Source organism: Equus caballus, chromosome 5 (genome assembly GCF_041296265.1).
Source record: "Equus caballus isolate H_3958 breed thoroughbred chromosome 5, TB-T2T, whole genome shotgun sequence".
NCBI classification, from domain to species: domain Eukaryota; kingdom Metazoa; phylum Chordata; class Mammalia; order Perissodactyla; family Equidae; genus Equus; species Equus caballus.
In genome coordinates this window covers 63,525,572-63,802,350 of record NC_091688.1, presented here as the reverse complement: position 1 = coordinate 63,802,350, position 276,779 = coordinate 63,525,572, and the positions used below count along the sequence as shown (strand labels likewise).

The 276,779-nt window shown below is 48.2% G+C and overlaps 6 protein-coding genes, 5 long non-coding RNA genes and 1 pseudogene across 57 annotated transcripts; 8 read left to right on the top strand and 4 right to left on the bottom strand.

Annotated features, from left to right (window-relative positions):
* The first annotated feature begins 6,181 nt into the window (after nucleotides 1-6,181).
* LOC100058329 (glutathione S-transferase Mu 1) lies at nucleotides 6,182-11,666 on the top strand. Of its 10 annotated transcripts, none has more exons than XM_005610361.4 (9): nucleotides 6,235-6,563; nucleotides 6,810-6,885; nucleotides 7,286-7,350; nucleotides 7,651-7,732; nucleotides 7,831-7,931; nucleotides 8,554-8,592; nucleotides 8,752-8,847; nucleotides 8,924-9,034; nucleotides 11,127-11,666. In XM_005610361.4, exons 1-9 carry the CDS (start codon nucleotides 6,528-6,530, stop codon nucleotides 11,214-11,216), a joined length of 696 nt encoding a protein of 231 aa, XP_005610418.2. In that variant the 5' UTR covers nucleotides 6,235-6,527; the 3' UTR covers nucleotides 11,217-11,666. The 10 variants fall into 10 exon arrangements, with proteins under 10 accessions (XP_001495425.2, XP_005610418.2, XP_070124662.1 ...); XM_070268561.1 differs by having other exon boundaries at nucleotides 6,244-6,563; nucleotides 8,924-9,120; XM_001495375.7 differs by lacking the exon at nucleotides 8,554-8,592 and having other exon boundaries at nucleotides 6,182-6,563.
* Nucleotides 11,667-17,746: 6,080 nt separating this feature from the next.
* GSTM3 (glutathione S-transferase mu 3) lies at nucleotides 17,747-20,919 on the bottom strand. The gene is made up of 8 exons (XM_005610360.4): nucleotides 20,682-20,919; nucleotides 20,258-20,333; nucleotides 19,831-19,895; nucleotides 19,058-19,139; nucleotides 18,864-18,964; nucleotides 18,430-18,525; nucleotides 18,230-18,340; nucleotides 17,747-17,939 (listed from the first exon to the last, which is right to left on the bottom strand). Exons 1-8 carry the CDS (start codon nucleotides 20,856-20,858, stop codon nucleotides 17,841-17,843), a joined length of 807 nt encoding a protein of 268 aa, XP_005610417.2. The 5' UTR covers nucleotides 20,859-20,919; the 3' UTR covers nucleotides 17,747-17,840.
* Nucleotides 20,920-22,859: 1,940 nt separating this feature from the next.
* On the bottom strand, nucleotides 22,860-36,210 carry EPS8L3 (EPS8 signaling adaptor L3). Of its 24 annotated transcripts, none has more exons than XM_070268530.1 (20): nucleotides 35,915-36,103; nucleotides 33,803-33,856; nucleotides 33,599-33,663; nucleotides 31,700-31,858; nucleotides 31,292-31,441; nucleotides 31,092-31,147; nucleotides 30,534-30,673; nucleotides 30,330-30,445; nucleotides 29,955-30,078; nucleotides 29,805-29,866; nucleotides 29,460-29,534; nucleotides 28,982-29,130; nucleotides 25,710-25,791; nucleotides 25,442-25,476; nucleotides 25,210-25,266; nucleotides 24,751-24,940; nucleotides 24,408-24,536; nucleotides 24,049-24,122; nucleotides 23,412-23,544; nucleotides 22,860-23,177 (listed from the first exon to the last, which is right to left on the bottom strand). In XM_070268530.1, exons 2-20 carry the CDS (start codon nucleotides 33,831-33,833, stop codon nucleotides 23,166-23,168), a joined length of 1,839 nt encoding a protein of 612 aa, XP_070124631.1. In that variant the 5' UTR covers nucleotides 33,834-33,856; nucleotides 35,915-36,103; the 3' UTR covers nucleotides 22,860-23,165. The 24 variants fall into 24 exon arrangements, with proteins under 24 accessions (XP_070124631.1, XP_070124654.1, XP_070124632.1 ...); XM_070268553.1 differs by having other exon boundaries at nucleotides 30,534-30,676; nucleotides 35,915-36,070; XM_070268531.1 differs by having other exon boundaries at nucleotides 30,003-30,078; nucleotides 30,534-30,676; nucleotides 35,915-36,047.
* Nucleotides 62,558-63,802, bottom strand: LOC100061884 (lactate dehydrogenase B pseudogene; annotated as a pseudogene).
* On the bottom strand, nucleotides 68,532-185,051 carry LOC111773563 (uncharacterized). Of its 2 annotated transcripts, XR_011439302.1 has the most exons (6): nucleotides 184,835-185,051; nucleotides 102,996-103,340; nucleotides 102,016-102,190; nucleotides 91,666-91,785; nucleotides 88,170-88,287; nucleotides 68,532-68,946 (listed from the first exon to the last, which is right to left on the bottom strand). It is a non-coding gene; the product is annotated as an uncharacterized lncRNA (long non-coding RNA). The 2 variants fall into 2 exon arrangements; XR_011439303.1 differs by lacking the exon at nucleotides 102,996-103,340.
* Nucleotides 81,351-86,892, top strand: LOC138924318 (uncharacterized). The gene is made up of 3 exons (XR_011439306.1): nucleotides 81,351-83,637; nucleotides 83,963-84,185; nucleotides 86,422-86,892. It is a non-coding gene; the product is annotated as an uncharacterized lncRNA (long non-coding RNA).
* Nucleotides 88,891-109,538, top strand: LOC138924317 (uncharacterized). Its single transcript, XR_011439305.1, has 2 exons — nucleotides 88,891-89,019; nucleotides 106,719-109,538. It is a non-coding gene; the product is annotated as an uncharacterized lncRNA (long non-coding RNA).
* LOC138924319 (uncharacterized) lies at nucleotides 113,391-124,783 on the top strand. Its single transcript, XR_011439308.1, has 2 exons — nucleotides 113,391-113,710; nucleotides 124,248-124,783. It is a non-coding gene; the product is annotated as an uncharacterized lncRNA (long non-coding RNA).
* CSF1 (colony stimulating factor 1) lies at nucleotides 141,932-161,850 on the top strand. 7 transcript variants are annotated; one of them, XM_070268528.1, is made up of 10 exons: nucleotides 142,457-142,675; nucleotides 145,721-145,820; nucleotides 145,913-146,035; nucleotides 147,304-147,366; nucleotides 148,884-149,054; nucleotides 152,571-152,718; nucleotides 153,971-154,995; nucleotides 155,513-155,598; nucleotides 155,939-155,997; nucleotides 159,665-161,850. In XM_070268528.1, the coding sequence occupies exons 4-9, from the start codon at nucleotides 147,316-147,318 to the stop codon at nucleotides 155,982-155,984; spliced, it is 1,527 nt and encodes a 508-aa protein (XP_070124629.1). In that variant the 5' UTR covers nucleotides 142,457-142,675; nucleotides 145,721-145,820; nucleotides 145,913-146,035; nucleotides 147,304-147,315; the 3' UTR covers nucleotides 155,985-155,997; nucleotides 159,665-161,850. The 7 variants fall into 7 exon arrangements, with proteins under 7 accessions (XP_023497215.1, XP_023497217.1, XP_023497213.1 ...); XM_023641447.2 differs by lacking the exon at nucleotides 145,721-145,820 and having other exon boundaries at nucleotides 141,932-142,675; nucleotides 155,546-155,598; XM_023641449.2 differs by lacking the exon at nucleotides 145,721-145,820 and having other exon boundaries at nucleotides 142,001-142,675; nucleotides 154,865-154,995; nucleotides 155,546-155,598.
* Nucleotides 184,910-196,210, top strand: LOC111773562 (uncharacterized). The gene is made up of 4 exons (XR_011439304.1): nucleotides 184,910-185,044; nucleotides 185,241-185,308; nucleotides 193,427-193,506; nucleotides 195,523-196,210. It is a non-coding gene; the product is annotated as an uncharacterized lncRNA (long non-coding RNA).
* An 8,429-nt stretch (nucleotides 196,211-204,639) lies between these two features.
* Nucleotides 204,640-242,198, top strand: AHCYL1 (adenosylhomocysteinase like 1). 8 transcript variants are annotated; one of them, XM_070268554.1, is made up of 18 exons: nucleotides 204,670-205,045; nucleotides 206,887-206,997; nucleotides 228,539-228,650; nucleotides 230,410-230,553; nucleotides 231,562-231,662; nucleotides 232,055-232,157; nucleotides 233,329-233,423; nucleotides 234,006-234,112; nucleotides 234,936-235,052; nucleotides 235,312-235,375; nucleotides 236,182-236,270; nucleotides 236,639-236,709; nucleotides 237,088-237,182; nucleotides 237,272-237,370; nucleotides 237,785-237,853; nucleotides 238,302-238,380; nucleotides 239,526-239,646; nucleotides 240,164-242,198. In XM_070268554.1, exons 2-18 carry the CDS (start codon nucleotides 206,980-206,982, stop codon nucleotides 240,168-240,170), a joined length of 1,491 nt encoding a protein of 496 aa, XP_070124655.1. In that variant the 5' UTR covers nucleotides 204,670-205,045; nucleotides 206,887-206,979; the 3' UTR covers nucleotides 240,171-242,198. The 8 variants fall into 8 exon arrangements, with proteins under 8 accessions (XP_014595642.1, XP_005610407.1, XP_070124655.1 ...); XM_014740156.3 differs by lacking the exon at nucleotides 206,887-206,997 and having other exon boundaries at nucleotides 204,640-205,045; XM_005610350.4 differs by lacking the exon at nucleotides 206,887-206,997 and having other exon boundaries at nucleotides 204,667-205,045; nucleotides 228,542-228,650.
* Nucleotides 242,199-257,990: 15,792 nt separating this feature from the next.
* STRIP1 (striatin interacting protein 1) lies at nucleotides 257,991-275,941 on the top strand. The gene is made up of 21 exons (XM_001493712.6): nucleotides 257,991-258,205; nucleotides 260,692-260,761; nucleotides 261,518-261,592; nucleotides 262,022-262,156; nucleotides 262,255-262,375; nucleotides 263,212-263,280; nucleotides 264,280-264,386; nucleotides 264,497-264,624; nucleotides 265,851-266,033; nucleotides 266,410-266,627; nucleotides 267,560-267,625; nucleotides 267,750-267,813; nucleotides 268,922-268,993; nucleotides 269,480-269,554; nucleotides 269,774-269,871; nucleotides 271,091-271,217; nucleotides 271,429-271,529; nucleotides 272,299-272,365; nucleotides 272,843-272,947; nucleotides 273,573-273,777; nucleotides 274,982-275,941. The coding sequence occupies exons 1-21, from the start codon at nucleotides 258,026-258,028 to the stop codon at nucleotides 275,227-275,229; spliced, it is 2,514 nt and encodes an 837-aa protein (XP_001493762.3). The 5' UTR covers nucleotides 257,991-258,025; the 3' UTR covers nucleotides 275,230-275,941.
* The last annotated feature ends 838 nt before the right edge of the window (nucleotides 275,942-276,779 follow it).

Below are 276,779 nucleotides of genomic sequence, written 5' to 3'. Positions count from 1 at the left end.
TCTGTGCCGGGGTCCCACCTTAACTCAGCGTTCATGCAATGCCTCCTGTTAGCTTGCAGTGCTCGGTGTCATGGTTCTTGGGTGGTGGGAAGGGGGTTGAGCAGTCCACTGGGGTGTGGGATCTGACTGCCTTCAGTCGCCCTTTCTCAGAAGCTTCCCCTGCTTTAGACACCCTTCCTCTGCACTCTTACAACATCTCCAGTGAGACATATCCCACTGTGTTTAATTGTTTTCATTTGTTTTCCTCTCCAACTTGATCGTGAATTCATTGAAGAGAGACTGTATGCCTAGTTTGACTTTTTATGTGTGATATATATCACACTTTTTGGCACACAGTAAATATTCAATAAAAATTGGAAATTTGACGGAATTATCTCTGGGTAAGACCCTAGGCAAACTCTACAACATGATTGGGATTTAGAGCTCTGCGTATTGTTAATTTCGGCCACTGGAGATACAGCACAAAGATGAGATGGTTTTAAATCTATAGATCTGGAAGAATGAGCCATTAACTGTGACTGAAGCATTTTGTAGGCTGTAGCTGCCCTTTGAATAACTTGACCTGAGATGAGTAGGCCTAGTGTGCCAGGCCAAAGCTGCACAAATGGGCTAGATTTGCTCCTTCTCCCAGACCGATAGATTGGTGTGTGCATTTTATGTTAGGACATCTGCAAAGGAGCAGGATGAATTGGATAACCATCTGATAAGCAAGATCCCCAAACAGTGGCCAGAAAGTGGAGTTGGGTTTTATTGAGGCAGAGTCTTGAGACTTAGCTCATGAGAGGAGATGATTTGGAGAAGAGTCCTGTTGGGCGTTTGTCCAGATGGTCACTGCCTTGCAGTTATTAAATAGAAAGGGAGCAATAGCAATAATGTTGAAGTTCATTGAGAAATCAATAATTAATTAAGAAAGATAAAAGTGGGGCCGGTCTGGTTGTGCAGTGGTTAAGGTCCCATTTTCTACTTCGGCAGCCCAGGGTTCACAAGTTCAGATCCCGGGTGTGGATCTAGCACCGCTTGTTGCTATGTGGCATCCACGTAAATCAAAGGAATAATGGCACAGATGTTAGCTCAGTGATAATCTTCCTCAAGGAAAAAGAGGAAGATTGACAACAAATGTTAGCTCATGGCCAATCATCCTTACCAAAAAAAAAAAAAAGGACCAAACTCCTAAGATAAAAGTTGAGCAAAGTTAAAATTTATGAAACTGATAAGATTAAAGTTAGTTAAGCGAAAATCTTATTAAAGTATATCGTAAAGACAGAAGAGATAGAAGGAAAAAAAGGACAGAAGTAATAGAAATTAGGAATGACACAATGACAGAAGATAAGTAGAGATAATGAAAATAATCCATTAGAGTAAAACAGATACAGAGCTAGAACAGGAGTGGGCAAATGTTTCTGTAGAGGGCCAGACAGTAAATATTTTTGGCTTGGGGGCCACATGGGCTCTCTGTCAGTTTCTCACCTCTATCACGTGGGTGGGAAAGCAGCCACGGTCAATGGCAAAATGAGTGGGTGGGCTGTATGCCAAGAGAACTGTCTTGGCAAAAGCAGGTGGTCGTAGTTTCTGGACTCCTAGTCTAGAAGCTCAAATTAAAAGGGCATAGCTATCTTAAAGTTAAAATACTAGATTTGAAATGTAAAAGTGATCATCAAAGAAAAACAGAACCTATTAATCGATCTTGAAAACAGAGGAAAGACATGATAAAGTTGCAAATGAAGACAACTTTCTAAACATTGTGGTCAAAATTATAAAGCTAAAAACATACACTTTAAAGCCAGGAGTAGAAGTAGAGGAGAGTATGTACTTCAAACTGAGGCAACCAAAAACGACCATCATGTGGTGCCTAGGATCTAGCGGAGGTCCCAGGACTTGGGGTTCTTTGGCTCCTCGTGACAGTGCTCGTACACCGTTCAGTGTGAATCTCCCCCAGCTAGAATGGGAGACAAGACCATCTGAGAACATGGCTGCTGGCACTGGTGTCTCCTGCCTTGATCTGTGACTGCCTGTTGTCTCTTTCAAGTCCCTGCCTAGTTTCCTACATTATCATTGTGTAGGCGGAGAAAGATAAAGCTGAGAGACCCCAAGACAGCAGCTAGAGAAAATGGAAGCTCCTTCTTTCTTGTTCCAGGGGGAATAGTCCAGGCTATTGAGGCAGCCCTGCTGCACGAGGTTATTCAGGGCCTCAAGCTTCTTCCATCCTGTGGCTCTGCCATGCCCTAGGGTGCCGCCTCTTTTCCTTGGTGGAAACTCTATCACGAGTATGGGAAGGAAAATAGAGAAAACCCAAGGAAGCCACCTCTCATTATGCAGGCGAGGTCCAGGTGTGTGGCTGTACCTAGTCACAAGGGTAGACCCATATTTGGACAGAAGAGTGGATTTTGGTGGCCAACTGCAGTCACTCTCACACCCAGAAATGTGGGGGTAAAGGTTAAACCCACGTCCACGAGAAACCCTGGGTATAATCCAGTGGCTTAAAGCAGGTAAGAGAGAGGCCAAGGTGTTGAAGACAAGATCTGTATCTTCAGAGAGACCGAAGGGGAGTGGCGATCACCCAGGGTTCCTTGTTGCTGAAATAAGAAAGTGATTTATCAGTGGTATCAGGTGGCACGAGAAACCCTGGGAGGGTCAGGGTGTTGGTCTTGGCAGCTGAGTGACTGGGAAGTGTGCCTAACCGCCTGAGCGATTGTTCTAGAGAAAGCTCCACAGCCGCTGCTGGGCACAGACTCTGGACCTCCTACCGCGATGTATGGCACCAGGTGCAAATGTCTCACCACTGCCACCTCCAAAATCCTGATCCCTCCTCAACCCCCCTTGCCAGCAAATGAATTCTCACAGCCTGCTTCTTCAGAACTGAAGTCCTGCCCCACTGTGTGCAGTTAACAGAGCCTGGGTCACAGGCCTGTGCCTCAGCCACAAGGGAGGCTGGAAGAGCGAGTGCATTGATTAGCACTAAGTTCTGCTGTGTGTAAGTGAACAGCAGCAGTGGCTTAAACAGGACAGAAGTTTATTTCTCATGTGAAAGAAGTCCTGCAGTAGACAGGAAAGCACTGGTAATGCCGGCTTCATGGCAGCCTCGATGACTTTGCTTCTGAAGGCTCCATCGTCCTCTGCATGTGGTTTCATTCTCTGTGCGATCTCAAAGTCTGAAATGGCTACTAAGACCCCATCACACCTGAGTTCCAAAACGCAGGAGGAGGAAGGTGAATGGGGTGGCTCTTTCCCTCTTAAAGAAACTTCCTGGAAGTGACACAGAACCTTTTTCCTTATACCTCACTGGCTTAACTGAGTCATAGTAGAAATGACATCTTTATCCTGATAAGTAATGTGCCCAGCAGAAATGACAACAGAAGATGGATATCAGGGTCAGCTAGCAGTCCTCTACTTTGTGGAGGTAGGACTTTAATGTGAGAAATTCCCCACTGTAAGAAGGATGTTTCAAAGATGCATAGGATGGATGCCTGACACAAACATATTCTTCTCATATGTGCCTTTCCAAATAACCATTACTACAGCCGCTGCCATAAAATGCTCCTGCTTAATGTAATGTAACCATCTCCTGTAGAAACAAAACGCACCCTCCACTTTGGCCCATAACAAGAACTACTTAAAGCGTCACGAGCTAGTGTAACCAGTTCCAAGTTTGGGCTCTTTGGGTAACATTCAGATTGATATGTTGAAGATGACAGTGTAAAGTGTTCTGTCAAGGACTCCTGATTCACCCCATGTAAAATGGTAAGGGGATGGGGGGTGGACAAGAAGAAAAACAGGTGAGCTCTGTACTGCAGTTGAAAACAGCAATGCATGCAGATTTGGGGAGAAGCTGTTTTGCATTTATTTACAAGGCCTATAGAAAGCACTCCTTTGGTAAGAGGATTCCCAAGGGATGTTCCATAATAAAGCTTTCATACTAAATACTGAAATCAGCAACCTAAAGTTACTCCCTGGATTGGCTCTTGTCTCCATCATTCAGGTGACCTCACTTTCAGGTTCATGTCATCCAACTTTCTTTTTGTTGTTGTTGTTGGTATACTTTTTTGGTGAAGAATAGTGGCCCTGAGCTAAGACCTGTTGCCAATCTTCCTCGTGTTCTTTTTTCTCCCCAAAGCCCCAGTACCCAGCTGTACATCGTAGTTGTATGTCATTCTAGTTCTTTCTGTGGGAGGCTGCCACAGCATGGCTTGATGAGCCAGCCGTGTGTAGGTCATGCAGATGATCCGAACCGGCAAACCCTGGGCCACCAAAATGGAGCGTGGGAACTTAAGCACTTGGCTACGGGGCTGGCCCCTCATCCCATTTTCTTAGCCTTCATTTTCCTAACTCGTTGGCACGATGAGGAAAGCTTTCTTGATGACAGACACATGGAGACCAGCCTGCCATTCCATGGTAACTCAAGAGTTGGAAGTAGAGGTTAAGAGGGTCCCATCCTGATGGATTCCAGAAAACTCTTCCTGTAAATGCTAGTTGTCATATTCCTGCTTAGTCAGATCTGGCTTTTCCCAATAGCAACTAGGGAAAGTCTCTGTGTCCTCCTCTACCCCTCCTCGACACTTTGTCTCGCTGGTGTGAAACCATTATTGAGTACAGAGTTCATACCTTCCTATCCAAACGTGTTACAGAATTCTAAAACTTAGTTTTCTGTAGAGCATCAACCTTGCACTTTAACTTGTAAAGTCCTTTTTCTTTAAAGGTCCATTTATCCGTTTTCACATATCCACTAACCTTGCGACATCCTTCAAATAAAGGAAAATGACCCAGAGGCCAAACTATGTCCCATTTTCCTAGTTTTGTAATAGTCTTCTGCCTTCAAAGAGGAAAGGTAGGAGGTTGGACATTGTTCTTCCGGAGTTTGTACCACATGTCACAGATCACAGAGGGACTTCACAGGCTGCCTGTGCCACCCTTTCATACCCAACCACACATGGGTCAGAAAGCAATGTCAGGGCTCAAAGCGGTGACTCTGTGGCTCTGGACAGCGAAGGATCCACAGGGCCCACCCTGACTGTGGTCCTGTGGGGAGTCCGCCATGCTACCGGTGGTCTACCCCAGGTCACTGTTCCTGTCAATGGGAGGGACATCTAGCAGGCTGCCAGGACATCTCGGTTTGCACCTAGAAACCCTGCCTCTTTGCTGGGACTGGTTCTGGTTTAGATTCACAGGTTACCCCATAAAGCTAGTTGACTGATATATATTTGATGGTTATGTGGGCAGATTCTTGGGACCCCTCTCCCTGGTCTAACAGGGAAGTCTAGCAAGCAGCCTGATGGGTATAAGTCAGTACAATAAATTCCATGCTGCGCTGTGAAGCAGCCACAGAGGCCATCTTCAGCCTGTGTCAAAGTGACTTTGCAACCCCCCACCTCATGACTCAAGATGCCAGTGGACCAACCCACAGCACGAAAAGATAACGGGGTACCTGGCGCTCACATTTCCCACCTGCTTTTCTTAGAGATTGAGGGACTAATTAATGACCCTGGTCCTTGTCTCCCTCCACACAGATAACGTCAGCATCTCTGAACTTGTTTGAAGTATAACCAAGAAATTCTTGTTTATGTTACCTTCAAGGGACTATTTAGAGAAAAGCCCAGATGTACTCTATCCCTTTATTTGAAACTGAGTTGTCAGTTTTTTTCCCCTCTTACCTACACATACACTGTTTTCTGAAGAGATATAAGCCACACTCATACTCCCACACCTCAGAGACGTCCCCTCAGAGCGCTCTGTTGAACTGCTGTCCTGGAGTTAGAACTCTTCACGCTGATTATTGAAAAAACTCCTTCACTGATACCACCTAGACTCTTTATTTCAGTCGACACTTATTCTTAGTCCCAAACTGAAGGGCTGATCTTCTAAAGTCCTTGAAAGGAAAACCCTGAGACCATGGTTGCTTTTCTCTGCCCGGTGCCCTGGGTGGTCCTTCCCATCCCACTGATAGTACTTCTGTAAGACACGTGGCTGTCACGGATTACAAGGACTGGGAGGAGATTTCGGACTGTTCTGAGTCCTGCTGTTTCTGTGACAGGTGCTGAGTTAAACCCGCCATTTCCCAGGCACTGCTTTTTGGCCTTAACCTGGCATCTGAGCCTCCTGGAGCCCCGGGAACTGGGAACTCAGCAACCCAGAGCCAAAGCAGAGAGATGCCCAGAGGGGAAGGAAGGCAGAGAGCTTGGTTCTGTTTAGGGTTCAGGCTGGTCTCCCAAGCGCACTGCCAACTCCGTTGCTCCTGGCAGAGCTCCGAATGGGGCGGGGAAACCAGAGGAGCCCGAGCCAGGCGGTCTTTGGATGTCCTGGCGAGCAGACCTAGGCCAGAGTCCCCGCAAGTGTAGCTGAGCAGGATCTTAGCTCCGCCTGCCTTGGGACAGGGCTTGCCTCCGGCGGCGTCGCCAAGTCTCGAGGGCGCGGCGGGGGCGGGGCCGGGAGGGCGGTGCGCGCAGCAGGCCTCGCCTCGCACCACCCGGGTCGGAAAATAAATCTCGTCCCAGCTCTGCTGAGGCCTCTCCACTCAGAGCGCAAACACCAGCACGATGGCCATGACCTTGGGTTACTGGGACATCCGCGGGGTGAGTGAGGGGTCCCCCAGGCGGGTGGGATGGAGGTGGGCGGGCGGGGAAACGCTACGCAGCTCGAACCGGTTCTGGCAGAAGGTTGGTCTTCTGGGCTTGCTGGATCCCAGTCCCGTGCTGCCGCGTGTCCTTTCAGGTGGGCGCGTGCCTGGGTGTCTGAGGGGTATGTGGGAGGTTACCTGGAGGGAAAGGCGGCAGTCAGGCCTCTCAATCTCTTACCTTGGCCCCGGCCTTCTGTCCCAGCTGGCTCATGCCATCCGCCTGCTCCTGGAGTACACAGACTCAAACTATGAGGAAAAGAAGTACACGATGGGGGACGGTAGGGCAATCGCGTGGGGCCCCCACTTCTACCCAACTCCTGCTGCCTTGGTACCAGACCCCCGTGCCCTGACTACCTGGTACTCACCTCTGCTGCCCTCCGCAGCTGGAGCAGGCCCAGCCCCTTCCCCTCCCCTTTGCGGGTGCAGCTCTCCTTCCAAGGCAGGACAAGGGAGGGGATTGCTGGAACCCCTGTCTCGGTATCTGGGATGGGTTGCCCTTAGGGTTGCCTAACCCTGTGTGAGCCTCACTCATGTGGGTTCCAGAGCCTCATTAGTGTTCTTTCCCCCCAACCTGAACTGTGAGACTTAGTGGGTCAGATTCCAGATCCCCTGAAAGTCCCCCCAGGAACGTGGGTTGGACTCTGGGGATGTTTGTGTCACTCATCTTCTCCACCACAGCTCCCGACTACGACAGAAGCCAGTGGCTGAGTGAGAAATTCAAGCTGGGCCTGGACTTCCCCAATGTAGGTGCGGGGTATGGGGGTGCTGTGGGGGCGAGTGAGAGGTCCTCTTCTCCGTCTCCTGTCCCAGCTTCCAGGTCTCAGGACCCAGTGCCTTCTGCTCGGCCTCTGAGCTCCCTGGTTCTCTTCACTGCTTTCCCATGATGCTCTATGTCCCAGCTCATCATTCATTTTACAATATAATTATTTAGTGCTTACCAGGGCCCAGGCGCTGTGGGTGCAGGTTTCATGTCACCCTTGCTCAAGGGAGGGGGAGCAGGGGGGCCTGGTGGCCCAAGCGACCTGTGACTGTTGTCCTTCCAGCTGCCCTACCTAATTGATGGGGCCCACAAGATCACCCAGAGCAACGCCATCCTTCGCTACATTGCTCGCAAGCACAACCTGTGTGAGTGGGCTGGGGGTGTGATGCAGGGGACCAGTGGCCATGCCCTGGGCTTGGCTGGGATGGGATGTTGAGGGAGGGTCTGTGTTGTGTGGCCATAGGTGGGGAGACAGAAGAGGAGAAGATTCGTGTGGACATTTTGGAGAATGAGATTATGGACACCCGCATGGCCCTGGCCAGGCTCTGCTACAACCCTGATTTTGTGAGTCCCATCCCAGTGGGCTGGTTTGGGCAAGCTTTTGATAAGGAGGGAAGACTCCTGTGTCGTGTGTATACTAGTTCTATTTGCCAATTGAAATCCTTGGAGCTGCTGATCTACCAACCTGGTCCCTATGCTGCCAGTAGAGTGACCCTCATAACCTCAAATTTCATTAAATGAAAACTGTCAGTTCCCACCAATCTTAGGATAGAGTCCAGAATCTCTAGAGGGGAAATTAGTTCCTTGACAGTGTGTTTCCTTGTTAGCCCAGCGCTATCTCCTTAACACCCTCAGACATCAGCACATTAGCCCAGTAGGCAGTTCAGGGTCAGCCACAGGGCCTTTGAACCTCTCCCTCCTTCCATCCAGCCTCTCAAATTCTCCTCATTTGTCTGGAATCAGCTCAAGTGTCTATTTTTATGTCACCCACCTGCTAGACCTTAAGACTTCTTTCCCTGAGTGATTTTAGTTCTTTGCATCTTTGATTCTGCTCGACATGAGTCCAGAGCCCTGCCAGGTTCTCACAGCACTCCTGGGTTGTCCCATGGAGGGTGGTTGGAGATGAGTGGTGACAGCTGCAGGGACAGTGTGGCATTGATTTCTGCCTTCCCATTGCCTCCCACAGATGGGAGGTGGTCCCCAGCAGGAGTCTAATGACCACACGGTAGGTTAAATCATAGTCTGGGAACCAACCCAGCTCTCATCACAGGGCACATGGCTGCTCACCCATGGAAGCTGGGGATCATATGCAGCCCTAGGGAGGCCTGTCCCCCTGCCGAGGGCGTCTGTGTCTGAGGGTGGTGACAGCTGTTTTGTGCCTCAGGAGAAACTGAAGCCTGAGTACTTGGAGGCGCTTCCTGAAACAGTGAAGCTCTTCTCACAGTTTCTAGGGAAGAGGCCTTGGTTTGCAGGGGACAAGGTAAGGAGGAAGGCTGTGGATGGGGAGTTGTCATTCTTCCCAGAGTTTGGTACCCATTTCCTTCGCCTGTCTGCAGATCACCTTTGTGGATTTCCTTGCTTATGACCTCCTTGATCGACTTCGTATGTTTGAGCCCAAGTGCCTGGATGCGTTCCCAAACCTGAAGGACTTCATAGCCCGCTTTGAGGTGATTCCTCTAATCCTCCTTCTATTTACATCTCTTGTCTTTCCTTTTCTCCTTGATGCTTTCCTAGTCCTGGAGCCAAAATGAAGGTAACTATCATTAATTGAGGACTTGCATTATGTCAGGATCTGTGGTCACGATTTTCCATACAATGGGTCCTATGTAACCTTTTCACATTCCTGCTGGAATGTTACAGACAGCGAAACTGAGGCTTGGAAAGGATAAGTAATTTGCTCAAGGTCACTGAGGCAGGACAGGCTGTGCTGGGCTCCTTGTCAGTGTCTGGCTTCCATGGGCAGCAGTCAGTGGCTCTCGCTTTCCTGTGCCAAAGAGTGAAGGCCCAGGTCCTTTCCCAGCCTCGGTGACACAGCTGAGGACAACGTGGATGAAGGAGCGCGTTCAGGGGTCTGTCTGTAGCTGGCATTAGTGAAGTTGAGACACAGTAGGCTTGATATGAAGCACCAGAGACACAGACGGTATTTACTCTTGATCTGCAGAAAGCTTGGCAGGTATCAGATCCTTGTTGTGGGTAGTTCTGAGATTCCAAGGCTGTAGTTGGCCCTTGGATTTGAGTCCACGTGTGGGTGCCCCTATGGAAGGAGTTTATCTTGTTGTCTTCTGTTTGGGGCACTACCTTCCCCCCATCTCCTTTTCCTTCTTCCAACTACTTACCCAAGATTCTGCCTCAGCGATGGGGTAGTACGTTTGTGTTAGATCACCTTCACTGATCAGATCTTCTCCTGTGTATGAGGCACTGTGTCAGGCACAGTGGGGCTGCAAAGGTGACCCAGGCCTGGAGCTCAGCCTCCTGGGGCTCAGTGCACTTGGAGAACTACAGGAACGAGGCTGTGTGGAACATGCGGGACCAGCTGGCTGCTGGAGGAGCACAGCCAGGACCCCCCTCACAGCTCATCATGGGTCCACTTATTGGAGTCATGATTAGTCCACTCATTGGAGAGCAGCACGTCTGCTTAATTACAGATTTGCGAATTTGAGGCATTAGTGCAACAGGTTTCTCAGCCCACAATCTGTTCTCCTTCCCCATTCCCCATAGTGAAATCTGCTTCATCAGCTAGTTCTCATCAGCTCTGGTTCTGGTCCAGGCTGCCGGGCCTTGGGGATTTGGCAATTGCTGGGATGAATGATTGACAGGGAGGGATGGAGGACAGCGGAGGCTGCAGCCTGCAGCTTGTGTGGCCTTGCCCATTGGGTACAGACAGTGCCAGCATCTTTGGATCCTTTAGAACTTACTGGACACTGTCTATGTGAGACGATGGTGCCCAAAGACACGTACGTGTCATATTGCCTAGTTGGCTGCAGCAGGACTGGGATGACGTAGGCTGGGGTCCAGTGAGATTGGGCCCAGATAAGAGGCCAGCAAATGGACTTTCTCCTTTAAGAGGAATGATTAGAGTCTGGCCTGGCTTCACTGCTCCACATCCTCCTATCAGCTTTCACTGAGGTTTTGCTGAGTCATTGGGTGAGATGTGGCCTCTTCTAAGCTGCACAGGCACATTCTGAGCTCCTTTGTTCTGCTAGGGGTCCCTCTGTGAGCAAAGCCTGGGAAGCCAGGCACCTCCCTCTGCAAAAGGGGAAAGTTTGTGCAGACAGGGAGGACAGGGCCTCCTGTGTGGAGGAGAGGAGGGGAGCGTGGCAGAAAGGGCAGAGAACTGGAGGGAGAGGCAGGCTGCCTTCCAGCCCTCCCGCTTACTGGCTGTGTGAGCATGAGGAAGGTGCTTCCCCTGTGTGTGCCTCAGTTTCCCTCGTGATACGTGGTGAGAGTAGATTGTATCCTGTAGGTAGTTGTATGGAGATTCTGTAGTTATATTGTATCCCTGGTGGCTATGCAGCTCCTGGCAGTGCAGAGTCTCCGGCAGTGGTGTCAACTATTGAGAGGGCACGTTAGTTCCAGGAAATTGGATGAGTTGACCTTCCAGAGCTGGGGACCCCAGAAAGACTGTGTAATGCTCCAACACTTAAGCCCCCAAGGAAGGGCTTTACCAGGGTCCTGCATTCACTGTGCCTGGAGCGGCTGTGCCTGAGCCCCGTGGGGCAGCAGTCCCTGGGATCTGACCTTCTTTTTCCCCACCCTCAGGGCCTGAAGAAGATCTCTGCCTACATGAAGACCAGCCGCTTCCTCCCAAAGCCTCTGTTTCTAAAGATTGCTGTGTGGGGCAACAAGTAAAACTGTGTATGGCCAGGAGATGGGAACGAGGAGCCAGTGCTCTGATTGCTGCCCTGGGACCCTGGAGAACAACTGGACCATCCTTCACTCACAGAGTCACCCCTCTTGTTCTTTAGTCCCTCTTTTCTTTCCCTTCACCCCCACTCAGGTCTTTCATTTGGCTTCTTTCCCTACCCCTATCCCGCATCCAACCAGGCCATTGAGAGCTTCAGTTCCCTACATTTCTTCAGCAAAGTCCCCCCAGCATTATCCTTCATGAACTAAAGTCAACCAGACTGTCCTCCCTTCAGTGGTTGCTCTGTTTGAGGTCCCCAAGCAGACCCCTGGTCTGTAGAGCTCAGCCCTGCCCGGCACTGTTCTGAACGCCAGTATTGGCTTGGTGTCCTGGCCTTGCTCCCCCAGCTTGTCCCTGTCCAGCCATGCCTGGTCCCCAGTAAAGGCTTAATCACACCTGCTGTGTCTTGTCTTATTCTCTCCTGGCCACCTGAAGTCTCCAGCTGGCCCTGCTGCTTCTGACGGTCTGAGTGGTGATGCTGGCAGTGGCTGAGTCCATGGGCATCCTGTGTGGTTGGAAGGTGTTCTGAGACTCCTCGTTCCTGTTTCTGACACCCATACACAGGAAGCCTCATTGGGCTATCTGTGGAAGGGAGGCCTCCCTCTGGGCCTGGATCTCTCCTTCGTCCATCCTCCATTATTGAGGGCTCATGGCTGTGCAGAGCTGTGTGTCTTAGTGAGGTGGGCCCAGAGGCGGTGGGAATTCCCAGTGGAGAGAACCAGGATTCCTTTCCCTTCTCCATCGTCTGGCTTCATCACTTGTGTAAGGTCTCTAGGATCGTATCTCTACTCTTTTCTCAGATACCTTCAAGCGCCTTCCCTAGGCTTGCTTCACAGCTGTCATTGGGACCTTGTTTCTTGGTTACTCCATTTTCCTAGGTACCTGTGATTTAAATGTCTTTAGTCCTTGCATGTTTGAAAATGTCTCACCTAGTGTACACTGAACTAATACTTTGGCTGCATCTAGACTTCTAGGACGTGGACCTTCAGACATGTGATGGAATTACTGACAGCTTCTAGAGTTCACCATTGCTGATGAGAAGGGTGATGCCAGTCTGACTCGATCTCTTTATAGATGACCTTTTTTTTTTAAACTTAAGGAACTTTTAGGTTCTTCTTGCCATTGCAAGTCCAGAGTCTACATGGGGACTTAAGGGCTGATGTTTTCCCACTTCATACCCTCCCAGGAACATTTCTAAGCATAGGTTTCCTTCAGGCCATTGAATAGTCACCATTCCTCCATCTGCATTGCATCCTCTGGAAGTAATTTTAAATCACACTGTAGAGTTAGCTGCTTAAGAGGAAGATTCTAGTAGCTGAGGAGTTCCCAAACCATGCCACCATAAATAGTTGCTGACTTGTGGGTCTAGTATTCAGGCAAGGCTCAACTGGGAGAAAATACTGAAATCACTAAAGGACTCTTATGCAAAAATAATTTATCCAAACACAGATCCCATGAAAAAAGGGCCAAGTCTTGAACAGTTATTTCCCCAAAGAGAATATCCAGGTGGGCAATAAGCATATGAAAAGGTCCTCAACATCATTAGATATTGGGGGAGTTATACACATAGATCCTATTACATACCCACATAGGCTAAATGAAAAGGACTGACAATTGTTCTTGAATTTGTGGAGTATCTGGCACTGTCATTCATTGTTGGTGGGACAACCACTTTGAAATACCAGTGATATCTACTAGAACTAAACATACATTTACCCCCATAAGGCTAGTCCTGTCCAGAAGACCCAACAGCCGCCCTGCAGTTCCTACCTTCTTCCAGTTCTTTTCCCATTTGAAACATAATTTTGGAAGAAAGCAGATACGGTTTCAGTCAGTGTTCAAAAAAATATCTGTTGAAGCCAGCCCAGTGGCGTAGTGGTTAAGTTCGTGCTCTCTGCTTCAGCGGCCCGGGCTTCACCAGTTCAGAACTCGGGTGCGGACCTACACACTGCCTGTCAAGCCATGCTGTGGCAGGTGTTCCGCATGTAAAATAGAGGAAGATGGGTACAGATGTTAGCTCAGGGCTAATCTTCCTCCAAATAAAAAAATCTGTTAATACAATTGGAAACATTACACCATAGAAGCTAAAATAGAGAGCTATTCTCAGTTTCCTTCAAACTTCTAACACAATAGGAAGATTATCCTATCCTGTTTGTTCTGTTCCCATCCCTCTGCACCATTGAAAACACTCCCTTCTAATCACCTTAGGTTGGCCCTCTTCTCCATGTGGGGCCACACAGCAGCAGCTGTTCATTTGAAAATCAAGTATACACACATCCAGTGAATCTTTTCTTCTGGATTTAAATGCTACGAATCAGTCACCTATAATTATTTCCACAGAAAATCCCCAAAGAACACTAAGAGCCCATCTTTGTTGGTCTTCAGAAATGTTTCATTCCAGTTTGGCCCTAGCAAGGAGAAAGCCAGATCACGAAAGCAGAAGACAGATTATGGAGGATCTTGTAAACTGGTGGAGATTGCCTTTTTCTGGAGGCCTAAGAAGCCGTCAAGTGTATTTAAGCAGGGGAGTGCCCTGAGCAAATTTGCACATTAGACAAATCACTCACTACAGGTCAATTCCTTCCCTCTCCCCTGCCAACTCTCTGAATTCTCTAAATTTCTTTTTATTGGAGCTCATTACTCCATCTAGTCTTGGAGCTGAAGGAGAAGGAATGTGCGCTTTCTGTTGGAAGTCCTGGTGTTCTCATAAGCCCTTAAGCTTGCTTTAAAGGGGGATCCATGTCCATACACATCAGTGCCCCCTACTCCACCCTTTCTCTCAATGAAATAACTCTACAATGAATTTTTCTTGAATCACTTAATACATTTCCTTCGGAACTGGAAATGCCTTAATTAGGTTGCCTAACCTTCAACAATGAGTACAACGAGTTTCCCTTATACATTTTGAGGAAGTGCTCCACCAAATTTAATGTACCTATCGCAAGTTTGTTTTCTGGAAAAGCTGTTATTGATGCTACTTGCACAAACCCATCACTGGTATACTAATTTCTCAACATTTCTGTGGCCTCTGCCTCTGGGATGACAGGACATGCACTTCCCCTCCTTGCTTGAAGGAACCATTGTGACAGCCTTCTCTTCTTGGCCTATGTCTGAATTAGAGTTGGGGAGGGTTTAGAGCCTGGGGAAACCACATCTGTGGTTCTGTGAATGGATCTGTTCCTCTCAGTGGCCTTCCCTGCTTTCTGGGCCAGTAAGGTCCTTGGTTTTCGAAAACTGTTAAGTGGATTTTTACTAACAAACATAGTAACTAGAAAAGTTGGAACATATGATTTGCCTGTAGTCTTTCTCTCTGGAATTCGTGTGCAATACAGACCTATGCTTTTTAAACTTCTCCTTTCCAATTGCCATGTTGTTCTCTTCTGTCATCTGTCTTTCCCGGGATTCTTTTCTCAGAGGACTGAAGGGCCAATTTCTTGTTTCCATGCCCTCTTCCCTGTGGTGAACAGACTCTAAGATGGCCCCCATAATCCCACCTGTGGTCCTCATGCCCTTGTGAAATCCTGTCTTCTTGAGTGTGGGCAGGTCCTGTGATTTGCTTCTAATGGAATACAGCAAAGGTGATGGGATATTGTTTCCATGGTTACATTACATAGGACTATAGTGTCTCTCTTTCCAGGAGACTCTCCCCCTTACTGGGTTTGATGAAGCAAGGAGCCAAGAGTGGCCTCCGGCTGACAGCCAGCAAGAACCTGAAGCCCTCTGGCCAATAGGTCATAAAGAACTGAATTTTATCAACAATTACATGAACTCGAAAGCAGATCCTTTTCCAGTTGAGCCTTGAGATGAGATCATAGCCCTGGCTGACACACTGACAACAGCTTTCAGATGAGACCCTGAAGTGGAGAGCCCTGTAAAGCTGTACCCAGACTCCTAACCCACAGACAATCTGAGACAATGTGTATTGTTTTAAGCTGCTAAATTGGTGGTAGTATTGTCACACAGCAATAAATAATACATTCCCTTTCTGAGTTCTGGTCATAGCCTCTATCTAGTCAGACAGGCATCCTCAGCTTCTCTGGCCTCCCTTAGATCCACAAGGCCTTCTCTTAGGGCACACTTCACTCACTCACACTATGGAAATTCATGTCCATAGTTACCAGGTTGCAGAGGAACTCTCAGCTTTACACCTCTTCTGGCCACAGGCTCCCCATACTGAAGATACTGGCCTGAATACCTGACTACTGCTACCAGGGCTGGCAAAAGGTGGCTGTTGAACTGTCTTCTTAGTATCACGTATCTGTACTAATTCCTCCCGAGGCAGCCCTCCTAACATCACTGGGCATCCCAGACATTCAGGCCCTCTGGCCCTCCCTCCCTAGAGGGATCCTTGGCTCCTGGTCCACAGTGGGCAGCAATCTGGCCCTCAGGTCACTGTCTTAGGCTGGAAACTACTCAAAGACTTTGCTCTGCAAATGGAGAGTGGTGCCAATTCAATCTCCACAGGAGTCGGTTTCCCTTAAGTTTGCTTTCTTTTCTTAAAACAAGCTTCTATTACACAGTAACACATGAATACATTCTCCTAGTTAAAAAAGAAAAATGTCCTTAGCCTATCTCTAGGGTCTCCTTTTACTTCCATTCTGGAGCCTGGGCCTTTCTCTGATTTGCCTGAAGTAAGCCTTGATATCATTTGGTTTGTCCTTCCAGAACTTTTTCTATGCATTCACATACATAAATCTATCTGCAGAAAATGCTTACTGCATGATTTCCCTTTTTAAAACATAAGAGATATCATACTGAACATACTAATCTGCAACCTAATGTAAAAAATTCAGCAATGTATCTTGGGGATCATTCCATGTTAGTTCATACAGTTGAATCTCAAATTGTCTCATGGTATTCCTTGTATTGATAGGCATTTACATAATTTCCACTTATTTGTTATTACTAATACCAGGTCAACACAAGGTTGACATAAGGGAAGCCATATTGTAGAAATCATATTGTAACTTTGAATGACCTCTAACTAACTAACCCTGCTGGATCTGCCCCCTCCAGGAGATCTGTCTACCTACTCTGTACATTTCATGACCCCTGCTTGTGTATATACCTCCTAGCTGCGATGACAGTAACTTTGTCCTTTTGAGTTCCTTACGAAGGTGATGCTGCCCGGACAGTGTCTATGCTGATGGCCATCATCAATGACAACTGAAAGACCTGGTGTGTCCACTCCCAGTCTGTAACACTAGAGGGTCAACATTCCTAACCATCTGTCCTATAACCCACTAGCCTATATAACTGCTTCAAGATTCTGTGTCTTCCTTAAGATGGTTCTTTAGGACACGAGTCCCCCATTTTGATTTGCCAGCTCACTGCTTAACCAAATGTCTTTTCTCTGCCACCATCTTGCCTCTTGATGAGTGGCTTTCATCTTGTGGCGAGCAGATCGTGCCCTTTGTGTGGTAACATTACCAACAATACCACAATCTTGGTATATACCTTAGGTATATGGGTGAGTTATTAATAGGATGGAATTATTAGGTCACAGGATATGATTTGACTTTCAGAAGAGACTGACAAACTGTCCTCCAAAGTAGCTATACCACTTTACAAGTTCACCCGTAGGAAATGCACATCACCTTCCTAAGCCTTGCCGACACTTTATAAACTTACTTTTTGTTCATCCGATAGGTGGAATAATGGTCTCTCATGGTGTAATTTGCAGTTCCTTGGATTATAAACATCTTTTTAACATTCTTTTTTGGCCATCAATATTTCTCTTTCTGTAAATTATTCATTCATGGTTTTTTGATCAATTTTTTAAAACTGAGTTGTGTTAGTCATTTATTGTAGTTCTTTACATAGTCTTTACACCAGGCCTTTGTTTTTATCCCATCTGTCATTTAATTTTGCTTATTTGTGCCTTATCACAGATAACTTTTAGAATTTGGTACTGTTCAATTTGCAATTTTTATGTCTTATTTAGAGAATCTTTTCCTACCCTATGATCAAAAACATTTTTACATTTTCATTAATACTTTTACAGCTTGCTACTTAACATTGGGCCTTACCTTCCAGGTGAATTAATTTTAGTGAATGGTATGAGGAAGGGTTCTATTATTTTTAATTGGTAATTGTTCAATGCTATTTGTTGGTTAGCCCGCCAGTGTGAAATACGATCTTCATCACACTAAAGTACCACATACAAGGGTCCGTTTCTGAACTCCAGTTCTGTGAAGTCCCCAGAACCACACAGTTTTACTTGATATGTTCACCAGGTGTTTATAGGGGCTCTAGTCCCATTTAATACACCTGTTCTCTACAACTGTGCGAGCTCACCTTTATTTCTAGTACTCGCTCAACAAGGCTTCTGCAAGAACCTCTAGCCATTGAACACAGCTGGGGGGGGCGGATGTCAATGTTGCAGTGATTGAACTCAGATCTTGGTAATTCTCCACATACCCTTACTGTTTCTCCTCCAGCCCCTACACCCAAAAGAAATCCAGCTAGACACCAGCAGGCTAAGTGCTATTTATTGAAAAGAGAAGACGGAGTACAGGGCCCTTAGGGACGGGATGGAACAAAACAAGCAGAGCAAGTCTGCCTCATGCTCAACATATTCTCTTGTTGCCCCAGTGGGCCATCTTGTTGTTGATGGGCATCTTGAAGAAGCGGTCAGACTGCATGTAGGCAGCTATTTTCTCCAACGCCTGAAGGGAAAGCATACCAAATCTTACAAAGACTCTAACTCAGTCCAACAGACCCACTCCAAAACAGTGACATTCACATGCTGCCTGCTCCCGCTCCCCACTTTTTGTAGACAGGGCCTTCATGGTGTAGAACCCAGGCCTTTCCCAAGACTTAAAGGTTTAGAGGTATCCGACCATTGATCCCTTTAGGCAAAATCTAGTGTTGGGCAAGAATCTACCACAATGGGGTCCCCTGGGGCTCAGGGGAGCCGGTGAGTGTTTTTCTAAGGCAAAGGTGCAGGGAGCATCACCTCAAAACGGCACATGAAAGCCTTCAGATTTGGAAATTCATCCAGGCACCTGGGCTCAAACATACGGTTCTGATCTAAGACATCATAGGTGAGGAAATCCACAAAGGTGAGCTAGACAGACAATAAGATAGTCAGGTGTGGGGAGTTCATTAACATCTGCAGAGATAGAAAAGTATCCTGTTCCTTTCCTTCCTTCCTACCTTTTCCCCTGCAAACCATGAGAATTTCCCCAGGAACAAGGAGAATTGTTTCAGTTGTCCAGGTAGCTGTTCCAAGTACTGAGGCTTCAGTTTTTCCTGGGAGAGAGGGAAAAAGAGAGAGAGTGAGAATAGCTGTCATCCTTATAGCTAATCAGGGCACCAGCCAGTGACAGAGACTTAGTGGCCCCTTCCCCAGGTGCCTTCCTCTCACTACCTTCAGGGAGCGATGGCAGGATGGAAAGGAGGGGTTTGGAAAGGAAGAGGGGTCAACACCAGAGTTATGTGACAAACAAACCCCCAGAAAAGAAGAGTTCTATTTCCTATTCTGACAGACTGGGTTGGTGAGAAGGTAGCAGGAGCAGAATGGAGCAGAATTAACCCTTGGGTTCCTAAATGCCCCTTTTTGTTGATGCCTGCCTGCTAAGGAAACTCACAAGGTCAGCGCTGTAGCAGAGTTTTGTCAGTTGCATGCGGAAATCCATAATTTGGTTCTCCATGATGTCCACTCGAATCTTTTCTTCTTCAGTCTCGCCACCTGTAGGCCAAATGACAAGAAAGCACTCTTGGCATTATCCACTCCCAGGTGAGCAACCAGCCGGATCTCCCTCACTAGCCCCACCCCACTCACACATATTGTGCTTGCGAGCGATGTAGCGCAAGATGGCATTGCTCTGGGTGATCTTATTCTTCCCATCCATCAGGTAGGGCAGCTAGAAGGAAAAGGACAGGTCAAACGAACCACCTGACTCTCTCTCCTGAGGAAAACGAGACTTACAGGGAAGCAAACAGTAGAGAAAAGATGCTGAGTTAGGAGAAAGAAGAAAATAAGTAGAAGGTAGGAATTAGGTCCCCACCTGATTCTAGACAGGGGTTCTTAACCTGTGTGTATGTGTATGTGCATGCCATGGATCCTTTCTGAGAATAAGGTGTTTAAATGCAGAAAGCAAATTACATACATTTACACAATTTATAAAACATTAAAAAATTATGAGAGAGTAATATGTGCCTATTAACGCATTTACTAACATGTAATAACTATAATTTCAAAGTATGATGACTGTAAATAATATTTATTTACAATATCTACAACACACGTAATATAATATGAAAATACTCAACTTCTACTAGTAACAAAGTCACAGACATGGCTAATAACTAACGTCACTTATTGCCTATATTCACAACAGAAGGAACTGTTAACTTTCAGTTAGTGGTTAGTGGAAACGAAAATGTAATTTTTTTGTCCAACCAAGTTCAAGTTCCAAATTCAAGTCCTGAATTCTATCTATTCCATCCAGGTTAAGAGCACCTATTCTAGCTCCTTCTAGACCCCAGAAGAAAGAAGCAAGGATAGACTTGAAGGCCTTCCCTTCTGCCCACTCTTCTCCTTAAGCCACCTACGTTAGGAAAGGCCAGGTCTAACTTGAATTTCGCATCCAGCCATTGGCTTCTATCATAGTCAGGAGCTGTAAGAGAGAGAAGGAAGTGGAACCCAACCTCCTTAATCCGAGGAGAAGGGAACGATCTAATGAAATAACCTAGTTCCAATATCTCACACTTCCGGACCCCAAAAGCTCAACCATCTACTCTCTGGGGCCTATTTGGTGAAGGGTTAACACGGGGTTGGGCTATGGCAGGGGGAGAATCTCCAGCTCCAGATAAAGGATGCCTCTCTGCCCACACAGGACACAGCAGAGAACCTCCAGGTGACTGGGGCAGAAGTCCCCCCTGACTCTGGCGTGATGCCACCCTCAGGCCTCAAGAAGGGACAGTCGAAAGGCCTGCCCGGTTTAGTGCGCCGGCGCACCGGGACGCAGAGCCGCATTACCTTCCCCGCACGTGTACCGTTTCTCCTCATAGGATGTATCCGTGTACTCCAGGAGCATGCGGATGGCGTGCGCCAGCTGGGAGAGAAAGGCCCAGGTCAGCGCCTGCGCAGCTTCCGCCGGCCCCCAACCCCCGTCCGCCAACGTCCCCCAGGCCGGGGCCGCGGAGACGGTGCGTCCTGCCGGGCGCTCGTTAAGCATCCCCCGAGACCGGCCCGCCGTCCTCAACCCTTTCCGCGGGGCCGCAGATCCCAGAGGCAGGGGCGGGGTCGGCCTCCGCGGCCGGGGAGCTCCGCCGGCGCGACGCGGCGAAGGAGGCGTGGCTCCCGGGTAGAGCCCCTTCTCTGGATGACCGCGGACCGAGCCCCCGGCGGCTCCGCGTCCGTCTCCCTGACCGAGCGGCACAGTCGTTGAGACGGCACTCACCCCGCGAATATCCCAATAACCCAGAACCATAGACGACTCGCACGACATGCTCACACCGACACCACACCTTCGAAGAGCAGAGGGAGACTCCGAACCGGTTGGCTTTATACCCGACGTAGGTAGGCGGGGCCAACGTGAGCGCCCTGGCCCCGCCCCCACCCTCTGCGCCCCTCGCATCGCGCGTACGGAGGCCCACGCGCCTGCGCGACTTCTAAAGTCACTGGAGTTCGGGGCGGAAAGACCGCGTGGCGAGTCGGGGGCAGGAGTGTGGCCTGCGTGCTGCGGGGCAGGAATTGGGCTCTGCGCCCGTTAGTAGTGCCAGTCAGGGCCGAAGGAGCGCCAACCGTCCGGGCAGTGGGGCGCTGGTTACCCCGGGAGAGTAGGATTCTTGCTGTAAAGTTATCGAGCGGGGTGGGGCTCGGGAGGAGGTGGACGAGCCCCGAGGGTCTGACCCAGCCTCTGGCCATCACGGGATCGCCAGCTGTGATGTGCGCTTTACGGGCAGGTGGGGAGTCCAGAGCTGTTCCGACGGGTTCTGGCCCGGGGCCTCCGCAGCATGGCTGTTTCGGATGCTGAGCCTCTACCGCCCCTTGCCTGGGTGTCGGAAATCACATTTCCCCATTAATCCGGCTGAAGCAAGGTTGGGACTTTTTAAAAGGACATTTCGGTAAAAAAACGGAAGGGAAAAAGTGCAAACGTGTAGGGTATGAATTTATAATGCCTTACTTTCTCTTCCCAAGCTGACAAAGGGCCAGTCACAAGTTAATGAGGTATAAAACTAACATTTATTGAACACCTATGATGTGCTAGGTAATAGTCTAGGTATTTCATGTATATTAGCTAATTTATTCCCACTTAAGTTTCACGGTAACTTTATGAAGTAGGTTTTATGTCCATTTTATAGAAGAAGGTAAGTGAGGCCTGGAGAGATTGGATGGGTTGCCTTTATAAGCTCACGTTCTCGTGCGTGGCCTGGGATCCAAACCTAGGTCTATGTAATAGCACAGCTTGTGCTGGTTTCACTGACTTGGCTGTCCAGGCAGCCCCTCACCTCACCTCACCTCAGTCTACTGGGAAATCTGGGAGCATTGGGCTAAAACACTTCTTTTCTGGTCCTGGGAGTTTCCCTGCTTTTAGGACTCCTTTGGCTCTGCAAATCCCCAGAGGGCAGTGGGCTAATACCCCATTTCCCCATCCCAAGAAATTAACTTTTCTGGTTCACTTTTGCCCTTGATAGGCCCTAAAGGTCTCACCTTTCTTCTCTTGTGAGGGAAAATTTTTGCTTTCCTGTTCAGTGTTACCAGCTGAGAGAGGTGATTCGTTGAGGCCAGGAACTTGAGAGAATGACACAGGCAATCTAAAAATAGGGTAATCTGAGGTTCAGACAATGTTAGGGTCATGGACAAATTCAGCTAAGAGAGACTTAAGAGAACAACTTAAGAACTCTCAAGGGGCCCTTGACTAAATCAGTAAAAGTACAACCTCTGTTATGTTGGAAAGGGAGTCCATAACAGTTATGAGATTAAAGAAGGATGTGTATACTAAATATTAGAAGCCAAGGACAGTCCAAACTCTTCACTTAACCTTTGAGAAAATAGGGACCCAAAGAATCAAATGATTTAGCAGAGTTCACACAGCCAATGGCTGGACATCTGACTTCCAGTCCAAAGTTCCCTATGCTCTGTTGCTATAGAGACAGGCTAGGGAGAGAGCTCAAGGTTGGCTCACCCAACAGGAGGGGATAAAAGTTGTATTAAAAGAGGAAGTTGCTAATTAGAGCCTGGAACCCCTGACATGATTGTTAGTGCTTCTCTGGATATTCAGCTAGTGTGGCTGATTGAAACCTACCGCTCTCAGCCCTGGTACTCTGCTGTGAAGTGTTGTGCCCTCAGTCATGTTGGGTGCCTTGGAATATACTGGGAGAAATGTACTCGGAATGATAAAGATGGTGAGCATTTAGAGTTTGTTTAGAAAGAAAGCAAGGAGAGCTTGGGACATAATTCTCAAATTCTGACTCTCAGCTCCAGGTTGTTGTGGGAATTCCCATTCACGTTCCAACAGTCTGGCCCAGTGATGGATGCAGGGCTGCTGCTGTCTCATGCCCAGTGTCCCAGCTCTTCCTGCCTTCCTGCCTTTGTCCCTCATCAGGCCCAGAAGCATCTGGAAGGGAGGCACATGACAAATTTGAAGATGCCTTTATTCTGGAGGAGAGCAACTAAACAGTCCTGGCAAATCTATGCATAAGTGCTCCAGGCTTAGAAAAGATACAATAAATAGGTGGTGACTGGGGTTGGCTTTCAACACAGCAAGAATGGCACCATTTGTCTCCACCTCTGGGCTTGCTCATCCTCTTTGCTGTGTGAGCTGGGGTGTGGGGTTTGCTGCAAACTGGGGACCTGAAAGAGGAATTCTTGGGGCTCTGAAGATGGATCCGCCGTCTTGTTTGTGAGAGGGCCTTGGTCTTGGAGGTGTCTGCGTTGGTGCTTAAGGGCCCATCTGAGGAAAGAAAAGGATTGAGATGAGGCTGGTGCCAGGCGAGGCCCCCCCACAGCTCATGTCAACAATCAGTTGGAGCCTCAAGGCATGCCAGAGCACATGAAGTCAAGACCCTGGAAGGATAACCTGTGCCAGCAACTGCCACCTCACCTCCACCCCAGGGCTGGGCCTGCTGGCTTGTCCAGGGAACATCCCATATTTCCAGTAGGGGTCAGGACCGCAGAGTGTCCTTACCCCCAGCATCCTTCTGACGGCCTCCAGCCGTGCCAGGACCCGTGGGGCCTCCTGTGGACACAGCATCTGTAGCTCCCCGGGTCTTATGTGAAGCAGCTGGCTCCCTGTCAGGGGCCCAAGTGTCTTCACCGTGCTGGGAACAAAAACAGCAGAAGCCATCAGTATTGGGGCAGAAGGTCTTGGACCTAAGTATTTGGGTAGAGAAGGGGCTATCTGGGCTTGGAGGCCGGGGTTCCAGGAGGATTCATGGAACAGGGTATCTGGAGGTGAAGGAGTAAGATATGCATATTGGCTTAAACCAATCTCAGAACTCCTGTGTTTGAAGGGAGAAGGGCCTGGAAGAGAATCTTGTAGTGGAGGAGGGTGGCTGGCAGCCGAGGTTCTTCCTGAGTTCCCTCTGCTCCTGCTGCCTTCCCTGTGGCAGGACTCCTCATTTAGTGCTCTAACGGAGGCAGGGGCACGCCTCCTCTTCTGCTGTCTGATGCAGCAGTGGCAGTGCTGCAATAGGGCAGCACCCGTGGGTCTGTCTGGTCCCGTGTAGGTTAGGTTGTATGTTCTGGGTCTCTGGATTTCCTTGGTTATTATCTGAGTCCTTTACAAAGGTTCTCCTAACACACCCATGGGCCTAGGAACTCACGCGGTGGAGAAGTTCTCTGCTTGCAGCCAGGCCGTGACCTCCTCAGGCCTTGAGCTAAGTCGAAGCATTGGAGCCTAGAATCAGGGGGACTGGGGTCAGAGCCACCCACAGCCCCCATCATTTGCGTCCCTTCTCTGGGCTCCCATCAAATCACTTATCTCACTCCGTGGTTTGTTTATCTGGCAAGGACAAGGCTTGTTCTCCCCTCTGGCCCCATGATAAACTTGGCACACAGTAAACATGCAATAATACTGATTAAATCAAACCAGGACTATTTCCTCCACTTGCTACTGAGTCCTCCCTGCCCCCACCTCCGACTCAGGCCTAATAGCTTCTGGATAGTCTAGGCTGGGTAGTACCCGAGGGGGTAACTGGCTCTGGCTCCCAGGGGTCCCCGACTGCAGGGGCTCCAGGATGTTGCTGGGAATGTAGCCACTCTGTCCTGTCTCATTCTTCACCAGCCACCACCGCTTGCTCTGGTCCAGAACCTGCCGAGAGTTACTACCTCAGTCATCAGAGCCTCTGTCCAGCCAGCCTTCCCCCCACATCACAGAGCTTTCTCCCTCCTGGCCCTTCCCCGCTTTCCTTCTCCCTCTCTAATCCACCCACCCCAGCAGCCCCATACCCGGACCACCCACCCCACGCTGCCTGTTGCTCCCACCAGCCATCATCTCCTTTTCTAGGTTCAAGTCCATGCCTCACCTCCAGCACCTCTCCCTGGACCACAGTCAGTTCCTGTGGGTTCCTTGCTTCGAACTCATATAGGACTTGCATTTGCAGGGCAGGCTTGGCAGGTCTGGGGCTGGAGGGCCTGAAGTTGGGGTCCCCAGGCTGAGGGCCATAGTTGTATGTCTCCTCTTGAGTGAAGTGTGAGGTACTCCCTAACCTAGGGCTTCCCCCCCAGAGACAGAGTCAGGATGGCTGGAGAATGGGACTTCAGAGATTGAGCCCCTGACCCAGTCCCAGAGCCCCAGATATAGCCGGTCTGGAGTCTGGTGGTGACTTTTGGGTTCCCACAGAGTTTAATGGCAGGTCAGTGTTAGGTGGGGCTTGGGGTGGGGGTTTCTGCAGGCAAGAGGGGCCTGAAATGTTGCTGATTTCTGAAGACTCCTCCAGCTGTGGAATTTTCTATATCTGAGCTTTCCCCTTAGCACTTTATACCTGAGCACTGGGAAATCAGAGGCATGTGTGGGTAGTTTTGTGAAAATGGATTGGCACCTAGGAGGGTAAAAAAACGGCTTTTTTACCCAAGGTAGGGGAGGGATGTGCTCATAGATGTACATGTCTGCCTGGAAAGAGCTCAGAGGGTCTCTGAGATGTAGAATGCACAGATCCACAGGGTCAGCCCCTCTGTCCCTGCCCAGGGTCATCCCATCCTAAGCCCAGAGCATACCGGAGGGAAGGAGAGTCCTGGTATCCTGAGGGTGCCTGCAGGGTGGAGCAGAGTAAGCCAGAGCAGGGAGTCAGCTGGCATGGTGCTAGGGAACTGGGGTACCAGGCCACAGACCCACTCGCACACAGCGCCCTCATGTCCCCTCCCCTGCCTGCCCACCACACAGATATAGGTACCCACCATCACTTAGTTGTCATGTGGCCATGGTTTTGACTGAGAGGACAGAAACCAGGGCTTTGAGTAGGGCACTGTGCTAGGCTGTTCTTACCTGGTTGGAGGGTTTTGGAGGCTGCCAACCATCGTAGAATGTAGGTTGGTAGGGTGGGGGCTCATTGCCTGTCCAGTCGGCCCTGGAGAAAGAACAAAGCTGAGTCCACTCTGTGCCAGGCTGTGGGATGTGGTGAGGGTGGAGATGAAGGGCCTAGCCTCGGGGATCTTCTAGGTAATGGAGGACATGGCCCATGTGCACAGATGAAAGGCCCCAGAACCCCACAAAGGGTCAAACAGTTAAGAGTGAGCAAATCCCACCGTGCAGATGTCTGTGGGCCAGCCTCACCTCTGCCCATGATGCGCAGCTCTGTCAATTCTGTAGGAACATGCTGGGTATTTCATCACACTGATTAGGTGTTTGAATTAAAGTGGCAAAACCACAGAGTGTGAGGGCTGGAAGGGCCCCCGGAGTCTTGTGCAGTCTTTTTCTAACCTAATTTTAGTTTCCCTGCAGCAGACCTGGTTCTTTCTAGCTGATTAGTGTGTGGAACGCCACCTTGTGATCACAGGAGAGCTGCTCTGGTGGACTCTTGGCGGGGGCGCTGGTACGTGCCTCCCTCTCACCCACTGCACAGGACCCAAGATGGGTGGTGCTGTTTGTGGCTTCCAAGCTTGTTCTGCTTGAAATATCCTCTGCTTCCCTGCCTGGGGAATGCCCACTTGTCTCCTGGAGGAAGTTCCCTCCCTGCCACATCGGAGCAGAGGGGACTATCTCCTCTTCTTCCGCTGAACTTGGGACACCCTCGATTATTGCTCTCCTCACACTGTGTTGTGCATGATTCTCACATGTGTGTTTCTTACTATATCGATCTCCTTCAGAGCTGTGTTGTAAGCACAGTGGATGGTACATAGGAGGCAGCTAATAAATATTTATTCAGTGGGAACAAATGAATTATTCTCTCCTCTGGATCTTTCTAATTGGTTTCTTTTCTTTGCCCTAAAAACATGCTCAAGTCTTCCCTCAACTCTGTTATTACTCCTTCTAAGCTGTCATTCTGTTACCTTCTCTTTACCAAGTTTTTTGAGAATGTGTCTACATGCCCTGCCTACATTTTCTTATTTATTTATTTTTTATTCAGGTCACATTGGTTTATAACGTTATATAAATTTCAGGTATACATCATTATATTTTGACTTTTGTGTAGACTACATCGTGTTCACCACCGAAAGTCTAGTTTCCATCAGTCACCATACATAGGTGCCCCTTTACCCCTTTCACCCTCTCCCATGCCCGTTCCCCCCGGTAACCACCAATCTGTTCTTTGTATCTGTGTGTTTATCTTCTACATATAAGTGAAATCATGCAGTATTTGTCTTCGTCCGTCAGACTTATTTCGCTCAGCATGATACCCTCAAAGTCCACCCATGTTGTCGCAAATGGCCCTGTCTAGATTTTCTTACCTCTGGTTCTTTCGTTACTCCTCGCAACCCGCTTTTTACCTCTGCCGTTACTTTATGGAAACTAGTTCTTCTAAAGTCCTGATAATCTCCAGATTGCCAGATACAATGGCCTTATATGGTCTATATCTTTTTGGATTATCACAGCATTTAATAATATCTCTAACTTTGGGTCAGTTTGCCTAAAATCAAGTCACCTAAATATAATTTGCCTGAAATTGAACTCTTTTGAGGGTTTTAACATCTCTTTAGTTAGTCTCTTTTCTGTATTTTTGTCTTTCAATTCATTCACTAACAAATTTTTGGTTAAGAAATTAGAAAACATAGGACAGATCTGACTTAATTTTCCCTTTTTGTTTTTAAAGATCGGCACCTGAGCTAACAACTGTTGCCACTCTTCCCTTCTTTTTGCTTTTTCTCCCCAAATACCCCCAGTACATAGTTGTATATTTTAGTTGTGGGTCTTTGTAGTTGTGGCATGTGGGACGCTGCCTCAGCATCGCCTGATGAGTGGTGCCATGTCTGCGCCCAGGATTTGAACTGGTGAAACCCTGGGCTACCAAAGTGGAGCATGCAAACTTAATCACTCAGCCATGGGGCTGGCCCCTGACTTAATTTTCTATTTGAAATAATAAAGAGAGACAAAAAGTAGAATAGAGATTCCCAGGGGCTGTGGAGAGGGGGGAATGGGTACAGAGTTTTGTTTAATTAATTGTTGAATGGGTTTCAACTTTCAAACATTCATTTCTGTTTGGAAAGATGAAAAAGTTCTGGCAATGGATGGTGGTGATGGTTATACAATATTGTTAATGTACAATGCCGTTAAATTATACACTTAAAAATGGTTAAAATGGTAAATTTTGTCTTATGTATATTCTTATGTATAATCTGCAAAGAAATAGGTTACCTTGAAGTATAATTCATGTCTTTAGATGGATTAGACAAAAAATCTTTCAGTGAGGCTGAACTGTAAAGAATTGCTCATTAGGCAAAAGACCCACTAGAACAACTGGCTTATTTCCCGGTTGATGTCTCTGTCTTTCTAAAACCCTCTTCTCTCCTGGTTGTCATGCCTCTGCTTTTTTGTTTCTCCTTTTAACTTTCTGAAATTTCTCTCTGCCTCCTTAACCCTTTCTCCTTTCTCCACCTACATGCGGAAGTTTCCCACGGCCCTTCTCTCATGGAAAAGAGCAGACTGTGCTGTTAAAGTGAGTTCTGGGCCTCCCCCACAGAGCGCTTTCCTTTAGGCTCCAGCTACCACTTCTGTGCTGACTGCCCTCAAACCCATACGGCCTCTCACGTGAGGGCCCGGCCATCTTGTGTCTGTGGAATGTTCCACTGACACCTCAGCTCAGCACATCCAAGCTGGTTTCATCCCCACCCCCACGGCTCTCATCGGTTTGGCTTTGTTGTCCAGCTGCCGGTCTCACGGTTCGACCACCATGGAATATCTCTTTCCCTCTTATCTCCTCGGTCCATTGGTTGCCAAGTCTTACTGATACTACATTTGCAGCATCTCTTACATCAGTAGTTCTTAAATTCCGGGCTGGATTGAGACAAAGTTTTCACTTTGCCCTTGACAAAAATGAGAAAATATTGTAATGGAAGGTTGCCAGCTCTCCTTTCTTGGGAAGAATTGTTCTTTTTTCTGAGATAATGCTTTTCCTTTGGTGGTGGGTGATGATAAGTGGTGGTTTTGTAAAGAAATTGTTTGTTTAGTCTAATACAAAGTTAGAGAATTCCATTAGAGTCCCCCAATTTTTTTGAGACATTTCTGGTTTGTGACAACGTAGAGCCTGGCCACCTCCAATGTCCTGCCTTATGCCCCCATGCCCCTTACCATGATTCGGTTCACGGCTTGTCTTCACTCACCGGCTGGTAGTCCAGGCCACACCCAGTCCCTTCCAGAGGTCATTCTCAGGTGAGCTCAGACAGGACTGCAGCAGGTCGATGGCTTTAGGGGTGAGGAGGGGTGAGATCACTTGCGCTGCTAGGCCAGGCTGAGGGCACTGGGCCAGGATCTAGGGGAGGGATGGAAGGTGTCAGGAATTCGAGGCTCCCACGGGACCAAATGCGAGTGGGAAAGGGCCCGGAGTCCCCGACTTCCCACTTTTGCAATGCCACGTTGCCGCAGGCCCGCTCTCCTTCCCATCTGCCTTAGAGCCCTGGTATCCTTGACTCCGACCCTAGGCCCTCTAGTCTGCTGACCAGTGCTGTGCACAGCAGGGTGGGGCCTTGGGTTCAAGGACGAGGGTGTGTAGGGGTGAGCAAATGGCAGAGCCCACAACCTCCCTCTGCTCCCTGCCTTCCACCCTGTCCCTCTTCACCACCCTGTCCTCCCCCAACTCACGAAGTCCAGAGTTTGGAAGAGGATGTGTATGAACTCAGGGGCACTTGTCTCCTGCAGTCTGATAGCCAGCTTCCCCTAGGGACACAGGGTGATGCATGTCACCACCCATCATCCCGCCCCACCTTCACCAGAGCCCCAGGGTCCCAGGCTTGTTTGGGAGCCTGGCACTCTCCAAAAGTCATACGGGGGTAGGTGGAGGTTCTGGGGAAGAAGCTGGAGAAGGAAAAGTCTTGTGATGTCTATGAGACCAAAGAGGAGGTGGTTTCCGGTGCCGGGGGGGCGGGGGTAGGGGTAGCGGGAAAGGAAGAGGGGAGAGGGCTGGGGAACTTGTAGGGAATCACACACCAGGAGGTTGAAGCTGTACTTGATCTTCTGGAAGCAATCGATGTACTGTGCTTGTGTCATCCCTATGGGAGAAGGGGAGAAGGTGCTGGGTCACGGATCATCCCAAGACCCTGCCCCTGCAACTCCTCCCCCCCGGCCCTCAGCACTCACCCCCCTGATCCTTTTTCTTTTTCTTCCCCAGTCTCTTCTTCTTCTTACCGCTGATCTTTGCCTGGGCCTCCTTCAGCTTTTCTACGAACAGCTCGATATCCCTTAGCACGTGGCTCAGCACCTCCTGGACCCCAAACAACTGTGGCCTTGAGTGGGCAGTTAGGCCCACCCTGGAACTCCCAACTCTGCCCCTGCCCACCACGAGCCGAGCCTCAGGCCCAGTCCAGGGGCTGCCCAACCCTCCCTGTCCCTCCTCAGTCCAGGGCCAGCCTTGGCCATTCTGGCACTTGGCCTCTAGGGGGCATGGGGAGGTTGGTGTCCTCCCTTCAGCCAGGCCCGGAAAACCTCAGCAAACCCAAGACAACCTGTAGTTACCTCATCCCTCTCCAGGTCCTCGGGGGATGGGGGTCGCATGGGAGGAGGCAGAGCGAAGGTGCTTGGTTCGCGGGCACTGGAGTGGCGTGTCAGGGCCCTTGGGGACTGTGGTATGCCTGCAGTATAAGGGGACCATGGCCCAGAGCCTCTTTGAACTTTGATCTAAACCTTCTCCTCCCACTTGCCCCCACACCCCACACTTACTGTACTCTGGGGTCATCCAGTGGGGCTGTTCTGGAGGGGGCCCCCGCTCCAGTGGGGGTACCTGCTCCTTAGGGAGTGGCCTTTCCAGAGGAGACCCCCTCCATTTGTCCTGGCTTGAGCGAAGGGCTCCAAATCGGGGTCTGCTGAGCACATGGTGGGGACACAGCTTTAACAGGGTTCTTGGGACAGAGGCCCTGCCCACACTGCTGCCCCAGGACCCAGGGGCACTGCCACCTCTCTCCAGGAGCCCCTCCCTGTCACCCTCCCGCTCCCTGGTCTCCATCTAGTCCCTCCTGTGTCTCCACCCTGCCTCAGCTGCCTGCCCTAGCGCCCTCTCAGTCCCATGTCAGTCTCTGGGGACAGTCTCCAGTGTTCCCTGGGCCTAGCTCCAGACCCTTCCCAGTGCCCATCTGCATCCTAGTCCCAGCCTGGCCCCTCCCCAGTTCCAGACCCAGGTTGGTTGGGCCACAGACACCTGGGCTCCCCCAGCTATGGTTTGAGCCCGCTCAGGCCTGAGCTCTGAGGTCCTGCAGCTGGGCTGGGGCTGAGGCTACCTACCTTTGCTCTAGTTCCTCATCCAGGGCCTTCTGCAGGCTCGTCCTCAGCTGCTCTGCCTGGAGGAAGCAGCAATCAGACAATTGTGTGTGTGTGTGTGTGTGTGTGTGTGTGTGCACGTGCGCGTGCGTGTATGTGTGTGTGTGTGATAGCTGTTGGACCCTGCACCTACTCTCTCCCCAACCCCACCCACGGCCTCTTACCCCCACTTCCTGACACTGGAAGAGCAGAGTGCTGGTGCCTGGCAGGCCTGACTCCTGCACGGTGATGGACAGGACAGAGTTGTAGGAGCAGGTGTTGAGTGCCACGTCCATGGCCTGGATGCTGTCCAGGTGATAAGAGTCCAGTTCCTCCTGGGCCAGGCAGAGACATCGACTATGAGGGCCACTGAGAGCCAGGGTGGCTCCTAGGAGCTCCTGACCTGAGTTGACTTAGCACTCCTAGTGGCCTGGGATGGGGTGTTATCTCCCCTGATCCCTAGCCTGTCCCTGGTCTCTTTCTGGGCTCAGGTATATATTATATATGGAGGGGTGGAGTTCAAGAGCCAATGCCTTCTTTTCCACAGCCTAGGTTAGCTATGACCCATTGCAGGGTATGGTGGGACAGCTGACCTTGGTCTCGATGTCCAGCAGCTGGAGCCAGCCATCTTTGACCTGCAGGAACAAGTCCTGGCTCCACACCCGGCCCTGAGCATCCATCTCTTGCAGCTTCTGCAGAGCATCCTTGGGCTCCCGGACTCTCTGAGCCCCCAGCTTACAAGTCATCAGGTGCTGAGGGGAGAGGAGGAGACCAGGACGGGGAGAAGGTTTGGAGAGGGGGAGCACAGGTGGTGGTGAGTGGGGATGGGTGGTGGGGGTAAGTCAGCAGAGGAGGAAGATGTGTCCTTGGCCTCCATGTAGGGGAGGTCCTAGGCAATCCCCTTGGAGTAGCCTTCAAGGGCCAATGTGAGGGCTGGAAGCAGTTGGTTGGGCTCGATAGAGCCTTTGAATCTTGATCTGACGGGCTGCACGAGGTGGTTTAGGACTTTGAAGGAAGGACAGTCATGGCCTTTGACATTCCAGGCCAGGTGAGGGAGCTGCATAGTGGTAGCTGTGGGCTCCAACCACCCAACAAATAAAGCCTGCACTCCTCTGGGTGGGATGTCGGACCCTCAAATTCTGTCCCTGGCTTCCTTTGCCCACTTTGGGAACCCACGATCCCAACCTGGTCCTTCTCACTGACCTAGCACTCCTGTCTCCATGCCTTTGCTCATGCTCTTCCCTGTACCCAGAATGCCTTTCCCACCTCTGCTAGTCCATCACCTCCTAGGCTCTCAGGAAGAAGATCAAGCCCCATCTTCTCCCTGACTCTAGCCCAGAGAGGTCCACAGTGATATCGGTTTCCGCTCAGGCCCTTACCCACCACCAGTGTGATCATTTCGGCAGGTTTTTGCTGTAATTCTCCCTCCTGCAAGAGACCCCTCCCTTCTCCCATCCAAACGCACCTTCTCAAGTCAGCACCTGGCCCCTGCCTCCTCTGCAGGCCCTTGCTAGGGGATGCCATCTGCTTCCTGCCCCTTGATCCCACCACCTTGTGTCTGCATGGCTCCCAGCTCCTCTTCAGGTGTTCACACTGCTCACACGTTCAGCGGACCTTGACATCATGAGCAAACTCCCTGGCATCCTGGACATGCCTCCTCTTGCTCTCGCCTGCTGGGCCTAAGTGAAGCCACTTCCCAACCCCACCCTGCTGTGAAGCCTAGACCCCCTGGTCTCAACCCAGCTCGCTGGCGGAGCCCTAGCTCTGCTGCCCTCTGGAGACTCCAGACCCCAGTGTCCCTCCATGTTTCCTCTCCAGGAGGGCCCTATATCTGCTGCTGCCCGGGGACAGTTTCCACCCAGGTGCTTCGGCCTGAGCAGGGCACCCGCCCACCCCCACTCTTCTAGCGTGTACTTTCACTGTGGTGTGGATCGCCCTTCAGGCAACTGGATCTTGCAGTGCCAGTGTCGTCCTCCTAGGCAGGGCCGGAGACTCATTCCAGCCTCCAAGCAGCTCACGCCCATCCTGGGAGCTCAAGCCCAGACACCTCCCATCTCCGATAGTGTCCCTTTCAAGTCCTCACAGGGATTGGTGACCTCACACATTCCTTCCTCTGGCCATGCCAGATCCTGGGCAAAGAGCAGTTCCCTAGAGACCAGTATGGCAAGGCCGGGGGGAGGGTTGGGAGATGGGATGGGGTGGTTACAGATGCTTCCTGACCCTCCCTCCACTATTTGTTCCTGCCTGGGGACAGGACATCCACCGGCTCAACCTCCAGCCCAGCCTCCCTAGCCGACACCCAGCTGCCCCATCTTCCTCCTCTGCACTTAGCAGATGCTCAGGCTTGTTGGACCTGAGCCACTGAATCGGGCTGCGTTGGGCTGCTGCTTCCGTGGCAGGGAATTGTCTGAGATGTCTGTTTTTTGGCAGGGCTGTAGGCACGTGGGAAAACTTAGGTTGAATCAGGAAACTGGGGCCCCAGGGTTACACACCTCCACCCTGTGCTGCAGGAGGGTGGGCTCTGAGGCGAGGTTCTGGGAGTACTCCTTCCGCTGCACTGCAGGGGGACAAAGCGAAGAGGTGAGACATATGCAACTACAGGGGGTGGTCAGCGTGGGGAGAGAGAGACTGGAGGGCAGGGGGTTCAGGGAGCTCAGCAGGAGGGAAGGGGAGAGGGGACTGGAGAGAGAACTTACGGTAAATGGCTCTGCTGCTGGGCCGGGACATGTTGACGCGGCTGAGATGACTCTCTAGAACCCGAAGTGAACCAAAGAGACAGCCATCAAAGGTGGGGAGAGGAACACGAGGGCGGAGAGGGCCGGAGAGCCGCTGTTGCAGCTCTTACCTGACCCGGGCCTGAGGCTTGGACCAGGCTGTGATCTGGAGCACGTGGGACCAGACCCAAAGCCCCCCATTCCAGGGGCCTTTCTGGAGCCATCTCCAGCCCTGTGCTCCACTGAGGAGCCCTCCATCCTGGCTGGGCCTGGGAGGCCCCAAGGCAGCCTCCAGCTTCCCATTATTTGGTCAATAAAGTGCATTCCGATGGTCCCAGGAAAGCTGTGTGGCCAGGCACCTGGGACCAGGTCCCGCCCTGAGCTTGAGTGTGAAAGATGCCAGATGGATGGGCTACACCCAGCTCTTGGAGGGATGCTGTTAGGTTCAGCAGCCTTCCCTGCCAAAGTAGCCTCTTGTCCAAACCTGTTTCCATTCTGCCACGGAAAGGAGGCCAATATTGGCTCCAAAAGTGGGGACCCGCTCAGGAGAGGTGTGTGTGCGTGTGCACGTGCATGTGTGTACGCACGTTTATGATGGGGCTCTGTAGGATTTGTCAGTGATCTGCACTTCCCTGAATGTCTGACCAAGTCTCCTGTCTCTTTGTCTTTCCATACTCTGAACCCTCTGCCCAGAGCCCCTCCTCACCCAACACTTTACATTCCAGCTCAAGTATCACCTCTTCAGTGAAGCCCTCCTTGATCACCACACCCTACCCTGCCCAGAGTGGCCTCCTAATGCCATGCAGAACCTTGTGCGTTCCTCCCTAAGGACAGCCCCCTGGTTAGTGCTGTGAGCCTGGTGCAAGCCCCTCCTTTAATTTTCACTACCTTCGCTCATTCTTCCTTGGCTGTCTGTGCTGAGCGCTGTTCCATGGATGTCACCTTCTCATTTAATCCTGGAAACAACTTCGCCAGGTGGATACTGTTATTAGCCCATTTACCAGATGAGGATGCTGAGGCTCAAAGAGGGACCTCGCCTGAGGTCACAAGTAAGTATTTAATGGAGACCGAACCTGCCCAGTCTGGCTGCCAACTCCATGCTTTAACTGTTTACATATGTTATATGTATATAACACTGTCACTGGGCTGTGACCTCCTGAGGACAGACCTGCCACCCCATCTCCCCAGCGCCTTCTCGGCACAGAGGGGTCTAGAATATGTTGAAATGGGATGGAGGTCAATGTGGTGCGTATGTGTGTGCAGGGCCAGGGCGGGAGCTAACTGAACTTGTGGATCAAGGGTATGTGTTATTTGAATGAGGTGTGTCTATATCATGAATAGGATGTGAGTTTTGTGGGCATCCATGCCTCTATGTGGTGCACCTGAGTTGTACAGAAACCCTGGAATACCCTGGGCAAAGTATAAGACAGTGGCCCACACCCATTTATTAGCAGTGTTATGAAAATAACAGAGGATCTCATAAGATGACTCAGTGATGGGGAGGTCAGTTGCTAGTAAACATCTAAGGGATTGTGGAGGAGGTGGCTGGTGCTCTATTTGCCTTGTTTGAGGGACCCCTTTCCTCTCCAAGGGTAAGGGTGCTAGAAACCTGCTCCCTGTCTCCCCAGCTCCCCCCAGGCTACAGCACTTCCTGCTTCTAGACACGGAAGAGAAAGGAGAGAAAGTGAGCTCGGCTGTGGTCAGCCCTGCTCCTGAAGTCCCCCAGGCCAGGATGGTCCCTGTGGGTCCCCGTGGGCAAGTCGAGGCAGGGAGGGGGCTGGGTTTGGCCTGCCTTCCCCCTGGGGCAGGGGCAGTTTCCCCCATTTATCCCCTGAATTTAGTGGCTTGAAGCAGGGAAGGGGTGTCTGCATCCCGACCCTCGGAGAAGCAGCCCAGATGCTTCTGGACCCTGGCTCCCCGGTCCTGCTTCCCGGCCAGCGCCTCAGTCCCAGGCCTTCTTGAGGTTGCTCCTCCTGGCTGCATCTGGGAATGGGCTGGAGACCCTGGCCTGGGAAGCCACTGAGTTGCCCCCACAGCCCTGGGGTCCCCTGCGGTTGGGCTGGGCCCTAATCTTCCTGAGGATCAGGCCCTTACCTGGTTCCAGCGAGGCCGGCTGGCTGTTGCCCCCGAGGGGCGGGTGTTTGAGCTGGTGGTCTGGTGCTGGTGGTGGGAGGCCAGTAGCTTCTCTGCTAGCGGCCACAGGCAGAGCCCCTGTGATCAGGCGGGCCCTGGGCGAGCAGGCAGGCCTTATGGAGATGACGCCACAAGGCGGCCACACCTGTGCTCTTTGGACTTTGGTGAGTGGGGAGGCCTCCTAGGCCGCAACTCGCCTGACACCAAAGCCTGGACCCATGGCAGTGCCTGTGCTGACAGGTGTCCCAAGCTTAGCCAGAGACACTGCCTCCCAGCTTCCTCCTCTGCTTTCCTCTGGCTTTATGGTGTGGCTCCCTCGCCCCTCTGCCTTTGGGTATCTCCTTTGGGGTTCCAGGTCAGCATCAGGCTCTAGGGCTGGGACAGGGTGAGAGGGCACCCATAGCCCTGGAGAGTCTGGTTGCTCTGGTCAGGGGCCAGGTGGCTGGAGGTGGACCCCAGGCTTGGGGGAAGCTCTGGGCTGGCACGTGTGCCTGTGTGTGTGCGTGTGCTGCACATGTGGGTGCGTGATCGTTTGTGCCCAGCTGGTGCCTGTGAGCAAGACATGGATCTGTGGGAGCAGATGGGGATGGGACTGGGACCCTCACAGGTGTTATGTGGAGGGCTGAGATTTCTTTCTGGCAGGGCCTGCCTCTTTATGTCCTTTCTTCTGTCCCTTCCCTCCCAGCAGGGAGCCCTCTCCCCCAATTCTTGCTCTTCCACTCTCTTCCACCCTGCCCCATGCCCCCAGACCTCTGGTGGATGCCTGGCTGACTTCTGCAAAGAGGGGGAAACTGAGGCCTGCCTCTTTCCGTACTCATGAACCTACCCAGTCCCTGTGCTTCATTTTATTTAACAACCTTCCTCGGTCCCAGGGTGGGCTGGGCTGCCTCCCCTCTGGAAGCTCACAGTCTAATGAGGGAGGGAAATGCCAGTGTGGTGGTGGATCTCGTGGGGCAGGGGGTTGGGGCCCCGGTGGGTGTTAGGATCTGTGATGGAGAGTCCTGTGGTCTGGGAGTGGAGCCTGCATCCTGCACCTCCATCTTTGGCTTTGCTGGGGCCATCCCAGGAGATCTTGGGATCTTGCTTGCCTGCCCCCATGCCAACCAACACTGCCCTGAATGGCAGGGAGTCCAGGGAGTTGCACCTGGCCAGGGGTCTTCCCCTCTGTGAGAGTCCATAGGGCAGCCAGCTTTAGGGGCCCAGGGATCGGGTGCCTGCTGGGCCAGCCCCTGGCCATGGCCTTATGGGAGCCTGCCCTCCTGACTTGGCTGTTCTGTTCCCTGGGTCTCAGCCTGTTGGTCCTTCAGCTTCTTTCAAGACAGGATGGCCTGTCCTTAGTTGTCTCTCCCAGTCCCAGCCGTAGCTTCGTCAAGGCTATAGCCACATTCCACCCCCATCCCTGGCCCAGGTTCCCAACAGATGCTGTGTTCCTGCCCAGGCCCATCCTGCCCACAGGCCTCTCCTACATCGGTGTGAGCATGGCAGGCACTCTCACGGGATGTGGGGGCAGGGGCTGAGGAAGGAGTGCATCCCCGCAGAGATCCCTGTGAACTCTTCAGTCAGAGAAACAAGGAGCATCACCTGGCATCCTCGGCATCTTGCACTCTGCAGTGCCCTGTAGAGGTGGCCCTGGGAGTGGTGTGAGTCTCCTCGGACAGGGACCCTTTGCAGCCTGGGCGGGGCTGGGCCTTGGGCTTCTTCAGTGCCAGGCATTGTGGATGTCGGCTAGAGTGGAGCCACCCAGGGAGGGGGGGCATTAGGAAGGATCAAGAGACCAGGCCACCCACCCCTGGGGACTTGGGGGCCATAACTGATGCTTTTTGCACGAAGAAACCTCCCAGTGCCAGAGCAATTCTTTGGCAAAGTAATCGTGGCTGGGGCACCAGCAGCCAGGACTCAGGTGGGAGCGGAAGGAGGTAGGGACTCAGAGGGCAGCTGCTTGAATTGTGAGGCTATGAAGGCTGTGGGACCTCATTCGTTCCTTCATTCACTCATTCATTTCCTCCATAGCTATATACTGAGGGCTTCCTGTCTACCAGGCACTGTGCTAGACGCTAAGAGAGACCTTGGAACTCAGCCTGAGTTCAGTATCTCCCTGCAAATAATCCAGCCTCTCTTCCCATGTCCCCAGATCAGTGAAGGCACCAACACCCGGCCAAGCATCCAAGCAGGGGCCTGGGACCATCCCAGGGTCTTTCCTCTGCCCCCACACCCAGCCTATCACCCGTCCTGTGAGTCTCACCTCCTTAGCAAGTTCCTACAGCCCCCGCCCTCCTCCCGGCCCACTGCTGCGGCCTGAGCGCAGACCCTTGAGAGATTGTCGGCCTGTGCCCGTGTGGGCACCGCCCAACCTCCCTGCCTCTGGTCTTGTTCTCAGTGGCCCTCCCTCCTCCTTGCGGACAGGGGAGCTTCCTTAACTAGAAATTCGATCATCCCCTCCTCTGTCTAAAACCCATCACTGACTCCCCACTGCTCTTAAGATAAAATCCCCACTCCTTATCATGGCATTAAAAAAATTCATAAATTTATTAAAACTTTGAAGATATTTAACAATTTATTGAAGTCAGAGGAGTGGATAAATTCTTATTAACTCTAGGAAACCTAGAAGTCTCAAGAATTAGATTCCAAAAGGTTTAGAAAGAATTCCTTACAAAAAGCTTTCAATATTACATTCTTTATTAAACTGGGACTAGGCCCTCTTTTGGTATCGTTTTGTCCCTGCACCTTGATAAATTCGTCAGCAGCAGCAGGTGAAATTGTGGACAGATGAGAGAGTTGGAGTCACACTTATCCAAATGTAGCAAATAGCACCATATTTCCTATTTATTGGAATAGGAGCTTCACGATATGAGGCTCCAGCCTCTGCGTCCGGCCTTATCTCCCCCACTCCCCGCCCCTTGCACTTTACACTCAGCTTAGAGAATGACTTGTGATTCCTGGACGAGTCGAGTCGTGCCTCTGCTCCTGGCTACCTGCCGTTCTCTCTGCCTGGAATGCCCATCCCTTCCTGGTCTGTGGGAAACACCCACTATGCCTTCACGTCCACATGTCAGCGCTGCCTCCTCTGGAAGCCTTGCCGCTGCCCAGGGCTGGTGGGGACTCTGGCCCTCAGCTCCAAGACATCTTGTACACATGTCCCTCCATTACTGCATGCGTCACGAGGAGGGGCACGTCCTCATCAGACTAGGATCCTGGAGGACCTAGGATAGACTTGTTGCCACAGTCTAGAGGAGAGAAGGACTTGTGAACACGTATGTGCATCATCCCAGGCGCAAAGGACCATACTCTGCTTGGGTGCATCAGGGAAGACTTCTCAGAGGAGGGAATGCTGGGGCAGGCTCTTAACAAGCACGTTGGAGTACAGCCAAGAGGGAATGCCAGGCCGAGGGAGTGGCGATCCTGCTGGATGGGTGGGTGAAACGCTGTGATGAGAAGTTGAGTATGGCCAGAGCATGAGCCGTGTGTGTGCATGCGGCCGGGAGGTGTTAGCAGGGAGCAGGGGATATGTGTGTCTTCAACACCTGGCCGTGAATGTGGTCACTGGATGGTTTTGCACAAACGTGTGACAAGGATGTTGCTGGTCCGCTGACACATGGGAAGGCCCTGCCACTTGCTGGTTCTCAGGGTATAGAGAGAGGCTGCTGAGGGGTGGAGTGTAGGGACAGATTCAGGTGCACAGGTTTAGGCAGAAGAGGCCAAGGAGCCCCTCCAGGTCACCCTGGCCGGCCCAGGAAGCGGGCCTGGACCTCTCAGAGACTCCAGAGCAGGCCCAGGTCAGAGCTGGGAACTCTGAAGGGCTCTAGGGAAAGGGGGCTCTGCTTTTAGGAAGGGCAGTGAGAGGCAGGGCAGGGCTCTGGTATTTGGGGAGAGAGGCCTGCTTGTGGCTGAAAGACCTCCACGGATGGGGTGCCAGCTAGGAGTACCTCAGGCTCGAGGAACCAGACGCCAGGGCAGGATCCAGCCAGAGAGCTCTTGCTGGTACACTGCATGGACGAGGCATGGCGTTGATGTCAGACTGGGGCTGGGCCCTGAGCAATGGTGGTCATGGCTAGGGGCTGACGCCTGGCCCTGGGACTGCTGGGGAGTCACAGACACAGGCCCCATCTCTGTGCTGCTGGCCCCAGTCTTGGCACGTGGGGGAAATTTGCTTCTATGAGCCAGACAGAGAAGTAAACAAGAGAGATGACATCTCAACCCTTGGAGCTTACATTCCAGAGGTAGAAGAAACAAACAAATGTAAAGGTAATCAGAGCCCTGATGAGTGACAGGAAAGAAATCCACAGGGTAGCGTGACTGAGGGCATAAGCTTGGGAGGATACTTTGGATGCATGTAATTGGAGAAGACCTGAGCTGAGAGGAATGAAGGAGCCAGTTGTGTGAAACACTCAGGTAAGCAGGACAAAGTCCTGCAGCTGGGAAGGAAGCCAAGGTGACGAGTGGAGTGAGTGAGGGAGAGGGGCAGGGAGGGGCAGAGTGGGCAGCCCAGCCCACACCACTGGGCTCTGCAGACCACAGCTAGGAGTCTGGCTTTTATTCCAAGGGCAATAGGAAGACACTGGAGGGTTTTAAGCAGAGGAGGGGCATGACCTGATTTGCATTTTAGACAAATGCCTCTGATGTGGTGGGGAGAAGGGTTGTGGTGGGAGTGGGGGTGGGCTCAGGAGACCAGAGAGCAGCTACTCCAGTGATGGGGGAGGACAATGGAGGGCGTGCGGATGGACACTTGGGGTGCAGGTGGAGCGGACGGGATGTGCTATGGGTTAGATTGGGGGTGAAGGGAAAGAGGACTTCAGGAGGATGCAGGGCTTAGGCTTGGACAACTGGGTGGGGTATGGTGACACTTGGTGAGATGGGGACAATGAAAAGAAAAGAAGGTTTGGGAGCTGGGGAGGAATGAAGAGTTTCCGTTCCGTTTTGGCTGGCTTCAGTCAGAGAGGTTTCTATGGCCTCTCAGTGGAAGTAACAGGAAGGCAGGAGGAGCTTGGAATCGGAGCTCAGTGGGTGAGGTGACTGTGATGCAGCCGTTCAAAACCGTGCGGCAAAAGACTCTTCAGTGATATGGGGGAAAGTTCATCAGGTGGAAAAGGCAAGTTACAAATGGTCAGTAGTTGGCAGTTGTAAGCACACAAATAATAAGAGGCCTGAGGCTGGAGGAGACCCCCTGGGGAGAGTATGTAGATCAAGAGAAGGGATCTCAGGATGGAGCCCAAGCACCCCGACATTCAGAGATTGGGAAGGTGAAGAGGACCCGCTAAGGAGACAGAGGGGCAGCCCGTGAGATCGCAGGAGAGCAGGAGAGCAGAGTGTTTCTAGGAGGAAGGAGTGGACACCTGGGTCATGTGCTACTAGGAGGTGGGGGACAAGACACAGAGAGAGAATCGTCTGTGTAATTGTGCACGTGAGGTCATGGGTGGTCCTGATGGAGTCAGAGCCCCCTGGAGCAGTGGGGGCTGGAGTTGTTGGAGAGGGTTGAAGAGCAAAAGGGGGCGAGGGGGTAGAGACAGTGAGTGTAGATGGTGGGTGCAAGAGTCTCTGCTGGGAATGGGATTGTGGGGTCAGGGGGTGAGATATGGAAACTTGTTCAAATGTGTTTATGATGGAAGACATTGCAGCATGTATACTAGCGGGAATAAGCTACTGCTGAGACAGGAGACATCCTGGAAGAGTGGACTTTGGGAAGGTGCCAGAGAATGGGGTCCAGAGTGTAGATGGAAGGGCTGACCTCATTGGGAGAGAAGCGGCCCAAGCCAGCTGAGGCTCCTGGGCGCACAGCCTCTAGCCTGCCTCCCTGGGGAGACTCTGTTGTGCTCTCCACTTCCATCTCACCCTCCCCACCCAGGCAGAGGAAGGAAAGGGGCCTGGCAGCAGGAGCAGGCTGGGGGAGGGGTGATTTGAGGGCATATGGTCAATTCTTGGGGCCAGTGTGGTGTCAGAGGCTTGAGTTTTCAGGAGAGAAGGCTGGGCCTTAGGTGCTCCTGGAAACCACCCCGTCCAGGCACTGGGAAGACGGGTTGGGATCTCAGACTGACCCCATTTGCCTAGCTCACCCTGAGTCCCTCAGTCTCCTAAACCCCCAAACCCAAAGCCAGTGCTCAGGCTTATTTCTCCTATCTCTTCCTCATTGTCCCTGGCAGCAGGATATCATACTAGATGCTCTCAGCACCCCTCCCCCTACTTCTGTGCCCTTGGTTCTGCCTCTCTCCAGCCTTGGATCCAGTGGGTAACTCCCACACTTGCCACCTCCTCCCTCCCCTCCATTCTGCATGACACCCCTCATCCAAGGAGGTAGGTGGTCCCAGGGGCCTGGATTCAGCCAGCCCCGCTTGCCCAGACAGCCCTGGAGGAGAGACCCTCAGGGAAGTCTGGAAATCCTTTGCCAGAGGCCTGGACCTTGGACTGTGATTCAGAGCAGGCTTTCAGGAAAGCCGGGCTGGAGAGGAGCTGTTGGCCAGGCTGGGGAGGGCTGCTTAGGAAGGGGCAGCCTCTGGGAAGGGTATGCCCTCTGTGATCTCAAGGGAGGGGCCTGACCTGGGCCCAGCTCATGGCTGTCCCATCACCATGAGGGATGATGCCCTGGGCCGCTCTCCCTGGGGCTGGCCTGGCCGACTGCCGCGGGGATGCAGGGGAGGGGCCTGAACCAGCGCCTCCATCCTGCACTTCTGCTCCTGCCCCCACTTCAATCCACTGCCCAAGATGACCACAATGCATCCATTCAAACCGCATGTAAAAGACTAGTCAAGGATGTGGGGGAAAGTTCATGATGCAGCATTAACTGGGAAAGGCAGGCCACAAGATGGTAAATACCGTAAGTTCCTAGTTTTGTGAAATAAACAAAGAAATACAGAAATTGAAATCATATAAATGGAAGCATGGAAAAAAATCAAAACAAAATTTGTAATCATATAAATCTAAAAAGAAAACATTGCAATCATGTAAATCTAAGTACAAAAAATGTTCATAGTGTACTAGTAGGTGAAAAAGGCTTGTTACAAATGGTAATATCAATTTTGTAAAAAAATTGTAATTTTGAAAATCTAAACATAGAAAAAAATGTCACCATGTGAATCTAAACATCTATTCAGCACCTGTTCTGTGACAGACACCTATCCAAGTGCTTTACGTGGAATGCTCACAACAGCCATTTGAAGCAAATCCTATAGTTTTCATCTCCAAGTGACCTATGAAGAAACAGGCACAAGATGCCAGAGGTTCAGTGGTTTGTCTCAGATCACAAGCCCGTCCTTGGCAGGAGTGCCGTGTGAACCTACACGGCCTGGCTTGAAGAAAAGAAACAATGTCAGTCATCTCTAGGATGTGCGGGGACTCCTACGTGGTTTCTTCTTTGCACTTTTCTATATTTTCCAACTTTTTCCCAAAGAGCATGTTACTTTTGTAATCAGTGCCTCTCCGCTCCCACTCCACATCACCCAAATAGGAATTTTTAAAGTAACAAAACAAGACAGAAATGCCCCAGAGAGGTACTCCTCCTGCAGCCCTGGAACTCGGTCCTACACAGGGGTGGCTGTTGGAGGGTGAGGTAAGTGGCCTGGAAGGGACCTGGGAAGGCTCAGCTCTCCCCTTTGTGCCATGCGCCCTTGGCTGTGACCCTGAGGAATCTCAGGCCTCCCCACTGAGGCCACCCAGGTCTTGGGCTGGGGCCAGGCCTCACCCCGGTTGGCCTTGAGAGGCACTGGATGTGCCTTGCTGGCCTTCCTGGAGCCTTGGGAGAGGTGTGTGTGGGGGGTGGTGAGGTGGGAGGAGAGCCAGCGGGGGAGTCCGGAGGCCTGTCCTTGGTCTCTCAGCCCTCACATCCCCACCACAGGTTCCCATGCCACGTCGTTGGGCCTCCACAAAGCCAGCTTCTCCTCGGCAGTGTCCAGCTGCTGCTGGGACCCTCTAGTGACCGGGGGCTCGTTAACCCGCCAGCAATGCAGGCCACGCTGACTCTCCGCAGTGCCGAGCAAGGGCCTCAGAGTCAGAAACACTCGGTCTGAACCCCAGCTCTGGCTCTTAGCCGTGTGGCCTTGGAACCTGAGTTCTTCGAGCTGCAGGTTCATCATTTGTCGGAAGGGCTGCTGATGACTGTGAGGATTACATAAGACAGCGTAGGTCACGTTGTCTGGAGCAGGGGAGCGGCTCCATAAATATGCTCCCCAGGTTGGCCTCCCTGTAAGTCCTTCCTGCTGCTCCCGGCAATCCCTGTGGAGCCACTCAGAGTAGACCCGATACCTCCAAGTCGTCTCTTCCCAAGGCAGGCTTTCCCTGGCCTGCTCAACCACCCAGATAGCACGGTGCCCAGGCAGGCTGCCATCATGGTCTCTAGAGCAGTTTCTCAAATGCCTGGCTCCATGGGAATCCCTGCAGAGGCTGGCTAAAAATACAAGGTCCTAACTCCACCCATTCCCAGCCCAGGAAGGAGTCCCAGAACCCAAATTTTTAGTCTCCCCAGAGGTTCTCATGGGAACTAGTGCTCCCCTGTTCTCCAGTTGGCAATGTCCTGCCTTAAGTGTGTCGCCCAAAAGTGACTCGTGCTAGGCTGCTGCCTGACCAGTTTGGCCCTGAGAACCTGTCCCTCTGCCTGCCTCCTGCCCTCCCCACTCAGTCCCTTGGGTGTGCCCTAAGGTGTGTGCTTGTGCCACCGACAGGCAGCGTCCTTCCAGAGAAGCTTCTCCTGCCATGCTCTGCTCTGCAACGGGACAGCAGCTGGGGTCAGGAGCCCAGTCTCTCAACTCCAACCCGGAATGTTCATCCATGTAGAGGCCTGAGCAGACAGCTTTGCAGGGCTCCTGGAATGAGCCTAGTCTGTGTGTGCAGGCCGGAGGGGTTGTGGCCCCATGAACAGAACACAGGACTCAAGCCACTGACGGCCCTGCCCTGGGAGGCCTGCCCTGGATTCCAGAGTAAGCCCTGAATGGGAGGGGCCAGCTGTGGAACAGCCAGTGAGGGGCTGCTCCTGGGCCTGTGACTGGGATCCAGAGGCCTGCAGACAGCATCCCAGGCTCCTCCAGCCATGAGGCTGACCATGTCCCAGGCAGTGTCCAGATAGCCCTGAGGCCCTGGGGGGAAACAAGCCCCCTGAAGGGCAGTGGCCGCTGTGACTCCAGGCAGGCACCCCCTGTGCTTGGCCTTTCAGTCCTCTCAGAACATGGCCCCCTGGGCTGGAGGGGACCTTAGAGAGACCCACCATCCCTTAGACCCTGACTCCTTAAAACACTCCCTAGGACAGTATGCTCACAGACAGCCAAGGCAGTCCCTCTTCCAGCCAGCCAGCTCTGACCGTTAGAACATTCTTCCATCGGCCTGTGTGAGGCCTGCATCCCGGGACATCCACCCAATGTGCCCCCTCTTTTAAGACAAGGCCTTCAGATACTCAGAGATAGTATCGTTGCCTCCTGGGGCCTCCCAGATCATCATCAGTTCCTGAACCCCTGGGTTCAAATTAAACTCCTAAATCTGTTTCCCGATCTGAAATGGGCACAACCACGATTACTGCTTATTGCATGCTTGCCCTGGCCAGGCACAGCACTAAGCATGTCACATGCCCTGCACAACTGGGATGTAGGAAGAACATTTCCTGACCCTTGGCCAGCCTCCAGGCCCTGGCTCTGGCCGGCTGGGAAGAGGTGCGGGCTCCCCCTGCTGGACAGCAGGTGAATCTAAGACGGGAGAGGGAAGGCCGAATCAGACAGTCCCTGTGGGAGGGTCCTCAGAGGTGGCCAGGTCCAGCCTGGTGTTTTACAGATGAGGAAACTGAGGCCAGGGCGGCCACCTCACTGGATGGAGTTTGCCTGCATGGCCCCGGGATTGGGGAGCTCCCCCTACAGTGGGGAACTGGGCAGTCCAGTCCTAATTGGCTCCCTGACTCCTCAAAACCCCTTTTGATCCCATCCCACCTCTCTCCTTTGGGCTGTCCAGTGGAGACGGAGAGCCCGTGTGATGGAGAGGACATTACCAGGATGCAGGCACAGGGCAGAGGCTGAGGCCCTTGCCATGCCCTTCCAACCAGCAAGCTGCATGTCCAGGGAAGGTCCTGAAGGGCAAGGCAGGAAGTCAGGAGGGGTGGGCTGTGGTGTCCATCCAGAGCACACCATCCCTGGGAAGGACAGAGGCCCAGACAGCTGTGTCTCCCAGCCTGGGCTGCTCAGGGATATCTGTGTCCCGCCTGGATTTGCTCATCCAGCTGGTGACAAAGTGGTGGGTAGAGGCCCAAAGCAGCTTCCAGTCAGGAACACTAGCAGACTTGGAAGATTCTGGAAACTTTGTAGCTTCTCCATGTTTGCCATTCATGATAGTGGCTCTCATTTATTGAACACCTTTTTGCCAGGAGGTGTGTGATGTGCTTAATGGGTATTATTTCTTTTCCTTTCGATAATCCTACAAAGTAGGTATTAACAGGGCCATTTCATGAACGGGGACACTGAGTCTTGGGGATGTAAAGAAACGGTCTGAGGAGGGGTCGGCGTCCCATGGACACAGATTCCTCCTATGTCCGGCTGCATGTCAGGGGGTGTCCCCCTTTCCTGACTCGCCTTGACAGCCGGTGACTCCTGGATGCTAGTTCTGGGAGGACACGGAGCCTGGAGGCTGACCAGTGCCCTACACATTAAACTGAGACCATCCCTCTCCGTCCCAAGGGACCCTGCCAGCCTCCCCAAAGCCTTGCGGCTGGTGGAAGGAATGGGAGCAGGAGGTGCCAGGATGGCTTACCTTCCCCACCCAGCTCTGATCATGCCCCGACTGTGCGGGGCTCTGTGCTGAACCTCTGGGCTTGTGCACGTTCCAGTGTGACCATCCTTTGGTCTGGTTGCAGATGGGACTAGGGTGGGCACAAGTGGCAGGGGACAGGACTGAACTCTGGCCAACGAGTGTAGAGGACAGACTCAGCAGGGTGAGGCTGCCTGGAGCTGAGAGTCAGCCGGGAGGTGAGACTTGTACTGGCTCTGGAAGCAGAGAGGAGAGGCAAAGGCATTGCTGGAGGCGGGGAGAACCTGCGAGGCTGGAGGTTAGGACACAGGGGTGTGTATTCGAAGGACAAACAGCAGGTGCTTTACCCAGGCCAGGGGCTTTGGGAGGGAATGGTGGGAAGTGAGTCTGGAAAGGGACCTTGGAACCAGGTCCTGGAGGGCTTTGCCAGGCCGCGGGGTTCCGACTTGAGCCAGTAAGGTTGAATGGTGAGACCCACAGACCAATGGGAAAGACCTGGGGTGGATTTTATCCAGACCAGGGCTGGGGAGGTCTTTGTCTTCTGGATCAATCCCACACAGTGTGGCCAGGCAGCCCCCCAGCTCCTCTCAGCCCCTGTCCCCAGCTTGCCAGCTGAAGGGCCATTCCCTTGGAGGCCAGCAGGGGGCAGGACTTACCCATGACGTTTCCTTAGCCCAGGTCTTGGGTGGGGAGGCCCTTCTGGGAGTGGGGAGGAGCACCCGGCTTGGTGGGAAGGGGCCAGCTGTGCACAGCCTTGGGGGGGGGGGGGTGGGCAGGCCGGCTCCTTTCCTCAAAAGGCCACTGTGTGGCCCCTGAAGCTGCCAGGTTGGGTGACCTGATGGGACAGCACGGGGGTGGGCATCCACCCTTCCTGGGCATAACCCACCCCCAGGCCAGCTCTCCAGCTCTGCCCCTTTGCCTTTGGTGCCCCAGCCCCTCCCTCCCAGTGGAGGGAGCCCCAGCATCAGGAGGTATCTGAGTTGGGCCCCTCAGGGCACCCCATCCCCTTTGGAATCAAACCAAATGCCGGAATGCAATTAGTGAGAAAGCAGTTCCACTCCCCTGCTCACTCCCCTCCCTACGGGGAGTCATTCCTGTGGGCGTTTGACAAAGCTTGATCCAGCGGGACAGGGACACAAGGATGGAAGGGCAGTGTCCAGCCAGGACAGCATCCTGGCCCAGGACCCCCAGTGCATAGGGCAGAGGACTCCCGCGCGAGTCTGCGGGAAGGGCTGGGAGGGCTGCGAACAGAGCGCCCAAAGCCCTGAGGAGGAGAGACGCTTCTGCTCAGCCAGGGCTACCAAAGCCTTGACAAAGGTGACACTGGAGCTAGGCCTTGACACATGAGTAAGATTTTGTGAGAACGAGGAGGGGCATCCCAGACAGGGGAACCCACCTGAGCAAAGGCATGGAGGTGAGGCTGTGTTTGGAGAATGTTGGTGAACAGATATAGTTATATATGCTTCCATCCACCCCAGCTTTATTGAGACATGATGACATGTGACATTGTGTTAAAGTTCTGGTGTACAACATAATGAATTGATCTGTGAATATATTGCAAAATGATTACCACAATAAGATTAGTTAACTATATACTTTTTAATGACCACTTGCTATATGGCAAACATTGTGCTGTAATGTTTGTTTGTATTATTTCTGTTTCTCACATCTACCCTCAAGGTACCACAGTCCCCACTTTACAGATGAAGATACTGAGGGTCAGGGAAGCAGAGTGACAACCCTGTTAAGAAGCTCAGGAGCTGACATCACAGTCGAGGGCCCTGTGACCCCACTCTGCCTCCATAGGACTGCAGTTAAGGTGGGGGTAGGAGGAATCCCACAAAGACCAGAAAAGTCCTCCTCTCCCAGAGGACCCCACCCTTCGCCCCAGCATCTCTGGCCCAGCTGTAAGATCTTCTGGTCATAAACCTGTTCTCAAACAGCCATCTCTTGGTTGGCCTTTTCACTTTCTGTTTTCCTTTTAGAAAAGTTCTTGTGCAAATTCCGTTCTTGTGGGTCAGAGATTTGGTCCAGGCCTGGGTGAGAGAGAGAAGGAGGGGCCCTGAGGCAGAGTGAGCAGAGGAGGGGCTGGACCAGACCCCAGGGCGAGTCAGCTGCCCCTGCGAGGCTGGTGCTGGTATTTAAGGGTCTGTTCCTCTCCTCAGCCTCCATTTGGCACGGGGGTGCCAAGAGGGCAGACCTCCCTCCACGGCCCTCTTCTTGCAGATGAAAGAGACGCCTGCTCCTGCAGGCCCCCCTCCTCCGTGCTGCAGCTGGCCTCGTCTTTCGTCTTCCGATGGCCCATTCTTGGCGATAATCTGGAGCTTCTAAACTGGGGGCCCCCATCCTTTCCTTGCCAGTGACCCCTTAAAAATCAATTTCTATACAAATATCCAATCATTGTGTTGTATACCTCAAACTAATATAAAGTTATATGTCAATTATCCCTCAATAAAAACAATTGATTTAAAAATTACAAAAATTATGGTAAATACTATAAGAGCAGAGAAGGGCCTATAAAAATCAAAAGCATTCTGTGTGCCCTTTCCCCTTGCCCCATGCTGTTCCCCAGGGAACCACTCCTAATGATTTCTTGTTTATTCCTTTATAAACAAGCATATATAGCTACAAGCCCCTATGTGCGTTTTCTTTTTTTTAAAATACAAATGAGACCATACTATAACCATGTTATCTTACAGCTTGCTTTTTTTTTCATTTAATGTCATATCTTGGACATTTTTTTCTTGTCGATATCTGTAGATCTACCCATTCTTTGTAATGACTGCCAAGTCCATTGTAAAGGTTTGAATGACCAGTTCCTTTTGAGAAGGATATTTATAGACTGCTTCCAATTTTTGCCATTACAAACAGTGCTGAGATGAGCAACTATATTTGTAGGCTAATTGCCAGCTGACTAAAATTTGAAGATATGTTCCCATATTGCCTTCCAAAAACACTAACAATATAAAGTTCCCCCAATAATGTATGAGAATGCCCATTTCCTTATATGCACACCAATACTGGGATTATCAAACTTTTAAATCTCTGCTGATTTGATAGGTGAAAAATGATATCACTTTAAGAGTGAGGCTGAGCATACTTTTCTTTATTTATTAGCTGTTTGAATTTCTTTCCTTTCTTTTTTTGTGAATCCTATGTTATTGGCCTTTGATTATTTTGGGGGAGGGTTATTCATCTTTTTCTCATTGATTTGTAGGAGCTCTTTGTATATTAAGGAAATAAACATCTACGATCCATATTATTATTTTCTTCCCAACAAACTCCATGTTTGGAAAAAATTTATTAAACAGCTGTTGCTAAGTTATTACTTCTTTCTCCATTTCCTCAATCTGATACTTGTACATGGACCCTTAGAATGTTTATCAGCACAAGATGGCCAGTGTTTCTGCATTGATGTAATTCCAGCCAAATGCAAAGCCTTGGAATTTTTGTTAACCCCAGTAGCCTCACCATGGCTAAATATAGGATGTCCGTTGGCTTTCTGAAATATTTTAAGTGGCTTGGGAACCCTGGAGGTCCTGGGCCCTGCACTGGGAGCCGCAGCCCTGGATTGGCCCGCTCTCTTGAGCAGCAGTGTGGTCCGCACCTGTGTGCATCCCTCTGTCCGGCTGTGGGTTCTTCTCTTCTGGTGAGTTGGCTGAGTGTTTGCATATTTTCCCCCTCGTTTATATTCACTTAGGGGTGTGGGTCCCTCTTCCCTTCAGCAGAAAGTCCCTGAGGCAGGACTGAACCTGCCCCCAGGCGAGGGCCCGTGGGACTTTACTGGTGCTGAGTCCTAGGAATTGAGGAGGGGGTGGAAGAGGGTAGGATGGGGGCAGGAAGAGACTTACCCCCAGAGCCTCCCAGTGGCCCCAACTCCTCTGGCCTCTTCACTTCCATAGGGAAATCTCCCCAGAGCCACGTCCTGTTCCCTCGAGGGTGGGGACAGGCTAGGATGAGAGGTGGTTTGGGTAGGATGAAAGGTGGTTTGCAGAGCCCTGGATTGGGGAGTGGGGTGCTAGACGCCAAATATGCCCTGCGAGTCCTGAGGAAGAGTGGGTGCCACAGATGGTGGTGGGGTGGGAGCAGGTGGAGAGGGGAGGCCCTGGGCAGGGGGAGGCAGTTTTCAGACTTCTGGGCACCCACTCCCCAATCTAAAGGTGGTTTCACTGGATAACACCTTTCCCTCCTAGTTCTGGGGTGTGTGTGGGAGGGTGGCTCTGAGATCTCAGTGGTGGTAGGTGCAGCAGGGGTGGGGGGGGGTGCTGCGTGCCGAGCAGAGGAAAGAGGCCAGAAACCTGGTGGAGCCTCTGCAGCTGACTTAGAGGCCTCCAGGTTGGTTTGTTTGTTTAACCCAGGGCTGACTTTTATGAGACCGCCACATTCCTGGGGGATTGGCAAGTGAAGGTGATTAATGGGCTTGGCTAGGGTAGCCAGGACAACAGGAGGCAGAGTCGGAGGCAGCCAAGAAGAACTGAGTTGCCACCCTTGGAGCCCTGGTTCCCAGTGCTGTGGCCGGTGCCCAGGAGGACTGACACCTCTGCTGACCCAGGGTGCCCACCCCAGGGCTGGGGGAGGAGACCTTGGGCTTATTAGGGAGGAAGTCCCCCTGCCTCCTCCCACTAACACTCCCCAGCCTTCCAGGGTACTGCTTGGGCCTGTTCTCTGTCTGGTGGGTAGACCCGAGGCTGGGGGGCACACAGCCGGGGCAAGGGCCAGAGGCAGGCCAACCTGGGTTCTGTCCTGGAGATGCCCCTGGGCCAATGACTCACCCGTGGAGCCTGAGTCTCCTCTTTTCACTGGCCCAGGAGGAAACGTCTCAGTGGCTCCATCAGCCCACTGGGGCCCCAGTGGGGTCAGAGGCAGTGAGAAAAAACTGCCCCTTCTTCCAGACATTTTACTTTTGGCTGTGGGAAGATAATCTCATTAAATATACAAATCTACACGACAGCGAATGTGAATGCCAGCTCCGTGTATGGCACCACTGGGTAGGTGTATTAGTTTCCGTTTCCTCTCTCCGGGTCCCTGTCAAGCCCGTCACCCAGGGGCGACTCTCGGAACTTGGTGGTGAAGAAGGAGGCTCCAGGCCAGGTCTGGGCAGACGAGGGGCAGAGCTGGCCCTGCCACTCAGGAGCTGGCTGTGTGGGCTGTTCCACATCTGCAAAGGGGGCCAGCGGGACCCAGCGCCCCGGCCGGCTGGCCGCGGTGAGGATTAAGTGTCGCCTGGCGTGCCAGGGCTCCGGGAAGGGCGAAGGGCCGGGGTGGGTGGGCGGGTCAGGGGGTGTGCCCGCCCTCACCCCGGCTAGGCCCTGCCCCTGGGACTCCGACTCTGGGCTAACTGTTTGAATCTGTAAAATGGGCGGGTCTTGAAGTCTCTTTTAACTCCCAGGTTTGATACCAGTCTCTACCTCTAGCTCTGGGCCTGGGCTGTCCAACTCCACGATCAATTTAGCAGGCTGGGTGCAAGGAGTAGGCCTGGCTGAGAGCTCAGGACACAGCCATTTGGGTCAGGAAAGGCCTGGAACATGAAAGAGCCATGGCCCCCCCAGCTGGGGGTGAGAGAGGAGGTGCATGATGGTAGTGGACATGGGACGTGCATGCATGTGGCTGATGTAAGTGGTGTGTGTGTGTGCGTGTGTGTGTACGTCTCCAAAAATAACATTTGTCCCATTTTCTTGTTTTTCTGGAGCTGGCCCGATTGAGGAAGAGTCTGTCCTGGAACTGGCAGGGCAGTGTGTGTGGGTTGGAAGTAGATGTGATAAAATGAAGCCCTTGATAAGGCCACAAACCAAAGGTTTCTTGATTTCTTTGGTGTTGTTTGGGGATTTTTCTTTTCTTTTTTTTTTTTGAGGAAGATTAGCCCAGAGCTAACATCTGCCGCCAATCGTCCTCTTTTTGCTGAGGATGACTGGCCCTGAGCTAACATCTGGGCCCATCTTCCTCTACTTTATATGTGGGATGGCCTGCCACAGCATAGCTTGACAAGTGGTGTGTATAGGTCCACACCAGGGATCCAAACTGGTGAACCCAGGATGCCAAAGCAGAACATGCAAACTTAACTGCTGTGCCACTGGGCCGACCCCTGTTGGGGATTTTTTATGCAGCTGCCACCCATGAAATCAAGGGCTTCTCTCTAATTCATTCCCTCAAGGAGTGTCCTGAGACTCTAGGTCTGAGACTGGGCCTGTGGGTACCAGCCATAAGGGGAGACAGAGCTGTGTTTCCCACGGCCCTGAGCCCACAGCTAGGGTGCAATGCAGAGAACTGGAGCCACATGTGGGTGGCTGTGGGTACCCTGCTGTGGTGGCACAGAGGGGCTGTTCGCTCTAGGTGGCAGGAGGCTCCACCACCAAGTGGCCTTGAGCCTACAATGAAGACCAGATGGGAATTGGCGGGGTCCCCACGGTGGGGACAGGCACCACAGGCTGAGGTCCACTAGTGCAAGCACACAAGGGCGTGAAAGAGCACAAGGAGGCAGACAACTAGAGGTAGTGATGCGGCCAGAATCTGAGGGACAAAGACAGTAGGGACAGACAGGTGGAGAAGCTCATCCCAAGCGTCGCTTCCCGGAGACCTTGGGGCCTGGTGGACGAGTTTGGCCTTTAGCCTGTGGGCTGGGGTTGCACGCTCTGCTGTCTGCAGGGGCCGGGGTGGGATGGGCGGGGTGAAGATGCAGGTGCAGGAAGAGCTTGGTCTGGGCAGGGCAGGCCTTCTCCCAGCCACTCCGGCCACAGTCCCAGGTGGGTAGGCAGGCCCCGTGTGATATGTCACCCACGGGACTCTTCAGAGAAACTGGAAACATAGATTTGTATGTGGGCACTTTCCTTTTGAGATGTTAGCAACTAATTCAAATTTAACACGTAACAAAACAAAAACACAGGGCGTAGCCCAAAGCGGAAAGGTCTGTGATCCGGATTTGGCTCACAGGCCATTAGTGTGTGACTTTGGCTGCGGTGGGAGGGGAGGCACCGCAGTTAGGAGTTGGGACGCTGGGGTCGGAGTTCGCTCCCCGGGGCGGCCTTCTGGACATGGCTGTAAGGAGGGCAGACTCGAGGAGGCGGAGACCAGTTAAGAGGCTCATAGAAAAATCTCTTCTTTTTCATTCTTTTAACAAGTGTTCCTTGGGCCCTGCTCTGTGCCAGGCCCTGGTCTAGATAGGAGCTGCTAGGGTACCCAGGGTGCAGTTCCATCCTGGTGAAGAGTGGGACAGACACCCTGTGAGCCCTGGCATCCAAGGTGGCACGCTCGTGTCTTTGTTTCCCAGGTTCCTAGGCCTCCTTTTCCCCACCTGCAGGCCAAGGTCTGGGCTCCTTGTCCTGTTGTCTCGAGGCACCCTTTTCCTGTCTCTGCAGGCCCTGGGGCTACCCCTTGGGTCCCAGGCCAAATCTGCCCTTCGCAGGGCCCCATCACAGCCTCTTTTCTGGATTCTGCCCCACTCTGGTCATACCCTCCTTCTCCTCAGGAGTTTGTTGCTCCCTCTTTTGGAACTCACAGGTTCTCTGAAGGTCCCCTTTACTCCACAGCACCGCCCTCGGCCCTCATCCTCCAGCCCTCAGGTCCAGGCAGGACAGGGACCTCCTCCCGGCGCCCTGGTCTTCTGGTCAGCAGGACAGGAGCAGAGCTTCTGCTCTGGACCCAAGCAAACTCTCACGTACTCGCTCATCAGTTGAGCAGCCACCCCGGCCATGTTAGACAAGGCACGGGGTCAGAGGGAGCTGTCTCATGAGGCTGGCATGAGGCAGAGACTGCCCCCTGTCCCCAAGGCACTCCCAGGGAGAGGGGCATGAGGCCTGTCTACCACCAACGGAAAAACCACTTAATGCCAGAGAGAGGGTGCCCGTGAGCCATTGAGGGCGTGACAGCACAGAAACCTAATCCTTAGAGCTGGGCCCTGGACCTTCACCGGCTCGTGGAAGCCTCAGCCTGTTATTGCACCATTGTACAGACGAGGAGACTGAGACCCAGAGAGGTGAGTGACCTGTCTGAGACGGCCCAGCTGTCCGTGGCTGCACTTGGTTTTGACCCCAGGGTAGTTGACTGCAAAGCTCACCCCCCTCGTCGGGGAGAAGCAGGCTACTCCAGCTTGGGGGTCTCTGAGCGGGTCACTGGGGGTGAGAGTTGGGGGGCTGCTGAGACACATCCTCAGTGGCATTGGCCTGGACTTTCTCTGGAAATGGGGTTGCTTCAGGTTGACTGGTACATTATTTATGGGGGAACCTGGCTGCCGGAGGGGTCCAGCAGCACCCCACCCTCCCCTGGCCCTCACAGCCCTCTCTCTGGTTGCTGAGTCCACGGCACACACCTCTCCTCTCCCAGCATAAACTCCTTCTCCTAGATAAGGGTGAGCACAGGATTAGGAGCCAGGGGCCAGTAACTCACCTCTGACCTCAACTCTGGGCCTGTAAAATGAGTGTAGGCACTGACTATCCTAGAGGGATCCAGTGATGATCAAAACACTGAAGATGACTGAAGGAAACTGCTAGAAAAATTATGAGGCATGATTCATTCAACAAGTATTTGTCAAGCACGTACTGGGCCAGGCCCTGTGCTGGATCTTAGGGACACAGTCTCAGGAAGACAGACACAGTTCCTACCTGCACGGGGCTTCCAGCCTAGAGGGGAGGCAGGCGTGAAATGGTCTCACAGATAAACACATGAGTACAAACCAGATTGTGCCCCACAAGATTGTTTCATGGGGACCAAATGGGGGTCGGGGAGGTTTTCCTGAGGAAATGGGGTTTAAGCTGAAGGATGGGGGTCAGCCGTGCGCAGGGCAGAGAAGGGGCCTCCAGGGTGTGAGTGCAAGGTCCTGGAGTGGGGAACAAGCCAGAGGCTTGTGACAGGGTGTGGGGAGCTGGGGGACTGATGGGGCTGGATTAGACATGGCCTTGCAAAAAGGGGCCAGTGCAGGATGTCGCTTTAGGGACCTATGACAGCAAACCTTGATCTCTGGTCCTTCTGCGCCCTCGGCGTCCATTCTGTGTAGTGAGAAGTCGGGCCTGGGGAGGAGGTCTCAGCCCCCGTCCCTCCCTGGGCCAAGGGGCAGCTGAGTGAAAGCAGATGACTTTGCCCTGGTGGGGCCCTGCTGGGAGCGGTAAGGCCGCGGCGGGCCCGGCTCCCCACTGCTGACCTCAGACCTGCACCGCTGGCATGTCCAGGCCGCAGACTCTCTGTCAGCAAAGCCGCATCCGTCCTGCAGAGAGACGGTCACTGTGGCTGCCCACACCCCCAACCCAGCAATTTCCCTGCCACGGTGAGAAACCTCCTGTTCTCTGGGCCAAGGCCCAGCCCCCTCCAGTTGGGCCTGGAGCCCCAGCTGGAGGAGGGAGAGATGCCAGGTAGGTTCTTGGAAAGGCACAAGGCTGGGAGAAGTCTCTGTCACCCTTCCCTGGTTCCTTGGCACACCTTTACCAGCACAATGTCACATGAGGCCACCATTATCCTACGTGCCACATGCTAGGCTCCATGCTGAGTGCTTTATGTCTTCCCTCTGAATCCTCACAACGGCTCCACGAGGGTCATTCTTTTGGCATTGTGCACGACTGAGACTCAGAGAGGGTACCTTGTCACACAGCTGGTGGGTGGCCGAGCTGGGGTTTGAACCAGGTTATTGGGCTCTAAAGGCTGTGGCTCCAGTGGTCTCTGCAGTGGCCCTGGCTGTTGCTCCCGTCCCCCTCAGACACTCCCTGTGCTCATTGCTCCTGAGAGAGCCCAGGTCACCCCAGGTTGCTCAAGCCCCAGAGGACTCGGGAGGCCTAGGTCTCAGCACAGGGCACTGAGCTGGACATAAATGATGTTGGAGCCACCTCCGGGCAGTGGGAGCCCCTCTCTCGGGCAACCTGGGCTCTGGACACTGTTAAGGGCAGTGTGCTTCCTGTTGATTTACGGTGTGCACAACGCCCAGGGGTGCCTTCACGGAGGGGAGTTATAGTTTCGATGGTTGCCTCTGGATCTCCCTGGGGGCCACCTCCCCCACACTTCCTCCACTGGGGCGGTTGCCTCCACGGGGTCCTGCCCTCCTGCTCCCCAGCCTCCACCGTGCACCTGGAGAAGTCCAGTGATCTCCAGGGTCCTCCCAGAGATGCCTCCTGGGTCTTTCAGCAACCCTAGCACCACCCTGACTGCCCCTTGCTCAGACCACCCTAGAAATGCATCCTTTTTCCTCTGCTCCCACAGGCTGCCCACCCCTCCTGCAGACCCGTTCACTGCCCCATTGCCCTGGTCTGCCTAGTCCATTTTCCCCTCTTCTGTCCAACCAGACGTCTCTGCATTATCCCTCATCCTTCAGAAATGTCTTTTTGCTATAGTCAGTCAGTCAGTCAGTCAGTCAACAAGCATTCATTGAGCCATACGGACATGTTGGTGAGAGCTCAGGCTCTGGAGCCAGGAGCCAGACGATGCTGAAATGGAACCCTCTGAGGCCCTGGCTCCCTGTTCCAGGAGCTCACATCTGGGGCTCCTCGGGCATAAAGAGAAAAGGGCTCCCCTCCTGCCCTGGCCTCAGCTTTGGCTTCTCCCTGCTGTCCAGTTACTGAGAAGAAAACTAATACACAGGACGGCCCACCCGAGACCACTGTGTCTCTGTTCTGTGCGAGAGTGACCTGGGTGGTCTGCGGGCAGAGAATTAGCAGTGGGGTTGACTGTCGAGGGCTGGCGCCGGGGGTGACCGAGGTGTACAGCTTTCTAGGGACTTTTAGACACGGAGGAACCACGGAGGAACCATGTGTTTTGGGGTCTGGAGAGGAGAAGTAGCCCCAACCCCAGCATGGATCCTGGGGAAGGAAAAGGGACTCAGGCCCCAGCCAGTCTGGGAGGAATGGACCCAGGAGCCCCGCAGACTCCTCACTGGGAACGGCCACATATGGGCATGAAGAGGCCACGAGCGTGGGAGCAGGACAGAGGCACCGGCACCCTTGGCCATCCTGGGAATCATCACCCTACAAGATCCATGTGGCCCTGTGGGGCCCTGCATGGCACAGGACCAGCTTCCTCCTTCTGACCTCATGGGAATAGTGTCAGTAATAGGCAGTGGGACTGCTCAGAGTTCCAGTTCTCCTGGCTCTGGGGTGGAAGTTGGACCCTCCACCTCCCTCTTCAGGAGCACATAAGACTTGGGGTTCTTGGACAAGTTAGAGGGAGAAGAGACTTCAAGAGGAAGGTATAGACTTCCTTCAAGTAGAGTAGATTGGATCTGGGTGGTTTTAATTAAAATTTCAAAATCAAAGAAATGCAATAGTCTTTGCACCGTTGCCACTCATAGTGGTTGCTAACACAACAGCTTCTATTTATGGAGAGCTCACTCTGCTCCAGACCTTCCAGATACATCATTCTGTTTAATCCTTGCAGGGAGGCAGGTGGTTTTCATCATCATTTTTCACATGAGGAAACTGAGGCACAGAGAGGTTAACCAACTTGCCCAGTCACACAGTAAGCAAAGCTATGAACAAGGGCTTGTAACTCACGTTATCTGTTACCCCAAAGTCCTTCAACCACGGACCCCACCCCACAGCTGCGTTCAGCAGCTCCCTGCACCTGTGGGGGCCCAGGAGGCGCTCTGGAGCCTGGAGGCCTGGGCCCCGAGATGGTGGCACCCCCATCAGGTGCCCGTCTCCTGCAGCAGCTGGATCCCATTACAATGCCGATGGCAGTCTTTGGAAAGCCACCTTCTCCTGGGCTGTGAAGGAGCAGAGTGACCACAGCCAGTGAACTCGGGGGCCCCTCGAGTCCCCACTGCCCGCCCAGCAGGGTTTCACAAACCCGTTGACGTTGACAGGGCAGCCTGTGTGGAGAGGGCAGGAAGCCCGGGGCCCTGTGGTCTGCCGGCATTGCTCAGAGTTTCCTGGGCTGAGCTCTTCCTGCAGGCCCTCCTCAGGGCTCTGCCAGGCCGGCGCCCCCTGTCCTGAGGCCTTCCTTGGCCCTGTCCAGCTCTGAGACAAACCCTACTGACTCGGAAGGGCCAGGAAGGCCCCATCCTCTGGGTCTCGAGCCTCGGGGGAGCTCTGAGATTCTAGCGATGGCCTCAGGGCATCTGGAGGTTCTTGGGGACCAGCACTGGGAGGTGGAACAGGGACAGAGCTACTTGTAGTCAGAAGACCCAAGCTCCACTCTCAGGTCCAACCCTGACTAGGGCTGCGACCTGGGGCAGGTGTCTTACCTCCCCGAGCCCCCTCCCTTGTCTGCCTCGCAGGGATATGTAAGATCCTTGGCAAACAGGAAAATGCTCTGCAAGTGTTGGTGGCCCTAGCAGGGCTGTGGCCTGACCTTAGGCCTGTCCCCCATCTGTCTCCCTTCTGGAAACTCTACTGAGCTGAACTTACAGACTCTCGAAGAAAAGGGGAAAGATATTCAAGGTAGAGAACAGCCTGAGCCAAGGCACAGTGTCAAACGCACACACACACACACATACACACACACACAACACACACACACACATTGAGCTCTTTGTGCCAGAAACTGTTCTAAACATCTTACGTGTATTAACTCATTTACCTCTCTTAACATCCCTATGAGGTAGGTATTAGCCTGCCCCTATTTTACAGATGAGGTAATGGAGGTCCAGAGAAGTAAAGTAACTTGCTCAAGGTCACACAGCAAGAAGTGGTGAGCCAAGATTTTAACCCAAGCAGTCTGCGATGAGAACAGGAGTAGAGGCAAGGGTTGTGGGCCTGGAAAGGATGGGAGAGACATCAGGGACTGGGCCGCATCTGCCTTGTCCACAGCTGTGGGGCCAGTGCCTAGTACAGTGTCTGGCACACAGCAGGTGCTCAAAATGTGCTCCTGGAACATGAGCTCTGGAGACGGTGGGGCCAGCTTGCTTGTCTGGGGACACCGAGGTTTTGCACAAGAAGGGGATGCTAGACCCTCAATGGCAGGAGGGCCCACCAAGTGGGCAGGCAGGAATTTTAAATAGTTCCTTAATCCCCCTGCAGCCCCCTCCCCTTAGGTCCAGTCTCCCCCACCCTGCCCCCCCTGCGCTGCATGCTAGCGCCCTTCCCTCCCTGTGGAATGTTCTTAGCTCTCCTGGAGCGCAGGGTCTGGGGTGGGCCGGATGGAGCTCTGGGGGGACACACACAGACTTGGAGGAGAGTTCGCTGCCAGCAGAGGCTGCTGAGAGACCAGCCTGTGTGCAGGGCTGGAGGTCTGGGGGCTGGTGAGAACGGAAGTTTGCATACTCTGTGGCACTCAGACCCCACTAGGAATGTGGCTTTGGGCCAGGATCCCTCTGGGCAAGAAAGGATGACTCGGCAGAAACAGCATCCTGACCCCACAGGACAACTGGAGCCGCTGTGTTGGGGGTGGGTGCCAAGTGGCAGGGCTGGTTAATTCATGACCCCTCCACCTCAGCCTTCATCTCCACCCCCCAACCCCCAGCACCCCTTTCGATGCCCTTCTCTGGGTAGCAACTTTCAGACAGACTTGAGGGGGGCCATGGACTGGCCAGCTCTTTCCCACTCCAAGGGGCAGAATTGTTAAGTGGTGGGGAGGAAGCAGTCCACCGTTGAGGGCCCCAGGCCTGGCCAAGGGCAGAAGCCCAGCATGATTCAGGGTGGGGGGCGTTAGGCAGTCGGGGGAGCTGTGCTGGACTGGGCACCGGGGAATTCCAGCCCAGGGGAGCCAATTGGAAGCACATGTGTTTGGACAGGCACAGAAACCACAATGCTGCTGCCTTGTTCTTTGAGCCCAGCTTCTGAAACATTTAGGATCTGTCACCGGGAACCCTGAGAAATGTGTCCCGTTGTCACCACTGGGGACTACCATGGCACTCCAGTTGTCACCTACTTGCACCCCGGGTCCCGAGCAGAAGTGGATGGTGGTGATGGTGGTAGTGAAAATGACGATATTGTTACAGCTGTGGCCGCCGCCGCTATTATCATTTATTGAGTGTTTCCCACACACCCTGTTAACCACTTTTACCTGTTTAATCTCATGCGTTCCTCATAACAACCCTATGAAGTAGGTAGGTTCTAGTCTTGTCCTAATTTTTAGATAAGAAACAGCATTGCAGAAGATTAAGTCACTAGTCTGAGGTCACCCAGGTAGCGAGCAGCAGAATAAACTTCCCAGTCTGGGATCTTAATGACTCACTTGATTCATGACTCCCTTCTTCTGCCCCTTGGACGAAGGAGGAAGGCAGAGTGCCTGTGGCTCTGCTCCCTTCCCCTGGGGGCCACACAGCGACCGAGGGTCAGCAGGGATGGCCCATGGAAACATTGACCCCTTTCTGGGAGCTATTGCAACACCCAGCGGTTTCCTGTGCGACGCATCATAGGGTGCTTGGGGTCTGGTGAGCAGTGAAGGTCCTGGGATTTGGGGTAGAAGACACGAGTCTGCCTCCTGACTTTCTAGCTGTGTGACTGACACCCCATTGTGTCTCTCTGGATCTTGGCTCCCTCACGTGTGAAACGAGAGAGCAGAACACAGCTTGCCATCTATGATCTGCTCAGAGAAATGAAATGTAGACCATGAGGCCACTGCAGCCGGGGGCCTGACCAGACAGAAAGCAGGGTGGCTGGGAAGGGGTTGCAGGGGAGGAGGTGGGGGGGGGCAGCTGGAAGGGCGTGTAGGGCTGGCATCTCACTGCTCTGCTCCCAGGTCTGGAGCGAGGCTGGCAGAGAGCAGGAGCTCCCTTCCTAAGAGATAATAGCTCCTTTGCACTCATCCTTCTGCTGGACAGTGGTCACCAGGAGGTGACCCAGTGGCCTTTGGTGAGGACACAGCACTGCATTGCTGCCCCTTCCCAGGAAAGCCCCCTGGGCAGAGCTGTTCTGGGTGCCAAATGACAACCAGGTTCTTGCCAGTGCCTGTTTGCTGACTTCCCTATCGATGGAACCTCTGTCCTGCTCTAACCTGGCCTTCTGTGAGTTGACTGGTTCCTGTTGCTCCAGCAACAGAGCAATTGTGGAGGTGGCTGCAAACAGCTATGTTAAATCGCTTCATCAATTCTTGCCCACGGGCATTGTGCCAAACAGGGGTGGTTACGGCTATGCTAGAGTTAGTCACCGCCTGCAACTGAATGTGGCTGAGACGGTCGTAAACAGGCATGGAATAGGCAAATAACAGGCCCCACAAATACATCTTGGCTGCTTGAAGAACTTTTAGAATCATGAAGACGTTATATTATATCCCTTACAGTTTTATCACTGAGTCTTTTTTGTTACATTCCAAACCTTCGCAAACCAGTAATTTCCATAGGATGTGTATGGCCAGGCTCCCTCCCCATCACCCCATTCCTCAGCTCTTCATAAGGACTTATCAATAACAGCATATCCCTTCGGTTTGGGCTGTTATTATGGCTCTATCCTGGAACATCCTGTCACGGTTATTTTTTAGAAACATCATTTGGTTCATAATCTCTTAGCAACAGAACTTTGAGGGCTAACGGCCAATGTGCGCTCCCAGCAAGTTGATCGTGACTTGTGGGCCAACAAACCCACAGCAGCCGAGTTGGAGCACCCTCTGATTATGGGTTTAACTGTTTTAGGTCATCGAACGTCACCATCACCCGCCACGGGCCAAGCTTGCTTTGTTATACGCCTGAGAGCATCTGCAGTGGCAGCCACACACCCGGGGCCTGGGAGAACTCTCAGTCACTGGTGCCCAAGGCCGTCACAGCCTCGTCTCCTCCTTTGTACACGTCCCGGAGAGTGTCTAAGCGGCAAGAGGAGGAAGACAGGAGCAGCGACCTCACGCTCTGTGTGTGCCTGCACATTATGTCCTCAAGCCCCTGTGCAGCAGTGTGAGGACCATCCTGCTGTGTGACAGCTGAGGAAGCAGCAGCTCAGACAGGTGAAGCCACCGGCCATGCTCACAGCCTGGCAGAGGCATGGGCAGGATTGGCATCCAGGCCTGCCTGAGGCCTCAGCCTCCACTCTCTCTTTACTTTTCCTTTTTTTTTATAATAGTTAATTTTATTTATTCAAGGGCTCATATTGCAAGCAATAAACCAAGCATGGACTTTGATTCTGCGAGCCCCCATTCACATATCCAGGAAGATAAAAGCAACGTACATGAATGAAAACTCAGGGTTCGTGGTTAACCACGCTGGAGTTGTTGAATTTCTACAGCCTAGAACCCAGAAGTCACAGGTGTTGTAGGTCCTTCTGGATGTCCCACTGGGCATCTGCACTTTTCTTGAGCTGAGCGACCTCATCAGCCTTCAGCTTCTGGTTGATAATGTTGGTTAATCCCCCAGCATTCAGGATGCGTGCAGGGCTCAGGAAGACTTCGTTCTCAATGCCCCACGTCCCCTTCACCATCGCTGACGCTGGGTGAATCCTGGATAGAGTTTAAACGCGGATTCAATGAGATCAATCCCGCTTCACCCCATAGCCCAGTTGGTATATCCTTTTAGCTTGATGACTTCACAGGCACTTTCAACCACCATCTTGTGCACTTCTCTCCAATTTTCACTATCATCGTCCATTCTCATCTCTGGATTCAGAGTCTGGAAAGAAACGCCTGCCACATTCACTCCACTCCACGCAGCCACACTTGAGTCGCCATGTTCTCGCCAAATCCATCCATGGCAGCTGCTGGGATGAATGCCAAGTTTTTCAGCTCTAGGATAGTGAAATCTATCAGGTTCCAGATTACACCGGCTTCCTATCGCATGGTGCTTGGGTAATCCACTTTTACTTTCCAGATAACATGTGTGAGAATACCCACTGGGTTGGAAACCGTAATTATGATGCATTTAGGACTATACTCAGTGATCGGGAGAGTAATAAACTTGAAGCCATTCACATTCCGCTGCGGCAGATTGAGATGACTGTCCCTCTTGCTGAGGGACTCCTGCAGTTACCATCACAATCTTAGAGTTGGCCGTCACAGAATAATCTTTATCTGCCGTAATTTTAGGTGTCTGAAGAAATAAGCTGCTGTGCTACAGATCCATCATTTCTCCCTTATCCACAAGAGCAAGGTCATCAGCCAGAGACTTTCCCAGAGTGCTCCTGGCACACGCCATACCATACCAACTTGTCCAATACCCACTACCGTGATCCTATTGTTTGGGACTGTTTCTGCAACCAAGGCAATCAGTTTTTCCTCAAGAGTTGCCATTGTTCACAGGCGAGAGAAGGCTCTGGGGATGGTTGTAAGAGTTGTGTGAAGAAGACAATGTCAGCTGCATGCCCAGCCTCCACGCTTTCTGCTCATCCTGTTCACACATCATGTCTGTAGGGGCAGCTGGGTCTTCCCTGGATGTGTGATCTCCATAGGTTGTGCCCCAGAGCATAGCACGAGAGCCATTGCCACACACCTATTCCACACGTCAAAGAACACACATACAGCACGTGCATCCCAGAGGCACTGAGCCAGCACTCACACTGGGGCTCACAATCCTTTTTTTATTTTGGTTCTTCCTGGTCCCTCCCCAAGGCTGAGACCATGGTTCTCCATCTGTGTGGGATAGGAATAAAAATTAAAATAACAACTACTGCTTATTACTATGAGACAGGAACTTTACTCACATGCCCTTATTTACTCCTTAAAACCTTATAAGGACGTGATATTGTTTTCCTCACTTACAGATTAGGAAATTGAGAGTCAAGAGTAATTGAATGACTTGTCCTCAGTCACAGAAAACAGGTTCTTTTCGTGACACCGGTTGCACGCCTCCCCTCCCCACAGTTCTGTTACTCACAAGCGGAGGTGGGTTTACTGAGAATCTCTTGAAGCTTCTGCTCTGGGCGCCTCGCTCACACCTGCCCCTTCCAAGGCCCCAGACGTCTATACACATGACCACGTATTTTTGTGAAATTTGCAAAAATAAGATTTTTTATATTCTTTCTCTAAAGGAGACGCCCCTCAGATTCCACAGAACCTGGATCCACCCTGTACCTCGAATATCCTGTCTAAACATTGACCTCTGCTGCCCTGTCTGCTGTCCCTGCCTCGTTTGTTCTCAGCACTTTCACTAACAGGCCATGTACTTTATGTATTCATCCTACCTGTGACACATCAGAGGCACTGCTCACTATGTGGCTTTTGGCGAATGAACGCAGCCACTGTCCTTCTGCTTAAAGCAGCCCTGTGTAGTGGATTGTGCCCATATTATAGACAAAGATATAAAGATGTAAAAGGTGGCTTGCTCAAAGGCACCCACTAACGAATCCAATCCCCTTCCTCCTTCTCTGAGCTGCCTCTGAACTTGGCCACGGCTGGGTTTCCTCTGGCCATGACATTGTAATTTACTCATAGACCAGACACCGTCTCACTGGTGTTTCATCCTTGACTCCTCTCTCTCAACAAGTTCCCCTTACCCTCCAAATCCTGTCAACCACCTCCCAAATATCTCTCAGATGTAATCACTTCTCAGGGTTTCCATCAGCTTCCTGGTGGTCTCCCTGCCCCCAGTCTGTTCCCCTACAGCTTCCAGCAGCTAACCTGATTGGGTCCTTCTCCTGCTGGAAGGATCCCATGGATTCTCATTTCTTAGAGATCATATTTGAAATCTTTAGCCTGACCCACAAGGCCCACATTGGCTACTTTTTTCGGTTTCTCAAACTCACTGTCTCCTTCCTGACTTGGAGCATTTGCACATGCTCTACCCACTTCCGGTGCCAGAATGTTCTTCTCCTCCTCCCTCCCTCCCATCCTACTTAACTTCTTTTTTTCCCTGCTTTTTCTCCCTAAATCTCCCCAGTACATAGGTGTATATTTTAGTTGTGGGTCCTTCTGGTTGTGGCATGTGAGATGCTGCCTCAACATGGCCTTGCTCGCTGCTGTATCTCTGTTTTGTTTGTTTGGCTTAGGGAATAAAGACATTGACTCCTCTCTCACATAGCCCTTGAAGTGAGTTTCTTATCAGCTGGCAGGAGGGCTCCTTGTGGTCCTTTAGGGACCCAGGTTCCTTCCATCCTGTGGCTCTGCTGTCCCTAGGAATTGTCATCTGTATAGTTGAGGCTGGGTCACTGCTGCATATGGGTTGGCAACATCAACCATTTCATTATCCTCACAGGTTTTGTAGGTCTCTGAGGAATGTGGGGAATTTGGACAGAACACAGGGAGGATGGCTTATCTCTCTGCTCTGCAACATCTAGGGCCTCAGCTGGGAAGGCTCAAAGGAAGGGGGAGACTCAAATGACTCGGGGAGACTCAAATGGTTGGGGATGAATCATCTGGAGGCATGTTTGCTAACCTGGTGCTTGGCTGGGAGACTGAGCTCAGCTGGGCCTGCACCAGTGCACCCAGACGTGGCCTCTCCAACTCGGTGGCCTCAGGGGAGTTGGGCATCTGTTATGGAGGCTCAGGGCTCCAAGAGTGCGTGTTCCCAGAGAACAAGGTGGGAGATGCATAGCCTTCTATGCCCTAGCCTCGGAAGTCACATTACTTCCCAATGTACTCTTTGTTTTTAAAAAGATTGGCCCTGAGCTAACATTGTTGCCCATCTTCCTCTCTCTCTTTTTTTCCCCTCCCCAAAGCCCAAGTGCATAGTTGTATATTCTAGTTGTAGGTCCTTCTAGTTCTTCTGTGTGAGCCACCACCACAGCATGGCAACGGACAGACCAGTGGTGTGGTTCTGCACCCGGCAACCAGGCCTGGGCTGCCGAAGCAGAGAAGACAGATCTTTTAACTGCTAGGGCATCAGGGCTGGCTCTTCCCATTGTACTCTTGGTTGAAGACTGCTCAGGTTCAAATGGAGGGGTTCTAGACCCCCCACCTCTTGATGGGAAGAGAGTCGAAGAATTTGTGTTATATTTTGAAACTGTTATAGCCAGCGGGGCACAAGCCAGTTTTGCTCACATCATCCTCTGGTAAGAATGTAGTCCTAGGCCCCCATCTGAATGTACAGGGCTGAGAAATGCTGTTTCTATTTAGGCAGCCACGTGCCCTGCTTCAACTCCATTGCAATGCAAGAAGGAGAATAGGTTCGGGTGGACTGTTCATAGTCTGCCACGGTCTGCTCCTCTGGCAATATGCTTCTCCTCGGGAAAAAACCGAAATTCCAGTGACTGCATCAGTTGCTGCCTATTTGTTGAATAATTGACTGGATGTTTGCAGAGCATCTGGGTCCGGTCCATCCATTACGAAGAGGGGTGGGCAGAGCCAATCTTCTGTTTCTTAAACTAGAACCTCAAAATGGACTAGCTCTAAGTTGGGAGGCAAAATCAGGTAGCTGGTGGCCTGTTAGCAGTGGAGAGATACGCTTTCCCCTTTATCTTGGTACTTAATTCAATCTATTGACAGAGTAGAAGAGCAATAAGTGTAATTGAAGAGAATATCTCACTGCATCTAAAATTGATTCCAGGTGAGTCAAAGATTCAAATTTAAAAAGTAAACCCATAAAATGCTGGGGAAAAGGATAAGAGCAGACAGTTCACAGAATATAACAAAAGGCTGATAATGGTGTGAAAAGATATTCTTGAGGACATGGGGAGACAACTGTCATATGTTGGGTGGCGTTTAAGTTGATCATTTTGGGGGGGGGGCGGTGGCAATATCTTTCAAGACATCAAATGCTCAATATCTTCTTATCCAGAAACTCCACTTCTAGGTATTTATTGTACAGATATACAGTATTCCCACAAGTAAGTAAAAATATGTGTCAAGAGTGTTTGGCGGCCAGCCCAGTGGCGTAATGGTTAAGCTTGCGCAGTCTGCTTCAGTGGCCTGGGGTTTGCAGCTTCGGATCCTGGGTATGGATCTACACACCACTCGTCAAGGCATGCTGTGGCAGCGTCCCACATACAAAATAGAGGAAGATGGGCACAGACGTTAGCTCAGGGACAATCTTCCTCAAGCAAAAAGAGGAAGATTGGCAACGAATGTTAGCTCAGGACAAATCTTCCTCACCAAAAAAAAAAAAAAGAATGTTCAGTGCAGACTTGTTGAGAATAACTAAGTAGCTGGAAACCACCTAAATGCCCATCCGTGGGAAACTACTGAATAAAGTAGAATCCCATGCAGCTGTTAAAAGCAATATGGTAGATTTATTAGTCCTCCCAGGGAAAAATGCCCAAGGCACAGCAATAACGAAACAAAAGGCAAATTGCAGAACAATCTACATAGTGTAAGTTCATTTGTGTCAAAGAAGAAAACAAGCTAACATAATTCAAATGTATAAAAAAAATCTGGAAATGTTCATAGAAAGTTTTAACAATGGTCACTTCCGGGAGAGTGAGTTTAAGGTTGGGGATAGCCGGGGGGTTTTACCTGGGGCCTTATGTCCCTCTCCACTGGATGGGTGGTCTTCATTGTGAAACACATGTCACAGGGGTCACTTCTATAGGAGGATCAGGTTCAGAAGAGTGGTTACCTCTGGGGAAGAAGAGACGGGCAAAGGAGAGAGGTCACAGGGCCCTTTGACTGTGTGTATAATGTCGTTTCTAAAAGAAATTGAAAGGGTTGAAACAGTAAATTTTATGTTAGTATGTTTTACCACAAGAAAAAGAAAAAACCCAAAAATGTGTCAATATGTTAAGAATTGATAAAGCTGGTGGATGTTCATTATATAATCCCTGTGCTTTTCCAAATGTTTGGAACATTTTACAACTTAAAAAAAAAAAGCTTTTTGGGGCCAGTCCAGTGGCATAGTGGTTAAGTTTGTGCACTCTGCTTTGGCGGCCTGGGGTTGGCAGGTTCAGATCCTGGGCGTGGACCTAGCACTACTCATCAAGCCATGCTGTGGCGGCATCCCACGTAGAATAGAGGAAGATGGGAACAGATGTTAGCTCAGCAACGATCTTCCTCAAGAAAAAAGAGGAAGATTGGCACAGATGTTAGCTCAGGGCCAACATTCCTCACACACACAAACACAAAGCTTTTTTAAAAAGGATTCATTCAATACAAGATAAAATAGAAGAAAAAGAAGCCAGAAAAATGAAGCAAAAGGAAAACAGGAACAGTAAAATAAATAATTTTATAGCCCACATTTTTAAGAGCAACTTTGTCAATTTAATCACAGTGTCATAGGAGATACAGAAACTTCGTGTTTCCATTTCGAGCTCTGGGATGCACCTGAGACATAAAGAACACTGGCGACTATGTGGCTTAGAAAAAGGTAACTTGCCAATCCAGCATGGAGGCTGGAGTTCGACACCATGGACCCAGGTGGGCGAACAGGCAGGAGACTGTTGTTGGGTCCAGGCAGGAGCAGGTGAGGGCTCGGCTGTGCAGGAGAGGGAGGCTGGCTGGATTTATCTCGAGGGCCTCCACGGGCAGAGGAGCTGGAGAGGGACGGGAGCCGGTGCTGGCCAGGGCTGTGCTCCTCCCAGGTGGCACGGTGAGCCCTGTTCCTCTGTGCTTGGTCCTTTCACGGCACAGGCCCTGGGCTGTCATCTCTCAACCTAAAAAGCAGTAGAGGCCACGCTGTCTCTTCTGTCCCTCGGTGATTTCTCCCAGGGGAGGCTGAGCCGCACCCTACCCCACCTCTCTGCCTCCCGCTCCCTGGAGAGCTGGGAGCGCACAGGCCTCCTCCCGGGGGCACTCACACCCTTCCCTACGCCCCTGCCGGCCCGGGCTGGGCCTTAATCTGCTGCACCTGCTTTTCTTTGATCCATCTTGGCTTCCTTTCTTTCGAAAAAACTGACCGCAGTGTGCAGTGCCGTTTTGACTCGATGCTGTGAAAACCCTCTTCCTGTGAACTTTAGATGTGGGTGATAGAAACATAAAGGGCAGAGGTTTGCGGGTCTCACCAGGGGCCTTTGTTCTGGGCACTGAAGTGATGTCACAGGCAGAGGGGGTTCGGGGGTGGGGGGCTGGAGTCTGTCCTTGAGGCTCCGAGGGCTGTCCTAGGCAGGGCCTGGGCTGTTCGGGCTCTAGGCCAGTGGACATCCAGGGGCAGGGGCCTGCCCTGGGTGCCCTGTGGGGAGGTAAGCTCCCCTCCACCTGTTGCTACCGGGGTCCCACCTAAATGGCACGAGTCTAGGGTACATGGGAGGTCTTCCACACAGGGAGTGTCCCTCCAGCCGGGCCCATGATGCCAGGCAGAGCTGGGCCCTAGGCCTGCCGCCTGCCCCTGCCCCCCTCAGACATGCTCTGAGTACAGACCCCGGGCTCTGCACAGACCTGCTGCTGCCTCTCTCCAGGGGGGCTAAGAGGCATGGTGCCACTCTCCCGCAGCTGCAAGTTGGGAGCGGGTATGAGTGTGTGTGCCCCTAAGGGCCCTGCAGAGGGAGAGAGGGTGTCTGGGTTCCCATCCTGGCAGCGACTCTAAGACCTGCTGAGCCGGCCTCTCCTCAGTGCATTCATTGTTCACATGTTCAGTGTTTCTGGGCTGGCGTCTGGCTTCTCAGTAGCCCCGATTTTGTGTTCTTGTTGCCGACTCTTAGAAACCAAGTGCTGGGAGCCAGCCAATGCATGTGGGGCTCAATCTGGAGTCTTTAAATATATTATTGCATTCCCCACTCGGAACAGCTGAGCGTAAGCATGCTTGCCACCCCTCTTTTACAGAGGAGGAAACTGAGACCCGAGGAGGTTGAGTGGCTCGTCCAGAGTCCCCAGCTGGGAAGAGGTAGAGTCGGGATTGGGCCTCTTCTCACTTCCAGGTCTGCTCCCCAACTTCTCCACCCTGCGCTGTGCCCTGGAGGCTGGCCAGTGGGGACTGCCTCAGTGGGTGCCCTTACTCTCCACCTTGTTCCGTGCAGAGCCCCCACAGCATATGGGAGGCAGAGAGGAGAGAGAGTGCAGGGCAGTTATTCCCCTGACACCCGCTGTGGGGTTGCCATGATCTGGCTGCAGCCCTCAACTGAGGCTGCAGCTCTCCTCAGGTGGCCGCCTCCACTTAGACCAGCTCTGGTCCCCTCCTCTGGCCCCATCAGGTCTAGTAGTAGACTGGACTGCTGCTATTGGTCCAGGCTCCTGCATCCTCTCCTACACCCTGCCCTTACCTTTGAAAATAATCTCTTTATCAAATGCTCCTCAAATGGCCCAAGTCAAGTGTGCTGTCTGCCTCCTGCTGGGACCCTGCCTGATCCATGACATCCTGCCAGCTCATTTGCAAAGACCCCTGGGTCTGCTCAGCCATCACAGACTGCAGCTGGGCCCATGGAGGGGGGTGTCCCCTTTCTAATTCCTGCTCTTTTCTCTGGGTCTGCTCATACCCTCACCCCCGCTCCCTGCCCTCCCATCTGCCTGTGTTTCCTCCCATCCCACCTGTAATTCTTCCCTTGCCAGATGTCTGGGGATGTTTAGTGACTGAGAGTGAGAGCTAAGCAACTCCCACCCTTACCCCAGCCACCCATGACGAATCCAGGAAGTGGTGCTCCAAGGTCTTGGGCATCACAGGCCAGTCATAGAGGCCCTGGGTCTTTGGGACAAGGTGTCTTAGAAGCCAGTGCACAGAAACAGGGTGATTTCACATTGCTTGGAGAGTCCTCTCCCCTGGGGATCCTAGACCAGGAAAGCTCGCCCACTCACTCACTCACCCACTCACTCACTTGCAATGCAAAGTTGCTGACTCTTCACTAGGCCCATACCCAGGGGACTTGCCTGTTACTTCCTAAAGGAGATTGTCCCTGGCCCTCAGCCTGGGCTGGCTGCCCCACCACATGCTTCCAGCACATCCCATCCCTCCTCGTTCTGTAACCTTCATCTCTCCAATAGCCCTTGTAAGATTCCTCTTCTCATATGTAGGTGGCCACCGAGAGAACAATGACCAGCACAGCAGGCTGGGGCCTGGCGAGAACATCAGCCTGAGGGGTCTGGAGATGGGGCTCTGGTCCCTGCTGTGCCTCATACTAATTGTGTGACTCTGCTCAGTCTCTGGGCTTTAGACCCCTCATCTCTAAGATGGGGATAACACTTATATTAGTTTTCTATTGCTTCATAACACATTATCATAAACTTAGCAGCTTAAAACCACACACATTTGTTATTCATAAAGTCTGTGGGCCCGGAGTCTGGGTGCAGCTTAGCTGGGTCCTCTGCAAGGCTGCGGTCCAGGTGTCACCATGGCTGAGTTCTACCCAGAGGCTCCCGTGGGGATGGATCCACTTGGAGGCTCACGCAGTTTGTTGGCAGAATTCATCTCCTTGTGGCTGTAGGACTGAAATCTTCTTGCTGGCTGTCAGCTAGGGGCTGCTCAGTTCCTAGAGGCCACCCACAGTTCCTTGCTAGGAGGCCCTCTCCATCGGTCCTCTCGGAACATGGCAGCTCACTTCTCCAGAGCTAGCAGGAGAGGAAGTCTCTAGCACTGACCTGCCAGTGAGACGGGGTCTTTTATAACATAATGTAATCATGGGAGCAACGTGCTCCCACCTTTGCTAATATGGGTTAGATATTGGCATATTGGTTATTCTACTGGTTGGAAACTAGTCACTGTTCCTGTCCACCCTCAAGAGGAAGGGATTACAGAAAGGCATGAACATGAGGAGACAGGGATTATGGGGACCACCTTAGAGTCTGTCTCCTACAGTACTAATTGCTGTCTCATAGAATTCTTGAGAGAATTCAGTGAAGGAATGCACGAAAGCACTTCACACAGTGACTGGCACTTAGCAAGAACTCAGAAAATGTCATAAAAGATGGCCAGAAGCAGTTGTCTTTTCTTTGGCCCATTCTGAAAAAGGATATGTTGGTCCACAATTGGTCCTCAGACCCCACCATGCCCTACTGCCTTCTGCCAGGTTGCTTCAGCCATTTATATCATCTGTCTGAACGTTGACAGCAGTTGCATTTGCCATGTGATCTTAACTAGTAGAATCAATAGGTGTTCTTACTGTTGTAGTTAAAAGTTCTTGGAAGGTGAGGCCTGTGTCTTACTAATTTTTCTAGCCTCTGGTGCTTAGCTTGTTGGGCTTAGGGTGTTGAATTTAGCTTAGATGCTCCGCGGATGTTGAGCCCCAGCACCAACCAGATGCTCTGAGTCCAGGGCTGTGGCCCCAGGGATGTGTGGTCGTTGGGAAGGGAGGGAGCAGGCGCAGGTGAGATGAGTACGTCAGGCAGGTGCAGGAAGAGCCTTGGCAGGCATCAGGGTCAGGCCCTGCTGTGGGTAGCCACGTTAGCCCACCTCTCTTCACCCCTGCTTTCTTCCCTTCTTACTGTCAACTCCTCTCTGGCTCCCCAACCCTCCACCCAACTCTGAGCAGAGCGTCTAGGACCTGGGTGTGGTGGGCCCTGCTGGTCCTAATGGGGGAAGAAAACATGGATTCTTTCAGAGACGTAGACCATCTGCGCTGGGAGGGGCCTTAGACTCCCGGGAAGGGCTCAAAAACTGTCTTTTGGGTGCGTGACAAGGAAGTCTGTCAGCACCTGCTCACGCATCTGGGCTCTGTGCTTTACATATTTCATTTCCTCTGTTGTTTCAGCCTTCAAAGTAGATAAACTGAAGCCCAGAGAGGGAAAGCGGCTTCTCCTGGTCACACAGCTGCTGGATGGCAGAGTTAGGATAGAACCCAGGTACCCTGAGCTGGCAGTCCAGAGGTTTCCTCTACAACAGCTCTCCCACCTGGGTCTGGGGACCCACTGGTGTTGGAAGGGCACACTTGCCTTAGCCCTGGCCCAGTTCTCTATGGAGGGTGCTCTGGTTCCCTACTCTCAATTCTTTTTTCCCTCTACCCCTGTTTCCGGAACTTTCTCCCTTTGGGGTGTTTCAGTCTCCTGCTGACTCTGTACCACACCACTCGTCCTCAGCCTGGCCCAGGACCAGCAGTGGCAGATGCTCTGGACTCTGAACATGGAGATGCTTTCCCAGCAGAAGCAGTTTGAGGCCCCCGCATCTGGCAGCTGTTGCCTAACCCAGATCTGCAGAAGACAAGTCAGAGGGATCATGTCTGTCATTTCTGGGCAGAGCCATGGCCTTGAGAGCTGGACTCTCTTCAGAGAGGCAGAGGGCCTGCCTCAGTTGGGGGAGGGGTGCTGGTGGTGAGTGAGGGCCTTGCCTTGTTGGGGCCCCTTTAAGGCAGGTCGGACAGGAAGCTCACCCACCTTCCTCAGGTAGAAAAGTGGAGGCAGTGGTCCAGGGGCCAGCACTGGAAGAGCTCATGGGCATCTGACACGTTTGTCAGTCCCTCGTGGGGGATGCTTTTGTTGCTCTCTCTGCTTTCCTGAAGGGGTTGGTGGTAAGCCCCTAAAAAGGCACACGCTTGTCTTCAGAGTGGGAAAGAAGGGGAGCTGGGGCCTGCGTTATTTTCGCACCCAGATTAGGAATGGGGAGGGTGGGCTCAGAGGGCCAGGGCTGAGAGAAGCTGGCCGTGTCCCCGCATGGGTGGGAGGCACCCTGGGCCTGAGCCGGGGCCCTGCTGAGACTCAGCACTGGCAGCCAGCTGCTGTGAGGGCTCAGCGGGGCTGACATCGCCCTGAAGTGCAGCCTGACTTCCAAGAAAACACTCTAAAACTGGTCAGCGACCCAGGCAGAAGAGCATCCCGCAGCCTAACTCCGCTTCCTTTCCTAAGTGGGAGCCATTACAGCCTCCTCAGGCACAGAACTTAGAAAAAGAGCAAGCACACAACAGAGACACACATTGCAACCCCTCACCTGTCACGGACTGTGGGCCGCAGACCCCTAACCTCCTTGGGCCTGTGCTGTGGAACACACACGTGGTCCTGAAGAATCACGCAAAGCCCACCCAGCCACACACAACCACCCACAGACACGCTCCATCATACACTGTGGCCCTCAGCAGCGTGCAGCCGTGTAGGATCCCATGTAACATGGGTGATCGTGCATTAGCGGGCCATGCCATATGATCCCACGGATTCACACACACTGCGCACCGTGAGGCTTAACCACACACATTCGCTCTCAACCATTCGTCGGCACGTAATCACACACAACTGGACACAGCTGTGCTCAGGAATTCAGAATGGCACACGGTCACACGCAGACTCACACCACACAACCACACACTCTAGACAAGCACAGTCATGTTCAATCGCGCTTGTCGGCACACGAGAACACAGTCACAGGCAACCGCACACAGCCACACAGGGTCACAGGCAATTGTCATGGAACGCACACTAACACGGCAGGCCATGAACGGCTGGGGGCTGGGGAGCCTAGTTCTCTGAAATGGGGGTTGGTGAACGTCTGGCTGTGACTGAGTCAAGGACAGAGGAATCCACTTGGGTCCCCAGACAATTCACTTCTTGGTCGTCCCTTCAGAGCATCGGAAACTGGGAAGTTAGTAGACCCCCTCCCACCCAGCAGAGCATTCCTGGATCCTGATGCAGTCTCCTCGGCCTCCCCGTCCCTCCCCTTGGCCTCCGCTGGGCTGCTGGCGGCAAGCTTGGCGGGGCAGGGACTGCAGTGAGTCAGCGGGAAAGGGCTCAGGGAATGCAAGTGGGTGACCAACAGGGCCTGCAGTGGCTGAAGCTTCCGAGGGAGGAGAGGCTGCTGCTCACGGAGAGGAGCTGCCCGTGGAGGTCACCCACTCCGGGGAGATAGGGTTCCTGGCATGTGACTGGATGGTGATGGCCATTTCTCCATCCCAACCCCGTGTGCAAGGAAGCAGATGTAAGGGGCCATGCTCCCCGACAGGCTGCACTTGGGCCTCCCTTCCCTTTTGGGGGCCTCTGTGCCCATGTGGTCCTCAGCTGGGCTGGGCCCACGGGCAGCGCTGCAGCCCAGCTCTCCACCCTGCTCTCTAGCATCACTGACTCGGTCATTCATGTAGCCATTCCTGGAGCGCTTACCACACCAAAATGCATGACCTGTGCCTTCCAATGAGGAAGGTCACCTAAAGACGATTCCAGAGCCATGTGGATGCTTAGGGACAGAGAGGTACACATGCTATTGTGGAAGCTACGGGGGCCAGCTGCTTTGTGAGCCTTTGACCTCCAGCCCCTGCTGTGGGGGCCACGATGGCTGCCGATGGTGGTGCCCTTCCCTTAGGGTGCTCCTGACCTCTGACCTCTCCCGAATGAGGCAGGCAACACCCCAGTGCGGCCCTCCCAGGGAAGGAAAGGGTGGCGGTGACTGTTAATAACAGAGCCGTTTCATGTTCCGACAGAGTCAGGGAGATACTACTTCAGATCTGAAGAACAAAATTTTAAATGCCGCATCTGAAGGAAATCCTTCTAAAATGGCTTCCTGCCTCCTGATTCCTGAACTCCACAGGCGTCAGGGTTATTTTTATGAACTTCCGTCATCACTAGGCTGGACTCTTGGGCTCAGACAGGTAGTCAATAAATACTCGTGGGAGGAACACACACTAACGAACCCAGGCCTCCGGGCTGAAAGATTGGAAAGCAGGTGGCTACAGTACCGAAGGCTACCTGCTGTGGGGTTTGGGGAGCGGCGGACGCTGCTGGGGTCTTTCTCTTGCTCCCTGAGCTCTTCTCAAGAGGAGCATGGCTCTCCCCTCCCTCCTTGCTTCATCGCTGCAGGGGCTCAGCCGCTTCCCCTCCTCTGGGCACCATGCCCCATCCTTCTGGCATTGTCTGTCAACTGCGCCCTGGGCTCCTTCAGCCCCCTCCCCTGGTTGTTCTTGAGCTTGAAGATAAGTACCAGCCGTGTTCCTTCTAATCCCTTCTGATCACTCCATGGAAACAAGATGGTAGCAAAAATCAGAACCACAGGAAAGTTATGGAGATTCTGGAATCTCACAAAGTTCTGACATCCTAATCAGCTATCCATTTGAAAAAACAGAAAATTCACCCCTGCTTCACATGCATCATACAGTAAAATAAATTTCAGATAGATGAAATATTTAAATATAAAAAGAAACCACAGAAGTCACGAAAGAAAGCATAGGTGACCATTTTTTATTTTAGAGTGGATAAAACCTTTCTAAGCAAAAAACCAGAAAAGCCTGATACACTGAACCACATAAAATTTGCAAAGTTCTGGACAACAAAAGCTCTGTATACGAAGTCAAAACACAAAGGACAAGCTGGGGAAAATATTTGCAACAGATAAAACAAAGGGTTTGTATCCCTAATCTACAAGGAGCTGTCACAATTAAATAATGAAAAGATAAACAACTCAATAGAAAAACCAACAAAGGCCATGAGCAAATAATCCATAGAATCCATATCATGACGATAGCATGAACCTCTGGATCAAACCACACCTGAATCCCACCCACCCTCTGGGCCTTTCAGATGCAGGAATTGTAATTATTTAATAAGTGTATGAAAAGATGTTCATCCTACCTTACAGCTTTACAAAACCAAATGAAATCTATCAGGATGGCAGTCATTAGCAAGATGGATAATATTTAGTATTGACAAGATGTGGGTTAATGGGCCTTTTCATAGGCTGTATTATTGGAAGGAGAAACTGGTAAAAACCTTTCTGGAGGGCAATTGAGCATTATCTATGAAAGTTAGAACATGCCAGCTCTTTGACCCAGCAGTTCCATTTCTAGGAATTTATCCTAGAATGAGGGTACACACTCACACACCAGGAAGCTCAGGGTGCATTTCTGGGGAGTTGGTGTGAATTTACTCCTCATACCCGAGGATTTGGGTTCTGGCCCCTTGGAATTCTACAGGCATCAGGGTGTGGGTTTACAGAGTTCAGAAAACCCATTTCTTTTCCTCTAAGCAGGGCTGCTTCGAGCCCGTCCACCCTTAAAGACTCCCATGAACCCCCGTTGGTTACCTCCTCTCTTCCCACTCCTTCCTACTGCCCCTTTCGCAACTTCCTAATTTTTATTGGAAAATCCCTCTGACTTAGGGAAAGCCATCTGCACCTCTAACCCCAGAGTGGGAGCAAGTGACCTAGACTAAGTTTGTCAGGACATCCCAGCTCCTCACCACAGTGACTGGTTCGGTGGTGAGCACAGGACCTAAACTGGTCCAATCAGGATGCATCTCAGAAGATTGCTGGAAGTCCTAGGACAGAAATTTTTCTTTTCCTGTGAATAGCGTCATGGGTGGATGTGGGCCCTGAAATGCTCTAGCTTTTTTTACTAAAAGGAGGAAAGTGATTTTGTGGACAAAAATAACCCACAGAGCAGGACTGAGCCGAGAGAATCACAAAAAAAACAGAACCAGAGCCTGATGGTATCATGAACCTCTGGATCAAACTGCACCTGAATCCCACCTAGCCTTAGGGCTTCTCTGATGCAGGAGGGAGGAAATATATTCTCTCTATTGTCTAAGCCAGTTTGAGAGGAGATGTTTGTGTGCTGGTAGGGAAGCCTCCCCACAAACACAGAGTCCCTCCCCTTCTCCAACAATCCCGTTCCTTGTCTCTGTGAGGCTCAGCCTTGGAAAACAAAGGCCTATTAATTCTTCCTGGGAGCTGGGGAAACCCTGGCTTCCTTCACCGGAGGCTTGGTTGCTTTGGGGTAAATTGTGTGGTGTAAAGGAGAGAGAAAATTGCCTCCCCATCTTTGTGAGCCTCCTGAAGCAATGAGAGCAAGTCAGCTATTAGCATCTCACTAAACTATCTCACCACATCTGTCTCAGCTGAAAAATTAGAAACAACCCAAATGCCCATCAATAGGGTAACTCCTCGTGGTCCTCCACATAGTGGTATCCCCAACAGCCTTCAGAAAAGTGGAGGAAATGCTGCATGCACTGCCATGAAAGGCGCCCAAAATATATCATTTATTGAAAAAATCAGGTTGAAGAACAGAATGTATAGTATAAGTCCACTTTTGTTTTTTAAAATTATATGGTTTTGTCTGAATAGAAAAAGGTCTAGAAGGAAGATTGCTTTATACAACAAGTTTTTTTTTATTACCTCTGGAGGCCAGGATTCTGAAGGATTAGCATTTTCTATTTTTTCCTTTTCTTTATTAAATTTGTTTGGTCCTGGCATCTGGTCTATTGCTCCTTGTTTCCTTTTGTGGTGGTGACTGGAGGCCTCAAGGGAGCTGTCACTGCCTGAGTGTGCAGTCCAACACCCCCGCTCCTCCCAGAAGCTCCAGGCCTGGCCATACAAGACGCCTCCAGGATGGGCAGGGCCTCAGTGTCAGCACCGTGTGCTCAGTTGTCCTCACCCTAGTGTGTGGTTCCAGGTAGAGAGTGACAGGCCAGAATGCCAGGAGGCTAGTGGTGACCCGCTGTCTGGTTTTGTTGGGAGAAGACATTGGCTTGGCTGAATAGCAGACTGAAGGATGATCCCCAAAGATGGCGGATCCTAACCCCTTGGCATCTATAAATGTTACCTTATATGGAAGAAAGGTCTTAGCAGATGTAAGATTAAGTTAAGAATCTTCAGATGGGGCGATGCTTTTGGATTATCCAGCTAGGTCCAAAATGCAATCACAAGTGTCCTCACAAGAGAGAGGCAGAGGGAGCTGTGACACAAATAGGGGTGGAGAAGGCAACGTGACCAGAGAGGCAGAGACTGCAGTGATGCTGCCACGAGCCGAGGGATGCCAGCCGCCACCAGAAGCTGCAAGGGGCAAGGAACAGATCTCCCTTAAAGCCTCTGGAGGGAGCAGAGCCCTACTGACCCCTTGCTTTGGGCCCAGTGATACTGATTTTGGACTTCTGGCCTCCAGTACTTTGAGAGAATAAATTTCTCTTAAGCCGCCACGTTCATGGTAATTTTCAACAGCAGCCCTAAGAAACTCATCTAGCCCCCGAAAGTGAGGCGTGCCTGGAGCTGCAGGAGATGCTCTTTTCTGCTGATTTGCCCTCCGAACTGCTGCTCAGGCAGGAAAACACGAGCTTGCTTTCTCTAGACTTCCTGAGAGGGCCGCAGAGACAGCTAGTGCACCCTGGCACTGGTAATGGGGGCTTGTGGGGGTCGTGGAGCCCACCCTGGGCTCTGCACTAGGCCCCAGCTGGGGTGGGAGGCCCAAGGGGTTGCCTAGCAACCACGGCAGCATGGCAGACTCCCCACTGTGCCCTGGTTTCCGGGAAGAGAAGAGCGGGAAGCGCACATATTGTTAGAGCGCAGAGGCTGTTAAAAAAATCACAAACACCAACCCTCCACCCAAAATAACTTCCCAGTTTCTAAAAATGGAATTCTGCCCAGTAGTAACATTTCTCACTCCCACAATAGTAAAATTTCTCACCCCCTCGTGCTCTGTAGGTCTGTGACTGGCCCAAGAGGGAACTACTATTAATGGTAATTTCCACCCCATGTTACCCCCTGGGTGAGCCACCCGCCTGTGGAGGGTGACATAACAGGCCTCCTCCCCTCCTCCCACAGAACCTCCTCCAGGGCATCAGGTTTTGCCTGCTCTGATATCCATAGTCTTTCTTGGGTCAGAAAATAATAATAACAGTAGTAGTGATAAACCTATCACTCATGTAGCTCTTACAATGTGTCAGGCACTGTCCTAAACACCTTACATGTGTTAACTCATATACCTCTCATGACTATCCTATGGCGTAGGTACTGTATTATTGTCCTCATTCTACAGATGAGAAAACTGAGGCACAGAGAGGTTAAGAACTTGCCCAAAATCACACAGCTAACAGGTGGCTGAGCTGGGGTTTGAACCCCCAGTGAAAGGCTCCAGCGTATGTATCTCACCTCCCAAGTATGTTGGCTGGCTGGAGTGGGGTTGGGGAGGCTACAGTCAGCTGGCTAGTAGCCAAAGCCTTTTCTCTGTGCAGAGTGAACTGTCCTGGGCAGGGACCTAGGCTGAGAGTTGGGGCTCCCCGGCAGGGTGGGTGCCTCTGCACAGGGCAGGCCTGGCTGGTGGAGATGGACGGAGCCTAGAACTTGGCCTCTAGTCTTCCCCCTGCCAGGTTTGCGCTGAGGTGTTACTGTCGCCGTAAACTGGATTTCCCATCTGTAAACCACGGTATTAGACGCACTTTGATGTGAGAAAGCCCTTTGTAAACGCACAACTGCTCTACGGATCCAAGCTGCTTGGCTGAGTTTCCTCTGAGAGGCAGCAAGCCCGAAGCGGCCAAATCCAGCCCTCGCGGTCCGCAGTCCTGTCCTCTCATCAAGGCTCACGTAGAGTCTGTTCCCTCGCTAGCAAAATAGGGGTTAAAAAATACTCCTCTCAGAGTTGTTGCCTGACTTGAGAGACGCTGCACAGAAAAGCTCCTCTTCGGAAGGGTGGTGCCCCTCCCACCCCTGTGGGACCCCCACCAGAGGTGACTCCTGCTCGCCTGGACTCAGGTGGGGCTGATGGCATCGGTGCTGGGATCCTCTGGAGATAAAGGGGAAACCAGCTGAAGGGGTCACAAGCCGGCAGTTGTGGCCTGGACAGGCCTGACACTTTTTTTTTGTCCAGCAAAAATAGTACATTAAAAAAACATTCTGAGTACCTTGAGTGGGAGAGGATGAGCTCCCCGCTCTAGTCAACCACAGAGCCCGCACTCCCGTTGTCTTGTGCAGGCTGCTTCAAGCACTTCTTAGCCTGCCTGGCTACAGCAGGCCAACGAATTGGCCTTCAGAGAACCTGGACCAGAGGCTTTGGATGTCCCAGGGGACAGGATTGATGCTGCTCCCATCCCCAGCCCCACCCGGGTCTTGGCAGAGCCTGAGTGGGTATGTTGTGCGGGGAGTCCTGAGTTGATCTGGACCCCATTGCTCTCCCCTCACCCCCACCCACTCCTCCAGAGACAAGAGCGCCAAGTCCAGCTCCTGCTGGGTCTCCTGCCTCCTTTCCTCTGTCCTGGGGACCCCGGACCCCTCGGTCCCCAGAAAGGGTCAGGGCAGAGGGAGGCAGCGTCCCTGCTGGGCCTGTGGAGGAGGCCAAGGGTTGGATGTACCCTGGCCAGCAGCCCAGGAAGCCTGAGCATATAATTAAAAGATTGTATCTTCTTGGGTCTGTCTTTTGGGACAAGAGCTCTCAGTGTTGTCCTCACCCTGTGACCTCCGTCTGGGCACTACGTCCACTGCTGCCTGGCTCGGTTCTGTCCCTTCGGGCAGGGTTGGCAGCTCAGTTTCACCTGGTTCTGAGCACGGAAAGGACAGACTCCCTTTCTGCCCTTCAGGCCTCCTAATAGCCACCCCACAGGGGAATGGGTACTCCTCCCTCTCACGTGCCTCCTGGCTGTGTGTCCATCCTGGAGGGGGCTGTCCCCAGTTCACAGAGAGGCCACCCAGCTAGTAAGTGAAGAGCTCAGCCTCAGATGTAACTGTGCTGAGTGCTGCACTCTATGTTCGTCCCTTCCCCATCCTGACTCCCCGGCTGGGAGGACCATGGGCGGTGGGGATGGGGTGGGTGTACAAGGGAAAAGCCCCTCCTCCAATACTGGACCATGGCTTTGAGGAACCCAACTGGTCATGGAATACTTTGGCCTTTGCAAGTAAGACCATGAGACGTCAAGCCATCACGGTCTCGGCAGCTCCACACCATCCGAAGGGCACCGGCCTCACCAGCCAGAAGGAAGGAAGGCAGGCAAGTGTGCTCAGCGGGGAACAGAGACCAGCTTCAGGGGACACTAAGGGGAGGGAGGAGAGGGCAGGACAGAGAGGGAAAGTCAAGGGCTAGGAGCCTGGCGTGCCTGGGCAGTGGGGAGAGTGTCTAAGGGGATGAGCCAATGGGCTGGCCACGTGGCCCTGACTGTCTTTCCTCTGCTTTGTGGCTGGTCAGGAGTTGGGGTTGAGCATGTGCTTTCTGGGTCTGGTGGGTAAGTGTGGCCACCCCTCCCACCCGTGAACCACTGATTCTGCCACAGGGCATGTCAGAGGTATGAGGTGTGTGGGTCCATCCTTGCTGTTGGACGGCAGCAGCCTGAAGAGGGGGTGGGGCCTCCTCCCAGTCCCCAGGCCCTGGGCAGCTCTGTCCCCATCTATTCCTCTATTCGGAGTGGCTGCGTTTGCTGAGCACTTCTCTTGGCCCAGGCTCTGTGCTGAGCACTTTACGGGCGCCATCGTTTAGCCTGTGTTGCAGGTGAGGAGGGGGTCCCACCCAGGGCCAGTGCTAGGAGTTGAATCAGATGAGTCTGACTCCAGAGTCCCTGTTCTAAGCATAACTGCCCCCACCCCAGCCCTGCCAGACATTGTTGGTGGTCTTTCTCCTTCTTGGTCCTAGGCCATCAGACTGCTTTTCCCACCCTCAGTCTCTAGGGCCCCTCCTGGAGCCACAAGCCTCAGACAGTGGGGAGCCAGGGAATTGTCCCTTTGGGCTCAGCTGGGCCTCCTTTTTGCCCTTAGAAGAGGGGCAGAGGGAAGATTGGGGGGGGGGGGTGGTTTGGGAAAGTCTTGGGGGTGGGCACAGAGGAGGTCTCTCCTCAAGTTGGGAGCCTCCAGGTAATTTCCTGCTTAGTGACCCCCGCCAGGCTGGGGATGGGTGAGGAGGGAGGGGTTAGTCAGGGGTCCGTGTAATGAGGGTCCCCCAGACAGTATCCAGACGCCTCTTGCACTTTTCTTGGAGGGGTTGAAATCCTTCGGGCATCCAGGTCTCGTGGCCACCAACTTTCAGTCCTCATGACTTCCCTTAGCTTTGTCTCTGCCACCTCACAAGCAGGCCAGCAATAGCAGGCCCAGTGGGAGGCCGCGGTGGGCTGCGCGGATCCTGCAGGCGGCACACATGGCCCACGGTGCTCCCGACACAGTGCTGGAATGCGGTTCCTGCCTGCCTAAGAGCTGTGCCAGCCCCTTGGTGGGTGTTAGGAAACCTCTTACCTTGCTGGGAGGTCGGGAAGGGCCGAGAGGGCATATGCTTCAAGGATGTAGGAGCCAGACGGGAAAGGAAGGGAAAGGCATGGCCAGGGGTGGGAAGAGTGTGGAGTGAAGCAGGTGACAGAGCAGAGCCTTTTCAGGGAGTTGTGAGTATTCCGGGTAGATGGAGGAGAGGGCAAGCGAGAGGAAAGACGTAGAGGACAGATCACGTCCTGGCTGCCTGACCTTGGAGGCCCTGAACGCCAGGCTGCAGAGCAATGCCTTCGTGCCAGGGCAATGGGCAGACTCTGAAAGATGCTAGGCAGGAGTGCTACGTGGCCACGCTTGCCTTTGAAAAGTCCCACTCTGGCTACAAGAGTGGCGTGGGGAGAGCTGTTAGGAGGTGCCAGGTGGAGCACGGTATCCACACACTTTGTGGAAGAATTCTCTGATGAGTGCCCTGAGCAACTGGGACCAGTGGTGCAGAAGCCCCGGCCTGGGTGAGAAGGGTCATCCTCCCCTCAGCTGGAGCAGCGCCCAGCTGGCTGGAGACTTGAGCAGGCGTGAAGAGAAACAGATGTGGCGGGTGCAAGTGCGGTTGGGGCGGCTGTCATCCATGCGGGTGAGTCAGTCGCCAGTGCCCTGTGCCAGCACTTCCTGGGGTTGGGACATGGATTCAAGGAAGGGTGGGGGTGTGAAGGAGTGGGAGACGGAGGCCGCCTGGGGGAGGCTGTGGCTTGAGGAGCCCCAGGCCAGCCTTGCTTCCTGCCTCCACTTATACCCAGAAGGTGTGGGCTCAGGAGCCTCCTTGTGCACAGAGGCTGAGCAGCCCAGGTGAACCCCTCCAGTGCCAACCACATCATGCCCTGCCCTCGTCCCCGAAAGGACCATCTGGGGGTGCCCCAAGGCAGGACTGGGAGGTCAAGCTTTCATTTCCTTCCTCTCAGAGGTAAATATCGTCCATGCCCAGGAGCCAGTGCCCTCCTCCAGACCCGCCCTTTCCAGTAGGCTCCAGCTCTGCCAACTGGCTCCTCATGGAGATGTAAACAACCAAACTAGATCAGCTGGCCTTCCCAGGAAGGTACCCGAAGGCTTGGGCTTCATCAACGGAATGGATTCTAATGGTAGAATGTCAAGCACCCTGGAGGGCAGAAAGCAGCGACTGTACAGGTAGGGGCGTCTGAGGCTACTCAGACCACGGCTCTGATGCCCAGAAAGTCTGGACAACAGCCGAGGCAGCCTTCTCCTGGGGCTCCCTGGAGCTGTGTTCCGAGGGTTCCACGTAAGGGTGGGCTGGTTCTACAGAAGGGAGGGCTGGGGTGTTGGCCCTCCGCCTGCGGGAAGGAGGGCAGGAGGACTACTGGCGCCATTGGCCTCACCAATAGGGCCCCAAAGGTCAGAGTGAGTCACTGGTTCAGGCGTGACTATTCCCTTGAAGGCAGCGAGGTCTGAGGGAGGACCCAGGGTGGCTTCTCTGGGGGGCAGGGGATAGAAACAGGGGTGAAGAGGAAGTGGCTCTAGGGAGATTCCATGGAAAGTGGAAAATAAGAACGGAGGCGGGAAAGATGACTCCATGAGCTGTCCCTTCCTTGAGTGAAACAACGAGGAGTGGGTGGAGCCGAGGGGTTGCTGAGTAATGTCCTCACGGGGGAGGCCTAAAAGTGAGGAGGACATGTGACCCTTGGTGGCTCAATGGCCAGTGAAGTCACTCTCCTGGCCTGGGCTTCTCTAGCTTCTCAAGATGACAAGATACCCTCCTGATGCAAGTTCCTTCTTAATGACACAAGACCAGACTCTCTGGGCTTCATTCATTCATTCATCCCCTCCTTCAACAGCTTCTGAGAAGAAGGAGGGGCAGTGCTCCTGGGCTGGTGTGGGGAGTGGAGGGCACAGATGCACAAGTGGTTAATGACCATTTAGTGGGTCAACATCATAGCACACAGAGATGCAGGGCCAGAGAGATGCAGGGGCCCAGAGAGAGTAGGTTTATGCTGGGTCATGACAGGGAGGGCTTCACAGAGGAGGTAGCATTTCTTGAAGAAAGAGTAGGGACTGGCTGCAAGCAGAAAATGGGAGAGGACCCTCCAGGCAAAGGGCAGGTGGCACACTGGGGCTAGTGACAGTAACTGAGGGAACACAAAGGAGGAAATGCCTGCAGAACGTGGTGGGGGCTGGGACATAAATAAGCAGCGGTGGCTGCCTTAGGCAGGGAGGCAGTTGCCAACCCATCCTGGGGACTTGATGTTCAGTGAAGAGTGAGAGAGGATCTTGATCTAGTGTGAAGAGTGTGGAATCAGGGAGGCCTGGGTCTGAGTCCAGGTTCTCCCACTTAGCTGCTGAGCTTGGGCGGGCCACTTAACCTCCCTGAGCCTCAGTTTCCTCCTCTGTACCATGGGATCACTGTGACCCAGGGGTTTCTGTAAGGATTAGCTGTGACAGTGCTTTGCAGGCTGCAAAGAGCTCTGCAAACACGAGGCGTCCTTAGGCTAGCACCTCAGAAGCAGCCCACTTCTGCATTGACCTTTCAGGGTGCCATTTCCTGGGGAATGGCCACAGAAGGCTGCTCCCACCCCAGCAGGCTAGTGCTTTTACCAACCCTCTGTGGGGTCATTCTGCTTGGTACCAGCTGCCCGCCCAGGATCTTGGGGGCGCATAATGGACAGCTCAAAGGCAAGGGGGCCAAAGCCTGAATCTAGAATTGGAGGATGCTTTGGTGCTACTTCTGGGCCTTTGGGCCATATGTGCTGGGACAGTGGGGCATGAGAGGGTAGGGCCAGCAAACCACATTGAGACAAAGACCCTGTGACAAAACAGGACAATGGGACAGCAGGTCAATGAAGCCAGAAGTCACCTGGTGACACATCCCGACGATGAAGAGGTAGAGGAAAGGATTGCGTGAACAGTAGATGAGTGAGGCAGGCAGAGCTGCACAGCACCCGCTGGTCCCGGCACCCTCTCTTAGCCCCTCGTCCACTCCAGCGGCCCTCGAGCCACGGTGCCAGGACAGGGCCGTCCAGTGACTCAGCCTGGCCTGGCCCTCCTCTTTGCACTGAGTAGGTGCCATAAATATTTGTTGAACGAAATTCTTGCTTCTGGTTGGGATTTTCCACTGCAACCAAATAGCTGCTCTGGGCTCTGCCCCAGGCCTAGCCCATTTCTGTGCCTACCTCACACATGCACTGTTCCTTCTCTACCTTACCAAACCCTGATCCTCCTCAGACACCATTTCAGACCCATCGCTCCTGGGAACCTCTGACTCCTGGAAGTCTCCTCCTTGCCCCGCGTCCAGTGGCCTCCCGGCGGGACCCTCGTCTGACCGGGAGCTCCAGCCGCCATGCCCGCCTGTGCCTGGTGATCTCTGCCTGCTCTTCATCCCTTGTTTTCCCTTCCTCTCTGCTTGTCTCAGGGATGGCACAGAGGAAACCCAGCCCTGAAGCAGAGTCTGTCCTGGAGTCCCGCCTGTGTGCCTGTGCGCGATAGAAGGGGTGCCTCGGTCGGACGGCAGAGGGCCAGGGTCAGGCGGAGCCACTCGAGGCCACGACTGCGGTGTGGGAAGGAAGACGGGCTCTCACAGGCCAGGTGGCCACACAGGCTGGCTGCCCAGTGCGGGCCTGGCTCTGGCCTGCTGCCGCGGACTAGTTATTTAATACAGTAGGCCCTCCTTATCCAGGGGGATTCGTTCCAAGACCCCTAGTGGGTGCCTGAAACCATGGATAAGACCAAACCCTAACATACTACGTTTTTTCCTACACATACATACCTATGATAAAGTTTAATTTATAAATTAGGCATAGTAAAAGATTAACAACAATAACTATAATAAAATAGAACAATTATAATAATATACTATAATAAAAGTTACCAGAGATCTTCGCAACCTCAGGGTATGAGTTTTTTCTTTCCTTGTTGAATGGAGAACTTTCATCTTGTCACTTAAAAGAAGCACTTATGACTTCTCTTTGGCATGTCTGAATTGCCGGCATCACTACTCTTGTGTTATATGCATGTCCTGGGTGGGACAGAGCAAGACAGCGCGAGACTTCCTTCGCTACTCAGAATGGCATGCAATTTAAAACATGAATTGTTTATTTCTGGAATTTTTCATTTAATATTTTCGGACCATGGTGCCTGCGGGTAACTGAAACCGCGGACAGTGAAACCCAGGATAAGGGGAGACTATGGTAGCACTGTAAATCATATGGTCACCCTAATCAGAGGGGCTGCCAAAGCTCTCCAGGGCATGCAGAACTGAGCTCACGCCATGCCTCCAGGGCCAGCAGGTCCACCCTCTCCCCTCTTGAAGACTGAGCTGAGCCTTCAGCCTCATGCATCCTGGGCAGTATCACTCTCCTAACTGAACCAGAGTTTCAGGATTAAGGCAGCTACGTGAGGCACCCAGCAACAGGACAGTCCGTGGTTTAATTGCATGTGAATTACAAGGAAATGTGTAACAAGTGTGTGAGTGTCAAGGATGGAGAGGCAAGAAAGAGAGCTTTGCAAACCCTAAAATTCCTAAATATGCATAATCACAGCTAACCTTTATAGAGTATTTACCATATTACTAAGCAACCCGATGATAGGGATCGTATTATTGCCTCCATTTTATAGATGCAGAAACTGAGGTGCAGAGAGGTTAAGTGACTTCCAAAGGTCACACAGCTAGTAAGCCAGGTTTCAAACTCAAGAGCCATGTTCTTAGTCACTGCATTGTAGTGCCTCACATCTGACGCCTCAGGAACGTCTACCCTAGGGATTTTGTAAAGACAAAATGAGGCCAATTGCGTAGGTTGCTTTGTAAACTAGAAACACTCTTTACAAACATTAATAAATTGTCAAGTATTTTGGAAATAGCTAACTTGTGAGAAACAGTAGAGATAAAGTAGAAAATGAAAGTATTTGCAAACTTCTCCAAAATCCATTGTCTCAAAACTAATCATCAAGTGAGACGATGAATTTTTTCCCTTCCTTCTGTCCTTTTCAGATGAATAAACTATAACAGAATCAGTTTGACGGTCAGTTTTAGTCACTTTTCTTTCATGATCAACATCACCCTCAAATCCAGTCCTCTCTTATTCCAAGGTATCCCTTCGCGGGAGCCCCTCCTGACTGTCTTCTAGGCTTTTATCGCAGCTGAGCCACCCTCATAGCACTCACCGAATTACTGCGACAGCTTCCCAGCCATCGCTCTGATCCTAGCTGCTCTCGTCTCACCTCCATCCTTCTTACAGCTGCTCGAAAATTCAACACGGTTTTCATCATTTCCAAGAATGGCCTGCATTATAGCCAGAGATAAGACAGAAAATAGAAACAGAAAGTAAGATGATGGAAAAAGAACTGACCAGTTTTTCCTTATCCATTGATGACACAATTGCAAACCTAGAAAACCTGAGAGAATTCACTGAAAGGCAAATATTTTAAGCAACTGAAAAAGAACGGCTGACTGACGTAGAACACACCTTGTGCCAGGCCAAGTCCTAACTGTTCCAAACGCATTGCCTGGGGCGGGGCAGGAGACTAATGTCCTCGTTCTGTAGACGAGGAAACTGACAGCAGTTCAGTGGCTTGCCCTAAACCCAGGTGGTTGGCTCCTGGGTCTGCTTTCTTAGCTGCTCTGCTGTCAACCGCTTTCCTGTATGCCAGAATTTACTTCCTACAAAATATATTAGGAGGGCATGCTACAATCATAAGAGGCACCAGAGGTGCTGGCATTACCCAACTTGGTACCTCACTGTCCCAGTGACTGCAGGACGAGCAGAGGCGTCGGCGGCAACATCTTGGTTTGCTAGTCGTGTGGATGTGTTACAATTTCCCTCACCTGCTTGGGAATTTCTCTAGGGCTGAGACATTATCTCCTCCTCCCTGTAATCGTTTCTAGGGCACAAATAACACTGTGAAAGGACCAGGATGCAGTGGGTGATGGACTAAGCAATGGCCTGTGATGCTCCCTCCAGAAGAAGTGGGAGGAAACAACATTTATGGAGCATCTTTTGTATGTACCAGTGTGGTAGGTATCTTCACATATCATCTTATTTAATCCCCACAGTAACCTTATAGAGTAAGTGTTATTATAGTCACTATAGATGTGAGGAAACTGAGGTTCCAAGGGGTTAAAGAACCTTTAGCAAATAGCGTGGCTGGGGATTGAACACAAGCCTGTTGGCTGCCAAGCCCGTGGTCTTCCCATTGTGTTATGCTGCCTCTGTAGTGAGACCTTCTTTGTGGTCTTGCTGAAGAGACCCAAGTTGGATGGGGTCTCAGTTAAGGTATTTCCTCAAGAATGACAGCAAGGTGGCTGTGGTGGGGGTGGGACAGTCCCCCACAGGATGGGAAAATTCCAAGGTGGTTAGGACTCTGGGATAGGGGTTGGAGAGAGGGGCAGGACTTCTAAGGGCTGGTGACTTCCTCTGGGATGCCAGCAGCACCACCCACGAGCAGGAGGGTGCCGGAAACCCATCAGACTGAGCTTGTGCAGAAGGCTGCTTGGGTGGTGTGAGCCCCGAAAGTCTGCCCCCCGGCTGCCGGCTCTGGATCTCCTCTGCTCTGAGCCTGTCTGCAGGATGGGACTGGGAGACCCGCTGGGAGACGTGGAGGGGTGGCCTTCCCAGCCACTGAGGTCTTTGCCGCTCCTAGGGACTGAGGCTGCACCCACAGCCCCTTTCACTCAGGTCGAGTTAAGTGTCAGGATGCCGATGGAGTAAACAGGAAGGACAGAATTTGGACTTAGTTCCTGAGGCTGGACCTCAGGGGTCAGCCTGTCTTCCCGGAGGAGAGGGAGACGGTAGGGACTCTCTGTTGCTGTCTCGCTCCTCTCCTGTCCCAGCTGTCTCTCTGGTTCTGATGTAATTCCCTGTGGCTTTTTTCAAGAGTGGAGGTTTGGCTGGAGCAGGACTGGGTGAGAAAAGAGTGTCTAGAGAGGGACTTGCAGTGGACAAGAGGCAGGAGTCCATGGAGGGAAGGGCTGACCAGCCATAGCAGCATTGACTGAGTTCTTACCAGGTGCCCGGAGTCGTGCTGAGAGCTTCATGTTCATCTTTCTCCCTCCTGTTTACTCCATCGGCATCCTGGCACTTAACCCGGCCCAAGTGAGGGGCTGTGGGTGCAGCCTCAGTCCCTAGGAGGGGCAAAGGCCACAGTGGCTGGGAAGGCCACCCGTCCACGTCTCCCAGCGGGTCTCCCAGTCCCATCCTGCAGACAGGCTCAGAGCAGAGGAGATCCAGAGCCGGCAGCCGGGGAGCAGGCTTGCTGGGCTCACACCACCCAAGCAGCCTTCTGCACAAGCTCAGTCTGATGGGTTTCCGGCACCCTCCTGCTCGTGGGTGGTGCTGCTGGCATCCCAGAGGAAGTCACTAGCCCTTAGAAGTCCTGCCGCTCTCCCTAACCCCTATCTCAGAGTCCTAAGCGCCTTGGAATTTCCTCATCCTGCAGGGGACTGTCCCTCCATGGCCACCTTGCTGTCATTCCCGAGGCTCGGTACTCTTATTATCCCCGTTGTATTGATGGGGAGATTGAGGCTTAGCAGAGACTTCAGTCCAGATCTGTCTGCCTTTCAGGCCAGTGCCCTCGCGCATTACATCAGGGAGGTAGGGTCTGAGGAGAGAGTGGGGAGAGCCCAGGAAAGTTGGGCAGGGCAGGGCGGCCCAGGGTCCCGACCACCACAGTCCTGGGGTCCCCACTCCTCTGGCCCCTCATCTTGTCTCCTCTGGCTGCACACTCCTCCGTTTGGCAGGCCTTGTCTCCTTTATGTACCCTCCTGCTGTGCTCTTCGCCCTATAAAATCTGCTCTCTGCAAGGGGCCTGGTGGTTCACACTGAGGCAAAAATGGCTCAGAAGGCAGCTGAGGTGCTCTGGGCAAAGCACCGTGCATGGAGACCTGGCTCCGAGTCCTCCCTGGGCCACTTACCGAATGGAGGCAGATAACGTGGGAGGAAGAGGCTGGAGGGGTGGCTGCAGTACAGTAAGTGCTCATTAACATTTTCATCTGCAAAAGCAGAGACTGGAACCCAGCCTCACAGGTTGGATGGGTATTCTGTATGTGAAAACTCTTAGGAAACTGTAAAGTTATTTACTTGGAAGAGTATTAGTATGATCTCAGGAATGTGTGTGTTTTATGGGAGCAAAGCCTTGAGCCAACGGATGAGGCCCTGACGGGCTGGGGAGTTTTCCTGGGTACAGAAAGTCCCCACTGTTTCTCCTGGAACACACCTAAAATCCCACAGCTTGTCTCCGGCTGCCTCCTAGGAGGCCGGAAGCCAGGCGGAGCTGCTAAAAGATTCTCACAAGGAACCCAAGGCTGGATCCCTCGGAGCATCAGAGAATTTCTCAAGGAAATGAAAGTCCTGTTCTCAGGGAGTGTGACTTAGCCTTTGGTGGCCAGGGAGCTGTCCCCAGAGAGGGGCTCACTGGGATGGCACAGTGAGCTCCAGGCAGCCCTGCTTTGCAGCTCTGCAAACTGGCTCCTGCAGACTGGAGGACAGACGAGCAGACTGGAGTGCAGTGGGAAGGGTCTGGAGGTCACACACTGCACGTGGAAGGCACAGCTCTTTGGATTTCCCTCAGTTTCAGCCTGGCGCTTTACTCCCAGCTAGCGTTCCGGGAAACTAGCTCTCTGACTGTTGAAAGCTCTCAAGAGTCAAGGGTGGATATCACTCACCTGAGTCACACAGCTCTGAAGAGGCGGAGTGGGGATTTCAATCCAGTTTTGTCAGATCCAGCACCTGAGTTCTGCCTAAGTGGTGTGACTTCCAAGCAGTAGCATCTTTGAAAACAATGTCTATTTTAAGTTGTGGTGAAAAAAAAAAATACACGACATAAAATTTACTGTCAATCTTTAAGTGTGCAGTTCAGCAATATTAAGTATTTTCACATTGTTGTGCAACAGAGCTCTAGAAGTGTTTTGTCTTGCAAAACTGAGACACTGCACCCATTGAATAACAATGCCCCATTTCCCCTTCCCCTTAGCCCCTGGCCGCCACCATCCACTTTCTGTCTCTATGAGATTGACTGCTTTAGACAAGTCCTGTGAGTGGAACCATGCAGTACTCGTCTTTTTGTACTGTCTTATTTCACTTCGCATAATATCTTCAAGTTTCATCTATGTTGTAGCATGTGACAGGATTTCCTTATTTTTTCAAGGCTGAATAACATTTCATTGTATGTGTACATCATATTTTTTTTTCACCCGGTCATCCTTCAATGGGCATTCGGTTCGCTTCCGCTGCTTATCTATTGTGAATAATGCTGAGGCAAATATGATGAGCAGCATTGTCTGTCGGTTAAATCGAAGACTTTTGCCTGTGTGCACGTCCGTGAAGACGAGTGCACATACACGTGAGCGGTGTGTACTTACACCCCCATGGAGTGTAGACTCCAGCGGGACCTGCCTTTGAGTATTCCTCAGAGCAAACCAACTCTTTTCAGCAATCTCATTTTCTTGAAATAACAGCAAGTTTTAAAAACTTTTATCAAATTAATAGAGCATTAAAACACAATGAAAATAGTCGTTTACATTTTTCTTGAAATGTTTCATGGAGTTCAAAACAGTGGGTCTATTTCATTAATTAAGTTGGTTTGGGACTTAAACCCTTTTTTATTAGCTTCATGTTTTGAAGCTGCGAGTCAGACTTTCTCAGGGCTTGCACGGTGGCGCTTTGCCAGGAGGTGCATTTGGAAGGACAATGTCCCTCTGCAAGGATGGCCTGTTTGGCTCTAGCTGAAGATGGATGTCAGGAAGGTTTTCAAACATCGAGAAACGCCAATACGTCTTCTATCTCAGTCCTGCACACATGCACGTGTGTCTAACTGAAACAGAAGCCTTCTGAATCACCACTCGCCCGTGTGATGCACTCACAGTTTCCAGTCCAGCGCTACTTAAAGTGTGGTCTGTGAGCTGCTTCTCACCCGCCAAGGAGGAGATAAGTGCAGAAGCTGAGTGCTTAGCACATGGAAAGATGCTTGACATCAGTAGCTATCAATGAAATGCAAACACAAACCATGATGAGATATCACTTCACACCCACTAGGATGGTTACAGTAAGTGTTGATGAGAACGTGGGGGAATTGGAATGCTCATACACTGCAGCTGAGAATGTAAAATGGTGCAGCTGCTGTGGAAAACAGGATGGTGGTTCCTCAAAAGGGTAAACAAAGAGTTACATGACCCAGCAATTCTACTCCCAGGTATATACACCCAAGAGGAATGAAAACGTATGTCCACCCCAAAACTTGTACATGAAGGTTCGTAACGGCAGTATCCATAATAGCCAAAAGGGGGAAACAACCCAAATGTCCATCAACTAACGAGTGGATAAACAAAATGTGGTATATCCATACAATGGAATATCATCCGGTAATAAAAAGAAATGAACTACTGATACATCGTACAACATGGATGAACCTTGAAAACATTGTGCTAAAGAAAGAAGCCAGTTACCAAAAAACCACATATTGTATGATTTCATATACCTGTAATATCCTGAATAGGCAAATCTAGAGATAGAAAGTAGATTAGTGATTTCCTAGGGCTGAGGGAGGGAGTCTGGAGGGAAAAGGGGCTTACCTGCTAATGGGTAAATTGACTCTTTCAAGAGTTATGAAAGTGTTCTAAAATTAGTTGTGGTGGTGGTTGCACAACTCTGTGAATATACTAAAAACCATTGAATTGTACACTTTAAATGAGTGAATTGTATGGCATGTGAACTATATCTCAAAAAAGTTGCTAAAAAACAAAAAGTATTTTTAGAGACTTTTATAACAGTTTGACATTGCTGTGCCATCTAAGAGCGTGATCTTTTTTCTAGTAATTCATTTTTACTGTTTTATTGTATTTTACAAAAGGATCAGTCCATGATAGATTAGAATTAAAAAAAAAAAAAAAAGATCATCCACAACAGATCATGTGAAAGGCACTGTTCTAGTCTATTTCATTATTTTTTAAAAAAAATTCTAGTCTTAAAACACTGAACTGACTTCATTGTCCACTAATGGGTTGTGACCTGTAGTTAGAAAAATACTGGAAAGTACTGCCCCGAGCACAGCAGCACCCAGGCAGGCAAAGTCTGCCCTGTTCAGGGATGTTAGCAAACCATCAGTGGTGAGCAGCATCTTCAGGATACACTCAAGCCCGTCTCATCTGACTTCTGCCCACCCCTTCAGCCCCATCTATCACCATGTTCCCACACAGGCCCTCCACTCCAATCGCACCCCACAGCATGGTTTCCAGAATACTCCATACTAGCTCAGATTCCAGTGTCTTTGCAGATGGAGTTTCCTATGCCAGGAATGATGACACTTCAGTCACCTGGAAAACACCACGTTATTCTCCAAGTTGCAGCCCACACATCGTCTTCTCTATACCTGGAACTACTTCCTCTTTGCTCTTCTTCCCCAAGTCCATAAAAGCCATCATTACACAGCATGGCCGTCACACACCTGCCAGTCTGTCTGTCCTAGGAGAGGGTAAACCTCCTGAGGGCAGGTGCAGCCTTTGGTTCATCTTTGCATCCTGGCCCTCACCAACGGGCAGATGCATGATCAGTGCTCAAAACATAAATGCAGAAGAGTTCACCCCAGTTTTTATGAAAACCAGGATACTGGCAGTCACTGACACCAGGGCAAAGAGCCAGGCAGAGCTCCTTCAAGAAAATCCTGCCCACCAACATCCTTGGCTGGGCTCTCCCTTCCCTTGTGCTTCTGAGCCATATCTCCCAGCACTATGGGTTTCCACGGTGACCCCGGTTTTCTGGCTGCTTGGATGTCTTTCCCTCCTTGCATCTTCCACCTTGGTATCAACTGCATCAGACTTCTCTTTCTGTACCGATCATATCTGGGGCCACAGTCTGCATCATTCCCAGGCTGCATTCATACTGGAAATTCTTATTTTGCACTATGCCTCTCAGGGGCAAAATGTTTGTTTCTAAACATGTTACTCAAAAGAGGATCCTCCTTTTCCCCCCCAATTTGGCCTGATTTTTAATGTTCAGCTGGACCCAGGCTACTACCTGTTTGTGATACATGGTATTATGTTAATCTTGTCTCTCTCTCTCTCAAGCATGTGACCATTTGGTGCGATGAAAGTGTAAAAGGTCAAATTGTTCCTGACTTGAGGTAAGCAGCATAAGCAAATTAAGAGACAAGCAGACTGAAACACACTCTTGAGATGATCTAGAAAGGAAGAGAAAAGCAGGTGGAACTAAGCCCCATTTGGCCAAGGTTTAGCACAAATTAGAAGTAACCTACAGTTCATTACTCTCAGCCACTTTCAAGCTGAGTTGGGACCGAATCTGTCTCCACCCCAATAAGGAGGCAGTACAGCACACACTCAGGAGCAGGGCACTGGGAGTGGAATGTGTGGACTGGTACATTGGCTCTACTATTTACCAGCTGTGTGATCTTGGCCAAGTGATTTAACTTCTCTGTTCTCCTATGTCCTTTCTGAAAAATGGGGATAGTAATTGTACACATCTCATAGGGCTGTTGGAAGACTGAAATGAGTTAATACAAAAAGGGGACACAATGGTGTCTGGCTTAGAGTAAGTGCTACATTAACGCTGGCTGTTATCAACTGTTTTTGAGTACTACTCTGTGTGTGCTCACTAAAGCTGAAGATTGAGCAAGACGGGAGGAGAGCAGGGATTGACTTCACAGGTCATGCCTGAGCCAGGACCTGCCTCGTGGTAGACACTTGATACCTCATTTAATTTTTACAATCACCCTGTGAGGTACATTGTGTTACTCCCCTTTACAGCCAAATTAGGCTTAGAAAGGTTACATAGAAAAAAGTCAAAAAGCAAAGAACGCTACTGTCCAAAATAGGGCAGAACAATTGATGATTTAAGGTTCTGTCAACAGTTTCTCTCCCCCCAGATCAAAGTGAAAATTAGTAGGAAGTGATGCTTGATGACCCGTCTAAGGGTGTGGCAATGCTGGAGCTGGTTCCCGAGACACACTCTTACCTTAGTTAGTGAGAGAGCCTTCCCACGTAGCCTCTCAATGTAGCCATGAAGCCTTTAAGGAACTCTCTTAAGAAAGGAATTGTAATGTCCCCAGTCTATGGCTGGGGACTTCAGCCAACTCAGGTGGCCAATAAGTGACAGCGAGGTGCCTGGAACTCAGGTCCTTTGATGAGCATTGACTATTGACCACAGAGTGTCCCACCCAGCTCACAGGTGAAGTGGCGTCCATAGCTCAGACTGCACAAGCCATGGTGGTTTTTCAAGGAAGAACACGCCTTTGCTCTCAGTGTTGTGGTTGGCCAAGAAAGTTCCACGCTTTTGCTCCTACACACACACTCGCCCACTAGGGCAGCTGAGTCAGCAGGCGACAGTCATCTCTTCACAGTCCCCTTCCTGTTGGTGACAGCTCTCGGTGGCCTTTCCCACCAGCAGTCCTCAGGTGGGACAGCATCGGTTCTTTAGAGAGGTTCTCATGCTCTTCAGTCTGAAAAGGGTAGGGCTTGGGGTATTCATCCCTCTCCTCTTAGTTGGCGCTCAATACATATTTATTAAATTGAATTTCATTGAGTCTGATTCCAATGCCAAGAATTTCTCATGAGCCACATAAAATCTGAGCCTACCTGTTGATCTTCGAACACCGTTCACTTACTCCTAACAGGTGACTTTGAATCATCTGTGGAAACTGCTCAGTTGGATGAGTTTTAAATGGGAATCTAAACTTCCTATGTCTGTGTTTCACCCAGTGACAGTTTCATTGTTTTGTTACCTCCACACCCCTCCACTAAAACATAAGCACCTTCAGAGCAGGAAAGATGATTTTTTTTCATTATTATGCTCCCAGTTTCCAACACAGAACCTAGCCTGAAGTAGGAGTTAAACAAAGGTTAGCTTGATGGGTGGAGGGACAGATGCTGGATGGATGAATGGCAGGACAGAGCCACAGAGCTGTGGCCAGAGAAATGGACGAGGCCACAGTACTCACAGTGCTCCATCGAGATGCAGTTGTTGGCTACTTTCTCACGAGGATGTTGTGAACTTAATGTGTGCTAAGCTAACCTGGCAGAAAATCTCAACTGTTGATTAGTTTTGAAAAATAGAAATGTAAGACCTTTACTTAGGCATTAGCTAATTGCTTTTCCTTGCTGCCATTGAATTGGCTTTGTTTTTAACGATGACATGCATTTCAAAGAGATATGATTACCAGCCCTTTGAAGGTCCCTGCCTAAACCTTCAGCTGCAGGAACTGCCAGACTGAAGTCAGTGTCAGGGATCTGGTGCCCTTGCAGTCCCCAGCGTGCCTCAATACCCCCAAAGAGGCGTCCCTGTGCTTCTGCTCCCGACTCGGAACTCGGGACTATACCACACAATTTTTGCCCCTTCAGAGACACCCTCCCTCTCACGAGAGGTCAGAGAGCTTGTAAAAGTGGACAGACTAGACAGACTGGACAGATGGCCTCTTCGCAGGGCTGTGGGCAATGCCTCAAGTTGCCTGTTAATAGTGGAGTTGGCGGCAAACCTGTAGATGAGGCACCCTCTGTTTGTGCTGTTGTCTCGCCAACTTTCTCTGCTGGGCCTGCCAATCAAGCCTCTGTCTGCTCTGCTCTCCACCCTGAGTCTGACATCCCTAAGTCATGAGGGCCCTGGCTAGCTGCTAAATGGCTATTCCTGTTCTGCCACCCCACCCCTGACCTCCCTCTGTGTGGCTTCTTGAACTCAGGCCTATCTGTCTGCCCTGATCCAGCTCAGTGCTGGGTCAAGTGTTGCCAAGCCCAGGGTACAGTTAGTTAGTTCTAACTGAAAGAAGGTTCTGCATAGTACCAAGCTGAAATCTTCCTAATGGGAACTCCACCTCAGTTCTATTTCCACCCCCTGGGGCAACACTGAATAAGTCTACTCTGTCTTCTGCATGAGGGTCTTCCAGTGTTTAAAGACAACTAATGTGTCCCCTTACGACGTCTCCTCTCTAAGCTGACAGCTCCAGTTCTGGCAATGATTCCTCGCGGTTCTTGCTTTCCAGACCCTCGCTATTCTGGACATTTTCTGGTTTGTCAAATTTGCTCTCAAAAACTCTTTCAGAAGACTGATGAACTGTCCCACATTGAAGGAGACTAAGGAGACATGACAACTAACTGCTCTGTGGGAACCTGGATTGGGTTCTGGAACAGAAAAGAGAGATACTGGGACAACCAACTTAATTTGAATAGGATCTACAAATCAGTCAATGTTCGTTTTCTGGTTTTGATCATTGTACTATGGTGTGTCAGATCATTTGGGAAAGCCGGGTGAAGGGTATACAGGAATTCTTTTTGCAATCTTTTTATAAGCCTAATGTTATTTCTAAATGACAAGTTAAAAAGTAGTCTTTCAGATATGTTGGATTTGCGTGGTATCAATTTAGCTACGCTGCAACTACATTTCCCAGAATTCTCTTTCTCTGCATAATTCAGAGTTGGCTTGGACCACAAGAGACAATGGCGTGAAATCAGAGTGAAGGAGTGCTGGTGACTCTGCAGGCCTGGGGCACTGTTGCAGCTTGTTGCTTATCTGCTAGTTTACCTTGTTGGTGTGGGGCAGTGGCCACGCCCGCAGCTCCTGCCTGATCTGCTGCAGCTTCTCTGATTCCTCGGCCTGGAAGGGCACCGATGGGAAGGAACAGCTTGGAATCTTGAGGCTCCTCATTTCACATTTAATATATGCTGATTGTTTTCCCAGAACCTGCCTCCCTCTCCTCACCAACACACTCACTTCATTACTCCTGTGTATCAAAGTTAGTTGTTACTTCTCTGGTCTTCCCAGTAAATACTTTGATGACCTATATTAAAATCATTTTAATCTATTGGTAAGGAACTTGATTAATAAATTAGTTGTTATGAGTAGATCTGCATCACTGTGGTCTAAAATTTTGTTACCTTTTTGAGAAACCGTGTCATATTGCGGTCTCCTTTTAAGCTAGTGTCAACTGCAGATCTCCCGTGAACTGTTCTCAAGCCACGTCTCCTCCAGTTCATTCTTGCAATTGACTCTTTGAATCTTAAGGATTAACTTTACATTTTTCCCCATAAAATTTCATCTTGGGGCTTTTGGTTTATCATTCCAGCTATCCTGATTAATTTCAACGTGGGATCTGTCTTCTACCATATTATCCTACATTTGATAAGAACATAGTCAAAGTCTCATCCAGCTTGCTACGGAAGGACAGAGGGCTGCCTCTTCTGTGGGTCAGCATGCAGCCATCAGTCCCACTGAGTGGTGAGCTGGCTGAAAACCCTCATACTTGTGTCATCATCTAACCCACACTTCTCTAGTTCATCCACCAAAATAGTATAAGATGTTATCATTTCTGCATTTTCTTGATTATCAAAACAGAGAAGACTGTTGTTTAATACTCCGCAGCTGGTGGAACTTGGTTTACCAGATTGGCATTCAAATAAGACTTACCTCATTCCTTATTTTCCAAATTCATCTCTTGAATCCCCACATGCCCGAGTCAATTTGTTTCCAGGACTGCCATAAGAAAGTACCACAAACTTGGTGGCTTATAACAACAGAAATTTATTCTCTCACAGCTCAGGAGGCCAGAAGTCTGAAATCAGGGTGTTGGCAGGGTTGGTCCTCCCGGAGGCTCTGACGAAGAAGCTGTTCCATGGCCCTCTCCCAGCCTCTTGTGTCTCCTGGCAATCCTTGGCATTCCTTGGCTTGCAGCCGCATCACTACAGCCTCTGCCTCCGTGGTCATATGGCCTTCTTCCCCAGGGGTCTCTCTGCGTCCTCCTCTCTTCTTATGAGGACACCAGTCATATCAGATTTAGGGCCTACCCTAATCCAGAATGACCTCATCTTAACTGATTACATCTGCAACGACCCTATTTCCAAATAATGTTGCATTCAGAGGTTTCCAGTGGACGTGAATTTTTGGGGGACACCGTTCAGCCCAGTACACCAAATAAGCAAGGCTCCCTCTCCCTGCTGCCTGCGTTTGGCCATGCAGTCTGTGCAGGGCTTGGCCGGGGAACCAGTTCGCTGTCTCTGCTGCTGTTGCCTCTGTATCCCTGTGGAAAAGAGAAGGCCCCACCCGGTGCCTGATGCACTAATGCCGACAGTCCAGCTCTCTACACAGGCCCCAGTGAGTCTCCCCCAGTGTCATGCTTACACACTCATGCCCCACGTGGGCTCCTACACCAAACCCTCTCAGCTGGGCCAACTTGGCTGGGAGGGTGCTCCAGCCACAAACTATGCCGGATGGCAGTCAAGTCAACATTTCACACTTCCCCTCCCCCCTGGTTAGTTTCCCCCTTGGGTGGGGATGGGGGTGGGGTGGGGGGTGTATGGGGGTGTAGGGGTGGGGGTGAGCTGCGTGGGGTGGAGCGCTCAGTCATCTATTCAGGTATGACCATTTCAACCCATCAGAGAAGATCTAATATATTTGGCCTCAGATGAGAAGAGATTGGTCCTGATCCTGTTTCTCTCAGAAGGCTCCTTACACTTGTATAAATTTGCCCAGTTGCTTCTAGAACCTGCTATTCATACCAAGAAATATGGAGAAGAACAGCTGTTGTCAAGCTATACATTAGGGGAAAATGTCCAGTTGTAGCCTATACTCAGGATAATGGTACCCAGCTGCCTACATTTACACAGCTGAAGGGTATCATTCGTGTGATTGTTCTAGAAGCAAAGACTTCCTCTAGGGTGATTCGCTGCCTCCCCCTTGCTGGCTGGTGACTTTGAAATGGTGGCTTATTGAGGTGGAAAGATCTAAAATTCCACTTTCTAGGGCCCCCATTACAAATCCAGTATGCACTTGTGCCATGAATCAATGTCGAGTTTGGAAGTCAGAGGTCAATAAATTTACCCAAGTGCACATTATTTCCCTTTTTGAAAACCGAGAAACTTCACATTTCCTTGGCTATTGGCTGCTTTCCCAAATTTCTCAGAAGTCATGGACGTTGGCTCTGCAATCATATCTCCAAATTCTGATGAGACTCATCTGAAACTAAAGCTCACATAATGTGGCCAGATGCTTCCCCACCTCTTCACCGATCTTGAACTTGACATTCTTCTGGAATTTACCTTTATACTTTCTGGTTTGAGAATTACTTTTCTTGAGGGAGAAAAACAGGAGGCATTAAAAACTATGCCCTTCCACTAAGTGCAGGGCCTAGCTGTTCCTTGTTATTTTTCTTGCTCCAAATAATTTTCTAAAACAGTCTTTCTGTGGTCTCAGTCACTTGGTTAAGCCTCAGCTCCTTTTACACATTAGTATTCCTGACACTAGTCTTACAGGTTTGTGCTTTTTGGCATTTGTTTTTGGCTGTCTGCCCCCACCCCCACTGTTGGACACGCTCTTTGAAATTCTGGGCTCACTCCGTATTCTGAGTGGTTTCTCTAGATGACCCCTCCCCCCTAGTCCACCGTCTTTCTCAATGAGGCTATTAGTTTATTGCTGATCCCACAAATATTTGTTCAGCACCCACCATGTGTTGGGCACAGTGCTGGGCACTACTGACATACTAAAGAACAGAACCAGATGTGGTGCATGCTCTTACAGACTCAGGGAGACAGACGCTATTCAAATAATCAAACAAGTAAATATAAAATCACAAGCATGAAAACCGTGAAGAAGAGTTACATGGTGCTCTAAGAATTTATGTTTTTTTTTTTTAATCTAGTCAAAGATGCAAGGAAGGAATCACTGAATTAAGATCTAAAACATGAGTAGGAAGGATTGACTGGGGTCTAAAAGGGAGAAAGAAACAACCCAGTTAAAAAATGGGCAAAAGATTTGAACAGACATCTCACTAAAGAAGATATACAGATGGCAAATGACATATGAAAAGATGCTCCACATCACAGTCATTAGGAAATGCAAACTAAAAGTACAATGAGATACCATTACACACCTACTAGAATGGTCAGAATCCAAAACGCTGAGGGCAGCGCACGTGGATGAGGATGTGGAGCAGCAGGAGCTCTCCTGCGTTGCTGATGGGAATGCAAAATGGTACCACCACTTTGGAAGACAGTTTAGTTCTTATAAAACTAGTATACTCTTACCATAGGATCCAGCAACCACACTTCTTGGTATTTGCCCAGATAAGTTGAAGATTATGTCCACACAAAAAATGTTTATTCATAATTGCTAAAACTTGAAAGCAACCACGATGTCCTTCAGTAGGTGAGTGGATACATTAAGATGTGGTCCATCCAGACAACGAAATCTTCCTCAGCACTAAAAAAGAAATGAGTTATTGAGCCATGAAAGACTCTGCAGCACCTGGTAGGCTGTTAAGGCTGTTTTTCTTGATCCTGAAAGAACAGGGAGGCCATTGAGTGCTTTCAGGGGTGTAGGGGTAGAACAGGGACAGCAGGAATACAATCAGATTTGTATTTCAAAACAACCACTCTCATTACAGTGTAGAGAGTGAAGAACGCACTGGAACTCTGGAAGGGGCCAGAGCTGATAGGAGGTGGCCAGTTGGGAAGCTGATGCTATAGCCCAGCTGAATACTTAAGGCAGCCTGAACAAGAGGGGGTGATGTGGGAATGGGAAGAAAGGCCGAGACAAATTTGGGATATAAAACGGGCAGTACTTGGAAGGGGATGAAACATGGCAAAGGAGGAAGAGGCATGTCCAAGCATGCTTCCTTGGTTAATCCACGATTGTATAACGAGAATTTTATTCCTTGGAGATTTCTGTCCCTCTTTAGCCATAATCTCTTTAAAATTTCTGACTCATGCAAATTTCCCAACTTGTTGAAATCTGCTTTCCTTAAGTGAAGTGAACATGACTAAATATGTGCAATGAGCACAGGTCCCTTTTGTACCATAAAGGGCTCCATGATGAAGTGAATTCTTTCTCCCAAAGTCCAGTCACTTCTACATCATAACCCAATATTGACACATGTTTTAGAATTAGGTCCAACAAAAGAGCTCACCTTATTTCTTCTACTTTAAGAGAGTTGAGTTCATGAAGCAAATTAAACATTCTTGAGTCATCAGCAGGACATGTGGTCACCTACTTATAAAATACTTACCATGTACTGGGAACTGTTTTGAGTGCATCGTTAGCTCATGGAAACCTCCCAACAACCCACTGGAGTAGGTACAGTTCTCCTCTTCATTTTACAGATGGGGAAACTGAGACAAAGGAAATTAAATAATTTGTCTGTTTTATACAGCCAGGATTTAAACTTTGGCTCTAGACTCCATGCTCTTAGCCATCATTTGAATTTTCTCTCAAACATGGTCTTTCTGCAAGATTTTTCAAACTAGTCCTGGAGAGAGAAATCCTTTTGCCTCTTGGGTCTCAGAAGTGCAGGATGGAAGTCTGCAGGTGCCTATTCCATGGAGAAAAGAACAAAGCTGATCTGCAGGGTAATCTGAAATGAGAGATGGGGAGGGGCAGAGAGAGAGAAAAACAGAGAAAGAGAGAGATCTAACACGTCTGCAGGAAATCACAGTGGCCAAAATATGAAAAACTGCCAACGCAAGCATCTCTCAAGGACAGTTGGCCCCTTTCCTGATAGTCAGAAGGTGAATGTCAATTTGTTGGGAGGCATAAGAAAAAAAAGAGGGACATCTGTCTCTTGAAACATAGGGCTAAAAGACAGGCTCCTGGGGAAGTGGAATTGCATTGAAGAGTTTGGTGAAGGCCAAGGCAGGCATGAACCTTGGCCAGACATTTTCTGACACTGTGGTTCTTAACCGAGAGTGCCCATCTAGTCTCCAGGGAATACTTTAAACTTCCTGACACGAGACTTACAGCACCTGTTGGAATGGGGTTGATTTATGCATCTGTACTTTTTTAAAGCATTCTCAGGTGATTCTGAAATGGGTCCTCGGTTAAGACCTTTGGTCTGAAGACATATAGCTGATACTCATAAGAGGTCTCCTGGTGAAATAGTTACCAAGTAGTTGAGATAAAAATGAAATCCCTGAGCACGGAAGTCAGCCTGGGAGCCCTCAAATTAATTTGGCTTGAGAAAGCTTGGGCCACAGGCCTTCAACTTATCCATCTGGATTCCAGGTAGGTCAACTGTGTCCCATTGGGCAGGAATGACCTGGCACCATCTTGAGACAGCCAGAGAATGAGACCAGGGAAAGTGGGTCTCCCCCACAAGGAAGGCCTGAATCCCACATGAAACTCAAGGGCTCCTCAAAACCTCCCTTCACCAAGAGTGTGGGATTTGACCACCACACATCCCGGTGTTGAATTGCAACTTCTGAACTGAGTGTGAGTGTTATGGGAATGACCATAGACGATTCGAAGGATAAATAGTTAAAATGGCATTTCATCAGTTATTCTTATATCAACACCCCTGCTTGAGTGTAGAAGAGTTTCTTTGGTCTAAGAATGAAAATGCTTCCCCCTTGCAAGACCTCCTGGAAATAAATGAAAGAAGAGGACTTTTCGAGGAGGTAGCGATCCCACAACAGATGCAGTAAAACTATATAAGCAGGAAAGCAAAGAAAAGACAAACGTGGGATTCGGGATCATGATTTTCTTGAATAGGGAGGGGGCATGGTTAGGAGTGCTTTTGTTTTGAGTGTTAGGTTTGTGGGTACTTATTCCATTATCAAAATAACTACCAAACTAACCAAATAAATAAACAGACGTGTCTATGCCTAAAATAATGATGAGTGTGTCATGAAACAAGGATTATGATTAACCCAGTTCTGTGCATGGAAGGGCTAATTAAAAAATAAATTAAAAGGTAGATATAAAGAAAAAATGACCTGTGAATAATCCCACCAGCCATAAGTTAACCACTGTTAACATTTTTTCTTTCCAAGCCTTTTTGTACGTCTATTTTTTAAAATCATACTGTATCTATGATTGTTTTGTATTCTCCTCTTTTCTTTTCAATTAATAGACTTTACTGTTTTTAGAGCAGTTTTAGGTTCACAGCAAAACTGAGCGGAACATTAGGGCATACACATACTTTCATTTTATTAAAAGTTTCTCAGAAACAAAACGTTAGACTACCAGCATAATTTCCCTATTTGGATATCCTATGGCTTACTCAGCCTTGCCACCACTGGACATTAGGGTTGGACATTTTGATGGTTTAAGTAAAGTCGTGATGAATATTTTAGTGTACAAATTCCACCTGCCACACATATTTAGCATTATTTCTTTAGAACAGATTATTAGAATTATTAGATGAACAAATATAAACATCTTAATGCCTATTTTATCAAACTATCAACCTACTTTTCAGAAATTTCCTGCAAATTTACACTTTTACCAGAAGAATTTGAGAGGATCTACGCACTGCACTCTCACCAGCTGTGATAATCAGAATAATGTCCCCCCCAGATGTCCTCCTCTAAAGCCTGGGACCTACAAATAGGTTCCCTTACTTGGTAAAGGGGTATTAAGGTTGCTAACAGGCTGATCTTAAGATGAGGAGATTATCCTGGATTATCTGGATAAGCCCAATGTAATCACAAGGGTCCTTAAAAGTGGGAGAGAGAGGCAGAAGAGAACCAGAAAGACAGCTGGGTGAGAACGACTCAGCCCCGTGTTGCTGGTTTTGAATGAGGAAGGGGCTACGAGCCAAGGAATGTGGGAGATGTCTAGAAGCTGGAAAAGGCAAGGAAATGGATTCTCCCCGAGAGCCTCTAGAAGGAGCACAGCCTTGCCAACACCCTGATCCCAGCCAGTGAGACTGTGTGGGACTTCTGACTACAGAACTGTAAGAGAATACATCTGGGTTGTTTTAAGCCACTAAATTTGTGGTAATTTGTTACTGCGGCAATAGAAAACTGCATTGGGTATCTACATTTCATTTCATTCCAGTGGTACTTAATTGCTATTTTAATTTGTATTTCTCTGATTTTGGGGGGAGAGCACATCTACTGTTCTGTCTAACCAGAAAAGACTCTTCTGGGAAATGCTCCCTCTCTTCCTTCTAAATATGTGGTCCAAAATCCAGCTGGACACCTGGGGGAGGCTAAGCCGTTCAGAACCTTTCTTTGTAGTTTAAAATTTTAGGATTAGAGAAACAAACTCCATCCTTCTGTGTTAGTGCAGAGGGAGAGGTGAGTCACGCCGACTGCCAGGGGCATGTTTCTGCCATCTGCACAAAACCTGCTGGAGAGAATGATGCTGACAGGCAGAGGAAAGCAAGCAAGAGGGACAGGGAGAAAGTCTCAGTGGTTTTGGTCACTGAGGTCAGCCGCATCCCTGCTCTTCTTCAGGCTGTGTGACACTTCCAACAAATGTCTTTTTTGCAAAAAGGAGTTTGAGTTGTGTTCCTGTCACTTACTACTAAAAGAATCGTAATACAGAAATTGGAACCTGACTGGGGAGTGGAAATTGGTGAGCCCCAAATGGCTGAATCAAGGCTGGTTGGGGAGAGGGGGGTGCCATGAGTATCTGTAGACCCTAGGCTGGGAAAATTGCATTCCTTATTTTTATGTTATCAAGGCAGTTGGCTAGACTATCTTCCAGCGGCTCTTGGGACTCCAGCCACGTGCCATTCAGACTTATACTTTGGTATGAAAATACCAGGATAATAGAATGAGTCAGTGATTGCTCTCAGCCTGTGGTAGGGTGCCGTAAAAGAGAGGAAGAGAGGACCTGGAAGAAGCAAGCATTTAGGGAGCCTCTGGACAGACAGGTACAGCTTTAGGAGAGGTCTTTCTGTTGGTAGCCAGCAGTCCCAAAGGGCCAAGGTCACAGAGTCGCGCCCTTTGCTCAACAGCAAAAGCCTAATGCTCTGCCCTATGCTAAAGGTTCTGCTCTGATTCAGAAGCTGTAGAATCCTGGAAACTGGAGTGGTGATACCTGGGAAGGACCACAACCAGCCAAGCGCCTCATGATGTGCACTCCCTGACTGATGAGGAATTGCCAGCCTCCCCCACCGCAGCCCAGCGTGATGCAAAAGTCCCTGAGCAGGGACAACATTGAGGGCAGAGCAGCCAGCCGTGCCTTCCCTCCTCACATTTCCCGCTGAGCCCTGGAGGAAGGGCAGAGCCTCCGGAGCTGCCCTGAGAAGCTGGAGCCACGTGGGTGGCGTCCAATATGCCCTCATGCCTTACAGCTTTCTGGGGTTGGTTACTGGCCAAAAGAGACCCCCAAAATGAAACTCACTATCAGCTGATTAAGATTTCAGAGTTGAAGAGTTAATAAAGCCCAAGTCTGCCAAACTGAGGTGTGTGATTACTCCAACCACTAAAGGAGTTAGTTTTCAAACATTCTTAATGATAAGAATCACCTGAGACGATTGTTAAAAATAGAGATTCCCAAGCACCTCCCCTTGGAGAGTCAGTGGATGTGGTGTGTGATTGAAAATCTGTATTTTCACTGAATTCCCCAGGATATTTCTATCATCCAGCAAGTTCGGGAAACTCTATCATGAGGCAATTCCCAGGTGTCTAGACCATCAGGAAATGGTTCGTGAGGCAGTCCAGCCCCGAGTGTGGGGATCCTCTCCACCACCCTGCTTGCGAGGGGTCTTATGGACGTGGGCAAGGGAAATGTTCCCAACAGGCAGAGCCTGGAGAGTCAGCCTGCGAGCAGAGAACTCATTCTTTGCCAAGAGGCAGGGATATTCAACAGCCACAGCTCTGACCTCACCATCCCTGTCCAGCTGGATGTGGTTTAAACGCTGGACCAGTGACCACTGCATATCGCCTCCTTTTCACTCATTTTAAACGGTAGCATTTATGACGGTTACCCTGTTTTCCACCAGCATCATACATGAGGTGTGTTGGTGGTTATAGTAATCACATAGCCAACGAGGGCAAGATCATGGGGAGCCACGAGAAGACTTGACCAAGAGGAATAGACACACTCAAGAATCCTGAACTCGGACTTGCTGTCAAATAGCCCTCAAAGCTAACGCTTCAAGCACCACTCCTATCCACACCCAAACTCACTCCTTTTCTCCAAATATGTAGAAACAATATCTAGCATGTATGAAACACTTGGTGTGTTCTAGGCACTGCTTAACTGCTTTATGTGCATCCGTCACTCAATCCTCCCAACAGTCCTATTAGGTAGGTGCTATTATTATCCCTCAGTTCACAGATGGGGAAACTGAGGCTCAGAGGGATGAAGACACCTGCCTGAGGTCACGAAGCTATTAAGTCAGGGAGCCAAGATCTGCACACAGGCAGTGAGTGCCCACACCTGAGTTCTTAACCATCAATCCACACTGCCTCTCCAGTGAAAGTGAGACATAAGAAAGAGAGGAAAATAAAGGAAGACAGCCACATTTCAGAAGAAAAATAAACATCTCTGTGGATCGGAAATAGAAAAGAAACAGGAAAACTAATGTGAAGAAAGGCCGCCAACAAAAGCAATCAGTGGAGATAAACTTCCTCCAGATGAAAAGAAAATAGTAGAGCAAGATGAAAATGATTGTAAAAATAAGCACGTTTAGAATCCTCAAAAGACGAGGGAAGAAATGAACAAGAGTAAGTGGATATGGAAGAAGAACAATTAGAAACCCTGGAAATGAAAAAATCCAGTACTGGAAATAAAAACTGAACAGATGAGGGAAGCTCTGCCCCAAACATAGTTGAATAAATAATTAGTGCTTTGAAAGATGGAGCTGAGGAGTTCACCCAGAACTCAGCACAGGAGATAAAAATGGAAAATTATGAGAGGGTAATTACGAGACATGGAAAAGAGTTTGAGAGGCTCCATCCAAGAGGAGATTCCAAATAAAGGATCAGAGCCAACAGCGGAGCCTGAAGAGATGACAGTGAACAATTCTCCTGAATCCTCAGACAGAAAAGTGCCCACTGAATGCTGAGTAGAATAAATAAGAAACCCGTGCCTATACACGCTGTTCTAAATCTGCAGAACATCAAGAATAAACAAGAAGATCCTAAAAACAACCAGAGGAAAAAGAAATTTTCCATCCAGTAGATTCCGGACTTGGAGCAGGACACAGTAGCTGGACGGCTTTGAGGTCCATCCCACCGGGAAGGGGACGGTTGCACTGTGGCAAGAGAGGGAATTTGGGGGCATTATTTGTATGGAAAGGAAATTACATGGTTACGCTGGGAATCCAGTGAATATCCATTGTTTCACACGCCCAGAAGAGCATCCCCTTTCCTCCTCGAGATGTTCTTTCCTGACTAACCACGTGGTTCACATGCGTGCTCCATTCTCTTCTAAATCCTGCCCCAGACACTGTTTATTAGCCCAAGGAAGAGTACTTGACCTAAGGTGGCCAGTCAGAATAGCTCATCCTCAGCTTTGCTTGATGGACCACATTGGGTGAATAAGAGCCCTTCCTTGAGATTTTTGACCTTGAGACCAGAGAGACCAGGTCTTAGTAGCTCTCTGGAGGCGAAACTGTGAGAGGTGAGCCATAGGCACTCCTGAAAGCCATGCTTCCTGCCACGTGGACCATGGCAATCTGAGAGAGAATAAGGTTGACCTGTGAAGAAAAACAAAGACTAGAGACAGGGTGAATCTCGTCAGCGTGAGGATCTGGGCCCAGCGTATCTCTGCTCTTCTAGTCTTTTGTGAATCTTCTCTAAATTCTCCCTGTTAACTACACTTGTAAAATTTAAATTTCTATTATCTTCAATTAAATGAATCTTAGTTAACGGAATGATGAGATTGATACTTTGTTACTCTTTAACTATTTGCGTGTTTTCTTTGGGGGAAATGTTTTTCTTTATTTATCTTCTGGGTCATATGTGGTTTTTTGTTTGTTTCTTTTAAATATGCAGTATTTCCAAAACAAATTTCTATTTTCCAGATCCCAGTCCTCTTTCTTTTTCCCCTTTCTCCCCTAAAGGCTTCCCCATCTTTACACACACCCAAGCCAAGCACCTCAGTACCATCGGCCCCTCCTGCTCTTGATTGAAACCCCACAACAGAGCAGCCATCAAATCTCGTCTATTCTCCCTTTGGAAATCTCTCAGATCTATCCACTCACTTTTACAGTAATTAACTCCCCACTGACAGGGTTGCAGGCAACACTCTCTCCTCCTGCTGAGTATAATTTGGAACTTTTCTGGAAGGGAAATCTGGAACTATATTTCAATATTTATACTTTTTTTTTTTTTTTTTGCTGAGGAAGATTCACCCCAAGCTAACATCTGTTGCCAATCTGCCTCTTTTTGCTTGAGGAAGATCTGCCCTGAGCTAATATCTGTGCCAATCTTCCTCTATTTTTGTATGTGGATCACCACCACAGCACGGCGATTAACGAGTGGTGTAGGTCCCCACGTGGGATCCGAACCAAGACCACTGAAGTGGAGCGTGTCAAACTCAACGACTAGGTCATGGGGCGGTCCCAAAATATTTACACCTTTTGACCCAGCAATTGCACCCTAAAAATAAGGGAGGGAAGTCAAAGATAAGAACAAAGGTTTTTTAAAAAAACAAGGACATTTACAATAATGACACATTTTAAAGTGATATTTAATAAGATAGAGTGTTACTTAAGATATAATGCTTATAAGACATGAAACATATTTATAGACAGTGTGATTCTAATTTCATTAAAAATATACATCAAATTCAATGATTATGCAAAATTGCATGTAATCAATAGACTTCATTCTCCCTACCCTCATTCTCAAACTGGCTGCCCACTGCCCTTCCCTTCTAAGGATGAGAGGGTGAGGTTAGCCTCAAGGTCATTAGGGATTTTTCTCAGTTCAGTGGACAGAGTGCTGAATGCAGAGTAATTTTCAACATCTTCATATTGTGACTTTTGTGACAATATAGACTCCCCCCAATTGCTGTTTTCCATTACTTTCACAGTAACGCAACCCCACACTTAAGACAATTTAATTTTTATTCCCACACACATCACATTTTGGTAGGATTTTACTGTCCTTGTATATACCTACATAGAAAGGAACATGTAAAGGAAACACACTGAAGTGTTAATGGTAGTTGGCTTCGCAAGACAGGAGTTGGTTGATTTTAATATTCTCCCATATCTTTAAATATTTTTGAAAATGGGATTGCTGATGGCTGCTCAGCGTTTCAACATATGGGTGCACTCTAACTTATTTAATCAAAGCTGTATTCTTGAACACATTCTCCGCTGTTGTAAGCAATGCTGTGGTGAACATCTCGGGACCTACATCTCTGCACCAGCTGGGTCCTGCAGAATTACACAGATATGAACCAAAAAGTCTCCTGCCTTCCAGAGCATGTCCTCCTTAGGAGAGGAGAGCAGACGTTTAGAGAACCAGCTACAATGTGAGACATCATGTGGTAAGTGCCTTATCAGAGGAGAGGATTCCAATGCAGGCAGGGAGCGGGCGGCCCGGAGGAGGGGGCATTTGAGCTAAGCTCCTCAGAGTTGGAAAGAAGGAGCTCATCTTCCTTGTGGCCACAGAGAGTGGATTTCAGTGTTCTACTCCAGTGGCTCCTGAGAGCTAGAAAAATGGGCCTTTGCATCTGGGCCCCCAGTCTCAGGTCCTCTTAGGAACATAGCGGCTCTCATCAGGGGACAGAAACGTCTTCTCCCCTCTACTGGAGTCTGTAAATGTCCCCATGCTCCTTCCAGCCCCACAAAGTCCACCCCACCATCAGCGCCCCTGTGTGTGCATGTGGGAGAGGGAGGGTTCCCATAGCCCCCCCTGCCCCCTCTTCCCTCTTGCTGCCCCCCAGGGAGCAGAGCAGAGGGGCCATTCCCTAACAGCCCTGAGCTATATAGCAGGCCCACAGCCTCCAGGTCCCAGCTCTCCTCCTGCCAAACCCCAGCTCCTGGGGCCAAAGGAATGTTGAGCAATCTTTGGAATTTTTCAGCGAGAAAAAAGCACTTTCGAATTCCGTTCAGGCCTCCTGAGCTGGGCATGCTGCCCACAGCCTGGAGCCCTGAGTCTTCCTGAACAGGCATCTGGGAGCACAGGGGACTTTTCCGTGTTTGTTTTCTCCTCCTGCTGGCCAGGCTGTAGGACACCATTACAGTGAGGTCATGGAGCCCTGCCCCGCTGCGTCCGCGGGTGGCTAAGCAGCTTGGAGCCTGCAGTCTGTGAGGGCGGCTCGGGTGTGCTGGGGGATGGGTGGGCTCGGCAAGGACTGCGCGGCAGAGCCCAGGCTGCACCCCTCAGGACGCCCCTATCCCATCACTTATCTCCTTCTTCCCTGGGGACCTGGCTTCCCCCAAGTGCCTTGGGGCCACCCGCTCTGTCCAGCTTTCTAGGGGCTGAAGGGACATGTGTGGAACCAAGTTTTGACTTGCGAGAAATAATCGAACAGTGTCTTGCAGCTAGTTCTCAGCTCAAATGGCACTTTTGGGGAAGCCTTCCTGACCTGGCCTGCAGCCCTTGCACAAAGTCAAGTCCCCTGTTTATACACTTTCATGACACCCTGTGCCTCTCCTTCCGAGCTCTGGCCTCTGTGCATGATAATAATTACGTGTGTATTTGCTTAACGTCTGTCTCACCTATAGACTGCATGCCCCCTGAGGGCAGGAGCCCTGTCTATCCTCTTCATGGCTGTATCCTCAACACTGAGCACAGTGCCTGACACGTAGTAGGTACTTCATGGATTTCATTATGCCAAACACAGTTTCCCAAGAAGGTATAATGATTCTGCCTCCAAAGGTGCCTCGCCCGACCCCCCACCCAGGGCATGAGCTCCCCCAGGATCTTGTACCACATTTGGTGGAACCTCAAAGCATGGCCCCACTTTGAGCTTCAGTTTCCCTGTGTTCCAGCACCCCCACTCTCAGCCTCATTTACAACCAGGTAGTCAGGAGAGTGAGCAGTCATTCTTTAATTAAAATAAAGCCCTTTTGTCTGCGGTCGGATTGTAAGTACCCCAGCAAGGGTTGACCTGACCTGGCAAGGCAAGGGTGAGCTTTGCAGACTGCAGCTGTGTCACCAGTGCCCGCTGCCCCTATTTCGGGTTCCTTTGTCATCCCGGTCTGGGGCAGGCCCTGACTCCATCCACACACCTCCCGTTTATCTTCGGCTTGTGTGTAAGGTTTGAAAGTTCCCGAAACCCATCACAGGGTCATTTCATCTGTGCTCCCAACACGACTTGAGGGCCAAGGCACTACCCTCCCATTTTACAGAAGAGGAAACTGTCCCTGAGAAGCGACCTTGTCTAGGTCGTGGCCGGTCAACAGTGGGGTTAGGTTTCCAGCTCCAGGGGCAGGAGGGAGAAGGAAGGGTGCAGGTGGCGGGTGGGAGGTTGGGACCCGGGAAGGAGGGAACCCAGGCCAGGCACCTGAGGCAAAAATGCAGACATCTCAGAAGGTCCTGGAAACAAGACGGAGACTACATGTTCTGAGGACTGGGCCAGAATCCTGCATTTCGTAAACCAGACCATTTTTATGATTCTTGTGTTTTCTGTGTTAATTTCCCGAATCTTCTCCCATAGTAGGAAATAGTAAAAACTCAGGAAACTTCCAGCCGGCTTCAGCACGCAGAGGGGAGCCAAAGGAACGGGGTTGCATCTGTGCTTGCGGCAGAGTGTTAAAAGAGCCAGCGCTCCAGGGTGGGAGCTCATAAAAGGGAGGGGGCCAAGGGGACAGAGGAGCCATCTTTTCACTGTCACCCCACCCTGACCCCAGGCACCTGGAGAGGATCAGAACTTAACAGCAGAAAACCTGGGGTTTTCTGTGATTAAAAGAAGTAGGTTGCCTTAACCACCTCGTAGGGTTGTTGTGAGATTCCATCACTCACATGACAAATGTTTACTGAGTTCTAGGTGCCTGGGATACATCAGGGAACAGAACGAGATCTCCGCCCTTGTGTGGCTTACATTCTAGTGAGAGAAGACAGACCACGGACGCTAAGCAATAAATCAGTAAGTTACGTGGTATGCTAGAAGGTCTAAGCACGGTGGGAGCAGGCTAAGGGGTGAGGGGTCCTGGGTTGGAGTGGGTAGCAATGTGAACTGCAGTGGCCAAGGTGGGCCTAGTAAGGAAAGGGAGATTGAGTCACGTGGGTATCAGGGAATGAGCACCCCAAGCAGGGGGAGGCCATGTCCTGAGTGCTGAGCAACAGGCGTTGGTCAGAGGGCTGGCGCAGGGGGAGTCAGGCAGAAACTGGTGGGAGGAGAGGTCAGAGAAATGGGGTGGGTGAGCAGATCATGAGCAGCCTTGCTGGCCATTGCATGGACTTGGGTGAGTGAAATAGGGAGCCATGGAGTGTTTCATCCCCCTAGCTACTATGTTGAGACAGGACTGAAGGGGCAAATGAGAGACATGATGGGAAGCCGCTGCAATAACCTGGAGAGGGATAATGGCGGCTTGGACTTGGGTGGGGTGATAGGAGTTGGTGAGAAGAAGTGGGATGCTGGATACAGGGAGAGACGTCGGGATTTGCTGATAGTTTTGGTGGAGGATGTGAGAGAAAGAGGAGTCAAGGATGACTCCACAGTTTTTGGCCTGAGCTCCTGGAAGGATGGAGTTGCCATTAACTGAGATCATGCATGTTGTTATAGCTACTGACCGCCTACTCCGGGCCAGGTCCTGGGTCAACCACTTCGCACCCTGATCCCATTCAATTCTTACAACCCCAGGAGGTAGGAATTAATCCCTTTAGCCCAGAGAGGGTAACTAACTGACCATGGTCACTCAGCTTGTAAGTGACAGAGCCAGGGTGCCCCAGGGTGGTCTGATCCCGTGGGCAGATGTGCATCCCATCCCCAAGGCTCAGGAAACCAGTTCCTTGCCCGTCCTGACCTTGTCTGGCTTTAGGCTTCACTCCCTCTTTCCCCTCCATCAAGGGGCCTCAAAGCTACAGAGCTCCAAAGCCCGAGGTTTTATAGCTGGGGACCTCCTTGGACACTTCAGAACTCCTTAACAGGATATCTGAAATTAACAGGGGCAAGGCCAGGGCAGGGATGTCTGGAGACTTCCTCAGAGGCCTTGGGCAGACGGGTGGGCCGTGAGTCAGGGGGGCGGTGACAGGTGGGAGAGAATGCGGGGAGACTCGGCAGCTGTCGCAGTAGAAATCTGGGATTCCCGTAAACCTAGTCAGCTCCGCAACACCCCTCCCCACCAGCTCAGTACCCATGCTGGAGGCGCTGCTTTCCCACCCTGGGGATTTCCTTTGCCCTTCCAGACCACGATGTTCACAGTCCACAGGCAAAACATGTGGACTTGGAGGGTTGACCCTGGTCTTGCTCAGATATGGGGGCAGTGCATGCACATGCGTGCGTGTGTGAACACTTGTGCATGTGTGCGTGCGTGTGTGTGTCTGGGGAGGAGGATTGGAAGGGTGGAAATCCACAAGCACAGCATGACTTCAGGGGTCTGAAGGCCACCACCCCAGCCCAGGGACACCCTGGACCTCCTCTCGAGGGGGACTTGAAGTAGACGCAGAGGTGGTCCTCCTACATATTGACGCAGAGCTCTGCCCACCTGGGGCTGGCCCCATGCAAAAGCTTCAGCACCAAGCTGTTGGAGCCGACTTAACAGTTACCCCAGCCTAGGGGTTCCTGGGTGGATTCTGGGTTCCTCACTAAGGTTGTGCTAAGGAGGAGAGTTGAGGACAAAAACCTGCCACCTGCCCAAGCCACAGGGGATGCTTTGAACATGTATAAACACTACTCTGTGCCAGGAGCTTTCACACACACACACACACACACACACACACACACACACACCCTGCTTTAAGTCTCATAACTATGGGATAGGGATCATCGCCACTTGAGCGAAACTGAAGTTCAGAGACGTCAAGAAGAGTTCAGAGGCCACACAGCTAGAGTCCCTGATTGTACTTTCAGCTGCCTGACTTCAGGGCTGCCGAGGCCCAAGGTCTTTGACATCTCCAGCACCCATACTTCAGCCCCTCTCAACACCCTCTGCCTGACTGGGCCCATAAGTCTGCTGAGGAGCGATTCTGACTCAATCTGACTTTCTTACCAGACGCCTCACCCTCTCTGAAGCCTTCCAGCCAGTCCTGGGGTGGGGATAAGCCTGCAGGGATGGCTTAGACTTTGGGAATAGGAAGGGAGGGGATTGTGCTGACACATCTTTGGAATTTCTCTGACTTCCCTATCCTTTGGGGGCAGACAGCAGACAGGGACTGGGCATGTGGGCAAGGAAAGGGCATCTCTCTCCTTAGGAGGTGGTCTGGGGGCCGAATAGGTCCACCATCTACCCCTCTGATGCTCTTAGACTCGTTCTCTCCCTGTGCCACCCTTAAGCCTCTGCTCCAGAGCAAGGGACCTTTCTCCCAGGGCTCAATTTCAGCAAAGGGGAGACAGATGTCTCCATCAGCCCTGCAGCTGGGCTTACACCCTTCCCACCTCCTTCCCCTCCCCTTTGCCCATGCCCCTGAACCATACCCAGTTTCCCCCATCGGAGAAGAAAACACATTCTCGTTTGGTTGTCAGAACTGATGCGACCCTCCCAAGGGCAGTTGGTGGCTTGATGAGGCCCTAAATAGAAGTGCTTATCTCAAAGGACAGAACTGCTAGAAAGGGCTTGTCTGACATCATGGAGGGACGCGTTGCACAGAGTCTGCCCTGACTTTGCCAAAACTTCAGAAAGGTTTGATCTCCTGGGCTTGGGGCTTCAGGACCTTGGGAGGCTAATTCAGAGGTGCTTGGAGCCCTAAATTCCCAGCACTGATGGATGATGGCCTTGAGATTTGGGATGGGGGTGGGGATGCTGAGCTGTGGTCAGAGTCAGGTGTCTGGGATGTGACAGGATGCACACCTTCCCTGCTTAAAGCGCTGCTGGCTAGCCTCAAAACTGGGTGTCACCCCTTCTAAACTCCCTCCTAAACTTCCACGGACTACTCCCCCCGTCTGGATGTGGACTTGGCTCAGATTCTGTGCATGGGGAGCCGCTGCAAAGAGCAGGGGGTTTGTACATGCAGGAGGCCCTGGTGGAGGCCCTGGTGGAGGCCAGAGATGGAGCCTGAGAGGGGGCGGGCAGGCACACAGACAGCCTCTGTTGGCCTGGGAGATGGGAGAACAGTGGCCAGCACAAACACTGTTGTTTGCAAATAAACGATCTCAAGCTGGGAGGAATAGCTCATCTTTGTCCTGGTTGACGCTGACGTGGCTCCTGCAGCCCCCCACCCCCTGCCCAGCTAGGGTTCTTCTTTCCTTGCCTACCGCAGCCTTGGAACTGGGATAGTGGAGATGGGGTGAGGTGAAGCCCAGGCCTGAGGCACCTGGGCCCCAGACTTGAGGATGTGGTGCTGGCCCCAGTGGCCTCTGAGGTGTAAACCCTTGCACCTAGTGATCATGGGAAGTTGTGCTTAAGATCACAAGCCCCGTGCCCGTCCCAGTTGGCCTGGGCCTCTGCCTCCACCTCAGTGAGTTCTCAAAGCCCTTCTTCTCCCTGTCTAGCAACTGGGTTGCAGCTCTGTGCCATGCACTATCAGAATCCTAGAATATAAGAGAGCCTTGGTGTGTGGATAAAGAACCAGAATCCAGAGAGGTTAGGTGACTTGCCCAAAGTCACACAGCTGGTGAGTAGCTGAACTGGCTGGCTCTCCATGCTCTTGGGAGAATCCCTTTTCCATCTTTTATAGGGATCCCTCCCGGACTCCAGCCCACCCAGGAGAGCCCAGGCTGGGCTGAGACTAGTGCTCTCTGCACACATTTGGTGCTTATCAAGCAAGTGTTGCCTCGCAGGGTTTCGCAATGAGCCTTGTGTTCTGGTTACCCCAATGGACTTGGAGCTGCAGGAGGGCAGGGGCCCTCCTAGCCTAGGTCACTGCCCCACCTATGCCCAGAGTCAGGGCCCAGCAAATCCAAGCTCTGTGAGAGAGGGGATGCATCAAGGCCTGGAGAAGAAACAGGCTCAGGACGTCTCGGGCTTTCTCCCCAGGAGAAGGCAGAGCCATGAGTTGGGCAGGAAGGCGGGGAGATGTTTGTAGGAACGGAACTTAGTAAAACAGGGAGGCGGTCACATTCATTCAGATCAGTCTTAGAGCAGGCCCTGCTCACAGAGCCAGCTCAAATACTCAGAACTGAGGGCCAGTGACGTCTCCCCAGAGAGACCGAAGGACGAGGGCCAACCGGAGCCAGCAGTGACAGGATCATGCCCGGAGGACATTGAACTGGCAGAGGGTGGTACAAACAGGTTTGCAGGCCCACAGGGAGCAGGCAGCTGGGACTTTTCTGGGAGGCCTTCCTTCTAGGATTAATTAACCCCTGCTCCTCCCCACTCAGCCAGTCCATCAGCCCAGTAACTGGTGTGTATCCAGCCTTCCCAGGAGCCTGGGAGGAGCAGGGCAGACACCAGAAATAGAAGCCAGTGTCTGCCTCTGAGGGGCCTGTGAAAGCGTAGGGGAGAGTAAACAAGCCCGCACTCATCAGACTGTGGTTAAGAATGGTTCAATAGCAAACCGTGGGTGACCAAATGCAATAGGAGGCCGGCTGGGGTGCTGGAGAATCCCATCCACTGCCTAAACATCAGGCGTCTGGTGTTTTATTTCCTTTCTTTCCATCTGCCACCCCACCCTGTACACACACACACAGGCATGCACACACGTGCACACACACATGCACACACATACACAGCATGTGGCCCTACATAACAGGGCCAGCAGCAGAGGCCAGAGAATAACTTCCCGTAAATCATGACTTTAAGAGGCCTCAGCGATGTCTCAGCTCCAATCCTGAATTTACTGCTCTTGGGGCGCTCACACTGCCGCCCAACCACCCCAGGGCACCCCCAACATCTCAAATTTATGGACTGATGGACTGATTAACAGCGTGGGGCAGCCAGCACACATGGGTTGGGGAAAGATGGTGTGCAGGCAGGGAAAAACGGACAGCCACTTGGCAAAGAGCAAACGGCCTCATGTATGAGGACTTGTTCTCCAGTGAGATCTCCCAGAGCAGATTCTTTATTTCCCACTTCTGAGCCTTCACCCTTGGCCCACAGCTGGAACTTCCCCACCTCCTCTCGCCCAACAAGTCCCTCCCCTATTTTGAAACCGACTTCTAGGGAACTGGTTTCTAAGTCTCACCTCTGACTAAGCCCATCAGGATGCCCCCTCTCTGTGTATTCAGCTCAGGCACCAACTGTCAGTCATGTGGGCCAGGATCTGACTCTCTGGTCTTTCTTGTGTATAACAAGTCTCCCCTCAGAGAACTCCCCCAAGCACCTGCTCCATGCCCAGCTCTGGGCTGCGTCAGATGGAGACTGAGTGATGCAAGACAGGCCCTGCCGTCCAGAAGCTCATGGTCTCCTGAGGGAGAGAACATAGAAACCCACCAGAATGAACTTAACCTCGCAAGACAGCCTGGGTTTGATGTCAAATGAGCAGAAGAGTCATTATCTTTGTTTTGTTTTTATTTATTTTTTGTTTGTAGTAGATCTGTGTGCCATCTCTAAAAACTAGAAATAAACCAAGTGTCCCTCAAAAGTCATTACCTCTAAAAAGCATGGAAGAGGAAGAGGATGCTGAGGGCTGGAAGATACCCCAGCTCCTTGAAGAATATGGGTCTGAAAAGAATTTGGACAGATAGAGAAGAAGGGAAGGAAATCCAGGAAGGGGGATTGCTTGAGTCAAAGGGTGGAAGGCTGAAAGGGCGTAGATCCAGTCTGGCAAATATACGGCAAATACCTGGCACCACTCTTCCCTCCCCTGTCCAAGGAGGACATTGGTCCTTGATTGTAGCACTGTTTCCCACTGACTTGGAATGCAGACTCCTCAATGCAGCCATCACCAACTGGCTAAAGGTGACAATGGGAATAAGTCTGCTGGCCCTTTCTGGCCTAGAGTGTTCAGAGGCCTAAGGAAATGGATCAGGCTGGAGCAGAAGACTTGTGTGTGGGAGAGAGAGGAGGAAAGGCCAAGTCATGGAGTTGTAGGATGGCAGAGCTGGAATGGACCCTAGGATCTAGTTCCCTCCATTTTTACTTAAGGAGCCTAAGGCTAGAGAAAAAAGGACATGCTCAAGATTTGTGGGCATTTCTCTAAGGCTAGAGAAAAAAGGACATGCTCAAGATTTGTGGGCATTATTGGAAGAGGTGCTGGAGGTCAAGCCTCTTGACCGTTGGGCCACAGCTCGGCCCAGATGTTCACAGGGGCCTTGAGTGCTCAGCTGAGTTTCTCCTTAATCCTCTGCAATCTGGAGTCTAACACAGGAGCCTAAGGCAAAGGTCTTCTGAGCTCATTCTTTACTACAGCTTCTCTCCTCCTTGTCCAAACTCCCATTCCTTGTATGCTGGAAGCCCATGGTGGGGCAGTGTTGGGGAGATGGGCATGCTCAGGTTCAGTGGGCCCTCTGGGGCAGAGAGACCAGTGGACTCCCTCTCACCTCTCTCCTCTCAAAGGAAGGCACTTTCTCTCCCTGGAGCCTGCCTGAGGGAGTGAAGCACCAATGAAGGATTTCGCTCCCAGCTCCCAGGCCACAGGGAGCCACTGAAGCCTTTTGAGCATGGGAGTGTATCATAAAAGTGTCATTTACAAAATATTATTATGAAAGATTAAGCTGTCCTGTGCCCTCCTTGGAGAGGATGCCTCCCATTGGAACATTCCTGAATGAGTCTGAAGTCCTGTGGAATGGGGGTCCCTTGGACCTGAAGCTCCAACGGACAGAGTACCCACTGAAGATGGGGGGGACACTTGGAGGGGGGTCTGCACATCTGTATTGGGGTAGAGAGAAGGAGGCCTTACTCTCAGGAACAAAGCCATGAGGTTAAGGACCGTGGAGGCTCCCAGGAGGGATCAGGAGCAGAGACCAGGAACCACTCTCAGTAGTAGGGACTTTGTGTAGTTTGTACAGGCCTCATAACTCCCAACCTGGGAAGACTGGTTGCTTGTTTGGCTGTTTGCTTCCCTGAATTAGACATGCGTAAGGAAGTATGTTGTAGGCTTGTCTTTGTGAGGCAGAATGAAGTGGAGAATTAGGGAGACTGTGGCCATATCTGCAGGCAGGTTCTGGAGACTGGAGAAGGGGGAGGTGGGAGGCAAACTCCAGGCAAAAGAATGGGTGGTGGCAAGGAGGGGCGCAGAGATAAAGGGGGTCAGCCAGGAAGCCCCTGGCCTGAGAAGCGGCAGAGCTGAGCAGCAGGGCCTAGACACCTCCACTAGGCCATTAGCCTCTGAAAAGTGGGGACCATCCCCTCACCTTCCCGAGCACACTGTCCCAGCTCTGGAGACTGGGCCTCGCTTGACTAGGGCTGACTTTCTCCCTCTTCCTGACCATTCCCCAAATCATAAGCTGTTCTCCCACTTATGGAAATGGACGAGGTGGGGGGGGGGCAGCATTCTCCCTGCCCATGGAAGGGCCATCAGAGTGAAGGTGGAGGGGTCTGGAACCAGAAGCTAGTTTTCCTCTTCAAAGGTCACCGCTGACATCCTATTTTCCATCCTCAGCTTCCACTTCTCAGAGGTCACCCTCTCGGGGCAGCTGACTCTTGCTCAACCTTTGCTTCTTTAAATGTTATTCCCTCGGCTTCCGGCCTGTGCACCTTCACCGTTCTCCCTCTACAGCCCTAGTTCCTCTTTTCCACTTCCCGTTTAGTCTGTTCATCTTCCTGAATCCCTTAAACCAGGTGTCCCCCAAATTCCCATGGTCTCCCTGGGGGGGCTCACGGCTTGTGCTGCTTTGGTGGTCACTTGCTTGATGGTGACTCTGCAGCCCTAATTGTTCCTTCAATTCTAGGCCCTGATTTGCAAGAGCCTGCTAGGCAGGTGCACTTGGAAGCTCTCCACAATCCCCAAGCTCAACACATCCTTTGTTGGAGGTCTTCCATGGGACTTGGGAAAGCCACTCAGGAGGCTACACTTCAGGAGCTGGGTCTGGAGACAAGGCTGCCCTGGTTGCTGGGTCTGTGCCTCAATTCACCAGCATCAGGCCCGCCATCATCCTGCAAGAGGCTGCCTGCCCTCCCTCTTGTCTCTGGCCACTCTGTGTTCTGCTTTCCCCTCTGGACACACAGGATTGAGACAAGCCTGGCAGGGTGCTGAGTTACTGATGTTGGACCTGGAGGACTGAGACATCCCACTGGGGGACATAGTGGTTCGTCAATTCTAAATCCATCTGCAAAACATTCCAGTTCTGGGGAGCACTGTGTGCTGAGAGCTCACAGGAAATAAGAGGAGACCACCTAGGCTGAAAGGGGAGAAAAGTTGCTCTTTCGTTCATGCCTGAAATATTACTTAAGCTCCTTCTCTGGGTTGGGGACTGTATTAGGGGCTCAGGATACAGTGGAGAAGACAGATGATGTGTTGCTCTGGGGAAGCTTACAGTCTAACAGGGCACAGAGCAGGTGATTAGAGAGTGACACTTGCTCCAAAAGAGAAGCACGGGCTTGAGGAGAGAGAAGGACAGGGGCTGACACCTACGGGATTATTAAGAGCTAAGAGGGAAAGAGGGAGGGAAGATCGTTCCAGGCAGAGGGTGAGAAGGCCCAACACAAGAATGAGCTCACCACTTCTGAAGACCTGAAAGAAACTCAGAGTGGCTGTGGGTGTTGAGAAAGGGACCCAGAAACAGGAGGGAGAAAGAAGTAAAGGCCGCGTCATGGGAGGCTGTGGCAAGGATTTCAGACTTTAGAATTGAAACCAGTGAGAACCATGATAAAATGTGCATTTAAATAAGATGTTTTGGACTACTAGTGGCAATCACATACCAGAGACTAGAGAGGACACTGTGATGGGTAAAGATGGTGGTGACCAGGACTAGGGCAATGGCTATGGCTGGAGAAGAGTGGTTAGATTTTAGGGGGAGCAAAAGAAGGACAGAGGAGTCAAGGACATCTTTGCTTTTTCACCTATATATCCCAGCGTACGGTTAAGTGTGTCCCCTGGGAAGTTCGGTTGTGGATACATTGAGTGGAGATTCCTGTGAGGCCTCAGATAAAGATGTCAAGTCATGCAGTGTTTCCAGATAAAATAAAGATGCCCAGCTAAATTTGAATTTCAGATAAACCACAAATAACTTCTGAGTATAAATCTGTCCTAAATAGTACATGGGACAAACTCATACTAAAAAGTTTTTCATTGTTTATCTGAAATTGTTGTTATGGTGGTGAGTGGGAGGAGGGGAGGTGGTGGTGGCTGAGACTGGGAGGGGACTGTTAAATTTCCATAGTAGAAAGAGATTTTGTATAAGCTTTAACCAAAATGGATTCCTCGGGTCCTCCTAGGCTGAAGGCACCCATAGCCTGCCATCAATATGCATCAGAATGAGAAAATCTAAGATTCCTTCTCTTCTCAGGGTGACTCCAGGATCCCAAGGAAGTAGTGTGCTGGTGACAATCCAGACAGTATGCCTCATCTTCTTCCCCCAACCCCCAGAGCCTGCCCCTTCTCTTGTGTTCTTTCAACCACTCTGGCTAGAAAATTTAGTCTCACTTTCCATATCCAATTGGTCACTAACTCCGCCTCTTTCAATCCCCTCTGCCCCTGTTCTGATTCATATCATTGTCATCTGTCTCCTAACATTACAATTGTTTCCTAAATGATTTCTCTGCTTCTCTCTCCCCCTACTTCCCCAGTTTCTCCCCCTTCCCAAGAAGCCAAGGCCAGGGAGAGGACACTCCTAGCAGTGCATTCTCCAAATAGCCCCTTCACATAGCCATCTGTATAATCTTCCTAAAATGCTGCTCAATTTACATGACTCTTGTCCTCAAAAATTCTCAGGGAATCTCTGTGTCTACAGAACAAAGATCAAACTCCTTAGCTTGCTATTCAAGACTCCTCTTGACCTCACCCTGTGTCCCTTGCCACCCACATCTTCTACTGCTTTTTCCATGCACCGTGTGCCAGTCCCTCTGGGCTGTTTTATATTAGCTGAAATAAGCCATATTCTTTCTTATTCCGGGACTTTGCCTCTGCTGTCCCCTCAGCCTAGGATGTCCTGCTTCCCATTCTCCAGCTACATCCTGTAAGGCTTGGCTGCAATCACACCTTCTCCTTGGCGCCGTATCTGATGCTCACCACTTAGGATTAATCAGCCCTTCCTCTACAACAAAGCCAGGAGGTCGCCTGTGTCTCTTTTTAGCACGCGTTTCCAGCCTCGTGATACAGTTAGCTGTTGAGAAGTCGTTCATGTAATGTCTCTTCTGCAAATACGTTCCGTTGTGTGAGACACGGAGGATACAGAGGGAGGAGACTGACCCCTGCTCTCAAGGTGCTCGTGTTCTGGTGGGCTGCCGGCGAGCTGACGGGCGGTGACAAAGCCTCGCGGTGCCTGCCGAGACAGGCAAAGCACCAGCTACCATGGTGCAATTCCTGGCTTATGTCTGTCTCCCCAGCTAGACCCTAAGTTCCTTGAGTTCAGAAAGATGTTCTGTTTGTCTCTGAGCCCCCGCATCCCCTCCCTGAGCCTGGTGTGTCATTTGTTAGGGTGAACCTCAGGCTCCAGGAAGGCAGGAGCTGTGTCTTCTTCATTCTTTTATTCTTCTCCCTTTCAGTGTCTTGGACTAGGACCAGCAGAGTCAACAGTCACTGAAATGAACGGAGAGAAAGAGCTGCTCGGAAGAAGCAGGTGCTCTGGGCACCTGTGAGTAAACAGTTGGCCTGGGATGTGTCTCGGACCAGACAAAGTGCTCATGATTCACGTGGCTGCTGTCTCAACCCAGACACCAGCGGGTCACTGCTCATCCTGGCGCAGCTCCCTGAGGCTGGCTGACTGACCAAGACCTCCCAGCCCACCCCTGCAGCCACTATCTCCTGCACATGGCCAGGTGCATAGAAGGGACACTGCTAGCAAGCAGAGGCAGGGGCAAGAACAACGGGGACTGGGCCGGATGACTCACTGGAAAGCAGAGAGGAACATGGAGATGCACCAGCAGAGGCCTCCTCCCCCAGCTGGGGACTGGGCCCCATCTTGGCTTTGGAGGCTATGTGTTCAGCAGTTGTGGCATCAGCCACTTTGTCACCCACCTTCAGGAGATGACAGAGGGAGCCTGTTCCTTAAGTGTGGCCTTGAAATGACCCAACAGGTGGCTTCTGGGGAGATGGGGGGAGAAAGTATCTGCTCCTGGGGCAGGTGCAGAGGTCTCCAGGGGGCTCTCCCCTCCCCCTCCTGCCCCCCTGGCCAATTTGTGTGTGTGCGTGCGGGGAGTTGTTATGCAGAGGGTGAAGAAGTTATGTAAAAGCTGGAAAGGGTCCTGAGTTCCTGGGCTGAGGAAAATCCCCCCAGAGTTCTGTAGTTCCCACTAGGAAATGGGGAATTCCCAGTAGCTTGTTGAGCGTGGCAGGGGAGGTGGAGGGGAGAAGGAACTAACCAGTCAGGGCTTCATTAGCAAGGGTATCCCTTCCTGAGGCAAGTCCCTGCTTATACCCTGGAGGTAGAAGTGGGCAGTAGGATCCAAGATGCCCCTTCAAGGCTCAGGATGTAGGGTGCTTGGTTCCCATGCAAGGCAAGGTGGGCTGCCCATCCCAAAACCCCTCCTCATTCTGGGCTCCTGGTTCCTCAAGGTGCCTCTTCCTAGTCCTCTCCCAACGCTCCTCCCTGGCACTTCTTTATTCCTCTCAGTCTTCTCCTCTCATTTCCCTGCCTAGACTAGGAGAAAGCGGAGGGAAGGTCTTGTTCTCTTTGCAGAGGGTCCGCAGGGCACCCTGAGAAGAGCTGTGCTCACCTGCCTGCAGCAGCCATGGGCTCAGGCTCTGTCTAGGCAAGTCACTCCATTGCTCTGAGCCTAGGCTTGTTCCTCTGTAAAATGACGATGACCCTTTGCAAAGCTGCTGTGAAGAGCCACTGTACATAAGGGCTCTTTGTAAATTTGCTTTAGACATTCAGCTATTCATTTATTCAAACATCCATTCTGCACAGTATTTACTGATGCCTATGTGCTGGGCACTGTTCTATGTGCTACAGAGGTAGCAATGAACAAAATCGACAGAAATCCCTGTCCTCCTGAAGCTTACGCTTTAGTGGGAAAGAAGAGCAAGAAACTAACAAACAAATAAGTAAATATTTAATATATAATACACATAATTTTCTGCCATGCAGAAAAATAAAGCAGGGTAAGGCAGCAGAAAGTGGAATGGTTCCATCTCAGGATGCACAGGAAAGCCTCTCGGAGGAAGCGACATTTGGACTGAGACCTGAATATAGTAAGGGAGAGGGCCAGGTGACAGTCTGGGGAAGAGCGTTCCAGGCAGCAGGAACAGCAGTGCCAATGCTCTGAGGCAGGGAGGCACTTGGCTCCAGGACCAGCCTGGAGCCCCTGTGGCTGGTGTGGAGTGAGCAGGGCCAGGGTCGGGGGATGAGGTCAGAGGAGAAGGCAGGGCCAAGGCCAGGAGGGCTTTGTTTATCAGCATAGGGAGTTTGGGTTTATTCTAAGTAATGGTTTTGAGCAGAGGAGTGACATGCTCTGATTTATGCTTTTAAGATTCCGCTGCATGGGGAGTTCACTGCCAAAGTGGGGTGAGGAGAGCAGTTCTGAGGCTGTGATCGTCATTCACCACATTGATCCCCCTGCAGCCCCACCTCCAGTTGTCATCCCAGAGCCAGGCACACAGTATCTAGCTCCTTTCCTGTCTCTCCTCCTCTCCTCTTCCAATCTCCAGGGTTACTCCCCACGCTCCACACAGGGGGCTGCCAGCAGCCTGCTCCAAGGGGTTTTTTCAGACTAGACCTCTCTGAGGCATTCTGTTCTCTGTCCCCTTCTCCTGTTGGGACTCTCCACTCCCTGGGCATCTTGGCACTCCACGTACCACCTGGGGCCCCCACATGGGGTGCGAATACAGATTCCTGGACAAGGGCCACTCTCCGCCATCCTTCTCCCCTCCTCCAGGGGCTCCTCTCCCCTGCCTGAGGCATCAGTTCTGCCCCAGGTCCCTTTCCTCTCACTCAGACCGCATTCCACTGTGACACCCTCCTGCCACTGCTGCTGGCACAGCTATTGCACTCCCTGGTGAGTCATTCCATCACCAGTGTGCACCAGATGCCCACATCGGGCCCTCCTCTGGGTGAAGGTGAATCAGACAGACTGAACCCCTGCCCTGAGGGAAGTCACATTCCAATGGTGGAGACAGAAAAACACATAAACAACTTTACGATAGAATGATGGGGAGTGATGAATGCTATGATGAAAACTGAGGCAGAGGAAACAGACAGGGAGTGATGGGGTCAGGGGCTCCTCCAGATAGAAATCTGAGTTATCTGAGTACTCAAGCCCCATGAATGTCTGAGGCAGGCAGAGAAAAGAGCAAGTACAGAGGCCCTGAGGTCAGAGAGGAGCTGGTAAAGAAGGCCAATGTGGCTGGAGCAGGAGCAGGATGAGGCTGCCTCATGAATAGTTCCAGACTCTCCTCTTTGCCTCAGACTCCGTGTCCTGTGACCATCTGGACCTCTCCAGCTAGAGGTGAGCTGGGCGTAGCTGCGACTCCTCTTTCTCCCTCACCCCACACTCCTAGCCAATCACAAGTTCCTCTAAACCCCCTTTAAAATACTTCTCCCATCTGTCTCCTCTCTTTCTGGGTCAGGCTCTCACCCTTGTCATGTGGCTATTGCAAAGGTCTCCTGGCTGGCTGACCTCTGATCAGAAAGATGATGCATACCTAGAGGAAGCTGAGTGACGAAGGCAGCCAATAACACCGTCAAGGGAGGGCTCGGTCAAGGGAGGGCTGGACTGGCTGCAGGAAGCTGGAGGGAGCAGGGCAGGCTTCATGGAGGAGGGAAATCCCATCTGCTCCCAGGTCAATGACCATAGACAGATGGGGTCCCCAAATCTCTCCTCCAACACAGACCTTGCTCCAGAGAGCTAGCCTTGTCTGCCCCCCTGGGCTCTTGCTTGCCCTCGACGGCCCCTCCGGGGACTCAAAGTGAACTTGTCCCAGTTTTCATTCATCATCCCTCTGCCGCAGACCTGCTCCTCTCAGTAACACAGCCCCACTGACCACCTGCTTCATCAGAAACCTGGGAGCCACGCTTGATGCTTCCCCCCTCCACCCCTCTGCCTAAGCAGACACCAAGCCCAGTTAGCTGGAAAGAGCCCTGGGTGGCCATCACGTGGTTCAAGCCACCCCTGCCTCCTACCCTGACTACATAAAATCACCTCCTCACGGGGCTCCGGGCCTGCCCTTGCCCTCCTCCAGTCTATGGTCTACACTGTAGTCACTATGGACCATCTAAGGTGCAAATCTGCTATTGCGAGCCTCCGCTATAAACCTTTCATCGACTTCTCATGGCTCTTAGGATAAAGTCCAAACTGTGTGAGGCCCCTGGGTAACTCCCAGCCTCCTCTCTCACCACTCCTTCACACCCTCTACCCCAGACTTTATGTCCAACTTTCAGTTCCTAGAATGCACCATCTCTTGTGTCAAGGCTTCCTACTTTCTGCTTTCTCTGGTCCCAACGTCCTTGCTGCCCCCTCCTCTCCATGGTTCCCTTGCCTACCTAACTCCTACTCACTCCTCAAGAAATCAGCAGTGTCACCTCCTCCGGCAAGCCTTCTATGATCTTCTCAAGGCTGGGTGAAGTGCTCCTCCCAGGTGTTCCCCTAGCACCCTGAGCTCACCTTGCTACATTGCAAGTACCTATGTATGTCTCTGTGCCCTCTGTAAGCCTGGCAGGTCCACGAGGGCTTATCTTGTCGAGGTTGTTGGTGGTGGAAACCTCAGTTCTTGGCCCAGAGCTTGGCACACAGAAGGTGCTCAACAAAGATTTCTTGAATGGATGGATGGATGACGTGTGAATGGAAACGGGGTTTAAAGTATGGGTGCATCGGAAAGGAAAAGGCATTCTAGCATAGGGAATGATGGAGCAGGTGCTCAGAGGTGAAGCTGTGGAGATGGCCATGGGCACTGTCACACTCAGGAGCAGAGGAGGCCACCCTGATTGGAGCCGAGGGCATGAGGGGAGTGAAGGACGATGACGTCAAAAAGAGAGTTTGGAGCCAAGCTAAGGCATCTGGACTTTATTCTAGAGGCAGTGAGGAGCCTCCCAAGGTTATCAGCAAGCTGTGACATGGTCAAAGACACACTCAGGAACATCTATCTGGTGTGGCCTGCTGGCTGACCTGCAGGGCCCAGTGGAGAGAGGAGAATTTCGAGACCACCTCCACCTTAGGGGGCCCCAGGGAGCCTGTTCTGAGCCCTTCTTTCGGCTGGCAAAACCTCGTCCAGCCGTAGGCTTCTGGCAGCCCTGGGCTGTGGAAGGAAAGCTCCCACCCAGAGCTTCCTCCTCCAGGGACAGGGGCTGATCGCCCTTCCTGGTGACTCAGCCTAGAGGGGGCAGCTCCAAGAAGAAAGTCATTGTTGACAGGAAGAGGGGTCAGATTTTCCTTTCCCTGGCAGGCCAGCTTCCTGGGTACCAAGACAGCAACACAAGACAACAGAGTGGGGAGGGAGGCCCCTGAATGGGCTGGGACCACGCCCGCCCCAACCCATGCTGCCCGCCTACCTGCTCGGGACCCACAGAACCACATGACAGATGGACAACCTGACAGCACCAGTTGTTGGTGAGTCAGGCAGCCCTGGAAACACTCTTACAGCCAGTTGGGGGTGTGTGAGGGCCATGAAGGAGAGAGGAGGTGCCATTCCAGGTTCCCAGGCTGGTCAGGGCAACGGGGCACACCAGCTAGAGCTGGTTCTGAGGCGTGCCTTCTGAGGGCAATGCTGGGGTCAGTGAGGTCATCAGAGTTGGGGTCAAAGTCTAGCAAGGCTTCTAAAGGAAGTGAGAATTGAAGGAGGAGACAGAAGGCTACAGGCCCTCAGAAGGGTGTGATCTGGAACTGGGACCGGGTCAGGAAACCAGTCCCTCTGACCCAGAAGCTGCCCAGAGCTAGCCCACTGTAGCAGTCACCATGGCAGGCTGGCTCCAACTCCAAAAGTTGTTGGAGTTTAGAATGTTAGGGTTTTAAAATTTCTGTAGAAGAGTGAGGTCACTTGTGGTGGCCTAGTTCCTGCGCGAGGCCATCCCACAGAATTCTGTGTGAGCCAGAACGTTTAGTAAGGGCAGGCTGCAGTGCCTCTGGTCAACAATGCTGTATTGTACACTTAAAATTTTGTTGAGGGAATGTCTCCTGGTAAGTGTTCTTACCACAAAAACAAACAAAGCAAAACACAAAGGGACACAAGGAAACTTTTGGAGGTGACGGCTTTGTCCATCCCCTTGGTTGTGGGGATGGTTTCCTGGGTATGTGCTTATGTCCAAACTCATCAAATTGTTTACGTTAAATACGTACAGCTTTTAGTACATCAATTATACCTCAATAAAGATGTAAAAAGAGAGAGAGAGACAGCTGCAAGTTTGGGTCTGGAGATAGGGAACAGAGGGGTCTTGGAGGGGATCTGGAATCCGTATGCACACAGGCATTTTCTCACCCAACAACAAGCATAGGAACATTGAACCAGAGGCCAGGACTTCTAAGTTCTCTTCCAGTTCCGTGGTCTGTCTCTGGGAGTGGCTCTAGGGAAGCCCACCGCATCCCCAGTGTCTGGAATTCCAACCTCCCCTGCACAGGAGGAAGTGGAATCCAGACCCTCTTGCTCACCTGCTGGAAGGTGGGAGGGGGGCACCTCTGGCTGCAGGCAGTGGGTAGCTGGCTTTAGCAAGCCTGGGACCCAGAGATAGATGCAAAGGGCAGAAACGGGTGCCACACCTGGGCTGAGGGCTTTGAGCCTGGCAGTGTGAGGAGAGAAAGGTGAGGAGGGAGCTGGACTGAGGGGTGGGACATTGAGAAAAGGAATATATCCTGGGAAAGGGACTGAGGATCAGGACAGAGAGGAGACATGCCTCTCCCACAGCCCCCGCAGCCCCCTGAATTGTCGATCGGAAGGAACCCGGATGTTCCTTTCTGTCCTGTCCTTCTTCACTTCCCTCCTCCGGGTCCTCCCAGGACTACACACCCTTCTGCTGGCTCGGAGCCGGGCTAAAGGCAGAAGCAGGAGCCCACAGCAGAGCTGGTGTGTCCCTCTGCCTGGAAGTGTCTTCTCTCTGTTGCCACAGAGCTTTCTCCTTGTCATGTCAGTCTTGGCTTAAATGTCACACCTTCCAGAAGCTATCCCTGATCATCTTCTAATGTAGACCAGCCTGATGTCACTGTCACAGTCCCTAATTCATTCTCATGACAGCCTTGACCACTACCTGGCATTCTCTCTTATTTCTTTCCTCGTTTGTTCCTGTACCCCCATCCGAAACGTGAGCTCCACCAGCCCAGGGACCCTGTCTGCGTTGCTCACAGCTGTACCCCCAGCAACTAGAACAGTGCCTGGCACAGAGTAGGTGCTCAAATATGTAGTTTATTCATGAATGAATAGTAATTGCTAACATTTATTGAGTGCTGACCAGATGCCAAGCACTTTCTTGACGTTTTAACTCTGGGTCAGCAAACTACGAGCCTCAGGACAAATCTGGCCCCCCACCTATTTTTATAAATAAAGCCTTATTGGCCTGCACGCCCATTCGTGTATGTATAGTCTAGGTCTCCTTTCGAGATATGGTGGCAGAGCTGAATAGTAGTGACAGAGACGGATAGCCAGGAAACCAATAATACTTACTATCTGGCCCTTTACAGAAAAGGTCTGCTGAACCCCGGGTGAACTCATTGAATCTTCTCCAGTACCACTGTGGCCAGTGCCAGCACCATCATCATCTCACACATGGCCCAGGTCACACAGTTAGTGAGGACAGAGGTTGGATTCGAACCCAGACAGTCTTGCTCCAAGGCCCCTGTTCCTAGCTAAAGCCTTTCTAGGAGGGGACAGGAAGGGAAAGGGAAGGTCAGGAGAGTCATAGACACGTGGGGTGGCCTGTAAAAAAGGAAAGGAAAGTGGAAAATAGAGGAACTTAGGGCAGCTGGGAGGCCAGCAGAGCCCTTAGTACCCTGGGCCATTGGCTTTGAGGCTTAGCCCTACTCTGAGACCCAGGGCTCTCAAATTCTGTTCCCAGAGCAGGAGTCCCACCCCTAAACACAAATAAAGATGCCCTTTCCTCAAACTGAAGACGGAGTGAAGAATATTCTCCATTTAGGACTTGAGGTCCCAGTGTTCTTTTTAAATCCCAAACCTTTGACCTCTGCGACTGCTGTCTCCATGGGAATCAACGATCCAGTGGTCTCTGAGTTAGCACAGGTGAGGGTGATTTCAGGTGCCTTGTCCAGGTAGGGCGGCCTGATCTGGACTTATCATCTCCTGGAAGGTGCACTCTGGTGGGGAGCAGTGGAAAAGCACCCCACTCCCAAACTTCTGGTCTCTGGAGGGTGCTTTAAAGTTTAACCAGCACTTCCACATTTGTTATCACGTTTGCTCATGACAAGACCCTGAGGAAGGAGTTACTTTTATCCTGTCAGAGAGGTTACAGGATTTGCCAAAAGTCACACAGCAAGTGGCACCAGACAACGGTTCTCCCTTTGGATGGATTTCTTGCTTATTAAGCAAGCTCCTGATGACTCACTGGCGAGCCTGATAAAGGGAGAGAGGCGATCTGGATGGGGACTTAGGTATTCGGTCCAATTTGTCCAACTGGTCTCTGCTGCATTCCCAGTAGCCAAAACCCGGCCCAGAGTAGGTCCTCTCTAAATATTTGTGAAGAGCATCAAAATGACGCAGCTCTGTTCTGGAAGACTTCCCAGTGTGGTGGAGGTGGTAGGGCAGGTGCACACATAAGGATAAAATGAGCTGAAGCATGACAAGAGGCCATCAGAGGAATACAAATGCCATCTGGTTCTGAGAAGGACGAATCCACGTGGGTTGGGGAAATAGGAATTCTTGGAGGGGCAGTGGCTGAGAGGACTTTAAAGACAGGTTTATTTCCACAGGTGGGGTTGGGGGCATAGTGACAGTTCTATAGCTCAGCCCCTGCCCACCTCGCCAGTCCCCTCCCCGTCAAACCCCCTGTTGTCCACACTTAGCCACCCCTGGCTACTCTCCCCTCTGCCCTTCTGCCCTTGTTGCTTCTTTTGCCTGGAAGGCCCTCCCCTCCTCCCCTTCTCTTCTTCTCTTGGCTCACCCCTCCCTGCAAGCCTTTCTAACCCCCCACCATCTCCTGGGACTCCCACGGCAACCTGGTCTTCCTGCCCATGACACTAACTATGGGCAGACACTGTAATCAACTGCTTACCTGCCTCATCCCCTCCAGCCCTGCTGGACTGTGAGCTCCTTGAGAGCAGGCTGTGTTATATTTTGGAAATTCCAGCAACTAACCTTGAGCCAGGCCATAGTAAACATTCAATAAAGATTTATCGAGTGGATGGGTATTCAATTTCATGGGGCCTGCAGGCAGATAATAGAAGATGAGGCTGGAGCAGAAGGCTGGGACCAAACTGAGGAAGGCCTGCCATCAGACAAGGGGAACACCTGGAGCCACTGTGGCACCAGGTGAGCCTCAAGGGTTGGGGTGCCCACTGACAGGAGCACCCTGCAGGGACAGGAGGGCTAGAGCAGGGAAGGGAGACACCAAGATGGAGGAAGGCCTGAGGGTTCCTCCAGCATCCTGGTAGGCACGCAGGCGTCCAGAGCATTCGGTGGGCCTGCACAAGCCCCCCAGGTCCGCTGGCACCTGGTTAATTGACAGAGCCAGTTCAAACCCTGCAGCTCTGGCTTCCTGTCAGAGCCCATGACCTCACCAAGTGCAGAGGACCTGTGACAGGCATGTGACCGAGCAGCCAGCTCTGGAGACAGGCCACAGTAGGATGGAAGGGAGGAGCTCTGCTTAGGAACAGCAGAGGGAGGGGCACTTCCAGAGGGGGGAATGGCCTGGGTTCTTAAAATCCATTCATTCACTCATCCATTCAACAAACTTTTATTGAGCACTAGTCTATTTGGGCCCTATGGAAGACAAAGAGGCGTCTCCATCCTCAAGAAGCTCATAGTTGAATTGGAGGAAGGGTAGGAAGTGTGCACACAAGGGGAGGCATGACCATAAGAGAGACAGAGACTAAAGCACCCTGGGGTCCAGAGGAGGGAGAAAGCATTCCTGTGGAGAGCAGTGGGAAGGCTTCCTGAGGAGGGACATTTCAGATGGCGTTAAAAGACATGATTTCAACAAGAGGACAGCAGGCCAGGCAGAAAGAGATCATGAGCTCCTAGGGGTGCGAACGGTGGCAGATTGGTCCTGTCCCTGGTCCCTGGTAGTACTCAGTAATCACTTATCTTGTTTGTTGAATGAGGCAGTGGACTTTCCCTGGCGCCTCCTCCTTCCCTCCCCACCTGGACCCGCCACAGATTGCTGGAACTCTCTCGACAGCTTAGTCTCCTGAGCCCCTCTCCTGCCAAGCCTACGTCATTCACCTCAAAGGGGAAACCTGTCTCCCCTTGACCCTGCAAACCTTTGCATCCTTGCTCTTACCCCTGCACTTCCCCGGGACCCCACCCCTTCAGTGGCCTCTGTCTCTCCATCTGTTTAGCTTCTTTCTTTCTGGGCTCCTTCCCTTTAGCTGATAATGTGGCTAAGTTTCTGGCACCCTTCCAACACTCCCCCCTCCCGCAACTTCCTGATTAGATGCTACATTTCCTGAGGACAACGGTCCCTGCAGCACCATATGTGCCTCTTTGTGGGCTCCTCAGAACTAAGGGCAGTGCCCTAAGCTCAGGAAACACTGAGTGGATGGATCTGATCCCATCCGCCTGCAGATTCCTCAGTGGCTCCTCAAGGTAAAGTCAAATGTTATGTGTATGACCTACAGGTGCCTGAGGAATGGGGCTGATCTGGTCTCTCTCCCACTTATGTTCTTTCTCCCCAGCTCCAATCATCCCAGAATAATTATGCTGCCCAGAGCTCACTACACTGTTGCTCACCTCTCCTGACCTTTGCATATGCTGTTCCTTCTCTCTGGATTGTCCCTTTCCCATCTCTGTATGTGGTGCACTTTTCTCTCTCCCCACCCCACACATCTCCTCCTAACACCCAACCAGCACTGGTGCTCTGCGTGGAAGCAGAGTGTTTACAAGCCTGAGGCTCCTTGAGGGTAGGCATGGGTCTTGTTCAATGATTTTAGCCCCAGCACCTAGGGCCAGGTGAGTGGTAGATGCTCCATAGATGGTCATTAAATGAGTGAGTTAATTAACGTTTGGAGAAATGTTAGTGATTTCAGAGGCACACGTCCAATTTTCCTCTTGATTCCTGGCTTCCACCTGCAAAAAGAGGTGAAACTCCCTAGGGGCACAAGGTGTCCCTGATGACATGAGCCCACAGTCCAGGATCCCCCAAAACTCAGCTCTAGGAAGACCCCTATTTGAAGTTGGCTTTAAAAATCAGGCATATAGTCGATAATCTTATCTTTAAAATTCAAGGAAGAACCAGAATATGATTTCTATCGTTGTGTTCTAAAAATATTTTTTCTATGGTTTTTCTGCTTTCTTTGCAATAAAATAACTTTGGCATGACAGTCTTCTTACGTAAGTGAAAACATAGTTCAGTGAAATAGTGTTTTATGAGCTTTAAGGGAAGCAAATATTGGACCTAAGGCGAGAGTGAAGAGAGGGAAGAGGGGCTCGGGGAGACAGTTCCAGCCCGGAGAGCAGGCCAGGGCCTGGTGCCCAAAGGCTTGGCGTTTCCAGCTTCTCAGAATGTTGGCAGCAGAGTCCGGGATTAATCGTCCTCAATCAATCAGAAAATATTTATTGATTGACTACAGTATGGGGAGCTGCAGCCGAGTGGAGCAGCATGGAGCATGTGAGCCTGATTTACTTTCTGTGGTGAGTTCCTTCTGGCCATCTTACTCTTACTATTACTTCTGTGAATAATTGTAACTAACGCTCTGGAGCATCTACTCTGCAACCAGGGTCTGGTTATATCCTGTATTGACTTTTCACAAACTCTCTAAGACAGGTAGTATTATTTCCACTTAACAGATGAGGCAACTGAGGCTTAAAAGAGGTTCCTACGTTGCCCCAGTTCTCATAGCTAGAAAATAGCAGATCTGAGATCTGACCATGGATTTCCTGATTTCAAACTCAAAGTCTTTTATTAGCGATAGCCAACATCTGCATGAGGCTGCCAAGGATACAGAGTATTTTCCAGGAAATTTCTAATTTGATCCTGTCACTAATCATGTAAGGTCACAATTATTATAGTTCCCATTTTAGAGATGAGGAAATGAGGCTCCGAGCGTTCCAGCAACTTGCCGAAAGTCCCTGTTAGTAAAAGGTATATCCAGGATTTGAGCTAAAGCCATTTCTTCAAAAGCACACTCACTGCCTCATGGTGCTCCTTGTGCTGCGCCGTGTTGAGCACTGGACCACCTAGTTGGGACCCCCCTCCTCCCCCCCCCCCCCGCCCCGGCTTCTGGCACAGCGCTGGGCACTGCAGTCTCTTAGAAGGAATTGAATTCCTGGAACAGAATTCTCACCTGATGGCCCCAAAGAGCCTCACACTGCGCGCCTGACTGGACTCTGCCCCAGATTCCTGTCCCTGGGGGGAGAGAAGGGAAGGGCCTTCCAGGCTTGCTGGCCAGGCCACAGCAGGGCCAGCAGCCCAGCACCCGGGCGCTGGAATGCGAGGGAGAGGGCTGGGAGCCGTGCTGGTCAGAAGGCTTTCTGATGAATGGATCGATTGGTAGTTGCGGTTGTGGCAGCTGCGGTCAGGGGAAGGGAAGAGGCTCCCAAGGCACACGCCTTCCTGCTCCTGTCTGCAAGTCCCAGGGCTCCGAACAAGTAGGGGCACAGGTCCTATCCACCCCTCTCAGCTCCACGATCAAGCCTGCCCCCTGCCCCTCCTGGCCCCCAGAGCAGCGGGTCCTCCCCACAACACGATGCAGAGGAATGTCCGCAGTAGGAAAGGGGCTTTCCTCAGGTGGAAGCAGCCTTGGCCGTGCCCTGCTCCCCCGACCCCTGTCCCCGCGTTGTTCCCTGGCTAGGGCACTGCTGAGGAGGCCTTAGTACAGTCACTGCAGAGTCATGTTCTACTTGAGCCTGGAGTAGTACTGACTGGTCAACTTAGTTGGCCTTTCGGCCTTGCTCACCTTAACCATCATAGCTCTACCCCTTATATAGCATACACTATATTCCAGGCAATGTTCTAAGCATTTTATACATAGTAACTCGACTTTAAAGAAGCCCTATGAAGAAGATGCCATATTATCCCTGTTTTACAGATGAGGAAACCGAAGCACAGAAAGGCTAATTAACTTACCCAGGGTTGCAGAGTGAGCCCGTGACAAAGCCGAGATTTCAACCCAGGCAGCGTGTCTGCAGAGCTAATGCTCTAACTGCCCCTGCTCCCCAGCTCTGCCCGTAAGGGCTGTTGCGACCCTTCTTACTCCCTGGGGAGAAGTGCCCAGCACCAGCCAAGGGAAAGGAGATTTCCCACCGCCGAAGGCCCTGGGGCGAGGCTGGGACGCTGACCCAGGATTTAGGGCAGTCACAGAGACGAGTGCTGAAGACTAGAGTGGGAGTCACTCATGCCTCTGCTTCCCCTCACATGGGGCAACCCTGGAAAGGCTTCTCCTCCCCACTCACACCCCTGCTCTGGGCCTCCCCCATCCCGTGCAGCCTGGTCCTCACATGAGGAAGGATCCTCTGGACTTCCCAGTTGGCACTGGGCAAACCAACACAGAGAACCAAGGCAAGGAATAGATTTACATCACACAAGGAGGAAGGAAGGGGTCTGTTCCCCAGCTATATCTGGGGCCAGAACTCTTCCCGCCCCAGGCTCTTCTCTGCTCCAGGTTTCTGGCTCCCTTCAGTGTCCTCCAGAAGCTAAGCCACTCTGGCCCATGGGGCACTTTGGACGTTTCCTCATCACCACTTCCTCACTTTGGACTGTCCCTGACGGGTCTGTCTCCCTGGCAGTCTGTGAGCAAGGAGAGCATGTCATTCAACTGACCGGGACGAGCACAGGGCCCAGCATGCAACAGGCACTCAGAAATGCTTCCTGCATTAACAGCTGAATACAGATGGCATAGCTTTTCACTTCCTGTTTCCAGGTAATGCTCTGCTCCATTTGCTCTGAAGTCATGCAAAACCAAAGACAGGAAGTGGGCCTGGACCGCTGGTTGGGCATGAGCAGACACATCATCCTCTTTGTGATTCTCTTTTTCCGATGAAGGTTAGAACAAACTTTCATTCTAGAAGGGTCCTCAGCTGAGGGGTTGTGACTCTAGGGGGTAGGCAGGGCCTCAGGAAGCCAAAACTCACTGTGGATAAAGTGCTTCTTAATTTCTAGGTTAGACTAGGTCAGCTCTGAAGAGTTCATGAAAGCAATCTGAGAGAGCCTGTCCCGCCCAGGCTGAGGAGTCGGTGCCCAGCCTGCTGGTGGCCAGAAGCTTGAGGCAGAGGAAAGAGCTGGGCCACTGATACAGACAGCCTCCCAGCAGTGCCTGCACTCCAGGGGCAAAGCTCCTGGTGGCATGGTCTTGAGCCAGCACTGGTATTTCTGTAGCTGCAGGCACAAGGGGGACAGCTAGCTCTCCTCCACCCAGGGGAAGGGGTGGCCTCAACATCGACATCAGTAATTTTCCAAAATATTGAATGTTGGCTCTTGGAAGTTCCCCAAATACAAGGCCTCCACAGCATCCCTGGGAAGCCAGGTGGCTGGGAGCTACCAGTCCCATTTAAATGATGGAGAAACCCAGTCCAGCAATTGCTGCCCCCACCGCCCCCTAAAAAAGGGCATGACTAAAAGGGCAGGCTGCAGTGCAGAAGACCCACGGGGGCAGGCTGGAAGACGGGCCGGTCAGGGGTCTAGCACACCCTGCCCTCTCTGCAGCAGCTTCCAGGAGCACCAGGACAGGAAAGCATCCCCAAGCTTCCAAGACTGCTGCTATCCACCCCAGTGAACTTCCCAAAGAGCCGTGGCCATTTGGTGGAAGAGAGAGAGAGAGATGGGGGAGTGAGAGACAGAGAGAGAAAGGGAGAAGAGAGGATGGTAGGGAGGGAGAGAGATAAAGGGAGAAAAGAAAGAAAGAAGGAAAGAAAGGAAGGAAGGAAGGAAGGAAGGGAAAGAAAGAAAGGAGCCCTTTGTGATACAAGTCAACTCTCTAGAAAAGATCTCAAGGGGAAATTCCTTGTCAAATAATTTCAAGGAAATGACATTTCCACAACCAGCAAATGAAGATTTCCTCCCACTTCCTGCCATCCATCTCATTTCTCTCTTTTCAGTCTCTCTCCTCCCACCCTTGATTCATTCTCCTGACAAGCAGGGTTCCTCCAGTACTCCCTTCTGCCCTCCTCGGGGTCAGCTGAGTGCTGCCTGCTGAATGATGCTACATTAGGAAATCACTGAAACCCCAATCTCGGATTGTTCCAAATTCCTCTATGCCTCCCCCAGGACCCAGCTCCGGACATGACTCCACCAGTAGTCAGCAGAGAGAACAGTTGCTAATCCAACACGGGACCCAGAATTTGTTCACACCAGGTCTCACTCCTGAAGCACCCCCCAAACTATGCCAATTCATGTGCAACTCTGGAGAAGATGGCTTGGCCTATCTGGGCCTCCATTTGCTCATCTGAGGCAATATGGGCTGGAAAAGCTTCTAGTTCTGTGGTTCCAAAACTCTGTGCCCATCGATGGACACACACAGGCTTGCATGGGTGTGAACAGCTAAGAAGCCCCATGCAAATGGACCCCATCCTGTTGGCTTGGCCCTGAGATCCAGCCAGGACCTGCCTGCCCAAGGTCTCCCAGCCAGCCAGCCAGGCAGGGGCAGCGGGCAGGAGTCTCCGTCCAGTGCAGGAGTGAGCACAGGAGATGCTGCCCTAGGGAGGCCCATCAGGCACGCCATAAGCTCTTCCAGCCTCGATTTCCCCCCCCCCCCTCTGGTGGTAGGGCTTATCTGAGGTCAAGCAGATTCACAACCTCCCCTTTTAAGGTCACAGAGAAGAACAGCTGTGAGTCCCACTGTGGAGTCGCGGTTTCCCAGGGCCTTGCTCATCCCTCTGCAGCTCTATGCAGCAGAACTTCCCAGCATCCCACAGTCTATGATTCCAAAGCGTTCTTTCACAGTTAAGCACTTACTCTGTACTGTTCGTTGCCCTAGAGACCCCAGATGTCAGCCCATTTGACCTCACAACCACTCCTTGGGGAGGGGCTTATCATTGCCATTGTACAAATGAGGGAAGGGGCTCAGAAGGATTAACGGCTTTGTCTAAAGTCACACAACAAATGAGTGGCAGAGCTGGCACTAAAATCTGCCATTGGGACTCCCAAGTCTACTGCACCATGTTGTGCCGTTGCTTAAGACCCATGTGAGTGGACAGATAAGAACAAGAAGAAGAATACAGCACTTAGGACCTTCAGGTCCTGTGCTAAACACTTTACAGACATCGTCCCATCCAGTCCTCAACACCTGGGTGAGCAGCATAAATTAACGTCTCCATTTTATAGATGAAGACACAGAGGCTGAGAGAAGTTTGTCCAAAGTGACACAGCAAATGACTGGGCAGAGCTGTCCAGGTCAGATAGCTTGTAAGTGGTGGAGTCAGGGTTCAAACCTGGGTGTGTAAAGAATTTCAGTCGAGGGGGAACGAGGATCCAAGCCTTGGGCTGACAGGCAGGATGGCTGCCTTCTGGAGACAAAGCTGGGTTTTCACATGGGCCTCAGTGAGCCCAGGGTGGGGGAGGGTTGGCGAAGGAGGGATCAGGTAAAATTTGACTTCCTTCTCAACTAGTCAAGAGCTTTATCTCCTCTAACCTCTTATCAGTCCTAAGAACTGTGGTGTCAACACATTATCTTAAACGGTTATTGTACAGGGACCACTTGACAAAACACACCCCGGGGGAAGGAAGCCTTCAACCTCCTTCCTCTGGCTGGGCTGTTCTCTTGCCTTCCTTCCTCCAGGCTCTGAGCATCCATCGCTGCCCCACACTCCTTATCTCTAACTGCCCCCAAGCCCATGAAAGCAGGGACCATGTCAGCATGTCAATCATCATATCCCCAGGTTTAGCACAGTGCCTGGCACATAGTAGCCAAATGGTGCACATTTGTCAAATGAATGATTTTCTAATGGCTTCATTGGACGCAATCACTATTAAGTGGGTACCTGTGATGTGCTAGGCGCTGTTGATTCTGAGGCAGGTGAACGTGGAGGAAGTCTCAGTCCAGGTGGGAGCAGAATATAACTATCAGGACTATCTAAATACTTTTTAGAATAATGTGGAGAATGAATGAATGACACAACTTTCTCAGAGCCACCATGAAGGAAGGAGCCAAGTCCACTAGGAGCACAGGAAAGGGAATCATTGATCTGCCTGGAGTCGAAGGCTTTGCTGGTGGAGGATGCTGTGTGATTTCAACCTTGAAGGACAAGGAGTTTGCCTTAAATACAAACGGGGAAAGAAGGATTCCAAGCAGAGGGACCAGTATGAGCAAGGGCTTGCGGATGTACAATTACTGCTTGGGGCTGGAGCAAGTGACAAGAGATGCCCCTTCTAGACAAGGTCACGTGTCATATGGGCCATCATACCATACCAGGCCCTTGATATCCACCGTTTGCAATCAAGGGGATTCAACCAACTGCAGATCAGAAGGCCTATGATGATTGTGTCTGTACTGAGCTCGGACAGACTTTTCTTCTTGTCATTATTCTCTAAATAATACAGTATAACTATTTACATAGCATTTATATTGTATTAGGTATTTAAGTAATCTAGAGATGATTTAAAATATATGAGAGGGTATGCGTAGGTTCTATGCAAATACTATGCGGTTTTCACAAGGGACCTGAGCATCTGCGGATTTGGGTTTGCGGGAGGGTTCCTAGAACCAATTCCCCCACAGATATCTAGGGATGACGTTTATCCTGGGGGAGTAGGGGGTGGGGTGGAGGGTGGCCTCACAGAGAGATTGAAATATTGATCACAATAAATTTTTGGAAGAGAGAAAAAGCTCCTGACATTGACTTTATAATTAATAGGCTCATCTTACTAGGCTCTTTTGGATTCATTCTCATGTAAGGATAAAATAGAATTAATTATCTCAGTGAAGGCATTTCTGAAAGCATCAAGGGAAACCTAGGACCCAGGTGCGAATCACCCCAGGTTTTGGCAGTCAAGAGGGAGCGGGTACCAGCCAGCATTTACATCACCCGAAGGTCAAGTGCCCAGAGTGTCTCCTGGCCCATAGGAGAGCCTCCCAACTCCTTGTCACAGGACACAGCCCTTCCCCTCCTGGTCAGGTAGCTAGCCTCGCTGTCTGTACCCTGCCCCCAGGATGGGAGACAAGAGGCTGGGTGGGCTGCTTGGGGGCTGCACTGGAAGGAAGAGGCTGCCTGCGAAGCCGCTGACGCAGGCTGCACAAGGTGCTGCAGCCTGCACAGGGCGGGGCGGCGGGGGGGGGGGGGGGGGAGGGCCCAGTTATCAGCGCTGGCCCCTGCTCTCAGTCTATTTCCTGCTTAGATTTGGGAATTTTCAGGCCCAGAGGGAAAGTCCCTTGAGGAGAATATTAGAAAGAGAGCACTGGATCCGCTTGGAGAGCGCGGAAGGAAAGGAAAAGCTCTGTCCAAACCCGCTCGTGGAACGGGGGAGGCGGGGAGCCCGCGTTACTTTCCCCGAAGGCTTCGGAGTCGAGCACGGAAAACAGGGCGACTGGGACGACAGGCGGAGACGACCAGCCCGAGGGGTGGGGGAGGGGAGGCGGTTCAGTGGGCCTCTGGAGTGTGTGTGTCTGTGTCAGTGCGCGCGCGCGTGTGTATGTGTGTGTGTGTGTGTGTGTCTGGCGCCTGTCCAGGGTGATTTCCCGTAAACCACATGCCCCACAAAGTCCGCTTAAAAGGCTGTGCCGAGGAGCTGGCCAGTGGAGTCGGGCTTGGGGAAAGTGAAAGTTTGCCTGGGTTCTCTCGGCGCCGCCGTCCGTCTCTCCGCACTCCGGGACAGCGGCGCGGCCCTCGGCCAGGGCGCGGGCTCTGCAGCAGCCGGCGAGCGAGCGAGCGAGCGCGGGCGGCCAACGCGCCCGGCCGGGACCCAGCTGCCCGCATGACCGCGCGGGGCGCCGCCGGGCGCTGCCCTCCCACGGTAAGTGGCGGCCGCGGCGCGGGGCGCGGGGCGCGGGGCCCGGCCCGCCTGGGGCACGAGCTCCTCGGCCGATGCGGCCGCTCGGAACCGACTGCCCCGGCGCGCCGCCTACCGAGGCTCTCCCGCCGCGGCCGCGGGCTCCAGTTTCCTTCCCATCTTTGCGTGCGAACTGCCTGGGGCCCCGGGTGCGCTCGGGCTGGAGCCGCACTGGACCCTGCAGCTGCTCCCGGGGCTGCAGCACTTCCCTGGAAAAGGGAAGACTGCTCACCCCATTGCACGGAGGGGCACACTGAGCCACCCGCTGGTAGGAGAGAGGGTTGGCAGCCGCGGGCAAAGGCTCGGTGTCAGACAGGGGAGTCCCTGCCTTTCTCCCTTCTGACCGACCACCGCGCCAAGCGACAGGCGGAGGGGCTGTGCCCTGAGTGGGGTGCCTTTGCAGGTGGGCATCTTCCTCAGCAGCCGCCCACATACTTCCAGGCCCTGCTGGGGAGTGGGCACTTCTGGATGGGGAAAGTTTAGGCGTCATCCGGCTTATAGAATGCCAAGGTCTGTGCCCAGGAACCTGCTGGCAGAAGGAGGAAGACGGACAAGCCACTACTTGTTCCAGCTCACAGGCAGGAGCTGTTGGGGACTCTGGTGGCTGAATCAAGTCTGTTTTGGGGGGACCAGACCCCAGGGTTGAATCTTTTTTATTTGCAGAATCTTGATCAGTCAGTTGAGGAGATCCTGGGCTTGGCAGTGGTAGAGGAAGGTGAAAAGAAGGTTTGGTGATGCGCAGTTGTGGACAGGGACTGGGCTCAGGACTGCGTGGGGAATATCCTGTGCCAACAGTAGGCAGTAGCTGCTGTAGCTTCTAGAAAGTGCAGGGTGGCACTGTTAATGAACAGTGAGTGTTCTCCCCATGGGCTTGCTTCTGAGGAACCTGGAGGACGATGGGAAGAGAAACCTCCGGGGAGAGAAGTGGAAAAATATTTGGGGGGTGAGGTAGGGGGTTGCAGGTGGGATGCGAGGGAGAAGGAAGAGCAGATCCACAGGGGAGGAAAAGCCCAGCTGAGAGAGAGGAGATAGGGTTGAGAGGGGAGAGTGGGAAGGGTAAGCTGATAGGCAACAAGACAAAGATGAAAAGGGGGCTGGAGGTGAGACGATGAGGAAAGTAAAGGTGGAAAGAAGAGAGGGCTGGTTTTAGACAGGGGCAGCCTGAGGGTCCACGCATGCCAAGGTCTCTCCAGGGACCTTGTTGATGGGGAAGAGGGAAGAGGATGGGAGGCAGGTGAGGATGAACAGCGCGGCTGTGATGCCCCAGCATCTCTCTGAGCCTGCAGCAGAGATTCCTTCCTGGCTGCCCCAGAGGCTGAGGCTAGTGGGTGGGAGGAAGAAAGGAGTGGGAGAAAAGCCAGCCCAGCCAGATGCAAGCTAGAGTGTTAACCCTTGGGTGCCTGTCCAGGTCCTCCTCTGAGGCAAAACTGGGGCCCCAGGTGCAGGGGTGGTCCCCTTTGGCCACCTTCAAAATCAGCCTCCCACATAGTAACTGCGCTCTTCCCACACTGATGTCTGAAATAGCTCCCAAGGCCAGGCAGCTCTTGGAGTTAAGCACTGCCCTCACCTTGCTGTCCTCAAACATCAAATCTTGAAGTGCCTGTGGCAAGGTTGTCTTCCTGAGCATCCCCTTCCCCATGGGCCCTTTCCTTGATACCATTTACACTCGGGGTGCTGAGCCCCAGGGGCAGCCTGCTTGGGGCAGACACATACCTTCTGCATGGCCCACTTTCCTCCAATGGGTCCTGATCCGGAGGTTCCTAGGGGCCTGGGCAGCCATTCCCACCCAGGGCTACCTCCTCAACTGCCCAACAGAGTGTGAAGTTCCCCCCACAACTGTGCTCCCTCCTCCACGCTCTCCCTCCCCCCCCCACCCCCCCCACCCCCCACCCCCCCCCCCCCCCCCGTCAGGCCAGGACCCTCACTGGATCCCTGTGTTGAATAGCACTGGGCCATCCTGTGCCTCTTCCCTCCGAGCCTCCTCTTTCTTCTTTCTGCTATCAACTTCTCCCCATCTTTCAAGGCCTCATTGAGGCCTCTTCTCCCTGGTAAGAGCTGGCAAAGCTTTGGGCTTTTAGTTATATGTAAATCAGCATGTTGTTGTGGGCTGTTTCATAGTCTCCCTGTTTTTCCCATGTGCTATTTATTTGCGTATTTGTCTCATCATCTGGATTACTGAGGCAGAGCCCAGAGCCCAGGAAGGTGCCAGCTCTCACCCCACCCTGACAGCATTTCCCTGAATCTGGGGGCACCAGCTGCTAGGAGGCGACCTCCGACTGGCAAAAGAAAGCCCAAGCGACTTTCTCTGCCTCTGGCTGGAGAAGGGGGGACCTAGGGCTGAGGGGACCTGAGTGAGGAGGAGGGAGAGGGGAAAGAAGGGAATGACAGTCCCCAGCCAGTCCCGTCACTCTAGGGGTGAGCAGCTACTGGGCCAGGTAGGTGCTGAAAGAGAGGAGAGCTCTCAGAAAGCCTCCTTGCCGTGATAGGAACTGGCTGGCTGGCTGCAGAGCCTGATGGGTTCTGCTAGGCAGGTGCCAGCTGGGGATGGTCTAGAGCTGGCACTGCTGTCTCTGATTAATTGGTTGGGCTCCTTTTGACACACACCTCCAGAGTTTCAAAAGGTCTGTGGCATGGGATACATTCCCAGTGAAACTGAGTTTGGGTCCCTGGCTTTTCCAGTAGCAGAGCCAGACCTGTGTGGAACCAGGTGGGAGGAAGGGCTGGGCCCAGGGAAAACGTCTCTGGCTTGAAGTCTGGAAGCTGGTGCATGTACATGAACTTGAGAGGAGTGGGGGGCTCACAAGATGCCTGGCTCAGTGTTTGATGTCGCAGGGACAGAATAATGGGTAGATGCTAGTCCTGCGCTCAAGGAGTTTCCTGTGTAATTGGAATTTAGACTGGTAGGCACACCTCCCATGTCCTCATTAGAAGTTCAGTGTGTAGTAAGTCTTAGCCTGGGTTAATCAGGGAAGGCTTCTCGGAGGAGATGACATTTGGTTTGTTATCAAGGGAGAGCAAGTTTGTGCCGTGGCTGTTGAGAAATCCTGAGAAAGCTGGATTTGGGGAACGCTGCATCCTGGGGTGAGGGGCAGAGCCTGTAGCATTGTAGGTATGAGGTCCTTGTTTTTCCATCCTCAGCAGGGCGTGGGGATTCCTGGGGAGAGTGAGAGCTGGGGAGAAATGACACCCTCTCTATCACAGACATGGCTGTGCCCCTGGCTGCTGCTGTTCTGTCTCCTGGTGAGCAGGACTATTACCGAGGAGGCGTCAGAGAACTGTAGCCACCTGATTGGGAACGGACATCTGCGTTTCCTGCAGGAGCTGGTGAGTGTGTGGCCATGCCTACCCTACCTACATCTCACTGGGGAAACTGAGGCAGGAGCCAGGTAGCAGGGTCAAAGAGAGGGGTTGCAGGCGGAGAAATAGGGCTGTGGAGGACATGGCTCATGGCTCCCACCTAGCTCCACTGACGCTCCCCTCATTGACCTTCTCAAGGTCAGGGTCTCTGACCCCCAACCCTGAAGCCCTTTCTGACTCCCCTGCAGGCAGTGGACAGGGTGGGTTTCCAGCTGGTTGCCTGGGTTAATGATTGCCTAGAATGTCAATCGCGGGCTCTGAGAAGGCTCGTGAGGCCTGCTCTCCCTCAGTGGGATGCTTCCTCTGAGGAGCCAGCCCAGCCTGCCTGCTGTGTCTAGATATTACCTCCCGCTCCTGGACTCCCAGATGTACCGCCAGCCTGGCACCAGAGCCTCAGCTGGATTTGGCGGAGGGGCTCCTGCTTAACTCCCAGCCCTCTGCCCTCTCTTCCCTGGCTCTTACACAAGCCCCGGGGCTGGGATGGCCTGCTCACTCAGGCCATGAAGCAGCCCGTGCCTCATTCTAATGGGGCTGGCAGAGTCGTCAACTGTTCCAAACATGGCTCAGCCGGGCAGAATCAGGATGCTGTCATGGCTGCTGTCCTGCTCAGAAGAGAATTTACCATTCCTCTGGACAGCCAGGAAGGGTAGGGTACCACTGGCTAAGGCTAACTCCAGGGCCCTGAGCTTAGAGCCTGTAAGCAAGGCCCCCTGCCCTTCTTATCCCTATGGTTTTCCTCCTGCATGTAGCTGGTGTAGCAACTCAAGGTAGACCAAGAGCCACAGCATCTCTGAGGCTTAGAATCACAGAACCACTGCTCCAGGGACCAACAAGGGCTTTAAGATCATCTAACCCCAGCCCCTACAGATCCTGAATCCCCAGAGCTTGTCTAGCCTCTAATTGAATTCCTACCATGACAGTGAGCTCACTACCTCCCACAGGAGATTATGTCCTATATCTTCTATTAGATAGTTCTTCCTTATAGCAAGATGTCATCTGTCAGATTTCATGGAGTGGGAGGTAGAAGGAGACTTCTTATTCTTCTACAGCCCTCCCCTGGGCATGTGGAAGGCACACATCTTCCCCCAGCCTTGGCTCTGTCTTTCCAAGTGTGGTTGGGGGGAAGGTAGATGAGGATCAAACCTCTATCCACCCAAAAACTCTCGTCCCCATTCTTAGGCAAGCTCAGTCGAACTGCAGACACCCTGCCACCATTGGCCTGCTCTCTCTTACAGATTGACAGTCAGATGGAGTCCTTGTGCGAAATTTCCTTTCGGTTTGTAGACCCAGACCAGTTGGTGAGTTGTGGCTGTTTACAAGGCTTGTGTGTACTTTCCGGGCTGGGTATATGTGAAAGCATGAAGGCAGGAGAAATCCCAGAGCTGGGCAGGGTGTGGGTGTGAGGATCCCTGGGTGCTCAAGTCTGGGGCGCCAAGGTGTAAGGCTCAAGTCCCCTGCAGCTCCCTTCTCCTGGCCTGGCATATATCAAGTCTTAGGATGTGCCAGGCACTTTTCTAATTTAATCCTGACAGTATCACTATGTGGTGTACTAATCTTTTTTATTGTCCTCAGAGAGGTTAAGGGAGCATAGCTAGTAAGTGGTGGAGGCCTGATTTGAACCCAAGCAGGCTGGCTCTAGGGCCAAAGGCAAACCAATGCTTCTGCGTCACATGCTTTGCTTAAGCATGACATCTCCATCCAGCAGACAGACCAGCAGCCAGGGAGTCAGTCCAGCTCTTTCCCTCTTCCACCTACCCCACACCCAACCAGATACCAAATGCTAGTTCTCCCTCCCAGCAGTTCTGGGTTCTGCCCCAGCCCCACCCCATCAGTTGCTTGGACAATTTCAAGAGCCTCCTAAATGGCCTCCTTGCTTCCTGTGCACCTGTCATCCTGCCACTAGGGGGAGCTCTTGGAACCTCCCCCAACTGGTTACCTTTATTTCCCTCCCCCAAACCTGCCAGGGGCCCCTCACTCCAGGGGAAAGCCCAAGTTGTTTAGCCTGGGGTTTACAAGCTCCAGTCTCCATCACACAGCCCCACCCACTACCCCCATTCCCTGCTCCTTCCTCCCTTCAAGCCTTTGTACAAGCTTTTCCTGATGCCTGTAATACCCTTCCAGCTGCCCCCACCCCGGCCCTTAGTCCCCATCTATTCATCTTTGTGCCTCAGACACAATCTCTGTAATGCCCAGAATTGCTCTCATCTCTGAGCTTCTGCACACCTGACCCATACACACTTCTGTTGCAACGGGAGACCACCTCGTGGTCCGAAGAATAACCTCAGGATTTCATTCACTCACTCATGCCTTAACAAGCATTTACTAGGAAACTTTTGGACCAGGTGCTAGGAATACAGGGCTAAAGCAGAGTCTCTGCTGAGGCAACCACCATCTCCATATGGAGACTCAACACTGAGGATGTTCTTGGGACCCTGAGATGGTCTCCAGTACCCCTATGGCCTGAGGAGAGACAGAGACACAGAGAGAGACGTTCCCTAGAACCCTCCCTGCCTATGCACCCCCATTCTGATTAAAGCCTCATCTTCCAGAAATCTGAAGATCTCTCTAATCAGAACCCACATTTCCTTCCCTCTACCCCAATCCCTAGCAGCGCTGGATCCCAAAGAGAGAGGATAAAAGACCAGCCGAGGGCAGCGTTCTCCTTAGAACTGGAGTGGTGTGGCCCCACCCCTCAGGGGAAGGGGTAGGGCAGGCTACAGCCCTCCATCCACCTGGGATGGGGGGCATCTGGCACAGAGCCTGGGTTCCCAGCCTGCGTCAGCCAGACCATAAACTCTAGGTTCTCGTTTAACAGAAAGATCCCGTGTGTTACCTTAAGAAGGCATTTCCCCTGGTGCAAGACATAATGGAGGACACCATGCGCTTCAAAGACAACACCCACAATGCCAATGTCACCATGCAGCTCCAGGAACTCTCTCTGAGGCTGAAGAGCTGCTTCACCAAGGACTATGAAGAGCAGGACAAGGTAGGAGTGTCCTGGCGCCAGGAGCACCGAGTAAGGGCAGAGGGCGCCTGTGGTGGTACCATCCCTGCCCATGTGCACAGAGTCCATTCACTTGCCTCACCCCATGTCATTGTTCACTCACTCTCTCCTTTATTTATTCATTCCACAAACCTTTGCTGAGGACTTCCTATGCAGGAGGCACGGCACTAGGCCTTGATGATGTCTTCGTGAGTAAGACACCATGGTTCCCGGCCTCCTGGGGCTTATACTGTAATTAAGCGATGTTGGCAGCCATTAAACAAACAAGGACACGAGTAAATTGAATTATAAACCATAAGGACTATTTATTCATTCAACAAATAATTAACGAGTGCCCATTGTGTACCAGGTACTGTTCTTGACACTGGGAAATTGTTGTGATCAAAACGGACACAAGTCCCCGCATTTGTGGAGTTTACGTTAGGGGGTGGTGAGACAGTTAACGAAATATGTAAGTAGAACATGTTGTGTGTAGGAGAACAAGGACTGCTTTGCAGAAGAGTCAGCCAGGGAAGGGGCTACCTGAGGGAGGCACCCATGAAGAACTGTGTGGGGCTCTGACAGAGAAACGGGGCTATAATTGAAAAGAAGAAAAAGGCAGGGAAAACTTCTGAGTAAGAAAATATTAAGGTCCAAAGATGAGCAAGAGTTAGGAAACAATAAGGCCAGTCAGAACATTCCAGAACAGGGAACGCTATGCACAAAACCCTAAGGTGAGCAGGAACGTGTACAGGGACCCAAGGGATGGTCGCATGGCCAAGGCAGGGAAGCAAAGGGGAGAAAGGAGAGGAGGCAGGAGCCAGATCACCTGGGGTCTTAAAGATGTGAGATTTTGTCTAAAGTGCGAGGGACGCCATGGTGAGCAGGCGAGTGACCTAATCTGACTTACACTGTGAGACCGTTCTGGTTGCTGTGCAGAGAATGGACTGTAGGGAGAAGGGATGGAGATGGCAGACCAGCAGGAGACGCAAGTCTAGGCCAGAGATTTTGGTGGCCTGGGCTAGGGTGTGCGGTGAAGGTGGAGGCAAGTGGACGCGGTCCAGTCAGCGCGGAAAAAGGAACAACAGGACTTGGTAGTGCAGTGGCCAAGAGATGCTGAGGGAAGGGAAGAGTCGAGGATGGTTTTGTCTTGATCACCTAGAAGTTCCAGTGATGCTGAAATGGGGAAGACAAGCTGGCAGAGTAGGTTTGGGGGAAGAGCAGGGGTTCCGTTTAGGGTACTTTGAACTTGAGATGTTTGTGAAATGGCCAAGCAGAGATGTCAAGCAGACAGCTGGATATATGGGTCTTGAATTTGGCTGATGATATACAGATGTAAGAGGTTTCGGCACGGAGGTCATCTGTGAAGCCAGGGGACTGTGTAACATTGCCCACCGTGAGAAGAGAAACAGGCCCAGGAACCCCAGCGTTTAGGAGTCAGGCAGAGGAGGGGGACCTGGCAAGGAGACTGAGAAGGAGCAGTGTGAGGGGTGAGAAGAAAACTGGGAGAGTGTGGCTCACTGGACCCATGAAAAAGTGTTTCAAGATGGAAAGAGCTAGTAACTTTATCAAATGGGGTTGAGAAGTCAAGCAAGATAAGGGCTGACAAGTGTCCTCTGGATTTGACAACATGGAGGTGGTGGATCAGGGCGAACAGAACGAGAGGAAGTGGAGAAAACACTGGAGGAACATGGCTCCAAAAGGCTCAGAAAAAAGAGAGAGGTAGCTGGAGGAAGTACGGGATTAAGGGAGAAAACATTTTTTAATAAAAGAGGCGTTAAATCTGTGGTTTTCCAGTGTTAGGATTCACTGGAACCACTTGTGGAGCTTATTTAGAACACAGATTCCCAGTGTAGGCCCCTAGACAGTCTGATTCTCTGGGTCTGCGGGTGGGCCTAGGAATCTGCATTTTAATAAGCCACCCACCCTAGCGCTCCAGGAGGGAGGGAGGGAGCCAGGGAAGCTGGAGGAGCTGCCCATAGCAAGAGTCTCCTGAGAAGACAGCAGGGAAGGGGTTCCAAGCTCCTGAGGAGAGACAGGTGGGCTCTGACGGCTCCTGTTTTCTCTATGAAGCTGGGGTGAGGGATAAAGGAGACAGACATTTATGAAGAAAGGCCAGGAAGTGCCAGCTTACCTCTTACCTACAACACCCCTGACGAGGAGGCTGGAGACACTGTTTGACTTTACAGATGAGGAAATGAGCCCAAACTGGATAGTCCCTTTTGCGAGTGTCACCTAGCTGCTAAGGGATGGAGCTGAGCCTGGTCTGCTCATTCGTACACTCATCATCTATCTGGCGAACATTTATTAAGGGCCTTCTATGCACAGGCTGCGGGCACACAGCAATGCCTTCAAGGACTCCATGGCCTAGTGGAAGCCCATAGTTCTTCCCTTTGCAGCTCAGTTTAAGGAAAAATTTGGTATTTGGAAGTCAGCAACAAGTATGCCATAGATGAAGCCATGGGCAGGCATGGCCCTGTCTGCTGTGAAAGGACAGGTGGGCCAGGACCGAGCCTTGAGGAATGCTAGTGTTTAGAAGTCAGGCAGAGGAGGGGGGCCTGGTAAGGAGACTGAGGAGCAGCAGCTCAGAGGTGGGAGGAAAACCAGGAGTGTGTGAAGCTTCTCAGAGTTCCAGTGGGTGTGGGGAGCCTGGGTCCCGTGAGCAGACAGAGCTGGAGCAGCCTCTACCTTCGTTCCAAGACACCAATGCTAGAGAAGGACCCGCCGCCCCGGGGCCTGCTCCAGGCCATTTTCCACACCACAGCGGGATGATCTTTCTAAAATTTGAGTCTTATCATGCCACCACCCACCTCTCCAACAACCCCTGAGATGTTTTTTCCTTGCTCTCTGAATAGGGTTGACAGTTCTTGACATGGCCAACAATGCCCTGCTGGACCCAGCCCTTGCTGACCTCTCTTATTTGCATCTTCCACCGCTCTCTTCCTAGATGGCTGTGCTGTAGCCACTCTAGCCTTCTTTTAGTCTTTCAACATTTCAGGCTCTCTCCTGCCTCAGGGCCTTTGCACAGTCTGTCCCCACTGCCTGAATATCTCTCTCCAGCCCTACCTCCTTTCCTGGTTAACTCTTGCTCATCTTTTAGTCGATTCCTTGGTGAAATTCCCCCTGAGCCCTCATTTAGTTCCCTCTGTTGTACATTGCCAGATCATTCAGTACTTCTTCATAGGACCCACCACATTGTAACAACGTATTTAATGTCAATGCCCTGCTGGACTGAATGTCCAACTTGGCCAAGGACCACCTCTCTTGTTCATTGCGTGATTCCCAGGTAATTGCCATATGTCTGGCACATAAATATGTGTTAAATGGATCTGTGAATAAATGACGTATCTCATGACCTTAGGACCTATTCTGCTGCAAACCAGGGGAGAGAGGAGGGAGAAAATGAAAGGGAAAAAGAAGACAGATGTGAGAGAGGCCAAGGGAGTTTGAAAAACAAGCTAGAGACATGGGGCCAATGCTCATCCTCACCAAAGGGGGCCCTGCTCTCCTTCATTCCAGGCCTGCATCCGAACTTTCAAAGAGACACCCCTCCAGTTGCTGGCAAAGATCAAGAACGTCTTTAATGAAATAAAGAATCTCCTTAAAAATGACTGGAACATTTTCAGCAAGAACTGCAGCAATGACTATGCTAACTGCCCCAGCCCAGGTAAGCACCAAAAGGGCCAGCAAGTGGGGCTGGTAGGCCGGCGGTGGCGGGGTGGGGTGGGGGGTGGGGGGTAGGGGCAGTGGGGGGGGATGGTGGGATGGGGAACAGAGCAGGGATTGGGAGGTGAGACGGGGGCTGGAGGAACCCCCGGGAGGCAGCCTGGCTGCTACTTGTGCTCCTGTGTGTGTAGACGTGCTTGTTTTGTGTACATATGTGGCTTCATGTACCTCTGGTGGTCCTGGGCACATGTCTCTTCTGACATGTGTGTGCATGTACACTTACGTATGTCTGCATGTCAAGGCATCAAGAAGCATCATGCTCGTGGCTGTGAGATTAGGGAATGGAAAAGGGCGCCCCTCTCGGAGAGCCCTGTGGGCATGGAGGCTTTCTCCACCGGCTCTGCAGGCTGGCTGAACACCTGGGGGGTTCCATGAGAGAGAGAGGCTCCATCTGGGAGTCAGGGCCCTTCTCCAGGAGCCCTGCTACGGATCACCAGGATACCCTGGCTCCAGAAGTGCCCAGGATGCCTTGAGTGTCTCCTCCAGGGACAAGGCTGGATTCGAAGGCTGAGCATCATTCAAACTCTCCCAGTGCTGGCCCAGCTGCACATGTGTACCCTGCGTGTCCTCGTCTCTGCGTCCTGTGCCATGTGCCCTCCTACATCCAACCTTGCTCCCCAAGGCACGGTCTGAGGCCCTGCGACCTGCCAATGGCCAAGTCCAGTCTTGTTGCTTCAATTCCAAGGTCTCAAGCCTTGGCCACGTTCCAGCCCCAGCCTGTTCCCACCTGTGGCTGTGGCTCTGTGGCCCCTGGCTGTGCATGAAACCACCTTGCTGCTTTCCAACCAACACAGTGTCCTTGGGGCTTGGATGTCTTGTGTTAGTGCTGGAGGCCACTGCTCAAGCTCCTGGCTCGCTGCTGCTCCCCTCTGGCTTGGTGTCTACCCAGCTGGAACCCCAGGATGGGCTGTTCTCTGGTCTTCCCTGACCCTGACCCCCAGTCTGTGCGTCTAAACCTGTTCTTTGCTCTCTGCCCGTAAGACCCTGCAGTTTGCACCTTCCCTGCCTAACGCCTGTGTCATGAGCATCGGCTTCAGTCCTGTGCTCTCCTCAGCCACGGGGCTGAGTTAGGGGATGAGGGGACCCCCAGACCCATATCACCCTCTTGACCCCCTCTGGGAAAGCTGTGCTGAAGGCTGGTGACTCTATCTTCTCCCTGTCTTTCTCTCTCCCTCTCTCTGTGGTTCTTTCAGATGTGGTGACCAAGCCTGATTGCAACTGCCTGTACCCCAAAGGCACCCCTAGCAGTGACCTGGCCTCTGTCTCCCCTCAGCAGCCCCTCACCCCCTCCATGGCCCCTATGACTGGCTTAACCTGGGCTGACTCTGAGGGGACAGAGGGGAGCTCCCTCTTGCCCAGTGAGCAGCCTCTTCGCACAGTGGACCCGGGCAGTGCCAAGCAGCGACCACCCAGGAGCACCTGCCAGAGCTTTGAGTTGTCTGAGAGCCCAGGCATGGAGGGCAGCCCTGCCACAGGTTCACCTCAGCCCCGCCCCTCTGTCGGGGCCCCTGTTCCTGGGACAGAGGATGTTCTCGACTCTGTGTTGGACCCTAACTGGGCCCTAGAAGAAGCCTCCGGAGTGGCTAGTGAGGGTCCAGTACCCCAAGAGGCAGAGCTTTCCTCCTCCAGGCTGGAAGGAGGCAGTGTCCAGGCAGAGACCACCAGACCCAGCGACCTCCTCTCAGCATCTTCTGCATTCTCTGGATTGGCAAAGGGCCGGCAACCGGTGGATGTAACTGGCACCCCAGTACCCAAGGTGGGCCCTGTGAGACCCACTGGCCGGGCCCAGAGTTACAGACCTGAGAAGACAGATGGTTCGTCTGCCCCACCCAGAGACCACCGGGAGCCAGGCTCTGCTAGGACCCCATCACTGCGCACACAAGGCCTCAGCCGTCCCTCCACCCTCTCTGCTCATCCAAGGCTTCCCAGAAGCCACTCCTGGGGCAATGTGTTGCCCCTTGGGGAGCTGGAGGGCAAGAGGAGCACCAGGGATCGGAGGAGCCCTGCTGAGCTGGAAGGAGGACGAGCAAGTGAGAGGGCGGCCAGGCCTCTGGCCAGGTTTAACTCCATTCCTTTGACTGACGCAGGCCATGAGACGAAGCACGTGGGACCTGCTGACCCCCAGCTCCCCGGGTTTGTCTTCCGCCTGCTGGTGCCCAGCATCATCCTGGTCCTGCTGGCCGTCGGAGGCCTCCTGTTCTACAGGCGGAGGCGGCGGGTAAGCAGAGCCCCATGAGGGAGAGGAGGGCGTCTTGTGGGGGCAGTGGCACAGCCTGGGTAGAGGAGCAGGTCAGAGGATGACTCGGTTTGGCCTGGGTTCTTCAGATGCTGAGAGACAGGAGGCTGACTGAGCACAGAGGATGGGCAGTTGAAATGAAGGGTTCTTCAAGAATGAGAAAGGCTCAGACTGTTAGGTCAATGCGAAGAGACCCGTCAGAAGGGAGTGGGAGAGAATATCTTTGGGCTCTAGTGAGGTGAGGACTCAGATGGGAGGCGAGATGGAGGGGGAAAGTGAGGCTGTGTGTGTCAGGGCAGGGTGTTCACCGGGAGCTCTGCAGAGCCTAGACCCCCTAGAAGAGGCGACAGGCTGCCTGGGCAGAGGAGACGGGACATCGTAAGCAGGGAGGTCTCAGGAAGCTCCCCTGGCCCTCTGGCTGATCCCTACTTCTCAGTAGCTGGGGGAGTAACTCTCTCATCGACTCCCTGGGCAACCCTGTCCCCTCACTTTCCCCCAGCTCCTCAGTGAGCCTGCTCTTTCCTGTCCCCAGAGCCATCAAGAGCTTCAGACAGTGGATGTCCCCATGGAGCGACTAGAGGACAGGTGAGAGTTTTAGGGGGCAGGGAGGGCGGGCTCTGCGAGGCACCAGGGGCCTCTCTTGGTGTCTGTTTCCCCTTCTTTGTTTGGGGAGATTTTCTCTCACTTGCTCTGAGGAAATGGAGCTGAGAACAGGATGCAGGGTGGAGAAGAGGGGCACCTCTTCTTTCCCAGATGTCTGGGCTGCTTCCTGACGTCTTCTTAGGGTTAGGCAGTTCTGTGTCTTCTAAATCTGAAAGGGCTGGAGCACATGTTGGGGGAAGGGGGTTGAGGAGGAAATTTAGGGGGTCCCCTGACTCCCTGGCCCCTGCTGAAGTCTTAAGCCAGTTCTGTGTTCCGCCCGCAGCCCCCTGACCCAGGATGAGGACAGACAGGTGGAGCTGCCAGTATAGATGGAATCCTCAGGTAAGATGCTGATTCAGATCTCTCTCCACTCCTTAAATTAGCTCCACCCTTTTCAATCACCCTAACTTGTTGGCAATGCCACCAACTCCCCTGAGGCCCACACACTTGACTCCCTCCCCTCTCTCCTACTCCCTTTTCCATCCACCCCCAGGGCCAGCCAACACTCTCCCTTCTGGGTCCTGAGGTCTCCCCACTGCCTCACCATTCCCTGCACCCTGTCTCAGGCCAGGCACTATTACCTCTGCAGTGGGTTTCTTTTTCTGCATTGGGCTTCTAGTCTTATCCCCACCTTCCATGCCAGAGCAACCAAAATCCTCTTGCGTAAGGTTTTTACTCTCCTGGGGAATTTCAGTAGCTCTGCGTCACCACCACTTCAAACCCAACATTGTCTGCTTGGCTCCCAAGCCCCTCCAGCGTCTGTCCCTCACACACATCTCTTGCCAGTTCCCCTCTGTTTACACCCTCGTTTGACCCTGCCCCCCAGCTAAGATCATTTCTGCCTCCCTGCTTTTAGATTCATGGAGCCATAGAACCTTAGTCTTGGAAGGGCTCTTAGAGGTCGTTTGGCTTGGTGTCCCACCCCACAGGGGCCTCCCCTTTCTGCATCCCTGGCAGGGAATCAGCCAGCTTCTAGTCATACACTCCCAGTCCCAGGCAAGCTCCCCGCCATCTCCCAATAGCACCGTGAGGAAGTCCTTACTCATGTGAGGCCTCCCTGCCCCCTCCACGCTGGTCCTCCCTGTTCTTCTGGGAGCCCTCTGATATGTCCCCTTCAAGACTTCTCTAAGCTAAATGTGGCCAAGTCCCTCAAACATTCCTTATATGATATGGTTTTCAGACCCCTCACCATCCTGGTCGCCCTCCTTTGGACACACTTGTTTGTCAATGTCCCTCTGAAAATGTGGTGCCCAGCCCTGGACACAGTGCTCCAGATGTTGTCTGACCAGCTCAGAGTACGGTGGGACTGTTACCTTCCTTGATCTGGACGGTATTCTTCTATCCGTACAGATTAAGATTGCATTAGTATTTTTTTAACAACTGCATCACCCTGTTGTCATATGTTGAGCTTGTTAAAACCCCTAGTTCCATTTCCCATAAACCTCTGTCAAGCCAGACCTTCTCTATCCTGTACTTGGACAACTTAATTTTTTAACCAAAGTGCAGGAGTTTGTATTCATCCTTGTTAAAGCCACCTTGTTGGTTTCTGCCCATCATCCAAGCCTATTGAAATTGTTTTCAATCCTACTTCTGTCTTCCTAGCCCTCCCATGTGTGTCTCCCGCACCTTGACGAGTGCCTTCTAGTGTCCTTGCCCACATTGTTGATAAAGACGTGACCCTTATTTCTTCTGGGCCCTGGCTCCCTGATTCCAGGTGGCCCTTGGCCCTCCTCCCTTCCTGCCCTTCAGCCCACAAGCAGCCCACAGGAAGCTTCCTGACTGTCCCCCTCCTCCCGCTGGCTGCTCCTGCAGTTCATACTCCTCAGCTATTTTGTATTTGATTAATACTATATCAATTTGCACTTATTAGGATGTTGTTTTTATCCATTTTAAATTCTTACTTTGTGTGTATATGTACATTCTGCACCCCTAAGAAGGCTGTAAGCTCCTTGAGGGCAGGGACTGTGTCTTCTATATTTTTGCATTTCTTTTTCTATTCCGGGTTCTAATACAGAGAGCGCTTCTCCCTACTTGCCAAGAACTCAATAAATGTTGACTGACTGGCTTCAGGGCTGACTGACGAACTGATCTTGGCCAGCTGTCTCTAACTGACCAGGCTTCTGGCTCACCAGTTAACCAGCTAACTATTTGACTCTGACTGGCTGGCTGACCAGCTGGCCAGGTGACACTGACCAACTGACTAGCTGGTAACTACCTGACTGGATAGTTGTTGATTGGTGAGCCAACTGGCTAATTGACTAGCTGGCTGATTGCCTGACTAATTTGCTGATTAGCTGACTGGCTGGTGACGTATTCAAGTTTCCCATCACACCCGGTGCCATATGCAATCAAGCACCTTAGGGCCTTCCCACGTGTGGAGTGACAGGTCTAGACCACTCCTAGAGAGATAGGGGATCTGGCAAATGCTCAAAACCAGGGGAACTTATTTAGAAAAGAGCGAAAGTAACACATGTGTGATCCAGGGGTCCACCTTGTCAGTAGGGTGGACTAAGATGGGCGAGTGGGTCAGATGGGACACTGGCAGGGCTGTGAGGATGACCCAGACTCCCTCCGGACTGGTAAGCAAAGGATGGACCTAGGTCCCTGGGGACTTCGTGGCTCATTGCTGCACCACCCCCACTGATTACCAGCTTCTGCCCTTGGTCTTGGCCGTCTGCCCCATCTCCTCTGCACTCCCAATCTCCTTTCCCTGCCTGCCTATTCTCCGGCCCTCCCAAGCTTTCTTCTTCCTCCTCTCATGATTGTACTTAGGGAACCCAGGATGTGGCAGGGGCCACATCCAGACCCCCACTTTGGATCAGTGTGTCCAGCCCTAGGGTGGTCTCCAGGCCAGTCACCATGAGTTTCAGGGGGATTCAGAGCCAGCCCCAAGACTAACTGCTGCTCTGACGAGAGAGATGAGAGAGGGACCCTCAGGAAGAAAACAACGGACACCAGCCTCTCCACTCCAAGGAACCAGGAGATAGGGGCAGCGAGCTGGAGTTCACCCACTTGGTCCTTCTTCCCTCCTGGCACCAGCAGGGCCTGTGGCCCGGCTGTACCCAGCGTGGCTCATGTCCAGTTTATGATTCCCCCTTCCTCTCCCTCCAGAACATGGGAACAGGCTGGGTGCCAGAATCTGTAGTCCCATCTTTCCTCCTTACCCATCCCAGGGTTTGCCAGTAGGGTCTATAGACAGACAGGGAGGCAAGCTCCACACAAGACCCAAAGTCAAACTGTTGGATGGAGTCCAGGGGATTTCTGCTCTGGGAACAAAGCGTTCTGAGGAGGCTGGGCAAGGGGAAAGGATGGGGGAGGGGTGGGGAGAGAGCAGGACCCAAACTCCCATAGATGATGCAGGGAGGCAAGTCCCTTGTCCCATCCAGGAGGAGCCTGGGTTGCCTAGAGATTAGCATGCCAGATGGTAGGGCAGGAGTTTCCTTTTCCTGGAACCACCTCTAATTCTTCCTCTTCAGTTACCTCTGCCCTGCTGTCACGTGTGGTGACGCTTTGTGATAAATGGTCTGGCGGTGGGAATGAGAAATTCCTCTTCTTTGCTAGAATTAGCAGGATTCATTCTTGGTTCATTGGACCAAGGCCAGTGAGATGGTCTTGTTTGAGGAGGGGTCTAAAGACACTCAAGTGCCTCCTTCCCTCCCTGTCAGACTCCTCCACTTGAGCAATGACAGCCCCCCCCAACCCCACCGCCTGCCTGGCCTGTTCAGACTTCCACCAGGCCCTGTTACCTCCCCCTGTGGTCCCTGGTTCCCTAGGAGGAGGTAGGAGGTGAGACTAGTCTGTCCAGTGGCTTGGGCTGCTGCCAGAGAAAGCTGCCTGGTCCCTTGCGGTGTCTGGGGTGGCTGAGAAAGGGAGGGAAAAGATGGGAGGAAGTCCTGCCTCCAGCACCACCAACAGCCCACAGGAACGCTACACCTCCTCCACTCATGTCCTCAGCGACCCTCCTTCTACTCCCACTCGGCTGACCAGCCTTTCTTTCTCTCCCCTACAGCTGGGCGTGCAGGACAGTCTCTCCATGGGAGGAGACATTGTGGGAGCATCCGCCAGCACCCCTCCCCAGCCATTCTCCTGGGAATGTGGCCTGCCCACCATGAGCAAGCACTCCTGCCTGCCAGGACTAGACCAGAGCAGCCAGGCTGGGATCCCTCTGCCCTCCACCCTCAGACTCTGGATTGACTAAGAGAGGGCTGGAGGATGCCCCCCACGCTGCTGATGTTTATCGTGGGCCCTGGAGGCTCCCATCTGCTCGAGGGAGGCTGGCAAGCCTGACTGAGGACCATCTTCCCCCAGGGGCTGTGTCCTCTTCCCACTCCCCTCAAAGCCACCACCTGGGCCAGGGACCCAGAAGCCTGTGGGATGTGGGAGAGCAGGGTGGGCGCTGAGGAATGGAAGAGCCCTTGTGCCCAGAGGACCCGCCTGGTGCCAAGGGATCCCAACACCGACAAGCAGGGACTTGTCTCCAGAGAGAGAAGCATGATATTCACAGGGTGGGACAGCGTCGGCTGGATTTCCTGTAAAGGTGTGCAGCCCAAAAGATAGGAAGAGAAGGCCCCTGGGCCTGCTGGTCTGCACTGACAGCCCGGGCGTCTACAGCCTCCACTCACCTGAGTGCCCTCTGCTGGTTGCCAGGCAGAGGTGGGTAGGCCAACCCTGCCCTCAGGACCTGCCTGGCTTGGCTCCTGATGCCAAGGGGAAGGTCAGGCTCTGGCCTTGCCCCACCTTCCCTCCAGCCCTGCCAGAGCTTCTCTGGGAGGCTGCGCAGAGCCTCCCCTCATGAAGGAAGCCATTGCACTGTGAATACTGAACCTGCCTGCTGAACAGCCTGCCCCGTCCTTGCCCATGAACGAACATCTGTCCGTCCTCCCACCCCTCTGGCCTCTCCCCATTCTCCTACACTGAGTGCCTGAGCCGGCCTCGCCTGTCTGTCGACTGAGGGAGCCCCTAAGCCCTGACCTTCTGCTGACCCGGCCGTTGAGTCTGCCGGGGGTGGATCAGGGTGGGAGAACTGCCTGGGCCGCCAGCTAGAGCTGGTCTTTAGGCTGCGTTGCTAGAGCTGGTCTTTAAGCTGCGTTGCTCGCCCAGGTTTCTGCATCTTGCACTTTGACATTCCCAAGAGGGAAGTGACTAGTGGGAGGGAGAAGGGGAGGGGAGGGCAGAGACAGACACAGAGAAAGGCTGCAGGGTGAGCTCTGACTGAAATGGGTCTTTGAAATTATGGGTATGCCCCTGAGGTTGGGGGAGGCATCTGCACCCCTGACCCCCAACTCAATCTCCTTCCCCATACCAGGCCCCTGACCCAAAGACAGCCACAAGGCTACTGCCGGCAGGCGCCCAGAGCTGAGCAGGTTGTCCCTGTTAGCAGCCGGTTAGGCAGTGATACCCTCCAGCTCTCACCCCACCCCCATACCACCATCTCTCTGACCATGCAAGCCATGGCCGGAGAGGGACCAGGAGGGCCCAGGCATCTGCTTCCAAGTCTGCCTTGAGGGCCTCAGCTTTCTAGGCCAGCCCATGGCCACGGCTCTGAGAGCTGGGCAGCAGGTAACAGGGCTGCCGATTGTCCTTGATCCTTCTGTGCTGCAGTGTCCCTCCTCTCCTGCTGCCCTGGGCCCTCCGCTGAGAGACCCCGACCTACCTGGCCACTGGGCTGGAGCCCATGACCTTCCCTTCCTGCCCTTGAAAGTGAGAGTCCACTGGCCCCCGCCTCCCCTGCCTTGTGGCCATCAGCTGAAGGAGGGACAATGGAGAACTTTCCTGTGGGGCGCCTTCTTCTAGTCATAGACTCTTTATTTGATACTAGAATATATGTATTTAAAAGTGGAAGAAAAAAAACACAGAAAGAAGTCATTCCTCCCCTACCCCCTACCCTTAAACATATAGTATTTTAAAAATCAAGAAATCAAACCCAACCCATTGCAGAAGCTCTCTGTGGGCGCTTGGTGACACAGGAGTGTGAGGGGCCCCAGAGCAACCTCTGGGTGGCTCCCCTGGCTACCTACACAGCAACCCTTTCTTTTCTCTGAGAAAGCCGAGAGGGAACATTGGCTCACGCACTGTGAGATTTTGTTTTTATACTTGGAAGTGGTGAATTATTTTATATAAAGTCATTTAAATATCTATTTAAAAAATAGGAAGCTGCTTATATATTTAATAATAAAAGAAGTGCACAAGCTGCCATGTGTGAGTCATGGGAAAAGTTGCTTTTGGGGTGTGGGCGGCAATAATGGGGGTGGACGGGCAGCAGCTGCTGGGTGAGCCCCAGCTCAGAAAGCTCTTTCCAGGATACACAGGGAAGGAAGTTTCTCTCCAAGTTCCAGTCTTATTACCAGAACCTCCTGCATTATTGCTGTTCCAGACACACTCATCTGCATATCTGTTTAATAGGAAAATGGACAGAAACCAGCCAAACCTCAGGCCTGGCCACTGGCCCCTGCTGCAGACCAGCCCAGCCCAGCCTGGGAAAACAGATGGTTGGGCTCTGTCCAAGAGGCCAGGGCCCTGCAAGGACCAGGCTTCTTGACCACTGACCCCTGCTGTCCAGGGGAGCAAGCTGGCCAGGTCCTACCAGGGCTGTAAGGTGAATGAGCACCGTCTCTGGGCTGGGAAGTGAGCAAGGCTGGCAGGGTGGAAAAAGCCAGCAGGCTGTGTGAGGGGCCTTCAGGCCTGATCTTCCTACTGGGAATGGAGAGGAGATGGAGGCTGGGGCCTCCCAGGGACAGAGGGGTGTTGGGAAGGCCCAGCATAGCCCAAACACACACCCTGGGCAAAGTTGTGACAAGAGGAGCCTTCTCACCTCTGAAATTGTTGTGTACAAAGTTTTGCATCAGTGGTTCTCAAATTTGACTCACCTGAGAATTCAAAAAGTACTGATACCCAAGCCACACCCTAGATCAACAGAATCAACACGGGTGAGGTTCAGGCACCAGGCATTAGAAATTTTGAAAGATGTTTCAGGTGATTGAAGTGTGATCCAGGGTGAGAAGCATGTAGAGCTGCACTGTCTGATAAGGCAGCAATTTAAGATTAGAGTAACTAAAATGAAATAAAAGTAAGCATTCAGTTCTGCAGCCACACTGGCCACATTTCAAAGACTCCATAGCCACACGTGGCTACCATGTTGGACAGCACGGAAGTAGAACATTTGTATCATTGCAGAAATCCTATTAGACAGTATTGCCTAAAAGGTTGGGTCTCTACACTTAGGGGACCAAATTTATAGGGCTAGGACTGGCACCCTGCAAACTTGGCCAGAACTAAGTGCCGAGTGTCTCAGTCATCTCTCTCTGTGCCCTCGACCCCCACTACCACCCTGTCCGTCATCATTCCCTTAAGCTAGCTCTCCCCTTTCTATCAAAAGCTCCTCAGAAAAATTTTTGAAGAAACTTATTTGTATTTTATCCTTCAAAACCCAACTTAAAAGTCACCCCCTCTGAGAATCCTTTCCAGCCCAACACAGGCCCCTGGGGTCCACCCAGGCTTCATTCCCTCAACTCCCATGCTCCCACAGACTGAGAACCCGTTTATGTGTCTGTCTGTCCTTCAGGACTTGAACTGTGGCAGGAACTTTGCTGCATCCCTCCATGCATCTCGGTGCCTAAGAGTATCTGGCACACAGTAAGTGCTCAATAAACGCATGTCAAAAGGTTAATACTGAATGCATGAACAAAGGCATAGTGATGCAAATTCTGACCAGATTTAATGGCTGGCTTTCTAGGGGCTTAAATGGTATGAGCAAGTGGAATGTATATCTAATAACTACAGTTCATTGGCCAAGCGGAGGAGGTATTTTCAGCAGAAGGGTCTCCTCAGCTTTTGATGAGATGGGGCTAGGTTAGAACCCTAAGTGATACCTGGACTGTGGGAGGAATGTATAGTTCAAGGCCTTTATTCAAGAACTGGCGAAAAACAGACAAAAAACCCTGCCTCTCACCTGCCTTCCAGAAGCCCCAGGATGTATCCAGAAAGGAAGGCCAGAGAATTTCATCAGGACTTTCCTGGGCTTCACGTGCTGCAGGGGCTGCTTGAGAAGTGTCAAGTCTATGGAACAATAGTCACTTTGGATTCAGAGCAAGAGGACTGAGGTCATTGGCTTGGATCTCTTACTGCCTGGCTGTGTGAACTTGGGCAATTATTTAACCTCTCTGAACCTTGGTTTTCTCCTCTTCTTTAGAACTGGTTTAAGAACATAAGCCGGGTTCAAATGAGAAGATGAACCTGAAGGCATCTTGTGGAACCCAAAGGGCTGCCCCCAAATAAAGTGTGTTCTAGCACTGCCCCTGCCAGCTGGTCCCATCGTGCCCAGGCCAAACAGAGCTCCCTTCTGGGTAGGCACTGGGGACCCAGGATGCTACCAGGGCCTGGCTGTTCTTGGCTGAAGATGACAAAGCTGGGTGTTTCCTACCGGGGTGAGGATTCAGATACCTTGTAGCTCAAGGATTTCTGGCTGGAGGGAGGGGGCAGGTAGGAAACCAGAGGGGAAAGTGGCCCTGGGATGCAGCGAGTGCCCATTAGCAGGCAGGGTCAAGAACACTGTCTTCGCATATGCAAGCAGAAGGGTCCAGCCAAACCCCAAACCATTATCCGGCCAGAGACAGGAAAATGAATCAGAGGAGACCAGGAAGAAGCCTGAGGTTAACCTCATGCAGTCTGTGGGCCATGGCAAGGAAGGGGTTGTAGGGGGCCTGGTGTCTGGGTGGGCATCTGATGACCCCTTGAACAGGTGCTAAAGTCATTAGGTTGTGGGCAGTGACCAGGTAGCCCAAGACCCAGGTCAGCAGCTGGACAGCCCTGGGGAAAGGACCCATGATTCCCCACTCTGGTGAAGTCTCCTTCTGCCTGAGTGCCACTTTGACCCCCTGGTTTCCCACTCCAGTTTCTGGGAAGAGGGGATAACTATGTTGTGCTGCCCTGGATGCTGGGACTGCTGAGGGAGCAAGGGGGACCATGCCAGGCTGGAAAGCCCCATGGCAAAGTGACTGAACCACAGAGAGTCTTGCTTCTGAGGCCCTGCAGGGGCTGTGGCTGCTGTGGCCCCATCTCTGGTTTGATTGACCCCCATGGCCCTATCTAGAGTCCACACTGATGCAGCTTTCAGTCTGGGTGGCTGTGAGGCAAGAGATTACGGATTGGGGAGGTGGAGGAGGCTGGGTCAAGGGAGTTATTGGGTGGACTCCTAGAGGAGAGCTGGGTGCGAACTCCAATTTGGCCTCCAGCCATTCCAGCCTACTGCCCTCATCCCTGCTCTGAGGTCCTGGACACCCACCCCAGCCTCTCTGCTATTTAGTCTTTTCATGCTTGTGCATCTAGTGAGGTGTGTGAAAGGCAGAACCTCATGCTCACTCCTTCATTCATTTCCCCAGTAATTGCTAGACACTGAGCACAAAATGGCAGCAAAAGAACCAGTGAGGGAGACAAGTGTTAGTCACACAATCACACAAATAAGTATCTAATCATAAAATGTAGGCAATTGTAGAAATATACAGGTGCTGTGAGAGTTTCTAAGAGGGGACTTGACCCAGGATGCAGGGCTTTACAGGCCTTCAGGATTAAGGCCGAGTACGTCATAGGAAGGTTTGAGGCAGTGCGGCATAGTCTATTCCTCTTCTTTATCCAATGCTGCCAACAAGATTGAATAGCTTTCATTGACTAATTACCTGGTATGCGTGAGGTACTCTATAAAAATGCAATCTCACTCCCCTCCTACAACAGCTCGATAAGCTAGGTGCTAACATCCTCTTTTATAGATGTAGAAACTAAGGCTTAGAGAAACTTAAAACCCAGCCAAGTTCACAGGAGCTGGTTAGTGGCAGAGTCTAGATTTGAACCCAGGTCTGGCTGTTTTCAAAGGCCACACTCTTGTCACATCACATTCTAGTAGGCATTTAACAGATGCTTGTTGCACAAATGGACATCTCAGGCCAGCTCGGGGGGCTTTGAAGGCCCTTAGGGCCTTAGCATCCTCTTCTTGCCCTCAGAAGGATTGTTTAGTCTGGCACCAGGCAGGGGGTGCCTATGACAGACTCCTACTCTCTCAGCCCTCCCAATAACCCTAAATCCACCAGGAAAGGAGGAAGGACCCTCCTGGATGATGTGCCTACCACCTGGGCCTCTGGGAAAGGCCCTGCTTGACTGCCAGCCCCTCTCACTGCCTTCCTTTGGCTTGGACCCTTTGTGACCCATGTGTTTTTTCCCTGCCCACCCTTTGGGCATCTCCCAGACCCCTGGTTAATTATTGACCCAGGCGATATCTGGGCACTGATCACTCCAACTGGCATCAAGCCTTAGCATCATTATTATTTTGCCTGATCATGACCTTCTTGGAGAAGAGGCTGGACATTTGCTCCCAACATACCCAGCAGGATCTCCAAGGGAGGTTGTCCGGGCCTGGGCAAGAATTGTATGGGCAAGGTTGGATCTGGACTACTGAGTGTGACATCTGCAGGTTCAGCATTCTGGGGAGACAAGCCAAAGGCTGAGGCGTGAAGAGGGCAGAACATTTCCCCTGCCTATGATGTTTGGGGGAACCTCAAAGAGGCATCATTATTAGAGTACACTGTAAGTGCTCAACTCATGTTGGATTTCCTCAAACAAGTTCCATGCTCACAGGCAAGAAGCCCTCTCTGACTGTTCACTCTCCAAAAGAAGAGCTTCAGACTTCAGGAGAATTTGGCCCAAGGCCTGTGCTATGTTCAAAGTATTTTTCTATAGCAGCAACAACAACAAACCCTGGAGAGGGGGTAGAAATCTGGTTTCCGGAATTTCTGAATTATATTATTTTAAATATCTAGTTTTAACTTCAACAGAAAATTATGAGGTATGTAAAGATACAAGAAAGTATGGCCCACACACAAGGGAAAAAAAGCAATCAATAGAGATTGTCCCTGAGGATACCCAGACAGTGGGCTTATTAGGCAAAGACTTTAAATCAAGTATTTTAAATGTGTTCAAAGACTAAAGGAAATGAAGTCTAAAGAACTAAAGGAAAATAAGCAAACTATGTCTCACCAAATAGAGAATATCAACAAAGATATACAACTATTAAAAAAGGAAACAAATAGAAATTCTGGAGTCTAAAAGTACAATAACTGAAATGAGAATTTTACCAGAAAGGCTCAACAGTACGTCTGAATAGTCAGAATAAAGAATCAATGAACTTGAGGGTAAATCCATTGAGACTACTCAGCCTGAATAACAGAAAGGACAAAGAAGAATGATCAGAGCTTCAAAGGCCTATTTAAGAACAAGCATACCAACACTAGCATGGTAGGAGTCCAAAGAGAGAGAGAGACAAAGGAGTAGAAAGAATATTTGAAGAAATAATGTTTGAAATTTTCCAAATTTGGCAAAAAACATTAATCTGCACATCCAAGAAACTCAACTAACTCCAAGTAGGAAAACTCAAAGAGATGCGCACCTAGACACACCATAATTAAGCTTTCAAAAGACAAAGAGAGACTCTCGAAAGCTGTGAGAGAGAAGTGACTCATACAGTATAAGGAATTCTCAATAAGATTAACAGCTGATGTTCCATCAGATCATGGAGGCTAGAAGATGGTGAGATGCTATATTCAAAGTGCTGAAGCAAAGAACCTGTCAACCAAGAATTCTATATCCAGCAAAACTATCCTTCAAAAATGAAGGCAAAATTCAGACATTCCCAAGTAAACAAAAACTAACAGAGTTTGTCACTAAGCAGATCTGACCTACAAGAAATACCAAGAGAGTTCTTCAGGCTGAAATGAAAATATACTACATAGTAACTTGAATCCACATGAAGAAATAAAGAGCATCAGTAAAGGTAACTACATAGGTAAATAGAAAAGACAGTATAAGTACATTTTTTCTATTTGATTTAAAAGAAAACTGCACAAGGCAATAATTATAAATCTATGTTGATGGACAAAAAAATGTAAAAAGATGAAATTTGTGGTAATAACAGTGTAAAGGGGGGAGGATTGAGCTATATAGGAGGAAAGTCTTTGTGTACCATCAAAACTAAGTTGGTGTTAATCTGAACTGATTGTTAAAAGTTAAGAAGCTAATGGTAATCCCCAAGGCAACCACTAAGCAAATAATCAAAAATACATAATAAAAGAAATGACAAGGGAATTAAAACAGTATTCTCAAGTATTTTGTATTTTTCTATGAAAGCCTCACTCTCTAGCTGTCAGTGAAAAACTGGAGACCTTTAACTCCCTGAGGAGGGGAGAGGTACACATTCTCCTTGCCCCTTGACCTCCTGCTCTACTCATCCATTAAGATAAAATACCAAATGTTCATTAGTCATCCAAGCACTCTCCTGGATAAGATGATGTTTCCTCCTCACAACAACGCTTTGAGGCAGACATGATAATATCAGTTTTATAAGTGAGGGCTCTGAGGCTCATAGAGGTTAGGTAAGCAGCCCAAGGACACACAAACAGTAAGCGTAAAGGTGGGACTAAAATGAGGTCTGTTTTACTCAAGTACAGGGTTCTTTCCCCCATAGCTCATTTCAGCACTTGGCCATCAGAGATGCTGGCTTCCTTTGCCTTTGTTCTTTTTTCTAACTTTTAATTATGGAAAATATGAAACATTTACCAAAGTAAAGAGATAATAAAATGAACCTCCACATACCCATTACTCAGTCTCAACAATTATGGTCAATCTTGACCCATTTATATTCCCACACACTCTTCCCTGCCTCCCTCCCATTATTTTGAAGCAAATCCCAAATATACCTTTTTAAATGTGAAATATTCAGTATGTGTCTTTAAAAAGTAAGGGTTCATTTTTTAAAACATAACCACAGGGCCAGCCCAGTGGTGTAGAAGTTAAGTTCAAGTGCTCCACTTCGGCGGTCCAGGGTTCACTGGTTCAGATCCTGGCCATGGACCTACACACCACTTGTCAAGCCATGCTGTGGTAGGCGTCCCACATACAAAATAGAGGAAGATTGGCACACATGTTTGCTCAGGGACGATCTTCCTCAGTAAAAAGAGGAGGACTGGTGGTGGATGTTATCTCAAAGCTAATCTTCCACCAAAAAAAAAAAAAATAAGTAATCACAATACTCCTACACTTCTGAAAAAAATTAATAATTCCTTAATGTCATCAAATATCAAAGTTAGTGTTTCAGTTTCTCTAATTGTCTCTTAAATATTTTTTTAGAGTTTGTTTGAATATGAAGCCAGATATCATTCATACATTACAATTGTTGATATGCCCCCTAAGCCTCTCTTGATCCGTAGATTCCCCCTCCTGTCATCTCTTCCCCCAGTAGTTCCTCTCTTGAGAAGACTACTTCCTTTGCCCGGTACAGTTTCCCGGAATCCAGATTTTGCTGACTGCAGCGCTGTGGAATCACTAATGTGTTCCTCTGTCGCCTATATTCCCTATAAATTGGAAGTTAGATCTAGAGACTTGATCAGATTCAGTTTCAGTTTTTTGACCATCATACTTCATTGGTGCTGTCGTATACTCTGATCAGAAGGCAGATAGGACTCATCATCTCTTTTCGTCCTCGTGATATTTTTATCTGTAAAACTTGGAAACACCTTAAATGTCTGATACTAGACTAATTAAATAATGGTGGTTCATTATTACAGTGGAATTTTGTGCAGTCATTAGTAATCATAGTTTTCAAAGAATATTGAATGATATGGGGAATGCTTATCAAATAATGTTAAGGAGAAAAAGCAGGAATAAAAAATACATGTAGAATGCCATGTATCTCTACAGAGAGAAAAGATTAGAAGGAACTACTAAACGAAAGGAAAAACAATTATTTTAATAGAGGCTAATAGTAAGGGTGAGACTTTGGGGGGATTTATTTTCTTTATTCTTTCTGTATTTTCCAATTTTTAATAATATGTTCATATTACTTTTATAATCAGAAAAACTAATTTAAAATATTTTGTAAAACTTCTGCTTCTCTCTGTGATGTTGTGATTTTCCTGAAGACATCCACAGGACCACAAAACACCACCTTCTGAGGCAGGATCTAAACACTCAAGGAGTTTGACCAATTGAACAAATCACTGGTCAGTTGCTGGTTGGTCACTGTTTGATGTCTCTGAATGATCATTTTGGTCACAAAGACCAGTGTGCTGGTTGCATGGGCCCAGAAAGAGTGGAGAACAGTTCATCAGAAAGGCCAGCAGAGCAGACTCTTTGCTTTAGCTGGCCTGGCTGGTGGGCTTGGGTCTTTGGAAGACCTGGTCCCACTGCCCTGTGCCCTCCTCCAAATCACTCATCACAGACCTCACACACACGGCCACAGAGACACGATCCCCACAGTAGCAGAGAAAAATGGGGACAACTATGGGTAGCTTGAGCAGGGCTAGCCCAGGGCAGCAGCCCCGGAGGGAGGCATGCTTGAGGGTCCCTCTGCCAGGACAGCAGGGCCAGACTGCAGCCTTGACTGAGACAGAGGAAGAAGAGAGCATTCCATTTCTGATTTCAACCTTCTGCTTCCTAATCTAGGTTTACCCAGATCAATGCCCTGAAGAAAGTAGGCATCAGATATTGATCTACAAGAAAAGAAGATTAGAATTTAGGATCTAGGAGGCCCTTTTCCGGTTCTGACTCTTCAGTCTTTTCTGGCCCCAGTTTCCTCCAAAGTCCATGGGCCATTTGAACTATACTGACAGAGAGATTTTTTTTGTTCCCTTGTTCATAAGTAACCATTTAAACTATGTCCTCATATGTATAGCACCAGATTGCAGCACGGATGTTACACACACACGGAAATGCTGTGAGAATCCACATCACAAACCAAATTCCACTCATGCAGCTCAACATCCAGGGAGACCACGAATCACCACGGCAATCCCCTAATCAATCACTCTCTCCCACGTTGTTCTTGCTTTCCTTTAAGTGGATGATATATTTTAAAACATGTATTTTTCTGTTTATAAAGTTAGCACAAACTGATTACAGGTAAATGGGAAAATACAAAAAAATATAAATAAGAAGATAAAAATCACTCTTAGCCACACCATTCAGTGATAACCACTGCCAACATTCTCATGTGTTTCCTTCCAGTATTTTAATTGTATATTTGCATTCGTATATAGTTAACATCATAATATACATACAGTTTTATGTCCATTTTATACTTAGTATCATAATCATGAACATTTTCCCATATAATTTTTTTATAGATATCCTTTTATTCTTTTATCTTCTATGGTTTTTCTGTTTGTTCTTTTTTTGTGAGGAACATTGTTCCTGAGCTAGCATCTGTGCCAATCTTCCTCCATTTTGCATGTGGGAGGCCTGCCACAGCATGGCTTGATGAGCAGTATGTAGGTTCACACCTGGGATCCAAACCCACAAACCCTGGCTGCTGAAGCAGGGTGCGTGAACTTAACCACTACACCACTGGGCCAGCCCCTCTTCTGTGTTTTTTTTTTGAGCTCATTAACCAATCCACAATTTTTTGCTGAGCTTCCACTATGTACAAGATAGGTACAGTGGAGCATTCAAAGGCAAGTGACTATATGTTTCCATCCATGAGGGGATGAAAGACATAGACGTGTGAAGCTTCCAGACGAGGCCAGGGAGGGAGGGAAGAAATCATGGGTGACTGTGGGGACCATGTTTTCTATGCTGAAAACTGGGCCACAAGATCTGACCAAGATGACTTTGGGCAAGTCAGTTAATTTCTCTGTACCTCAGTTTCCTCATCTGTAAATTAGGGATGATAATAGTATGTGTCTCTAACCCATCCTGGAAAATAGCACTATGAAAGTGTTTGCTGTTTTTATTATTTTGAGGATACGAAAGTATTTCTGAGGCTGTTGCTTAGTTGTCAAAATATTTGCATTCCTAGCACATTCTAATGTAGGGATTATGGAGCAAAATATTTGAAATATGAACTGTCCTGGGAAATACAGAGTAAAGGCTACCCTTGGAGGAAGGGGGTGAGGAATGGGGAGAGAGAGAGGCAGAGACATAAAAGAGAGAGACAGAGAAAAAGACACAGAGAGAGAGACAGAGAGTCATTCTAGATAATGATCAGTGAAGAGCACACAGACGAGGAGAGATTTGAAATGGGCTTTAGAACCTTCCTTAAAAGTTATAATCCTTTGATTTAAAAGTTCAAGTCCTGAGGTAGAGGAACCACGTCTGACACACACCCTCACCAGACTTGAACTCCATTCAGACAGCCTGCCTCCCGCCCAGCACATGGCTGGGCAGAGAAGGCATTCCATTCACCTCTATGGAGCTGAAAGGAACAAAACACAACTAGAAGACAGATACAACTTCTAAACCAATTATATCCCTCTTTATTTTTAACCAGGAGCCAAACCCTGAGCTGGGACTTTTGTTCCAGTGCAAACATTCTTCACCAATTTTTCGGCACAATGTAGTCTGATATGGGAATATCCACAGAGGGCCAACTAGAACATACTTTAAGCAGAGTTTGACTTGTTGGCTCACAATAACAGATCATCTCTCCCAGAAACTATTCTCTTCAGCCTTCACATGATTTGACAATGAGCAACTTTCTCATTAAAAAGTTTTTTTTTGTTTTTACTTGAGCAGCAATTTTTTTAAAGGGAAAAAAAAGACTAACGAAGAACAGCCCCTGACTTTGTGCCTGTTGTTGGGATAGCACTGATGAATGAACCCTGACTGGAGTCACGCAATCTGGGTTCAACTCTGGACACCTTAGTGAGGAGCCGGGAGCCTCTCTAAGGTGGAGGTGGTGGAAGCAGGGAAGCCCACGGAAATCTGCAGATTAAGAAGCGTTTATGGAAGGGGCCGGCCCTGTGGCCGAGTGCTTAAGTTCACGCACTCCACTTTGGTGGCCCAGGGTTTGCAGGTTCAGATCCTGGGCGTGGACCCAGCACCACTCATCAGGCCATGCTGAGGCAGCCTCCCAAATAGCACAGCTAGAAGGACCTACAGCTAGAATATACAACTAGGTAGTGGGGGGGCTTTGGGGAGAAGAAGGAAAAAAAAAGATTGGCAACAGATGTTAGCTCAGATGCCAATCTTTCAGAAAAAAAAAAGAAGTATTTATGGAAAGACTGGGATTCAGCCCTATAATGTGATTCACAGTTTACAAAACAGTTTTGCATGTGTTTTATCACTTGGTCCTCACGATATCTGGCAAAGTAGCTCTTTGTGTGATTTACACAAAAGGAACTGAACCCAAAGACTTTAAGTCACTGGTCCAATGTAATGACAGCCCAGGGCTTTTATGCCAAGTGCTCTGCTGGACCGTAAACTCCTCAAGGACAAGAACTTTGCCATTTTCATCTTCAGATCCCCTTCAAACTCAACACAGGACCTAGCTCAGGGCAGCTACTCAATAAATGTGTTTCATGAATGAATGTGTGTGACCTAGGACAATCCCTTCACGTCTCCACACCTCAGTGTGCTAGGTAAGATGGCCTTAACAGTCCTCCCCAACTTGGAAGAGTCAGTGGCAACACCCCTCTGAATGAACCTCAGATACCTCTCTGTCTGAAATGTCACCTGCATGCACTGATTGTCAACAGGGCATTCACTCAGTTCTGTGCCCCTTATTTCACTTGACACTATTATAGTCATTTCCTATTGCTGCTGTACCAAATCACCACAAACTTAGTTGCTTAGAACAATACAATTTTATTCTCTTACAGTTCTGGAGATCAGAAGTCAGAAATCAGTTTCACCAGGCTAAAATCAAGGTGTCATCAGGGCTGGTCACTTCTGGAGGCTCTGAAGGGAGAATCCCTTTCCTTGCTTTTTTCCGCATCTAGAGGCCACCTGCATCCCTTGGCTTGTGGCCCCTTCCTTCATCTTCCTAGTGCATCAGTCCAAGCTCTGTTTCCAACATCGTATCACCTTCTTTTTTTCTGTGCTCAAATTTCCCTCTGCCTCTCTTCTAAGGACACCTGTGATTACATTTAGGGCCCACCTGGATAAAGTAACATTCACAGGGATTAGGATCTGGATATCTTTAGGAGGCATTATTCAGCCTACCACAATTATCATTACACTCACAATTTACCTCTTAATTGTATATTTGTATGTCTGTCTAGTAGGCTGTAATTTGAAAGCAAGGACTCTACCTTATTTACCTCTATATTTCCAGCCTCTAATATGATGCCTCACATACAGTAGGTGCTTAATAAATAATTATATGAATAACTATAATAAATATAATGAAAATAATTATGTAAATATGAAATACTTATATAAATAACTAATCCTGTATCTATGGATTGCTTCTGCCTTAAGGACAATCACAGTGCAACATTCCAAGGAAATCTAAATCTAACTTCAAAATAGTCTTAAGAGATGAGTCAGTCTTTAGCAAAATTCTCTTGAAGACCTAGAGGAGGAGGACGTTACACAGGAAAGCTTCCTAAAAACGCCCTGGAGACGTTCTTCCCTCTTCTTCAAAACACTGCACTCAGTGTCTCCACTTGCCTGCCCATCCACTGCCCCAGGCAGCCAAATTTGTAACTGTTCCAAGGGAAAATGCATAAGCATCAGGATTTAATTTTGACACTACCCGCTCTCAGCCAATGGGCAGGCTATCACTAGGGGAAAAAAAAATGAGCACTCTCCACTTCCTAAATTCTTGGGTGTGTTTCTGGATCTGTCTGCCACACAGCAGGGGTCTGAGAGACATCCATGGTCTAGTCCCCAGTAGTCCCATTTGAACCACATTTGAGACCAGCCCTCTGTCACTAGAATCAATTCAAGGGGAACTGCCTCCAGACAGGGCCGCGAGGCTAATTCTGAGGTCTCTGGCGAGCTGAGAAACCTGCCTGGCAGCCCTCTTGGCTCAAAGGCTCAGGGACTTCCAACCTTGCCAAGGCCGTCCAGCATCTCCAGTGTGAATGCCCTGAAGGCCTTCCTTCTTCCTCCTCCCCAGTTACCATCACCAACAAAAACGTGAGTCTGGGTCAAATCTCACTTGGTTCAGTAACTCTCAGCTATAAATTCCGCATGCTCTGACTTGATCCAGCCCTTTCTGATTATCCAAGCAGTGCTCGCAGGCACTTTGCTGTGTGGGCAAGCCGCCCTGAGAGCATAATAACGACAAGCGTTCCAGTGGAGGAGCTTCACCTGCTTGGTTGAATCTAATCCAAAAAATTGAAGTAGCTGGGACGCTTCCTAACTCATTTTATGAGACCAACGTTATCCTGATACCAAACCAGACAAGGACAACACAAAAAAGGAAAATTGTAGGCCCATAGTGCTGATGAACATAGATGCAAAAATCCTCAACAAAATATTAGCAAATCAAATACAACAATACATTAAAAGGATCATATACCACAATTAAGTGAAATTTATTCCAGTGACGCAGGGATGGTTCAACATGTGCAAATCGATCAATGTGATCCACCACATTAATAAAATGAAGAATAAAAATCATATGATCATCTCAATAGGTACAGAGAAAGCATTTGACAAATCCAACATGCATTCATGATAAAAATGCTCAATAAAATGGGTATAGAAGGAAAGTACCTCAACATAACAAAGGTCATATATGACCAACCCAAAACTAACATAATACTTAATGGTGAAAAATCCCCCTAAGAAAGGGAACAAGACAGGGATGCCCACTCTCACCGCTATTAATCAGCACAGTATTGAAAGTCCTAGCCAGAGCAATTTGGCAAATAAATAAATAAATAAAAGGCATCCAAATTGGAAAAGAAGAAGTAAGATTGTCACTATTTGTGGATGACATGACTGTATGTAGAGAAAACTTTAAAGAATCCACAAAAAAATTATTAGAAGTAATGAACAAATACAGTAAAGTAGCAGGGTACAAAATCAACATACAAAAAGTAGTTGCATTTCTGTACTCTTACCTCCCTATGAGGTAAGTACGATTGTTGTCTCACATTTTTCTCAGGTGGAAACTGAGCCACAGCGAACTTAACTGACTCGCCCAAGGTCACTCAGCTAGTAAGTGGTAGAGTCAGAATTCAAACCCAGGCAGTCTAGCACACAGGCAGACATCTCGTCTTCCTGATTACCTGGATTGTGAGTTGGACAGATAAACGGCCTCTGCTCTCCTCCTTATGTGTTCTCTCTAGGACCTTCAGGCATCCGGCCTCATATGCAGAGGACTCTGGATCCACAAGGATTCCATAATGTTGAGCCCTCACTCTGGCATTTTCCCATACTGAGGCCAGCCATTCCTGTGGCCTCTAAGGGCAGCTCCCCGGCCCAGGGCTCCTCATGAAGTCCTCTGGTTTCCAACAGCATGAGGCCTCTAGGATGGCTTATTGCTTCCTCCTCAGTGGTCGCCCAGTCTCTGATGAGGGTGGGCTCAGCCTCCGAACCCTTCAGTCCTGCCTGCCCGGTGGTCCTCCCCGCTTCCACTTACTGCAGGACAGGGGTGCCCCTGCAGCCAAGTTCACAGCACCCAACAGGCCACGTGAAATCCTAACTTCCAGCCTCAAGCCTCACCAGGGAATTTCTTAGACTTCTCAGTCTGAAGAGTTGGCATAATCCTGTGTAAGGTGATTCTTCATCTGGCGCAATCAGTCCTGGATGGCACATTGCCCCAAAGATTAGAACTCTGATCCCTAAGGTGACTTTGGCTCGATTACAGAAAGATCACACTTCCAGTTCAGCGTCTCGGATGGTAGTCTGCTGTGTTGACATTTCCATTCCCCCATGTTTAAAAAGTTCCCACACTGTCAATTTTAATGGTCCGATATGTTATCATAAGTAAGTTTGCTTAGAAATTCTGCTCTTATTTGGCACTTGGGTCGTTTCCAATTTTCCGCTTTTCTACACATTATAAAACAGATTACTTTTTTGTTTGCCTAATTTTTCATTTATTTACTTCCTTGTAGATAAGTTTCCTAAAATTGAATAAATAGTCCAGAAGATGTGAACGTTTTTATAGCTTTTGATGCATATCGTTTGATTGTTTGTTTAAGGAATTACACAAACATATTGTCAACAACAGCATATAAGTACCTATTTCCACACAGTTCTGTTAACATGGAGTTTATCATTTTTATTTGCTTTTGCTAGTTTACTAGTTCTAGGATGATATCTTAAAGTTGTTTAGATACTCTTTTCTTTATTGCTTTCAAGACTGTATATCTTTCTATGTGATGTTTATTCTTCCTTTTTATTTGGGAATAAACTAGTCATCTCCTTTGGCAACTTAGAGTGGAATCCAGGCACAAACTATGTATTTATATCGGATCTTTCCTATTTTGGAATAAGCTTCTAATAATTATATTTTCACATCTTTAATTTCTATAGCCTTGTTTTATATGTATCTACCATAAATTTTAGGATAATCTTTATATATTCATATTTCTGTATCTTGTCCTTAATATTTTTCATTTCTTCATTAGTCAGACATTTATCAACTCTTCAAACACGAGATAGCCATGTTTTTTTCTCCCATTCTTAAAAATACTTGTGTATGTTTTACTCTAATCCATCTGAAATTTATTGTTCAATATGATGTGATGTATTACTCTAAATCAACTTCCTTTCTATTGTCCTGTTGCCCAAACAACTAGTAAGCAATGAAATCTTTCTGCATTGTTGTATTGTTTCTCCTTTGTTGTAAGTTAAGTTTATAAAATAAGACATCAGTGCTACAGGAATTTCTGCTTTGTTTCATTCACTCAATAAATATCTATTGAGCACCTACTGTGTGCCAGGCACCGTTCTAGGTACTAAGGATACAGCTATGAATCAAGGAAACATCCTGGCCCCCGTGGAGCTAACATTCTGGCAGAGGAGTTGGGGGAGGGAGACAAATTTAAAAAATAGATGATGGATAAATAAATAAAAAGGGAGGTAGGAAAGAAAGATAGGGAGCCCGGCATGGGGGTGAAAATTCGACATTTTCACTGAGGAGCTTGAGGACCTCACTGAGAAGATGACATTTGAGCAAAGACCTGAAGGAAGGAAGGGAATAAGTGGGCAAATGTCTGGGGGAAAGAAGGTTCCAGTAGAGAGAATAGCAATTGTAAAGGAATGTCAAGTTCCTTGAGGTGGAAGATGCCTTGTGTGCTCTGGCTGTGGTGCTGAGAAAGACAGTAGGAGAGCAGTGGAAACCACAGCCATTAGGGGGCTGATGATGGTACAGGCAAGAGACCATGGTGGCTTGGGTCAGGGCGGTGGAGGTGAGGCGGTGAGAAGTGGTCGATTCTGGATCTATTTTTCGCCTCTTAAATGTGGTGTGAAAAAAAGTAGGTCCAGCATGACTCCACGTATTTTGGCCAGATCATTGAAGGGTAGTTTTGCCATTTACTGAGATGGAGCAGACTATAGGAGGAACAGTTTAGAATTTGGAATTGGCCCTGTTTTAAGCTTAAGATGCTATACCAAGTAGAGAGGTTCCACTGATTTTTTTTTCTGTTTGAGACCTACAGTTTTGATAAGTGTTCTTTCTATAAGAGACTCTTAACTTTTCCTATTTTTTCCCATTTTCCTCTAAGATTGATGATCAATTATTCAGCTTCTATAATTATTTTGTAAGGCTTTAAACTAACATTGCATTAAATCTATTAACTTTGAAAACATTGTCACATTTACTAGATTTTGTTTTTTCAATAATGGTCTGGTATATCTCTCCATTTGTCCACATCCTCCTTTACTTTTCCTGTTATGGTTTAATAATTTTCTTGGAATAAATTTTGTGGCTCAAAGGAAATCCTCAAGTAAATTTATTTTTGGTTTTGGTTGTAAATGGAATCTTTCATTTTTACTTAATGTTTTTATTAATACGCAGCTGTATTACACTGATGATAGAAATGCAATTGTTCTATGTGGGTTTCTTTTGGCTGCCTCTTTGCTGAATTCACTTATTATTTCCGGTAATTTAGAGATTTCTTTTCTTGGAAATTTTGGGTTTATAATCATGTCGCCTACAAGAAGCAGTATTTTTTTAATCCCTATATTTTTATGTCCTTCCCAAATAGTCATTACCAGCATTGCCAATATCATATTGAAAAGAATAGCACTGGGTGAGCCTTTTGCTCCTGCTGTCAAGGTGAGGAGCACACGCACCTCCAGTAAGTGTGACAGTGGCTCTTCTCATCGAAGAATAAAAATCTCCACATCTTATTTCAAAGCTTTAATAAGGAATAAACACTAAACTTCATTGACTGTCTCTTCAACAACTATTAAAAATATGACTATATGCCTAAAGATTGCTTTTCTTTTTCATTTGTGATTTAATTTTGCCTCTTGGTAAAATAAAAATTAACTAGTTAATGAAGTGCCAAAGACTCCAAATGCTATTATATTCTTATTTTTCTCTTTAATCTTTACCAACTTTGTGCATGTTTTTATTATTACATTATTTAGGACTCGAAACTTGAGAATTGTTGGGCACTCATTGCTCAGTGTATGTTATCACTCTTAATATTTGTGACTGTAAAATCTACTTTATTTCACGTAATTTTTTTTACACACTCCTAAGAGAACTTAGAATACTCCCATTGTTTTCAACTTTAAAAAAAAGTCTTTTGGTTTTAATTATTTTTCTTGTAAGTAGTGAATAATTATATGTATCTTATAACCAGTCTTTAAACTTATTTTCTCCTTTTGGGGAAGTTTATCTCCTTGACATGTAATATAAATAGGACATACTTGTATGATCTTTCATTGCCCCTTGTGTTTATCTTAATTGCATCATTTTTTACTTTCCTGTTTTCTTTAACTTGTCTCTATAGAGAAACAGAAGCACCAACTTTTGTGGTAGTATTTTGACAGTCTGGAATCCTTTTTCAGCTTCTCGTTTTTTTGGGGGTAGGATTTGGCAGATATTTGAATGCAGGCATATTTTTTTGCTGACAGTGTCTCACTGATATGTGGTAACAAATCCGAGAAGGAGGTATTATCATCCTCGTTTTGCAGACTTTGAGGCTCAGGGAGGTTAGTGATTCATCAGTGTTTCACATCTAGTAAGTAGTAGAACCCTAACGTAAACTTTATTAAATATTACATTACCAGTTGGTTTTACTTAGATTCATTAGCCTTGCTTTTCAGCAATGTCCTAGGGGATTACTTTGTCCTAAGGGTTTTTCTGCTTCATAGACTTCTTTGTCCCTGCCTGTGATCTTTGCCTCTGTAGGGCTCTGCTGGTAAATAGCATCCAGGTTCTCCTTTGGTCTTTAAGAAGGGATGATGGACTTACTCAATCTCACTGATTGGCAAAGAGGAAAGATGCTCAGTGTGCCCCTCTCCAAAGCCACGAGTAACCTCCATGATAGTGTTTCTATAGATGGGACCTGGAGACCACTTGTCTCAGAAGCATCTGAGAAATTAGCTACTCATTAGCAAAACAATTCCCTAGGCCCCATTCAGATTTACTGAGTCAGAAACTCTGGGGATAGTTCCCAGGAATTTTAATCTTAATCTTAATTTTAACAGGTCCCCCACGTGATTCTTACGTGCACTCAAATTTGAGAACCACTGCCCAAGTCTGACAGAGTATGCCTCCTGTGTCGAACACATGTACGATGTCTCTCAATGAGTCATGTCCTTGTGTAACCCTCTCTCCTGAGTGTGGGCAGAATGTGTGGCCTGCATCTAACCAACAGAAAATGGCAAAGCTGATGGACTAGACTCTCCTGTGATTATGTTAAGTTATGTAAGACTGTCTTAGAGGACTGGAGAGAGACATTCTCCTGCTGGCCTTAAAGAGGTAAGCTGCCATGTTGTGAGAGCCTGTGAAAGGGCCACGTGCCAAGAAATGTGGGTGACCTCTAGATGCTGAGAGCAGGCGCCAGATGACAGCCAGCAAGAAAACAGGGACCTCAGTCCTACAATCACAGGAACTGAATTCTGTCAACAGCCACGTGAGCTGGAGAGGACTCTGGGCTCCAGGAAAGAATGCAGCCTCAGCTGAAACCTTGGCTGTAGCCTTGTGAGACCCTGAGCAAAAGAACCAGCAAAGCCACGCCTGGACTCCTGGCCCACAGAAACTGTGAGATAATAAGTGCTGGTTGTTTTAAGCTGCTAAGTTTATGGTAATTTGTCATATAGCAATAGAGAACTAATACACCTCCCTTCTCAAAATTTCAACACTCCACTTTCTTATCATGTTATTAACAGACTTGTGGGGAAGAGGCTCTAAGCAATTGTCTATTTATTTTGAATCTTAAATGTATCTTTTAAAATAGGTAATACACCGCTATACACTCATTATAAAATTTAAAAGACCAACAACATGAAGTATTGACAAGAATTTAGAGCAACTAGAATTCTCATACATTGCTGGTGGGAATGAAAAATGGTCCAATCACTTTGGAAAACTGGCATTTTTTAAGAAGTTAACATACACATGCCATACAATCTATCCTTTCCACTCCTAGGTATTTACTTAAAAGAAATGAAAAGAAATTTCATTTTTACTTAAATGAGAAGAAATTTCCACTCGAAGACTTGTACATAAAGGTTCACAGCAGCATTATTCACATAGCCCAAATCTGTTAACATCAACAGATCACCAACAGTTGGCTAGATAAACAAAATGTGGTACAGCCATATAATAGAACGCGATTCAGGAACGAGCTACTGATACACATTACAGCGGGAATGAATCTCAAAATCAGTATGCAGAAGCCAGATACAAAAGAGGACATACTGCATGATTCCTTTTATAGAAAATGCAAACTAGGGGCTGGCCCTGTGGTCGAGTGGTTTAGTTCGCGCGCTCCGCTGCAGGCAGCCCAGTGTTTCGTTGGTTCAAATCCTGGGCGCGGATATGACACTGCTCATCAAACCACGCTGAAGCGGCGTCCCACATGCCACAACCAGAAGGACCCACAATGAAGAATATACAACTATGTACTGGGGGGCTTTGGGGAGAAAAAGGAAAAAAAAGAAAAGAAAATGCAAACTAGCCTGCTAATGACAGAAGGCAGTTCAGTGGTCGTTGGGGGCCAGGGCAGAGAGAGAGATGGGCAGCAAAGGGGCATAAGGAATCTTTTGGGGATGATGTAAATGTTCTGTATCTTGATTGTGGTGGTGGTTTCACAAGTGTATACAATTTTCAAAACTCGTTGCATTTTGCATTTCAGTGGATGTGGTTTAACTGTACGTAAATTATTTCCCAATAAAGTTGATAAGGAAAAAATAGATCCATGTGGCACAAAATTTAAAAGGTACAAAAGGTACAAACTAAGACTTCCCCACCTCAAAGCAACCACTGTTGTCAATTTCCTGTGTATCTTTCTAGAGATATTTTTACTTAACATAAATTGAAGGTCTTTACACATCAGTAGATAAAAAATCTCCCCTTTGCTTTTTTAATAGCTGCATAATTATCCCTTTGTGGCTATACCACAATTTACTGAATAATTTTCTAATTGATGGATGTTAGATTATTTCCAATCTTTTTACAAAGAAAACAACAGTGAGTTTAAACTGCTGGGCTAAAGAGTACACGAATTTTTTTATTTTTAAGGATATTGCTAAATTATCCTCCATATCAATACATATTTCTACCAGCAATGAGAGTGCCTATTTTTTCCAGTCTTGCTGGCACAGCATGTCATCAGACTGTTCAACTTGATAGGCAAAAAAATATATATCATAATCTTATTTTGTGTTTCTTTTATTATGGGTGAAATTGAGCATCTTTTCACATTTTTCAAGAGTTAGTTACAGTTGCTTTTACAGTTACTTTTTTTGAGAAGTGTTTACTCATATCTGCCTACTTTTCTATAGGCTTGTTGATCTTTTCCGTATTGTCTTCTAATAGTTCTTTATACATGGACTTGGCTCTGATTCCCTAGGAAACAGAGGCTGAGGTCAAGCGGCCAAGCTCATGCTTTACTGGGGGAGTGCAATCTCAGGACAGCAAGAGAGCAGGGGAAACGGAAGTGAGACCAAAGAGGAGGGAAAACAAATACAAGGTGGGACATTATGGAGCTGGCCACAGCTTCATGAGGAAACACAGACAATCACTCAGTTACATGAATGTCAGGGTGGGGGATGGTGGGAACGGGGAGGAGAGAATTTCATCTGTCACTTGCCTCCTATCTGCAGTCTCTCGTGGTCAACATTTGCCCCACAGGACATTAATGGCCCTGCACTTCTGGGTGCATCACCCAGCTGGCAGGGAGGCCAAATCCCGTGTCCTGTGGTATAGTGTTTCATCTGAGTCCAGAAGAGGGGAAAGTCACGTCATCCAGATCTGGGCACCGATGCAACTGTGGCCCCAGCCCAGCCTTTCCCTGGTGGAGGTCAAGCTGGGCAGAATTGTTGGGGACAAGGCAACAAGGGCGGTGGCCACTGAGGCCGCTCGGGGCACTCCACTTAGCAAGCAACTGTGGTCCAGGAGTGGCAACTGGGAATTGGAGGGAATATGTATACATGTATATGTACATATGCATATTATATAATATATAATTTATAATTTTATGTATGAATATAGATAATTTATAATTTATTTAATCAGTTCTTCAGTTTTTAATTTGACTTTGACTATTTATGGTGATTTTCTTTTGCCGTGCATACATGTTTGATTTTTATGTGACTGAATTTACCAATGCTTTCAATTATGGCTTCAGCCCTTTCCTGCTCTGAGATTATGAAAAAGAAAAAAAAACCTCCCATTTTTCCTTCTGGCGCTTCTAGGATTTCATTTTTCAAAGTTTCAACATCTCTAATTCGTCTTGATTTTATTTTGGTGTAAAGGCGTGTAGTATGGATCCAATTTTATTTTTTTCCAAATGGCCACACAATTGTCCCTAATATAAAAGGACATCTTTATCATATATTAAATTTTCTTTTTTTGAAGACTTTTTATTGAACTTGCTTTCACCAACTGGGTCTGAGATTCACTAGGTCTAAGAAATGATTTGTGGGAGGAGAGTCATGCAGTCGCGGAGCTGGACTTTGTCCTGCACTGTGTCCTCTCTAGAAAGAGCAACAGTGAGCAAATAGCAGGCAGTTAAAACATAATCGATACTGCACTTATAATACTGAGGTCAAAGTTTCATCTCCTTCATTTCACCAAGATGTTCCTAGTTATGGAGACATCATACCATGTTAACATATTGTAGTTTGAATTATAGCTTCTTCCCCTGGAGAGTGTCATAAAATACAAACGTAGTTTTAGATGTGCTACTTTTACTTGGCATGGCCTGTGAGATATCCTCAAAGGTGTTTAAAGTGCCAAAAGACCAGTAAGACAAAGATAAATAGGAAAAAGAAAAAAGTACATTTAGAAGAAACTGAATCTCTGAAACAACCCTTGGCCTACAGCTAACCATTTCCTTGTGCACCCCAATACAATTTTAATGACATTGAGTTATTTCTGATCTGTCCCTCCTGGCTAGACTGTAAGCTCCTTAGAGGCGCAGACTGGATGGAGAACTACCTATGTTTAATCCTAGGGCTTAACCTAAAGCCTGAAACAGTACTATGTTTCTTAAAATGTGTTTCTGGAATGAATGAAATAAGAGCAGGATAATGAATCAACTCAAATCACCTCCTTTGAAAGTTTTTCTCTCATCATCATTGCTCCCTTCAACCCCACCTGGACTTTGGGGTCCCACTGTGCCCTTTTATTTAATCACAGACTTCCCCACTTAGCCGTTTGTGTGTCTGTCTTCCCCATGAGAGTGTGAACTCTTTAAAGACGAGGACTGTCTTAATCAATTTTATATCCCTAGCACCTAGTAAATACTCAATAAACATTTGCGGAGTGAATGAATGAATGTATGGTCTGTAGGCAGACTGTTAGAAAAGGTCTGAAAGTTGTTTCTATTCCTATTTTATCCCTTTTCTGAATGACCCAAGAGCTGAGAATCTTCTGTGAATAAAATCTAGATTAGAGACCTGTCAAGAACATAGATAGTGAGTTAAGCCGGGCTAACGTCTTGAGGAAAGTTACAAGGCTACATATACCCATTTTCCATCAACCTGTGCTTATCGCTCCTACTGTCTTAGCATTTTAAACAACTGACTTTGTGCTGGACCAAATGGACTGCTTTGGGTGTAGGGAGTTAGTCCTTAGGAAAAAAAATCTCCACCTTTACCCATGCATTAGCAGCAACAAGCTACCAGTGGTTTTAGGAAAGCCGCCTTTTAGGGGACCGCCCTGGGCTTGGCTTATCACGTGAACAGACAGTTTTTATTGGTTTGCATTTCCTCAGGACACATCAGATGTTTGCCTTCGCATACCATACATTCTCAAAGCATGCAGGACATGGAGACTCACCCCAGGCGCAGCTGTCGCAAAGCTTCATCCGGCTACAGCTTCTTTGACCCTTCTCTATTACACAGGCTCATCATGGTCAAAGACTTCTCTCCCGCATCACGGAACTTAGAACTTGATTCTGAATTCCCACTCTTTGTTTGCCATTGTGGCACAAGCCTTCTCTCCACTAGCCCGATGGTCTTCAATGTGCTCTGACCCCCACAGTCCCCAGTAAGTTGTAGAGCACTTGGTAGGTACTCAATAAATATGCCCTGAACTGAGAGGTTCACTGAACGAGAGGAGTTGAGCAATATCACCTCTTGGCATCAGTTCTATGTGGCATCAGTATTTGGGAGAGGTTGAGGGGGTTGTGGAGCAAAGGTGACTTCTTTAAACTTCTTTGTTTGTATATATGTCTCTCCCACAGAGAGTCCTGCTGAAAATAAATACAACCTGCCCTGTGTGTCTCCACCACAAGAGGAGCAGGCGGCAGGGGTAAGAACTGGCTTCTCTGGGGGACCTTCTCCAAAGGACACCATTTATTTACTCAGCAAATATTTACTGAGCAAAATGGGAGGAGGCAGTGCATTCCAGGGAGAGAGAACAGTTTGAAAGAAGCTAAAGAAGAACGAAAAATGGGCATGTATGGAGTCCAGTGAGTAGTGAAATTCAGGAGATAAAATCTGGAAGAGAGGAGAAAATCAATCAAGAAGAGCTTGAATGCTTGGCAAAGGAATTTGGGCATATTTCAACAGGCAAGGAGGAGCCAAAGAAAGATTTTGAGCAAGAGATGGACACAATCAAAATAGCTCATTAGGAAAAATAATTTGACAGTAGTGTCTAAAATGGACTGTGATAAAGAATAATCATATCATGCAGCCAGCAATGATTGAGTACTTACTATGCACCCAACACCATGCCAAGCCCTTTATGCACATTGTTTCATTCAATAAAAGCAATACATAATGCATTCAAGACTCAGTGCCTAGCACATGGTGTTTTCCAATCCTTGCAATCATCCTATGAGTTCAATATTATTATTATCTCACTTTTACAGATATTGCTTGAGGAGCGAAGAGGTTAAATATGTATACACAAGGTCAAAAAGTAATAAGTAGCTGAGCCAGGATTTAAACTCAGGTTGGTCTGACTCCAAAACTGACTCTCAAGGAAGGGAGATGTTAGGAAGCAATTGCAAAAGTCCTGACAAGGGGGCCGACCCCGTGGCCAAGTGGTTAAGTTCTCGTGCTCCGCTTTGATGGCCTGGGGTTTCGCTGGTTCAGATCCTGGGCACGGACATGGCACTGCTCATCAGGCCACGTTGAGGCAGTGTCCCACGTGCTACAACTAGAAGGACCTGCAACTAAGATATACAACAATGTACTGGGGGGATTTGGGGAGATAAAGCAGAAAAAACAAAAGATTGGCAACTGGTGCCAGGTGTTAGCTCAGGTGCCAATCTTTACCAAAAAAAAAGTGCTGACGAGTGATGATGAACTGGAGGAGAGGCAGGAGAGAAGGAAAAGAGAAAATGGATGTACAACTAAATTTGGATACCCAGCAGACATGACATAACAATTGATTGATAGACTAGTAGAGAGAGAGAATGGTCAAAGATGGCCCAAGTTCTGGAGCATGGTTGGCCAACAGAAAGATGGCACAATAATGAAAATCAAGAACATAAGAGGTAAAGTAAGCAAAGGGATTCAAAATATGTTGAGTTTGATGTGCTGATAGTATTAACAAGTAGAGATATCTTGCAAGCATTTGGGAAAATCACCTTATTCCTTATACTCTCTTCCTCATTTATAACTTCTCATTCTTTTCTTTTTTAAAAATTATTTAAAATTTTTTTATTGTGACAAAATATATATAACATAAAATTCACCTTGTAAACATTTTCAGAGTCTTTTATTTTTAAAATTAACATAAAGTTGACTTCTGGTTTCTGGTTCAGCATGTACAGAGTTTGGAAGTCATCACTAACTAACAAGTAAAAAGCTGAACAAACTGAAAAATTAACAACTCTTCTTAGATCTATCCAAGAAGTGAGGTCACAGGGCAAACCACCACCCCCTAAATTGGAGAGACAGACAGGCAGATACAGAGAATCACAACTTACCAGAACAGAAACCTTCATGGGAACCAGTATTGGGGTAGTAAAACCTAAACTGTAATTAACGAATTACTGGAGGCTCAGTGTGGACAAATCCAAAAGTTAAAAATTTCAGGGAGACTTGTCATGGAGGATCCTCATATTTTTGCAAGTTTTAGCTCTAAGGGCTCTCTCAGGTTCTCATAGAGAATATCAGAGAAAAATCCCCTGATGCTTCTGGCAGGGGAAGGGGGAAAGTGACTATTTTGAAATAGGCCAGAGCGTTCTGTTCTGCTCAACAGGGCCTGACCTCAAGAGAAACCATTTTTCCAGAGCCTAACATATTGTGGTTTTATCAGAGCTTAATGAAATTGAGGGAAGGGAAATATCCAACTCTAGCCATCCTGTTCCATCTAAGAGGAGAGAAAACTAAGAAGCACATGTGAAGTTCACAGTCCAGGGGTACAGACTCACCAACAGACTTGGACTTACTCATAGGAATACAGAATGCTTACCCTCTCCCCACATCTTACCACCACATCACTAAAGGCCTATTTATCATAGTTCCTTTCACCCAGTACATCATGTTTGGCTTTCAACAAAAAAATTACAAGGCATACTAAAAAGCAAAAATCACAGTTGCAAGAGACAAAGAAAACATCAGAACCAGATTCAGATAAGGCAGGGATGTTGGGGTTATCAGACCAGGAGTTTAAAATAACTATGATTAATATGCTAAGAGTTCTAATGGAAAAAGTAGACAGCACAAAAGAACAGATAGGTAATGTAAGCAGAGAGATAGAAGGTCCAAGAAAGATTCAAAAAGAAATGCTAGAGATAAAAAACACAATATTAGAAATAAAGAATGCCTTTGATGGGCTCATTAGTAGAGTGAATATGGCTGAGGAAAGAATCTTTGAGCTTGAGGATATGAAAGTAACTTCCAAAACTGAAAATCAAAGAGAAAAAAGACTGAAAAAAGTGGAAAAGAATATCCAAGAACTGTGGGACAACTGCAGAAAGGGTAACTTTTGTATAATGGGAATACCAGAAGAAGAAAAAGAGAAGAGAATGGAAGAAATATTTGAAGTAATCATGGCTGAGAACTTTCCCCAAATTAATGTCAGATGTCAAACCACAGATCCAGAAAGCTCAAAAAATACTGAGTAGGACAAATACTCAAAAATCTACACCTAAGCATATCATATTTAAACTACATAAAATCAAAGATAAAGAAAAAATCTTGAAAGAAGCCAGAGGAACAAAACACTCTGCCTAGAGTAGAAGAAAGATAAGAATTAATTTGACTTCTCAGAAACCATACAAGCAAGAAGACAGTAGAGTGAAATAATCAATTTTTGAGAGGAAAAAAGCCACCAATCTAGAATTCTGTACCTTGTGAAATTATCCTTCAAAAGTGAAGGAGAAATAAAGACCTTCTCAGACAAACACAAATTGAGGGAATTTGTTGCTAGTAGATCTGACTTGCAAGAAATGTTGAAAGAAGTTCTTTGAAGAGCAGCAAAATGAGAGATCAGAAACTCAGATCTACATAAAGGAAGGAAGAGCATCAAAAAAGGAATAAGTGGAGGTAAAATTAAAACTTTCATTTTTCTGTCTCTTCAATAAATGGTGTTGGCAAAACTGGACAGCCACATGTAAAAGAAAGAAAGTAGACCATTCTCTTACACCATACACAAAAATTAAATTCAAAATAGATTAAAGACTTGAAGCTAAGACCTGAAACCGTGAAACTTCTAGAAGAAAACATAGGCAGTCCGCTCTCTGACATTGTTCTTAGCAGCATATTTTCAAGTAGCATATCTGACCGGGAAAGGGAAACAATAGAAAAAATAAACAAATGGGACTACATCAAACTAAAAATCTTCTGCACAGTAAAGGAAACCATCAACAAAACTAAAAGACAACATAACAATTGGGAGAAGATATTTGCAAACTATATATCTCAATAGGGGCTAATATCCAAAATATACGAAGAACTCATACACATACATTTCAACAACAAAAAAGCTAACAACCCAATTAAAAAATGGGCAAAAGATCTGAACAGATAGTTCTCCAAAGAAGATACATAGATGGCAAACGGGCACATGAAATGATGTTCAACATCATTAACTATCAGGGAAATGCAAATCAAAACTATGAGATATCATATCATCTCATTCCCGTCAGAATGGCTATAATTAACAAGACAGGAAACAACAATCGTTGGAGAGGATGTGGAGGGGAGGGAACTCTCATACACTGCTGGTAGGAGTGCAAACTAGTGCAGCCACTATGGAAAACAGTATGGAGATTCCTAAAAAAATTAAGAATAGAACAGAACTACCATCCAATCCAGCTATTCCAGTGCTGGATATTTATCCAAAGAACATGAAAACACAAATGCATAAAGATACATGCACCCCTATGTTCATTGCAGCATTATTCACAATAGCCAAGACTTGGAAGCAACCTAGGTGCCCATCAAGGGACGAATGGATAAAGAAGATGTGGTATATATACACAATGGAATACTACTCAGCCATAAGAAATTATGACATCCAACCATTTGTGACAACATGGATGGACCTTTAGGGTATTATGCTAAGTGAAATAAGTCAGAGGGAGAAAGTCAAATATTATGATCTAACTCATAAGTAGAAGATAACAACAACAACAAACAAACACAGAGAGAGAGATTGGATTGGTGGTTACTCAAGGGGAAGGAGGGAGGGAGGAGCGCAAAAGGGGTGATTAGGCACATGTGTGTGGTGTTGGATTGTAACAAGTCTTTGGGTGGTGAAATCTACACAGAAATTGAAATATAATGATGTACATGTGAAATTCATATAATGTGATAAACCAGTCTTACTGCAATAAAAAGTAAATAAATAAAATTTTAAAAAACACTTTAGTTTTTCTTATTCTTACTTGATCTAAAAGATAACAGTTCAGGGCTGGCCTGGTGGTGCAGTGGTTGAGTTTGTGTGTTCCACTTTGGCGGCCTGGGGTTTGTGGGTTCAGATCCCGGGCACAGACCTACACACTGCTTATCAACCCACGCTGTGGCAGCATCCCACATACAAAATAGAGGAAGAGTGACACAGACATTAGCTCAGTGACAATTTTCCCCGAGCAAAAAGAGGAAGGTTGGCAACAGATGTTAGCTCAGGGCCAATCTTCCTCACCAAAAAAAGAAAAAGATAACAGTTTGCTTGGAGGGAAGAATTAGGAATATTTTGTTATTATAAGATGCTTACACTATTCCTGTAGCGGTATAGTGTTATTTGAAAAGGGACTTGGATTAGTTGTAAATGTATATTGCAAACTCTAGGACAATCACTAAAAAAAGCAAAAAAGGAAGTGTAATTGATGTGCTAAGAAAGGAGAGAAAATTGAATCATAACAAAATACTCAGCTGAAACTACAAAATCCAGAAAATAGTGGAAGGCAAAAATAGGAACAAAAAACAAGGATAACAAATAAAAAATAGTAAAAATATGGTACATATTAATCCAACTATATCAATAAGCACTTTAAATGTCAATGACCTACTATATCAACTAAAAGACAGAGATTGTCAGAGTGGATCAAAAAATATTACCCAATTAGGGGCCAGCCTGGTGGCACAGCGGTTAAGTTCACATGTTCCAAACGGCCCGGGGTCCACCAGTTCAGATCCTGGGTGTAGACCTAGCACCACTTGTCAAGCCATGCTGTGGTAGGCGTCCCACATATAAAGTAGAGGAAGATGGGCACGCATGTTAGCTCAGGGCCAGTCTTCCTCAGCAAAAAGAGGAGGATTGGCAGCAGATGTTAGCTCAGGGCTAATTTTCCTCAAAAAGAAAAAATCATAATACCCAATTATACATTGTCTACAAGAAATCCACTTTAAATATAATATAGATTATATATAAATATATACATGAGTAAAAGTAAAAGGGTGGAGGGGCTGGCCCCCGGCAGAGTGGTTAAGTTCATGCACTCTGCTTCAGTGGCCCAGGGTTTCACCAGTTCAGATTATGGGCGCGGACATGGCACCACTCATCAGGCCATGCTGAGGTAGCGTCCCACATGCCACAACTAGAAGGATCCACAACTGAAATATACAACTATGTACTGGGAGGATCTGGGGAGAAAAAGCAGGGAAAAAAAAAAAGTAAAAGGATGGGAAAAGATATGCCATGTTAACACTAGCCAAAAGAGAGTGGGAACAAGTTCTTGCACTCAGCATAATGCCTTTGAGGTTCATCCAAGTTGTTCCATGCATCAATAGTTTGTTCCTTTTTAATCCATTGTATGTATTTACCACAGGTTTTTTTTATCCATTTACTCATTGAAGGACATTTGTATTGTTTCAATTTTTGGCAATTATAAATAAAGCTGTTATAAATATTCCTGTACAGGTTTTTATGCGGACATAAATTTTCATTTCTCTAGGGTAACTAGCTATGGGTGCAATTGCTGGGTTGTATGGTCATTTATGTCTCATTTTATAAGAAATTTGTCCAGTTGTCTTCCAGGGTGGCTGTACCATTTTGCATTCCTCCCAGCAATGTATTGGAACAATGTTCTAACATGTGAAAGCACCCTCGTCAGCACTTGGTGAGTGTTTTTATTTTCACAATTCTAACATGTGTCATGTTATCTCATTGAGGTTTTAATATGAATTTTCCTAATGGCTAATGATGTTGAACCTCCTTTCATGTGTTTATTTGCTTTGTTTATCCTCTTTAGCAAAATGTTTAAGTCTCTTGCTCATTTTTTGATTGGATTATTTGCTTTCTTACTGTCAAGTTTTGAGTTCTTTATATACTCTTGATACAAATCCTTTGTTAGGCACATGATTTGTGAATACTTCCTCCCAGTCTGTAGCTTATGTTTTCATTCTTCTTAATTGTTTCTTCACAGCCAAAGTTTTTGCTTGTGATGAAGTCCTATGTCTCCATATTTTTCTTTAATGGGTCATTCTTTTCTTGTCATGTCTTAGAAGTCTTTGCCGAATTCCAGGTCATGAAGATTTTCTCTCATGTTTTCTTCCAAAACTTTTGTAGTTTTATGTTTTACATTTAAATTACACAGATTAAACATCTATTCAGAATTAATTTTTGTATAAGCGTGAGTTTGTTTTTCTGCATATGGATGCCTCACTGTTCCAACATAATTTGTTGAAAAAGCTATCCTTTGGTGAATTGTCTTTGCCCCTTTGTAAAACATCAATTGGCCATATTTGTGTGTATCCATTTCTAGCTTCTCCATTCTGCTTCACAGATCTATATATCTCTCCTGTTTCCCATACCACACTCTTTTGATTACCGCAGCTTTGTGGTAAATCAGGCAGTGATTTAAAATCGGGTAGTGTGATTCTTCCAACTTTGTTCTTCTTTCTCAAATTCCTTTTAGCTATTCTAGTTCCTTTGCTTTTCTGTATAAATTTTAGAATAAGCTTGTCTATATCCACCAAAAATCTGCTGAGGTTTTGATTGGAATTAGTTAAATTTATTTATCAAGTCAGAGAGAATCAAATCTATCGTCTACTGAGTCTTCCAGTCCCTGAACATGGTATGTCTCTCCATTAATTCAGGTCCTCTTTGATTTCTTTCATCAGTGTTTTGTAGTTTTGAGCATACAGAACCTGTGTGTATTTTAGGAGATTTATATCTAAATATTTGATTTTTTTAAGCTATTGTAAATAGTATTGGTGTTTTGAATTTTGGTTTCCAATTTTATTGCCAGTGTATAGACATATGATTAATTTTTCTGTATTGACCTTAGATTCTGCAGCCTTGCAAAACTCACTTACTAGTCTTAGATGATTTTTCCTGTGTGTATGTGAACTCTTTGGGGTTCTCTGTGCATAAGGATAGTTTTATTTCTTCCTTTATGATCGATGTGCCTCTTATTTTAAAAAAATCATAAATGGATGGTGAATTTTGTCAAATGCTTTTCATGCATCAATTGTTATAACTATAACCATGTTGTTTTTTCTTTAAACGGTAAATATAGGAATTACATTGATTAATTTTCAAATAATGAATAAGCCCTGTGTTCCTTGGATAAACCCCACTTGGACATTGTGTATTATTCTTTTTTATTATATTGTTGGATTTGATTTTCTAATATTCTGTTGAGGATTTTTGAGTCTATGTTCATGAGAGATATTTTTTTTTAATTTTCTTTTCTTGTGATGTCTTTTTCTGGTTTGAGTATAGTGATATCCTATTAATGGACCAATACTTTATTTTAAAAAGGATAGAACCTGATAAACGACAAGCATTCTGCAAACATCCCATAGAAATCACCTCCTAGATTCTGAGCCAGTGACATTTGCTGAGTTGTGAGTTGAATATAATTTCTTTTATGTTTTGCTTCTGAATCCAAAATACAGATGGTAGTCATGTTGGCTGCAGCAATAACTAACTTCGGTAATCTCACTATCTTATTGCCAATTATTAAAACTAGTCTTCCTTGCTGCCACATTTTCAGTAATTGATGCAACATGCATTTTCCTACAGCTGCACTATCAACCGGATCTCTTTGTTTTCTTCTTCTGTTTTGAATCCACACCTAAAATGGGACAAAATCTACCAGCCAGGTGAGCCAAGGCCTCTGTGCAGTTCACAACTATGTAGATTTCTAGGGGACATCGGGCATTTCTGCCTCCTTCTCCTCCAGAATGATGCAAATAGTTCAGATAACCCCAGGCCTCTAGACAAGCATGGCATTTGGCTGAACAGATTGCCTATCTGGGGCCCACGGTCATTCAAGTAAAGGCCAGGCTGGGTCATCAATGTGAAAGTAGACAAGGGGAGAACGTTCCACCAGGCAGCCCCTCTCTAAGCGATGGGAGGAATAGATGAGAAGTCAGCTATTCATTTGTTTCGTTTCATTTTCAAGAAGATAATTTTTAATTTATTCTTAAGTGTTAAATTGATATAGTCTTAATGTGAAGGGATGTCTATGAAATGGGGTGGGAAATTAAATAATAAATACATTAAAATAGTTAAAATTCATGTAGTGCTTTTTATATGTCAGACACTGCTCTAAGCTCTTTACATATATGAACTCATTTATTGTGACAAAACCCTCGATAAAGGAGGTATTGTTATCTCGATTTTCCCTGGTAACTGTCACAAGAGGGGTTGCAGAACAATATGGATAGTCTTATTTGTGCAATAAAAAAAAATCCACATATGAAAATACAAAAAATCTGATGTGGGGGTATGGCGCCTCACTCTAAGCCTGGAGTGTGGGAGTGCATGGGGAAAGAGGATTTTCTGTTTTGTTGCACATACATCTGTTTGTTTAGATTTTTTTAACACGTATGCATTAATTTTATTAAAATTAAACTTTTCTTCAAATTATTCACCAAAAAAAGGTAATATACACTCGTAGAATTTTTAGAAAATGAGAACAAGTACAAATGAGAAAATGAAAATGACCTGTAATCTCACCACGGAGAGGAAAGGAGCATTTTGGTGTTTACCTTTTCAATTCTTTTCTATTTGTATAAATATATAATTTTATGTTTATCAAAAAATTGTTTCACACTTGTGCGATAATAAAAAATATATGTTGATCTCTGCTCCTGCTTCCTGACACCCGGCTCCTGAAACCCTTGTAATATCCTGGGGGATAGGAGTGTCTTTTGTTCCAATGAGGCGACTCTTGGTGGGCTCCTGGATGAGGGCTGGTCACCATGAAGACCAAGCCATGATTAGAAGCTTGGAATTTTCAGCCCCACACCCCATTCTCTTGAGAAGGGAGGAGGGCTGAAAATGGAGTTAATGATGGATTATGCCTATGTGATGAGCCTCCACAAAACCCCAAAAGAACGGGATTCGGAGAGCTTTCATGTCAGTGAGCACATGGAGGGGGTGGGAGAATAGAGTGTAGGGAGGGGGCAGGGAAGCTCTGCGTCCCTTCCCACACACCTCAACCTGTGCATCTCTTCCATCTGGATGTTCATCTGTATTCTTTCCCATATCCTTTGATAAACTGGTAGATGTAAGTAAATGTTTCCCTGAGCTCTGTGAGCTGCTTTAGCAAATTAATTGAAGCCAATGAGGGGGTCATTGGAATCTCTGATCTGTGGCCAGTTGGTCAGAAGCACAGGTGATAGCCTGGGCTTGCGACTGGCAGCTGAAGCGGAAGGCGGGGGCAGTTGTGTGGGACTGAACCCTTAACCTGTGGGTTCGGACACTGTCTCCAGGTAGATAGTGAAGGAATTGGGTTGCATTGTGGGACATGTAGCTGGTGTCACAGAGAATTGCTTGGTGTGGGAAGAAACCTCTACACATTTGGTGACCAGAACTGAAGTGTTCTATGGACAAGTAAAGGAGACATACAGGAGAGAAACACTGTAGGGAAGAACTGGGGTTTTCCCTATACACAGGTGGGAAAACTGAGTTCTTCCACATATAACACTGTAATGTTGTCTTAAAAGCTGCTTTTTTAAGTTAGCAATTTTATCATGAACATCTTTCCATGTCATTAAACATTCTTCTGCCTGGTTGCACGGTATTGCCATATTTTGGGTCGCCTACTGCTGAAATCTTCTTTTGCTATTGGAAGTGGAACAGGGCAATTAATTGAACATTTTATGTTACAGAATAACCTGATTGAGAAATCAGCCATAACTGGTTTTCTTGGCTGTAGACTCTTCAGGAAAGAATGTGAAGTATTTTTCCCACATCCTCCCAGGAGGGCCACCAGGGGCTCCAGTCCTGGAGGTCGAGGAGCATTGGAGCTGGTTCTGCAGTTGGGGAGTGGGAGTAGCCTTACCTGTCGGACAGTGACTTCCAGTATCTGAGAAGAGGGTGGGAGATCATGAGCGTCCACAAGTGGCAGAAGTTGAGATCCAAATGGAACACACACACCCTCCCACCTCCCAGGATGGCAAAACCTGGTACAGAGATGGCTGTAAGGAGGAGGCTGGAAGAAAGACCACTAAGTGGCCAGTTATTGGGCAAAGCCACTGTGAGTGGGCAGCTCACCAGCCTGCCTGGAGAAGCAGTGCCCACAGACAGGAAGCACCAGCATTCAGCAAGGAGCACAAGGAGCAACTGTAACTGTGGCCATCTCTACTGAATAAGGACCAGCTGCCCCAGTTCTACAAGATCGAGTCCTTTGCTTGTTTGGGAGATTTTTTGTGCCTTTTGTTTTTGTAAAATCCAACGTTCCGAGGGAAGAAGCCCTAATAATGACATTAAATTTCTCACTAACTGTGGATGGGACTTGGGACCAGATTTAAATAAACTTGGACAAATAAAGAACATTGGCATTTTGTTTCCCATCAAGTGTCTTGGAGCTATTCATTCCTCACTTACATGTGACACCATGAGGGACATTCATGTGGCTAAATCTTTGTGTCATCCTTGAACACTGGCTGTTCATTTCAAATGCCTTCTTGGCCCCCTAAGTGGGGGACAAGGTCTGCTGGGTCAGTCACCTCTGTGGATTAAGCTCCTTGGATTAAGGGACCAGCACTGAGCCAAGAGAGATAAAGGTGGGAAACCTGGTTGTAGTCCTTGCTCTATCACTAATGTGCTTTATAACTTTGAGCAAGTTTCTTCACTTCTCCGTACCTCCGTTTTCTGGTCTGTAAACTTTTTTTCTTTTTTTGAGGAAGATTAGCCTTGAGCTAACTACTGCCAATCCTCCTCTTTTTGCTGAGGAAGACTAGCCCTGAGCTAACATCCATGCCCATCTTCCTCTACTTTATATGTGGGACGCCTACCACAGCATGACTTTTGCCAAGTGGTGCCATGTCCGCACCCGGGATCCAAACTGGTGAACCCCAGGCTGCCAAGAAACGGAACGTGTGAACTTAACCGCTGTGCCACCGGGCGGGCCCCTGGTCTGTAAATTTCTACGAACCAGCAGGTCTTTGCCCCTTGAGAGCCCTTGGCCTATAGGAAGTCTAGACAAACTCACTGGTAAATTGAGTGACATATCTAAGGAAACCATAAGCAGCTCAATATTCTCCCATGTGCTCCAGTCAGACCAGGTTGCAGGCCATGTTCCAAATACTCTAAGTTTCACATCTCCGTAGTTTCGCTCTTGCTCTTCCCCTAGAATGAGTGTCCCTGATTTCTGCCTGTTGAAATCCTACTCATCCTTTAAGGTTCAACAAAAATGACTCTCATCTGCGAGGCTGCCCCACTACTTCCACAGGAAGCCGTCTTTCTTTTTCTTCTACAGGCATCTTATGGCTTTGACTACAGTTATCAGGGTACATTTTGCAAGCTCCCCAAGGGCAAGGGCTGGGCCTCATTCATTCTGCGTCCCCCACAGGACCCAGCCCAGGATGCTACATGTTATGGTGCAGCCAAATGTCTGTGGAACTAAAATCTGGACCTGGACCTACGTTTGGATGAAGTTTCAGGCTATTTCAGGCCCCGGAATGGGCGGGGTGATAAGGGGAATGCTGGCGCTGGGAGATCAAAGTCCTGGGCGCAACGCAGCCTGGGCTTCACTGACTGGAAGGGCCTCTCTGCTCCCTCCTCTCCCCACACCCACGCCTCCTCACCGCCCCTCAGGAGCAAGGAAACACTGTGTACTAGGTGCTCTCCTCCCTCAGATCCTTGGGACCTTTAGAACTCTCACCATACCCACTCCTTCTTTGGGTCCCTGTAAAAAGGACAAAGGCCTGAGCAGGTCTGCAGGAAATGGTTGGAAGGGCTGTGGGGAGAGGCCAACGTCCAAGCCCCTGGTCTCTGGCTTGGTCCCACTCTTGCTCTTGGTCTAAACATTGTGTTGACCCCTTGTCCCAGCTCTGTTTGGAGTGTGGAAGTGGCATGAGCTCATCCTAGAGGCTGAGGAGTCTTTGCTCACTGCTGCAGAATGGGACAAATGCTGAGGGTGGGGATGAGGGAGGTTAACTCTTTTCCTGGAGAAGAGGCCAGGCTTGCACTGGGTAAGTGGAGCCTTCAACCCTCTAAAGCTGCCCAGGCAGAACCCCTTTGCACCATGGAGCAGAAGGGAGGTTTTCAAGATCCAGACAGACAGGTGTGAGGGGCAGCCTTGGGAATCCAGGTGGACTACAGGGAGGACCAGGAGGGTGAAATGGTTAATGGTTTGTTGAAAAACAGGGAGAGTCACTCCTCCAGGGGCCCAGCTGGCTGCAAAGCCAGGAGCAGAGGCTCCAAGAGTGATGCAATGGGGCCCGCCCTGTACACCAGAGAGGGTGAGGAAGGCAGGCTCCCACCCAGCAGCAGCCTCCACACAACCGACAGCTGACCGTTCTCTCTCTTCCAGCTCCAACAAACCAGCCTCAGGGCAGGGCCTTTGAGGCAAAGGGGGCAAGACCCCAGCCACTTGAGATTTGGGCAGTTGCAGTTTCTGCCTGTCCTACTCCATCCAGCCCCAGTGCCTTCCAGCCAAGGAAAATGCTCTGCTAGCCTCCAACAGGGTATCTAATTGGCCTGGCCAACCTCATGTCTCTCCCAGTTCCAGGACTGTTTCCCATCCTAGGGGCAGAAGGCAGGCAGGAAGTGGAGAGCAATGCAGTGCCTGATCCTGGCAAACTGGCACCTCCACCTCCCAGCCCACTCTCCATTGTCTTCAGACAAGATATGTACCAGGGAGATAGTATTCCAGAAACTTCTAAAAGACTCAGGGCAACTCCAAGAGTGGGTAAGTTGATCTGAACTCTGGAGACGGACTGCGTCCTCCTCCCCACTCTGGGTCTGGCACAGTCTCAGGGGCAGGGAGAGTATGCCATTTACTTCTAAGAAGGACTTTGCAGCATGGGGCACATGGAGAGAGTAAGGAGGATGGCCCCTCTCTGAGAAGGTATTTAGGGGCTCAGATTTTGCGATGAAGTCTTGCTAGGGACGCTAAGCTCCATGAGGACAGGAACTGTGTCCACCTTGTTGACTGCAGGTTCCCTGGCACCTAGCACTGCTCCTGACACAAAGCCCGTGCTCAGTAAATAACTGACCAGCAGAGACCTGGGCCGGGGGTGAAGTCCAAGGCTAGTTTCACAATTTCTGGAGTCTTGCTTTTTTGATAAACTCCTCACCACACACACACACACACACACACACACACACACAGACGCAGAAAAGTACACAAAGTAGCACAAAGAATCATCCAAACAGCTTCCTTGAACATTGTTTACAATTACTAGAAGCCTTCTCAGCCTTAACTTTTATAGGCTGCAGCTTTGGAAACTGAAGAAAGATCCATCAGGATCTCTGGTCCAACCCAGAAAAAAGCATTTGAGAAAGTTTTGAGGGGCTGCTGGACACACAGTAGCCAGACCCTGAGGCTAGGCTGGGTCAGGAAAGCGGCACTTGCTCAGGGCTGGGGCAGTTCCAGTCCCCCTTGTGAAGGAAGTACAACCCCAGCGTAAACAAGTACTCAGTACCAGCAATGACAATCTTTTCCTGCAGCAAGCAGGTTTCTGCTAACGCTCATCTTTCTGGGAAGCAGGGCACAAAGAGAATTCCACATTCTCGACAAAAATTCCCTTCCCCTCCAGATTTTTAGCCTGGATCCACATCTCAGTAACTCACATTCGCACAATACTTGTAACTTATTCAAACTCTTTTATATTTATTATTTTGTTGGATTGGATCATCACAAGCCCCCGCTGAAGAGCTATCATTCTGTTTTGCATGAGGAAACAGAGGCCCAGAAAGGTCCAGGATGCCAGCAGCCAAGTTGGTAGCAGAGTCAAGACTTGAGGTCGCATCTCTGTCGGCCCTGATGCCCAGCTTCCCTCCACGCCACACAGCCTCCCCATGAGTCAGCCATCACGAGTTCCAGGCACCGGAGCTCACATCCCCTTACAGCAGAAAGGTACTGTCTCCCAGGCCCTGTTTACAGCCAGACAATTGGCCCCACTACTAACATTTTTGCTCCTTCTCTCTGGCGGGACCTGGTATTGTGACCCACCCTTGTCTGTTTTGCTGGAAAGCTGTTCCACTCTGACTCCTACCCACAACAGACTCTCTGTTTATATTACACTGTTAGAAACAACTTAAATGCCCAACAATAGGAAAATGGTTAAACAAACTCCTAGGGCAATATGATGGAACCCTTGGAAACACTGACAATGACAAGCATGTAAATGATGTCTGTATGTGGTCTCTGCTTTCAAAATACTGTAATTTATCAAAGCAGAAAACAAAATAACATGTACCTACTGATCACAGGTATGTAAAAGTGAGCTTTGGCAAACTGATTAAAACCTGAAGTGAATTTACAGAGATTAAAGAGATTTTTATCATCGCCAGTTTTTTCCCTATAAAGATTATGTTCAAAACAATAATAAATAGTAAAATGATAATAAATATGATCATAATAAGCAGAGGAAGAGGCAGAGAAGGAGGAGTCTTTCTTGGAACCCAGGGACTGCCTATCTTCTCAAAAGGGCTGGAATTGAAGAACGGGGAGGGAAGGAGGCTGGAAGTGGGGAATGAGGGAGTTCAGTGCGAAGTAGGAGCCAGGCCCGCCTGGGGAGCCAGCCCCCAGAGCTGCAGAGGTGCAGCTGGGAGCCTGGCCCCAGGAGTCCCTCGGGGCCAACAGGGCAGATTAGCAATCTGGAGTCGCACTCCATGGACAGCCTTCACATCAATTACAATGTCAATGGTGCCTCCCAGAGTTGTGCAACATGGTGGTTCATGGGACACAAAGAAGATGGACATAGGGCCACTGAGCTGTTCACCTGTTTCCATACTTCTATTGTCATCTGAGATCTCTTGTAATTTTTCTGCACCTTTCATTTCAAAGGGCTAAAGTGGGGCCTGGCCTAGAAGAAGTGAAAGGCCTACAGGAGAGACCAGCCTTGTTCTGGTGGGGTGTCAGACGGGCAGGGTACAGATGGTGTGAAAGGCACCAACCTCGGCTCCCCTGGGACGCGAGGACAGCACACTCCACAGACATATCAAACTCAATTTATGTCTTAAACTGACTCCTTATCTCAGCAACCCCTCCACGCAGGCCTGCTTCTCCTCCTGTGTTCCCCATCTCTGTGTATGTCATCACTACCTACCCACATCTGGCTCTGGCTTCAGCTCTCACTCTGCCCTACTTTGCACCCTATGCCCCACCCGCACTGAACTATTTACAGTTCCCATAATATGCCAAGTTCTTTCATTGCCCTGCCTTTTCTCATGCTATTCCTTCAGCCTGGAATCCCTTCCCTACCTTGTCTAGCTGTTTATCTGTCAAGCGTCAGCTCAAGCAGCCTCTCCCTCTACGAAGCCATTCCTGCTCATCTCCTCATCCCTATCCCAGCCCCTCATCTGTCCCCAGGTAGAGATCAGTACTTCATTTGCCTCTGTCGTCCCAATGTCTAGCTGGACAGCATTCAATGTATATTTTATGAAAAAAAAAAAGAATGAAAGTTGAGGGTAAATTTTAGGGTGGACAGAAGAGTGAATTTGATTAACAAGACTAAGCCCACGTGTGGTACCCCAGTGGCACCATGTTTCTGGTAACAGCATTTCCCAATTCATCTTTACTCCTAGGCTATTCCTTTCTCGAGCAGGGTCCCCTCTGGTCTCTGGGCCCTTTGGGGACTTCCCCTGACCGCACACAACAGGTGCACCTATCCTTGGGTCCCTGCTCTTCTCAAACACTGGCCCCTGATGGCTTCTCTTGTCTGTGTGTGGATTGTGCTTTCAGGGGAGTGAGCCCTGAATTACCCACCTGACTCAGCTCAGAGGCGTTGAGTCTGGTAGGTGGGTGAGTGGGCTGAAGACAGGTCATTTCTTGACATCCGTGAGAGGGAACGCCTCAGCTGGGGGATGTGGGGTCATCTAGGAGAGGTGGGGGCAGCGTGCAATGGTTCTCACCAATGTTATGTCATCACACTCTCTGGCAAGCTCTCTGGTGAGCTCTTTGATCTCCAGCCACACATGGAGGGGGCGATGGCAGCCACCCATGTCCTCTGCAGCAGGCTGGTTTCCAGAAATGCCCTTGGCCTTGTCCTGACATGAACCACGTAGGCCAGCTGCCTTTCCACCAGAGCGGGGAGTGCTGCCCCTTCAGCCTTCCAGTCTACGCACCTCAACTCCCCTAGGTCAGCCTCCTCAGCCTCCCCTTGGGCCAGGCACTCAGGTAAGTGGAGTCAGATCTGCTGGTCTTTCTTGGTTCAAGCTGCGAAGGTACTGCTTCCTCTAACCTGGCCCTGTCTTCACCATCCCCAGCAGCAGCAACAGCCAATCCTGTAAGCTTGGTGTTAGGGAAAACCTGTTGCTTTGGTTCAGGAGGAGCAAAAAAGAGGCTAAACTTCAGTCTCCAGGAACCTCACAATCTGAATACGAATATGCACAGCACAACTGGGGGTCGGAGAACAAAGCTCTCAAACGGTGGAATTTATTTATTTATTTTTTTGGTGAGGAAGATTGGCCCTGAGCTAACATCTGTTGCCAATCATCTTCTTTTTGCTTGAGGAAGATTGTCACTGAGCTAACATCTATGCCAGTCTTCCTCCATTTTGTATGTGAGATGCTGCCACAGCATGGCTTGATGAGCAGTGTGTGGGTCCATGCCCAGGATCTGAACCCACGAACCTCGAGCCACTGAAGCAGAGCACATGAACTTAACCACTATGCCACAAGGCTGGCCCCTAAACAATGGAAATTTTAAACATCAAGTCCAAAAGACAGACACACCTATGCCCTTTTATTTTTAAACAAGTTATCCTAAGCCACATGTTTTCCTATTTAAGGGATGTGGAGTTTTCACCTCTGTTCCAACTGGCCCTGCCTCTGGTCTGTGAGCAGACAGCTCTCATCCCCAGATTCTGACAACAGTTCCGGCAAACCTATAGGACGAAAGCTACTTCAGGCCATATGTCCAAAGAGTCCTAGGTGGGCAGGTCTACCCCTGGGCCCTGGCTGGGAGGAGGAGAAAGGTACCAGTCTGGTACCCTCATAAGTGAACCTATTATTCTGGTCCCCCATCTCTCTGTCCCTTATGCTACAGGAATACTCCTTAGAGGGAAGTGGAGGGGCTTGAAAGAGTGGGCAGATGAGAGAATCCTGACAGTTAAAGACCAGGATCTGCAGAAGTGTGCATCCTACCAGGCACTTCCACAGGCTGCTTCAAACAGACAGTCTGATGGGTTTGGAACATGGGCTTCTCTGACTAAGACTTCTGGAGCCCCACAGGCAAGTATTTCACACTCTTCCCAACCCTGAACATAAACCAGTGGGGAAAATGTCACTTCAAACCACAGCTTCTTTCTTGAAAGAGCTGACACTGTCAGAAACCTGGTGGGTTTCTAGATACCAAAAGGTGGGTTTGGGGAGAAATTTGGGGAAAGGGTAGTGGGAAGACTTGAACAGTTGGCACAGTAGAGAGGAATCTGGCTTCCCAGTCAATCAAGGAGGGGAGGATGAGGTGGAGGGATGGGAAGGGAATAAGAGGAGGAAGCTAGATTAGACGGCAATGGGCTAGGGAGCTTTGTGGAGTGGTGAGGCCAACGAGAAATCCTGGGTGACGAGACAGCCAAAATAACTTTTCAGAACATTTCAGAAATATGATTTTAAATTGTTTGCTGTGTGATGTAATCTCTCCCCAGTGGCCCACAAACCTTCATTAAAAGTTCTGCTACATGTTACAGCATTATTTTTGTGGTTGTTTTGGAATAGGGGTGGGGGTTGAAAGCAGAAGGGGCTATGTTCCATATTTGAATTGACAGCAGGAACTAAAGAAATGGCTACACGACTAGAATAGTGAACAAAACTTCAGATGACGCAGAAAATTAGAGCCAGAGGCAACTATGAAAATCCCAGTCCCCCCAGTAACTCACAGAAATCCTGGGGAGGGCATTGGACTTTCCACAGGAAATGGGAGTTGGAGCCAATGTCGTTTGAATCTCAAAGGACAAGCTACCTCACCTGACATTAGGTTACAAATACGCTTTGCATTGTCAGGTGCACAAAGCCTTGCAAAACATAAAATGCATCACACTCCTCTTTCCTATCCAGGATCTAGCACAGGAACAGCACATAGCAGGGCCCAGTAAGAGCATGGGAATTGTCCATGAATGTCCTGGTTGCTGCACTGGGAAGCCGGCAGTCTCACGCTTGGGGGGCAGGGCGCATGGAGCAGGAAAGCCATTCAGGCTCTTCCACCCCCGCTCCTCATGCTCTCCACCCTCTGACCCGTTAGCCCTATCCCAATGGCCGGATAACATCAGCTCTGTGGCCTGAAGGTCCTGTAAACAGGCAAGGCCCAGCGGAGACGGTGGTGAAGGAGGTCACAAAGGGTCGTGCAGAAACCACACTGCTCTGAATCTGTTCTGCCCACCCTTAAGTCCAAGAGGCAAAGACTGCCCCTTGGGAGGGGGCTTCTGGGCCAAGGGGCCTGGGGTGGGGGCAGTGAGTGGGCTGTCTTGGGCCCGGGATGTTTCCTAGGACTGGCTGTACGATGTGTCGTGTAGGGCTCTGGTCTTTGCTCGCAGGTATCCCCCTTACGCTCTTCTGAGGCCTTGCCCGGAATCCTGTAGCCCCAACCCCCCACGCGCTCCGCGGCACCCTTGCAGGAACCACGCACCGCTCACAGGGCTGATGGCGCCACCTGGTGGCGCAAAGGATCCGGCTCATCCTGGGAGCTTCATCACCCGCGAGCTGGGAGGAAGAAGGGGCGGTTTCGGCAGCCCAGTCCAGCGTGGTGACGTCATGACAGAGCGCCGTTTCTCCCCGCCTCTTCCCCCCGCCCCGGAGCTGCCAGTACTTGACGTGGCGTCGCCGCACTCTACCCTTACTTTGCGTGCGTGTTTGCGTGCGGCGGAGGCGGTGGCGCGGGCCGGTCGGAGCTCGGCGCTGCTGCTTCTGGTACTCTTGTGGCCGCCGTCGCTGTCTGGCTGTCTTGCACCGCCTGCGGACGAGACGCCGGCCACAGCACCGCAGCCCCGGACGCAGCTCGGCGCGGGGCGCAGCGGGAGGGTGGGCGAGCGCGGGTCGGAGGGCGCCGCGCGGGCGGGCGGGCGGGCGCCCGTGAGTGAAAGAGGCGGGGGCGGCGGGGCTGCCGCGGGCCCGGCCGGCCGGGGGATGTCGATGCCTGACGCGATGCCGCTGCCCGGGGTCGGGGAGGAGCTGAAGCAGGCCAAGGAGATCGAGGACGCCGAGAAATACTCCTTCATGGCCACCGTCACCAAGGCGCCCAAGAAGGTGCGGGGGCTCTGGGTGGCGGCGGGGGCGCGGGCTGGGGCCTCGCGGAAGGGGCGCGAGCGAGTCCCGGGCTGCAGCTAGTTTGGGACTTTAGGGCGAGGTTTGAGGTGCCCCGGGACGGCCGAGGTGGTGTGAGGGGCGGGTGAGCGGCCCCAGGCCTATCCTGAGCTGGAAAGGCCGCCCCTGACCTCACTTTCCTTTGTCCCTCGGCCCTCGGGATCTTTTCGAAACCCGACAGGGCTGGGCCTTAAATTTACGGCTGACTTTTCCTGGATGAAAGGTCTCGAAGACGGGAGCGGGAGGGGTGAACGAACTCAGTTGACTCCTGTGACCAGCCCCAGGGGATGGGGGTGTTCAGAAAACCTCCCCTCAGGGGAGTGGGTAAATCGGGTAGAGCTGCTTGGGCAAATCTTTGGAAGCAGTGGCCGGTTTATTCAGCAACTGCGTGCTAGCTTGGAGCAGGAGAAAAAAATGCATGGAGCTAGCTAGCTCTTTTATGCAGGTGAAGGCAATGAGGGCAGCGTGAGATTGAAAAGAAAACTGACTTTCACCTTTTACAATCGTCCAGTTGCTTCGACATATGTAAGAAATTAACATTTGGAGGTTGGTGACAGCAGACACTGTCATGGATACAGGTTGATCGTAGTCATGTGGCTAGATCACTTAGGCATCCCCTGAGAAAGGAGCTTGGGTGGGTTGGAGGGGTGGGTGGTAAAGAACGATTGCTCATTCTTTACTGCACTTACTGAGGCAGAACAAGTTTAGTCTATTGTACTGGGGGTTGAGCTCAAAGGACGCCCTTCTAATTCTCTTGTTGTGGAAGATTAAATGGCACCCTTTGGACGTTTTAGTCTAACTAGCTCTCAGAGTGGTGGAATTGGGATCTCGAGTGATTTCTGAGCATTTGCTGCCAACTACATCTTGACTTTCCGCATACCTGGCACCCAGTTAACGGTAGGCCAGAGAACCTTTGCAGAGAGGTGACCTTTCTGAAACCAGTGAAACCTGGATAAATATTTCCCTCCTGTACAAAGACAGTGTATTTCAAGGCTGTCTCTGCCTGCAGTGTTGGACGGGATGCAGTGCTTGTTTAAGCTGAACAAAGCAAGATTTGCAGCAATGGTTAGTCTTTGAGGCCCCTACACCTGAACTAGTTATGCTTTCATAAATGGGAGAGGTGACTTTTTTTATTAAAGAAATTAAGTGCTTCTGAAATCAAGTGCAGGATTAAAAAGACAGGTGACCATTGTGTGCTTCAGCTCTGTTTTCCCACGAAATTAAGATCTTACCAATAGAATGCCTTAAGAATGGTTGTAGAAGATCCCTTGATTCTGCGGAGTCTGATTAACCTTATTTTTAGTGCTCTCAGTTCAGCTGACTGCTTTGTTGGGGCAGTAACCCTTTGTAATCTGCACTGTTTGGAGACAGAGTCTCAGCCTTTATAAGCGGAATGCTTAAGGGTAGTACCTATGATGAGTTAGGGGGAAAGAATGGGAAAGTCCTGATACCGAGTCCCTGAACTCTTCTTCTCCCCATTAGCTTATCCTCTTTTGTCTAGTTGCTTCAGGGATTAGGTGTCTTTATTCTTACTTGCCTTTATTTTAGTAAGCCTTTATTCTTGGAAGTGCCACTATTAATAAGACAAAGTTTGTATTGTAGATTGTAAACTCCGTAAAGGCAGGGACTCTTGTTCACTCACCGTTGTATCCACTCTGTCTGGCTCTGTACCTAGCATATAGTAGGTACTCAAATATTAATTGCCCACCTGGCTGACTAGTAGTTGAGATGTCTGTATGGCTGCCTACCAGGAATAAATATCCCTTTTCCTCTTTTCTTCCCAGGAGGAATATTGCTAATGTCTATGATTGTCAGGCCAAGTGCTAGTGATTTTAGAGACTCATTCCATTAGCTGAAAGAAGCGGTCTCTGCCAGGAATGTGGGAAGACCCTGTTGTAAGTTTCCGTTGGCTGGTAAATGTACCCCCATGTTTTTTATTAATCTTGCTCTTTCTGAGCTTTATTGTTTAGCATTTACGCAGCACTTTGTATTAAAGTGCTTTATGATGACTAATTACCCTTCCCCTAGTGATGATAAAAGGCATTTATTTAGTTAAGGAGTTGGTTGAGGACTAGTCAAGGTCGCATAGCAAGTCCTAGGTTTTTCAGAACTTCAGCTGAATTGGACATTGTGATTTAAGTCACTTTTGTACCTCTGCCACGTATTGATACGGTGAGAAAGCATGAGAAAAGTAAGAAGAAATGTAGCTTGGCGTGTCCTGAATGGTGTGAGAAAAAGGCCCTTTAAGTGGTGCCGTCCTTCACCTGTGAGGATTCCAGTGTGGCTCTAGAGAAAGTAATCCTTGGATCATTCCAAGCCCTGACGCACTTCAGGAAATGAGGACATTTCTGGTGCCAGTCAGAGGCTATAGGTTACTTCAGGGTCACCTTGATGGTCCTCAGATCAGAGTGCAGTGTAACTAGTGAAATTTTATTCACTTTGGGGAAGAGTTGATGTTCATCAATTAAAAGCGGAGATATTGAGAATCTTCAACTGTATCATAACTTACTCAGTTTTGTATGCCCCAGGGTCTACCACAGTGCTATGTAGATAGTACTGTTTGTTGGTTTGATTCGTGGCATGATCTGGGTGTTAGGAAGCCGACTAAATGGGTACCACCTTAAGCAAGTGAACTTCTATGCCTCAGTTTCCTCATCTCCCAAACAAGTGCTTTTTGTTTGGAATGGGCGCCTAGCATGTTGGGAGCTAAGATAGCAAAAGTGGTTTTTAGAAAGAAGTCTATTTAGTATACTTACACTCTCTCTTTTTAATGAGCATTTGAGATAGCTTATAACACAGGACACATACAATATAGATAGGAAGTCAAAACTGTCGGAAGAAGGAAAAAAGTATTGTTAATCCTGAGGGCTAAGATAATTGATGAGGCTGATCATCACATGCAGCTCTGAGCTTCCTGGGAGCCAGAGGATAAAGGGAGTCACAGAGTTATAGTCTCATTAGCAGATGTGGGAAATAATACATACCAATTCCTGAGGAAGATAACTTGTGCCAATGCTAAGTTCTACAGGAAATTTTCATGGGACAGTATGAATAACTATAGTATGATTCACGTGGTAATGCATGTTCACAGCTGTCACTGGTGATTTCAGGTGGTATTGCCAGGAAAATTTGGGTGAGAAAAGGAGTCCTCGAGTTGGAAGGGTAGTGTACATTGTACCACACCTAAAGAGGATCCTTGTTTAATGTTGGCAGTTACAGTCCAACCAAATAAGTTGGCTAGTTTCCCATGATCTCTGGGTATTTATCCTTGTTTTTCTGTTACTTTTTGTTGCAAAGGTGATAGCTGTCCTTGGACCTTTGGAAATTGACATTGTGTCAAGTTGATTTCTTTTTTCATAGACTAAACTCAGATCGCCAGCGTTTTGATGAAACTTCCTAAGATAGACATGTTTCTCTGAAAGGCCTATCAAGAACATTTACTATTCTCTGCACTTCTGAACATTTGGAGGGGCTCTCTGGAGTTACACATTAGGCATTTGACCTAGGGTGTATGTAGTTAGACCTTTACCACCAGCACAGTAGAGGAAAGAAGAAAAAGAACACAAAAGAAACTACTTTTGCTTGTAGGGTATTCTTTATTGGAATAAAACATATATAGCGCCAATTCATAAAAGGGTCAGCTGAGACTTAAGAAGAACAGCAAATAGAGCCCCAGTGAATACCGCCTAGATGTTCACATGTTGGATGGAATCCAGGATGGTCCTCTTCTCATCTGGGTATGTTATGGCTAATTCTTGTGCAGTTTTATAGCATTACACCAGTGCTGCTTAGATTCGCTGAGAAGAGATTTGGTAGATTGACATTTCCTATCTTCTCCACATCATTAGTGTCTCTTGATTCTCTTCAGAGCACTACAGTTTTAGTGGCAGTCTGGAACAGGAGTCAGGGCTGTAAGAAGATCCTATCTTGTTTAGATTTCTCCACAGATATTGATTACCTCTCTTCTTCTTCTTTGATTCTGTTTAGTTAGTTTCCATGTTACTTTGTTCTAAGTTCCTTTAGACTTTTATCTTGTAACAGAGAGAAATCTGTTCATTGTCTAGATCCCTTGCTGGCAAGATAACAAATGCGTACCTTTTGTTTTATCAGGAGGGTATCGTTTGAATCCAGTATGTTACCCAATATAATATTCTTCTAAAGTTGTTTATAAAGGATGTTTTAATACATAGAATCATTATATCTTTAGTTGCCTATGACTCCTAATAAGTTTACTCTGCTACTCAAATAGTTATGATCTGTAAACAAGCACTTTAATGCCCTCCTTGGGGCTGTTATTTAAAGGAACTAGCCAGTAAAGGAGGATCATTTGTACCTATCTGTTTCTCAAGTTTGGAAATTTGAATATTAAAATTTTACAAAGAAGGGCCACCATTATTATACTGGGTATAATAATTTAGAACACATCGTATTGAGGTGGGTCAGAAGCATCCCCATCATATATGAACAACACATTTGCATAGACCAGAGTATTTTCCATCCTGAAATCCAAGAATCCAAAGTTAAAAGACAGATTCTTACCACAGGTTCTCCTTCCTATTCTTGTCAACCTGTCAGTGTCTTGCATGTGGTATACAGTTAAAAGTTCACATGGAATTGCGGTCGCCTTTTCTCTTCTGATTCCCTGTTTCCCTTTGACTCATTCAGGTAGTTCTTTTGCTATCCCACTGTTGCTTGGCTGTTATGTAAGACTTCTTTAACTTCCCCTTTTTGTTCCTAAAACTGTGAGTAGTAGTACAATGTAAGTTAAGCACTGGATTTTTGGAGCCAGGTTTACTTTCAGTCTCTACCTTCTAATAAGTCGTGTGACTTACCCTGTCTGGGCCTCCATTTTCTTATCTGTAAAATGAGGAATAATGATAGTATTACAGAACTGTTGAGGGGATTATAATTTAGTAAATACTAATTAGTGTATTTTCTCCTTTATAACTAGAGTGACCATATATTCTGGTTTGCCTAGTACGGTTCCAGTTTATACCTGTTATCACAGCATGCCATTCAATGAGTGCTTCCTTACACTCTGAAAAGTACCCTGGTTTATATGGAATTTTGGAATACTCTTAAAGAGCCCAAACTAAGATGTTTCTCTTGGAATGTCTTTTCAAAAGGAAAAAAATTTTCCCTGACAAAAATGTTATTTTATGTAGAGCTTACACCTGTGAACACTAAAATAGTTGTTGATTTCCAGGAGGTACATAGACAGTGAGAGAGCCTAGAGCTTGTGATGGAAATGGCATGATTTCTGCCTGACCACTCTCCCACCCCATACCCTATACCACACAACCCACCCATAGAAAGTGGGCATTTGTCAGACACTGGGCTAGCTGAGTCCAGGAGTTTATTTCATCAAACTGCAATAGTTTGGGAGTCTTCCCAAACTAGAATCCTTGAATTACATGAAACAATTCCAAAGACTCTTCTGAGTTGTGACTTTATCTTTTTATATAGTCACCTTCAGATTGCATCCCTCGGTACTCCAGCTCCCTCCTCCAGGTACTGTTTCTCTCTGCTCTAAACAGCCTGCCCCTAATTATGTATACACTGATTTTCTCCTACAGAAATGTGTGACCTTTGCTCCACAGCAATTACAGAACTAAGGTAGAACATCCATGCCTTTGTTGACACTCAGACTAGTTTCATTTTTGTTCCTATCTCTGTTCAGTTTTCTAAAGGATTCAGTCCAGGGCCTTAATCTCAGAATGTATATAATGATTAGTACTGCTTAGCAATATACAGTGAGGCTTAATCATTTACTACCCAAACAGTTTAATGAGCTACTGGTAAAAAGTCGTATTTGGAATGCTGAGGTAGAGATTGGGAAAGGACTTTGACAGAACCACAAGTCTAGGACCCTCCAAGTGTGCTCCTGCTTTCTTGCCGTGAAAGCCCAGTGCCTCAGCTAAAGTGCCTCTGTACTTAACCTGTAGGGCTTAATGGGCTTAAAATGTTCTCCTTTGTGAGCCCGAACCAGTTTGCTTCTTTTAAAATGGACACCCTGTACTCAGTTGTGTGCTAGAATGAGGCTTAAACAGGAATAGTTTGGGGCTGCTCGCTGTTCCATGCTGTTCATCTTGGACCTGCCTCGGGGTTATTAGTTCTTTACCATCTGAAGAACTGCCTAGCTGAAGCAAGCCCTGTTGTTTATGTATTTTTCTCTTGTCTCCTGAACCTGTGTGTATACAATGGCATCGGTGGAATCCCACGGAGCCTGTGTGCTCCTGGTGCCAAGGAAAATGCTAATGTGCTGAACTGCAGTGGTGCGCCCCGCTGTGAGCTAGATGGTGAATTGGTGAGTGGCAGAATGAAGGGGTTAAAGGCCTAGAGGAGATGAATGTAACCATGTTCCATTCATAGCAGCTTCCTGAATGAAGCTGTTCATATCACTGTGTTTTGAGTAATGTCAGGATTTTGGAAGTTCTGTTTTTAATGAATGGCTCCAGCTCTTCTAGTACTTACTGATTGTATTGAGGTGAATGTTTGGGGCACAGGTTTCCATAGGCGTAATGGGAATTACTTTATCCCTTTCATCCAGGACTGGCTTGACCTTCAGTCAAAGTTTTTGGGCTGTGACCTGTTTCTGTTACAATCTTAGGATCTTGAAGTCAAAAAAGGGACCTGTCAGGAAAGTTAATAGGACAGAGATTCTGCTCTGCCCTCTGACCACCCAACCCAGTCTCTTTCCTCAAAGGTTGTTTGGGCTCTCATGACAGTTAACTTTATTTTGGAGATGTAGAAAAGAGCTCTTTGCCTTGAATTTTGAGAGTGCGCACCCCCAACTCTATTTCTAACTTCAGAAGAGAGGTCAATAAATAGACAAATCTGTGTGGGAGGCAGAAAACTTAAATAGGTTTCTCTTTTGCCAGTTTGAGGGAATGCTCTTGAGATATTCCCTGGATTAGAGACTCTAAAACAATGGTTCTTAATATTTTGAGTCACAGATCCCCTTAAGAATCTTAAGAAAATCATGGTTCTTTCCTGCGGAAAATTCAGGAGCTTGGATACACTTTCAGAAGATTTATGGTATCCCTTGAAACTCATCCATGGATCCTGGGTTAAAAAAACCTGATTTAGAAGGGCAGGCCTCTAAGCCTTCCTATCTCTTTCCTTTACAGATCCAGAAACTGCTGAGATTTCCAGCTTGCAGTTTGTCCTTGGAATAAAGCTGAGGTGGTTGGTGTTCTTTGTCACCACCCCCCTCCCGCCCCTTTGGGATGTTCCTCAGCTTCCCAAGAGACTCATTATCAGTGCCTTGAGGGTTCACCTCGGTAACTTATGCTCAATGAAACCAGCATTTCAGCATCTTGGGAGGTTTTTGTACTGTTTCAATCCCACTGTACTTCATATGAACTGTGGCTGCCCCTAAAGCTCCAGAGCTGATTCCATAGGAGTGTTTAGAGTAGGGAGCTCACATACTAAACTAAGTATCAAAACTAAACATAATAATTTGGTTCCCTATGTCTCTCAAAAGGAGGTTTGATGTAAGTATAATACTTCTCAAACTGTTTTCAGATATCTGAATCTTACTCTTCATTTGATTTCTCTAGACCAAAAATATTGAGGGCAAGGACCATATCTCACACATATATATAGTATGTAGTGCCTGACAAGTAATACTGTCAGTAATTATTTATTGAGCAAAGTATTGTGAGATGATTATTCCTAGGAGAAAGTGAGTTGGCTTCACTTGGTGGCTTTGGCTCACTTTCCCCTTCAGTTGGCCAGGGTTTTTCTAACTAAGACTCCTTTCACGTGGGTGATAATGGAATACCAAGAACTGCTGGTGAGAAGTTGATGAGAATTTCCAGCAGCTTAGTGGATCTATTTATAATGCCTGAAATAGGAGGTAAGGGAGGAGACTGTTGAGAATACATGGCCTCCAGCGTCTTAGCCTAGTAATATGAGAACCACAAGGCAATAGGCTAGAAGCTTAAGGATATCCTTAGACATAATGGGAAAGGTAACTTGAATTTCCCACCAGGTTTTAAACCGTTAGCATTAGGGACACTGCCCAAAGTTGAAACCAGTATTCTGGTTTACACCTGCTTGATTTAAGGAAGAGAGGCTTACTCTTAGAGTGTTTGAGATTTGGGGGCCAGTGATGAGTTGAACAGTTTGACTTTAGAATGTGTGTTGGAGTCCTAAAAGTAATAACAGCTCTGCCCAGCAGTGCTGAGCAAACTTCTGATTCTTCTCATTCTGCAACCCTGGCTGCCCTTTCTGAACCAAAGGCTGAGTTCAGTGTTCAAAAGTTATCTACACCCTTGTCTTTCAAATACACCTGTAGGTTTATAGTCTTCTGAGAACTGGACCAGTACTTGTCCTCACCAGGAACTCAGGCTCTAGTTGGCACTGAGGATTTTGTGTGTATTGTTTCCCTCGAGTATGTGACCTAGGCAGGATTCCAGGGGAAGGGAGACCTTCAGAATTTCACAGCTTTGGAATTAGAAATTGGTGTTCTGTAGACATGGCAGATGTGTTCACTTGTTCTGGTAACTAATTCAATTTCCTGTCGGTGGACAGGTGGTATCCAACTTCTAATTCAGTACTCAAGTTTTTAGTGCCCAGCTTCGGAGCACCAGACTTCTTAGCAAGCAAGACATGAAGATTCCCAATGTTTAGCTCTTATGGAGAGTAGCCCAGCTGGCTTGTCATGCTGGATTAGATGAATTGTGAATGTTAATTATACTGATCAATACAGTGGCCTTGGTAACAGACTTGTAGTTGCTGTAGAATCTGTTTACTTCAGATTTGTAATAGAAAAGAGACCAAGCTGGTTGGGAACATGATGTTCTCTATGTGTAATAAACTGTGTTGTAAGTCCAAGGAAAATGCATGCTGGAGGAACTGACCCCATTGCATCCCTTCCCCAGGATTTCTCAGAGGGAGGCATTACCCTGGGAGTGGTTTCTGTTCTTTTTTGCTAGTTGAGAGTGAATTGAGGTTGGCAAAGCCTAGGCTTTTAGTGAGGTCAAGTAAAGGATGTTTACAAATCATAAAGATTAGAAGGAGAGTACCCATGTTGGGAGGCACCTCATTTCTCTACCTAATTTGAAATTAGGAGTGCTGAGTTGATGAGATTAGTTTCAACCCTTGCATTCAGAAGGAACTCCTCCTGTTTCAGGAGTAGTGGGTACAGAATTCTGCACATTCTTTTCTGACTCCACAGGGAAGGGATTAGCTGAGCGCTGGGCATGTTTGGAATGAGAGCATCTTGCCAGTTTTTACTGAATTTGGACCAAGCCATTGTAAAAAGATAGTCTCCCTTCCTCAGACAGCTCTTTATCATGTTCTCCTAAACCCTTGTGGATCCATCTGATGGGTTGTCTGTACCTCACAAATGGAACTGGTATTAAAGGCAGAGATTTCTACTTCCTTTGCCTTATTTGTTTTATCTCTAAACAAGACGTATCTGACGCATTTGTTCCCTGTGTTCCTTGAGTGGCTTTATCAAGAGCCTGGTAAACTCAGTGTGCCTTTGTTTGCTTTTTCAGATCCTGCTTAATCAGAATGGGGAGGGATGAGGGTAAGGAGCAGGTGGAGAACAGCTTAAACTTGAAAGGTCCCAAATTTAGAACCACTCTTCTAGATTATCTAGCAAGGCTGGTCAAAATTGTTATGAAATCTGATATTGGGGTGGTAATGCAACTATCACCTACCTTAGATGACATTGGCCATGAGGAAAAATCTTGTGTCCTGAAAATAACCTATACTTACTCTTATTGCCACAGTACTCAGAGTAAGCTATGACCAGAAATCCTGCAGCCCTATCAGCTCAGAGTTGAGCACCTACTGTGTCCCAGGACCTGTGCTACTCACGTAGGATACATCAGTGAACAAGACAAAGATCCATATCCTGTGACGCTTACATTATTTGTGAGGTTATTATTTGGGTTAAGTCTGGTGTAGTGGTTCTTTACCATTTGAGGTTTGGAACCCTATCAAAGCTGTGTTCATCTTCCAGAAAAATGTACATATATGTATCAGTTTGCGTATATGGGGGAGTTGGCAGCCTGAAGTCCATCCGTGGATCCTACTCTAACAAAATCTGGAATATTTTCCTGGAATTGAGAATATGGTGATTGGGATAAAGCCAGGCCTTGAGTTGGGTGTTTGGAACTATTATCACCTAGCCAAACTGGGTTGTAGTTTATTCATCTGTACAGCCAAGGCAATTTGCAAAGAACTTGAGGGTGTCTCTAGAAAAGGTAAGTTCAGGGAATGCTAGGCCTCCACGAAATCAATAGCATTTCTTGAGTCTGTGCTCTCCTTGAAATGCTAAGAATGATTTTGACGCTTTGTCCCCATTCCCACCTCTAGTGTCTAGTTGGCTGAGCTTCTTGGACTCAGTAGATTAAAAATGGAGTCAGAATATAAGGATTTCCTTAACATGATAATTTATATTGTGAATTCCTGTACTAAGAGTGATGGTAAAATTATAAAGATCATGAGAGGGCAGTTTAGTGAAATTCTATCTTCAAAACACAGAAAATCACAGGAGTTGATTGAGGGGCTGAGGAAATAGCCTAAGAGTAAAGATTGGAGACGATGACAGGAAAAAAGGAGAGCAGAACTCAGAAAGAAAGCTGGTAAGCCAGATAGCCAGGAGAGCAGCTTCCTCCTTAAGCCAAAATGAGTAAATGTGAGACCTAGACAGAAAAAGATTCCTTTTTAGTCCTGAAGGGGTCTGGTACTATTGCTTTATTATAAAGTAGACCATAGTATAAAAAGGGGAGGGCATCCGATGCTGACTGTAGCTAACACTGCTGTATGATATGAAGGAAAGTTGTTGAGAGAGTCAATCCTAAGAGTTCTCATCACAAGGAGAAAATTTTTTTGCTGTATCCTTCTTTCTTTTCTATTATTTATACACGAAGATGGATGTTAGCTGAACCTATTATAGTAATCATTTCACAACATATGTAAATCAAACCATCATGCTTTATACCTTATACAGTGATACATGTCAATTATTTCTGTAAAACTGGAAAAAAATAAAATTTAAAAAAAGGAGGGCAGATAAGGCTTTGCTTTATTTATACTGATATTAATATGTCACTGTCCCTGAAAGAGTTGGTGTTTGACTTGAATGAATGGCCAAACCCTGCCTCAGGGTTAGTACAATGTGTTCTCCAGAAACATGAATGAAATTTCGTGGGAGGCGCTGGGAGAAGAATTATGTAGAAAAGATATGGCTAGATTTAGAGGTTGGAGCACAATGAGCCCACAGAGTCCTGTGCCAATTCTCCCTTCACTTCCCTGAAATCTGATCTTTCGTATAACCACAGGCCAAGACCTCTTTAGGGTGGCCTTTACAGGGATATTCTTGTTTCTCTGCCTGAGGTCGAAGGGGAACTTTCCAGACCCACACTGAGGGATTGCTGAATAAGTGCTGTATTCAAGGCCTTCCAGGCCAAACTCCTATAAACTCGAAGCCCGCTGGAGAACAGGAACCTCTAGATAGTTCCAGTTGTAACTGCTCTCCGGCGTATAGAAAAACTGTTCTGCTGTTAATATAAAGCCATCTCGTTGCTTGCTCAATGATGCTTTCAAGCCAAAGCTACCTAATCTAGGGGAATATAATCACATCTTTATTTTCTGTTTTTAAAGATTTTATTTTTTTCCTTTTTCTCCCCAAAGCCCCCCAGTACATAGTTGTATATTCTTCGTTGTGGGTCCTTCTAGTTGTGGCATGTGGGACGCCACCTCAGCGTGGTTTGATGAGCAGTGCCATGTCCGCGCCCAGGATTCGAACCAACGAAACACTGGGCCGCCTGCAGCGGAGCGCGAGAACTTAACCACTCGGCTAGCCCCTATTTTCTGTTTTTAAAGAAGCCCTTTAAAATGATCAAAGAAACTTCAGACCTCACTTCCTGAGACTGTTTAGATGTGTTTTGAGATTCTGTTCAGCTTCTGAAGCTATATAGTTAAAACCTGCTACTCAGTTTTTGAAAAAATTCTGTTCTTAAAAACTATATAACCAGAATTTTTTCTTTATGTTATTAAATGAGTACTTTAAATGTCTTCCATGGATATGAACCTAGGATTCAGTAATCACATATCATGTTACTTAAATCCAGAATACTGTACTTCAATAAAATTAATAACCTTACAGGAACTTTTTTTGGTCCTAGTAGAGTCAGTTAGAGAAGTGGTACTAGAAAGTGAGAAAGCATCAATGACAAAATGTATCTTTTAAAAAAAACCTTACTTGGGGTCCCCAAATTTAATACAACTGGCTTTGTATTGGGAAAAGCCAACTTTGCGAGATCTTTCAGACATGTTATAAGATGTGAGGTGACTTGGAGCGGGTACTCTTTGGCGTACCACAGATGAGAAAGGAACCTAGTGGAATGTTCTCAGTTTAAGGGCATGTTCTCTGATTGTACTAAGTATTAGTGTATAAAAGGAAAGTTCCCCCATCGCCATTCTGCACAGGATAAATAAACCCCCTCTAAAAAGCACAGTTAAAGTATATTCTCTGTTGCATGTGTTAAAGTATGTCATTTCTTGTGAAAATAGCCAGCAGGTTTCTTAGATGACCAAAAAAAAATCATTGGTCAGTTTTAACCATACCAAATTGAAATCCTAGTGTAAATAAATACAGGTGGAATTTCTAAATTGCTTTTGATCCCAATAGAAAATTCTGGGGTCATTTCTTTCATCCTACTAAAGTGGTCAGGATTAGATTGCCCATACATTCTCCTCCTCCCCGCTCCATCACCAAAAAACAGTGAAGTATATTCCAGAATGGAGCTTTTTGCTTCAGCAATCTTTCGGCTCTGCTCTTCTCACCTCATCCTTTCCAAGTTTAAGGAGCAGTACCTCTCAATGGCAGTTCATTGGGAACTTTAGAATGTTGTATTTCTTTTCATCATTCCGCTTCTCCCAAAAATCAGTCTAGATTTTGGAACAGAAAGAATTCTTTTCCTTTCCCAAAGCTCACAAATGTTCATCTGTTATTGTGAGCTCAGAAAGCTTCAGTGCTATAGTAGACTTTTCTGTAAACTGACCCCGTGAAAATAAAGGATAAAGCTGCTGTTTCCCCCAGTGTAGTTTAAAAGAAGAATAGTACTGGGCTTGTGGGGATGTTTTTTTTAATATCAGTCTTGGTAACAAGTTTGCCTTGAGCTAGTCACTTAAACCCCACCCCTGTTCTGTGTTTTCATCTGTGAAAGCTAGATCTAGCACTCAAAGGATTCCAGAATATTTTGAAACTACAAACCTCTATAAGGAAATCATAGCCGTAAGCCATTAATGTTGAGGCAGAGTACTTAAACTAGAAAGTCGCAGAAATCTAAGCATTCGGGGCCTTTATTTTCACGATATTAGTAAGTGGATTTCAAACTTCTAATCAGCTTTAAGTAAAAGTCTTGATTTAATGCTCTCAGGTGGTTTTACTTGTTCTTTGTATGCCAAGATTTAAACAAAAATGATTTGAAAATATTTATATGAGTGATGTTCTAGCAATGTTATTTATTGATAAAATTTGCCAAATAACTGTTCCTATACAATTGATTTTTGGTTTGCCATACAATATAAAGCAAGAGATCTTTATCCTTGTGCATCTGTCCACTTTGCTCGTTAGAAAATAGCTGTTCAGAAAGTCATTGGTCAGCAAAACCCGATTTCTGTGTTCTAGTCTGAGAGGCAGAGAGAGTGGTTGAGGGGATTATACTGTATTCATTCCAGAGCAATAGGTAGCTCATATTTTTAAATAGCCCCAGAGGAGTTGCAACCAACAATTCCTTTCAACCATCCTGTTTCTTACAGGCTATCTAAGGTCATGATTTTATTTTATTTTAATTAATTAATTTATTTAAAGATTGGCCCTGAGCTAACATCTGTTGCCAATCTTTTTTTTTTTTTCCTTCCTTCTCCCCAGAGTCTCCCAGTACATAGTTATATATTCTAGTTGTAGGTCCTTCTAGTTGTGCTATGTGGGATGCCACCTCAACATGGTTTGGTGAGCAATGCTAGGTCTGCACCCAGTATCCAAACTGGCAAAACTCTGGCCACTGAAACGGTGCATGCGAACCAAATCACGTGGCCATGGGGCTGGCCCCTAAGATCATGATTTTATACTGAGACTTTGATCTAAAATTGGACATATACATCTCAAGTTAGAAAGTCAAGAAGGATGCAAATATTACCTGTCTAGAATGAGAGATACAATTACGTCTTTGATGAGACTGATTATCTTTGATAGATTCTTGTCCATGTATTGTCTCTGGTCTCTCCTAGAGGCTTAATATTTTGTGTTTTGTTTTTAAGAGCTTTGGAAACTCAAGCTAGCTGCAGCTGGTCTTTAAAGTGATTTCACCTTGTCCTCTGAGCTTGAAAATATCCAGTCTAACTACAGAATGGATTCTGAAAGGTCCCATTGACCCACTCACGTTGGAAACAATACCTGTTATTACATAGTTACTATTTAACATTAGGTCTTTAAAGTCAGATTATTTAATATTGAGTTTTGATGGCTTTTTCTTCCCTTGAAGCCTATATTTTATGGGAAGCAGTAGATGGTGACTAAAAACTGATACGGTTTGTCTCATTAAACTTTGTTGAGGGGCTGGCCCCGTGGCCGAGTGGTTAAGTTCTTGCGCTCCGCTGCAGGCTGCAGTGTTTCGTTGGTTCGAATCCTGGGCGCGGACATGGCACTGCTCATCAAACCACGCTGAGGTGGCGTCCCACATGCCACAACTAGGAGGACCCACAACGAAGAATATACAACTATGTACCGGGGGGCTTTGGGGAGAAAAAGGAAAAAATAAAGTCTTTAAAAAACAAATAAATACATAAATAAAAAATAAAAGAAAAGATACTTTGTTGAGTATTAGTGTAGAGTTTAGAAAACTGACCAGCATAGACTTGGCTACCACTTACTGGGAGCTGCTTATATTTCTTCTGCCCAGTACTATTGGCAAGGACTTTCTTGACGTTCATCGCTCCTTGGATGTAGCTTTCCCAAATGCTGAGCTGACTCGCAGGTGGGATTGACTCACTCAAGCAAATATGTGAAGAGGGTTTGGATTTATAAAATATAATTGGCTTTCAACTTAAGCTAGACTTCAGATGAAGGAAGGAGGAATTGTTCTTATACATCTCCAATCTTGTTCCTTCTTGGTAGGCTAAGAAATTACACAGATGGCGTTTGTTCAGTATGTGTGGCTTCCGAAATGCCAGAGACTCCATCATCCTTATAGAGCTGTCCATTGGTCACTTGTTTTCGGTGTTAACTTTTCTTCTCATAGAAATTCATTTGGAGAATACAGATTTACCTATTTCTAAGCAACTGACAAGTTTTCATCTTAAAGAACATCCCAGCATGACTTGCAGTAAGGTTTGCCAGTTTAACTTTTTGTGAGCTTCATTTAAAATCAAGGGTGGCTTTAGAGAGGACTTCGAATTAAGGCTAATGACTTTTTTGTTTTTAATTTTTATTTTTTTTAAAGATTTTATTTTTTTCCTTTTTCTCCCCAAAGCCCCTCGGCACATAGTTGTACATTCTTCGTTGTGGGTCCTTCTAGTTGTGGTATGTGGGACGCTGCCTCAGCGTGGTTTGATGAGCAGTGCCATGTCCGCGCCCAGGATTCGAACTGACGAAACACTGGTCCGCCTGCAGCGGAGCGCGAGAACTTAACCACTCGGCCACGGGGCCAGCCCCGAGGCTAATGACTTTTTATTACAAACGTATAAGGTGAGCAGTAGTAACCTGGCTTGTTCTTTCCCAACATTCAAGAATCGTTGATTCTTATACTCCATGAACCAATACAAAGTGATTTCCAAGCGAAAAATAACAAGGCGCAGAGTATTTTGCCATGCTACCTTCTGAGCAAGAAAGAGAGGGAAAATAATATAAGTACACATTTGCTGTTTTCTACCTCCACAAATGAGCATAAACCAGAAACCAATGAAAATGAGGAGGGGGAAGCAGAGTTGAAGGGATAGGAATGAAAATGAGACTTCTCTGAAGATACCTATTAAACTTTTGAGACGTGTTTTATATGTCAAAAAATAAAAAGAAAGGAAACTTTAAAGTTGTTTATAAACAGAAATAAATGAACCTAACTACATTTCAAATTAATTATACAATCACCCAGGAAACAGTGCTTAAACTAACCATCCTTTGTGAAATATATTCTAAGGACAAAAAGAACTTCAGTGAAATGTTGACAGTTCACTGTGTAGATTATTGTTAGTAATAATATTAGTCTTGTAATTTTCAAATTATTTTATGTATATTATAGAATAAAGCAAATAAGTACATGTATTATTGCTATTAGAGACCAAGATTAACATAAGCGAAAAGAGATACAAATAGGAAAATTAAAAATTAAAGGAAATATCAATATGACCTCAAGAGTGAAATAAAAAGATTTGTTTCTCTCCTCACTGAAAGAAACTGGGAACACTGACATGTCTAATAGCAATTAGCACACCTTTTGCCCAGATATTACTTTCTAAACACCATTTCCCACTGAAAGAAATCAGGGCTCCTTGGAGAAATGGCTGATTCCAGGTCTGAAGCAGAGAAAGAACAAAGTGGACCTGGTATATCCAAAGAAGTACTTTAAATGGGGTCACGTCAAAAGGACAGAAGAGTCAGCTTGAAGGAGAATCCCACTGGCCCAATTTGGGACATTTGGAGCGTTCACTGCACTCATTATGTAATTGAGTGTAACATATTGAATAAATAAAGCATGAATAACAAGTAAAAAAGAAAGTGAAAGAGGAAGAAGAAAAACTTCTTTACGAAAGATTGCCAGCTAATATATATGGAACAAATGATTGAAAAAAGTTGTGATTCTATAAACTCCCCCTTCCCAATATAATTGGTTCAGGCAAGGAATATGAACAGATGGTAAAGTCACTAGGGAACAGCATATTCGCAGGCTGACAAGTATCCCACAAATTAACCTTTACTTGCAAAGGAAAAAATATACTTTCCAAAGACTGATGGTCTCACTTTAACAAAGGATTCAGTTTAGAGTCACTGATAGTGGAACAACTTGACATTATGTGCTACCTGCTGCAAAGTGAAGTATACAACATGATCTATGAAATATTCTCAAAATTGTAATCTCTTTCTACTCAGACCTCAAAACTGCACTTTCAGTTTACAGGAAGGAAACGATCTGAAAAATTCAGAATATGGGAGATTCTATAAGGCAGTTGGCGTGGACTCTAAAAGGAAAAGTGAGGATCACAAGGCGGGGTTGGGTAGGGGGGAGGCAAGAAGACTGTTCTAGATTAGCAGGGACTAAAGGAACCTAACAGCCAAATGCATTTAGTGAACTTTGATTCCAACTTGAGTTGGAATAGTTGGGGATGCTGTTGGGTCTACAGCTATGAAAGGTGTTCTTTCGGAGAAGTTTGACTACAGACTGGATATTTGAAAGTATGTGTGTGTACATATGTATATATACAGAGAAAGAAACCTAAAATGGAAAATGGAAAGATTCAATCTAGGTGAAGCTTATGCAGGTGTTCATTATACTATTTTTTAAAAATTTGTATATGTTAAAAATGATCGGAAAAATAAATAGAAAGTGCAACAGTGGGCGGGGACTGGGAGCGCTTTGGTGTATCACTAAAGTCACGGGTATGTTCCAGGAACCTAGATTTCTTCAGTCACCTGTACCCAAAAAAAAATTTTAATGTTGATAATAATCACTGTCAGGAGAAAGAGAAGAATGACTGACATGTTTTCATGTAATATTGGTAGCAGATTGAGAATGAGGAAAGTATGGACAGGCCAGGCAATTGGACAGGTAGATAGTTAAATAAGCATTGAAACATAGTCTGGGTGTGTACATTCTGTTGTAAATTGTGGTTTTCAAAAGATTAGGGTAGGCTTTTCCTGTCCTACTTGTTGCCATTTTTTACCTTCTTAATTTTACCTCTAGTTGGCAGTTGGAGGCCCAGATCACTCATTTTGGCAGTTTTTTAAGCTTTACATTCCTTCCTCACCATTTAAGTGGCTCAGCAGTGTGGGCCCTGGCATTGCCTCACCACTTTCTCCTACCAACGTTGATGAAAGATCAAGTCGAGTCCCGTTTTAAAAGGAATATTTCTTCTGACTGTGGAATTGGATTCTAGCAAATGTGTGTGTTATATCCTGTTACTGTTGAGACACAGAGATGGGTGGAGTCGGGGAGGGAGATGTGTGTGTGATTAGTCAGCTTGCTCACCCCCTCCCCCCGCAGAAACTCAGCCCCCATCTGGAGAAACTGAGAACTTAAGAAACTTGAGACAAGGAAGGAGGGCAGCGAGCAGCCAAAACCTGCCTGAGTCTCAGAAGAGTGGTTTCTGCACTAGGGAATGGAAGAAGTGACTGAAGGTGGCTGTGGATTTGACTCTGGGGCCTGAGATTGATTCCCTTGAGATAAATTGTTTTCTGGTGATGTACCTGAGGGCAACGTGTTGGGAAGGGGAGGCCCTTCTTTGAGAAATTTCTTTTACCTAATTGAAAGTCTGAAAGATGTTCAGACTTACATAGTTCTTGTACCAAGAAGTTGGTGTTTACTGATAACTGTTTCTTTGGAATCGTCTGAAATGGGAATCAGACTGATCAGTGGTAAGTATCAAGAAAAGGTCTTGTACCTGTTTAGGCTGACACCCATACTCTCTTACTTTCCTCTGAAAAAAGAGCGGGTGAGAGTAGAAGCTGTAAGAGAAAAAATAAATGTCAGAAGATGTGTGAAAGAGGGATTAGAAAAGATGTGGTAGGAATCCTGGAAGGTGTTTATAGCACACTGCTTAGTAATTGACTGTATTAAAATTTCTAGCTTCTATAGTTATTTTTTTGCTCAGTTGCTAAGTGTTAGCTAAGAAATATGCTGAGCATAATTTCTAAACAGAAAAATCTGCACACACAATGTGCTGGAGGAGATAGTGGGACAGATTATGTAAATTTAGGAAGGTCTTCAGACAATCGGTGGTGTACCAGAAGAGGGCTACTGGCCCTTCACATAATCCCGACTGATCCCTCTACTTGCGTCTAAGCTATGCTTTCTTAATGATTTGTTTTTCTAATAATTGCTGTTTACCTTTGAGTCTGGTTCTTCACTCTTAGGAGGAAACCTTGCTGAGGAAATTAAAAGCTGTTAGATAAGCATGTGAAATAACAGTTTTAATAAAATGTCTAGCCTAACCTCTGATTTTTGGAGGCCTAAATTAAACAATATCCAGATAGGATTGTGAAGGTTACAGTATCTAGCATGTTCCTAAAGAAGCAGTAAAATTCTATGACAACGCCATTTGTGTTAATACACTGTGGGTCAAAACACATCTACAGATTGTAAGGGACCATATTTCCTTTTGTAGATCTTTCCTGGAATAGCACTGGGTACTTATTGGTGCCTACCAAATGTGTTGACTAAAAGAATATAATAGTCCATGAGCATTATCCTCATGATCATCCATTGGCCATAGTGTCATAGTGGAATTCTGGTGGCTTTTAATTCTGATTCAGGAGCTACAAGACAGAATTGAGTGGGACCTGGGAAGAAAGTGTAGCTAAGCTGTTTAACATCTGGATAGATAGACCATGTGTTTGTGGAAGTAAACTTCTCAGCTTCTAATGGTAAAAAAAAAAATATCAGGATCAACTGAACAAGTTGTATACAACAATTTTTCTTCTCTGGAGGCTTATACCTGTTTGGGATTGCCTGTGATTCCTTTTTCTTGGTAAGTTGTTTACAGCAATTCTTTCAGCTCACTCTGTCACCAGACTCTGTCACTAGGTGGTGGATGTACTGTCCCCCAAATTATTTCTTCAGTAGAGCTTTTCTTTTATCATTCTCAGTATCACATGGAACAGAGTCAAACATTGTACCCACTAAGCTCTTTGAAGAGATCCTCCAAAATAGCACATTAAATTGGTCTGATATTTAATTGAGTTTTTACGAGTAGACTTCTGTATTTGGATGTGCTATCTGTTGAATGGGTCAGTCTGACCTCCTAGCCTTTCTCAGCTGTGATGTTAGTCCAAGAATGGAACACTAGTGTGCTGCTTGTGGGGAAAGCTGTTTATAAGGTGGTGAGTATCCAAACACAAAAAGTTCTTTAACATAGGACTTAAGATTTTCAGATACTTTTTGGACTTCAACTACCTTACGTCCCCTCTTCCCCATCCTACGTCATATTTAGACCTGCCATTCCTTAGAGATCTACATTTGAAGAACACTAAAGTACACCAGTTAAGACTTAATGATTGGGAGAAATCATGATAATAGGAAGGAATGTAAAAAGAACAACTTTGCAGTAGTCTTTGGATTTTGTTTTTACCTAAGTGATCATATTTGGCTTAAATGCAGTGTGTCCAAGTCAATTAGAAGGCTGTTATTGAGATATGGTTTTACTAGAGAGAAAAGTTGTGATACCCAAAAATTGCTTTTGGTGACAGTGTTTTATTTACAATGTGAAGGTGAAGGACACTCCAGGAGGTGCTTCACTAAGGAGAAGGCAGAGCTGCTTACTAGCTGTGAAGACGGCCGGTGGAGGGAGCAGGGCTGGTGGAAACTGGCAGAGCAGCTGCCTTCCACAGCAGCAGTTGTGCTGTAGGTTCTCTTCATCGTGTAGTTTGGGGGTAGGAGAGAAGACAAGGTTATTATGCATCTTTGGGTAGATGGATCACCTTAATTATAAGCAGTGAGAATGTCAAAGAGCTGCCAGAATAGATAGCCACTCATCCATGTCATGGCTTGAGTTAGCATTCTGCCCACTTCAAATATAGATGGGGCACTGTGCTGACTAGTAAACTACTTGCATCACAGTCTGACGTGTTTAGATGGGAAAGATTTTGCTAAGCTTTAGGCTACTAATGAGCTGTATTAATACAAGGTGGAATTTTAACTATTAATGTAGTTCTGAGGTGCTGAAGCAACACATTTCTATCTTGCCAGAGTCACCTCTCTATTTTTTATTTAAAAAACTGCGAATGTTATTGCATTTCCCTCCCCCAGTGCCCCACCCCTGGGTAGATGGTTTCTGGGAACATACCCAGAACCTTTTGAAAAAAGATGAGCAAGGGAGGGAATTGTAACAGCCACGAGAGGAGAGCAGCTTCCGAATAGGCTGCCCATGCCAGGAGCAAGGAGGCTGATGAAGGAAGGGGCTGCCTCTGGAGGGTGTTAAAAGGCATTGATGGTCTCTTGACTGTGTATTTTTTCTGCCACCAAAATAACTGCATATTGGATTGAAAGTCATTACTTTGATCCTGGTTTCATCCCTTCAGTAAAACTAGCTTTGCTGACTGCAGAAGTCATGTGAACATGGAGTGGGAAATTCTATCTAGAAGGACAGATGCTGACCTATGGCCACTTCAATGAGTGTTTTTATTTGAAAGGCAGTTGTGCTTTTGACATTTAAGCTATTTAAAGTTTTAACACCTAAGCTAAAAAAGCTGCTTCAGAGGTACAGATATTTGTTAATCAAATTCTGATGCAGTAGATGTTGTTAAGCTTGAGTCTATTATTATTTATTTTTGAAATTTGATTGACTTGATCTTACAGAAGAAAGAAATTTGAAAGGTTTACTCATTCTATAGCTAATTATTGAATGGTTTCTATGCACAAGGTCCTGGGCTAGATGCCAGGATATGTAACTCTTTCCCTTCCATGGCTTTAGGATCTGTCTTCAGACTTAATAAAACAGGCTGTGGACTCTACCTCCTCCTTATTTCACAGAGTATCCTAAAGAAAAAAACTTTCCGGATTACATGTTGAGCCAAGGTGAATTTTAAGTGGAAGTACACTCAGGTTTTTCTCTTGGGCCTACTGTATCTTTGGCTATTACTGCATGGCTATTCTCTGCTTTTATTCTTGGTATGAAAACACAAATCTTGGTTCCCTTGCTTACTGCTTTATTACTTATGGAGTCCTACTAATTCAATGATTGATTTGTTCATACTGACTGCCTGTGCCCAGGCTGCACATTTATAATGCCATCTGATGCTGCCCTAGCTGGAGGGGTCATCTGACAGAGGAGGGGAACGTTTCACAGCTCTAACTAATGGGGCAGTGTACTGTTCCTGGCTTCAGAATGGCTATAACCATGTTGTTAGCATTATGGAGAGAAGATTTTAATCTGTAATAGTGTACATTTCCAGAGATATTTTCTAAAGACTTAGTTTAATGTATTATCCATGAGAACCTTTTCAAATTTAGTTAGATTGTCTCAATTCAGATTCTCAAACTATTCTGTTTTTCAGGAGGCTGAAGTTTATTTTATATTTTACCTAGTTTTTAAATTTGTTTTGCTGGAAAAGATTTGCCCTGAGCTAACATCTGTTGCCCATCTTCCTCTTTTTATGTTTTTTTTCCTCCCCAAAGCCCCAGTGCATAGTTGTAGATTCTAGTTACAAGTCCTTCTAGTTCTTCTTTGTGAGGTGCTGCCACAGCATGACTACTGACAGATCAGTGGTGTGGTACCAAACCCGGGCCACCAAAGCAGAGCATGCTGAACTTAATCACTGGGCCGTTGGGGCTGACTCTATTTTATATTTTGAAGAAAAGATTTATCAGAGTTTAAATAGGAATTCAGGAGAGAAGTTTAAACCATTTAATGGAAGAGTATTTTCATACTCTTTAGGAACATCCATTAATTTATTTATAAATAATATTAACTGTAAGCTACTTGCTATTAAAGCCAGTTTTACAAGTATTCTTCAAATAATTACCTAGTTCTGCTTTATTTCATTTAAGGATGTTTTTAATACAAAGTTTACCAAGTCGTTATTTTCTTCCTTCAAATTAGTCCTAATTAGTTGGAATTTACTGTGGTGTGTATGTGTCTTTTGATCTCTCTTTCATTGGTATATTCTGGTATTTTACTGGATATCGAAGATTCTGGGGATACTACTTTGGCTTTGTGACGTATAGCTATATGGTTGGACTCTGACTATTGGCACCCCAAAGCCCATCACTATTTCAAGGCATCTCTTCTTAAGTCTTTCAAAAAAACAAGACCATTGCTAACTTCAGGATAAGAATGTGTTACAAGAGAATCTTCTGAAAAAAAGAGAAAACAAGCAGAAGCACTATGAGATTATGCCTGTGTTTTGATAAAGTTGGGAGGAAGGGTAAAGAGTTTAATGTCAAAGTTTTAAGAGAAAAAACTTTATGGAATGTGGGAAGGAAGCTTTGTGAAATTGGACAAATGCTAAAAGAAATCGGATCTTAAGGCCCCGCCCCCCCCAAAGATTCCACTGAAACTATTGGGAAGCCACAGTAATTGGCATTTTAGGAGGAATCAGAGAGTAGCCTATCCCCATCCTCATTTCTGGTGAAAGAGTTGCTGGCTTGTAGGAGACACATGATAACATTAGCTTTTAGGGAAGACACTGTATGGTCTTTAAAATGGAACGTTTCATAGAATCCTTGTTGCAGATTTTCAACTTCTGTCTTCCTCTTATAGCAGATCCAGTTTGCTGATGACATGCAGGAGTTCACCAAATTCCCCACCAAGACTGGCCGAAGATCTTTGTCTCGCTCCATCTCTCAGTCCTCCACTGACAGCTACAGTTCAGGTAAGTGTGAACTTCACGTCCTCTCTGATCCCTCTTCCCTGTTGCAGAGGCTTAAGCTACTTCTCTATCCAGTGTTCTCCACTTACCTGGAATCTGAAAATACCTCATGTCAGGACTGCCCATCATTGGTGCAAAAAGCTGATAATGAATGGTTGGGAAATGGGAATGTTCCAATCAGGCTTGTAGCTGGGGAAGCTTTTGTCATCCTGAGACTGTCTCTGTGTGTGGTCTGTGGCCGGTGCCTGGTTGGTAGTCCTGGGCTGGTTCTCATCCCCACGTTTATCTGCCCAAGTTACAGAGAGAGAAAATCAATGGTGTTTTGGCTGACAGAACTGGCCTTGAAAAAGAGGTGTGCTTTAGAAGCATAATTGCTCATTTCTTTGTATAAGATACACCTGCCACCCATCTTTTTCTTTCTTGTCTCCAAGACTGCTTGAATTGTAACAATAAAAATGAGTATTTTGGCTCCTTTCATTTACTGGGTTACCCTTTATGTTGAAGTACCCTCCCCTATTAACCTCTGGAGTGGGAAAGGTTCAAACTACTATAATATGGCTCCAGCTCTATTTCTTTTTAGTTCTTTTCTCCTGTCTTAACGCTATATAAGTAGTCTTTTTTCTGATTTGAATTGTGCCCTTCTCAGCTTTTGAGAGAGTACTAGAAAATGCACATAGAAAAGGATATAGAATTTTACGATTTGAGTACTGGAGGGACACACTCTGAAAGACCCACAGGGGTGTCTAATCCAACCCCCTCATTAGGCAACGGAGGAAGCCTGTTAAAAGATTGAGCCTTGCCCAAGGTCGTAGGTTGCTGTTAAAGTCAGCAAAGAGATCTGTACCAAAAGCCATTTATTATCTTTTACCAGAAGATTGTTTGCATTATATTATTAACATTAAAGACTGGGTTTGAAGTACAAGAAATGTGTAAAAACAAACAAACAAACAAACAAATTTTTAGAAACTTATTCTCTGCCCTGTGCCACTGACAACCCAATACAGACAAGATAGCCAGACAAGGGCAAATGATGGTATACAGGGTTAAATACTGAAATGAATGAATATACAGATTCACTGTAGACATGTTGCAAATTTAATGGCTATTAGAGATGAAAAGGTATCTTAGAGTGACATAAAAGGTAGTGGCTGACAAGCAGGCTAATTATTGCTAAGAAAGAATTAATTGCGAAAGATTGAGTTATAAGAGGAAGAAAGATGAAATGAGTGAAGAAAGTTTAACAAAGTTTCCGAAGATCTTGATGGCCATATATTATGGGAACCTGTTAGAGCAGTTTTAAGGCTCAGTGATATAGTTAAATTGTCCTAGTGGGGTAGATACCTTTAGTAATGTTTGCTTTAGCTAGACAGAAGTATTTGTGTTAGCTAGCAGTATGTGGAAGTCAGTGAGAGAGGCCTAATGCACTGGCAGAGACAGTGATTGGGAAAATAGTCAATCCAAAGAGGATTATTTAGGATTCACTAGAGGTGGTGCAGGATTGGGATCAATAGCTCCTTATCGTAGGCACTAATGGCAGGGTGTCATCATGGTGGGTAAAAGGGCCACAATGTTGAAAGAGCCACAGGAGTTTCATTCATACCATCTATTAGACCCTGGAGGAGCAGAACTGAGAGTGGCGTAAAAGGTGGCTCCAATTAAGAGTGTTCGCTTAACTTAAATGAGAGTCCCTTGGGGACAGAACTCTGTGGACTTGGGGCCATTGAGGTTTTTCTGTGCTTGTTTCTTTCTTTCCTGGCTCTAGCTGCATCCTACACAGATAGCTCTGATGATGAGGTTTCCCCCCGAGAGAAGCAGCAAACCAACTCCAAGGGCAGCAGCAATTTCTGTGTGAAGAACATCAAGCAGGCAGAATTTGGTCGCCGGGAGATTGAGATTGCAGAGCAAGGTAAAGAAAGGGAGTGGGTAGGGGACCAGAAACAACCCAGTTTCAGGTCATCAAGATCCACAAACAACTTAAGTCTCTAAAGCTAACTTGAAAGTCTCCTGGGAAAATCCACTATCCTGGACCTTTGTATAAACAGATCCCTCTGTATGGAGCTTGTGCTTCAGAATTCTTGTTCTCCCTGCTTCCTGTTCTCAGCATGTGGCAATTACAGAGTAGTTTCTGTTTTCCTCCCGCATGACACCGTATTCAGAGATCTACTTGCAGTCAGCAAGTCCTGGATCACTACTACATAGTGGTTAGTTCTGCTGGATCCTACCATAGCTGCCAATTGCAGTGACCCAGATTTCCCAGAAGCAGCAAATGTGGGAGGGGTTTCAGCTAAGGATGTGACTGAGGGTTTCGTTTGATCTTTGGTCCTGAGCACCCTGTGCTGGAGCAAGAGTAAAAGTGACTGACAGCCAGTTAAATCTTGGTTTCTCCACCCCACCCCACTCTCGTAAGATCTCTTTACTCTTATTGCTTTGACATTGAAGGCATGTTCTATATTAGGAGGGAGTACAGAAACCAAACAGACTGACAGAATAGGGTTAGCCACTATAGAAAAACAGAAGCAAGTGGCTTCTGCTAAGGGTAAAGTCTTTCTTTCTGGTCTGATGATTATATTTATGAGGCTATTAGCCAATGCCATAACTACTTCCCTCTCCTCCCAAATGAGTGATGAGACTCACCGTTCATTTTGATCAGTTTTAAGAATTTATGTCATTCTCTGTTCGGGCCTTTGCATATAAGGCCAAAACAGTAGAGGAAGAGAGAAATCCCAAGTGATGATATGACAACTCTCCACTTTTGTTTTGCTGTTGAAGCTGCCAGTCATCACAGAAATGTACTTAGAATTTGTCTACCTTATCTCACCATCTCTCAACAGATCCAGACCAGCTCTAGGTGTTGCTGGGACGGGAATTGATATTGCTAGTGCAGACCTAGCTCAAATCCTCTGTTCTTTCACAGACATGTCTGCTCTGATTTCACTCAGGAAACGTGCTCAGGGGGAGAAGCCCTTGGCTGGTGCTAAAATAGTGGGCTGTACACACATCACAGCTCAGACAGCGGTGAGTTTATTGGGAGAAAAGAGAGGGACTTCTGATAATGGGAACAAAGAAACTTTCTTTACTTGCTTTTCCTTCCCTATCTATCCAACCTCCAAATACTATTAGGTAGGACCTCCCTATAACACAGTAATGAGGTTTTCTACTTTGTTTGTATAAGTATAACCTAATTTTATAAAAAGCAAGAGTAAATTTTATAAAAATGTCATTAAGACTTTAGGAACATATCTTTTGGGTAAAGTTAGATGTCAATGTGCTGCCCAGCTAGATTACCCCCTTTTGTAATCCCCCAGTGTAGCACCTGTTGCTGCAGAGTTGGTGGGTATTGTTCTCCTATATGCTACTCCTGTTTGGCCCTCCTCTTCCTCACCCTGTCTTCCTATACATCTACATAGGTGTTGATTGAGACACTCTGTGCCCTGGGGGCTCAGTGCCGCTGGTCTGCTTGCAACATCTACTCCACTCAGAATGAAGTGGCTGCAGCACTGGCTGAGGCTGGTATGTTCAGCTTTTTTTCACCAACTTTGCCTCAAAATAATTATCTAAACATAATTTTTCTGTATCAAAATTGTCTTTACAGTGTCATGTATGTCTAGGGGCTGTAAAATTTGGAGGATAGTGAAAATATCAACAGGAAAATGGATAATAAAATTAAGGTCCATATCCACGATGGAATATTATACAGTCATAAAAAGTGATCTCTGAAAAGAATCTGCTTACACGGGGAAATGCCCAATTCTAATATTAAATGAATAAGGAAGAATACTAATTTATACGAGCTATATAAGTATGGGCTCAGTGGGTCTCCTTTCGCCAAAAGTCTCATCACTTTTGAGAGAACACAAGTAAGAAGCATCTTTGTATTGATAGTTCATTAGGTAATTTGATATTCAATATTGCATTGGAACTATATGGACAACTTGTTCAGTTAAACGTAAAACAATTTTTATTGTTAAAATATTCAGAAGAAAATCACCATGAAGTTCTTTAAGAATCTCCCATCTTCCTAGGATCCTCAGAAAGCAACTTTATAGCACTTCTGTTTTTCTTGTTTACTCTTTTCTGGTTTTTATTGCAGAAAATTAAGGAGATTCCCCAAAAAAGCCATAATTTTACTACACTGAGATATCTGGCATATTTTCCCTTTTTTTATTCTCTTTTTTTTTACAGAGATTAAGTAAATCTCAGTATGTGTACAATTTTATAACCTATATATAACATTTTCAGAAGTAATTTTTCATGTTGCTCAAGACCTGGACAGCATCATTTATAATACTCAGTCATATGGTGGTGTGATTTTATTTCACTATTTTCCTAATGTTGACCATTTAGGTTGTTTTAAGTTACTTACTGATATAAATTTTCCAGTGAATAACTTTGTTTTGATTCCCGCTTCATTTTATCTCCTTTTGATAGAGTTCCAAGTATAAAATTGGCCAAAGAGATTGACATTTTAAGATTCCCAAATCCTTTCAAAAACTAAAATCCCTTAAATTTTTGACCAATTTCTGAACTAAAGGTGCTATTTTGACTTTTTGCTCGTCCTTAGTTGTTTCTTTTCCAGAATCGTTTCTATAGCCTTTTTCTTTTCACCTGGATCTCAGAAAGTGATGTTGGTATAGGACACTCCCCAAAGGAGGAATCAGCTGATTTGTTTCCATCTCTGCAGGAGTTGCAGTGTTCGCTTGGAAGGGCGAGTCGGAAGATGACTTCTGGTGGTGTATTGACCGATGTGTGAACATGGATGGGTGGCAGGCTAACATGGTAATAATGCATATTCATCCTACACTTTTGACAATAGATTTGTTTCCTTTTTTCCCTCAAAGCATGGTTCCCTAAATATGTTCTGGATGTTCGGTCTTATGCACTTAACTTTGTTGCCAAAGTGTTTAGCTTGATATCTATTCGGAATGGGTCTGAATACCGAATGGAAAGGTGGGGGAAGGGTAAGATTAACTGAACATGTGTGGCTCAAACATAGCAGAATGGTATAGAAGGAAATGATGTGGCACCTCTTTGGAGTAGGATCCTGATTTCTTTCCTTCCTGCCCCAGCTCTCCTTTTGCATCCAAAGGGGCTATGTGTTTCAAGACTCTAGGCTAAAAATGAGTGTGTGATTAGCCTAATACTCTTCACCATAGCCTAGAACAAACTTAGGAATCCTTTTAACCATTTTACACCAACAAATTTGACTGTGTTTCCACTGTCTAAATCTGCTCTCAGGAGCTCTGAGGAGTCCTCTTCCAAAACATGCAGGGCTCTCTTACTAGTACAGAAAGTGGGCTCAAAGTTCCCCCCAGCTCTAGCAGCCTGAATGCCCATAGAAGTCTTCTGGCTGTTCTGTAGATCCTGGATGATGGGGGAGACTTAACCCACTGGGTTTATAAGAAGTATCCAAACGTGTTTAAGAAGATCCGAGGCATTGTGGAAGAGAGCGTGACTGGTGTTCACAGGTAACAGATTCTGGAGTAGCTGCCCCTTGTGTCCTTGCCTCAGCAAATTCTTCTGGTCTCCGTTAGGCGTTAGGGCTGTGTTTCAGACTTGCAGTAACTAAATGGGAGTATCTTCATTAGATAAAACTTTTGAGTTTTTACTTTTGAAAAATCAAGGGGACCCTAAAAGGAAGTTATTTCAGGTTCTAGTTCACACATTTTTCTCTCCCACTTATTCCACTGTGATTCTCAACCAGTGTTGAGAGGTAGGGAGTGAGTTTATCTTGAAAAACTGTATTCAATATTGTATTATAATTTTATTTTGAAATATGAAAAAGAATCCTTGTAAACCTATACATTATATACACTACAAAAAGTAAAACTGGGCAAAATATTCTTGGCTTGTTGGAATACCTAAAAGATATCTGAAAGAGTGTTTCTTTGTTGGGGGCATATTGTAGGTGCTCACACACACAACACAGGGAACCATATCAGATTCATTGATGATCTTGGTTTATCAGAAGTAGGCAGGGTGTTTTTAAAAATTGAGAAAATGCGGGTCTAAGGAAGTACATCCCCTTTTATGGAAGAGAAGTAAATTTTTTCAATTAAAAAGTTTTTTTTCCTTCCAAAAAAAGGGGGGTCGGGGACAAGCAGGTAGAGAGAATGAAAAGAAGTGAGGAGGAATGACAAGGAAATATCTTGTTTATTAATATCCTTGGGTAATAAATAAGACTGGGGAGGGCAGCATGGAGCTTGAGGCGCATTAGCCAGATTTTGCCATGTGTTGTGTTTACCAGCTAACTTTGTTTTTTTTTGTTTTTGTGGCTTCTTCTCCTTTTAGGCTGTATCAGCTCTCCAAAGCTGGGAAGCTCTGTGTTCCAGCCATGAACGTCAATGATTCTGTTACCAAACAGAAGTTTGATAACTTGTACTGCTGCCGAGAATCCATTTTGGATGGGTAGGTTGACATGTATAGATATTCAAACATATAGCAGGTAAGTTTGGGTTGGGTTGCGATGTTAGTCCGCTATCACTCCAGTCTTGTGCCTTGGTCTTCCTTTGGCTTTAAAAATTGTTTAGAGGGGTCCATTTCATATGGAGCCAGCCAACGTCCAGTTGGAGTTCTTGTGGGGCATTGTCCCCCACTTTTAATTTTGTGCAGAGGTACTGTATTTGAGCTAATAATGTTTGAGTTGAGCTGTTGTCTGTTTCCACAGCCTGAAGAGGACCACAGATGTGATGTTTGGTGGGAAACAAGTGGTGGTGTGTGGCTATGGTGAGGTAAATAGCTGGGCCTCAGTGTCTGTCTTTTCTTAGATTTATTAGAAATGTTGAGTGAAGGAGACTTGTGCTGTCAGTGTAGAGTCAGTGATTCAGGGTTTAAAATATGCTTTTAGATAATGTATCCTAAAATAATAGCACAAGTCCAATGTTCAGATTTATGAGTAGAGACATACAGAATGAATTGTCAGATTTCACCACTTTGTCTTGTGGAATGGAATGTTGGCATCCTTTCCCCCAATTAGAACAGTAACCTTTTATGTGATTTACTTCAAGTGAATATGTAGCATTTTAGTCCCACAAGTGACTTGCAGTAGAGTGAAGGGTGGAATTGGAAGTGGCATATCGTTAATAATCTCTAAACTAGAATAGGTGAAGGAGATTTTCTTACCGTCAACATGACCCACAGAAGTTCCCGAGTTGCTGCTAGCCTGTCCTTGAGTTAGATGCATCTCAAATGAGGGTTATCAGGCTTTTCTGGAATAAGAAAGTAGAGGTTATAGTTGCTCTTCCTTGGTCTTGTTTCCCTAATGGTAACACTTGTATTTCCTTGATCTCTTTTACTGTCCCAAGCCCCAGCCCTTGCTATGAAATATGGAATGTCTGCTAAATCACCTCTCTGACCAAGGGTCACAGCAAAATCTGGATCTGTTTCTGCTCTGCTTAGGTTGGAGCACCCATGCAGTCTATGCACTAAATGATTAATGATTTCAGGGAGGTTATTTCCCATCTCCCTAAGAGCCTACTGCCCCAACACCCATGACTTAATGGGCTTGATGACCTGACTTCTTTCTTATGCTCTGCAGGTGGGAAAGGGTTGCTGTGCTGCTCTCAAGGCCCTCGGAGCAATTGTCTACATCACAGAAATTGACCCCATCTGTGCTCTGCAAGCCTGGTAAGCACAGAGTAGTAATACTGTTAGATTTACTCCAGGTACTTTATGTTTCTGAGAGTTCGTGATTGATTGTGTTAACCATTCCTTGCAGAAATCTCTCGAAAGAGGAGAAAGCTAGGATTGCTCTAGCCCTTCCATTATAATCCCAGGGCACTCCTAGAGCTTCTTGGCCTTTTCCCTTTCTGGATGGAATCTCAGGAAGTCTGAGGAGGCCAGTGTGTGTAGTTCAGCACAGATTATCACTTATTATCCCTGTGAGGTAGCATTGGATCTGACTTTAGAAGGGAATTTATTTGTCTCATTTTGTGACCACCTTCTGTCCCACTGCTTCCTTACTTTGCTCATAGTGTTCCTTCCTTTTCTTCCAGCATGGATGGGTTCAGGGTGGTAAAGCTAAATGAAGTCATCCGGCAAGTTGATGTCGTAATAACTTGCACAGGTAAGTATCAGTGCTTTGCGTACATGGAGGAGAGTTAACACTGAGGCTAAATCTTGAAAGTGGTCTGACTGACTTCCATGTAAAGTAAGTGAGACCTGTGCTCAGTGTAAAAGTCTCAGAACTAGAGTAAGCTGTCAGAACCTTAACGTGTTTTCCAGAACAAAGAGCCTTTTTCCCTGCTGGCTTTTTATACTACTCAACCTTAAAACCGGTTAACTGAGCCTGAAGACCCGTTAGACAAGGCACACCTCTTTTCTCACAATGTATACGTGCTCTTTAATGCCAGCAAACCTCTTCTCTTCCATGTTCTAACTGAAAGCCAGTTGGTGTCTTTGTTCCCCAGCATCTCTTTCTTTAAACACGTTCCTTTACTTTTAGGAAATAAGAATGTAGTGACACGGGAACATTTGGACCGTATGAAAAACAGTTGTATTGTATGTAATATGGGCCACTCCAACACGGAAATTGATGTGGTAAGGCTTGTCTCATTCCTTTATTACTAGGGCCTTTTTCACTCTTCTTTCCTTCAGAGCCACGGTCAACTGTGCTCTCTTCCTTTCAGACCAGTCTCCGCACTCCGGAGCTGACTTGGGAGCGAGTACGTTCTCAGGTGGACCATGTCATCTGGCCGGATGGCAAACGCGTCGTCCTCCTGGCAGAGGTACACACACAAGGGTTCCGGCAGTGCAGCATCAGCAGTGTAGTTAGATCCATGCGGGAGAGGGGAGGCAGGAAAGAATATTGGGCCTGTGTTCCCCTGAGCTCTGTCTTTGGATAGAGATACATTTCTCGAATAGTCTGGTCCCCAAAACGGAATCACTCAGAAAATATCTAATTTTTAGTAAGTAACATACTATTTCCTGACTACAGCTGATTCTTCAGCTTGTCAGATTCAGATGGACTTGCAGAAAATAAAATAAAACCTACAGTGCTGGTCTGGAACTGCGACTTTTCCTCTACCACCTGAGCCTAGGGGGTGGAAAGTTAATGTCTGCATTTACTTGACTTATGTGACGTTGGAGTCTGAGACAGAGGGATAACGCCACTCATCCCAGGGCTCTCTTAACTTTTTCAGGGTCGTCTGCTTAATCTGAGCTGCTCCACAGTTCCCACCTTTGTTCTGTCCATCACAGCTACCACACAGGTTTGTGACAAAATGCCTGCTTATCCTGCACAGAGATGAGTGGAACTGGCCTAGATCAGATTCCAGTGAGAGAGCGCCCTGCTATGTTCTTATCAACCTGTTCTTCCTTCAGGTCACGAATTGTCAAGACTTAGGCTTTCTCCAGTCTGGAACAGAATCGTTAGTCAGGCAGAGTCAGTGTTTGTGTCCCTTTAAGTTGGCTGTTTTAGTTGAGAATATAGTGTTCCTGCTTAGTGGTATTTAGTCTGTTCTTTTATCTGAACTAAACAAAAACACCAACAAATCCTCTTATGACATGTGCTGGCATTTATTACGGTCAAATCCTGTGTGCTGTCACTGTGCTGCATCACTATAATAGTTACCCCAAGACCCTGTTAAATCTGTTTTTATTTTTATGTCCCTGTCAAAAAGTTTTTCTGTCTTTTCTGATCCTCTTTTCCCAACTTAGGCTTTGGCACTGATAGAACTCTATAATGCACCTGAGGGACGCTACAAACAAGACGTGTACTTGCTTCCTAAGAAAATGGGTGAGTGAAACACAGTAGAAACCTGTACTGATTACCCAGATTGTTGTGTGGTTTGGTAAAATGAATATTATGAAAAGCATTGGGTTTCGAGTCACAGTTCTAATCCCTGTTATGGCACTTAGTGGTTTTTTGTCTCTGGTCAAGTTGTAGTCTCCATGAACCCCAATTTCTTTTCTTTTTTCCTGCCAGTTTCTTTATCAGTAAAGTGAGAATAATACTGCATACATTGTGGAATTGAAGAATTCAGCTAATGGGTGAAAGTGCTCAGCATCATGGTTTAGAGTAGATGCTCTTATTCTAAGTAGCCTTATGAAGTTCAGTAAACTTCCAAGTACCACTGAGTACAGCCTGGGACCAAAAGGAGAGAAACAGAACAACTACAGGTTTTATTGTCCATCCTCTGTGTGGATATGCAAACAACATCCTGTCATTCCAGGGGACAGCTGTGCTATGTTCATGTGACATAATACATCCTCTCTAATTCTTTACTTTTCTAAATAGTGGTGCCCACCTCCCATCTAAATCCCTGTCCTCTTAAAGCTAAAAAACTTCTTGCTCTCGTTCCCTCCAACAGCTTACCTCAGATTGGTTTTTTTAAAAAAATTATATTGATAAAGGTAAAGCCCAGGAAGCTTATCTCTGAAAATGTAATAGATTTGTGCCAGCTGCCATAGAAATCCATGACCCTAAGATTTGAGGCCTTTGTGGATCTTATCCTCAATAAATGCTAATGACACAGGCTCTTTTGAGCTTTCTGGTATCCACTTTGAGTCATCATGTGACTATAATCCGGTTACGGAAGTTGCCGCAGGGAGGAGGGAGTAGTGCCTGGCGTGTCAGCCACTGAGGTGAGGCCAGACCCTTGCCAGAGAAGGATGTGAGGTAAACTCTACCCCATTGTGTCACCCTGGTAAATGGCTTTCTCTCTGCACTCTGGATGTACTGAGAGAAGTACCCTGCAATAAAGGCAACTTTGGTGGGGGGGGGGGTTTATTAAGCAAATATTTTGAGTTGTAGATTCCTTCAAAGTTATTCCATCCCTTAGCCTTTTTCTCAGAAAGCTTCAGATGAAAATAAGGGAAAGTTATACTGTGAGAGGCATATTTGTAATGGAGTCTGCTCCCCTGGTGTTTTATTTTTCCTAGATGAGTACGTTGCCAGCCTGCACCTGCCATCATTTGATGCCCACCTGACAGAGCTGACAGATGACCAAGCAAAATATCTGGGACTCAACAAAAATGGGCCATTCAAACCCAATTATTACAGGTAACTTGGGGGAAAGCAAGTGAAAAGCTCTTTTCCCCAATATTAAACCAAGTAGGCTAGCCCACTTTCTTAAATAAAGTATTATACCTGCCTTTGAAGAGGGCAAGACCTCTGCTCTAAACTAACAGGGTAGGCAGAGAAATTGTGCATCTAGTAGTATGTAAAGAAGTAAGGGTTTTCTAAAATTTTGGAGCTTGGGCCTCACCCTAGAGATTTTGATGCAATTGCTCTGGGATGGGGCTCAGGCTTATTTTGTAAAATCTCCCCAGATTATTCTAACGTATAGTCAGGGTTGAAAACAACTGACTTACATTATCAGGGAGCAGGAGATAAAGCCAGAGATGGCATTGTCAGAAACCCTGTGGAAGCACAGGGAAGAATGATCCCTGGGGAATGGCTGCAGGGGTCCCAGCCTGGGCCGTGGGGGCCCTGGAGAGTGTGCCCTGTTTTTGATTCTTCTCTTGGAACTCTCATGTGGAAAACACAAGTGCTAACCAGTTCATGTCTTTCTTTACAGATACTAATGGACCATATTACCAAGGACCAGTCCACGTGAACCACACAACTCTCAAAGAGATATTTTTTAAGATAACTTTTATTTTCTTCTTATTCCTTTCCTGTTGATTTTTTTTCTATAATTTCATTCTTGTTTTTTCATCTCATTATCCAAGTTCTGCAGACCACACAGGAACTTGCTTCATGGCTCTTTAGATGAAACTGAGATTCAAGGTTCCTCACCCTAGTCACTAAAGAAGGATTTTAGTCTCCCAACCCAGAAAGGTGATTCTTTCTTTACCATTTCTGGGAACTTTAGTCTTAATTGGGTACCTCATTAATAGGAAATGCTAAGGTACCTTCTATGTGGAACAATCTCCAATGTCTAAATTGCCTTAAAAGAGCCCATTTCTTAGCTGCTAAATCAGTGCTCTTTCACGTCTTCAGAGGAGCAGGGATGGTACCTACCAACCAGGTAGGTTAGACGTAGGTGGTGCATGCTGATTTCCCCTGGATGTTCCAAGCCCTGTTTCCTGTGCGAAGGTGGTGTGTCTGGTTCAGAGATGTGGACTAGTGAGTGTTGCTTGTTAAGATCCAGTAGGCCTGCTTGGATTTAGTACAGCCCTTCCTCCACTCCCACCACACCTTCTCATTTTTCAGGTTTTTAACAAGACTGCACACTATTAAGTTGAATTTTGTCCCCTTACATTTATTTCTTTTGTTAAAAAAAAAACAAAAGTAAGAAACCTGTTTAGTGTTAACACTGAGGAACTACTTGGGTGGTTAGTTGTTATCAGTTTCTCTTTTGAACCTTTGGAGCTGAGTACAGAGTTAAGTCTAGAGAAATGCTGATTTCAAACTTTGATAAATCCCTCTGTTTCTAGCCCATAGTTTATAGCATCAGTGAACTGGGGCCATAACAGATTCTATCAGCTCTGCCCCATACAGCTTGTGCTGAAGGTGAATTTCTTGAGCCATTACTCAGTATAAAGCACTGAGCTCTCTTTTTAGGGTTTATCCTTTAAGAGCAAATTTCTGGTCAGCTGTGCTTCTGCAACCTAAAATATTTAAAGGGAAGCAGGTGTGGATGGGAGGAGACAGGAGAAATTGGGCCAGGCTGAGGGAAATCTAGCTCCATATAACTTGTTTGGGACTTTAGGCCTTGTATAAACAGTAGTTTTACAGATGTGGTACCACTTTGGATTGACACATGTCACAAAAAGTTTATGAACTAAGATCTTAAAAGACAGCTTGTGTGTAGAGAAGGTAATGAGTATGTCCTGGCTCATGCTCGGGAAGAATCCCCAGAGAGGCTTTCACGGATCAGAGAGGTGTGTTCCCAGGCCATGTACCCTGCTTACCAGCATTTCTGCATGCTCAGATGAGCTTTAAGTATATAATTATCCAGGATTCTACATCCTCAACTTGTTCTAGCTTGTGATCCTTCAAAGTTGGGTCAGGCATTAATGCTAGGTACTAGAAATTTTCATTTCTCTATTGCCATTGATCAGAGAGACAGGCATGAAAAACAGGAATATAAGAAAGGAAAGTTTTCACCCTGCAATTTCCTAGCAGGGGACAGTGGTCTTGCCAAAACTTTTTTCCCTTTCCTCTCTTGTTTCTCCCCACCCATCCCTTTTCTACTCTTTGCCAGTGTGACCATGCTTTCTTCTCTGTAGATATTAACGGTTCAAGCCCTTTTTCCCAGGGCATTTAACCAGCCAATCAGAACACCACATCCTTTAAGGGAGGCAACCTGGCCAACAGTGGTATCTATCACATCAGCTCTGCTGGAGGGAAGGGGCCTGCTGCCCTCTGGCCTGCCCCCTGCTCCCTGTCTATTATTGTGTCCATAGGAATAATAGGTAAGGGCTCCGTCTCTGTCAAGCCATGTAACAAAGGACACTCTGGAAAAATGTCTGGCATCAGAGGGAGCATGTGGAGAGCAACTTGGGAGGAACAAGTTTATTTTGTATTGAATGATTTTTAATGAATGCAATATTAATTCTTGCAGATGAGCAATAATCATTAAAGTCAATTAAAGTGATAAGACCTTATTGGAAGTCTGTGTCATTCTTCGTTGAACAGCAAAACTTTATTAGAACCTGCTTTCTAGGGTCAGACAAGTCATGTGTCAGTTAACAGTGTGTGATAGAGATTTGTTGAGGACCTCATATGTAGAGGACCAGGCTGGATGCAGAGTTCTTCAGTAATATCTTAAGTGTTGTATGCCTGCTCTGTGCCAAGGCACTTTCACTCTTTCTTCAAGAAGCAGACTTCCTGCTTAAGCTTTACGGCTCCTCACTTGCATAGTCCCTTTCTAAGACACTGTACCTAATTCTTTCCCTTAAAGAATGCCTACAAAGTTATGTAAACTTGTCTCTCTGTCTTCTGATGCAGCAATGTGTCTATTAATAATATTGTTCCAAAGTAATACCTTTTCTCTTTCATTAAGTTGGTCCTAAACAATGTTGATGATTTCTGTGCAGGCTGGTAAAATGAGTGTTTTTAATTCTGTGAGGCTTTATATGTGCACATAAATCCAAATTTAAGATAAACTTTGTATTGCTTAATTAGAGATTTAAACTTTTTTTTAAGTCTCATGAATCTATTAGATAACTTTTTAGTTTACAAAAAGTTGTCTGTTACGGTGGGAAAATATCTTGAAGTTAAATATTTGAATATAAAGAATTTAAATGAACTGTTGACCTTAGAGTTTCATAAAATCAATTCTTCCAGGTGTTTTTTTTCATTGCCTACTATGTGCCAACGTCTGTTTTAGATACATGGAATACATCATTGAAAATCAGATCTCTTCCTTTGTGGCATTTACATAAAATTCCAGACTCAGACTTCCCCTTCCCCTTTTCCCTTTACCCACAATCCCATCATTAGGTAGAGCAGAGCAAGCTGGCGTCCACATGGATTCACAGCCTGATGTGTGTGGGTGGGAGCTGGGGGTATGGCCTGGTGCAGGGAGTCGTCTAAGTGGGATGGGGAGGGCATCCACAGGGGAGGGATGGCAGTGGCAGATTAGGTAGGAACAGGGGACTTGATAAGCACAAATATTAAGGATAATGGAAGCCAACTTTCTCATTTTGGGAGAAGGTATTACAAATGGGAAAAGGAAAAGACTGGTGGTCTAATGTTGGGTTTGAATAGGAAGTATTGGTGTGAACTCATGATTTTCAACGTAAATATAGTGTGCGTGTATATGTGTGTAAACACACCTTCCCTAGCTCTGTCTATTAAGTGAGCCTTGGAGCAGACCTCTCCTTCCCCTGATGCAGTGCACACACCTAGCCTCCAGATTCAGGCATTACGTTCTCCACTTAATTGAACCAGGACTCTGGAGAAAATGACTGATTCCATGGCTGGGCAGGGAAGGTACAAGATGAGCCGGAAAGCAAGGAAGGACTCAAAAAATGAAGGGGCCATGTCAAAAGAACACAGAAGCCAGATTTAAGGGACTTACACTGGGCAAATCTGACATAATATAAGCATCAAAATAATGGCTTTAAACCATTGAATAAAATGGGAAACTATGAATATATTATGATATAAATGAGTGAGTGAGTGAGTGAATAGTTTAATGAGGAATGGGATATGTGTGTAGTTTCAAAGTACCTCTCCATAAAATGTTTCTGAAGTACAATGGGAAAAAGAGTCGTTTTAAAGTGGAGAAGCCTGGCAGACACCTTAATCAAGTGAACAAAATGAACATCAATAATGGGAGAAATCTAAATCCACCGCTAGGATGCACTGAGAAGGTCACAGCATCAAAGATGCAAAGCCTGAATGTTGTCGTAAGGATACGTCAGATAATTCCAAATTGAAGGACATTTTATGAAATAACTGACCTAATCTCTTCAAAAGTGCCAAAGTCAAAGAATGATCAAAGAACTGAGGAGACTAATACAACAACTGCATGAACTGAAATGGATCATTTTGCTATAAAGAACATTATTGAGACAATTGGTGAAACTTGGAGTCTGAGGACAGGACGATAGTAACATCAGTGTTAATGTCCTGATGTTAATGGCTGAACTGTGGTTATATAATGTTCTTGTTTGTAGGAAATAAACACTGAAGTATTAGGGAGTTGTGGATCATCAGGTCAATGACTCACTGAATGGTCAGGAAAAGATTATTTTAATGCACTGGCTACTTTTTTGTAAGTTTGATTATTACAAAGTTAAAAACAATTTTTAAATGAGCATTCCAAGACCAAAAAAAAAAAGCAGACTTTTATCAATTGAGAAAACTTAAAAAATCAATTTGCTCTGTTAGGAACATCTTAGACCAGATAATTATAATAAAGGTAAAGCCTTCTGGTTTAGCAAAGCAAAAGAAATCAGTGGAAAGACAATATTTTACATGCTTACACAAAACAAAGTATTTCACTGACAAATCCCAACAAAAGTAATCTACAGTCCTGGATGGTTCAACGGGAAGGGGGAGAGCGGAGGTGCCGCATGGTGCGACCTTGCCAGAGTGCTCCCTGAACAGTCTTACCTGCCACATAACTTCTGATGTGGGGAAGTCCAAAGACATTTGTGAATTCTGAAAGAATGTAAAACAAGAATTGATAGCAGTGCTTACCTGCTAACCGATTGTGAAACTCTGGTTTAGAGCAGGGGTCGGCAAACTATAGCCCTCCCATGAGCCAAATCTGGCCCGCTACTTGTGTTTGTACAGCTCGCAAGCTAAGAATGGTTTTTATGTTTTTAAATGGTTAGAAAAAAATCATGACTAATATTTTGTGATGTGAAAATTGTATGAAATTCAAATTTCATTGTCCATAAATGAAGTTTTATACACAGCCACGCTCATTCACTTATGTAATGTCTGTGGCTACTTTCATGTCACGATGGCAAAATTGAGTAGCTGCAACCAAATGGCCCACAAAGTCCAAAATACTTACTATCTGGCCGTTTGTGGACCCCAGGCATAAAGGTTGTGTTAGGTGTAAAGGCAAAGATGTATTGGAGGGCATTTGACTTGCATTCTATTAGCAGAAACTGAGAGAATGAAAGCATTAGAAAGTAAAGGATATCAGAGTATTCTAGTCTGGGTGGCAGATGTTAAACCCACCTACATCCTGGCCAGGATTCACTCTGTGATTAGGAAATCTCTGCAAGCTGATAGGGCAATTTAAAAATTACTTGGGAAGGTAATTTGTGATTCCAATTTAGAAAGTATAATTGATCAATTTAGACTTAGTAATCAGTTTTAAGTTGCAATCATATATATATATATATATATATATATATGTAGTCGTGGAAACTATACACTATTAGAACTTTTAATAATAGTATTTTGTTTGTTTTTATTCTGTTTGTGTTTGGGTTGCCAGACAATTCAAGTACTCTGAAAAGGAAATCAACTATAATAAATGTATAAATGCATTTGGAAATGTTTGAAGGAGTTTAAGTTTATACATTGGATATTCAAAGTCCCCTTAAAAGTGATTAACATTTGCTAGATTTTTAAATACAGTAAGATCTATAAGCTGAACTTTAAAAAACTTAAGTAATGTTTTAAATTTAATATTAATATTTTAAACTGAAGTGATGTCTGTGCCCACACAGCAGCCCTTGAAGACATTTTAAAATGTCCTCTAAGAGGAATTGTTCTGGACTGTGGGCTAGAGGGTACTTGTCTCTGATCCTGGGGGCTTCCCCCTCATCCTACCACCCTGTGCGTGGTTCTCCACTGCAGCCACCAGATGGCAAGTTTTCTCACATTGCCAGGTTGTCATACATGGTCTCTGGCCAACAAAGGATAACAAAATGTAGGTCCATAATCCCTTTTCTGAGACCCCCTGTGTTTTGAAAATGAAAATACTTCAGATTTTTAGGAAATGCATGAATACGCAGCATATTATGTAATACCTATTAGGGAAGTGTGAAGCAGCATTCTATAATCAAACGTGCTAATATTTCTTCAATTGTTTGTTAATAATCACAGAATAAGGGATAAATAAAGCCGTTAATAGCCTCCCATCAGTTCAGATCAGATTCTGCTGCCAAAGTAACTTGTGCCAAAGTTCAGGACAAAAATTTTGATTTTTAGAATTTATCGAATTTTGGAGTGATAGATAAAGGTTTATAGCTCTAGAATATTAAGAGTGAGACATAGTGTTTGCTCTGTAACTGGCTCCATTCTAAATGCTTTACACGATTAGCACACTTGATCCTCACAATAACCCCATGAGATATGTACTGCTATTATCCCCATTTTACAGATGGGGAAATTGAGACATTGAGGTAAAGGAACTTGCCCAATAGTACACAGTCCCTAAATCGGTGGAACTGGAATTAACCCAGACAGTCCGGCTTCAGGGTCCCTGCTTGATGCTAGGCAATATCGCTTCTAGGAATCAGCTCCAAACCAGGGATCTAGTATCAGTCACGTGTGGGGCCAACTAAAAACGGGATCTAGATTTCTAGATCCTGTCCCAAACCTACGGAAACAAACTCTCAGGGCCGTGAGGAAGTCAAATACCTCTCAAGGTCATAGCGCAGTTGATAGGTAGATTAGATAGCTAGGTAGAGCTAAGATTCAACCCCCAGTCTTTTCTGGTTCCCTGTGGCCCTTCTCCTAAGTCACGTTGTGGCTTTTCAGGCCGTTTCCCCAGGGTTCTCGTTTCTCAGCAAAGATTCTTTCAGGAGAAGAAACTTGGCATGGGCACGAAGACTCAAACTGCGGATGCCATGACTTTGCTAATGCTTCCTGAATGCAAGCCCTGACCACCTAGGGAACCTACCACATGACATAAAATTGACATCTTGACCATTTTTAAGTATACGGTTCAGTGATGTTAAATATGTTCACATTGTTGTGCAACCATGATCACCATCTATCCTCATAACTCTTTTCATCTTGTAAAACTGAGACTCTATGCTTATTAAACGATAACTCCCCATCCCCTCCTGTCCCCAGCCCCTGGCAACCACCATTACACTTTATGTCTCTAAGAATTTGACTACTCTAAGTGCCTCATATAAGTGGAATCATATGTATTTGTCTTTTTGTGACTGGCTTATTTCACTTAGCATAGTGCCCTCGAGATTCATCCATGTATCATATTGCAGAATTTCCTTCTTTTTTAAGGCTGAATACTATTCCATTGTACATATATGCCACATTTTGCTTATCCATTCATCCATCAATGGACACTTGGGTTGCCTCCACATTTTAGCTATTGTGAATAAATCTGCTAAGAATATGGGTGAACAAATACTTCTTCGAGACCCTGCTTTCAATCTTTTGGTTATCTACCCAGAGTGGGATTGCTGGGTCATATGGTAATTCTACTTTTAATTTTTTGAGAAACTGCCATACTGTTTTCCACAGTGGCTTTACCATTTTACATTCCCATCAGCAGTACACAAAGGTTCCAATTTCTCCACATCCTCACTAACACTTGTTGTTTTCTGGGCTTTTGGTAGTAACCATCCTAAAGGGTGTGAGGTGGTGTCTCACTGTGGTTTTGATTTGCATTTCCCTAATGGTTAGTGATGTTGAGCATGTTTTCACATGCTTCCTGGCCATTTGTATATCTTCTTTGGAGAAATGTCTATTCAAGTACTTTGGCCATTTTTTAATGCAGTTGTTTGGTTTTTTGTTGTTGAGTTTTAGGAGTTCTTTTATATATTCCAGGTATTCCCCTCTGATCAGATATATGATTTGCAAATATTTTCTCCCATTCTCTGAGTTGCCTTTTTATTCTGTGGATAGGGTCTTTTGATGCATATAATTTTTAAATTTCCATGAAGTCCAATTTGTCTATTTTTCTTTTGTTATCTATGCCTTTGGTGTCATATCCAAGAAATCATTGCTAAATCCAATGTCATGAAGATTTTGTCCTATGTTTTATTCTCAGAGTTTTATTGTTTTGGGTCTTGCATTTAAGTCCTTGATCCATTTGGAGTTCATTTTTATATATGGTGTTAGGTAAGGGTCCAACTTCATACTTTTTGCATGTGGATATCCAGTTTTCCCCAGCACCATTTGTTAAAAAGACTGACCTTTCCCCATTGAATGTCTTGGCACCCTTGTCAAAAATCATTTGACCATATATGTGAGGGCTTATTTCTGGGCTCTCTATTCTATTCCATTGGTTATGTCTGTCTTTATGCCAATGCCACACTGTTTTGATTACAGTAGCTTTGTTGTAAGTTTTGAAATTAGGAAGTGTGAGTCCTTTGATTTTGTTCTTTTTCAAAATTTTTTGGCTATTCAGGGTCCCTTGAGATGCCATATGAATTTTAGGATGGGTTTTTCTATTTATGCAAAGAACGTCTTTGGGATTTTTATAGGGATTGCATTGAATGTGTAGGTAATACTGACATTTTAGCAATCTTAAGTCTTCCAATCCATGAACATGGGATGTGTTTCTATTTATTTGTGTCTTCTTTAATTTCCTTCAGCAATGTTTTGTAATTTTCATTGTACAAGTTTTTTACCTCCTTGGTTAAATTAATTCCTAAGTGTCTTATTCTTTTTTCTTTTTGCTGAGGAAGATTAGCCCTGAGCTAACATCTGTGCCAGTCTTCCTTCACTTTCTTTGTGGTTTGCTGCTACAGCATGGCTGACAATTGATGTAGGTCTGTGCCTGGGACCCGAACCCACAAACCTGTCCTGCCAAAGTGGGGCATGCTGAAGTTAACCACTACGCCACAGAGCTGGCCCCATTTTATTCTTTTTGATGCTATTGAAAATGGAATTGTTTTTGTAATTTCCTTTTCAAATTGTTCATATGTAGAAATGTAATTGATGTTTATGTGTTGACTTTGTATCCTACTACTTTGCTGAATTCATTTAGTAGTTCTAACAGCTTTTTGTGGAATCTTTAGGGTTTTCTACTTACAAGATCATATCAAATAGAAACCAAAAGAGAGCAGTGGTGGCCATACAAATATCAGACAAAACAGATTTTAAACCAAAAAAGTTTAGAAGAGACAAAGGACGTTATCTATGAATAAAAGGTTCAATACAGCAAGAAGCTATAATAATCATAAACATTTACGCCTAACGAAGACCATCAAAATATATGAAACAAAAACTGAATTGAAGGAGAAATAGGCAGTTCTGTAATAATAGTTGGAGATTTCAGTACTCCACTCACAATAATGGCTAGAACAACCGAAGAGAAGATAAGTAAGGAAATAGAGAACTTAACACAATAAACCAACTAGGTCTAACAGACATACAGAACACTCGACCCAACAACAACAGCATATACATTCTTCTTAAGTGCACATGGGACATTTTCCAGGATAGATCATATGTTAGGCCACAAATTAAGTCTCAACAGTTTTAAAAAGATAGATATCATACAAATTATTTTCTACAATCACAATGGAATGAAGTTAGAAATCAGTAACAAAAGTAAAACTGGAAAATTGTCAAAGTTTTTTTGTTTTTTCTTTTAGCTCTTTGAATATATCAGTCTCCTGCCTTCTGGCCTCCAAAGTTTCTGATGAGAAATCTGCTGATAATCGTATTGAGGATCCTTGTATGTGATGATTCGCTTCTCTCTTGCTGCTTTGAAGACTCTCTTTATCTTTTGAAAGTTTGATTATAATGTGTCCTGGTATGGGTCTCTTTGAGTTCACCTTTCCTGGAATTCTTTGAGCTTCTTGTATGTTTATATTCATGTCTTTCATCAAATTTAGGAAGTTTTCAGCCATTGGTTCCTCAAATATTCTCCCTGTCCCTTCTCTTTCTCTCTCCTTCTAAGACTCACACAATGCTTATGTTGTCCTCCTCTTGATGGTGGCCCACAGATCTTTTAGGCTCTGTTCACTTTTCTTCAATCTTTTTTCTTTCTGTTCCTCAGCCTCAATAATTCTCACTGTCCTATCTTTTAAGTTCCTGATTCTTTCTTCCACCTGCTAAAAATCTGCCTTTAAATCCCTCTAATAATATTTCATTTTGTTATTGTGTTTTTCAGCTCCACAATTCTTTTCTTTTTAGCTTTTTATCTCCTTATCAATATTTCCATTTTGTTCTCTCATCGTTTTCCTGACTTTGTCCACATCTTCCTTTAGCTCTTTGAGCATCTTTAAGACAGTTGTTTTAAAGTCTTTGTCTAGTACATCTGCCATTAAGTCTTTTTCAGGAACAGTTTCTGTTGACTTGTTTTTTTTCCTTTGAATGGGCCATACTTTTCTTTTTCTTTGTATGCCTTGTGATTTTTTGTTGAATACTGGACATTTAAATCTAATAATGTGGTAAGTCTTAGAATCAGATTCTGCCCTTTCCCCCAGGGTTTGCTGGGTTTTTTGTTATTGTTTTTGTTTATTGTTATTGGTTTTTTGGTTGTTATAGGCTATCTCTACGCCAAGGATCAAACTGAGGTGTAAAATTAATGTCTTCTCAGGTCTCTTCTGAGCCTTTCTCTGGGCATACATGGCCACTTTCCAATTTTCTCCATATATGCTGTTAGTGTTTTTGTTGTTTTTTTTTTACACTGTTGTTTTTTAATGTCCTGGTCTTTAATGTCTGGCTCCCAAAAGGGGAAAAAGTGAAAAATGAGGGAGGGGAGAAAAGGGCCCAAGCCCCTTAAAACCTTGGAAGTCACTTCAGCCAAAGTGAGAGGGGCTTGCAACAATGGGGGGCAGTGCAACAACAATGGCTGCCTGCCTCATTGTCTGCACCTCTGTGATCAGAAACAGCAATCAGAGCACAGATCCCCAATATTTGGGGAACAGGGGGCTCCTTTTTGCCCACCCTGGCAAGCTGTGTGCAAGGTGCTCCATGCTGTGTGCACAGCTGTCTGCCACATGGCTGAGGGTGCAGGATGGATAGCTGTTACTGTGCTAGGAACTGAAATTGACCAAAATTAACCATAATTTAACATCCAAGTCTTCCTTTGGAAGTTGCAAACCTTCAACAGACTCTAGAGTTCCAAAATAGTTACATCAGGCAGATTCTGCCAGTGCAATTGTTGTCTAGGTGGGGAGACAGATTCCTGGTGCTTCTAACTCTGCCATCTTTCCAGAATCCTCTCCTGTGACCCCTACCATTTTACCACTTAAATGGCATTTGGATATGTCTCATCATCTCCTCCCTTCCCCAAGTCAAGCCTTCAGATTAGACCACAGCCCTGGCCAATGGCTTGACTGTAACCTCTTGAGAGACCTTGACAAAGACTCTCTACTTGACCAAACTTTAGTCAGCCTCCTCTGAGCCCCTTTTCTGACCAGGCCTTGACGTTGGTCACCGTCCTTTCCAGGCCTGCATAGCCCAATTGTAGCAAGAATCTTGCTAAGTCAGTTTAGAAAGCATCCCCTCACCCTTGATATCTGATCACCCTTAATGTCTGATCATTTTCCTCATCCCCTCTCCTTGGTATCTGATCACCCTGGCCTATGTTCAGCAAGAATCCTGTTAAATCAGTTTAGCAGGAATCCCCCTACCCTTGATATCTCCTCTTAGTAATTTTTCATCCATTTGTCCCCTCATTCCATTCGTTGGCTACAAATCCCCAGCTGTCTTTGCTGTATTTGGAGTTAAGTACAATCTCTCTCATCTGTTATGACAGCCTTGACATCTACCACAACAGTCCTGAATAAAGTCTTCCTTACCACTTTAACAAATGTCAGAATAATTTTTTGTTTATCAACCTTGAGCTAGAGGCATCCAGCTAAGCCATCCCCGGATTCTTGGCCAATAGAAACTATGAGATAATAAATGTTTATTGTTTTAATCCTCTAAGTATTAGGGTAATTTGCTACACAGAAATAGGAAGTGGTACATGATGTGTCATGGATACTGTGATGCACTGCTCAAGTTCCCCTCCAGGACTGGGGCTTTCATTCTTCTACTGCCAGGAATGCTGGCTGCTGGTAGTTCACAGCTAAGTCCTTCTCCAGTTAATGTCTTTGGTAAAGAGAGCTACATTTCCCAGAGATATGCTTCTTTCCCAGGGACAGCCTGCTACCCAAGGATTCATCCATGCAGGAGTAAAAGGCCTAGACCCTTGGCCTTCAATGTGGGACAACTTTGAAAGATTATCTCAGCTCTAGGGTGTCCTGAAGCATCCACTGAGACCTCTGTTGCAACTGTGTCACAGTTCAACTTCTCCCTCCACCAAATCCTATTTCTCTCACCTCCTTACAGGTGTTATGATTAGTAACAGTCCCCAACACACCACCTAAATGCAGATCTCTCCCTCGGAGCCTACTTTCTGGGGAACCTGACCTAAGATACTATGTGACCTTGAGCAAATACTTTACCTCTCTATATCTTGGTTTCTTCATCCGCAAAATGGGAGAAATGCCAGTGTCCATCCCATAGGATTGTTGTGAGGATTAAATGAGATTAAGTCCTTCATAGTGTCTGCCATACAGCAAGCACATATAAATATTTGCTGTTGTTACTATTACTATATACTAAAAAAACATTCCAAGCTCCCCTCCCCCCCAAAAAAACAGCTGGTGCAAGGGTCTTAAGGTAGCAGCAAACTTGGCATGCTAGAGAGACTGAATGGAGGGCCATGAAGCTAAAGGAGGAGAGTGGTAGGAGACGAGGTGGGAGAAGAAGGCAGATCTCTGCTGGACCCATGTGGGTCTTGTATGTTAGAGTAAAGAGTCAGGATTTAAATCTAAGTGAGTTGGGAAGCCATGGAAGACTGAGAGCAAGTGAGTGACATGAGTTGATATGTGATTCTAAAAGCTCACTGTGGCTGCAAGGAGAATTGGTTATAGGGCAGCCGGAGGGGAAGTGGGGAAGACTGGAGTGGCAATAATCATGAATAGTGAGTTCCGGAATACGTTTTGGTGAGAGAGTCACTGGTGAACTAGATGTGAGGGGTGAAGAAGAGAGGAATTAAGGAGGTATCCTCGGTTTGGGCTTGAGAAAAATGGGTGGTTGGTAATTCCATTTATTTAGATAAGGAAAAGCAGAAGAGCAGATTTGGTGCAAGAGAGGGAGAATCCAGAGTCCTGGCTGTAACATGTTAAGTTTAAAATGCCTATTAGACTTCCACATGAGATGTCAAATTAGCCATTGGATGTATGTTTGGGTCCTCTTTTGACTAATCCAAACTGTTTGTAAGAAGGCTAGGAGGTTATAAATTAATCTGACCTGGGACAGAGTTAAGCTGACTGATTCCTGTGGAAGACAGGATTGTTACCTGCCCTATTAACTACCTACCTAAAACATTGTTAATATTTTCTTCTTCTCATAGCTGCTAATGGAGAGAATTCCACGTGGCACTACAGCTAGAGGGGGAAGACCTGCCCATAGATGCTCCATGGGTCATGACTTTAATATTGAGCATTTCAGTGACCAGCAATATCTTGGCCAGGGCTAAGATGGAAATTGCCAGAAACAGGCTCACTTTGTCTCCCAGTATGAACTTAGGTATGGATGGATATGAAGCATCTTGCCCAGTACCTGACATCCTGTAAGCACATAGTATGTGCCAATTTCCTTCAAAGGAGCCCAACCGGAACAATCACCCTGTTCTTGGTGCAGCCCTTGCAATGCTATAATATCTCAAATATGGTATTCCACTTCTTCCAGTCTCTTTAACATGACTGCTCATGATGAAGGAAGGGCCTTCTCACCTTAGGCTTCACTTCGTGGTGATAATAATAATTTTCTTTTGTTAGAAAAAAATGCTTTATAGTCTTCAAAATGATTTTACATGAATTAGCTCATTTGATCCATTGCCTCATAAGGCAGGTGGGATTATCCTCATTTCACAGATGAGGAACGAAGGAAGAGATGTGCAGAAGGCATTTCTGCAACTTCCACTCTCTACAGGGCTGTGCTTTTCTGAAAGCTTCTTAGCAAATGGAGAAGAGTGAGTTCTGCAGCTGTGCTTAAGCTCCCTCACGTTTGGAATCCTTTTTCCTACCAGAGGCCAAATGGAGTATAGTTCAAGGAGTTTTTCCCAGGAGAGAGGGAGCACTCTTTGGGACTCAAAAGTGGTGCCAATTTAAGTAGCTCTCCTATTTAGGATTCTTGAACTAGTCACAGCTTGGAGACACTGCATTTCATTCAGGAAAGATTTCCACACAAGCTCAGACTGTTTTTATTAAAAAAGCTTGTTACCCCTTGATACTACGTTTGAACAAGCCAGAACAATTGGAAACAACCCAGATGTCTGTTAACAGGTGACTGGATGAACAATGGAATACTGTGTATAAACCATTGATATCATGCAACAAGACAGATGCATTTCAGAATAATTAGATTCAGGGAAAGAATTCAGACAAAAAAGAATACATATTGTATGATTCTATTAGTGTAAAATTGGAGAAAATGCAAACTAATCTATAGTATCAGAAAACTTATCAGTGGTTAACTGGAAACGAGAGAGGGACACAGTAAAGAGTGGGAGAGAGGATTACCAAGCGGCACAGGCAACTTTTGGGGTGATGGGTATGTTCATTCTTTTGATTGCAGTGGTGATTTTATGGTGTTTATATATGTCAAAATACATCAAATTGTATACTTTGAACATGTGTGTATAAAAATTAGACCTTAATAAAAATAGCACATGATTATAAAAATTTCAAGAACACAGAAAAGCACAAAGAGGGAAATGAAAATAACCTATGTTTCCAACATCTAGAAATAAAACCTACTAAGTTTTTGGTATATTTCCTTCCAGTCTCTTTTCTACACACACACACACACACACACACACACACACACACACACACACAGAACCAATTGTACATTTAATTATATCATAAGCATTTTCCCATGTTACTAAAAATTCTTAATGTTAAACACAAATATTAAGATTAAATATTAATATATTAAATCTTACACATAGCCCATTATTTAGTTACCCATTTTCATTTTTTTTTTTTTTGAGGAAGCTTAGCCCTGAGCTAACTGCTGCCAATCCTCCTCTTTTCACTGAGGAAGACTGGCCTTGAGCTAACATCCATGCCCATCTTCCTCTACTCTATATGTGGGACGCCTACCACAGTATGGTGTGCCCAGTGGTGCCATGTGCGCACCCAGGATCTGAACTAGTGAATCCCAGGCAGCCAAAGTGGAATGTGTGCACTTAACCACTGTGCCACCAGGCCAGCCCCTAGTCACCCATTTTCTTATTGGCTATTTCTCAAATTAGGTTTATCACAACTTTACACTATTGAAAATACCACTGCCTGGAACATCATCATACATATACCTTTGTCGAAATCTTTTATTATTTTCTTAGAATTTATTACTAGAAGTGGAGTTGCTGAACCAAAACCTTCCTTATTCTGAATGTAGCTGAAACAGTTTACAGTGTCTGAAGGTCTAAAATTTTTTCCCCAGGTGAGAAATCTTATGGTAGGTCAGTCTTAGAACCTGTCCAAACTGTGGTCACTAAAACTAGGTATCAGTTGTGTGTTGGGTTGTGTGGGATTTGCTGATTTTATCTAAGAAGCCTCTCAACATTGGTCTTTTTCCTGCAAATTCCTTAGTTTTTCCTATCAGTTTGGCCCAGCCCAGCTTGGATGAAATGCTAATTTAGAAAGTGTATTACTGGATTTGAGAAGGAATAGAGGCAAAGGACAGGAAGCTAGGTAGGAGGAAGTAGCAACATGGTAGCTTTGGATTTATTCATTATTTTACAAAAAAGATTTTTAAAGCACCTGCTGGGTGGGACCTTGGCAGAAATCATGCAAAAGTTGCATAACAGCAACTTTCCTAGAATTGAGCTGCAGGTGTGCAGCAGCCAAGATGCAGTTATGGAGAGACAAAGATGATAAAATGCCTCTAAGGATTTCACAGCACACTAACAGGTAATTATTACACATCACCCCTAAGATGTCTAATGGGCATCTGAAATATGACATGTCCCAAACAGAAATCTTGATCTTCTCCCCCAACCTGTTTTCTTTCTCCCAGACTTCTTTATTTTAATAAGCAATACAACCACCCACCCACTTGCTCAAGCCAGAAATCTAGGACTCATCCTTGATTCCTCTCTATCCTGCTGATAGGATTCCAGCCTTTCAGCAAATCCTGTGGACTCTACCTACACAATATAGCAATATCGTATCAACCCATGCTCCACCCTGATGCAAGCCACTATTATTTCCATGTATATAGTCTCCTAACCTGATTACCCTCATCTATTCTTGCTACTCTCCAATCCCTTCTCCAAAAGCAGCCAGATTGGTCTTTTAAATACCAGACATGACACCTCCCTGGTTAACACCCTCTGGTGGTTATTGCTTTTACCTAGAATAAACTCCAACCTTCTTCCCATGCCCTTTCAAGGCCCTGCATTTATCTGGTTCATGCATTACCTGGCCCCCATCTCCTACTGTTCTTCCTCTGGCTCCCTCGGTTCCTGCCACACTAACCCAGAGCCTCTGCACTTAGCTGGTCCCCCTGCCCGTGTTGCCTCCGTGGATCTTTGCACGGCTCTCACTTCTCTCAGAACTTGTTCAAAATCACACTCTCAGGCCTGCCTTCCCGGGTCAGCCCACCTAACATAGCCACCCCCCCCGCCCCCATCATCACTGCCACCTTCAAATCCCTTACACTTCTTTTTTGTTTCTTCTTAGCGCTTGTTTAACATTATATTTGCGTGCTCATTGTTTGTGTCTCCCATCAGACAGTATGTTATACATCATTAGGGAAGGAACTTGATTTATTCTCCATTCTATTGCACTGCCTGGAGCATAGGAGCCATTCATCAAATGTTCTTTGAATGAATGATGAATAAATGTTTGTCACAACTGTAATTGTTTTATTGATTTATTCATTTGTCTAGCATATCTCTCTATGTATATGTGATGCGGGGTCGGTGAGCCGAGGAGTCGAAAGAAAGATTTCTTAGACTCTCAAGATCTGGCAGTAGTGCTCTTTTATTTAGAGAATAGTGTGGAATAGCATGGGGACAGGACCCATGGGCAGGCAGAGCTCCTGCTGCTGCCGCTGCTGCTGCCCCCGCTGGCATGGGGACAGGACCCATGGGCAGGCAGAGCTGGTGCGTGGGGACAGGACCCACGGGCAGTCAGAGCTCCTGCTGCTGCCCCCGCTGGCGTGGGGACAGGACCCATGGGCAGGCAGAGCTGGTGTGTGGGGACAAGACCCACGGGCAGTCAGAGCTCCTGCTGCTGCCCCCGCTGGCATGGGGACAGGTCCCATGGGCAGGCAGAGCTGGTGTGTGGGGACAAGACCCACAGGCAGTCAGAGCTCCTGCTGCTGCCCCGAGTTGAGGGTTAGGGCTAATTTTATAAGGCATGGGTACGTGACTTATTTTTACTGGAGAAAAGAAAAGATGATGTAAAAAGTCATTAAATGATTTCAGTGCAGATGGGGTCTGGTTATTGTGCGGTCATATAACTTTAGATACGAATCTGGCCATATAGATCGGCATGTAGGTGAGGATGCCCTGGGCTTCTCTCCCTGGGGCGGTCCTAATTCATACCATAAAAAAAAGTCCACTGGGTCGTATAGTTTGGCATGTAGGCCAGGTCACCTTGGGCTCCTCTAGCTGGGGCAGCCTTATTCCACATCATATGTAAATTCGTGAAGACTGGGACGGTGCCCATCTTGTTTACTACTGTATCCCCTAAGCTTTGAAGAGGGCTGTAACAGTGACACGTGCAAAACGATGTTAAAGAAAGGAAAGGGCGACTAAACTGACTGAAGGAGCTAAGGGAGGCTTCACAGATAAAACGCCATCTACACCGGGACTGAAAAGACGCAGAAATGAAAAGGACGGAGGAGAATAAGATTTCAAACAGACAAAATATCACGAGGTGTTGGGCAGACAAGATGGCTTCCGGCACTCGCCGCCACACTTAATATGGCGACCAGGGAGCGTTCCTGGAGGAAACCACGCGAGAGTTGCATCGCCGCGGCTGTCCGTGAATTAAGCCGGGGGTGTGGAACAGCCAAGATGGAGCCGGCAGCTGGCGGCCCCGGCCCGCTGATCTTGAACAACAAGCAGCCCCAGCCGCCGCCACCTCCGCCGCCGGCTACCGCGCAGCCTCCACCCGGAGCACCACGGGCCGCCGGGGCTCTCCTGCCCGGGGGCAAAGCCCGAGAGTTCAACCGCAACCAGCGCAAAGACTCGGAGGTCAGGGGCTTCGGGGGGTGAGGCTAGCACCGGGCGGCGGCGGCGGCGCGGGGCCCGGGGCCGGACCGCCCCCTGGTCCAAGCTAGGCTTCCCAGAGGGTTCGGTAGGGCCCGGCAGGGGAGTTGTCATTTTACAACGAAAGGAGCAGGAAGCAAGGCTGGCTTCCCCGGGGCCGGGGACGTGAAGCCGGGGTCCCCGCCCCGAGCCCCGTCGCCCGGGAGAACCTCCGGAGCCGGGGACTGCTCGTTTGCTCCTTTGGGGCCGGAGCTGTGGGCGCGGCCTCGGGGCTCCAGCCTCTGGGGAAGCCGCCCGCCTCCCGGCTCGAGGGTGAAGAGTCAGTGGTCTGCGTGCGCTGCAGGGGGCCGGGCGGCTGCACCCCGACCTCTGATCGCCTCTGGTCCTGTGCGTTCCGCAGCGCGGGGGACGGCGTGTGTGGGCAGGGAGGCGCCTGGCGAGGCTTTGGAAGGCTCTTCGAAGCCGGACCGGAGCCCTTATCACTAACAGTAGTACGCGCCCGGAGACGGCTAGATTAGGAGGGGGGTGCCTTCGCTGTTCACTCTGACCTCAGCCAGGGCAGGTTCGGGCCATGGTTTGACAACGCCTTGTGGCTTGCGAGCCCAGTGCGCCCGATGCGGAACTGTGATCAGAAATATACATTTAAAACCTGCTCAGCATTCCCTCCTCTCTTGCTAATGGGCTGTTCCTCCCGTTCCGGAGACACCGTAGTTTGGAGCTGACTAGTCACCTCACCCCGAGTTAAAGAATTCCTCCCACTGCCTCCCATTGTAAATTCATGAATGAAGACAGGCACGTCGCAGCGTTTTAGGACTTAATCAGCACGATCCCAGAGCACTTATTGTGAGGTCTCCTTCACCTGAGACAACTAGAGGCTGATCAGCAGTCAGACGCTTGTGAATGAGGGGGAATTCCTCATTGTCCAGGCGTAACTACCAGGTCATACCAAGGAGTGATAATACTGTCTTTAGATCTCTGAAACCAGTTCCTCTCAAGGTTTTGTTTTTTTTGGCAAGTGCAAACCTCTGGTAAAACATGTCAAAATTTGGCAAGTCCAAAGTAGACGTACTTTGAGCTTCAAGTGAATTATTTGAAAAAGCAGTGAAACTTGCCTTTTAGGAGCCCTTGCTTCGTGGGTTAATGGGACATCAGTGGTGACTACTTAATAATTTTTCAGGTGTAGAGCATTATGAAAGTGGTGGGGGTGAATCCACCTTCATTACGAGAGGAATTATAGTTTAAAAATAGTTTTGTTTTCCTAAGTAGCCATGAATAGCCAAATAAATACTCTTTGATACATTTAAATTTCTCTTTCTATCTTTTAATTTCCATATGGACTCAACATGGAGAAGGTCAGTCAGTGAACACATTTAAGCTGAGAGACCTGTCTAAATTCGTTTGAGATGCTCATGCTGCCCTGGGCTCTTTCTTGAGTCATAGCTGAGATCAGTAGGCTGGGAGCCTGAGCAATGCCTGGAGGACAGGGAGGCTGACCCTTGATGAGAGCGCACTGTGCACTGTGTGCTACATAATTTTGAGAAGTCCTTAAAAACCTTCAAGATGCATTTTTATCATCCCTAGTCCATAAATGAAGAAACAAGCTCAGTAACTTGTGGAAGTATGCATTCTGTTGCCTCTGAATAAGGAGAAGAATTCTTCATGTCATTCAGTGTTTGTGGGCATATTATGGCATTTTGTGGGTGGTCTTTGTCTTCCCCAGTAGATTGTAATTAAGCTTGAGGACTCTATTTCTTCACTTCTGTCTTCCCAGAACAAGGCTTCCAAGATGGTGTATTCTCAGTGATCACCTATCCCTACCAATAGAAAGATCCTCATTGTCACATTCTCGCCTGTGTGTGGGAGGGAAGCCATTCTGTTTGGCTGGCTGCTGCCTTCTCGGTCTGTCAGTGCTCCCTGAAATTCGAGAGAAAGGCAGGAAGGCTGAGGGTGTCAATACTCGTTTTGTCTTGAGCTGTTGCTAGTCCACTAGCCAGAGAGAAGTGAGGCTTCCGGAATCTTAGCACCATGTGGAATGGTCATTCACTGTACAGAATACATAGAAGCTTTGTGTTCATTCATCCAACAAGTATTTTTTTGAGTATAAACGATTCATTCACTCATTCATGCCAGTAGTGTGCTGGGCATCGTGAAATCATTGATGAGAAAAATGCACAAAGTTCCCACTCTCAAGGAACTTGCAGTCTCTTGGGGAGGCAGACGCTAAACAAATACACATGCCAGAATATAGTTGTAAGTTATGATAAGTGCTCTGAAGGAGGAGTGCCCAGTGCTCTGAGAGGGCTTACCAGGGAGACCTGAGCTAGCCTAGGAGATAAAATACTGCGATAAAACATCAGGCAAGTAGAGGCAGTGGTGTCCTGTGACAGCAGTGTCTCTGGAAGCATATGTGTTTCCTCCTTTGGAAAATTCTCACAGTGATTTTGTGCATCACTCTCTCCTTTTCTGAACAGGGCTATTCCGAGTCGCCAGACCTCGAGTTTGAATATGCTGACACAGATAAGTGGGCTGCAGAGCTCTCGGGTAAAGTGTCGACCTTCATGTTGTTTCAGGGTGTTTTTTTCCTTATTGGTCTTTAATAAGATTGAATGAATGTCATTTTGGAGTTCATTTTTTTCCCTAGTTAGTCCTAATAATGATATGTATCTAACATGTTAATCATTGGATTCAAGCGTGTATCTTCTGTCTTTGGCTTGTCCTTTACTTTTATGAAGCATCCCTGTGTGGTCAGCTCAGTTGGCTGTGGCCCAGTCTCACTGTGGACAGTGATGCTCGTTGGCCATGCACTATCCCCTGACAGTGGTCTCTCTTAGAGCAGTGGGTCATGAGGAATGCCAGCAAATGTGCCTGCCTCTGTGCACATCTGTCACTACACTACTGCTCACGTGTAATGTGAGATTAGCCTGAGCTGCTTCTCAAGCCTCCCTAATACAGGTCCTATTCAGGAGGTAGCAGCCACTTGAGAGAGATATGTTCATGGTTGCAGTCTGCCTCTGGTGTGGCATGGTGCGATCGATGTGCATTGGACTGGAAATGCCCAGATTTATGCTTAACTGGCATTCTGGTTATCAGCTGCAAGAGAAGTCAGCATTCTTTCCATTGTGCACGTCAGGGCACTAAGACCCCTTTCATAATTAGATAGCATGGTCCAGGAGTCACTGTATCTCAGGGACAGGGTTGGGCCTAGAAGCAAATGCCTTACCTTCTCTGCTACGTGTGAGACCTGGAGCTCACATGTGGCATGTGGACGTGGAGCTGATGAGACTTTGTTCTTGACAGAGCTTTACAGCTACACAGAAGGGCCAGAATTCCTGATGAATCGAAAATGCTTTGAGGAGGACTTCCGGATCCATGGTGAGATGATTCCCCTCACTTCTTGGTTCCATTCACCCTGCATCATGAGAGCTGTAGTGTTTCTCGTTGTCGTCTGAATGACCTAAGTTGTCTGGAGTGGCCTAAGAAGCCTGCTGAACTGTGTTTGTTTAAGGCCACATGTGACATTTAGGGTGGGCTTGCAGGTACTCTGGTGGTAGGTTTTCAGAATGTGAGTATTAGGGGAAAAAAAACTTTATGTGATTAAAATTGCACCAAAAATAGCAGTGTTTCAGTCTGGAATTCAGTTTCTTAGAGCAGCAGTGTGACTTTATCCCTTACGTAGAGAGTAACTTATCTTTCTGAGTTTTCTGGTCCTGTGGGAGTCCTGAGTTTGGTGGGTTAACATGCTGTCCATTCCATTGTGAGGATATTTCTGGGCCCAAGTGTAACTGGTCTCTTGCCCTGCAGTGACAGACAAGAAGTGGACTGAGCTGGACACCAACCAGCACCGTACCCATGCCATGAGGCTCCTAGATGGCTTAGAAGTCACTGCCAGGGAGAAGAGACTCAAGGTGGCTCGAGCAATTCTCTACGTTGCCCAAGGTACTGGGTGGTCCCCCGGGGACTTCTGGCACCTCTTTCAGTGTTGTTGCCAGTCAGGTACAGGGAGGGGCTCAGTGAGCTGTGCCCTATGTTTGCAGGCACCTTTGGGGAGTGTAGCTCAGAGGCAGAGGTGCAGTCCTGGATGCGCTACAACATCTTTCTGCTCCTGGAGGTGGGCACGTTCAATGCTTTGGTGGAACTTCTGAACATGGAAATAGAGTGAGTTCTTCTCGGGCTTGAGTGGGGAAGGGGTGGCAGGGAGTAGGGGGACAGAACTTGTGGAACTAACTAGTTTTGAAAGGGTTGAATGGGTCACATGGGGCTAAGGGTCTGGTCCCAGGCTCTGTTCTAACCAGCCAAGTTGAGTCACAGGGGAGTTGGTCACCCAAATTGTGAAGACTAATGAGGGGTCTCTGCAGTTCACTACCACCAGAGATCTCACCGGACGGTGCCAGTCCTGCCCAGGCACACAATGCCCCTCTAAAGGAGGCCTCTCATTTTTAACTCTCTTTTGAACCTGCAGACTGCACGGTGTTTGCACTGTACTTTTCCCCTCAGCAGGAGGCCAGGCCAAGTGTCAAGTCTGACACTTGGGCTCAACCAAAGGATCCTCTAGCCTGTGTCACCACTAGTCCTTTGTTCAGTGGACAGGTCAGCTGCTGCTCATCCAGAGATAACACCATCAATAATAATAGCTAACAGCACTCATTGAGTGCTTATATGTCCTAGGCATTGTTCTAAGGACATTACATGTACTAATTCTTGGTAAGGACATAGCTACTATTACCATCCCCATTTTGTAGATAGGGAACCTAAGGCACAGAAAAGTTAAGTACCTTACCCAGGGGCACCTAGCTAGTAAATGTTACAGGCAGGATTCAAACCTTGGCAGTCTGGTCTGGGGCCTGAGTTCTTACCCACTGGGTCCTGTGGCTTCTTGTGTAGTCTAAGCACGTATCGTAGTGTTGTATTCCCCCATTGGGCAGCGTTTCTCAGGGGAACCACTTATCCTCCTTCCTGGGGGCAGGCCCTGACTCTCAAAATCTCTCCTGCAGCAACAGTGCCGCCTGCAGCAGTGCGGTGAGGAAGCCGGCCATCTCCCTGGCTGACAGCACAGACCTGAGGTGAGGCCGGTGGCAGGCTGGCTCTCCCTGAGCTTCAGCCAAGGCATGAGACCAGAGCGGGGCATGGGAGGGCGTCTGGGTTTCCTCACTGTGTGTGCTCCTTCTGCACACACTAGTCTGCAGGTGTGATGGGCTCAGCGTGTGATTAGTGGACTCTGCTCAGAGCTCTCCCTAGGTGGGGCTCTGGATTGAGACTCCTGAAGGAGATCCAGACTGAAGCCACTTATAGAGCCATAGTGAAGTGTGGCCTCCTGCCGACACTGCTGCTGAGAACTTGGTGGCGTGGGGTTTTGTATCTGGATGAAACACACGATGTGGCTCCCTGGGCTCCACCTTCTCATGCATAGCTTGACCCCCATCTACGTAGGGTTAGTCCTGGCAACTTCACGATGTCTCCTGGCTGTGCAGGATGTAATAGCAACTGCTAAACAGCAGGATCACCTTCCCATTTTTGTGAGGATTAGAGCCTGTCTTTTTGTGAATTTGGAATCTTTCAGACTGGGTGGTGGTTCTCCATTGTAGTTAGGGTCCTTGGGCATCACCCTGCTCGCTCCTGGTTTCCACTCCGTCATAGTAAACACTTCCTTGTTCTCACTTTGATCCTGCTCCGCCTTGTCTGATCCAGCACCCACTTCCACAGCTCCCACCACTGTGTTTTTTCATTCCGGGAAGCTTAGAGCAGTAAATGCTTTTGGCCAGTCTCATTTGTGTTAATCCATTCAGCAACCATTTGTTAAGCACCTGCTTTGAGTAAGCACCTTGCTCGATACTGGAGATACGAAACAGAGTAAGATCTGGTCCCAACCTTAGCAACATGGGGTAGAGAAGGAAGCAGCCTGAGGTGCTCTGTGGCTCTCGCAGTTTTCTCTACGTTACAGTCCTCCCTCACCAGCCAGCCTTTGTGCACAGGCTTTTCTCATGTTAGCTGGGATGTGAGGAGGCCAGGGCTCTCCCTTGATCCCCCATCCTGCTCCATTGTGAGCTGGCTCTTGTCCCCAGGGTCCTGCTCAACATCCTGTACCTGATTGTGGAGACTGTTCACCAGGAGTGTGAGGGTGATGCGGCCGAGTGGAGGACGATGCGGCAGACCTTCAGGGCCGAGCTGGGTAGGACCCTGGGGATCCTGGCTGGAGGCCCTGCCTGAGAGCTGAAGCTGGTGGGCTTTGGGAGGGTCCTGTTCCTGCCTGTGATCCTGATACCTTTGAGTCACCTCCAGGTTCCCCACTGTACAACAATGAGCCATTTGCCATCATGCTGTTTGGGATGGTGACCAAATTTTGCAGTGGCCATGCACCCCACTTCCCCATGAAGAAAGTTCTCTTGCTGCTCTGGAAGACTATCTTGGTGAGCACCTCCGTAAAGGGTACTCAGGTGCTAGGGATGGGGCAGGAGGGAGACTTTTCGCTATGTATCTTTTTGAATATTGAATTATAAGAAATATATAACAGCTTTGGTAAAAAAAAAAAAATTCTAAAAGAAGCTTCCTGAAGGGAGATGACAAACAAGTACCACTTTTGGGTCACTGCAGCCAAAGAGGACTTGGCCTTTGAGAATAGATTATTGGCTCCATGATTCCTAGAGGCTGATTTCTGTAGTCATAGGACACTGCTCCTGAACCTGGAGTTTGTAAAGTGATTTGAGGCAAAATTAGAGCTGGTATAATTGGCGCCCCTCAGTCAGATGTCACTTGAAAGAAGCATGAATGAGCCCTGAGCCTGCCTTCTCCTCAGGGAACGGTGTGAAACCTGACTCCGTTTCTAGGTAGGGAAAGAATGGGTGCCAGGGCAGTGGGCTGGCTGGCACTTGGCTCGGGGGTTATTGTTAGCAGCCAGACCCAGGGCAGACCAGGCCCCCTTCCCACCAGGAGGAGTGACCCGGGATGGAAGTGGAGCTGGAGCGGGGACTGCTGGTCTCCTTGGGGCACACCTTCCTTCCTTCAGAGTGGGCCAGCTCCGCAGATCCAGGACTCCTGAGTTCAGGGCCTCTTCAGGGTGGCCTGCACATTTTATCTTCTCCGACAGCCTTTTGCTTCCCCACGAAGCCTCACTGAGGCCAGAGGAAAGCTGAATTGCCCAGAAACAGTGAAACTAAGTGGCCTAAAATTGCTGAAGGCTCCTGGGATTTTGTTTCTAGGGGGATGTTTAGATGAAAGTTGCTTTTTTTTCCTTAATTTGCACATCCAACAATATATTCCCAATTTGACTCTGAAAGACTGGCATGTACGGCTTTTGACGCAGAAGAGTTTCACTAACTTTTCTAGGAACTTGAAGGGTTGGGCTCTTCAGTCCCTTTGTTTTTTTGACTTGAAGAGCATGTCATACATACAGAGCTAAATGTTTCTGCACCAGCTCAGGAAGCCTGCATTTCTCCTCTTCCCGTCTCTGTTTTCTCTCCCTTGCTGATGTCACTGAATTCTCCTGTGGGTGGATTTAGTCCCTTGTTCGGAGGTTGTGTGGGTCTCTCTAAAGATGTGGGTCATGGTGTCATGGGTGCTTTTGAGCCTGACACAGTGATCAGAGGCCCGCTTATGCACCTGCTGACCCTGGCTCCACACCCTGCCTGTGATGCAGTGCACGCTGGGTGGCTTTGAGGAGCTGCAGAGCATGAAGGCTGAGAAGCGCACCATCCTGGGCCTCCCCCCGCTGCCTGAGGATAGCATCAAAGTGATCCGCAACATGAGGGCCGCCTCCCCCCCAGCGTCTGCCTCAGACCTGATTGAGCAGCAGCAGAAACGGGGCCGTCGGGAGCACAAGGTGAGGACCACACAGGTCCCTGCAACTCCTGAGGGTTCTCGAGGTGCACACACATGGCATCACGGTCCCTGGACAAGCAGAGCTCTGGGAAATTGCCTCTGATCAGCTAGTCAGGATGAAGGCCTCCAGGGCAGGGACACTGTATCCCCAGCCCAGAGCCCAGTTTATAGTGGGTATTCAGGGTGTGGCACCTTTGAGGGACTGGAGCAAGAAATGATTTGTCGTTTGGGCCCGTCTTTGACTTTCTCTCTGGTTTTTCCACTGCCTTGGCTCTCTTCCTACCACCTTTCTGTGTTATTGCCTCTCTAGCCTCCTCGCCCTTTTCTGGTTTATCAGTTGGCTCTTGTCGTCTAATCTCCCTTCCCTCTGTTTTCAGGCTCTGATAAAGCAGGACAACTTGGACGCGTTCAACGAGCGGGATCCCTACAAGGCTGATGACTCTCGAGAAGAGGAAGAGGAGAATGACGACGACAATAGTCTGGAGGGGGAGACGTTCCCCCTTGAGCGCGATGAGGTGATGCCTCCCCCACTACAGCATCCCCAGACCGACAGGCTTACCTGCCCAAAGGGGCTCCCGTGGGCTCCCAAGGTCAGGTGAGTCTCAGACCTCCGAGCACTTTTGGCTCCTGAAACCAGAGCCCTCATGCCCCCAGGCCTGGCACCTAGCCTGAGTCACCACATGAGGTCCCTCTGCAGGGCCAGGCTGATTTTGTCTCTGGGGTGAGGCCCTCTTAAAGTGCCCTGTGCTGGCCCGGGGAGTCTCAGGGGGCTTACTTTGCACAAAGAAGCCCTTGTATGGCTCTTGATCAGTAACTTGGGTTAGCTCTTGGTTAGACATGAGGCTAGTGAAGGGGGATAGGAAAAAATAAAAACAAGGACATTTAAGTAACCCCATCTCCACCTACCCTGGGCTTGTAATGGTTTTTAACAGAAAAATTATAGATTAAGGAATGATTTTTTTAGAACCACAATTAAGATGTTGGAGGTATATTTGTGTGACTCAATGAATGGAAAGGTACCTGGATATAAACGAATGGTATCTGTTTGAAAAGGCACCAACTTAAGAAATAGGTGAACATGTGAAAGGGTATAGAAGTCACTTTCTTGATCCAGGTAAAGCCTCAGTTTTCAGTCATCTGTTATGGGAACACAAAACACTGTTTTGAGACAGGAAAATGTGACTCGTGAAAGTCAGTTGCTTATAGCTCTAATTGTAAAAATTTTAAATATTTGAGAAATTCTGTTGACAAACTTGTTGTTAATGTCTAAATAAAGTATGCTTTTAAGTTTGATGTATCACCTTAATTTTATGAGTATTAGTTGCACATAATGTATTTTCAGGTTATTTATCCAACAACATTATGAAGGACATTAGTCTAAACATTTCGGGGTTTTTTTCCTTCAAAAAGAGAGAGAGTTGTGGAAGACTTTCTTCTGGCTTCACAATTTCTGGACGTTCTATGTTTTATTAACCATGACACGTTGAAATAACGTTTAATGAAAACCTTGCTCTCTTTCTTTGGCAGGGAGAAGGACATTGAGATGTTCCTCGAGTCCAGCCGCAGCAAGTTCATAGGTTACACTCTAGGCAGGTGAGTGTGATCCGAGTGCCTTCTGGAGAAAGGTAGTGGGAAGTTCACTCTCCTAGCCTTTGGTGTTTGGGGCCCCAGGTGAATTGATGTCTAGGCTTGACACAGGGCCTTCTTTATTCACCAGTGACACGAACACAGTGGTGGGGCTGCCCAGGCCAATCCACGAAAGCATCAAGACTCTGAAACAGGTAGGTGGCTTTGGGTGAGCTTTTGGCCTAGTTTGGTCCCAAGTGAGTAAAGTGAGACCAGCCCATTGGGAGAAGCCTTTGTAGACTGTTGTCTGCCTGAAGGAACCTGGGGTAGAGGATGGGTGGACTGTGGCAATACACCTTAAATCAGTTCTTTATAAGTTTTACTTGTTTTAGCTGAACTTTTGTTGGGGACTTACTGGGGGTTCATTAAAGATTATATTACCTGACAGTTATTGGCATTTTAAGGGGCCCAATAAATGGGCCCTCCCTTTTCTTTGCCCAAGTTCTAAGGCAAGTGAGTTAGAGGGGTAGGCAGATGGAGATCGAAATGCCAGCTTTATTGCTGATAGGGTGATTGGAGAATGAGGCATAAGAACATAGCAACAATGGGTGTCCTGATACCTTGCTTCCAGAATTAGGCAGACTCACCTACCCAGCCCCAGGCAGTGCTGGAACCCCACTAAGCCTGGTTGAGGAGCAGAAGAGAGCACAGACTTTTCTTTTTTCTAAAGAGAAAAAGAGAGAGAGGTTGGGCTAAGAGCACCCTGTTCCTCTTCTCGTCACCAGTCAGTGAGGGGAGGAGTGAGTGTGGGAACAGGCAGGGAGAGACCAGGAGTGTTTTGCACATGCATGTCACTCCACATGGGAGAAAAGATCCAGAGTGGGGGAGAGGGGTCTCCCCTAATAACAAATCTGAAATGTAAATGTTGATATGTTTTTGAAATATATTCTGAAATATATTTCTGAAATTTGTAGCACTAAGTGGGCCCTGTGCAGCCAGTACTTGATTCTGAGCACTTGAGTATGCCATTCTGCTTTTAATAGTTTTCCCCCTGTTACTATAGCTATCTAAAAGCCTCTTTCTTTCCTTTAATTTGCTTGATTCTAATCTATTCTGTGCTTTTACACTGGTTTTAAGAGGTAGGTAGGTAGAAAAATGTTTTGGGTTTGGCATTTTAGTTAAGGGTCTTTGTGGTGACTTAGCCCTTTTTGAGAAGATTGTGTTTGAAGAAAATTGCATGGAGTCTTTGCCAGGGTGTGGGAAGCTTGGCCAGAGAATGAGAGAGGTTTTGCCCAGCGCCTTCTTTCCCTTCTCTCTCTGCAGCACAAGTACACGTCGATTGCAGAAGTGCAGGCGCAGATGGAGGAGGAGTACCTTCGCTCTCCTCTCTCAGGGGTGAGTCGGAGGCCTCCTTCAGCCACAGGATCCCAGCTGTCCCCATGCACTGTGCTGGGCCTAGAGCACAAAGCTGCCCCACGCCCTGTCCTGAAAAAGCTCCCGGTCTGCCTCCCATTGCGGGGCTGGCACCTGTCTAGTGCAGGGATTAAGAGCACAGATTCTGAGCCAGTCACCTACCTTCGAATCCTGGCTTCACCACTTAGAGGGCAGTACTTAGGCAGGTTACTAGATCTCTCTGTGCTTTGGTTTCCTCACCTGTAAAATGGGAATAGTAATAGTACTTTCTTCATAGGGTTATAGGAAGGATTTACCGAATTCTCACAAGTAAAGTGTCTGGCACGTTGTGTTTTTCAAGGTTTGCTGTCATTATCACCATCATTATTTACATCAATCTTTACAGATTCTCCTCCAGCCAGCTAGCAGACTGGCTCGGAGACTGTAGTCTGAGCTGGGGTTTTGTATTTGTATGCATTGTGTTAAAAGGGAGAAGAAGACGTGGAGCAAGTCCCCGCAGAAACCCTCTACCAAGGCTTGCTCCCCAGCCTGCCTCAGTACATGGTGAGTCCTTCTCCTCAAGAGTGCTCTGTGTTGGGGACCCCTCCGGTGGCCATCAGTAGGTGCCTGCAGTGGGCTTGCCCTCCCCACTGCACTGGCCTTGAGAGCATTCCCTGCCAGTTTCCTTCAACCCCTCCTCCTGCCCCCTGAGCACCTCTTGAAGGACCACATCTCAGGGTTTAGGTCTGGTCCTGGGCTGTCTAAATGGTCTGCTCCCCCCAGATCGCGCTGCTGAAGATCCTGCTGGCTGCAGCTCCCACCTCAAAAGCCAAAACAGACTCAATCAACATCCTAGCCGATGTCTTGCCTGAGGAGATGCCGTGAGTATCCTTCCTTGAATGGAGCAGGTCAGGGCAGCGGGGTAGTGGGGGAGGGGGAAGTGATTTCCTTTCCATCCCACTGTTTGCTTGACTCATTTAGTTTTTTCTGGCCTAACTTGTCTTCAGGGTAAGTTTAGGGTATTCCTGCTCAGAAGAGAGAAAATGTACCGGATTAAAATGTTGAGTTTCACTGGCTAGAGGGATGGCTTAGTCCAGTTGGCCAGGGTTCGAATGTAGACTCCACCACTGACTGAATGCCTCAGTGAATTGGGGAAACTCATTTCTTCCTCTGTAAAATGAATTGGGCCATGTTCAACATTTCCCAAAACCCCCCCTCGAAAGCTGTGTGATTGGGACATGCAGGACGTGTAGGTTTAGCTTCTGGACAGTTTGCCAGCCCGTAGCTGAGCTTGAGCTGGGTGTGGATCCTTTCCGGTTCTCCAGTGAACTGGCATGCAGAGTATTTGTGATAGTGAACTCCTTAGGGGTTCTTCTTCCCTGAGGCATTGACCTTATCTCTTTGATGTGAGAGTACAAACTGAGATTGTGTTCTCCTTTGAGAAGACCTTGGGCCTTGACCTGATCTCTTGCCTGCCTGCCAGTTCTACTCAGCTCTGAGCTCAACTCCCTGGTGGCTGGGCCCCTTGAGTCTAGTGGTGATAACTAGGTGAGGGAGGAGGCAGGGAGTGGCTGATACCAAAGGGAGTGAGTGTCACTATGGCCCTTCGGAAAAGGGTTCCAGAGTCAAATATTATAATTCCCGTTATAAAGATTTACACTGAGAAGTTCTGAATCAAGAAACTAATTTAACTTAGTGCTTTGTAAATTTGTCTGACTCTAAAACCCTTTTTTCCCCATAACATGAAACATCTCAATGTACTGATATTGTACAGAACAGACTTTGAAGAATACACGTTCTTGTGGTGGCAGAAGCTTAGGGGAGATCTTGAAAAGGAGAAGTTCATTTTTGGAGGAAAAGCAGGGAAATATGCTAAGAATGTGTTTGGGGCCTCACGAGGAAGAAACAAATTGTGCTCAGCTAGACTGCTTGGGAAGTGGGTGGGGGAGCCGTGTGCCTGACCTCTGAGATGTCCATGGGGTGGGTGGTGAGGTGGGAGCCTTTGCTCAGGGAAGGCTCAGGAGTCCCCTCTCTCCTGGGAGCACCTACAAAGGGGCTGCTGCGCATGCTGGCAGCTCACCCGGGTAATTGTGTTTCCAGCACCACGGTTTTGCAGAGCATGAAGCTGGGGGTGGATGTGAACCGCCACAAAGAGGTCATTGTAAAGGCCATTTCTGCTGTCCTACTGCTGCTGCTCAAGCACTTTAAGTTGAACCACGTCTACCAGGTACCTGCAGGGCCTCCTTTCCTGTCTACTGGGCGGGGGCCTCAGGCTGTGCTCCTCCTCCAGCCCCGAAGAACAGAGGCCTTGCCCTTCAAACCCCCTTGAGCTCTGCATGAATGTTCTGATACATAGGGCTCCAACCAAGGCCTTTTATCACTGGAGGAAAGAGGGTGAGGTTCCAAGGGGCACGCTTATTCTTTTCTGTTGGTTTCAGTTTGAATACATGGCCCAGCACCTGGTGTTTGCCAACTGCATCCCTTTGATCTTAAAGTTCTTCAATCAAAACATCATGTCCTACATCACTGCCAAGAACAGGTGATAAGGACCAGGGACCAGGAAGGGGTGGGTGTGGCCAGATGGCTGGATTCCCAGCTGCCTCTCCCACTGAACCCATTCAGCACCTACAGAGCCAGCACTCTGCCAGGCATCAGGACACAAAGATGAATGGGACATGGTCCCTGTCTGTGGAGAAAGCCAGTGTGTCAAATCTGAGTCCAGCTAGACTAGGGACAGGTGACTCAGCCTGTGCCTAGGTGGGAGGGTTCTCATCCCAGTACTGCCCTTACTGTCCTTCTGCCCTTTTTTTTTTTTTTGAGGAGACCAGCTGGGCCGCCTGCTGTAAGGACCTGGGCCTTGTGCACTGTAGTGCCCTTTCTGCTGACTCTTACCTCCCCTTCCCCTTGCCTGGTGCCAGCTCTATGTACTTGACAGTGCCCGCTCATCAGTGTGATACACCATAGGGTGAGCTGTCAGCCAGACACTCTCTCCAGCAGGGGCTTGGCATAAATTAATTGCCTTGGGAAATCTCCTCCAGCCCTAGCTTCATAGTTGTGGAGAAAGCAGGGTGTCCACCCCTTAGGAGATTACAAGCTGATCTCTGGCCACAGAGGGACCTTACAAGTTCTCTTATAGCAAGTATTTCCTCCTCTTGCAGCTGGGGAAACCAGGGTGGTGCAGACAAGGTAGATTCTTGCTTCCACTCCAACAAGTGAGGGAGGAGAGCCAGGAGCCAGCCCTGTCATGGCTGTTTTGCAGACCCCAGCCTTTGCTCATGGTGGGCCTCTGGGTTCTCTTGCCTCTGCAGCATTTCTGTCCTGGATTACCCTCACTGCGTGGTGCATGAGCTGCCGGAGTTGACGGCCGAGAGTCTGGTGAGTGGCTAGGCTCTCCCCAGCTGACCCTTGGGCGTGAGGGTCGGTGGTGGGAGCCTGCCCAGGGATAGAGGTGTCTTCAAAGATGAGGTCACTGCTGAACGCCTGTTTAAAGCACTTTAATTGCATAGAAGGACCAGGGGGAGGGACCTTGCAGAGCAGAAAGATTTCGATATAGGCATTAGTTTGTCGGGAGTGTGGTCTTCAGGCGCTGTGGACCCAGAGCTCACCTGGTCGAGTTGACACAGGCCCCAATATCATGTTCCATGTTTCCTGCAGGAATATTCTAGGGACCTGCCCCGCCCCCTGCCAATTTCTGGGATGGAGTCCCCCTAGAAGTGGGCTGCTGTGAGAGGAGAGGGTTCCTGGTACAGGCATGGAGACCGGCTGTTCTGAGATCATATATGTGAGGGCCTTGGGAACTGCTGAGCACCCTGCAGCTGTGAGGGTGTGATTGTTCCTGGGTTTTCCCTGCAGGAAGCAGGTGACAATAACCAGTTTTGCTGGAGGAACCTCTTCTCTTGTATCAATCTGCTTCGGATTTTGAACAAGCTGACAAAATGGAAGCATTCAAGGACGATGGTGAGTTGGCTTAGGCAGCAGGCATGAAACTTGGAGCTCAAAGCAGAGGGCCACGCCTCGGGGAACAGGGAGTCCCCACCGTGGTCTTGCTGCTGCAGCTACATCCTCCTCCCCCAGCTTTCCTGTAGCCACATCCTTGCATTTTAAGGGCTGATTCCTGGTTCCTTGAGTTGGACTGGAAGCTAGAAGAGGCTCAGTCATGCACTGAGATAAACCCACACTTAGCGAAGGGATTTTCCTCTATCCTCTGAATCTCTGGTGGTAACATAACCATGGTTCTAGGAGTCTCCCTTCACTCTGGGTCTGGGGATGCCTTTGGGGTGGGGAGGTCCATGAATCCTCTGAAATTGTATGCACATGCACATAGGAATATTTCTGGTCCAGGAATTCTTAGCTTGCTTCAGATTCCAAAATGACACATAATTAGGGTGATGAACCATTCTGGTTTGTCTGGGACTCTCCTGGTTTTAGCATTGGAAGTTCCATGTCCCAGGAAACCCCTCATTCTGGGAACAGTGGGACACTTGGTCACTTTGCCCATAACCCCAGAAGGGGTCGGCAGCAGGGTAGCGGTGCCGGCCTTTATTTCTTCCCTTGCTTGGGCCTCTGCCATGCCCCTTCCCAGATGCTGGTGGTGTTCAAGTCAGCCCCCATCCTGAAGCGCGCCCTGAAGGTGAAACAGGCCATGATGCAGCTCTACGTGCTGAAGCTGCTTAAGGTACAGACCAAGTATCTGGGGCGGCAGTGGCGGAAGAGCAACATGAAGACAATGTCTGCCATCTACCAGAAGGTGCGGCATCGGCTGAATGACGACTGGGCCTATGGCAACGGTGAGGCTCTGGCATGAAGCGGGGTGTGGGTGGGGATGTAGCGGGAGAGGTGACGTCTTTCCCCCTCTGCCCTAAGCTCCCCTCTGAGGAATGCAGAAGAGCCCAGCTCCTGCTTTTGTGGCATCAGGGTGGGAGCTCTAGGAAGGACTTTGAGAAGCTGCCCAGGCCTGGCGTCCGTGGTTATCCCCTAGTTGTTTCTGTCCCTCTCCTGTAAGTCATTCCTTTTCTGGGAAAGAAGACTCTGGCCCCATCTTCTCTTCCAGCTGTAACTGCCTTAGTTCTGGCCACCGAAATTCTCACAGCTCCTGATGGCTTCCCTGCCTCCAGTTTCTTTCCCTCCATCAATGCCTCAAATTTTGCCCCAGTGATCTTTTCAAAATGCAAATCTGATGGTGTTACCTCCCTGAGTAAAATCCTTCATTAGCTTCCAGTTTCCCTTAGAATTAGAGCTAGACTCTCAAGCAAGGTGTGTGAGGCCTACCATCCTCCCTCCTCCTTCCCCTCTGTAATCTGACCCAGCTCCTCTTCAGCCCAGCCTCTGTCACACCCAGGGCCCTGGGCACACAGAGCACTCAGTCAGTGCACATTAGCCATGTTGTCCCCCACTTTTGTTCCTTCTCCCGGCAGGGTGCCTCCTATACCCTCTCACTGTCCTGTATCTGCACAGGTGTTCTCCTCTGGGCAGCCGCCTCAGCCTCCTAGGCACAGTGGGCTCTTCTTCCCTGTTTCCTCTCAGCATGCTGCCCACGGTTACAGTTCCTGGCCTCTGGCATGATGGCCAGGTGACTGCATCTGCATTCCCAGGGCCCTGTGAATTTGTGCAGACCCAAGGTGGCACACGGTATCTGGTCAGGGAATTGAGAGAATAAGCTGATGAGGGGATCTGCATGTTCCTGCCTCTGACCCCAGAGAGCCAGGCAGAGCATAACTTTCAGAGAAGTGTGTTGTACCTGTGGCTCTCCCTCACTGGGTCCACATACACTGCAATGTAAGCCTCCTTCTCTGTAGATGTGGCTTTTCTCCTTTGACCTGACTTTCCTTTCCATCTAGGCAAGAAGTGCCTGAGGATGGGGCTTGGAGGCTTCCTGCTCCCGGTTGACAGTCAGCATTCCTAGTCCAGCTGGCCTGTCCCCGAGCTGCAGTGAACCCAGGGGAGCTGCCACAAGGGCTTGGCTTCTAACCATGTCTTCCTGCCTTGTCCCAGATCTTGATGCCCGGCCTTGGGACTTCCAGGCAGAGGAGTGTGCCCTCCGTGCCAACATTGAACGCTTCAATGCCCGGCGCTATGACCGGGCCCACAGCAACCCCGACTTCCTACCGGTGGACAACTGCCTGCAGAGTGTCCTGGGCCAGCGGGTAGACCTCCCTGAGGACTTCCAGATGAACTACGACCTCTGGTTAGAAAGAGAGGTCTTCTCCAAGCCCATTTCCTGGGAAGAGCTGCTGCAGTGAGGCTCCTGGGCAGAGAACTGAAAAGGGAGGAAGGGGTGATCTCCAGGTACCCAAGGGACAGTTCTGGCTCATTGCTGCAGTGCTCCGGTCCTCCTCCAGGTGGCAGCACAGCCCCACTGTGCCCTTCCTAGCCAGCCCTGGGCTTGTAGGCAAGTCCAGGTTTGGTCTCGTTGATTCCCAGTATCCTGCTTGGGAGTGGTCATCTCTCTGCTTGGGATCCTCTCTTCCTTCACTTTTCCTCACCCTCCTCTCTTGGACATGATTGGTTGTAGCTCATTTCTCATTCAGCTCAAGGCTCGGAAAAGCTGGGATGGGCTGGGAACCTATTGCATGTGAATTTCAGGGGTCATGCTGACTCCTCCTGAGACCCGCAGATCCTTGCGTGTCAGCTCGCCAAGGAGGGCTTAGGATTAGAGCCAAGGCCAGAAGGTTGGCATCTTGGTTTTGCTTTGGGGGATTTCCGATGTCATTCCAGCCTTCTGCTAAGTTTCATACAGAAGCCGTTGCAGAGGCTCCTGCAGCTGCCTCAGCACTTGGTTGTGGACAGGGTTGGGGTAGGAAGAGAAGCTTCCCTTAGCCAGAGGTGCCATTTTTCCTCTTGGTTTGCAAGGGTCTGTAAATATCTATATATAAATCTGTGTATCGTCGTGTGTCATGTTGGGGTTTTTAATGTGTTTGTGTATTCAGTTTACATTAAAAGGAAGCAAAAACAGTCCTCGTTGCCTTGCTGTAGGAAATATGGCCCTTGAGTATCTCATCCAGGTCTAGAAAGTGAGTCTTCTTGCCAGCATTGATAGGTCACCCACTTGTCCCCTGCCGAGCCACCCGCCTTTCCCTTCTGAGGGGGAAGCAGAGGAGGATTGACACTTGGATCCAGAGTGTCCTCTCCTCACATCAGTCTGCCATTGCTGCGGCTCAGCTCCAGGGCTCTGGGCTGCCGGAGTAACAAGTTGTCCTGCACCCCTAGGTTTGCTGTAATTGCAGTAGGAGCCCCAGGTTTCTCTGGATCACACCCTGAGCTGGCCTGAGCCAAATCGATTTCAGGGCTTGATCAGAGAGGGGGTCGACTGCTCTGGGCCCTCACTGGGTCGGGTGGTTGAGACTGGGAATAAACTTCTATGCCCAGAGCTTATGTTATCATCAGGACTCAGCTTCATAGTGGGAAAGAGAGTGTCAGAGGGCCCAGGAGCCTGTGTGGCTGAGAGAGAAGCAAGGAAAACCTTTGTGGCAGGTGAGTTTGAGGCCTCCTGGAGCCTGTACCTGGCTTTCAGATCCCTATACACATCTGCCTCCAGCCAGCTTGATCTTGAGGCTCTGCGTCTGAGCATCTTACCATTCTGATGCTGGTAAAAGGAGGTTCCCGTTTCAGAACTGCTTGAAGTTCCCTTATCTTACCTGTAGGCCATGTGTATGGGGTCTTAAGTCTCCAAGGGGTCTTGACTTATAAAGGAAGCATATTCTAGAGGAAATCTCTCCTTTGTTGGTTCTTCCATTCATTGCCTGCCTGGCTTGGCTTCTGCTGAGCCTCAGTCCAGGCCTCAAGCTGGGCT

What these genes read in the sequence shown, in the direction of transcription:
- LOC100058329 (XM_014740196.3), top strand. Translation starts at nt 6,528, where the DNA reads ATGGCCATGACCTTGGGTTACTGGGACATCCGCGGG. An exon ending in GAAGTACACGATGGGGGACG is followed by an intron (nt 6,886 to 7,285) that starts GTAGGGCAATCG and finishes TCTCCACCACAG; the next exon opens with CTCCCGACTACGACAGAAGC. An exon ending in CTTGGTTTGCAGGGGACAAG is followed by an intron (nt 8,848 to 8,923) that starts GTAAGGAGGAAG and finishes GCCTGTCTGCAG; the next exon opens with ATCACCTTTGTGGATTTCCT.
- GSTM3 (XM_005610360.4), bottom strand. Translation starts at nt 20,858, where the DNA reads ATGCGAGGGGCGCAGAGGGTGGGGGCGGGGCCAGGGCGCTCACGTTGG. An exon ending in GTTATTGGGATATTCGCGGG is followed by an intron (nt 20,334 to 20,681) that starts GTGAGTGCCGTC and finishes TTTCTCTCCCAG; the next exon opens with CTGGCGCACGCCATCCGCAT. An exon ending in CTTTCATGTGCCGTTTTGAG is followed by an intron (nt 17,940 to 18,229) that starts GTGATGCTCCCT and finishes CTTTCCCTTCAG; the next exon opens with GCGTTGGAGAAAATAGCTGC.
- EPS8L3 (XM_070268553.1), bottom strand. Translation starts at nt 33,833, where the DNA reads ATGTCCCGGCCCAGCAGCAGAGCCATTTACC. An exon ending in CAGCAGCAGAGCCATTTACC is followed by an intron (nt 33,664 to 33,802) that starts GTAAGTTCTCTC and finishes GTCCCCCTGCAG; the next exon opens with TGCAGCGGAAGGAGTACTCC. An exon ending in TGCTGGACATCGAGACCAAG is followed by an intron (nt 31,442 to 31,699) that starts GTCAGCTGTCCC and finishes TGCCTGGCCCAG; the next exon opens with GAGGAACTGGACTCTTATCA.
- CSF1 (XM_023641444.2), top strand. Translation starts at nt 142,412, where the DNA reads ATGCCCCACAAAGTCCGCTTAAAAGGCTGTGCCGAGGAGCTGGCCAGT. An exon ending in ACTATGAAGAGCAGGACAAG is followed by an intron (nt 149,055 to 152,570) that starts GTAGGAGTGTCC and finishes CCTTCATTCCAG; the next exon opens with GCCTGCATCCGAACTTTCAA. An exon ending in ATGGAGCGACTAGAGGACAG is followed by an intron (nt 155,599 to 155,938) that starts GTGAGAGTTTTA and finishes TTCCGCCCGCAG; the next exon opens with CCCCCTGACCCAGGATGAGG.
- AHCYL1 (XM_014740156.3), top strand. Translation starts at nt 204,926, where the DNA reads ATGTCGATGCCTGACGCGATGCCGCTGCCCGGGGTCGGGGAGGAGCTG. An exon ending in TGCAGCACTGGCTGAGGCTG is followed by an intron (nt 232,158 to 233,328) that starts GTATGTTCAGCT and finishes CCATCTCTGCAG; the next exon opens with GAGTTGCAGTGTTCGCTTGG. An exon ending in ATCTGTGCTCTGCAAGCCTG is followed by an intron (nt 236,271 to 236,638) that starts GTAAGCACAGAG and finishes CTTTTCTTCCAG; the next exon opens with CATGGATGGGTTCAGGGTGG.
- STRIP1 (XM_001493712.6), top strand. Translation starts at nt 258,026, where the DNA reads ATGGAGCCGGCAGCTGGCGGCCCCGGCCCGCTGATCTTGAACAACAAG. An exon ending in ACCAGCGCAAAGACTCGGAG is followed by an intron (nt 258,206 to 260,691) that starts GTCAGGGGCTTC and finishes TTTTCTGAACAG; the next exon opens with GGCTATTCCGAGTCGCCAGA. An exon ending in CTTCTGAACATGGAAATAGA is followed by an intron (nt 262,376 to 263,211) that starts GTGAGTTCTTCT and finishes TCTCTCCTGCAG; the next exon opens with CAACAGTGCCGCCTGCAGCA.